At 46.2% G+C, this 288,358-nt stretch overlaps 3 protein-coding genes across 4 annotated transcripts in view; 1 reads left to right on the top strand and 2 right to left on the bottom strand.

Annotated features, from left to right (window-relative positions):
* Positions 1 to 84,815: 84,815 nt before the first annotated feature.
* Positions 84,816 to 162,358, bottom strand: DNAAF11 (dynein axonemal assembly factor 11). 2 transcript variants are annotated; one of them, XM_044294102.1, is made up of 12 exons: positions 162,286 to 162,358; positions 157,926 to 158,093; positions 156,432 to 156,509; positions 153,341 to 153,513; positions 134,887 to 135,101; positions 129,574 to 129,744; positions 123,618 to 123,695; positions 121,691 to 121,756; positions 118,874 to 118,943; positions 101,531 to 101,626; positions 95,474 to 95,550; positions 84,816 to 85,275 (listed from the first exon to the last, which is right to left on the bottom strand). In XM_044294102.1, the coding sequence occupies exons 1-12, from the start codon at positions 162,293 to 162,295 to the stop codon at positions 85,089 to 85,091; spliced, it is 1,389 nt and encodes a 462-aa protein (XP_044150037.1). In that variant the 5' UTR covers positions 162,296 to 162,358; the 3' UTR covers positions 84,816 to 85,088. The 2 variants fall into 2 exon arrangements, with proteins under 2 accessions (XP_044150037.1, XP_044150036.1); XM_044294101.1 differs by having other exon boundaries at positions 84,816 to 85,278.
* Positions 162,359 to 166,054: 3,696 nt separating this feature from the next.
* On the bottom strand, positions 166,055 to 216,082 carry TMEM71 (transmembrane protein 71). Its single transcript, XM_044294186.1, has 11 exons — positions 215,821 to 216,082; positions 197,687 to 197,765; positions 194,082 to 194,151; positions 189,433 to 189,493; positions 183,902 to 184,096; positions 182,448 to 182,596; positions 180,376 to 180,501; positions 177,292 to 177,423; positions 172,000 to 172,122; positions 171,128 to 171,212; positions 166,055 to 167,867 (listed from the first exon to the last, which is right to left on the bottom strand). The coding sequence occupies exons 3-11, from the start codon at positions 194,146 to 194,148 to the stop codon at positions 167,825 to 167,827; spliced, it is 981 nt and encodes a 326-aa protein (XP_044150121.1). The 5' UTR covers positions 194,149 to 194,151; positions 197,687 to 197,765; positions 215,821 to 216,082; the 3' UTR covers positions 166,055 to 167,824.
* A 48,042-nt stretch (positions 216,083 to 264,124) lies between these two features.
* PHF20L1 (PHD finger protein 20 like 1) overlaps positions 264,125 to 288,358 on the top strand; it is a 99,513-nt gene continuing 75,279 nt past the window's right edge. The window contains 2 exon segments of the mRNA XM_044293980.1: positions 264,125 to 264,288; positions 273,839 to 273,948. Coding sequence (XP_044149915.1) covers positions 273,866 to 273,948 — 83 coding nt within the window. The 5' untranslated portion in view covers positions 264,125 to 264,288; positions 273,839 to 273,865.

Below are 288,358 nucleotides of genomic sequence, written 5' to 3' on the forward strand. Positions count from 1 at the left end.
AAAATGTCCTAATGATAATTAGAAAATGGAGGGCGGCGGGGAGGTATCAATGGATGTTATTAGAGGGGCACGGAGGCCTTCTTATGGTGTCCTAAATAATCTGTTTTTTGGACATGGGGAAGTTGTGGAGACTCTGAAAAAGTCTTCAGGTTCTCTACTTGTCCCCCAGAGCAGAGTCAATGAGAGTCACTCCCTCACAGAGCTGTAGTGCCCCCATAACAGAAGCAGTGTTCTTATACAGGACACAGATGCTTCAAGAAGGAACCAGTCTGCAGCAGTGATTGAGTCCTTGGAAATGTTTCCAGTACCACAGTGACCCCATTATAGAGTCATCCACTTTGTTGCTGTCACAGCTAATTACAGAGATAGCTGCTGTGCCCTTATTGCAGAGGCAGGTGTAGTGGTCCTGTTACATCGCCCACTGCAATGTCTCCACTACAGTGTCATCTAGAGTGCCCCCATTACACAGTCAGTCTCAATGCCCTCATTACAGTGGTAGCTGCAGTCCCTTCATCACAGGGCCTGCTGCAGTGTTGCAATTACAGAGTCAGGCTCAGTGCCCCCGTTACAAAGTCAGCTTCAATGCCCTCATTACAGAGTCAGCTGCAGTGCTCCCATCCCTATTACAGAGTCGGCTGCAGTGTCCCCATTAGGGTGCCCGCCTCAGTACCCCCATTACAGAGTCAGCCTCAATGCCTTCATGACAGTCAGCTGCAGTGACCCCCGTTGAGGCGACAATCCCTGTGGAAACCTTAATGGAGCTTTCCGAGATGCAGATATAACTAATAGATATAAGTAATAAATATAAGATACAGTCCTGATCAAAAGTTTAAGACCACTTGAAAAATTGCTAAAAATCCTATTTAGCATGGCTGGATCTTAACAAGGTTCCAAGTAGAGCTTCAACATGCCACAAGAAGAAATGGGAGTGAGACAAAACATTTTTTGAGCATTCAATTTTAACGAAAACAACAAATAAACTGAAACAGGCTGTTTTTCAGCTGATCAGAAGTTTAGGACCACACCTCGAAAAAATAAAACTAAACCCCCCCAAAACAGAAATCCAACTTCCAAACATGAACTCAGTAATGAGTAGCTCCGCCGTTATTGTTTATCACTTCCAAAATTCATTTCGGCATGCTTGATGCAAGCGTTTCCATGAGGTGAGTGGGAACATTTCTCCAAGTGGTGAAGACGGCCGCACGAAGGCCATCTACTGTCTGGAACTGTTGTCCATTTTTGTAAACTTCCCTTGCCATCCATCCCCAAAGGTTCTCAATTGGATTTAGATCAGGGGAACATGCAGGATGGGCCAAAAGAGTGATGTTATTCTCCTGGAAGAAGTCCCTTGTCCTGCGGGCATTGTGTACTGTAGCGTTGTCCTGTTGAAAAACCCAGTCGCTACCACACAGACGAGGGCCCTCAGTCATGAGGAATGCTCTCTGCAACATCTGGACATAGCCAGCGGCCGTTTGACGCCCCTGCACTTCCTGAAGCTCCATTGTTCCACTGAAGGAAAAAGCACCCCAGACCATTATGGCGCCCCCTCCACTGTGGCGCGTAGAAAACATCTCAGGTGGGATCTGCTTGACATGCCAGTAACGTTGGAAACCATCAGGAACATCAAGGTTAAATTTTTTCTCATTAGAGAATAAAACTTTCTTCCACCTTTGAATGTCCCATGTTTGGTGCTCTCTTGCAAAGTCCAAACGAGCAGTTCTGTGGCGTTCAAGGAGACGAGGTCTTTGAAGACGTTTTTTGTTTTTGAAGCCCTTCAGTCTCAGTTGCCGTCTGATGGTTATAGGGCTGCAGTCAGCACCAGTAAGGGCCTTAATTTGGGTCGAGGATCGTCCAGTGTCCTGACGGACAGCCAATTGGATCCTCCGGCTCAGTGCTGATGAAATTTTTTTGGTCTTCTACTTGACTTTTTTGTTCCATAACCCTCAGGATCATTTAAGAACTTCCAAATGACTGTCTTACTGCGTCCCACCTCAGCAGTGATGGCGCGCTGTGAGAGACCCTGCTTATGCAGTTCAACAACCCAACATTGTTCAAAAAGGCAGAGTTTTTTGCCTTTGCCATCACAACGTGTGACTACCTGACAGAAAATGACAATGAATCCACATCTTTGTACAGATTTGGCCTTTTAAAGGCATGTGGTCCTAAAATTTGGATCAGCTGAAAAATAGCCTGTTTCAGTTTAATCGTTATTTTCAATTAATTGAATTATCAAAAAATGTTTTGTCTCGCTCTCATTTCTTCTTGTTGCATGTTGAAGCTCTACTTGGAACCTTGTTAAGATCCAACAATGTAAAATAAGATTTTTTGCCATTTTTCAAGTGGTCTGAAACTTTTGATCAGGACTGTGTAACTAATAGAAAGAGACAAATCAAGGGCCTGGATTTACTTGTGAATGCACAAAATCCAGAGTAACCACTTCTCAGTACATTGTGTCTTGTGCCTTGAAGGGGAACGTCAGCAACACAAGGTGTGGTGTCCAGCAACTACCTGAACTACATCCCCCCCCCCAGTGTATTATGAGGGCTGACCCAGTCCGCTGAGCGCACAGCCACTAAGTGCTGATACGTATTAGATAGAGACATATGGAACTCAATACCATGACCCGCAGTACATGTCACGGCCTTTAAGAAACACAATTTCCTTATTGATTTCTTCAAATGATAAAAAAAATAAAAAATCATCTGAAAGACAAAGGGAGTGATGGGAATATTTCCACGGTGGTGGCTGAAAACACTCCCAGCGTCCATTCCAGGGGGACCTCGATACTGGCCATTCATTTACATTTTATGAGCCTGGGGACTGTTTCATTGCTGATCACAGGTTGTCATCCAGCTTTCCTGGTGACCTGAATGGTGACCACATGACACTCACTGTACACGTTTTCAGAAAGCTGGGTGGTAGACATATACATGACATACCATCCTGTTGAAGAGATTCCCCCCCCCTCATTCATCCCAGCAGGACTCAGTGTTCTTGGTGCTATGACCTGGTTGGTGCTGGTCCAATACCTCCAGGTGTCAACAAGCAATCCATAAGACCAGAGTCATCGGGAAAGACAACTATGGTTGTGAGAAGAGGATAACAATGGAGACAATCCTACATCACTATGGCTGCGGACAGGGGAGAAGCTATAGGGGTGCAGAGGTAGCAGTCACTACCGGGCCCAGCAGCCTGAGGGGCCCCATATGTGCTGCATAAGAAGACACCGGTATTATAGAAAGTGTATCCTGAAAGTGTTTCAGGATAACAGACCGAACTGGATGGACAGATGTTTTTTTTCGGCCTTATATACTATGTTACTATGCATGCTGGTCAAGATACACCTCTGGCTGGAGGGAAGGGGTTAGGTCAAGAATTCGGCATGGGGGAAGGGGTGCTGTTTCAATGTTTGCCTCAGGCAGCATGAAGGCTATGTGCTTCCCTGCTCCTGACCACAAAGCACTGAGGTAAGGGGGGCCCAAGCTGTACTCTTGTACCAGGGCCCATGAGCCTTCAGCTACGCCTCTGGCTGCAGACATGACCTTTGGGCCAGTTTCCGCTGGAGAAGGGAGTCCTGCACAGGTTTTCTTACACAGTTTCAAAAGGGCAGGGGCCAACACAGCCTGGGTCTCCTCTCCCTAAGGGTCATTTAGAACCTGGAGGGTCAGTCTTCATGGTACACCCCTGAACCCAAACAGGGAGAAAGACTTGCTAGCCAACACAATCCTTTTTTCCCCCCAAAAATATGCCATTGGGAGCAAAAATTGTGTTTTGTTACTACATATTGCCTAGCATCTGCTTGACTTCCTGTCTGGGTGACTACCACATGATACATGAAGCTAAAGAAGGTTAAAAAAAAACTAAACTGCAGTGCAGGAAACTGCCTCCCTAGGAGACAAAGACTTGTTTGAAAGGGTTTTCAAAGATTTTTTAACTAATGACCTATCGCCTGGATAGGTCTTTATTATCTGATCGGTGGGAGTCTAACACCTGGGACCCCCGCCGATTAGCTGTTTGAGAAGGCACTGGTGCTCGCAGTAACGCCGTGGTCTTCTCGCAGCTTTGCTGAAGTCACATGGCCTAGGCGCAGCTCAGCCTCATTAAAGTGAATGGAGCTGAGCTGCAATACTAAGCGCAACCACTATACAATGTACGGCGCAGTGCTTGGTGAATTGAGAGAAGGCCGCTGCGCTCACAGAAGTGCCGATGCCTTCTCAAACAGATGATCGGTGAGGGACCCAGGTAGAGTGGCGGATCCAGAGCCTGGTCTCGGGAAGGGGCACTTCCCCGGACAATAGGAGATTATGGGGCCCCTGTGTCCTTGCCCACTCTCAATCCATACACAGCCCCACCCATATATCGCACCCATACTTCTTACATCCAGTGACGTCTCCTTTGATGTAGATTTTCTCTTTCTTCATCTTCTCCATTTAGACCAGACCACCATGATGATTTCTTTCAGCCATCTCTCATCTCTGCGGAGTTTGACAGACAGACATCTTAGTTTCCTGCTTTTCCTCCCACCTTCTCAACATCCCATCATGCACCCCAAATACTGAGACGCTGTGCCCCCCAAAACTATACTGTAGAAACAGATAAACCCCCTGAAAATACTAGTTACACACAGATAGCGCCCCCTTCAACAATTATTGGAACACAATGCCCTAAAAAATAACTGCCCCCAGCAAATAGCGCCCCTGACACTAATAGTGTAACCATAATGTCCCCAAAAAATAACTGTGCTAAGCTGATACTGTGCCAGGGCGCCCCCACAGTAATAGTGCTCCCCAAAATCCCAACAATAGTAATAATTCTGTTCCAGAGTGCACTTAGTAGTAATAGTGCTCCTACAGTGCCCCCAACAGTAATTGTGTCCCAGAAGTAATAATGCTCCCATAGTCCCTCAGTTGTAATAAAGCCCCCTTATAATGTGCACCAGTACAAAAAAATTCTCTGTTGTGTAGCAGTAAAAAATAAAAACTCCTCTTAGTGCCCCCAGTAGTGTCAATGTCCCCAGAGTGCCCTCATGTGATCCAATGACCCATACTGTGTGCCACTACAAAAAACACTTAGTGCCCCGAGTTGAGCTAAGGTGACCATAGTGCCCCTATAATTTGTGCCAGTATAAAATACTCCTATATAGTGCCCCCAGAAGATGCCCCCATAGTGCTCCCCCAGTCCTATATAGCGCCCCCAGAAGATGCCCCCATAGTGCTCCTCCCCCGTCCCCATAGTGCCCTTTATAATGTGGCAGTATAAAATTCCCCTATAGACTGCTCCACATAGATGCCCCCATAATGCTCCTCTCCCCCCTTCCCCATAGTGTCACCAAAATGGGTGCCAGTACTAAATGCCCCTATATAATGCCCTCAAAGTGCCCTTCTCCCCCCTTCTCCATAGTGCCCCCTATAATGTGCCAGTATAATGGGCCCCCATTAGATGCCCCCATAGTGCTCCTCCCCCCCTTCTCCATAGTGCTCCCCCCTATAATGTGCCAGTATATAGGGCCCCTATTAGATGCCCCCATAGTGCTCCTCCCCCCTTCTCCATAGTGCTCCCCCATAATGTGCCAGTATATAGGGCCCCCATTAGATGCCCCCATAGTGCTCCTCACCCCTTTCTCCATTGTGCTCCCCCATAATGTGCCAGTATATAGGGCCCCTATTAGATGCCCCCATAGTGCTCCTCCCCCTTCTCCATAGTGCTCCCCCCATAATGTGCCAGTATATAGGGCCCCCATTAGATGCCCCCATAGTGCTCCTCACCCCTTTCTCCATTGTGCTCCCCCATAATGTGCCAGTATATAGGGCCCCCATCCCCCTTCTTGTCATACTGTACTAAAAATAATGAAAACAATAAACACTTATACTTACCTCAATGACACTGCGATGCGATGCAGGCCTCTTCCGGCCTGTGTCCCACTCTGTACGGCTCAGGCGGCGCGATGACGTCATCACGCCGCCTGTGCCGGCCTCTGATAGGCTGCAGAAAGGACGCCTCTCCCCTGCTTATCCACACCATTCATCTGTATCGCTGTCCTGAGGACGGCGATACAGCTGAATATGGAGATGAGCGCTTCCACAATGGAAGCGCTCATCTCTCCCTGCCGCTGCCACTGCCGCCGGGCCCGGAATGGTCAGTCCGCCCCTGTCTCTTACTATATTTTCGGGATGGGGGTAGCAATGGCCCCGTTGCCTCCCCCCTGGATCCGCCAATGCCCAGGCATCGGACCCCCACCGAGCAGATACTGATGACCTATCTGGAGGATAAATCTTTTAAAACCCATTTAAGTCCCAACCACATAAACCAAAGATACCATAGGGAAATAATGCAGCTCAGGGGATCAACATGATAAAATGCTAGAAGGTTCAATTAATTTCCAAACATGCAGAGGTGATCAGGGAAGCCTGTCACCAGGGGCGGACTGGGAAGATAGCCCTGGAAAGAAACCTCAAAGAGTTTCCATGTTGTAGGCGGGTCCAAACGGGTCCAAAAACCGCCCCAGCAGAACCAAACACCACAGTGCAGCACAAAATACTGCCTGCATGAAATAATGCTAATAGCATCAGATATTTATGTATCTCTGTAGCCACTGAAAGGAGGGGTTGGGCAGCCCTCTGGACATCAGCCCACCGGGAAATTTCCCTGTAGGGTCTATGGCCAGTCCGTCCATGCCTGCTACAGTCAATGGAAGTAGCCCCGGACCTGTACATCCTCAGTGTGACATCCATGGAGATGATGAGAGTCAGCAATAAGTATATGAAGAAAGAAAAACATATTCCTTAGCGATTACTCCTCTCTTCTGGATATTATAAGTGGCTGAGTCAGAGAATCAGGCTTGTGAGGACTGTACAACACAAGGCGTGACACACGTCAGCTCAGGGATATTGTCTCACTTGACACTTGATGTTCTGGAGCAAACAGCAGAATAGAGAGGATCAGCATTTCCCAGAAAACAGACTCTTTCTCTTGTCAATGGTTTTGATTAGATGTTATTAAAATCCACAAAATGCTTCTGTGACTAAGCTCAGCATTAATCATTACCTGCCATGACCAAGAGTATTATTGCCTGTTTACTTGTCAGAAAGAAAATAATAACCGCATTACACAAGCTCTCCAGCCTCTAGATTATAAAATACATATATATTATTGTGTGCAATGTAAGGGTAGGAAACTCAGCTCTCTCATACTTATCCCTATGGACATATGTATGGTGACAGAAATACTCCCTATGTACAAAAAATAACACTATAATACTGCCATCTATGTACAAGAATATAACTACTATAATACTGCTCCTATGTACAAGAATATAACTACTATAATACTGCTCCTATGTACAAGAATATAACTACTATAATACTGCCTCCTATGTACAAGAATATAACTACTATAATACTGCTCCTATGTACAAGAATATAACTACTATAATACTGCTCCTATGTACAAGAATATAACTACTATAATACTGCTCCTATGTACAAGAATATATCTACTATAATACTGCTCCTATGTACAAGAAAATAACTACTATAGATAAATAGTATATGCAAAACCAAGATCGTCTTGGACGCCAAACTTATCCTATTATGGTGCCCTAATAGCTCACTAACTCCCGCCAAGAATAACCTCCCAACGATATTGATTACAGCAGCTAAATTACTGGTCCCCTTTTTATGGAAAACTGATTCCCCTCCATCTCTCAATATGTGGACGGACAAGGTGGATCAAATCTACTGCTTTGAGGAACTGGCGCACTGGGAGACAAACTCACGCCACTGTTTCCTAAAGCTATGGTCCCCGTGGAAGTTACATAGGAATTTTGCATGATTGAGCAGGAACCCTCCCTTTCCTGGTTTTCTACCCTTGTCTCCCCGATTGTCCCCCCCCCCCCCCTATATCCTTTCTTTTCCTTTTGATGTGTATCTCTGATGATGATGACAATCGCTTGTATTGTTTACACATGATATGTGCACTGGATGACTATTTGGACTCTTAATGTTAGGGTACTGATGTCATGTGTGGGCGTGTGGCCTTGATTTTTATCTCAATAAAAAGAAATATGGTTAAGAAAATAACTACTATAATACTGCTCCTATGTACAAGAATATAACTACTATAATACTGCTCCTATGCACTAGAATATAACTACTATAATACTGCTCCTATGTACAAGAATATAACTACTATAGGGGGCGGAGCCGAGCCACGCTGCTGAATGGCCGCACGAGCTTGAGCTCCTCCAGCATTCCGGCTCATTTACCCTATAAAAGCTTGAATTTTGCCTGATTATGGGGAAACCTGGCAAAGAAAAGACAAGAGGAAGCTCAGAGTCTACCCCACAGCGCTCCAGACAGCCAGAGATGGAGAAATTTCTCCGAAAAACGCCGAGAGCTGCCGCACAGAAAGGCGCCAATATGGCGGCGGCTACTGCTCCAGACTCCGACGTAGGAGACCTATCGGATGCGGGCAGCGGCTCTGATATTTCGGAGAGGAGGCCTAGGGATCCACCGCTGTCGGAACGAACCCTTCGCCGGGTTCTTGAATCTGCCCTCACGCCACTCAAGCAGGATTTGGCGGACATCAAGGACGATATAAAACATCTCGGCCAGAGAGTGGTCACGCTGGAAAGCACGCAAGAAGCCATATTGACCTATGAGGGCAAAGCAGCGGAGGTGCTTGCCTCTCACAAAGCACTATTGAATGATGCCTTCTTGAAATTGGAGGATCAGGAGAACCGGAGTCGCCGGCGCAACATACGCATTCGCGGCCTACCTGAATCGCTAGCGGCGGAGGCCTTACCGACAGTGGCGCGAGAACTGTTCTCCATGATGCTTGGGCCTGAGAGAGCGGAGGGGATAGTAGTGGAGCGCATTCATAGGGCATTGCGCCCTAGGCCTAAACCCCAAGATCCGCCACGCGATGTAATTTGCGGCCTACTGAGCTACGTGGACACCGTTGCTCTTCTGAAGAGGCAAAGAGAGATGGAAGTGCTGGAGTATGACAACGTACCGCTGCAGATGTTCCAGGACTTGGCGCCATCTACCCTGGCGAAGCGGCGCCTGTTCAAGCCTCTCCTGGATGTCCTTCGCAAGACGTCTACTCCATTTAGGTGGCTGTATCCATTCGGTCTGTCGGTGTCCAGGAATGGAAAACTGCTCACGGTGCGGTCGCCTGCGGATCTGGAATCGGTCTGGAGGTCCCTTGATGTCCCTCCGGTGGTAATTCCCTCGTGGCTGCCTGCCGACCAAGATGGCCCCCTGCCTTCACCACCGCGAGTATCTGCTTGGCAGACGGCATCTGCAGGCAGACCGGACCGATCGGGACGCGGCAAGTCGGACAGGGCTCTCACCTGAGCCTGTGACAAGGTTTTTGGCTGGTTGTATGAGCATGAACTGCTAATGCCATGCTTTATCTCACTCCGTTAATGTGAAGGGTTGATTACCTCTACCTCTATGCAAAATGTTTTGTTTAACGGTTTCGGGCCTTTCCCTAATGGCCCTATGTTTCGCTGCTATTCAGCTTATAATGTATGTTTTTTATGAAGCGTTATGTCTTGCATGGGATGATTCCCTGATGAGGCAGGCCTCCAAAAAGGGGTCTCTTTCCCCTCATGTGCAGGGTAATGACCGGATGATCCCGGTGCTGGATGTGTTTTCTTTTACTTTTTTCTTTCTTTTTTGGTCTATATGTTAGAGACCATAAGCGCTTCACTTGCCCCCTCACCAGTTCATTTCTATTTGGACTGGTGATAAGTGAGGCGCTCGTCACCTCTCGGATGGGTTACTTGTCCGAGCGGGTCATGTGTCTGTTTACTATGTTACATGTTGTTCCCCTCATTTTTTGTTCCTTGACCTCTTTCCCTCCCCTCCTTTCCGCTGCTCTTCTTATCTTGGTGCTTCTTTATGTGACCTGGTGTACCATATGCTCCTATACAGCTGTATGTATCCAAAAATGTCCTCCATAACTGTAGCCTCACTTAATGCACATGGTCTGAACGAGCCATGCAAGCGGGCTCAGACACTTTCCCTCCTCCTGAAGGATAAGGTGTCAGTGGCCTTCCTACAGGAGACTCATTTTAGGACAGGCAAAATTCCCAAGTTACCCCCTAAGAAATTTGTGCACTGGTTTCATAGCACACATGATTCGGCCAGTAGGGGGGTTAGCATTGCTATACATAAGTGCCTTCCTTTTAAGCCCCAAACTATATCCGCTGACCTTGAAGGCAGATTCCTGTTTGTAAAGGGCGTCTTGGGGGACTCCCCGGTAACGCTCGCCAATTTGTATGCACCTAATAAAGGCCAAATCCCATGGCTCGTTCAGACCCTTGCTGCACTATCATCCTTCTCTGAGGGGTTATTGATTTTAGGGGGCGACTTTAATGTTGCCATGGAACCAGCGGTGGACACTTCGGCGGGCAGACCCTCTGTGTCTTACAGGTTATTAAAAAGGCTAAAAATTTCGCTGAGGAAACTAAAAGTTTTAGACGTCTGGCGGATCATGCATCCCAATGGACGGGACTATACGTTTTACTCCCATGCTAAGACGTCCTTCCATAGATTGGATTATTTATTCATGTCTGACTCACATATACGTAATGTCTCTGGAGCCCGGATAGGCAATATAACGTTATCTGATCATGCCCCTGTTTTTATAAGCTTTTCTCTGTCAGGTCCGCAAAGGAAGGAACGTGTGTGGCGCCTTAACGACACTTTGGTCTTAGACCCCACACACGCCACCAAACTTAAGGCCTCGATCTCGGAATTCTTTAGTATTAATGACACCCCAGATTCCCCCCCCTCACCAGCTATACTTTGGGAAGCCCATAAAGTGGTCATTAGGGGAGAACTTATTGCCTTGGGGGCTTATGTAAAAAAGCAAAGGACAAAGGCCTTAGACGCTTTGTTAGCTACTATTGCTCGTTTGGAATCCTCCCACAAGGAGTCACAGGCTATTCATACCCTGACGGAATTGACCGAAGCCAGAACGCGTCTTAAAAACTTATTAAACATCACCTCTGCAAAATTAGTGTTGAGATCCAGGTTCAGGGCCTATGCTCATGGGAATAGGGGAAACAAACTGATGTCGGCTATTGCCAAGAAACAGTTCTCTGACTCCTTTGTTTCCTCTATCAAGGATCCCAAGGGGTTGTTACATAAGTCCACCCCAGACATAGCCAAGGCATTTTGTTCCTTCTATGAAGCCCTGTATAATCTACCCCCGCCGACAGGAGCTACGCCTGGTGTCCTAGCGGAAGCCACTGATAAATTCCTGCAGACCCTTAACCTCCCTTCTATCTCCTCATCTAAGGCCTCTCAACTAACCAGGCCTATTTCAGAGTCAGAAATCCGCAAAGTTCTTATGTCAATCCCGTCAGGCAAGAGTCCAGGGCCTGATGGTTTTTCCATCGTGTATTATAAATCATTCCAAGATGTTTTAATCCCTCGTTTTCAGAACCTGTGTAACTACCTTATGACTGGTGGTTCGCTTGCTCCCCACTCACTGTTGGCACACATTACTGTCCTCCATAAGGAAAATAAGGATCCGACTTGCTGCAGTAATTATAGGCCGATATCCCTGCTTAACAATGATGTGAAGTGGTGGGCGAAGATTCTGGCCTCTAGGCTTCAGGATGTTCTTCCTGACGTGATTCATGAGGAGCAGGTAGGCTTTGTCCATGGCAGACAGGGGTCGGAGAACACGGTGCGGCTTCTCCATCTGGTGAATTGGGCAAAGAGAGCTTCAAAGCCACTGGTTCTGGTAAGTACAGATGCGGAGAAGGCCTTCGACAGGGTCAGCTGGCACTTTATGTCACGGACCCTGGCGAGGTTTGGCTTCCCGGACCAGTTTGTTACTGCTATACATACCCTATATTCGGCCCCCTCTGCCATGGTCAAGGTCAATGGAGCACTGTCCCCACCATTTCGCATCACTAATGGGACGAGGCAGGGATGTCCCCTCTCACCCGCGCTATTTGTTTTAGTGATGGAGACCCTACTGTGTAAAATTAGAGATGATCCAGATATTATAGGCCTAAGGGTTGGCTCTGGCTACCATGTTACTGCAGCATTTGCGGATGACCTTTTAGTTCTGACCTCTAACCCTTCAGAGTCCTTGCCCAAATTGTTAGATATATTTGAGGACTTTGGATTCGTGTCCAATTTTAAAATAAACTATGGGAAATCCATGGCTCTCAATATTTCCTGCCCCAAAAATGTGATTAATGACCTTAAACAACGTACCCCGTTTGCCTGGGCCTCCAGAGACATTACGTTCTTGGGGACGCGAGTCTCGGCTAATGTTCAGGATTTAGCCTCTCTCAACTTTGCTCCTCTTTTGCAAGATGTGCGTAATCATTTACAAAACCTGAAGCTTCCATTTATATCTTGGGTTGGAAGGAAAAATTACCTTAAGACATTCATTCTCCCCAAATTTCTATATATGCTGCAATCCCTCCCTATTTGGTTGCCGAATTCGTATTTCACAGAGGTCCGCCGAGTGTTCACGCGCTTTCTATGGAATAGCAAATCCCCGCGCATTGCCTACCATGTTCTAACAAGGGATAGAAGGTTTGGAGGTTTTGGGATGCCGGATGTAAAATTGTATTATACTGCTGTTCACTTATGCAGATGTGTAACAGCCTTGTCCCGGCCATCTAGCTCACTATGCTCACGCCTTGAATCTGCATTGATCTCCAATCAGGAATGGCTTACCCTGTGGGGAGTTCGGCCCTTCTCAGCCAACCATTGCGCCTCTTCTCCGTTTTTGAAGGGGATGTTGGTAGAGTGGTCCAAGATGGTCCAATCCCACCTGTTCAATTTCCCAAACTCCTGTATGCCACTCAAATTTTTGCAATCTCATATCCACCCCTCCGTGTCAAACCCCTCTGGGATTTGGTCCAAGCTCGCTGATCTCACTTTGCGAGATGTCCTTCTCTCAGATGGTAGTTTGGATTGGAATTTGATACTGAACCGCCCCGAAGTTAAAGCTGCTCCCTTTTTTCACCTGGCAGATTTTAAGAGGGATTCAGTTAAGTGTTCTGGATCCTTTGCGGGGACTGGTTCCTCTTCCTGGCTGGAGAAGAAGGTCCTGGCGATTAAGCCCCCCATTAGGCAACTTTCTCTGATGTATAAAGAAATGCTCTCTAGCTTGCCTCCAGAGCTCAGTTATATGGCCTCTTGGGAAAAGGAGCTATCTCTGACCTTTACTGAACCAGAGAAAGCCTTTGTTCTAGCCCATTCGCATGGGTTTAACCGCTGTGTTAGAGTCCAGGAGAATTCTTTTAAGTTACTCAGCAGGTGGTACAAGACGCCCGAATTCCTGCATAAATTGAACCCGGGAATTCCTGAAACATGTTGGAGATGTGGCATAGAAACTGGATCCCTGTCTCACATTTGGTGGCTGTGTCACAAGATTCAGCCGTTTTGGAAGCAGGTGGAGTCTTTGATTAACACTATCTGTAAGACCAAGATTGTATTAGATGCTAAACTTGTGTTGGTGTGGTGTCCTAATGATACCCTTACTCCTGCTAAGAATAACCTCCCGACAATGCTACTTACCGCAGCGAAGCTGCTTATCCCCTTTTTGTGGAAAAAGGATTCCCCACCATCTCTCCAAATGTGGACGGATAAGGTTGACCAGATTTACCGTTTTGAGGAGTTGGCGCACTGGGAGAGTAACTCACGCTCTCGCTTCTTAACACTGTGGTCCCCATGGAAAGTATATAGACACTTTGCTTGATAGAGCAGATATGTATCACTTCCTGTTTCCCCTTCCCCCCCCCCCCCCCCTTCCTGACTTTTCCTCCTTTTCCCTCCCCATCTCTTCTTACATGTCATGTTTGTATGATTTGCTCATTGACAATGATAACCTGTGATGCCCTCACTTGACTTGTATGCTAGATGACTAGTTTGTATTTTTGGCCATTGTATGGTCATGTGTGGGCCTCGGCCTTGATTTTCTTTCAATAAAAAGAAATATGGTTAAGAATATAACTACTATAATACTGTCCCTAAGTACAAAAATATAACGAAGTACAAAAATATAACTACTAAAATACTGCTCCTATGTACAAGAATATAACTGCTATAATACTGTTCCTAAGTACAAAATTATAACTACTATAAAAATGATCCTATGTACAAGAATATAACTGCTATAATACTGCATCTTATGTACAAGAATATAAATACTACAATATTGCTCCTATGTACAAGAATATAACTACTATAATACTGCTCCTATGTACAGGAATATAACTACTATAATACTGCCTCCTATATACAAGAATATAACTACTATAATACTGCCTCCTATATGCAAGAATATAACTACTATAATACTGCTCCTACGTACAGGATTATAATTACAATAATATTGCCTTCTATGTACAAGAATATAACTACTATAAAACTGCTCCTATGTACAAGAATATAACTGCAATAATACTGCCTCCTATATACAATAATATAACTACTATAATACTGCTCCTATGTACAAGAATATAACTACTATAATACTGCTTCTATGTACAGGAATATAACTACTATAATACTGCTCCTATGTACAGCAATATAACTACTATAATACTGCTTCTATGTACAAGAATATAACTACTATAATACTGCTCCTATGTATAAGAATATAACTACTATAATACTGCCTCCTATGTATAAGAATATAACTACTATAATACTGCCTCCTATGTACAAGAATATAACTACTATAATACTGCCTCCTATGTACAAGAATATAACTACTATAATACAGCCCCCTGTGTACAAGAATATAACTACTATAATAAAGCCTCCTATGTACAAGAATATAACTACTATAATACTGCCTCCTATGTACAATAGTATAACTACTATAATACTGCTCGTATGTACAAGAATATAACTACTATAATACTGCTCCTATGTACAAGAATATAACTACTATAATACTGCTCCCTATGTACAAGAATATAACTACTATAATACTGCTCGTATGTACAAGAATATAACTACTATAATACTGCTGTTATGTACAAGAATATAACTACTATAATACTGCTCATTGGTACAAGAATATTTAAATGGTTAAAATGTGCTTTAATAAATGTGGTTTTTATTATGACATCACTGCTGATGTCTGGTTTCTTAATATTATTATTATTACTACGTGACGGTGTATTTTATGGTACGTTGTATTTCATGCAGGGATGCTGCCGATCACTCACAGTACTACATACAATGATTCTGCATTCTTAGATTCTCTCATTGCCTTAACAGTTAATGACTCTTTATCTAGAAGATTCCTGTGTAATCGCGCTCATGAATAAGACAGACACACATCATAGCGCCATCAGTCTTAATTATGAAGCTGTGGTCTTCACCCTTTAAATTGATTTCTGCTCCTTCCCCATTATCTGGGCAGCACAGAGGACAGCTGCAGGAGCCGCTCGTGTTCTGATATGATTACTTTAATTAGCTGGCACATTAAAAGAAAAGTCAACGTAACCAACGTTTACCACTGAGGTTGTGACCAGAAGGACGGAGTGAATGGGTGTAGGCGGTATTCTGACCATGTCTGTTGAGATATGCGCCGATACTCTTGGGTAATATGGAGTAAACAAGAAGAGATGAGACAAAACCAGGCAGATTCCAGAGCCCAAGAGTCTCCAGGAACCCATAGAGATTTTGGCAAACCTGCTCTACTTTTTGCAAGCCTAGGGTGGCTTCGACATGCCCTGTGCAGATTCAGGGCAGAGAAGGATCGAGCTGTTGGATTTCAACATGCCCAATCTTTTAGTTATCGGGTATATAAGCTGCCGGCACACGACCGCTGTTTTTGTCCCCAACCGTTTTTGTGGATCGTATCCGGACTGCAAAACATGTGGACAGAACACCATGTGCTGTCCGCATTCGTATGTCCGTTCCACGGCCCCACAAAATAATAGAACATGTTCTATACTTGTCTGTATTATGGACAAGGATAGGACAGTTCTAATAGAGGTCAGGAGGCAAGGTTCCGCAAAATGCGGAATGCACATGCCTGGTATCCGTGTTTTACGGATCTGTAATTTACGGACCGCAAAAATGGCTACGACCATGTGCATAAACCCTTGAGCATGCATGTGCATGAGGAAGCTGGGAGAATGTAATGGCCAGCCATAGGCTTCTAGACTCCGCCTACTATGAAACAAGCATGTGCAGCATGGAGAGGCGGTCTCTTGATGGAACGTCATGTGGTTTCAGGTGTATGAAGCTGAACGTGTTCAAATGGTGGTCACTCAGTCAGGAAATACAGTGGTTGGCTGTATGAAGGGCATTTAATGGGGTATTTCCAGCTGGGACATTTATGAGATATCGGTAGGTGGTAGACCATAAATGTCTGATAGGTGTGGGCCCCAGCTCTGTGACCCACTCCTTTCTCCAGAATCGGGCCCTCGAAGTGAACAGAGAGTAAGCCACACACTTCCAAAAAGAGCAAGTGTCGGATTGGTTAGTTTCAGAAGTCCCATAGTGATAAATACAGAGGTGGCTGCGCATGCGCAGTGTACTCTCCGTTCACTTTGGGGCTCCATTCTTTAGTTAAATGTGGCTCCTAGAGCCTGACAGCCATAATTAAAATGGGGCCCCAAACTGATATTCATTTATACCCCCATTGCCACCTAGAAGAAGAGGACTTGCTGCTTGTTTGCCCCATTTCTTATTCCTGTTTGGTTAAAGGATTGGCTTATCTCATACATTGGGGGCGAGTCGCTAGGATATGCCCCCAGTGTCTGATAGCTGCAGGTCCCACCTCTGGGACCCGCACCTATCTCTAAAACGGAGCCCGAAAAGTCAAGGAGAGCAGGCCATGCATGCACGGCCAGGCTTCATTCATTTCTATGCCAACCTGTCACGGCTGTGTCACGGTCTTGTTGTTGTGCGCCGTGGCACGTTTGCCGTGCATGCTGGTTTGCAGTGGCAACTTGTTTTGCAGCATGTGTGTGCTTTCCTCCTTTTTCCTGGTTCCTTCTCTGTCTGGTGCGTGTGGGGTTAACTACCTGGCTGGGTGTGGTCACTAGGTGCTTATATTGCCTGTGGCTTGCAGGCTGGAGTCAGTTGTGCTCCAGCCTCTGTTGGTGCTGGAGCTTTGCTCCTGTCCTGGGTGTTCCATCTGCCCAGACCTTGAGGGCCATCTAGCAGGACATCGATGTCTCCCCCATGTCTTCTGTTTGTCTTTTACCCTACCTTCCCTATTCTATGTGTGGTGTGGGATATGTTCTGGGTTGGTGTTGTTATGTCTAGTTTGTTATTCCATATCTGGTATGTCTTTGGTGTGTACGGTCTTGCATGGATGCTCGACATTCCCCTGTCTGTCTGTGCCTTCGGAAGAGGGTGTCAGCATGTTTCGCCTGCTGTTTTCTGGTGAGCATGCTTGTCCTCTGGAGGGAGGGTAAAAGGTGAGACGCTGTTAACAGTGCAGTTGCCCTGATAATCCCTCAAACACAGAAAGAGCTGAGACGACCTGTTCATCCCAGACACGGATGAACAGGAGTCTCCACTGGCCTAGTTGCAAGGAAATGGACAGGCAGTGAACAGCTACTGAATCGGCAGGTAAGAGCCCAGAAACAACATGCACTTAGCTGCCGTGGCAACAGCGACGACAGGACCCCCATGGGGACAGGATGCATGGCGTCCCCCGGCAGAGCTGCACACTGACTTGTGGTTTTCCCTCCGGGGAACCCTGAGACCCCCTTCCGGAGGCACAACACACAGGGAACATGTCTAGCAAACATGCTGGACTACAGACACCAACAAACCAGACATTTAACAACCACTAGTCAAGACAACAACCACCCATACATAAACATCACCAAACATATGCAAGGGTAGTAAAGGGAAGGTAGACAACGGGATAACATAGATGACATCGGAGAGACATCGATGTCCCACTAGGAGGCCCTCAAGGACTGGGCAGATTAAACACCCAGGACAGGAGCAAAGCTCCAGCACCAACAAAGGCTGGAGTATAACTAACTCCAGCCTGGAAGCCACAGGTGATGAAACCCTAGTGGCCACACCCAGCCAGAAAGTTAACCCCTCCAGCATCAGACAGGGGAGGAACCAGGAGAATTGGAGCAAAGCCCATACATGCTGCGACAACAACACATTGCCCCTGGCAACCAGCATGTGCGGCTAATGTGTCACAGCGCACAGCAAAGACCGTGACAATTCCTTGTTGTACCGGCTTTGGTGCTTGCTGGTTGGGGATGCTTGCTGGCAGCGACCTGGTGTGAACTGGGCCTGAGTTGGACACAGTGTTCAGTGCGGTCACTCCTGGCTGTTTGTTGGCTGGCTGCCTGTTTCCTAGTCGGTGGTTCGGCAGCAGTTTTGGGTGACTTGCTTGCGCTGATCTTGTACTCCCCCCCCCTTTGTTTTGGGAGTTCCACCTAGTTTCCCCTTTTCAATTTGGGAGGGTTTTGAGGGGGAAGAGTGTCACGGCTGTGTCACAGTCTTGTTGTGTGCCGCGACACATTTGCCATGCATACTGGTTGCCAGGGGCAATGTGTTGTATTGCAGTAAGTGTGTGCTTTCCTCCCTTCTCCTGGTTCTTTCTCTGTCTGGTGCATGTGGGGTTAACTACCTGGCTGGGTGTGGTCACTAGGTGCTTAAATTGTCTGTGGCTTGTAGACTGGAGTCAGCTGTGCTCCAGCCTCTGTTGGTGCTGGAGCTTTGCTCCTGTCCTGGGTGTTCCATCTGCCCAGTCCTTGAGGGCCACCTAGTGGGACATCGATGTCTCCCCATGTCTCCTCTTTGTCTTTTACCCTACCTTCCCTATTCTTTGTGTGGTGTGGGTTATGTTCTGGGTTGGTGGTGTTATGTCTAGTTTGTTGTTCTATGTCTGGTCTGTCTTTGGTGTGTACGGTCCTGCATGGATGTTTGACATTCCCCTGGCTGTCTGTGCCTTCAGTGAGAGGGCTACAGGGTTCCCCGGAGAGGGAACAACAAGTCAGTGAGCAGCTCTGCTGGGGGCCACCATGCACCTTGTCCGCATAGGGGTCCAGGCAGTTACTGGTTTGCTGGACTTTGTGTTTGTTGTTTTGTGCTGCGTCCTGTTTGGTGTTCGGGTTCCAGTACAGATGAATGGGTTCCAGTCGTTGTTGCTGCGGCAGGTAAATGCTTGTTGTTCTGGGCTCTTACCTGCCGATCCAGTGGTTGTTCCCTTTCCTCACATCTAGGCCGGTGGAGACTCCTGTTCATCCGTGTCTTGGAAGAACAGGTTGTCTCAGCCCTGTCTCAATTCCAGGGATCATTAGGGTTAGTAGGGCCCTAGGTTCCTGTGTTTGAGCACTCGTACCGTCTGGGTCCGCTCATACGGCTAGGAGTCAGGGTGAGGATTAGGGTGGCATTTGGAGGTGACCTGCTCCCTTATCTCGGTATCCGGGCCTGGTTTCTACTCCTGATTACTATCGGTGTTCGGTGGGGAGTTTGAGATCAGTGCAGTCAGGTCAGCACATGTTTAGTCTAAACCAGAGATGTTCAACCTGCGGCGCTCCAGCTGTTGTACAACTACAACTCCCACCATGACCTTCTGTAGGCTGATAGCTGTAGGCTGTCCAGCAATGATGGGAGTTGTAGTTTTGTAACAGCTGGAGGGCCGCAGGTTGAGCATGCCTGGTCTAAGCCAAGGAAAGCTAACTCCAGAGTCAGATACAAAATTTAGATGCCTCAACCAGACCGCAGAGTCAGACAAAAAGAGCCTGCCAACCTTCAGAAACGTGAGTACCAACTACTACACCCATCAGGCAACCACACTCGCATTCCCCTGCGCTCCAATCAAGGCTCTCCTTCTTTGTAAACACAAGGCGTGCTTTATGCGCCATTCACGCCGTGAAACCTGACTCTTGTATTATACAGGTAACTCACTTCTATTTAGTAGATACCTACCATTATACTGTTTAGATTTACTGTCAATGCATCTTGCTTCCTATGTTTCTGTGCTCCTGTGTTTTACATATCAGAGCGTCTCTAACACAGAGGACTCGGTCCAACATCTTGAGACCCTGGTCCACTATCATGAATGTCCTTCCTTCTCTTTTTTTTCTGTTACCTATGTCCTTGAACAGTCATGTATAATAATGTTCTATGTCATCTAATCATGAGCGTTTGGACTACACGTCTGTATGATCCTTCGAACATGTATGTAATTATCATGTAACTAGTTAAGAAGACTTGATGTATATTTTTTAAACATAATCATGCTTCCCATTTTTTGCTATTCAATCATGAGTCTTTTTATTATATCCCTGCATTATCATGATCTCTGCAATTTTCTTTATATTCATTATGCTATTTGCTATGAGGATCACTTGCATATACAGGATGTTTTGCATGGATCATTTAAGACGCGTTATATAGACTATTCATTACTGTCCATATTCAAAGCTCAGTACTATGATGGCACATTTACCTATTTCGATTTAGTTGCTGATACTAGCCACCCACAATTTGTAAACCTTTAATCATGTTAAGAATATTGCAGAAGATATGTGATCTGCTCGTATTTTCTTCCCCAAACCTTCCCCTTGCATTTTCATTGTGTATCCTTATTTATTTTATAGCTTGATGAAGGGCACCAAATTTGGGCCCGAAACGTTGCTAAAACATGTACGACTGATGTTGAAAAGACCATTTGGTGTGCTGTCTCAAAACTGAATATTGAGGACATATATAGATTTCTAGGGTGGAAGAAATCATCCTGGGACGTGCACCCACGTAAGCCTTCTGGATGAGTGCTGTAGTCGTACCTTTGTCTACAACTTGTGCTGGAATGGGAAGGTCCAGATATTTTCCAGCAGAACAGTCCTGTGTCTCTGTGTATGACCGTGTGCAGACATCGTCCTCCACTATCTATCTACTATCATAAAGAGGACTACTCGACTGGCAGGGAAGAAGATGACAGCCATTTCTTAAATGCTGAGGTAAAGTGAAAGCTGTGCTCTGATTGGTTGCTATACAGTATGAAAGCTGAGCTGCGATTGGTTGCTACTTGAAAGCTGAGCTCCTATTGCTTGTTATATGAAAGCTGAGCTTCGATTGGTTGCTATATGAGAGCTGAGTTCTGATTGGTTGCTATATGAGAGCTGAGTTCTGATTGGTTGCTATATGAAAGCTGACCTCCGTTTGGTTGCTCTATGAAAGCTGAGCTGCAATTGGTTACTAAATGAAAGCTATGCTCTGATTGGTTGCTATACAGTATGAAAGCTGAGCTGCGATTGGTTGCTACTTGAAAGCTGAGCTTCTATTGCTTGTTATATGAAAGCTGAGCTTCGATTGGTTGCTATATGAGAGCTGAGTTCTGATTGGTTGCTATATGAGAGCTGAGTTCTGATTGGTTGGTATATGAAAGCTGACCTCCGTTTTGTTGCTCTATGAAAGTTGAGCTGCAATTGGTTACTATATGAAGGCTGAGCTCCAATTGGTTGCTCTATGAAAGCTGAGCTGCAATTGGTTACTAAATGAAAGCTGAGCTCCGATTGGTTGCCATATGAAAGCTGAGCTCCAATGGGTTGCCATATGACAGTTGAGCTCCGATTGGTTTACATATGAAAGCTGAGCTCCGATTGGTTGCCATATGAAAGTTGAACTCCGATTGGTTGCCATATGAAAGCTGAGCTCCGATTGGTTGCCATATGAAAGGTGAGCTCCGATTGGTTGCAATATGAAAGTTGAGCTCCGATTGGTTGCAATATGAAAGTTGAGCTCCGATTGGTTGCCATATGAAAGCTGAGCTCCGATTGGTTGCCATATGAAAGCTGAGCTCCGATTGGTTGCCATATGAAAGTTGAGCTCCGATTGGTTGCCATATGAAAGTTGAGCTCCGACTGGTTGCTATATGAAAGCTGAGCTCCAATGGGTTGCTATGGGCACAAGGACAGTTTTGATGAAGGAGGCCCGATCACCATTATCCCCTGGGTTCTGGTTTACATGGCCCACCCTGTATTATCGTGTCTATGCACCAAGCGGATATCTAGAGAGGAACTGGGTGACATCACGGGGCCTCCAGCAGCCAGTTTCCCAGATATATGACATCATACGACCCACAGTACAGAGTAATAAAGTATATTCTAGTGGGATAAATATTAGTTATATTTGCTGCTGACATGAAAGCCGCCTCTTCTTATTAGTCCTTCCTGTGAAGCAACCCCCCGCCATCTCATAAAATATTCACCTGCTATCTCTTCTTGTTGTCAGCCTTTGCTTCTACTAGCAAGACAACAGGAAAAAGAAGCCGCGACTGAAGTTCTTAGCGTTATGTCCATAGATCTAGACGTCCACACACTGTGTCTCCACCTTATAGCCTCATGACATTGTTATGTTCACAATTTTTTATGTTCACATACTATATCCTTATAGCGCCTGGTTGTTGTGTTTATGGAACACAGAGCTCCAAATCTTCAGCACAGACACAGCAATGTGATAAAATCCTGACAGCCTGCGCCACCACTAGGGGGAGCTCTTTATATACTGCTTTACTGTAGATTTTAAGCTCTTTGGCTCCCTCTAGTGGTAGAAATTAGAATGTTGTAAACTTTTTTCTTACGCTAAAAAAGTCACACATTTTTGGCACAAACTGTTGTACACTTCCCTTTCCGCTCTATAAAAGTGGTAAGAAAAGTGGGCAGCGGACGGATTTACTACAATTCATGCCACAAATTGGGTTCAATTCGAGAAATCTATAGCTCATCGTTGGAGTAGATTTTTAATTTTGTGGCGCATGGACCACCAATTACGCGGAAAATTTATGAAGATGTGTACAGTTCTTAATTTGGTGCATTTTACGCCAGAGCACTTCAGATTAAGATTGGTGGATCGGTGTATGAATTGCTGGTCTTTATCCTATGCAGAGGATCTGGAGCTTTGTATCGGGAAAAAACATCCCATTGGTATATAAGAAATAAGGGAGTACAGATTAATTGCTGAAAATATCATGTGTATGGAGACACCCCGACAAGATCACTCAGACATCCTGGATTTCAACACTGCAACACTTTGCTCCTCTGGGAAGATAAGCGTTTCCAGTTATGTCAGAATGCCGCTTATCTCTTCTCATCACTGAAATAAACAAGGGATGCATGTTTTCAAAGGAGTTGGGGTCTATAGCTGTAGTGTAGATAGGCTTGTAACCAACCATAAAGAGTTAATAAAAGTTAATCAGTAAGTTATGTGTACACCAAATTATGTTTACAAAAAATACGAGCCCTCGTATGGCTACAGCTACGGAAATTTTTTTTAAGCGGTAGCTCTTGGAACGCGACAAAAATGAAAAAAAAATTGCTCAGTCAATGAGGCCCAAAACAGGCTGGACACTAAGGGGTTAATACCAGAAGACATATCCTTTACTACAGATTACCCAGAGAATTGTGAATTCTATCGCTCTCTCTTCCCGACCAACATCCTGGCCAAACATTTGTGGAAATCAGGATGTATCGTCCAATATATCCAGCTCTGAAGCCCCGTTGTATGGGCCAGGTAGGTAGACAGCAGATGCCGGTCTCATCCATCACTCGGCTCCTTTGTCTTTGGGGTGAAGTCATCATTGACCTGTTCTCGCTGATAAGTCTAACACCAACTTTAGAGAACAAGAGGAAACAATGAAGGTCATTTCTGATCCAATCTTGCCTACATAAAAGGCAAATACCCTGAAGATGTGAAGGGTTCCGATATTGATTTGATCCCTCTTGTTCTCATACACGTGGGATCACTGATAGTCCCAGAAGATGGATCTCTGGCCACCGATCACTGTAGACCTACCACCTCATCGAACACTGTTGTAGGAAAATTAATTGTACTATGGACAAAGAAAGATTGACTACTGCATACCAATGACTCCTAAAATAAAGGGGTTGTCAGAAGGTCCAAGCAAAGAACAGTGTTTGAATCTTCCTTGAGAGAACATGCATTACATTACTCCTAAAAAAAAGGAGGGGGGGTTGTCAGCAGGTCCGAGCTCAGAACAGTGTTCGAATTTGGTTGAAGGAACATACACTACATTACTAATAAAGGGGTTGTCAGCATGTCCAAGCTCAGAACAGTGTTTGAAGTTTTCTTAAGGGGACCTTGTACTACATTACTCCTAAAATAAAGGGGTTGTCATCAGGTCCGAGCTCAGAACATTGTTCAAATTTCACTTGAAGGAACATGCACTACATTACTAATAAAGGGGTTGTCATCAGGTCTGAGCACAGAACAGTGTTTGAATTTTCCTTAAAGGGAACGTACACTACATGTAGTCCAAGTTCCCTCAAAGAAAATTCAAACACTGTTCTGAGCTCGGACCTGCTGACAACCCCTTCATTTTAGAAGTCTTGAGTAGGCAGTAGTCACTGAATTACTATAATAACCAATTGCTCCTTCTTTCCCCATAGTACACTGCAGATCCACCGGGTGCAGCACCAGCATCTGACGAGTCGTTAGAGGCTCTTTAGTGATGTGACCTAATACACTGATTAAGGGAAGTCTGACTATCGGGGCCCCCAACATCCTAGGAATTTCTGTGGAGAGTGATCTAAACCTGTTATATTCTTGGGTACAGTGCTGGTACCAGCTCCTGGATCCCACTGATCAGTCTACGACCAACATAACAAAATACTTTTTTGCTGTTGCCTGGGAAACTAGTGACAACCACGGCTCTGAGCTCAGACCAGCTGTCACCCTCTTTCCCCTCATTGGTTTCATGCCCAGTGCATTAGTGTGCATATATTTTCTGTCCGGCTGTCCGTTTTTAGTGGCCATTTTGAATCCAATTTTTACATCAGTTTTTTAACGGCTATCATAAATGGATGTAGTTTATTGTCTATTAAAAAAAAAATAAAAATTTAAACCCAACCCCTGCAGTGCACTCAGTATACCCCCATAGTGCCCCCTGGACATCAAATGCTTCCCCCACCCCTAATATGAATAATGCCCCTCTTAGAGGCCCCCAGTATATATAATGCTCCTCATAATGGCCTCCAGTATAGTTAAAGTGGTTTTCTGGGATTTATTAACTGATGCCCTATCTAGGTCATCAGTATCTGATTGGAGGGGTCCGGGACCCCCGCCGATCAGCTGTTTGAGAAGGCACCAGCGTTCCTGTAAGCTGCGCGGCCTTCTCCGCGCTAACCAGGCACATCGCCGTACATTCACCTCAATTGGGTTGAGCTGCGCCTAGGTCATGTGACCGATGAACATGACATCACATGGATCAGGAAAAGCTGCGAGCGCCGGTCCCTTCTCAAACAGCTGATCAGCGGGGGTCCTGAGGGTCAGACCCCCATTGATCAGATACTGATGTCCTATCCATTTGGCAGTTTTTCAAAATTTTGACAATAAATTTGATTACTTTATCACAAATCGTCTTCCATTGTTTGGAGCCGGCACTATTATGGGGAACGGCGATCGTGCTGCCCACCGTCATTTAACCCCTCAGATGCCGCGTTCAGAGCTCATCACAACATCTGTGACTCACATTCAGCTGCACAGGGATTAATCAGGGGTTAAAAAATACATGATACTCACCTCATCCACTTCACGTGGTAATGTCTTCATGCTCACCGCAAGTCCTTTGGCGAGTTTTTTTCAATCAAGATGGGAGTGGACAGCCTCTCCGGTGAGTATAATTTTATTTCAGCCACCATTTTAGGAAAAATGGATTCCTTACCATGAAACGCAAAGATATCGACTTTGTGGTGAATCAAATTTTTCCTGAAATTCGTATCGAAGTCTGATTCGGATACTTTGATTCGCTTAACACTAATCGTCTGTTCAAAAAATCCTGAAGAACCTTTTTAGGCCTCATGCACACGACCGTTGTTTTGGTCCGCATCTGAGCCGCAGTTTTGGAGGCTCGGATGCGGACCCATTCACTTCAATGGGGCCGCAAAAGATGCATCCGTTGCTCCGTTGCGTGGTCCACAAAAATAAATAACCTGTCCTACTCTTGTCCGTTTTGCGGACAAGAATAGGCAGTTATATCAATGGCAGTCCGTGCCGTTTCGCAAATTGCGGAATGCACACGGACGCCATCTCTGTTTTGCAGATCCGCAAATTGCGGTCCGCAAAACACACAACGGTCGTGTGCATGAGACCTTAATGTGCCTCCCCTGAGTATATTGCCGACCCCAAAAAAATGCAGGCATGCTCAACCTGTGGCCCTCTAGCTGTTGCAAAACTACAACTTCCAGCATGCCCGAACAGCCTACAGCAGGGCATTGTGGGAGTTGTAGTTTTACAACAGCTGGAGGGCCGCAGGATGAGCATCCCTGATCTAGAACACTTGCTCCTCACTGGAAGCAGAAGGACGTGAGCTCCTTGTGTGATCAGGCTGGGAGCCTCAGGTCCTGCTGCCTCCTTCAGAGAGGAGCAAATGTTCCAGCATGTGCTAGTATTATTTTCATGTTTTAATTTTTCACTGTCATGTAAATGTAGCCTGAGGGTAATCCACTAATGGGTTTAACCGCCTGAAAGAACGCTAAAAGTAAAGCAAAGAATATTTATTGTATCAAAAAAAGATTTAAAACACACGAGTTGCACGCCCGTAGTGAAGTGAGAAGTACTGAAGTGGAACAGACTCTCGAAGAGGGACTTATAATGGAGGTGGACGCATCGGAATGCAGCAAAAAAACCTTTTCCACTCAACACCAAGCTCCAAAATAATCCACCGCACTGCAGGGGAACTGGTGGTGAACACTTAGGGGCAAATCTGTTTTGTTTTAAGATTGAAGTTGCAGTTTTATAAATATGGCGCAAGTGTAATGTGGCTGCACCTATTTCAGTGCAAGTATCCATGTGGCTTACCTGTAGTTATATTCTTGTACATAGGAGCAGTATTATAGTAGTTATATTCTTGTACATAGGGACAGTATTATAGTAGTTATATTCTTGTACATAGGAGCAGTATTATAGTAGTTATATTCTTGTACATAGGAGACAGTATTATAGTAGTTATAGTTTTGTACATAGGAGGCAGTATTATAGTAGTTATATTCTTGTACATAGGAGCAGTATTATAGTAGTTATTTTCTTATTCTTGTACATAGGAGCAGTATTATAGTAGTTATATTCTTGTACATAGGAGCAGTATTATAGTAGTTATATTCTTGTACATAGGAGGCAGTATTATAGTAGTTATATTCTTATACATAGGAGGAAGTATTATAGTAGTTATATTCCTGTAGATAGCAGCAGTATTATCGTAGTTATATTCTTGTACATAGGAGGCAGGATTATAGTAGTTATATTCTTGTACATAGAAGGCAGTATTATAGTGTCATGGCTGAGGATGGGGAAAACCCTCAGCCGTGCGATGCCAGAAGATGTTAATGGCTGCTCGGCCAGGACGAGAGAATTAGGGAGCAGGTCACCTCCTAATACATCCCTAATCCGTCCCTAACTCCTAGCTGCATGGGCCGACCTAGAAGGTAGGAGGGCCCATGCTCAGGAACCTCGGATCCCTACTCACCCTCCGACCGGTCCCTGAACTAGAAGTAGGGTAAGACGACCTGTTCCTTCTGGACACGGAGGAACAGGAGTCTCACTGGCCAAGCTGCAAGGAATGGGGGAACACATACAACATACAGATATGACAGGCGAACTAAAGTAGTTCCAAACGTACCTGTCACAGCCACGCTGACTGGAACCCATGCATGACAACTAATGTCCACAAAACACTCAGGGACACAGCACACATATCACACAGGTAACCAGGACATCCATAGTTGCAATAACAGATAAGAAAGGAAAACATCAGGTGAACATCAGTATAAAACCTAAACTTATGACCACAAGGGTGGCCCCCACTGGCAGGTGAAATAAGACAGGAGACTACTCCAGCTAGCCATGGCTGAAGTACCCCTCAGACTGGAGATAACAATGAGGCTTTATAGGCCCAAGTAGTCACACCCACACAGACACACCCAGTGTTCACACACACAGAAGGGAATTAACCCTTCCAACACCAGGAAGTGTAGTGAGACCACATAAAGGGAAATACACACAAATACTCACTGCAGCTGTTACCGTTGACAACGACATGTGTGGCAAACGTGTCCTGGGAGCCGGCCAAAAGGCCGAGACACTGCCACCACATGTACATCAAACCAAACGTTGCCACGGGCAGCCACAGTGAAGGGAAAATGTCAGAGTGCACACCAAACATAAAACCTCGTGCACACCAGACATTCAGAGTGCATACATACACCCACACCACTCAGGTGTAACCGCATGCACTTGACAGTAAGCTACCTAGCACCAGCTCCGGCTGCTATACTGCCAAGTACAATCACATGTTGCCAGCGGCAACCACAAGTGAGGCAACAAACTAGCGGCCCTCACCTGTGGCTGAACAACAAGACCCAAACCGCAGGCAACAGCATGCGGACACAGGAATCACGACCATGACCATAGCAGTTATATTCTTGTACATAGGAAGCAGTATTATAGTAGTTATATTCTTATGTATAGGAGCAGTATTATAGTAGTTATATTCGTGTGTATAGGAGCAGTATTATAGTAGTTATATTCTTGTACATAGGAGCAGTATTATAGTAGTTATATTCTTGTAGATAGGAGCAGTATTATAGTAGTTATATTCTTGTACAGGGGAGCAGTATTATAGTAGTTATATTCTTGTACATAGGAGCAGTATTATAGTAGTTATATTCTTGTACATAGGAGCAGTATTATAGCAGTTATATTATTGTACATAGGAGCAGTATTATAGTAGTTATATTCTTGCACATAGGGGCAGTATTATAGTAATTATATTCTTGTACATAGGAGCAGTATTATAGTAGTTATATTCTTGTACATAGGAGGCAGTATTATAGTAGTTATATTCTTGTACATAGGAGCAGTATTATAGTAGTTATATTCTTGTACATAGGAGCAGTATTATAGTACTTATATTCGTGAACATAGGAGCAGTATTATAGTACCGTATATACCGGCGTATAAGACAACTTTTGAGCCCTAGAAAATATTTTCTAGAGTGGGGGGTCGTCTTATACGCCGGGTATGGCGGGCGCTGCAGTGCCGGGACGCCCGAATTATCAACAGAGAGAGCCTGGGCTATTGCCTTGTATCCCCAGCAGCTGAGAGCTGCGATGTAACCCACGGCATATGCCCCCCCTGCGCTGTACCTTGTATACCGCCCCCTGCTCTGTACCTTGTATGCCTCCCCCCTGCTCTGTACCTTGTATGCTCCTTGTACCGCCATCCTCCCGGCCGCTCGCATCTCGCTCCTACGCATGTGCGAGATTTCATGCGGCGAGCGTGGATACACGGGATCCTCACGGCTGCTCGCATTTCGCTCCTGCGCATGTGCGAGATCTCTGTGCGGCGTATCTAAGTGCGGCGCAGATGTGCATATGTGAATGTGAATATGAAGAATAACATAACAAAAACATGTTCAGGGTATAGGTGGCACATGTTTAGGGTCTGGGAGGCAGGGAGGGAGGACAAGGAAGGTGGTGGGATGCAGGGATGGTGGTGATACCATGGGATGGTGGTGGTACCTAGGGATGGTGGTGGGATGCAGCGATGGCAGTGGTACGGTATCTAGGGATGGTGGTGGGATGCAGTAATGTACTGCTGTGTGTTGAAAACGGGGTAGTCCTATACGGCGAGTACATCCCAAACTGTATATTTTCAGTGTAAAAGTTGGGGGTCGTCTTATACGCCGGCATATAGGATAGTTATATTCTTGTACATAGGAGTAGTATTATAGTAGTTATATTCTTGTACATAGGAGCAGTATTATAGTAGTTATTTTCTTGTACATAGGAGCAGTATTATAGTAGTTATATTCTTGTACATAGGGGGCAGTATTATAGTAGTTATATTCTTGTACATAGGAGCAGTATTATAGTAGTTATATTCTTGTACATAGGAGCAGTATTATAGTAGGTATATTCTTGTACATAGGAGCAGTATTATAGTAGTTATATTCTTGCACATAGGAGCAGTATTATAGTAGTTATATTCTTGTATATAGGAGGCAGTATTATAGTAGTTATATTCTTGTACATAGGAGCAGTATTATAGTAGTTATATTCTTGTACATAGGAGCAGTATTATAGTAGTTATATTCCTGTACATAGGAGCAGTATTATAGTAGTTATATTCTTGTACATAGGAGGCAGTATTATAGTAGTTATATTATTGTACATAGGAGCAGTAGTATAGTAGTTATATTCTTGTACATAGGAGCAGTATTATAGTAGTTATATTCTTGTACATAGGAGGCAGTATTATAGTAGTTATATTCTTGTACATAGGAGCAGTATTATAGTAGTTATATTCTTGTACATAGGAGCAGTATTATAGTAGTTATATTCTTGTACATAGGAGGCTGTATTATAGTAGTTATATTCTTATACATAGGAGCAGTATTATAGTAATTATATTCTTGTACATAGGAGCAGTATTATAGTAGTTATATTCTTGTACATAGGAGCAGTATTATAGTAGTTATATTCTTGTACATAGGAGCAGTATTATAGCAGTTATATTCTTGTACATAGGAGCAGTATTATAGTAGTTATATTCTTGTACATAGGAGACAGTATTATAGTAGTTATATTCTTGTGTCAGTGAACACAGAAGGATCCCAAGGATCACAAAATCAGTGCTAAATATGGAACTGCTTTGTATCTGTGATATAAGAACTATTGACAAAAAGTGTAATAATAATTAGCAGTGAAATATTTCTATAAATGTAACGTTTCATACATATGAAGATAAATATTAGTATTACTACCTCATGTCTAGATTTTCCTACATCCACAGAAATGTCACATTTAAATTTAGAATGAAATTAATGAATGACTGTAAATGTCACAATGTGGAGAATTTAACACAAACGAAAAGAAAAGGAATCTTGTCAAATCCAGGGAATGATGGATATTATAATGTATAGGTTTCTATACACAACAAGGCAGGATTTTTCCATTCCTGCAGTGGAAATATGGCTGAAGTGCAGTGGCTGCAGAAATGAATGCACTGAATGCATATCTATGGGGATGCTTTATGAAGTCCTGCATCTACCACATCAGTTGCCTGTTTTACATTGACCTTCTGTATTGAAGTTTTTTTCTGACCACCCTCCACCCAAAAAATTTAATATACAGTATTCATCTTTCAAATTCACTATGCTGATGCTTTCTCTTGTTGTAGCTCATTTGCCTTCCATTTTTAGACAGTTATTTTCATATTTTCAGTCTACATAATACCACCACATACTTCAAACACTATGCTGCCATATACACAATAGCCTGCATAATACCATCATACTACAATGTCACAGACTATGCTTTATGCAAATAATACTCCCTTAAAGCGACCCTGTCACTAGATCACCTCTATTAAACCAGCCTGGTGGGGCTGATCCTGCTGTTTAAAATAATGCCTTCCTGCTCACTGTCGGCACCATGGTTGTTGATAAAATCATACTTTTATTCCTTTGCTGGCAAGCAATTTCGAGCGTCAGGAGGCGTTTTTTTTCAGTACTTGCACAACTATGTGACGCCCACCGATGTCTAAACACAACCCGGTCCCCTTGATTGACAGCGCTAGAGCAAGTCGAAGTTGTACTCTAGCGCTGTCAATCAACGGGAGGGGGGGGTTAGACATCGGTAGGCGTCGCATAGCAGTGTCCCGCCTCCTGGTGCTCAAAATTGCCATGGCGCCGAGAGTGACGAAAGCATCATTTTAAACTGCAGGATCACCCCTACCAGGCTATGTGCTTGGTTTAGGCCTCATGCACACAACAATATTTTTTCACGGTCCAAAAAACGGGGTTCCGTTGTTCCGTGATCCGTTTCCGTTTTTGTTTCCGTGTGTCTTCCTTGATTTTTGGAGGATCACCAGACATGAAGGAAAATGAAAAAAAATCTAAGTCAAGTTTGCCTTGCAAATGATAGGAAAAAAACTGACATGGATCACGGACGCGGATGACAATCGCGTGTGCCTCCGTGTTTTTTCACGGACCCATTGACTTGAATGGGTCCGCGAACCGTTGTCCGTGAAAAAAAAAGGACAGGTCGTATTTTTTTCACGGATTGGAAACACGGATCACGGATGCGGATGACAAACGGTGCATTAGCCGAGTTTTCCACGGACCCATTGAAAGTCAATGGGTCTGCAAAAAAACACGGAAAACGGAACTACGGACATGGGACACAACAACGGTCGTGTGCATGAGGCCTTAATAGGGGGTCAATCCCCAAATAACACCAAACTGAGGTTTGTTTTAGAATGCTGTTTTCAGCCACTAGAACCCTAGGTACATAGGAGAATTAGGCCTCTTTCACACTTGCGTTCTCCGGATCCGGCGTGTACTCCATTTGCCGGAATGACACACCGGATCCGGAAAAACGCAAGTGAACTGAAAGCATTTGAAGACGGATCCGTCTTCAAAATGCTTTCAGTGTTACTATGGCAGCCAGGACGCTATTAAAGTCCTGGTTGCCATAGTAGGAGCGGGGAGCGGGGGAGCGGTATACTTACCGTCCGTGCGGCTCCCGGGCGCTCTATAATGACGTCAGAGCGCCCCATGCGCATGGATGACGCGCCATGCGATCACGTCATCCATGCGCTTGGGGCGCCCTGACGTCACTCTGGAGCGCCCCGGGAGCCGCACGGATGGTAAGTATACTGCTCCCCTGCTCCCCACTACACTTTACCATGGCTGCCAGGACTTTAGCGTCCCGGCAGCCATGGTAACCATTCAGAAAAAGCTAAACGTCGGATCCGGTAATGCGCCGAAACGACGTTTAGCTTAAGGCCGGATCCGGATCAATGCCTTTCAATGGGCATTAATTCCGGATCCGGCCTTGCGGCAAGTGTTCAGGATTTTTGGCCGGAGCAAAAAGCGCAGCATGCTGCAGTATTTTCTCCGGCCAAAAAACGTTCCGGTCCTGAACTGAAGACATCCTGATGCATCCTGAACGGATTTCACTCCATTCAGAATGCATTAGGATAAAACTGATCAGGATTCTTCCGGCATAGAGCCCCGACGACGGAACTCTATGCCGGAAGAAAAGAACGCAAGTGTGAAAGAGCCCTTAAGTAATTTCTTAGATTATCACCCTCTCAAACCGTTCCTGACATATACATCCATGTAGGCTGCTAAATGAATATGACACATGATATATATCCAGAGAGAGCTATGGACCTACAGTAAAAATACTGCAGGTCTGTGAGGAGCAGATTTTCACATATTCTGGATTAACAGGCATCTTAGTAAAATATATAAAACGCACTTGTAAGGGTAGAGAATCCAGCCTGCAAACACAATGATAAATAAGTTTTCTTTATTTTGTTATTATTTAAATAAATAAAAAACAAAATATTATTATAATACCATCAAAAAATACATACAATTATGTGTCTGAATGATCATTAGAAGTCTTTTTTCATAACATTTCAAATTTCTGTGCATCACAGATGTTTTCAGGCAGCAAGGGCTTGCTGCGGACTACATTACCAATGTAATAGCTACAGTCCTTATGTTGCTCTCCCCTCCTACAGACATCGGCACTATTTACAGCAGAGCACGTTGGCTCATATTGGAGGCCCCTCTCGCTGACCCTGGCATACTGTTGCTAATATTAAGTGCCCTGTAGTTGAGAATAGTTGCACTGTGGCTAATACTATGGGTCATTCTGGTGGCACTGGCTAATGTAAGAGACCTCTTGCCAGAACCGCATTTAGAGTTCATGCTGCCCTAGTACTGCAGTGCCACATTCATCCACCCACCCCGCCACCCCCCATTGTTGTCTTTACAATTTAGAGCTACTTGGGGCCGTAGCCCATCCCGCTAAGCTGCACTCACTTCAAGTAAAAGTGAGTGCCTAGCGCTCTGCCTAACCCCACAGATACTGAAGAAGGTATCGACAATGGCATCTGAGGGATTAAATGAATGGGATCGGCGTCATCGCCGATCCCGGGCACTAGCGGCGGGTGTCTGCTGTATTATACAAGCAACACATGCCATGTGTAGAGCGAGTTCAGCAATTGTGTGAGCTCCATATATTCCCTTAATGCATATGATGTACATGTATGGGACTATGCATTAAGGGTTTAACTGGAAAACCGTCAAGTGTGAACTCGACCATAAGAACCAAACGCCAATCAATCTGCAAGAAGTGAATGTAAACGCTTGCAGACCTCATATTCCAGGACTCGATCAATTCGTCCCCTTTAACCACAAACACTGCAGTACATGGCTGTAATCTTAAGGATGAGGGGGGTTATAGTCACATTTTATATACTGTATGTTACTCTAATTGGCCCCTGAGCTGAGCTCCCCTTCATCACATCTCTTTGGGACCCTCTTCTTGCTCACTCTTGAGTCAACAAGTCACTCAGTCCTCCCTTCAAGACAAGTTCAATTGGAGTCAGAACAATAGCAGTAACGCTGGGGTGGGCAGGCACCGGCGGGAAAGTTGCTCCTTCTTCTTCCTTAGCATGGTGAGCAGTGGCAGACCGAGCTGATTGGTGGAGATGGAGCAGCAGTTCCCGGCGGTCACCAATCAGCGCTGCCCCCTTTCATGGCTACGCCATAGGCACATGCCCTCCTGTGCCTAGTGGGAGATAAGGCCCTGCCTCTGACTGACAGTGTGGCTGACACTTGGGCGTTGTGGCTGACGGTCATGGAGACACTGTGAGATCTGAAAAGCTATCCCTTTGTAACCATGGGAGGTACAGTTCTCGTACAGATGCGAAAAGGAAGAAGGCCGATCACAGACAGTAATCCAGAGTAAGCATCACAAGGATGAGGGAAGAGAAGAATAGATCTGCAGAGATTAAGGAAGGATCAAGGTTGCCACTCTTAAATATATCGTAGTGAATACATAGATGTAAACGCAAGATAAAAGAAGGAGAAGATGACAAGTCACAGGAGTAAGTGAGTGAAGACTGTGCAATGTATACAAAGCAGGCAAGAAGTATCTACACTGAAGACCCTCAGCTCTGATCAAAGACATTTATCAAATTTCCGTATACCTCTCTGGAATGCGAGAAAAGCTTAGAACCCAGGCACCGTGATGAAATTACCGTACATTTTTGAAAAACTTTTTTTTTTTTCTTGACTGGAACAGACGACAGCTACAGTATGATTAAATATTAAAGTCCAATAAAACTGAAAAGCATCCACCATGCAGGTTTAATGGTTTCTGTACGCTCAAGGTCCAGTTCTTCTAAACACTCCATAATGGAATTGTCAAAACGAAAAAAATCTAAGTTACAAAGTGCTGGAGGAGGGTCCTACGAGGTCATCTGTGTTCAAATTCTGCTCACGGGTGCAGAATATTTAACTGTATAGAGGAGGCCTCAAGACGTCAATGCATGGACTTCATATTGGCTGTTAAAAGCCACTTGGGGATAAACAGGAATTTTCTATTTTATATTAACTCAAAAAATTCCCAGGTTATACCAGCATGGTCCATATCAATATATACAAGAAGATGTATAACTTATACCAGCTGTACATATATAATTATATACAGGAGATGCCCAGGTTATACCAGCATGGTCCATATCAATATATACAAGAAGATGTATAACTTATACCAGCTGTACATATATAATTATATACAGGAGATGCCCAGGTTATACCAGCATGGTCCATATCACTATATACAAGAAGATGTATAACTTATACCAGCTGTACATATATAATTATATACAGGAGATGCCCAGGTTATACCAGCACGCTCCATATCACTGTATACAAGAAGATGTATAACTTATACCAGCTGCACATATATATTTATATACAGGAGATGCCCAGGTTATACCAGCATGGTCCATATCACTATATACAAGAAGATGTTTATACCAGCTGTACATATATAATTATATACAGGAGATGCCTAGGTTATACCAGCACGCTCCAGATCACTATATACAAGAAGATGTATAACTTATACCAGCTGTACATATATAATTATATACAGGAGATGCCCAGGTTATACCAGCATGGTCCATATCAATATATACAAGAAGATGTATAACTTATACCAGCTGTACATATATAATTATATACAGGAGATGCCCAGGTTATACCAGCATGGTCCATATCACTATATACAGGAAGATGTATAACTTATACCAGCTGTACATATATAATTATATACAGGAGATGCCCAGGTTATACCAGCATGGTCCATATCACTATATACAGGAAGATGTATAACTTATACCAGCTGTACATATATAATTATATACAGGAGATACCCAGGTTATACCAGCATGGTCCATATCACTATATACAAGGAGATGTATAACTTATACCGGCTGTACATATATAATTATATACAGGAGATACCCAGGTTATAGCAGCATGCTCAATATCACTATATACAAGAAGATGTATAACTTATACCAGCTGTACATATATAATTATATACAGGAGATACCCAGGTTATAGCAGCATGCTCAATATCACTATATAGAAGAAGAGGCATGACTTATACCAGCTGCACATATATATATTTATATACAGGAGATACCCAGGTTATACCAGCATGCTGCATATCACTATATACAAGAAGATGTATATACCAGCTGTACATACACTACTCACAAAAACTTAGGGATATTTGGCTTGTGGGTGAAATCTCAGGATGTACCTAAAATACACTCTAACAAATGAACAAATGATGAATGAAGTTCCAGCACTGCAAAATAATTGTTGTGTCGCTTGTCTCTTCATTCGTGGTAGCAAAATTACAGCATGTGGATCAAGCCTCACATGCTGTAATTTTGCTACCACGAATGAAGAGACAAGCGACACAACAATTATTTTGCAGTGCTGGAACTTCATTCATCATTGTTTTGCTACCAAAGGACTTACCTGTTCCGTGCACCAGGGGTTGATGAAATCTACTAAATGTGAGCTGGAATTTTACTATGAACTTAATGTGACCTTCTCTAAACTTTTGAATGCACATGTCCAACTGTTCATTGTTCTAGTACTTTTTGCACAACTTGCTGTTCTCTAACAAGGAGTTTAACGGCAAAATTCACAACAGGTGTTTGATCCATGAATCGGCCAATAAATTTCCTGGTTCAAATAGAATTGGTATGTAAACAGTCCTCCTCATCATGCTCTTCACATTTTGATATCATGAGACCAAGACGACACCTAACAATTGATCAACAGTACCTCACATTTGCAAGGTTTCAAGCAGGATGTTCTCAGATGGAAGTGGCCACTGAACTTAGAGTGTCACTGTCATCAGCAGCTTGTATCAGAGATACAGAGAGACTGGAAGAGTCACAGAAAGACATAGAAGTGGACGTCCATTAGGCCACACTGATGACCGCTTCATTGTGAACAATGCCCTGTGGAATCGGATTATGAATAACACACAACTCCAGGCACATTTAAGGGAAGCGAGAGGCACCGAAGTGTCACATCAGACCATTAGAAACCATTTACATCAGCGTGGTATGCATGCTAGATGACCTGCAAGGGTACCTGAGAACACCACCAGAAACAGATGTCCTCATCTTGCATGGGTCAGAGAGCATCTACGTTGGATGGGGGACCAGTGGGCCTCAGTGCTGTTCACTGATGAAAATGGATTCATGCTGAGCAGAAATGATGGTCACCAACGATGTTGGAGACGTCAAGGAGAGCGCTATGTATCAGCCACTGTCGTCACCAGATGAGCCTTTGGCGGTGGTGGTGTTACAGGGTGGGCAGGTGTGTCTAGTCAGTACAGAACTGTCCTACACTTTGTGAATGGTCCAGTGACAAGCCCATACCACCTGAAAAACATCATTAATCCAGTAATTGTGCCTCTGCATGAACAACACAGGCCTAATTTCATCTTCATGGAGGACAATGTGCCAGCTCATTGAGGTCGCATCATTAGGGAACGGCTGCTGGAGACTGGGGGACCTCAAATGGAGTGGCCTGCACCTTCTCCAGACCTGAATCCCATTGAAAACCCTATGGGATCAGCTGAGTTGCCGAGTAGAGGCTCGTAACTCTGTACCCCAGAACCTCAATAATCTGAGGGCTGCCCTTTAAGAACAGTGGCATGCCATGCATCAGCAGACAATAAGTCGACTTGTGAACAGCAGGAGACGTCGTAGTCAAGCTGTAATTTATGCTCAAGGCCACAGGACAAGTTACTGAGACGTTTATATTTTTGTGGCGGCATACCCAGCACTGGTGTCGGCTTTTGTTTCAATAAATTGTTTGAGACGAGGAAATCACCATTGCTGCTTCTACTTAATGTCCGACTTTCATGTTATAATATTACTGTAGTGTGAACTTTTTATGTTTTTCATAAATTTCACCTGCAAGTCAAATATTCCTAACTTTTTGTGAGTAGTGTGTAAATTATATACAGAGGGTACCTAGGTTATACTGGAATGGCCCATATCACTATATAGCAATCTCTCGTGGAGGAGGGGGTACATTCTAGACAGACAATTTCCAGGCGTACCATCATGCGGGTTGTCTGCTTTATTTTTTACCTTTTAATACACAGAGAAATGAATAGAAGTAAAAAATAATAATAATAATACTCATTTTTACAAACCCGCTCCGCTCCATCATCCCCACCCGGGTTTGATTGTCTGACTGCAGTGATGATGTTCTTGTTTACCGTATGACCACTGCAACCAATCACTGGCCTCAGAGGTCATTGATTGGCTGCAGCAGTCACATGCAGAATATGGGTACATCATCACTGCATTCAAGAGCATGACGTCATGGCTGCAGCAGCATGGAGAATGGAGGGATGGTGCTGGAATGGAGGGGATTCGAAGTAGGTGAATACATATTTTTTTATTATACCAAAAACTTCTTCATATTTCTTTTAAAAATGACTTTGACAACCCCTTTGATGGCTCTCTATAAATTGGTAATTTTACAGCGGTCACATGATCAGTTCATTATCTGACCTGCCTCTGATCATGGCATTCCCCAACAACCAGTGTATCCCCTATATACGTGAGGCAGGGGGCACGTAGGTTGTAGAGCCCATATTGTCAAGTTACTGACCCCTCACCTCACAGACCTAAAGAATATTGCACAATAAGCCTTATAATTGAGGAGTCATGAGAGACTGTGCGTATGTACATTGTAGTAAATCAGACATCAGTTGATGTCACAGCAGAATCCAACGTTCCATCAAAAATCAATATCTGCTTTTCACTGCAATAAATAATAAATGTACTCAGAGTGTTGGGATCTGGATTATAATTTGAAAAGAAACCCAAGATACCATTTGAAATAGATAGATAGATAGATATGAAATAGATAGATATAAGATAGATAGATAGATAGATAGACAGATAGATAGATAGATATGAGATAGATAGATAGATAAGGATAGATAGATAGATATGAGATACATAGATAAACAAACAGATAGATATGACTGAGACAAATATTAGATAAATATGAAATAGATAGAGAGATATGATATAGATATGAATTTGATATGAGCTAGACAGATAGATAGATTGTGTAGCGGAGACAGACACACTCCTGTTACTATTGGCAACCGTCTGTGGAGTTACATTGCTAACTGTATACAGAGGCTTTTTGTGGCTTTTGATAACCGCCAAGCTCTGTGCCCCATGTATCTGTGTGCAACCACCAAGCTCTGTGCCCCATGTATCTGTGTGCAACCACCAAGCTCTGTGCCCCATGTATCTGTGTGCAACCACCAAGCTCTGTGCCCCATGTTTGTGTGTGTAACCACCAAGCTCTGTGCCCCATGTTTGTGTGTGTAACCACCAAGCTCTGTGCCCCATGTATCTGTGTGCAACCACCAAGCTCTGTGCCCCATGTTTGTTTATGTAACCACCAAGCTCTGTGCCCCATGTATCTGTGTGCAACCACCAAGCTCTGTGCCCCATGTATCTGTGTGCAACCACCAAGCTCTGTGCCCCATGTATGTGTGTGTAACCACCAAGCTCTGTGCCCCATGTATCTGTGTGCAACCACCAAGCTCTGTGCCCCATGTTTGTTTATGTAACCACCAAGCTCTGTGCCCCATGTATGTGTGTGCAACCACCAAGCTCTGTGCCCCATGTTTGTGTATGTAACCACCAAGCTCTGTGCCCCATGTATGTGTGTACAACCACCAAGCTCTGTGTCCTATGTTTGTGTATGTAGCCACAAAGGTCTGTGCGTCATTTGATTGTGTATCCACCAAGCTCTGTGCCTCACATCTGTGTGTGTAACCACCAAGCTCTGTGTTCAATATTTATCTGTGTAACCACTAAGTTTAGGCCTTCTGTGAGACACTGTCATTGCCTCAATATGAGTAAACTCTGCCAAGTCTGTTTAGTCACTGCACCAACCTTGACATAGTTACCAACAGTCCCTAATTTGCAGGGTCTATCTCTAATTTTCAGTTTATATGCTTTGAGGGAGGTTCCATGCAATGGTCATAGGCCTACACCCATACATTTCATACTCAATTATAGATATGTAGATGGTTTCTGCACATGAGTTGACCAGGGGCCATCATATGCAGAATAAAGCACAGACCAGCACAAGAGGTAAGTGCAGTCTGGGTTCTTATAGGGACATCTTGACTGGTTGCAGGTCTTGAAGCTTGAGCAAGCCCATGTGGCCCCTTTGCCCAATATGAGAAGATTTTCACTATAGATGATACAAGATTTTGTGCCAAGTAATAACGTTATACAAGATAGGAGAGAACTAACTGATCAGTGAGGGTCCAACCATCCCTCTGTCCTAATTGACTGTCAGGTCGAGCATGCACAATGGCACACCATTCTTTATAGGACTGCCAGGCCCCCGTTCTCAGAATCAGTGGGGGTCTCATCCGTCAGACTCTCACCAATCAGTTAGTTATCTAAACACCAACCTCTCCCCCATGGCCAAGACCAAAGAGCTGTCTAAGGACACCAGGGACAAAATTGTAGACCTGCACAAGGTTGGGATGGGCTACAGGACAGTAGGCAACCAGCTTGGTGAGAAGGCAACAACTGTTGGCGAAATTATTAGAAAATGGAAGAAACACAAGATGACTGTCAATCTTCCTCAGTCTGGGACTCCATGCAAGATCTCGCCTCGTGGGGGTAAGGATGATTCTGAGAAAGGTCAGGAATCAGCCCAGAACTACACTGGAGGACCTGGTCAATGACCTGAAGAGAGCTGGGGCCACAGTCTCAAAGATTACCATTAGCAACACACTGCCCCGTTATGGATAAAAATCCTGCAGGGCACGCAAGGTCCCCTGCTCACGCCAGCACATGTCCAGGCCCATTAGAAGTTCACCAATGACTATCTGGATGATACAGAGGAGGCATGGGAGAAGGTCATGTGGACAGATGAGACCAAAATAGAACTTTATGGTATCAACTCCATTCAATGTGTTTTGAGTAGGAACGATGAGTACAACCCCAAGAACACCATCCCAACCGTGAAGCATGGGAGTGGAAACATCATACTTTGAGGGTGCTTTTTTGCAAAGGGGACAGGACAACTGCACTGTATTGAAGAGAGGATGGATGGGGCCATGTATTGTGAGATTTTGGCCAACAACCCGCTTCCCTCAGTAAGAGCATTGAAGATGGGTCGTGAGTGGGTCTTCCAACATGACAATGACCCGAAACACACAACCAGGGGAACTAAGGAGTGGCTCCGTAAGAAGCATTTCAAGGTCCTGGAGTGGCCTAGCCAGTCTCCAGACCTGAACCCAATTGAAAATCTTTGGAGGGAGCTGAAACTCCATGTAGCCCAGCAACAGCCCCAAAACCTGAAAGATCTGGAGAACATGTGTGACAAATACCATACTCCGACTGACGTCGGACGTCAAATACAAAGAGCCAGTAAGATACAGTATGGTCACTGGTTACCAAGGCGTGACGTTACGCCCTCCTGGAGGAGTGGGTAAGGTCAGCTTGATACCGTTTACACAGACACCTCCTGTCCACGTGGGCACAGAGAGGCAACAAGCTGAAAGAGCCTTTTCACTGCCCCAGTAAAACAGCACTTTCTCAGCCAGGGTATACTGCCACCAGCTTCTCGTTTGATATAAGCTCGGTACGCTAACGGGATTATATAGGGTAAGAAACCAACCAGCAGTAGCGTATAACTAGGCCGAAACACAGACGTGGGGTTTCGTGATCAAGATACAAGACAGCACAAGATTAAATTATATATTTAATCGCCTTAAGGGCTCACTAGAAATAACACTATACACACAGAAAATATATACAGTGGTCTGAGGTTACAAATACAGATGATAGGGTACAAGACGGTTAAGCAGAACAATAAGTCAGTTTTCCAGTTATAGGAGTCCTGTGGGTTGTGATGCGTTCTTAGCTGGAGTCACGTGGGGGGCAGTGATGTCAGCAAGTTGCAGGTCTCTCTAAACACATGGCACGATGTGACCCCCTTTCAGAGAAAAGACCTGCCCGCTTGCCGGCACAAGCCTTTTAACCTGTAGCAGGCCCCTCCCCTCCCGGCCTCTGGGAGGGGTCCATTCCCCCTCTGCTGGGCTGGAAGCACATGAGCCACAAAACTGATTAGGGCTCCTGGCTCCAAACCAGAATGTCGCAGGGAGGTGGTTCTGGGACCAATGGATCCACCTGGGTTCGAGTCCAAGCATGGTACCGTTATTTGGTTTCTGTGGGGAGATATGTATATCTCTCCTTCCTGGCATCCCACCACCAAACTATGACCATGGGCCTGTTCATCATGGCCACAGGGACACAAATATGCATCTGGTTTATGTCTGTGATGGACGGGCGATTCATAATTCCTTATGATCGCCGGTTCCATGATGTCTGATAATGTTCATTGAACTGAGGAATGGCCTAGACCCCCTGTAGTTAGGTTTTTCCTGTTCCATTAGCTGGGTTTCTGGCTAGCTGAATGGAGGTGAGAAATTGTAAACGGTGGCCTGGTAGAGGTTCTCTTCCATATGGCTGGGCTTTGAAGCAGGGCCCCTCTATGGAGTTCACTACCTCTGCTATCTGACTGGTGTGGGAACATGGCTGACATTGAACAATAATCCATATTCCTCACAATATGTATGAAGGAGTGGGCCAAAACCCCTGCTGCAGTGTGTGCAAACTTGGTCAAGAACTACAGAAAACGTCTGATGTCTGTAATTGCAAACAAATGTTTCTGTACCAAATATTAAGTTCTGTTTTTCTGTTGTATCAAATACTTACCGTATTTTTCGCTTTATAGGACGCACCTAGGTTTTTTAGGGAAAAAATAATACAAAAAATTTTTTGAACCAAAAGGTGTGCTTTTGGTGGGTTTTGAACTAATGGTGGTCTGTGGATGACACTATTATGGGGGATCTGTGGATGACACTGTTATGGAGGGGATCTGTGGATGACTCACTGTTATGGGGGCATCTGTGGATGACGCACTGTTATGGGGATATCTGTGGATGACACTGTTATGGGGGGATCTGTGGATGACACTGCTATGGGGGGATCTGTGGATGATACTGTTATGGGGGATCTGTGGATGACACTGTTATGGGAGAGATCTGTGGATGACACTGTTATGGGGGATCTGTGGATGACACATATATAGCATCTTATGCTATATATGTGTCATCCACAGATCCCCCCCATAACAGTGTCCCTGTGTAAATAGTGACCCCCAATATATGGGGTGGAGGCCAGCAACTGGTGTTGGAATCGAATTAGGCCCGGTGGAGTCACAGTACTCCACCGGGCCCCGCTCACAGCAGTCTTTATATGTAAAGTGTAGTCATGGGAGCTTTTTTTAAAGTATCGCAATCCTCTGCAGTAGCGCAATCCTCTGTAGTACTCACTGACGGAGTGACGTTACGCTGCTGGCTGGCCTGCCTGCTACGGTAGTTTAAATTGCGCTACTGCAGAGGATTGCGATACTTTAACAAAGCTCCCATGACTACACTTTACATATAAAGACGATGTAATACAGTACAGTGACTGCATCAGGCCCACGCCTCGATTCCAACACCAGTTGGCGGCCTCCAGCCGCTCCTCCCTCCCTCCCCGCTGATACATTGCAGGCCACGCTGTGCAGCACATCGGCCGGTGATGTATCAGCGTCACCAGAGGAAAAATGCCAGCATTCGCTTCATAAGACGCACTGCCATTCCCCCCCCCCCCCACACACACTTTTGGGGGAGGGGAAAGTGCATCTTATAAAGTGAAATATACGGTATTTCATGTAATAAAATGCTTTTTAATTAATTATTTACAAATCATACAATGTGATTTTCTGGATTTTTTTTTAGATTCTGTCTAACAATTGAAGTGTACCTACGATAAAAATTACAGACCTCTCCATGCTTTGTAGGAAAACTTGCAAAATCGCCAGTGTATCAAATACTTATTTTCCCCAATGCATATGATCGGCTGTTTGTGTCAGCAATGGGCTGAGCACTTTCTTAGGTCTCACTAGCTTGCTGGGGCCAGCAAAGGAGCTATAATCTATTTGTCTGCCTGTGTACTAACTTCTACCGGATTCCTGGATTCTGACTTTTGGCCACTTGACCTGACCCATGCCTATTCTCCATTCAGACCCTATGCTGCTTGCCCTGACCTCTGCCTGTTTCCTGACTACATATAATACCTGATCCCTTTGTACCTTGCAGCGGTGTCTCTGACCCTGTGGGTCAGCAGCTAACCATGTTGGGACTCTTTCAAGAGCTAGCGGCCTGGTGGCTCCCCTGCAGTTAACACCAGATCTCTGTATAGGGGTTAAAAAGAGAAAACCAGGGGACCAAGAGGATAATGCCCTCAAGACTAACCCAAAGTCAGACCAGTTGGTCCATTCTGATGACTTTACCTGAGGTATGCCAGGAGCTGGCTCAACATCCTGTCCCCATGAGCAGCTGCTGGATTTTATGCACGTTAATCCACCTGCCTGAACGCCTTGACTGTTGCATCAGTCCTGGCTACTCTGGAGGGTTTAAACTCTTTTGCTTCCCATATTTATCTCTGGTTCCAGGAACGTGCCAAGAAAGTAGACCATGAGAGAAGACTTATTTAGTTGCTGCCTTTTTCTAGAGATCTCTAATTCCTTCTCTTTCGTCTTTGCTTGCACCATAACCCATACACATGGACAGACTCAAATTTTCTGAAAGGGGAAAGTCCGTGTAGGTGTTCTAATGATTTATGCCTGTATTGTTTTGCCAAAGGGCCATATGTCTGCACCTGTCCTCACAAGTTGGAGCTCCCGAACCTAGGGACCATAAGAGAGATGGCTCTAGGTGAAGAACACTTCTCCCCCAAGTTGTCTTACAGTGGTACACAGTTCACTATTTAGGCCTTCTTAAGATGGGTTTACACGGGCCGATGGAACAGCCAGTTGGTAGGTAGAAAGCGTTCCTTCCCGACAGTCAGCTGCTCACTTAGTGAAGGAGACCGCTGCATTTTATTATTTTTTTTTATAAACTTCATACATGTAATGTGAGATTCTTTTTTTCTAATTATAAATTTCATATATTCCCTATCCCCCCTCCCCCCTCCCCCTTATAGCTGTTATCGCTGTTTAGACAGCACGATCTGCTGCCCAGGAACGATGACTGGAGTGCCTGCACGAACGACAGGATCACCCGATTAATGAGCGTTTTGCTCGTTCAGTGGGTGGTCGGCAGCACATTTAAGCCGAATGCACACGCCCATGTTTCATGGCCGTGAGCGGTCCGTGGTAACCCGGCCTGGTTTCCTGCTGAGAGCAGGAGCGCACGGCGTCATTGGTTGCTATGACGCCGTGCGCTTTATGCCACCGCTGCACTACAGTAATACACTCGTATAGATCATACGAATGTATTACTGTAGTGCAGCGGCGGCATGAAGCGCACGGCGGCATAGCAACCAATGACGCCGTGCACTCCTGTTCTCAGCAGGAAACCAGGCCGGGTTACCATGGACCGCTCACGGCCATGAAACACGGCCGTGTGCATTCGGCTTTAGATGGCCAGATTATCGGGAACGAGCTGTGACGAAACCAACCTCGCCACGCCTCCTGCCTCAGGATTATGGCCCATACTAACTTTAAAGAAGACAGGCCGGCCGCACAGCTTAAATCTGTCTTTGGAATTGTATTTTGTTATGTGAGGGTACCCAGATGGCTAGTTTAATTGTATTCGTGTGGTCTGAGTGCCATTCGCCTAATGATATGCACTCAGACTTGAGCTATCTGGGAATATGTTAAATGTCTGTGGTTGCTGGGAGGGTGTGACATTGTGTGTTTAAATGGTGATGTCTGTCCTGTTGTCTCCACATGTGTATTGGCGATCTCCCCTTTGTCCTGAGAGATAATTGGATTATCCCTCGGTTGTCTCTGGGGCAGAGAGGAGGAAACCATGATGCATTGTGGGGATGTGTTGTTCTGTTCGGTGTGTCGCAGTCTCCATTCTGGTCCCCTGGGGGCGTGTCCACCAGATGGGGACCTGCATAAATACGGACGGGTAGCCCTCAATAAAGTGTTCCTGTTTTATCCTTCATCATGTTGAGACTGGTGTTTGGATAACTGATCAAAACTGGGGGATTGCTATACGCGGAAGATTTGCTATACTCCCCTGGCATAACTACTAGCTCTTGTAAGAGCTGTTCCTGCTCTCTGGCGGTAGGAGAGGTTCACCCACTGGAGCCTGGAGCCTTGTCGTAGGTCCAGCGTGGGTGGAGGACGGTGAGACCCCAACCAAGCTGCGGCGGTTCGTGGGGTCTGCAGTGCGTACGGTGTCAAGTGGAGTGCTTGGAGTCCTCGGAAAGCACTAGGAGCATCTATCGACGGAGGTAACCGGTCGGGGTGCCAGGCGTTCCGTTACACGAGCGTTCTCAGGAATGCTTGTTCCAGATAAGGGTCCATTCACACGTCCGTAGTCCGTAATGTATTGCGGATCCGCAATACACCCGGCCGGCACCCCCATAGAAATGCCTATTCTAAATTGCGGACAAGAATAGGACATGCTCTATTTTCTTGTGGAGCTGCGGACCGAAAGATTGGGGGGGCGCTTCGGAAATGTGGATGCGGAGAGCACATAGTGTGCTCTCTGCATCTCTTCCGGCCCCATAGAGAATAAATGGGTCCGCACCCGTTCCGCACAATTGAGGAACGGGTGCGGACAACACTTGCGGACGTGTGAATGAACCCTAACCTAGCCGATTATTGGTACGTGTAAACCCGCCTTTAGACTCTGGCTTGGCAGGAAGATTCCTGCATCGGGCCTTGGTGGTGACCTCCATTAATGGAAAGTCTCTCTCTGAGACCATCCGGTAAGTCACTGAGCCCTTGGAGCTTCAAGTGGGCGCTCTCTATTTGGATAAAAATTTCCTGTATGTTCTGCCTGTCTACCTGTCCACTTCTGCTGGGACTGCCTTGGTTCTGTCTACACAGTCTACTTCTAGACTGGAACTCTGATAGATTCTTTGTTGGAGTTTTGCCTATCACTCCTGATGCCTGACTACTGTGTAGCCTCTCCAAAATGCACTTGGACCCCAACATGTGCAAGACACGCTTCCTGCCTCCACATCATCCCTATGATTGTCCTACTGATCTAGACCCCATGGTCCGGTTTACCCCCTCTATCTGGGCCTAGGTCCCAAGCTGTTAGAGCATGTTCGAGAAAACTTTGAGAGAGAAGTTTTTTCCAAAAGTCCGTCAATCCAGCTGATCAGGAGGTGATGCCTCAACACATCTTCAATCCTTCCAATATTGTGCCAATGAATCCGGTTGGGTTAAGCACCCAGAATAAAGTTCCTCTTCCTGTATCTTTCTCTTCTGAAGTACCAGCAGTTGACTCTGCTGCAAGTAACTTTCTTCTAAGACGAGAGAGTGTGTGAGTGGGGAAGGAATGTCATGGAGACGCTCTCTGCCTACCACCATGCCGCGATATGGAACGGGTATGGGAGCTGTATCATTTACCTAGCTTCTGCCCGGGGCTGGCCGTCAGACTCCTGTGTTCCTCACCGCAGACAGCAGTCTGGCTGCTAGGTCTCTTCCTGTGTGTGCATTAGGGTCTAGTCACTAGACCTCACCCTTCAGTACTGCAAGGGTTAATTCCCCTTTTGCTCTGCGTGCAGCTGCTTGTCTAGTGAGCTAATCAGTTCTCCTATATATGCTGGGCTGTTTGTTCCACCCTTGGTACAGCAATCTCTTAGGTCTCGCTAGCTTGATAGGCCCTGCAAAATAGTTATAATCCATTTGCCTGCCTGTGTGCTGACTTCTGCCTGATTCCTAGATTTGGACTTTCTGCCGCTTGACCTGACCCATGTCTGTCAGACCCTGTGCTGCCTGTCCTGACTTCTGGACTGTGGATTTGCACGTACTCTGCCTGTTTCCTGACAATGAGTATTCTCCGATTCCTCAGTGCTTTGCAGTGGTGTCTGACCCTATGGGTCAACAGCCAACCACATTGGGACTATTGCAAGAGCTAGCGGCTTGGTAGCTGCCCTACTGCGATGGCCATATTGCTGTATAGAGGTTAAAGGATGAATACCAGTGGATGGCCAGAATAATGCCCTCAGGGCTAACCCCAAGTTAAACAAGTTGGTTGGTAGATAAATAGATAGATATATACACAGATATAAGATAGATAGATAGATAGATAGATAGATATAAGACAATTATCAGATAGATATGAAATAGTGAGAAATTAGAGATAGATACTGTAGATAATAGATGATAGATAGATATGAGATAGATAGAGAGATAGATAGATATGAGACAGATAGATAGATAGATAGATAGATAGATAGATATGAGATAGATAGATAGATAGATAGATAGATAGATATGAGATAGATAGATAGATACTGTAGATAATAGATAGATAGATAGATATAAGATAGATAGATAGATAGATAGATATGAGATAGATAGATAGATAGATAGATAGATATGAGATAGATATATGGATGGATATAGATGATAATAGATAAAACATAACATTTCCATTCTAATTAGAATCTCAGCACAACACCTTTGCCGGTTGCCATGGTAACATTGAATGCTGCATGTACACTGTAGACACACAGCTGAGCAGGAGGCGGTGGAGAACACCATTGGGTCATCTCTTCCTCAGACTCGCTGAGAGGATGAACTCATTTTGATATTTTGTAACAGAAACAATGCAGAACACATATGTCACCCCAGACACACGGCGGCGTCCCCCGATCCAGCGCACGGCCATACACAGCCTCAATCAGCGTCAATCAGACACAGAAACGCAGGGCACAGCTAGAAGACGCTCACAGCCATCCTGCCCATAACAGCAGGCCCGCTCACACATGAGCGAGAGCAGGTCCAGTGTGAACGACAACATATCCACTCTGCTGCCAGATAGCAACTACTCTTACTGTATTCTGACACCACAACCCATAGAACTTAATGGAGACCCCTTAGAAAAGCCATTGGATGCGTCTGCGAACACAGTGGCTCAATGCATCCTCTATGTGTCTCTTATGACAGGGGTTATCCTATTGCCATGGTGTAGCCGTAGCCTCGGAGACGTGACAACCAATTGCCACTATTCCATCAGGTATAATATACAGGATATCAGACGTATACTGCGTCATATTCCCCCCGCACATTATATTTAGACATGTATGTATGTTTGTCAGGTGCAGGATACTTACACAAAGGCATGATAGAGCAGAGCCCACCCTCTTGGTCTCTCCAGAGCATCATAAATTAAAGTTTGCACCCTCCTGTACTTAGCGTTGTTCCTCTTGACCGGTCGGGTACAGTTCAGAGGTGTTTTAGCCAAAAGCCCAATTCCCTGTGGGTTACGCTTCACGTCCTCCTTCCCTGCTCCGACCAGCAGCAAGGTCCCATCTTTATCCAGTCCAGTCCCTAGACAGCTGGGTTCCAGATCCCCTTTCTTCTCACCCTTGTCATCTCTAGGTGGACCCTCTGAGTGTTTGCTCTTCAGCCCCATCTTGACTGATCCTACTGGTCCTGTAGGGTGAGCTGCTGGAGGGGAAGCCAGGGAGCCCCAATGCCATGATCTGATGAGAAGCAAGTATTACATCTCCAGCAGGTCGACCTGAATGAGATCACAGATGGGTATCACCATCACCGTATGTCCACTCACCGTATGTCCATAAAATGTGGCCACCACTATGTCACCTAGTTCCAGAACCAGCAGACCATCTTCACGCCAGCACTGACCAGCCTACTGCTCTGCTATCTTCAGACAGGTCCCCAATCTCAAGTCAGGGAGTGGCCCATTGTACGTTTCCAGCAGCCTCAAAAATCACTTCCCAGACACCGAATTGTTGGCACATTGTTGTATTTGCTCACATGATATGTGCCTTGAGGTTTGGGTCTAACCAGAGCTGGCAGTCAGATGGTCAGACCCTGCTGTGCATGACAATCGTGCAGCTCCATCTCATGTCTGCTGCCTTGCAAGCCAGATGCCTCCTACCGCTGCTCGGTTCCTGGTGATCCAAGGGCTCGAATCCTGATTTTCCTTGCAGAATAAGGAGAAGCGATGGCTTCCCTACAGGCAATGCATGAAAGACAAGGACCAGCTGAGGAGATCATGCATCCTGCTCTGGCTGTCACTCATTCATTGATGAATTGCAGAGGACCTTCCTCCTCTTCTGCTGCTGCTTGCTGAGCTCAGTCTGATAGGGAAAGACTCGGAGAGCTGGGAGGAGGGGGGTATAGGAGGGGCTCAGGGTGAAACGCATAATAACACTGAGCTGCCTCTACTGACACAAGTGCGCCTGGGGATGGAGAAGACATGGACGTACATCCAGGGAGTCCTAACTGGTGGCCTCTGTCATCTGCAGGATCCAGAAAAGCAATAGTTAAACGGAAGACGCCTTCACTAATTGATGGAATTAGAAAAAAAATTCACACCGTCGGAGAATGAGGCGCACAATGATACCCTCGTGTGACCCGGCGCAGACAGAATTCCCACCACAGACTCTCAGTTGGCCATTCATTAGGACCGACGTGTAATCTCTCAGATCCTCCACAATTAGTGAGAGGTGCACGATTGTGGCGCGTCTCTGTGGGTCGTGCGACAGAACGGAAATCTATGCCAGCCAGGGAGCTAGATAATAATAAATCCACCCTGCTGGCTATAGTCACCCCCTGCAATGCCCTGGTTTTTGGACAAGTGGAAAGTGGGGATCTAAATCCCCTCAACATTGCAAAATTTTGCACAAGCATGACGTGCACCAATCTCTGCGGCTTTCTGATGGCAGTTTTCTGGTGTGCAGGGCTTCATAAATGTTCCCCTCAGAGTATATTCACATCCTGCAACACATCTGCCCTGTGTGAATAGAGCCCTAGGGGTTAGGCTACATTCACACGACCGTATGTATTTTGCAGTCCGCAAATCCGTATTTTCAACCGTTTTGCAGATCCACTGTAACAATGCCTGTCCTTGTCTGCAAAACGGACAAGAATAGGACATGTTCTATCTTTTTTCCGGGGCTACGGAACAGACATACTGATGTGGACAGCACATGGTGTGCTGTCCGCATTTTTTGCAAACTCATTAAAATGAATGGGTCCGCATCCTATCCACAAAAAAACCCCCCCAAAAAACCGGAACGGACACGGAAAGAATATACGTTCGTGTGCATGAGGCCTTATTCACACGTCAGTGACTCATGGACGTGTACTGTTCGAGTTCTCCACAGGCGGCACACGGATCCATTGATTTTAATGTGTTTATTCACACACGGTTATATATCCTATGACCGTGGATGGGGCCATGAGGGCCTGGGTGCCATTTTGGCATATAACCACCGCCCTCTTGCTGGGATCACATGGTGTTGGTTCGCATCATTAGACCCTCAATAACTCCAGGACTTGCGGCCATACTACAGGTCCAAAAATGCACCCATGCACACGACCATGGTTTTCCTGCGAGCTGCCGACCAATTCATTTAATTGAATCCGCAAAAACAATACAGACAGCACAATGTGTGCATCCATCCAGAGGAAAATTGGGTGCACCTTTGGTACATCTTCGACTCCTGCCTTCTTTATACCATCTCTTGGGTGGTAGATTTCAGACCATTTTGCGGTAAACACTGGTGTACGCTAGCAATCATTCTGGCGCATTTTACTTGACACTTATGAAAAGTATATAGTAAGACGTCAGTAGCTGTTCATTTTGGCGCAAATCAATAAAACAAATTGTCTAAATTGATTCGCACCAAAATGATTGTAAAATTAGATTGAAATTCAGATGGGATGTTAGTAAACAGTTCATATTGTATATTTCTATATCGATGTGATATTAGCTGCATACAAATGACCATCTTCTGGGATAATGCTGAGATCAGTCACATCAGTGACAGCAAGCACTGCTCATGGGGGCTCGGCTCTTTCTGGCCTTTAAGTAAATCATCCCAGTATAAAATACAAAAGTCAGCTGATCGCCAGCCTGATATGACTAATGACAGAGAACAATACATCAAACTGCACTGTTTGGAAAATGACATAAGACAGACTTCTATGCTTTTAGCCCTTTTGAAAAGGACGTTATCTCAAACCCTTACTAATTTATATAGGAAATCTCAAAGCCACCAAACAGTGGGCATGTAAAGATAATAAATGAGCAATGGCAAACAATAGTACAGTCCACAGCTCTGACCACAAATAGATCTTCAATGAATTGCATACAAGAATATAACTACTATAATACTGCTCCTATGTACAAGAATATAACTACTATAATACTGCTTCTATGTACAAGAATATAACTACTATAATACTGCTCCCATATACAAGAATATAACTACTATAATACTGCCTCCTATGTACAAGAATATAACTACTATAATACTGCTCCTATATACAAGAATATAACTACTATAATACTGCTCCTATGTGTAAGAATATAACTACTATAATACTGTTCCTATGTACAAGAATATAACTACTATAATACTGCCTCCTATGCACAAGAATATAACTACTATAATACTGCCTCCTATGTACAATAATATAACTACTATAATACTGCTGCTATGTATAAGAATATAACTACTATAATACTGCTCCTATGTATACGAATATAACTACTATAATACTGCCCCTATGTACAAGAATATAACTACTATAATACTGCTCCTATGTACAAGAATATAACTACTATAATACTGCTCCTATGTACAAGAATATAACTACTATAATACTGCCCCTATGTACAAGAATATAACTACTATAATACTGCTCCTATGTACAAGAATATAACTACTATAATACTGCCTCCTATGTACAAGAATATAATTACTATAATACTGCTCCTATGTACAAGAATATAACTACTAGTTTTTCCCAGCTGCGTCTGGTACATATGACTTCATGCGTTTTCTTCAATAAAAAGAAAGTTGATTAAGAATATAACTACTATAATACTGCTCCTATGTACAAGAGTATAACTACTATAATACTGCTCCTATGTACAAGAATATAACTACTATAATACTGCTCCTATACACAAGAATATAACTACTATAATACTGCCTCCTATGTACAAGAATATAATTACTATAATACTGCTCCTATGTACAAGAATATAACTACTATAATACTGCCTCCTATGTACAAGAATATAACTACTATAATACTGCTCCTATACACAAGAATATAACTACTATAATACTGCCCCTATGTACAAGAATATAACTACTATAATACTGCTCCTATGTACAAGAATATAATTACTATAATACTGTCTCCTATGTACAAGAATATAACTACTATAATACTGCTCCTATGTACAAGAATATAACTACTATAATACTGCTCCTATGTACATTAATATAGCTACTATAATACTGATTCTATGTACAAGAATATAGCTACTATAATACTTTTCCTATGTACAAGAATATAACTACTATAAAACTGCCTCATATGTACAAGAATATAACTACTATAATACTGCCTCCTATGTACAAGAATATAATTACTATAATACCGCTCCTATGTACAAGAATATAACTACTATAATACTGCCTCCTATGTACAAGAATATAACTACTATAATACTGCTCCTATACACAAGAATATAACTACTATAATACTGCCCCTATGTACAAGAATATAACTACTATAATACTGCTCCTATGTACAAGAATATAATTACTATAATACTGTCTCCTATGTACAATAATATAACTACTATAATACTGCCTCCTATGTATAAGACTATAACTACTATAATACTGCCTCCTATGTACAAGAATATAACTACTATAATACTGCTCCTATGTACATGAATATAGCTACTATAATACTGATTCTATGTACAAGAATATAGCTACTATAATACTGCTCCTATGTACAAGAATATAACTACTATAATACTTCTCCTATGTACAAGAATATAACTACTATAAAACTGCCTCATATGTACAAGAATATAACTACTATAATACTGCTCCTATGTGCAAGAATATAACTACTATAATACTGCATTCTATATGCAAGAATATAACTACTATGATATTGCTAATATATACAAACATATAACTAATATAACACTGCTTTCTATGTAGAAGAATATTGACTGTCTTCACTGAGAACCTAATTTGTGTAGATTCAATTTGCTTTACAGTTGGGGAGATTAATAATTTCCATATTACGAGGAATGTTGGCACTTTATACTGTACCTGGGTTGCCACGTGGCACTTGTATATGGGGAGGATACAGATTGGACACAGTCTACATTACACTATAGACTTGTAAAACACCAGGCTCGCTGTTGTGAAGGTGTCACCACCAGACATCTGAGAAGCTCTGACAGATGCCTTTCAGAACCTCCTCCTTGAGCTTCCTTTGTTTTGCTTTCAGTTCCTCATCTCGATAGCCTCTCTCAGCTGTCATGTAGTTGGACTGATTGCATTCCTTTAAATTCCTCCCCATAGTGCATCAGTTTGCGGTTTATATTACTTCCTGGAGTGTGTGTGCATGCTGATCCTACTTCCCAGTCTTCTACAAGATAAGTGTTGTGCATTCATTTGTGTTTTTCTGTTTGCTGGATCCCAGGTGACCCTGACTCCCTCCGTATCTAGTGTAGGGAGCCGGTGGTCGTGTCCCCTCACTATTATAGGGTGTTCAGGTGTTATACAGTCAAGGTACGAGGATATGCGATCATCTACCATTGGGATTTTCGCATAGGCTGAGCAGTCAGGGAGAGTGCCAGGTCTGATGCAGGGGTCCCCCTTTTTGTTCCTTAGTTCTGGATCCAGTGAGTCGTATATTCATTTTGTGTTGTCTTGTTTCCTGTACACCTTCCGTGACATTAGGCCAGTTGTGTGAAAGACCGGTGATGTCCCTGGGCAGTGTGGTTGCCATCGAATTGTAATTGGCGCAGAGACAGTAGGCGTGGCTGCAATTGTTAACTTTACTGTAGAACAGAAGGTCAACAAAGCCTAAACAAAGAAGAGTGCTCCGGTCACTTGTAGTGAGGAAAAAAATTTTTTACGGGGAAGGCACAATTCTTGAATGTTACATTTCAACTCACAATATACCTGAAAGAAATTTTCCTGTCCGGGCTCCAGCAGCAGCATCCTCAGCTTTTGCATGGCCGCGCCAGATGAGACGCGCTGCTGAGCCACGCCCCACCAGTAATGCGGCTTCGTCCACAATTTTACCACATGACAGGAGGCTTCCTATTTTGCATAATAACTCTCTTTACTTACTCCACATAGCAGTAAAGAAACAGTTAAAAACAGTAACCAATCAAAATGCAATAGGAGGTATAGTATGCACAGCCGTGAAACTCCTCCTCCGCTTTCTTTACTGCTCCATCAGCAGACAGGTCAGAGTTTCCAGCTCTTCCTTTTATGTTTGAGATTGGATGTATGTTTTTTCACTTGGGGTTTCCTCTAACCTATTCTGTATCTCATAAGGTCTTCTACTCTACTTGGGGGGTTTTATTCTCCCTGTGAAAGTGTTTTTCCGCGACAGGGTCTCCCGTTCCTGCACTCCGCCCCTTTTTGTCTCTCCCGCTTCTCGGCGAGTTCCCCGATCGGTCCGCTGTGCAGTTCATCGGCGGATCGCTCACCTTCTTTCCCTGGGGTAACGTTCACCCCGTCTACTTACCCTACCTCGCGGTCTCTCACCGCATTCGCTCTGCCGGCGCTCGCGGGGTTTCGCTTCTGCGGGCGTCTACGGCGACCATCGCGATCTCGTATCGTGAGATCTGAGGCCGCCATCTTAGGTACTCTGGGCTCTGTTCGTGCGGCGCTCGGCGGCTCAGTTGTCTCTGTTGTTTTGGACTGGCTAAGCCTGTCAGGCGGACCAGGCGGGGGTCTCCAGGTCAGTGGCCGTGTGTCCAGACCTCAGCACTATAGGGCTCTCTACCCTGTGCTTCGGCGTGCGGCCCCTAACTTACTGCTGCTGCAGAGGTGTGATCTATACATCCTCTATTCCTGGGTGCTGCCCAGTGACTAAAAATCCCAATATACCCTGCTGGGGTTATAGGTACTGCTGGTACCATCTTCATACATACTGACCCCTAGCCGACCTGCCCTGTGCCAAGTGTGCTGTTTGACAAGCGCGGCCATGGATCAGAGCGCTGCACATTTTCAGGCCATGATTAATGAGGCCATTGCTGCCTCGATGGAGAAGGCTTTCTCCAGGGTTATGTCGGCCTCTGCCGATCGGCTTAATGACCCCGCTGAAGTCCAACACCAGGACTACGATTCCGAGGCTTCGGAGTCACAGACTCGTGCCGAAACTCGGCCATCTAAACGCCACTGGAAAGGCGAGAAGGGGACCGCCAACCCAGACAGAGGCAAGGCCCCTGCTAAGCGGGACAAACCGACCCCTCCCGCCCCCTCGCCTGGGCACCACTACTCCTCGGACGAGGAGGATAAGCTGTCACCCTCCATGGATATAGTGGATTCGTGGCAGGCCGCGGATTCCGACACTCCTGAGGACGACTGGGGTTCGGATGACGGGTCACTCGCCGGTGGCCGACGGGGCACCTTTCTCGACAACGTTCATCTACCAGACGACCCGACACCAACGCTGGAAGATGGGGAAGCCATCCTGGACCCCTCGGGCCAACGTCTTTTCGATCCAAGAAACATTCGTCATCCACGTTCAGGGGACTGGACACCTCCGGATCACCTCGCGAAGTTCATGCATCTATGGCTACGCAAGCCTATGGACAAGACGGTGCGCAACCGTTTACGCTCCGAGTGCCCTCGCCCTTCATTACCCGACTTCGTGGCGCAGACTCCGGAGTTTGACCAGATCATGACCACCTTTATGTCTAGGGGTGGTCGTGACCCCCGTAAAGGGGTGGAGAGGGCATTCCATGGCGTACAAGATAAATTGCTGGACTCCATCGGCCCACTATCCCGCATCTTATATTTGGCGGATGACGCCCTCGCGCGGCCTGACGAGTTCGATGCTAATATGGTTCGTGAATGGGCTCACGATATTAGAGAATGGGCACAACGATGCTTCTGTTTTGTTGGCAACGCCAATGTAGCCCTCTCTTCTGAGAGGAGGAAAGCAGCATTGCTCCGTTTGGACGAAAAATTGGTGGAATTGGGCACCAAAGAATTATGGCACAGGGCAAACTCTTCGGTGATGCCTTTTTGAAGGAACTCAACAGGCATGTGAATGTTTTCACGTCGCTTAACAAAGCGCAGACCTCCATGAAACGGGTCTTCAGGGGCAACCCCCAGAGGAGTGTTTTTGGAAGGGCTGGCCGCCACAGGGCCGTGCAGCCAGCCGCTTCTGGCCTTCTGGCCCCAAAACACAGAAACCTCAACCGTTCTACCCAGAAGTGGGCTATAGACAGCCTTTCTCCTTCACCAGAGGAGCCGACAGAGGTCGTGGATCATGTGCCTGGGGCAGGGCTCGCTTCAACTCCACAGGTAAGTCATCGTTTGACGCATGTACCCCTTTCCACTCATACAGCAGGTCGTATTGCCCTTTATTTTCAGAACTGGGCAGCTATCTCGACGGACGCGTGGATCCTCCAGACGGTGCAGGGCTACGTCATAGACTTCGTGGGCCTCCCGGACCAGTCGGTCCGGCCGCACCCTTTGGTCTGCTCCGCAGAAGACGGCCGGTTGATCGAGAACGAGCTACTAGAGCTCCACTCAAAAGGAGCTGTAGAGCCCGCGCACGATCAGGGGGGATTTTTCAGCAATATTTTCCTGGTTAAGAAGAAGACCGGGGACTTCAGACCAGTCATAAATTTAAGAAGGCTCAACACCTACGTTCGGTACAGGCACTTCAAAATGGAGGGCATACACCTTCTGAGGGACCTCCTCCGGGACGGAGATTGGTTCACGAGACTGGACCTCAAGGACGCGTACCTGTCGGTACCCGTCCACATGGCCTGCCGACATTTCCTCAGATTCCTGTGGCAAGGCCTTCCCTGGCAGTTCACTTGCCTCCCTTTCGGCCTCAGTTCAGCCCCGTGGTGTTTCACCAAGTTGCTGAAGCCTGTGGTCGCACATCTTCGTGCTCGAGGAATTCGGTGCATTATATACCTGGACGACCTGCTTCGGTTTTGCGACGACAGGTCCAGACTGACTCAGCACACACGCTTTACCGTGGATTTCCTGACTTCCCTGGGTTTCGTGGTAAACTTCCTGAAGTCGGAATTATCCCCGACTCAGACTGTGCAGTTCCTGGGCTTCGAGATAGACTCCAGGTCCAACACGTTACGTTTACCAGCGACAAAGATCGCGGCTATCAAGAAGGAACTACGCAGAGTCATTCGCTGCTTCTCCATCCCACTCCGTACTCTGGCTCGGATTGTAGGTCTACTATCCGCTTCCATTCAGGCCATATTCCCGGGACCACTCCACTACAGGGCGATGCAACGCCTGAAGACCTCCTTCCTCCACCGGAATCCTTTCTACGATCAATCGATCCCGATAACGGAAGAGGTCAGGGAGGAATTCAGATGGTGGCTCGACAGCATGGAGGCTTGGCCATCTTTGGGAGCTCTCCCGACGTCGTTCTGGAATCGGACGCCAGCCTTTGGGGCTGGAGCGCGACGGGCGAAGGCAGGTCAACAGGAGGCGCCTGGACCTCTCAGGAGAGTCTTCTCCACATCAATTGCCTGGAACTTCTGGCGGGGTCATTCGCTATCCGCAGTCTGGCGAAGGACAGGTCGCACTGCTGTATTCTCCTACGGATGGACAACGTCTCAGCGGTCCGCTATATCAACCGCCTGGGCGGAGCCCGGTCCCGGCTCCTATCGGAGGTAACGAAGGAGATCTTCGACTTCTGCCTACCCCGCAATATTTCACTCAAGGCGGAATATCTCCCGGGAGAAACGAATCTGACGGCAGACTGGTTCTCGCGTCATTGGAGGGACAGCAGCGACTGGAGACTGGATCCTCGGATCTTCCAAAGGCTCTTGGTCAGGAGGGGTCCCTTCCGACTGGATCTGTTTGCTTCCCGCAACAACAGACAGACTCAAGTCTACTTCAGCTGGCTCCCGGACCCAGAGAGCATGGCAGTGGACACGTTTCTCCAACAGTGGCCAGCCGAGGGAGCGTACGCTTTTCCCCCATTCACCATGATAGCGCGGACAATTCAATACCTGAGGAATCAACGCGTTTCTCTTCTACTCATCACTCCCCTATGGCGGGGTCAACCATGGTTCCCGGACCTCCTGGCGCTGTCCTACATCGATCCGTTGCTCCTACCATCTTTCCCGATGCTCCTCACGGATCCGAAAGGGAATTCGCATCCCCTTGTACTCGAGGACCGTCTCATTCTGGTGGCTTGGGCTCTTTCAGGGGAGCCTGGCAGACCAGCGACTTATTGCAGACAGCTAGAGACCTCATATGGGACTCCTGGGCACCCGGAACCAGAAGATGTTACCTATCAGCTTGGGATTTCTGGTCCTCTTGGTGCAGTGAACGGGACTTCGATCCATTTACTGCACCTGTGACCGCCATCCTGAATTTTCTTTCACATCTATTCTCTTTGGGTCGCTCCTATCGTTCTCTCAACGTTGTTCGTTCCGCGATTTCGGCGGCTCACATTCCCTCCTTGGGGATCCCGGTTGGGAAGGATCCGCTGGTTTGCCGTCTACTGAGGGGTATACGGTTGCAGAGGCCACCGGGACCCAAATATTCTCATCTCTGGGATGTAGAGTTGGTTCTACAGTTCCTGAGAGATTGGCCGACTAATGACAATCTGTCTCTCAGACAACTGTCGTACAAATTGACTCTGTTACTATGCCTCGTTTCTTTCCGGCGGGTTTCGGATGTACGGGCTTTCGACGTCGACGCCTTTTCGGTCTCTCCGGAGGGAGTTACCTTTCGGGTGTCAAGACGTACCAAATCGGACTCTACGTCAGTTTTTTATCCCTTCTTTGCCTCTGAACCGCAACTGTGTGTCGTTTCTGCCCTACGTCGGTACGTAGAGATCACGTCTGCGCTTCGGGTCTCTGCCTCGGGACAGCTTTTAGTGTCCTACGTTAGACCTCACGTTCCCGTCTCGACTACCACGCTCGCCAGATGGATACGGTGGATTCTATCCCTGGCGGGGGTGGACCCCATTTTTGGAGCACATTCGGTTCGTGGGGAGGCTGCTTCGTCGGCTTTCTTGGCGGGCGCTTCTCTGACGGACATCCTTCATTCGGCGGACTGGTCGAGAGAGTCTACCTTCCGGACGTTCTACTTACGCCCGAGTGCAGGTGCGGCTATGTGTCTTCTGAATCAGCGTTAAAAATGCAAAATAGGAAGCCTCCTGTCATGTGGTAAAATTGAAGATTATGCTAGCGTTAGTGTACTTATAATCTTAATTTTAATAATGACAGGAGGCGAGTATTTTCCCACCTCTTTTCCCACCCTCAGGTGAGTGGTCGCACGTAAGTATATTCTTTCTCGCGGATTTCGCATCATTCTTGTTCCTTTCCCTTTCGGGTTGGAGGTTTGGTCTGTGTTGTGTTTTATTTAGTCATTGTCCATTAAACTGAGGAGTCGTTGCTGGCATTATGTGTGGGTCATTACTGCAAACAGGTTCATAATCGGTTCCTAACCCATTTCACGTTCTTTTTCAGTATAAATCCACGAGGTTAACGGCTCGGTTCCAGGAGGGTCTCGTGTGGATCGGCCTTCGTCTCCTGAGGATCTTTATTCGTGCAAGTGGCCCTTTGATGCTGGTTACAGGTTATTCCGGATCTTCCTTCACACCTTGAAGCTCCAGGGGAAGGGACTCATTCGGTGGTTCGTGTTTTAAGGGACGTTGACTTATGATTGTCTAGTTTTCTGATGTCGCTTACTAAAGAGGAGGAGGAGTTTCACGGCTGTGCATACTATACCTCCTATTGCATTTTGATTGGTTACCGTTTTTAACTGTTTCTTTACTGCTATGTGGAGTAAGTAAAGAGAGTTATTATGCAAAATACTCGCCTCCTGTCATTATTAAAATTAAGATTATAAGTACACTAACGCTAGCATAATCTTCAATTACAGAGTGCAATGCTCTGCTTTTCCCTGCAGCGCATGTGCGATGGGGGAGATAGGCAGTGGGCTGAATGACAGCCCATCTGTCCTATTACCTTGTGATTTTGTGCTTGACCTATGGAGAGTCCAGTCACCGGACCAATCAGGTTCTGGACCAGGAACCTGGCTCTCTATTTATATCCCCTATTGTAATTGAACCATTGCCAGTGATAGTCTTTGGGTTCACTAGCTCTGGTCTTAGTTCCTGTTCCTAATTTTAAAACATGACAGGAGGCTTCCTATTTTGCATTAACTCTCTTTACTAACTCCACAGCAGTAAAGAAAAATGTAAAGAGTAACAAGTAGATCACTGCGCGGCATAGTATATAAGGGTCATGCTGCCTATACACTTCCTCTTTCTTTACTGCTCCATCACAGACAGGTCAGACTTTTTGCTCCCCTATTTTCGCGGCTGTTTTCCCGCCGTTTTCGCGGCCGTTTTCGTGTCGGCCCGCTTCCAAATCACGGCTGGCCTCAAAAATTTTGTCCCAGGCTTACGGCCTACACTCGCGGCCGCCATTTTGGATTGCGGACATCGCGGGATTTCGCGGCCATCTTAATTTTACCTCATAACATCTTATTGGGGATTCAGTGTGACTGTACTAATTAGCTGTTACTCCCTCATTACTGGTTTTCACCCCTGTGCCTATCTCAGACTACTATTCAGTTCTCTCTGTGCCTCATGTGGCTGGGTCAGTCAGGTCAGTGCTGCTGCCTGTTTATTATTGTGACCTGCATTTAAGGGTTTCAACCCTGTGCGACCGGGGTGAGCCCCCACTATTAATACCCTGCTTATTGGGAGACTAGCTGTTGCAGTTCTCTCTAACTGGGTGAGCCCCAGTTTATAAGGTCACTACTTTACCCTGCTGGGGTTTATACTGGGCTTTGTTCCAATACTATTAAAGCTAACCATACGCCTGTTCTCAAGACCTGGGTGCCCGTTTATTACTGTGCCTTTCAGTGACATACCAGCCGACCCTTATCATGGAGAATTCCCAGAATGTCCCTGTAAACTTCCAGGCTATGATTAACGCAGCTGTTGCTGCCTCTGTGGAGAAGGCACTCTCCAAGGCCCGAACTTCGGCTCCTGACGTACCTAAAACTCGCAGACGTCCATGGCACGAGTCGGACTCCGACCTGTCCGACTATCAGACAGGGGATGAATCCCGCCCTACGAAACGCCATGACAAAGGCGAGGACTATACACCCAAACCACCCAAGGGTAAGGCACCTGCCAAGCGTAAACCTGCCAAACTTCACACTCCGGCCCCGCGTCAGGAGTACTCTTCAGAAGAAGAACAGGACCCTACCCACTCCATGTCAGTGCTAGATGAGTGGCAAGCTGACGCTTCAGAGTCGGATTACAACGCATGGGGCTCGGACGAGAATTCTGTTTCCGCTTTCATGCAGGAGACCCTCCTGGGTGCAGCCCAGGCAAGAGGTATCGAAGACACTGCTGACGCAGAACCTCCTCTTGACTCAGACACCATTATGGACCCCTCAGGTCAGGCGATGTTCGATCCTCGCAACATACGACACCCCAGATCGGGTGAATGGTCGCCTCCAGAACACCTTTCCAGGTTCATGCACCTGTGGCTCCGCAAACCTCTGGAGAAAGCGGTCCGCAACCGACTCAGGTCTGAATGCCCACGCCCTTCCCTGCCGGATAAGGTCGCTCAGACCCCAGAAGTTATGACGACCGTTCTGATGCGCAATGGCAGAGACCCTCGACGGGGGATAGAGAAAGGCCTATGGGGTGCCCAAGATAACCTACTGGATTCCGTAGGCCCCCTGGCCTGCATTATGTATCTGGCGGATGATGCCTACGCCAAAGCCGATTCCTTCTCCACCGAGATCTTCAGGGAATGGGCACATGACATTCGTGAGTGGGCACAACGTTGTTTTTGTTTCATCGGAAACGCCAATGTTACGCTCTCTTCGGAGAGACGAAAAGCAGCGTTATTCCGTATTAACGGTAAATTGGCAGACCTTGGCACAAAAGAGATTGGGCCCCAGGCACAAGGGAAACTTTTCGGTGAACCATTCCTCAAGGAATTAAACAAACATGTCAACGTGTTCACCTCCCTTAATAATAATAGCAATCCTCAATGCGCAGTGTCTTCAGGAGCAACCCTACCAGAGGGTTTTTTGGAAGGGCTGGCCGGCAACGGGGCCGTGCCGCCAGCCGATTTTGGCCTTCAGGCCCCCGTACTCAACCAACACCATTTTATCCGACAAGGGACTATCAGCAACGACCCTTTTCCAGAGGCTCGGATAGAGGCCGTGGAATCCGCGGACGTTCCCGCTTTACTGCAGGTAAGGACCCATATTCCTCCGTTGTTACCATGTACCCGCACTGCGGGCCGTATTTCCCTTTCTTTCCACAATTGGGCCGCCCTTTGCTCAGACGCATGGATTCTACAAACAGTGCAGGGATATATCATAGACCTAGTGGGAACCCCCTTTCAGGTTCAGCCCCCTCACCCCATCGCGGAGCTACGCGAGCTTCGGGACAAAGGGGCTATTCAACCAGTCCACGAACAGGGAGGTTACTTCAGCAACATCTTCCTCGTGTGGAAGAAGTCGGGAGAATACCGCCCAGTTATCAATCTTCGTGCCCTCAACGCGTACGTGGTCTACCGCCACTTCAAGATGGAGGGCATCCACCTCCTGCGGGACCTTCTTCGGAGCAACGACTGGTTCGCCAGGCTCGATCTAAAAGATGCATACCTGTCAGTCCCGGTGCACCCAGACTGTCGAGCACTCCTACGTTTCCTCTGGCATGGTCGCCCTTGGCAATTCACTTGCCTCCCTTTCGGGCTCAGCTCAGCCCCATGGTGTTTCACCAAACTCCTAAAACCGGTGGTGGCCCACCTGAGGTCCAGGGGCATTCGATGCATCATCTACTTGGAGGACCTCCTCCTGTTCTGCTCCGACGAACGCAGACTACGCCAACACACTCACCTGGCAGTATCCCTACTGGAATCTCTGGGCTTCGTGGTGAACCAACAGAAATCGGAGCTGACCCCTTCCCAGACAATACAATTCCTCGGCTTCGAGATCGAGTCGACGACGTGCACTCTGAGGCTACCAACCTCAAAGATCGCAACCATTCGCAAGGAGATTCGCAGAGTTCTTCGACTCGATTCCATCCCTCTACGCAACCTGGCCAGGATTGTGGGACTCCTCTCAGCTTCCATTCAAGCCATATTTCTGGGTCCTCTCCACTACAGGGCCATGCAACAACTCAAGGCAAAATACCTTCGCCACAGACCTACCTACGATCAACCCGTCCCGGTGACGACAGAAGTTCGCGAAGAGCTGTCATGGTGGCTGGACAGCATGCAAGCCTGGAACGGCAAGGCCATATTCGGAGACACTCCAGATTTCGTTTTAGAATCAGACGCCAGCTTGTGGGGATGGGGTGCCACCAACGGAACCATCTCCACGGGAGGAGCATGGACGAAGCAGGAGCTCTCCATGCACATCAATTGCCTCGAACTCCTAGCAGGATCCTTCGCGATTCGCAGCCTGGCTCGGGAGAGCTCCAATTGTTGCATCCTCCTTCGCATGGACAACATCTCCGCAGTCCAGTACATCAACCGCCTAGGACGCGCTCGCTCACGCCTACTGTCGGATATCACGAGGGACATCTTCGACTACTGCCTCCCTCGCAACATCACGTTACAAGCGGAATACTTGCCGGGAGAAATCAACCTTGCAGCCGACTGGTTCTCTTGCCACTGGAGAGACGTCAGCGACTGGAAGCTGAACACGAGAATCTTCAGGGCCCTGGCAGCCCGGAGGGGTCCCTTTCACCTGGATCTGTTCGCCTCTCGCAACAATCACCAGACCCCGGAGTTCTTCAGCTGGCTCCCGGACCCGGAGAGCAAGGCGACAGACGCATTTCTCCAACAATGGCCGGCGAAAGGAACCTACGCTTTTCCCCTATTCTCCATGATTGCAAGAACACTACACCAGATGCGGACACAGGAAATCAAACTGGTTCTCATAACGCCCTTGTGGCAGAGTCAACCATGGTTCCCGGACCTCCTGGCCTCCTCCTACATGGATCCTCTCCTCCTTCCATCCTTCCAGGACCTGCTCACGGATCCCAAAGGATGTCTCCACCCGCTCACCCTGGAAGATCGACTACCCCTGGTGGCTTGGTCTCTTTCCGGGGTTCCTGGCGAGTCAGCAGACTATCGCAGACTGCTAGGGACCTCTTATGGGACTCATGGGCCCCGGGAACTAGACGCTGCTACCTTTCAGCTTGGGCCTCCTGGTCTACTTGGTGCATGGAACGGGACTCCGATCCATTTAAGGCACCTGTTCCCATGATTCTCAATTTTCTTTCCTCCTTGTTTTCTTCTGGCTGCTCTTATCGCTCTATCAACGTCGTTCGCTCCACGATTTCGGCAGCCCATACTCCCGTCGGGGACCTCCCGGTCGGCAAAGATCCTCTGGTCTGTCGCCTACTCCGCGGCATGCGGCTCCGCCGCCCCCCAGCCCCCAAATACCATCACCTATGGGACGTGGTACTGGTTCTCAGTTTTTTCAGGGATTGGCCTCCGAATGACCGCCTCTCCCTTCGCTAACTATCCGCTAAGTGCGCTTTTCTCCTTTGTCTTGTGTCTTTCCGATGGGTGTCGGACGTTCGGGCCTTCGATGTCGATGCCTTTGAGGTGACCCCTGAAGGAGTCACATTCCATATCTCTCGTCGCACTAAATCAGGTTCGACGTCGGTCTCTTATCCCTTTTTTTCAGACGACCCGCAGCTCTGTGTTGTGTCCACCCTTCGCAGTTATGTTTTGGTTACCAAATCACTCCGTTCTTCTACGTTGGGTCAACTCCTAGTTTCCTACGTGCGCCCTTACGCCCCAGTCTCTGTCACCACGCTGGATCCTTTCCCTCACAGGTATAGACCCCGCTTTCGGCGCCCACTCCGTTCGCGGAGCTGCGGCTTCATCAGCCCTAATGGCAGGGGCATCCCTTTCGGATATTCTCCAAACGGCAGACTGGTCTAGGGAATCTACTTTCCGTACCTTTTATTTTCGCACTCCCCCTTCTGCTGGGACATCTCTTCTTCAGCGTTAAAATTGCTAAATAGGAAGCCCCCTGTCATGTTTTAAAATTGAAGATTATGCTAGCTTTAGTGTACTAATAATCTTAATTTTAATAAAGACAGGAGGCGAGTATTTTCCCTCCCTTCTATTCCCTACCCTGGCTCTTTGGGGGAGTGAATCTCAAGGTGTCGGATATGGGGCTTGATTTTAATAATCTCTCTGTTTTGGGACATATTCGGAATTTCTTACCCCAAGTATTGCCTCCCTGACGGACAGTTCTTAGTTGTATTACATACTTACACCTACCATACATTTAGCCACTAGATAATTTGCACGCTATTTGTAATGATTTAACTTTACACTATTCCGTTAAAGCCCATAAGCGTGAAAAGTTACGATTCTATACCCAACCTATTTTATACTCTCCTTTCAAGTGTAACCCTCTTCAGGTCCTCCACTGGTCGCTGGTTTGTTAATCTTACGACCCCATAGGATGAGATGAGAGCTTCGTTCGGTCTTACCTCCAACCTCGTTTACCAGAAGTCTCCTCAAGTTCTGCTCGCCAGAAACCGCTGTTACAGTTTTTCGTTGAATTTCTGGATGTTCGAGCTCAACCTGGACTTTGATGTCGCTTTTAGAAAGAGGAAGTGTATAGGCAGCATGACCCTTATATACTATGCTGCGCATTGATCTACTTGTTACTCTTTACATTTTTCTTTACTGCTGTGGAGTTAGTAAAGAGAGTTAATGCAAAATACTCGCCTCCTGTCTTTATTAAAATTAAGATTATTAGTACACTAAAGCTAGCATAATCTTCAATTGCTGTTTGATAACTAATGCTTCTGACCCCGGCTTGCCTCTTCACCCTCCTTTGTCTCTCACTTTTGGTACCTTGTTGTCCTCTGGTTCTGACCCATTTTCTTATGACACTTCTATTGTGTGTGTTTGTTTGTTTATGTTTGTCCTTCCTTGCACTTGAATTAAAATAGGGACAGTCATCCAGTTGCGGTTCTGCCATTTAGGGCTTATACTGCATGTAGGTAGGGAAAGAGGGCTGAGTTCTAGTTAAGACTCACTGTCCTTAACCTACAGGTATTACATTAGCAGTGTTGATTCCCATGTTGTGCAGATTCTTGCAATTGTTTCCTTATACAGGTGGCTATATGGTGGTTGTATCATGCAGAGTCTCCCTAAAACCTGATTGTATGTAAAGGGTGTCAAACCTTACCCAGGATGTTTTTGGCCAGAGAGAGGAAGAGATAGATCCCCACTCAAAGATGGCAGAAAGGACTCTTAACGGGCAACAGGCAAATATACATAGTCTCTTTTAAAGTCAACATCCCTAGGCTGTACTACACCCAACTCCTAAGGCCATCAACACTCGGCATGAGCCTTATCTCATTGGTATCAATAAACATGTAGACATTGTTGCTAGACCTTAGCACTTTCTCCACGTGGTGTGGTTCCTCATAGTAAGCATAATGCAGCACCATGTCTTCTGTATAGCACAATGTCACAGTATTGTTCACATGCAACAGGCTGGTTGGTGTCATCCGAGGCCTGTTTGCTCTACAAGTACCAGCTGCCATCAGAATGCAGGGGCTAGGTGACTTCAGACTACCCCTATTATGACTAGTGCCACTCACCTCTACTTCTAGCTAGCTACACACAGGAATTTGTAGCTCATCCCAGCTCACTCTCCTGCATCTCTAATCACAAAGTTTGCCTGCCCTTCTGTTTATTCATTCCAGGGACAGGCCATGCACCAAGACATACAGGGTGTATCACACACATTGATGCATATTACCTTGCTGGCCTCTCATCTTGGCTCAACTTGTTACGGACTTCCCACAATATATTCACGGCAGGCTGTCAAGATCTCTAAAGCCCAAGCCATACTTTATTTATAGTCAGGCACCCGAAAGTCAGGTCCTCCACTCTCAATGACTGTTGGGGACTACAGAGAGAAACAGAAGCAGTTTTCACAACTTGTCTTCTCTATCCCCTCTTATACAGCGCCCAGTTGGGCAGATTTACTAATCTATTAATGATGTAAGCTTAGACCGGCTGTCTAGATATTTACCAACTATTGCTTGGCTTACTTTGCCACAAAATTTTGGCAAAATTTAGGTGCAAAATGTCACACAACCCCAATACTTCTAATATTTGCTCCACTAAGAAACCCCCAAAAAACTGTCCACACCCCCAACATGTCCGAGCCGCTGCCTTGTTCCTGGCCACTTCCGGTCCCCACAGGATCATGAAGCAGCTTGCTCCTGTGACCGATGCAGCCAATCACAGACCTTGGCGGTCACATGCTTGAACGATACATCACTGCGACACTCACAATTGTAAGTATAGTGTAAATAAAAAAAATATTAATAATGAGTGACAGACCATAAAATAAATACAGCAACGGGATCAATGGTAACTCATAGCAACATAACTCAGCAAGGGATACGTTTTAATTTTTATTTTTGTAAGAAGGGCAGGGCTATTTTTCCCCTCTTACGTGCGTTACTATATTGTGCAAAGTCTCCCTAATAGTCCAGGATCACACTGAGGGCCAGCTAGTGGGACATCGATGTCATCATGTCTTGGAAGAACAGGTCTTCTCAGCCCTGTCTCTATCCCAGGGTTAGTAGGGCCCGAGGTTCCTGTGTATGAGCCCTCCTACCAACTAGGATAGAAAAAGGGCTGAGATGACCTGTTCTTCCAAGACACTGAAGAACAGGAGTCTCCACCGGCCTAGATGCAAGAAAGGAAAAGACTGTGAACAGCTACTGGATCGGCAGATAAGAACACAGAAACAAACTTACCTGCCACAGCCACAACGTCTAAAACCCATGCATATGTACTGGAGCCCATAAACATACAGGACACAGTACCAACAAAATACACAGGTATCCAGCACACCAGTTACTGCCTGGACCCCATGCGGACAGGCAGAGCTGCACACAGACTTGTAGTTCCCCCTCTGGGGAACCCTGGGGCCCTCTCACCGAAGGCACAGACAGACAGGGGAATAGGGGAATGTCTAGCAACCATGCTGGAGAACAAACACCAAACACAGACCAGACATGGAACACCAAACTAAACATAACACCAATCCATAATATAACCTATACCACACATAGAATAGGGAAGGTGACATCGAGATGACATCGATGTCCCACTAGGTGGTCCTCAAGGACTGTGCAGAAGGAACACCCAGGACAGGAGCATAGCTCCAGCACCAACAAAGGCTGGAGGACAACAGACTCCATCCTGCAAGCCACAGGCAATAAAAAAAAACTAGTGGCCACACCCAGCCAGGAAGTAAACCCCTCCAGCACCAGACAGGGAAAGAACCAGGAGAAAGGAGGAAAGTACAAACATGCTGCAACAACAACACGTTGCCCCTGGCAACCAGCATGCATGGCTAACGTGTCACGGTGCACAACAACAAGACTGAAAGACAGCCGTGACAGGCAGACCCCTCTATTACTCTGTTTAACTGCATGGAACCCCCATAGAAGTGAATGGAGAGTGGTTACAAGGCTACCTTTCCATACACTGTAACAGGAAACCGGGACACTGTTTCAAAAAAGATGACTGTCTTGGAGATTGGAATACCCCTTTAATTACCAAACACGGCTGCTCCCTAAACTGGAAACGGACTGTACATCGTGTGCCAACCTGCCACATAACTTTACATCAAGGTGCGGAAAGCTAGCTCTCATCTTGACGTAGTTATGTCATGGTGTGGGAAGGATTTAAAGGGGTTGTCCAGGATTTTTTTTACATCCACCCCCTCCGTTGGACCTGAGAAGAGCACTATACTTACCTGCTCCCCAACACTTCATTTGGGTTCAGTAGCTTCCGGGTTGTCTTCACCAGACTTCTGGTCCCCGCACGTGAACTTTCTCCATGGAAGAGTTGGCGTGCGCCACTATAGCCAATGACGAGCCTCAGCCATAGTGTCCCCAAGTGGAATGTCACTGCTGGGACACGTGTAACTTAGGGACATGTCATCACTGAGGGCAGTCATTGAATGCAGCAGTGCACCTGACCCCATCCATGCAGGAAGTTTACATGTGGGGGTCGGAATTTCGGTGAAGACAGCCAGGATCCACAGAGCCCAAATGAAGCGGGTGGGAAGCAGCCAAGTATGGCTCCATGGGTTCGATGGAAGGGGGACATTTAAAAAAAATCCCTTTAAAGGCAGAGTGCAAGACTTGCTCTAGTAGCAGCAGTACCTGGTCCTTTGCGCAATTCACACAAGGAACAATATAATACAAAATTCATAAACCGTAAAGCAGTCCCAGCAGTATCCAGGGGGTCTCCTCTGTCCCCGGCATATTCTAGCACTGACGTAGTGAGGCGTGCAGAGACAGAATATGTTCTAATCATGAATACAGAGTCACATGTTATATCCAACCAAGAAATGACCCCTTACGCATCGATGTGAAACCTGTGTGTCACGGTGTAATGCTGCAGCAGGTGCCGAGGCGTCACACGAAACGCACGTTTCTTCTCAGCTCTAATTAGCAAGTAGCACACATAAGGCTGTACTCCTCTGTGAATTACAGCTATTCCATACTGTAGAGGTGCAGCAACCTAGTAAGAGGTGACACAATCTGCAAGATGTCTCCGGGGAACTTCATGTATAATCCACGTGCAGACTGTGTTATAATATACCTAATAAAAAATCATTTTCTGAAGAAATAAAAATCTGTCAATTCCCTAAAGGGGTTGTCTCACTTTAGTAAATAGCATTTATTATGTATAGGAAGTTAATACAAGGCACTTACTAATGTATTGTGATTGTCCATATTGCTTCCTTTGCTGGCTTGATTTATTTTTCCATCACATTATACACTGTTCGTTTCCATGGTTACGACCACCCTGCAATCCAGCAGCGGTGGTCGTGCTTGCACACTGTAGGAAAAAGCACTAGCGTATGTGCCTTCCCACGGTCCTGGCCACCGGAGAGGCGTGCACTTTTTTCCTATAGTGTGCAAGCACAACCACCGCTGCTGGATTGCAGGGTGGTCGTAACCATGGAAACGAACAGTTTATAATGTGATGGAAAAATAAATCAAGCCCGCAAAGGAGGCAACATGGAAAATCACAATACATTAGTAAGTGCCTTGTATTCCCTTTCTCTACATGATAAATGCCACTTACAGAAGTGAGACAACCCCTTTAAATTGGTTTTCCAGGACTTAGATATTGATGTCCTATTCTCAGATCAGTGGGGGTCCCACACTCTGCGCCCCACTGTGCCGCGGCCGTTCCATGGTACTGCACCTCAGCTCCCATTCAAGTCCACAGTGTAGTTTCCAGCACCGGCGGCTGACCGAAACAGCTGATCTGTTGGGCTGCAGGGTGTCGGACACCACCAATCTGATATTTCTACCCTATTATGATACTGGAAAAGATGAGTGACTATCAATACTGCCCGGCTGTCACCCGGCTGACCTTAAAGGGTGCCTCTCACCAGGAAATTCACTGATAAACCAGGCACAATGTCTTGTAGGGCTAGCTCAGCGAAGTGTAATGATACCTCTCACTTAGCGATCTGTTGCTTCATTCTGGAGAAAAATACTATATGCAAATGAGAAGTTAAGTGCACCCAGGGTGGGAACAAGCCGCTCTGTGCACCCTTGTTCTCCTGCTTCCTCTGCCAGCTCCTCCCACTCCTTCTTGACTGACAGGGCCAGGTGAGACGAGTATGAAGAAACCAGCCCCTGTCAATCAAGTGGAGGGAGGGGCTGGCAGAGAAAGCAGGAGGAGCAAGGGTGCAAAGAGTGGTTTAGGCCCGCCCTCAGTGCGCTTAAGTGCTCAATTGCATAGATTAAAAGTACTTTTTCTTCAGAATGAAGTATCGAATCATTAAGTGAATGGTATCATTACATTCAACTGAGCTAGCCCTAATGAAACAGGGAATTTCCTGGTGAAAGCTTCCCTTTAAAGGGGTTAATGGGGGGGGGCGTGCACTATAATAGTACACAGGGTACGAACCTCTTGGCGCAAAGACACGACCTCAGTGGATAGATGATCAGTCTTTTTTTTTATTGAAACACAAGTGACAACGCGTTTTGGAGCTGATACACTCCTTTCTCAAGTCTAAAACACAATCGTCAGAATTCACAAAATAAATAAAAATGCAAGAGAAGATATATAAAAAAAAATATATATATTTAAGAAGATTATATAAAAATGTGAGCATATATATATATATATATATATATATATAAATAAAGATAAAAAGCCAAGGTAACGAGGAGAGTCCTATAATTAAGATAATATATGAAAAAGTGTATAATTCATAGTACGTATTTCAATGTAAAATAAAAATTAAAATGTAAAGTATGTATCTTATCTTCTTGTCTCCGTTCAGTTCATAATATATAAAATCATGATAGTATGTTACATTATATAAGAAATGGGGACGTCTAATAATAACAATAAAAATGATGAATAAATTCAAAGCAGAAGGAACATAAATGCATGGGTAAATAGATACCTCTGCGCATTAGGAAGAAGCATGGAATAATATTTATAGTTATATTTATAATTAATTTGGATTATATCTGTAATTAATTTTATAAATCATTTTAATGCAGAAAAAATTGGGAAAGTGAAAGACAGAGAACAGTAGATGAAGTGGAGGAAAAGTATGTATAAGGGGTATATGGGAGGAAGGCAGTGGAACTGGAACTGCCTATAGTGTAATATTATACTGATGAAAAGAATCCATAGTGACAAAGCAAAATAAATTACGGTGGTGGTACCTGTGGGGTCCGTGCCTCCTTATGCAGATGGTGCGATTCCAAAAAACAGAGGAGGGGCGGGGGCTGAGACTGACAGCCCGGATGCGTGGCCGGCTGCAGGGGAGTTCTCGGATGTGCTGTTACACTGTGTGCGCTAGATCTGACACAGAAGCTCTACGTGCCAGTGTAGCTGGCCAGCTAGGACCTGTCCTAGGTTGCTAGTATAGCTTATATGTGCATACAGCTAAACCTGCCAATAACCTTAATACAATTCCTGTGTTTGTGTGTTAAAGACTAAAAGTCAGAGATATCAGAATTCTTCTAATGCCACAGCGCAAAAGGCACTTCATAGTGCTGCGCCTGCCACAGTGGATCTATTACCCTCAGAGGGCGAAGCGATAGCGCTCCTCAACTTGCACAGTAAAGGGCGCATTAGAGCAGCGGAGCGCCAGTATATACCACAGCGTAGCAACTGTTCCCTGAGTGAGCAAGCAAAGACCTCTCAGCGGAGCTACCATAGAGGCCATAGAACGTGCGCATTATTCAAACCGCAACCGACTCTTAAAGTTGCAGAACAGCAAAAGCAAGATAGTCAGAGATAGAGCGCCAACCCTCCTGCGATCCCTAGAGAGAGAAAGAGATGCATGGTGGGAGGCCAAAGTCCCGAGCTAGAGTGCCTGCACCGCTATCCACGGAGAGACCACGTACTGCAGTCAACTAGTTTCCCACCACTAGGCCCAAAGCCTTCAGCAAGTCATCACAGATCATTGCAACTCAGCACAGAGCATTGCAAGTCAGCGCAGAGCAGAGCATCAAATCAAGAAAAGACAAGTCTCCTTTAAGACAGACATTTGTTCCAGCAACCTTCAGATCGCAGTATCCTGCTCTTCAGAATAAGGTCAGAGCTTTCCTTATATTACTTATCATTGCATATAGGCTTTGGCATAAAGAGACATTTTTGTGTTCAGCTAAAGACTTTAAAGTAAAACAAAGGACAGTTTGTATTACACGAACTCTATTGCATTTAAAGTGAAAGTAATTTATTGCCTGCATTTATCGCTGTTACATTTAAAGTGAAAGTCATTTATTTCTGCATTTGTCAATATTGCATTTAACGTGAAAGGACTCTTAATATTTGTATTGATTGTTATAGCATTTAAAGTAAAATGTCTGAGGTTAGTATTACCATGCCCCTGTTAGAGCAGTGTTTCCCAACCAGTGTGCCTCCAGCTGTTGCAAAACTACAACTCCCAGCATGTCCGCACAGCCAAAGGCTGTCCAGGCATGCTGGGAGTTGTAGTTTTGCAACAGCTGGAGGCACACTGGTTGGGAAACACTGTGTTAGAGGATACAAAGATAGATAGAGTAGAGGGGGAAGAGCAAGGGAACCTGTCTGAGGTAGAAGAGTCTAATGCCGCATTAGTCTTGCCTCATACAAATATAGCCAAAACAGATGAACTAAAACGTTCATCACGTGCCAGGAAACCGAAAATTTGGAGCAAGAAGCAGCAATAAAAGGAAAAAAGTTCACCAGAATGTATGAGTAGCGGAAATTATACATTAAAGGCATTCGTGGAAAGTTAAAACAAAAAAGTATAAAAGGGAACTTGAGTGATATGGTAGAGACGGTAGAAGAATCTGAATTAGAGCTTATGGCAGCATATGTCAACCTGCGGTCGCTTACGACGCCTTCCCAGGAACATTGTAAGAAATATGGACACGTACTGCAGTCACTAAAGATTTAGTAAAGCTCATAAGAGAACTATCATCAGCAGAAAACTATGATGAAGTTAAAGCAAGAAGAAGAAGAATGAACACGCTTTTTATGAGAGACTATGCTAGGTCCTTAGGGGGAACCACAATCTCAAGTGTGACTTCCCTCGCTAGCAGAAGTGCCACCCACATATCAGAGTCCTCAAATACTTCAGCCAAAAGAAAGGAATTAGCTGAACAACTTGCTGTCAAGAGAGCAGAAATTGAAATGGAAGCTGCCATCGAGGCGCAGAGCCAACTGATGGCTGAAAGGGATGCACAACACCATCAGATGGAAGCTGAAATAGATGCACAACGCCAACAGATGAAAAGTCTGGAAAGGCAAAAAGAAGTTAAGATCATAGAAGCCAGACTTAGAGTACACAAAGAGGATATGAATCAAAGTAGTCATGGGTTCAAATCTGTACTAAGTGAAGAAACAGACTCCTACTTTCCTACTTACGCCCAGGAGAATGGAAGGAAATCTCCAGAATTTAGTGAAGAAATAAGTCATTATCCTTCCATCCCTGCTCAGAAAGACAAAGAAAGGCCTAGTACAGTGTTAGGAAAAAGGTGTGTGAAATTACCCTCTATCTCTACCAGAAAAGATAAAGAAAAGGACTCACCTAATTCAGAACTAAGTGAGAAAATAGAACCAGATGATTCTATTCCTAGATGTCACAGCAATTCTCAGGAGAGTGTTACAACTATTGTCCCAGCAAGACCACAGAGAACAGTCCTAGCTAGACTTCCCGTTCCGGAACCCACTGTATTTTTGGGAGACGTACTGAAGTTCATAGAGTGGAAGTTTTGAAATGATCATTGAGCACCATTGCTTCAGTCCAATCGACAAGTTATTCTACCTTCAGAGATATGCTGGTGGGGAAACAAAGAAAGTTCTTGAAGGTAACTTCTATAGAAAAGACAAAGAAGCCTACAAACAAGCTTGGGAAAAATTAAATGCAAGATATGGTCATCCTTTCTTAGTACAAAGAGCCTTTAGAGAGAAACTGAATAACTGGCCTAAAATAGGTCCTAAAGAACACTTCAAACTCCAAAAAAATGGTGACTTCCTGCATGCATGCAGCAATGCCATCCCACATGTACGATGACTAGAAGTACTGAACGACTATCTAGAAAACCACAGGATGCTAACTAAGCTACCTGAAGAAGTGGCTTCTAGATGGAATCGCTATGTGACTGAACAGTTCGATCTAGGCAAGAATTTCCCAAGTTTTAAAGAGTTCTCTGAGTTTGTCAATAAGGATGCACGGATAGCATGTAATCCAGTAACATCAATCCTTAGAAGAAAGGCCTGCAAGAGAGATAAGATGTGCAAGAGCAACTAGCTTTGCAACCAACACAGCAGCTAAAGGCCTAGACACATTAGTGAACAGTCAAGGGTCAAAAGGACTGAGAGTTAGAGGACTTCATTCAAACTGCCCATTAGATCCACCTCCAGCTTATACAAAAGACGATATACCTCTAGATTGAGATCACATACCTACCTGTGAAACAGCCAATGAATGGGAGCACCTATCTGTCATATCTCATGAAATGTCCCCGCTGAAGGAGTTTGGTGTTGGACTGTTGATAGGCTACGAGTAATCACAGGAGGAAAGGGTGAACCCTACGCTGTTCAAACTGATCTAGGATGAGGTGTTGTTGGAGGAAAACAGCAGATTGCAAACCAGCAAAAGTAATCAAAATCCTTGAATCCGACTTTGCAGACACACGTTCTAAAGAAAAGAGTGTATCTCAAGAAGACAAAGTTCGTACACAGTCTAGAAGAAAGTATTCAGCAGAATCAACAAGGTCATCTTGAAATGCCCTTACCTTTTAGAGAACAACTTCGTCTGCCAAATAACTGAAATCTTGCCCTAGCAAGATTGAAATGTTTGAAGAAAAAGATGGGAAGAGATCCCAAATTCAAGCAGGATTATTTGAAATTCATAGAAGGCATCCTCGAAAAAGGACATGCAGAGAAAGTTAATAACAAACCTAAAGAAGGAGAAGTGTGGTACATCCCACATCAAGGTGTTTACCACTCAAAGAAACCAGATAAGATTGAGTAGTATTTCATTGCTCAGCAAAGTACAATGGTGTTTCATTGAATGATCGTCTACTAAAAGGACCAGATCTTACAAACGCTCTGCCTGGAGTACTCTGTAGATTAAGAAAGTATCCCGTAGCGGTCATGTGTGACGTTGAAAAGATGTTCCACCAGTTTCATGTGAAAAATGAAGATAGAGACTTCCTGAGGTTTCTATGGTGGGAGGACGGAGATACAGATTCAGAGCCAGCAAAATACAGAATGAAAGTACACTGGAGCAGCACTGTCTCCAGGTTGCGCCACTTATGGTATGAAGTACCTGGCCAATCAAAATGAAAAGGATTGCCCATCAGCAATCAAACTAGTGACAGAAAGCCAAGAGTTATGCGCAGGAGGAAACCTGCGCCTTCACAAATTCATCTCAAACAACAGAGACACTGGAATCCATCAGTGACTCTGAACGTGCAGCAACAATGAAGAATGTATATCTCAATTATGATCATCTTCTAGTTCAGAAAGTACTTTGATTGGGATGGAATGTAGAGAATGACAAGTTATTCTTTGAAGTATCTATTGAGGAGAAAGTTGCAACCAGACGAACCATTCTTTCCGCAGTGGCTTCTATATTTGATCCATTGGTATTCTTGGCCCCAGTAATCTTCAGAGCAAAAGAAATACTGCAAGAATTATGCAGACAGAAGTTGGGATGGGATGAGCCCATAACTGATAATTTGAGGCCAAGGTGGGAGAGTTGGATAAGAGACTTGCAAAACTTGAGAGAAGTTTGAATTCCCAGATGTTTTGTAAAGTACAACAAAATAGAACTTCATCACTTTTCAGATGCCAGTAGTTATGATCAGTGCTCCTACATCAGAGTAATAGGAGAAGAAAAAATACACTGTGCCCTGGCTATGGGGAAGGCCAGAGTTGCATCTACCAGTATTCAGACAATACCAAGACTTTAACTGACAGCAGATGTAGTTTCAGCATCAGTAAGCAAATTTGTGAGAGAAGAATTGGAAATAGATGAAGAATATTTTTGAACAGACTCACAAGTTGTCCTAGGATACATAAATAACAAAACTCGAAGATTCCATATCTTTGTCGTCAACAGAGTTGAGAAAATTTGGGAAATAACAAATCCGGAACATTGGCATCACATTGACACAAAACATAACCCAGCAGATCATGCTTCAAGAGGCCTGAATGTAACAGAATTGAAAAATTCTAATTGGTTCACAGGCCCAGAGTTCCTTTGGGAAAAGGAAATCCCGCCCAGTAAAGATTACACAGAATTGTCTATGTGTGATCCAGAAGTAAAAGTTGTACAAATATTGAGCACTGCTGCCAAGTGTCAAGATGATATACTTGAAAGACTAGCCAGATGTTCAAAAATGAATGCTCCACATGCAAGCCATACAGGAGGAGTTTGGGAAAGACAAATCAGAACTGTGAGAAATGTGTAAAGTTCAGTGTTGAAAAAGAACGCCAGAAGAATAGATGATGCGTCACTTAGGACCCTATTCTATGAAGTAATGTCTATTGTTAACAGTCGTCCACTTACAGTTGATAACATCAACGATCCAACAAGTTTGGACCCTTTAACTCCCAACCATCTACTTCACCTTAAGTCTGATTACATACAGCCACCCCCTGGCAAGTTCACCAAAGAGGATTTATATGCCAGAAGGAGACGGCGAAGAGTTCAATATCTATCAGAAGAGTTTTGGAATAGATGGAGGAAAGAGTACTTAGCCAATCTTATGCTAAATGGCAAACACCCAGAAGAAATGTCCAAGTTGGTGACATAGTGTTAGTGAATGAAGAAGATTTACCTAGAAGTCAATGGAAATTGGCCAAAGTTTTAGGAGTTCAAAAGGATGAAGACAAACTAGTAAGAAGAGTGTTGTTACAAATAGGAGACTCAAAACTTGACAAAAAAGGAAAACTTCTCACTACTCCACTCAAGTTGGAACGTCCTATACAGAAGTTAGTTGTTCTACTTGAGAGTGATAAAAGACACTTGGAAGTTGACAACCTGATGGAAAATTCCTCAAATTCATGTTCAAGTCCTACCACTAAGAACATAGAATTATAGGTAATTTTGGAGGGAGTGTAGCTGGCCAGCTAAGACCTGTACTAGGTAGCTAATATAGCTTATACCGTATTTTTCGCCCCATAAGACGCACTCCCCCCCCCAAATGGGGGAAAAATGGCCCTGCGTCTTATAGGGCGAATGCTGACATTTTTACATCGCTAGCTGCGATGTTTGCAAGAGCGGGGAGGGACTGGGAGGAGGAGCTGGGGGCCCCGCCGCTCCAGTGCTGCTTTATACAAATATAAAATGTCTCATTCAATTAAAAGTGATTACACATGCCCGCCCACTCCTAATATTACCGTACATCCTAACAGCTTTTGTAGAATGCAGGCAGGCCGGGCGGGCGGCAGCGTAACTCCCTGATGTCACGTGCCTGCGCCACCTACTTTATGAATGAAGCAGGCGGCGCAGGCAAGTGACGTAAGTGAGTGACGCGCCGGCCGCCCGGCCTGCCTGCCTGGGTTGTACAGAAGCTGTTAGGATGTACGGTAATATTAGGAGTGAGGGGGCATGTTTAATCACTTTTAATTGAATGAGACATTTTATATTTGTATAGTGCAGCACTGGAGCGGCGGGGGGGATCTGTGGATGACAGTTTTATGGGGAACATCTGTGGATGGCACTGTTAAGGGGTGGGGGGGGGGGTCTGTGGATGGCACATATATAACAGTGCCACCCACAGATCCCCCATAACAGTGCCACCCTTGGATCCCCCCTGTAACAGTGCCACCCACAGATCCCCCCTGTAACAGTGCCATCCACAGATCCCCCTGTAACAGTTCCATCCACAGATCCCCCCTGTAACAGTGCCAAGCACAGATCCCCCCTGTAACAGTGCCAAGCACAGATCCCCCCTGTAACAGTGTCAGCCACAGATCCCCCCCATAAGTGTCCGTCACAGATCCCCCCCATAACAGTGCGTCATCCACAGATCCCCCTATAACAGTGCGTCATCCACAGATCCCCCATAACAGTGTGTCATCCACAGATCCCCCATAACAGTGCGTCATCCACAGATCCCCCATAACAGTGCGTCATCCACAGATCCCCCATAACAGTGCGTCATCCACAAATCCCCCATAACAGTGCCATCCCCAGATCCCCCCATAACAGTGTCCTTCACAGATCCCCCCATAACAGTGCGTCATCCACAGATCCCCCATAACAGTGTCTTTCACAGATCCCCCCATAACAGTGCCATCCACAGATCCCCAGTAATAGTGTCATCCACGGACCACCATTAGTTCCAAACCCACCAAAAGCACACCTTTTGGTTAAATTTATTTTTTTATTATTTTCCTCCCCAAAAACCTAGGTGCGTCTTATGGGCCGATGCGTCTTATAGGGCGAAAAATACGGTATGTGTATACAGCTAAACCTGCTAATAACCTAATACAGTTCCTATGTTTATGTGTTAAAGACTAAAAGTCAGAGATATCAGAATTCATCTAATGCCACAGCGCAAAAGTCACTTCATAGTGCTGTGCCTGCCTCAGCCAGAACCGAGCGAGCAGATGGGCCGAGTGTGGTGAACAAAACGGCGTTGGAAGTATGATGACAGTTATTTTTTGGGGGTAAAAAGGAATAACAAGAGTTTAAGCCATAAAAGAATATAATATGATGGAATGTTATTAACCCTGGAATTGTGGGAAACTGGGATATAGACATAGGGGATGGAGAGTGGAGGGTGAATTGAATGCTGAGCTCCCTTATGTCTATATCCCAGTTTCCCACAATTCCAGGGTTAATAACATTCCATCATATTATATTCTTTTATGGCTTAAACTCTGGTTATTCCTTTTTACCCCAAAGAATAACTGTCATCATACTCCCAACAGCTCATAACGCCGTTTTGTTCACCACACTCGGCCCATCTGCTCCATTTCTTACATAATGTAACATACTATCATGATTATTACATATCATATATTATGAACTGAACGGAGACATGAAGATAAGATAATATAAATGATATGTACTTTCAATTAAAATTTTATTTAAAAAAATATTTTACATTGAAATATGTACTATGAATTATAGGACTCTCCTCATTACCTCGGCTTTTTATCTTTATTTATAACCATTTATATATATATACTACATGCTCTCATTTTTATATAATCTTCTTATATATATTTTTTTCTTTTTATATATCTTCTCTTGCATTTTTATTTATTTTGTGAATTCTGACGATTGTGTTTTAGACTTGAGAAAGGAGTGTATCAGCTCAATAAAAAAAAAGACTGATCATCTATCCACTGAGGTCGTGTCTTTGCGCCAATGAGGTTCGTACCCTGTGTACTATTATAGTGCACCCCCCCATTGTCTACTATATCACTCCCCTGGAGAACTGGCCACTCCATCAATGAGGCCTGAGAGAAACCGGCAGCACCGACCACCCGCTTTCATGAGTGTTGTGCCTGCGTATGCACAACACCAAAAGGTGAGCATAACCATTGGCACATCCTATTTAAAAAAATATATATTTTAAATACATATTACCCTATGAGCGCCGCTCCCTTATTTGCCACAATTGCTTTAAAGGGGTTGTCTGAGTTCAGAGCTGAACCCGGACATACCCAGAATTTCACCCAGGCAGGCCCTTCGCGCAGGGTATTTTTTTGTTTGTTTATAACACACTGCTGAGCGGAGGCGTCTTACAGGCTCAGGCAGCGCTAAAGCCCGCCCATCAGAGCCGGTGACGTCACCGGGCTCACTGCTAGGTGGAAGCCCCCACCTAGCTTACCCTATGGAGAGCCTGGTCACCGGATCGCCATGAATTGCTCCGATGCTCATATCAGGTGGCTGCCTGGGTGAAATTGTGGGCATGTCCGGGTTCAGCTCTGAACCCAGACGACCCCTTTAAATCCGGAACTTGAGTGGTCACCCTAACCATCGGGTTTCCGCTATGATTCGTGTTACGATTTCAACCACTCAGATTCCAAGGAAGATTATGACCTCGGCATCCGAGTAGTGAAACCCTGGGAGCCCGAACACCAAGGGAGGGATCTGTTCGGTTGCTCTGGCAGCCTCATGCCCTTTGAAGGACTCGCGGCAGGGCTCCATAGGAACATAATGAAACCTCCTGCACTGCAATAGTAATTCATTGCAGTCTATGGGAGAAGCGATCAGATGCTTGCATATTAATGTACCCTGGGAAAAGTAAAACAATTTTCAAAATATTCCCAAAAATAAAAAAAGCTGATTCTTAAGCTGTGGATGCCTACTAGCATTCCCTCAGTTGTGGTTTGGCAAAATATGTTGCATAATATGATTTTGGTAAGAACAAGATGTTTATGTATGTAAAAAGGATGGTATGATAAATCTATAGCTGCCTGGTCTTCTTCACTACCTGAGGAAGTTTCGGGTTTTCTGAAATAATTTGTTTATGTGACTTTTTTTCTTTTTGCTAAACACTTTCAGGGCCATAAAAAAATTACTTTTTGGGGTTGGACGGCTCCCTTAAAATCAAGTATTAGAACCAAGGCCTGAATATAGTACGGTGTCTAATTTCAGAATATCCACAGATTGTGTTGGATTTTTAATAGTTTTGTTCTGATAAATCTGGTTTTAGGAAAATTCATCTTCAGCTTCATGGTTACCATTTCTGTCATGTCCTAAAGCTCTAGTTCTGCAGACTGAGACGTGTAGATATGTGAGCAATACGTGGCGTACTTTCTTCTTTTAGGTTTGGCGTGTTTTTGGTTGCTACACTCCACCTGTAAGGCTTCTTCCGTTTCTGATAATACAACCGTCTGCATGCGTTACGAACGGATCCAGTTTGTATTATCATGAACACCATTGAAAGTCAATGGGGGACAGACCGTTTCCCATTGTGTCTGAGAAAACGTTTTGCTCTGCATCCCATGACGGAAAGAAAACCACAGCTTGCTGCGGTTTGCTCTGGTATGGGAACGCAACCAAACGGAACGGAATGCATTCTAGTACATTCCGCTCGGTTTAGTTTCGTCTCCATTGACAATGAATGTGGACAAAACTGAAGCATTTTTCTCCGGTATTGAGATCCTATGACAGATCTCAATACCGGAAAATTCAAACGTAAGTGTGAAAGTAGCCTAAGAGACATGTAGGTGCAAAGAATGTGACAATGTCAAATTTGTGTTCTAGGCCCAAATTGCAGCACGGCATACAGGTGAAACTCGAAAACGTAGCTCATGGAAGTTATTCTGTGGCCGATCATGTAATACTATGATACTATTGTATAATGTGCAGGCTGTTTTCTTTCTTTGTATTTTTGTGATTTTCAGAAAATGTCAAATAAAAATTATCTGATAAAAAAAAAAATGAAAACTTAGAATATCGTGCAAAAGTCCATTTATTTCAGTAATGCAGCTTAAAATTTGAATATTGTAAAAAGGTTCAATATTCTAGGCTCAAAGTGTCACCCTCTAGTCAGCTAATTAACCCATACCCCCTGAGCAAAGGGGACCTGAGATTGTGATTTGGGGGTTTCATAAGGTGTAAGCCATAATCATCCAAATTATACCAAATAAAGGCTTGAGATATCTCGCTCTGCATGTAATGAGTCTCATATGTTAGCTTCACCTTTTAAGTTGCATTACTGAAATAAAGGAACTTTGCACGATATTCTCATTTTTCGAGTTTCACCTGTACATCCTTTTAGGTGTTTCTTACTTTTTTCAGGAATTTAGTGCAGAATGAAAGAGTTTTGCTTTGTAAATAGTTCTGTAGTTATTACTAGTCTTATTATGTAATTGTTCACTGTACAATCATTTATACATGTAGGACATGATGTAAAGTGTGATGTGTTAGCGTGAGATGCAAAATCTGTGATGGGCCCTGACCTACCTCCTGCCATCTATGAGGCCGGGGCCACATGTCGACCTTGGCCACGACACCCATCACACGACCAAAGAATTCTGTATAGTAGTGCAGCCAGTGAACTGAATGGGGTTGCAGCAACTCTCAAGGTGTCTGTGACCCCAGAACCACAAAAAATCAGCAGTGATTCTGGAGTTGCAGTAACTTGCCGGTGCTGCCGCAACCCCATTACGGTAATTTCAATGGCTGCACTGCTACACGGCGATCTTTGGTCGTGTGATGGGTGTTGCGGTCAAGATGATAGTGTATGCCCAACCTAAGGGTCAATTTACAAGACCACGTCTGTTTTCGGACCGCAAATCACAGATCTGCAAAACACGGACACCAGAAATGTGCACCCTGCATCACGGTGCGGACCCTTTGATGTCAATGGGTCCGTGATCCGCAAGATGCTGCCGTGTGCTTTCAGGGCCATGTGGCCGCACCACAAAATATAGGACATGTCCTACTTTTAGCCACATCTTGAGTCAAGGGGTCTACATGAGGCGGGGTGCACATGGCCGGTAGCCGTGGTTTGCGGTCAGTTTTCGTGTGAATGGACCCTTAAACCAGGGTTTTCTTATGTAGCAGAAAGGGCCCTGGGCCCCCTCATGCACCAAGGCCTGAGTAAGTGACAGCTAGCTCTGTACTCCCCATAGCAAAGGAGACCCGGCTGTTATCGCCAAGCTTGATAAAGAATTATACCGGCGGTGGATGCACAGAACGAGTGCGCAGCTCACATGCTGGTAATTATACAGGAAGAATTCCAATTGCGTTGTGTAAACACATTACAGGTAATTAATGTAATACTTTCAGTACGGGTCTCGTTTTATGGTTACAGTGACAGCGTTTCAAGATGTAATGAAAGAAGGATGGAAAGGCCTGACAGAGGATGCTGGGAAATGTAGTCCAACACTGGTTCTTTGGTAGAGATCAAACGTCCATTCCATTTCAGTTGTCACAGTTTGTAAGGAGACATATTGCAGGAGACGTATGAATGACTGGGGGAACAATGCATGTATGGAAGGTACAATATACAATACAGAAAGGGCAGTTACAAAGAACTCCTTATATAAGAGGAGGGACCTCCGAATGTTCTGTGTGCTCCCCCCCGTCCTCGCTCACATCCTGGGGTCTGCAGCTGCTCAGCACGAGTGGTCCCAGGGCTCTGTCTCTCTTCTCCTGGACGATATTCGCCACGTCGGGAAATGAACGCGCCTTTGGATCCACTTCAAGTTTCTCGATTCTCTTTGAACTGCTGAAAAATATATCAGAGGATGAAATCAGTGAGAGCTGTGCCCGGTACTGGAAGGAGTGAGGAACACTGAGATACGGAGGTGGCAGAGACCTCCCAAAAATGAGACAGGAGGATGACTACAACCACCCTCATTTATAGGAACAGGGATCTCCTACCATAAATGATGAGGTCACTGGGATATGATGACATCACAACCTGTAGTTTATGGGTAATGACATCACAACCTGAGATTTAAGTATAATGACATCAGAACCTGTAGTTTATGGGTAATGACATCAGAACCTTTCAGCTATTGGGTAATGACATCAGAACCTGCACCTTATGGGTAATGACATCAGAACCTGTAGTTTATGGGTAATGACATCAGAACCTTTCAGCTATTGGGTAATGACATCAGAACCTGCGGCTTATGGGTAATGACATCAGAACCTTTCAGCTATTGGATAATGACATCAGAACCTGCAGCTTATGGGTAATGACATCAGAACCTGTAGTTTATGGGTCATGAACTCAGAACTTAACGGGCGGCATCATATATATACACACACCATAGTTCAGTGGTCACAATTACACCTGTCCAAGCAATTTTACTCTCTGAAATATTTTTCCTGCGTTTGTTTGCATGAGACTTCCATTCTGCAACGCGCTGTATGAGTATAGCCTGCAAGGCCTTTTCGGTCCCTGCCGTCCGCACCATTAATCCCTGCGCAGGCGACAGGCACTGAACAGGCCTCAGAGGGTGCGCTCACGCAGTGTTCCGAATCATTGCAGGAGCCCGAAACTGACTGAAGCCGGGGTCCCGCTGTAATTCCTGGCAGTGGAGATAGCTACGATGCCTGCTGCTTAACTCCCTAGATGCCGCAGCAAATAGTGACCGCAGCATCTGCACCATCGGCTCCCAGAGAACATAATCATAGGGTGCCGATGTGGTGCTATGGCAGCCAGGGCATCTAGGCCTAACATTGCTGCATGTCTATTAGGCTGTCACAGACACGGTCTAATAGACTGTCATCACTGGTAGAGTGAGGCTATAATGCATTATGCAAGAGATAGTTTGGAGAAGGATTCTAAAACACATAAAATGGGATCTAACAGCAAGAAAAGTCGATAGAATGAGTTAATCAAAGCAAGAACCTCCTGCCAATATTTCTGCAAATTAGGACAGCTCCACAGCATGTGAACCGTGTCCGATTGAGACTAATGACTACGTGAGAGTCCGCCCGAAGGCCGGTATTACACAAGAAGACAAGGTATATACGGGAGAGTCTGTGTGCAGAACCTAAAGACAGCAGTGGTATATGACGGAGAATCTCTGCCCAAATCTTAGCTTTGATCATTATTGGGAATGCTGGTGAGACTCCCCTCTCCAAAGGAAAGCATTGGGGAAATAGCCCAAAGGTTATGGAAAGAGAGTGGAGGAGGAAATCCATACCAAGCCTCCCATCCTGCCAAACTGGTCATGATGATGGAGCCCCTCACAATTTTGGACACCTCCTTCAAAAGAAACTTCCTGGCACTGGCAGGGTGCAGGCTGGCGTCAGATCAATAGCGCCCAGCCGCTTCCTATCAATTGATCATCATTTCTATATCCACTCACAGAAAAGCTGGTCTTGAGCTTCGGCCAATATCTCCGGATCTCCTTGCAGTGCGGCAGGCTGCGGAGTCACGGTTAGTAATTTCCTTGTGAAATGAATATTGTAAGAAGGTGATTATGCAGAGTCATGATCCCGGCGAGCAGCGGCAGTCATGCAAATACATCTGAGATGTTGTGTATGCCTCGGTCCCAATGGGATAATTACCGCAGCATTATTAGTAACAAAGGAGTCAGGTTTCAGAATGAGCCCCAGGAGCGCCTGCAGCAATGGTGAAAAGTTCCTATTCATACAGGATCTAATGCTGGAAAAATAGGGTATGAATAACACATATTTATGTCTGATTAGCCGTGTTTTGTACGGAGGCAGAATAAGGCAGCGCAGGCTTTGCATAAAGGTACATGGGTCTATGGGGTCAGATCGGGCTGCAAACGTCATGCACACTGCAGTTCCTCAACTGGCCAGAGGGGGGCTTATAACACATTATGTCACTGGCGGAAATTCCATCCAGGGGGTGTTCACAGGGTGCTGCATCGTGGCTCTGATTTTTCCCCTTAATGCTATAATTAAAGGGGCTGCGCCAACCAGGCAACTTCTAAAAAAAGAAAGCTCCCCCAGCAATCAACTGATATCAACAGGGGAGCTGCGGGCGGTCACACATTTTGCAGACGAAATGGGGCAAAATGAGTGCATTTTCCTACTGGCTCTTAAAGGGCATCTGTCAGCAGATTTCTACCAAAGAAGCTTGGCAGCTGAAGGCATCTGTGTTGGTCCCATGTTCGTATGTGCCTGATTTGCTGAGAAAAATGAGATTTTAATATATGCAAATGAGCCTCTAGGAGCAACGGGGGCGTTACCATTACACCTAGAGGCTGTGCTCTCTCTGCAACTGACATGCCCTCCCCATTCTGACGTAAACGTGATCACACCTGTTAATCAAAGTGGAGAGGGGGCGGCAGTTGCAGAGAGAGCAGAGCCTCTAGGTGTAATGGCAACGCCCCCATTGCTCCTAGAGGATAGGGAATAGCTATAAGATTGGTGGGAGTCTTACAGCAGAGACTCCATATCCCATGGAGCAGCCGGTCGGGCATGCATGCAGCTGCTCTATTAATCTCTATGGGCGTTCTGGAGATGGCCGAGTAACATAGAATGTGTCGGCAGATAAGAACCATTTGGCCCATCTAGTCTGCCCAATATACTGAATACTATGAATGGCCCCTGGCCCTATCTTATATGAAGGATGGCCTTATGCCTATCTCATGCATGCATGTGGCTATCTTCAGAACTCCCATAGGAAATAATGGAGCGGCTGCCCGCATTCCCGGCCCAATTCCAGACCGCTCCATTTATTTCGGGGCGGTCCACAGGGTACAGGATCCCGGTCTTTGTGACCAGTGGGGGGTCCCAGTGGTAGGATCCCCACCGATGTGATCCTGTGGATAGGGGATTTCGTTATATAACCAGAATACCCCTGTGGTGATGCTGCCAGGAAACTGAAGGCTTTCTGCCCAGTTTTTCCCCAAATTGCAGCTGATCCCCGGGGATCCCACTTACAGGACATCCTGTGATCAGCGTATGATCAATGGGGCCCTGCAGACAGAAAAAGGGACAGTACAGAGCGGAGAACTCCTTTAAATAGAATACTTGTAATCTCCTGGAGAGCGCTTGTTGGAGTAGTGAAAAAGGCAACCCGTCAGAAGGATGCGATCACGTGGGCTCCAGAGCGAAGAGCGAGCCTGGTCGATGTTCCTGGGATTCCTCATACATCATTTATCAGCTGCTTAATTCTTCTTAATTGCAAATTTGTTTGGATGGCTTAAGATCGGAGCCGAACAGCTGGAGGAGGAATCCGGGCGGTAATTAGTGGGGAGACGCATTGTAAGGTTTATTATGGAAGTGACGGCGGGGAAACGCTTGGATATCTCGGGACTGCTCCATCCCTATGGGGTTAATAGTAAGCTTGGCTTTTGTAAAGTCTGTAGTTCTCCAACCGTAGCACAACTACAACTCCCATCGTGCCCTGACAGCTTCCAGCTATTTGAACACTACGTTGAAGTCTAGATCTAAATAATAGTGATTAACTTTGCCAATCCAAATCCTTAGAATAGGTCATCAAGGTGAGACTCGTGGGGGTGTGACACCTGGCACCCGCACCGATCAGAACAGCTCCATCCTCTGTGTAGTGGCCGCACCGGGTTACTGCAGCTCAGCTCCGACTGGTGGCCGCTGATCAGTGCCGGGTGTCGGACCTTCATGGCCTATCATAAGGATAGAATACCTAAAACATCTTTCATTTTCATACAAGCTTTGGATGTCAATAGAAAAAAAAAAAATCACAAAACTTAAAGGGGTTTCCCAAAGCGATAATTTTAACTAAAAATTAGTTCGGAGGGGATGAAAACAGCAAACGTGAGTATTCATTCACCTTACCGATTCCATGCAGCTGCTCCAATCCCTGCTCCCCTCCACTTCCTCTTCTCAGGCTGGGCACCCTGGAAATGGCTTGGACTGCTAATATAGGATAATCAGTGGCTGCAGCAGTGACCCGGCCGGCCAAACCGAGCGAGAGAAGAGGAAGTGGAGAGGAGTGGGGACAGGAGCAGCAGCCAGGGATTGATAAGGTGAGACCTCATGGTTAGTTATGTTTGCCCTCTTCTACCCCATTTTTTTTAATGATCACATCCTTTAACATCAGTACCTGATAAGCAAAGCAAAATGTTCATTTTATGCAGAAATATAATAAATACAGAGCATTACTTTTCCTATACTGCAGAAAAGCAGAATAGTGAGTGCAGCTCTGGAGTATAATACAGGATGTAACTCAGGATCAGTACAGGGTAAGTAATGTATGTACACAGTGACTCCACCAGCAGAATAGTGAGTGCAGCTCTGGGGTATAATACAGGATGTAACTCAGGATCAGTACAGGATAAGTAATGTAATGTATGTACACAGTGGCTCCACCAGCAGAATAGTGAGTGCAGCTCTGGGGTATAATACAGGATGTAACTCAGGATCAGTACATTATAAGTAATGTAATGTATGTACACAGTGACTGCACCAGCAGAATAGTGAGTGCAGCTCTGGAGTATAATACAGGATGTAACTCAGGATCAGTACATTATAAGTAATGTAATGTACAGGGAGTGCAGAATTATTAGGCAAGTTGTATTTTTGAGGATTAATTTTATTATTGAACAACAACCATGTTCTCAATGAACCCAAAAAACTCATTAATATCAAAGCTGAATATTTTTGGAAGTAGTTTTTAGTTTGTTTTTAGTTTTAGCTATTTTAGGGGGATATCTGTGTGTGCAGGTGACTATTACTGTACATAATTATTAGGCAACTTAACAAAAAACAAATATATACCCATTTCAATTATTTATTTTTACCAGTGAAACCAATATAACATCTCAACATTCACAAATATACATTTCTGACATTCAAAAACAAAACAAAAACAAATCAGTGACCAATATAGCCACCTTTCTTTGCAAGGACACTCAAAAGCCGCCATCCATGGATTCTGTCAGTGTTTTGATCTGTTCACCATCAACATTGCGTGCAGCAGCAACCACAGCCTCCCAGACACTGTTCAGAGAGGTGGACTGTTTTCCCTCCTTGTAAATCTCACATTTAATGATGGACCACAGGTTCTCAATGGGGTTCAGATCAGGTGAACAAGGAGGCCATGTCATTAGATTTTCTTCTTTTATACCTTTTCTTGCCAGCCACGTTGTGGAGTACTTGGACGCGTGTGATGGAGCACTGTCCTGCATGAAAATCATGTTTTTCTTACCTTGCAGACTTCTTCCTGTACCACTGCTTGAAGAAGGTGTCTTCCAGAAACTGGCAGTAGGACTGGGAGTTGAGCTTGACTCCATCCTCAACCCGAAAAGGCCCCACAAGCTCATCTTTGATGATACCAGCCCAAACCAGTACTCCACCTCCACCTTGCTGGCGTCTGAGTCGGACTGGAGCTTTCTGCCCTTTACCAATCCAGCCATCTGGCCCATCAAGACTCACTCTCATTTCATCAGTCCATAAAACCTTAGAAAAATCAGTCTTGAGATATTTCTTGGCCCAGTCTTGACGTTTCAGCTTGTGTGTCTTGTTCAGTGGTGGTCGTCTTTCAGCCTTTCTTACCTTGGCCATGTCTCTGAGTATTGCACACCTTGTGCTTTTGGGCACTCCAGTGATGTTGCAGCTCTGAAATATGGCCAAACTGGTGGCAAGTGGCATCTTGGCAGCTGCACGCTTGACTTTTCTCAGTTCATGGGCAGTTATTTTGCGCCTTGGTTTTTCCACACGCTTCTTGCGACCCTGTTGACTATTTTGAATGAAACGCTTGATTGTTCGATGATCACGCTTCAGAAGCTTTGCAATTTTAAGAGTGCTGCATCCTTCTGCAAGATATCTCACTATTTTTGCCTTTTCTGAGCCTGTCAAGTCCTTCTTTTGACCCATTTTGCCAAAGGAAAGGAAGTTGCCTAATAATTATGCACACCTGATATAGGGTGTTGATGTCATTAGACCACACCCCTTCTCATTACAGAGATGCACATCACTTAATATGCTTAATTGGTAGTAGGCTTTCGAGCGTATACAGCTTGGAGTAAGACAACATGCATAAAGAGGATGATGTGGTCAAAATACTCATTTGCCTAATAATTCTGTACTCCCTGTATGTACACAGTGACTGCACCAGCAGAATAGTGAGTGCAGCTCTGGAGTATAATAGAGGATGTAACTCAGGATCAGTGCAGGATAAGTAATGTATGTACACAGTGACTGCACCAGCAGAATAGTGAGTGCAGCTCTGGAGTATAATACAGGATGTAACTTAGGATCAGTACAGGATAAGTAATGTAATGTATGTACACAGTGACTGCACCAGCAGAATAGTGAGTGCAGCTCTGGAGTATAATACAGGATGTAACTTAGGATCAGTACAGGATAAGTAATGTAATGTATGTACACAGTGACTGCACCAGCAGAATAGTGAGTGCAGCTCTGGAGTATAATACAGGATGTAACTTAGGATCAGTACAGGATAAGTAATGTAATGTATGTACACAGTGACTGCACCAGCAGAATAGTGAGTGCAGCTCTGGAGTATAATACAGGATGTAACTCAGGATCAGTACAGGATAAGTAATGTAATGTATGTACACAGTGACTGCACCAGCAGAATAGTGAGTGCAGCTCTGGAGTATAATACAGGATGTAACCCAGGATCAGTACAGGATAAGTAATATAATGTATGTACACAGTGACTCCACCAGCAGAATAGTGAGTGCAGCTCTGGAGTATAATACAGGATGTAACTCAGGATCAGTACAGGATAAGTAATATAATGTATGTACACAGTGACTCCACCAGCAGAATAGTGAGTGCAGCTCTGGAGTATAATACAGGATGTAACTCAGGATCAGTACAGGATAAGTAATGTAATGTATGTACACAGTGACTGCACCAGTAGAATAGTGAGTGCAGCTCTGGAGTATAATACAGGATGTAACTCAGGATCAGTACAGGATAAGTAATGTATGTACACAGCGACTCCACCAGCAGAATAGTGAGTGCAGCTCTGGAGTATAATACAGGATGTAACTCAGGATCAGTACAGGATAAGTAATGTATGTACACAGTGACTGCACCAGTAGAATAGTGAGTGCAGCTCTGGAGTATAATACAGGATGTAATGACAGCTAAATATGGGTTGTACAGTAAAGCTGACTGTGGCTCGGCATGAGTTTTTAGCCTATTACTCACAGACCTGTCTATATGGAAAAGCTTCTAATGTGGATGTAAGTGATTAATGGAAAGATAGACTGCCCATCCTCGGATCTGCTTTATGTGCAGCAGATACCAAATGAAGTGTTTGCTGCAAAGTCTATTCAATCACAGCTGCACTTTTGCTGGCTAAGACGTCCACTTCCCTGAGACACTTAATGGTAATGCCGGGCTTCACCTACAGTCTGAACGCAGGGATACTGCAGATCGCTTCTAATGCTCCGTCTCTATATGGATGATAATTGCATCCATATATAACGATTATATGGGTGGAAATGGTGTGTAGAGGAAAGCCATTACTCTATTAACCCCTTATAAATGCAAACAACCTTGACCGTAAAGGTCATCTCTACCATTAAAGGGGTTGGCCCATCTCAGACTTTGATGGCATATAGCTAGGATGTGGGTCCCAAAGCTGCTATCTCCAGAAAAGGGGCCCTGAAAGTAAGAGCGCTCTGCACATGCTCGGCCACCCTCCATTCACATCTATGGGACTGCACTGCCAAAGTGGTGAATGGAGGGTGGCAACGCTTGTGCGGTGCGCTCTTCTAAACTTCAGAGGCCCGGTCTGGAGACCCACTCCTGACACACATGGCATATCCTTGCAATGTGCCATCAGTGTCTGAGATGAGAATACCCCTTTAAACATCATGTTCAGAGAATATACTATAAAACTCAGATATATGCGAGACCCACATCTGTCCCATTCGCCCACCGCAGTGTATGGAGAGGTGGCGGTGCACGTGTAGCTCTCTCCATTCACTTCCGTGGGAGTTCGGAGAGCAGCTGAGCGCTGTCCTGTGGCTATGTCATAAAAGTCCAAGATAGGAACGTTCCTTTACGGTACAAAATTCTGTCGAGATTAATTTCTGAAAAATCTTTGTAGTGAATTAAGTTTGGTTTTGCTGATAGAGAAATCCAAGCCGCCTTCATGACAGAGAAACAGCTAAAATTCTGAATTCCTGCAGCCACCACTAGGGGGAGCTTACTTTATACTGTTTAAGGGGTTATCTGGTAATTAAATACTAATGACCTCTCCTCAGGATAGGCCACCAATATCAGACTGGTGGGAGTCCGACTCTCGGCACCCTCACTGATCGGTTGTTTAAAGGGGCTGCGGCAATTGGACAATTAATGCAGCTTCTTCACAGTAAACCAAGTAAAGCGCCATATAGTGTATAGTGGCTGTGCTTGGTATTGCAGCTCATTTCTATTTACTTGAATAGGACTGAGCTACAGGAAAGCAATGTGACTGATGTACAAGACATCGCAGGCCGAGGAAGAGGCCGCAGCAGTTTAAGGGCTCTTTCACACCTGCGTTCTTCTGTTCCGGCATAGAGTTCCGTCGTCGGGGCTCTATGCCGGAAGAATCCTGATCAGGATTATCCTAATGCATTCTGAATGGAGAGAAATCCGTTCAGGATGCATCAGGAGGTCTTCAGTTCCGGAACGGAATGTTTTTTGGCCGGAGAAAATACCGCAGCATGCTGCGCTTTTTGCTCCGGCCAAAAAAACTGAAGACTTGCCGCAAGGCCGGATCCGGAATGAATGCCCATTGAAAGGCATTGATCCGGATCCGGCCTTAAGCTAAATGTTGTTTCGGCGCATTGCCGGATCCGACGTTTAGCTTTTTCAGAGTGGTTACCATGGCTGCCGGGACGCTAAAGTCCTGGCAGCCATGGTAAAGTGTAGCGGGGAGCGGGGGAGCAGTATACTTACCATCCGTGCGGCTCCCGGGGCGCTCCAGAGTGAAGTCAGGGCGCCCCAGGCGCATGGATGACGTGATCGCATGGCACGTCATCCATGCGCATGGGGCGCTCTGACGTCATTCTGGAGCGCCCCGGGAGCCGCACGAATGGTAAGTATACCGCTCCCCCGCTCCCCGCTCCTACTATGGCAACCAGGACTTTAATAGCGTCCTGGCTGCCATAGTAACACTGAAAGCATTTTGAAGACGGATCCGTCTTCAAATGCTTTCAGTACACTTGCGTTTTTCCGGATCCGGCGTGTAATTCCGGCAAGTGGAGTACACGCCGGATCCGGACAACGCAAGTGTGAAAGAGGCCTAAGTCCCTTACAACAGCTGATCAGCAGAGGTACCTGCAGTTGGACCCTTCACCGATCAGATATCTATGACCTGTCCTGAGGATAGGTCATCAATATATATGTCCTTGGACTTAATAAGGCATCTGTCAGCAGTTTTGTCCCTATGACACTGGCTGACCTGTTACATGTGCACTTGGCAGCTGAAGACATCTGTGTTGGTCCCATGTTACTATATGCCCGCATTGCTGAGAAAAATTATGCTTTAATATATGCAAATGAGTCTCCAGGAGCAATGGGGGCGTTACCATTACACCTAGAGGCTCTGCTCTCTCTACATCTGCTGCGCCCTCTGCACTTTGAATGACAGGGGCAGGTGTGATGACATTTACACTGCCTGGTCCTGTCAATCAAAGTGGAGAAGGCCCAGCAGTTGCAGAGAGAGCAGAGTCTCTAGGTGTAACGGTAACGCCCCCGTTGCTCCTAGAGGCTCATTTGCATATATTAAACCCTCAGTTTTCTCAGCAATGCGGGCACATATGAACATGGGACCAACACAGATGTCATCAGCTGCCAAGTGCACATGTAACAGGTCAGCCAGTGTCATAGGTACAAATCTGCTGATGCCCTTTAATAATAAATCTGTATGCAGTAAGCTCCTGAGCTCCCCCTAATGGTTACAGCAAACAGCTAAAATGTTATCATTTAATGTGATGGCATAAAGGTATGTTATTTCAATGAAATATTCAGTCCCACATTACCTGTTCTGCACCTTAATGGAGTTCTGGCTTTTCAGTGCACATGGGATCTTCCTCTGTTTCTGAATGAGCTCAGAGGCCTGGAAAACATAATACATTGTATTATTTAAAGAGTACCTCCAACCAAAGAGGAAACCTCCTTTTGACTGTGCTCCTGACTACTTCTGAGCATTAACCGTGTGCAGTCTTTCTACATTCCAGACATTTGCTAGTTTCAGTTTCTTATATAAAAAGAGGCTTCTTGCCGTCAGCCACGTTCCGTCCAGCCCTGCCGGCCAGGCCAAGCATACTAGGTCTGTCAACGCTCTTCCCTAAGCCAAGTACCAAGTAGTGTTGTTTTGGAGGGTGGACTCTGCTAAATGCCTGGTCCCCAGAGTAGCTCCAGCGCCTGCTGCAGTCACCCAGGTCTGGCGGCTGCAGGGTCGTGCAGGTAACCTCCATGATAACTATTCATAGTTAGACAGTGGAGCTCCCCAAATCATACGCTTAACAGAGTCCTGTGATGGTGGCCACAGAATGACATTGATCACCCACAGGCTATTACTGCATCTGGAATAGCATAGCATACTATATTACTCCATACATTTTGTAGAGCTATACTGACGTATAAAGACCAGATGGAGGCCAAAAGCTAATTCTTTTGGCCTCCATATGTTGATAGAAGGATATGGAGAAACCATGTATGTCAGGAGCGTTCCTGGCGGTGTAGGTGAATATAATATAGGGGCACATTTATTTGCATTTTAGACGCCGGTCTTAAAGAATACCTGTCACCTCTCCTGACATGCCAGTGTTAATACTTTCATGCATTCCCCATGTAATAACAATTCTGGAGCCTCTATTCTTATGGCTCTATGTTGTGCCAGGCCTTTATTATTTCTACTAGAAGTTATGAATGTATTGCTAGCAGTCTGCAGTAAGGGTACAGAGGGGAGGTAACCAGTTGGGGGAGGTGTCCGTGCACAGTCTGAAAATGGCAGCACTGATTGGATAGAGTGAGTCTATGCAGGGACCCCCCCCCCCCCCCCCCCTAACTGGACACCACCCCTCTGTACCCTTACTGCAGACTGCTAGCAATTCCTTCATAACTGCTAGTAGAAATAATAAAGGAATGGCACAACATAGAGCCATAAGAATAGATGCTCCAGAATCGTTATTACATGAAGCTATTAAAACAGACATGTCAGGAGCGGTGAGACGTCCTCTTTAATAAGCCCTGCGCTGGTGGTGGATCGCCATAGTTATGTAATATCGCCGGCTTCTTCATCCACCGACCGCCAATTCTGAATGTAGGCCGGCTTCCTTGCCGTCTTACATTTTGACCATTTTATATGCCTAAATCAGCGGTAGAAATTGAGAATGAGATGGGCCTGCCAGCCCATCCTCTTCCCTGCCCACGCCATGCCCACTTTTTTAGACCTGGCATGAGCGGGGAAGAAGTTGCAGATCCTGCCACAACATGGTGTGGGACAGAATCTGTGCCAGATATATGCCACAAAGGTGGCGTATATCTGTTCGTAAATTACCCCCATAGTCCTTGCCAACAGTTACAGGGTAAGATCACACAAAGTGTGGTCCGATACAAGGCGCTGTGAGGCTGCGGCCGCACAGAGAAGCGGGAAATCACTGTTGGCATGCCGTCTTACCACAAATAAGCGCGGTTTTCAAAATCGGTGCAAATGGCCAGGTGACGTGCTTTTTCACTGCTTTACATCTTGCGCCACTCCTGCAATTATGAACCTACATGTCCTAATGTTCTACGCAGACAGCAATGGCATGCTGAGAGTTGTAGTTTTCCTGCAGCTGGAGTATAACGTGAACCCATAAGCAGGTAAATATATAAAAATGACATAACTAGTAAGTGTGAAGATAGAGAACTTGTGCACATGGCCAGAGGTGTGAATCAAAGCTCCTGGGCCTCAGTGCAAAATCTGCAACAAGTGCCACTTATAATACCGCACACCTTCCAACCGTCCCGTTTTGCGCTGGATTGAAACGGGTTGCCACATGGGCGGGGCTTATGCAAATTTGCATTAAAAGCTCCTGGGCTGAGCTTAAACATTTCTTGTGAACTGTGGCGGAGGCAAATGTTGGGAGGTATGATGCTGTTATCTTCTAACTTGCCACAGAGTCCGTTGTGCCCTTGTAGGCACGGACGCGACTGCTATCTCTGCACCATGGCGGCTCAGCATGCTGGGGGAACGTTTCAGTGTGCAGAGGAGTTAGGGGGTTATTTACTAACAGAAATACGTCTATATTAGGTGTATTTCTGGCGTAGATTGTGGGGCGTAAAGGTTCTTTGCGCCGCAATCTGCAACTTTTCCTTACTCACAACAGGTCTACAAAAGTGGGCAGGGAAAGGGGCCCGTCTCATTCATCATTTTCTACGCTTGTTTAAGGCGTGGAAAATGGTCTAAATCTAAGCGAGCAAGGGAGCTGGCGTAGATTTAGAAGTGGCGGTGGATGCGCTGAAGTTATGTAGAGGCCGGCACCTCAACATAACTTTGGCGGATCCACCGCCTTATTAAGATCGGCGTCTAAAACGCCGGTCTTAATAAATGACCCCCTTAGTCTCATAATACAGTATCTTGGATGTTTGGATATTTGAGACAAACGCTGGCTTATGAACGCATTCAAAGGGTTACTGACTTTAAACAGCCCGTCTCGTTACCCATTTGCACTCTTGTCGTTACTTTTCCGTTTTTCAATTTTTTTTATTTGCGGCTAATAAAGTGAAGTGCTGCGTTGCGTGCGGTTTACAGGCTAGTGTGCGTAGGGATTAGGAGGGCTGATGATGAGGAAAACGTCTGTGCTTCTCGGACTCCAGGATAATGGCTTGGGATAAATTATGGATGGGGCCCAGTTCTTAGGGCTTGGATCAGATGTTCACCACCCCGGGAGACGGAGAATTCAGCCATTACTGACTAATAAGAGATACCAATTTATGTCTACGGGTCTATTCACACCTAGATGTTACATGCGCCATTTCTATCCAAATAATGGGGCAAGTTTACTAATCAATAGTTTTGTGTTTTCCTTCAGTGGTATAAAAAACGCCATACGACGCTGTTCCAACGTGTTTAGCGCTAGACATGTTATTTTTCAGCTGCAGATCCACTGATCTCTGGCCTCCACTTCCTCCATCCAAGATGGCCGCGCCGCTTCTCAGACTGGCCGGTTCATACTGTGCATTGGGTCGTCCAAGACGCTCCCTGCTCTTGGACTGGACAGCACCTCTCACGTGAGCCGTGCCGGCCAATCCAAGGGCAGAAAGAAGTGTCTTGGACTACCGAATGCACCAGGCAGTCTGAGAAGCGGTGCGGCCATCTTGGATGACAGAAGTGGAGCCAAGGAATCGGCAGATCTGAAGCTGAAAAGTAACATCTGGCCACATGGAAAAAAACTCAAAGTAAGGTAAAAACACTGAATCATCTTTTTCTACCGTATTCAACAAGGGAAGCAGGAAAGTGGAACACTGCTTGCCAAGGGTCTGGCTTAAAGGGGTTGTCTCACGTCCGCAAATGGCATTTATCATGTAGAGAACGTTAATACAAGGCACTTACTAATGTATTGTGATTCTCCATATTGCCTCCTTTGTTGGCTTGATTAATTTTTCCATCACATTACACACTGCTCGTTTCCAGGAATTACGACCACCCTGCAATCCAGCAGCGGTGGTCGTGCTTGCTCTCTACAGGAAAAAGCGCCAGCCTCTCCAGCGGTCAGGACCGTGGGAAGGCACATAGGCACGCATGCGCAGCAGCCCCCATCCCAGCCACCTCGAATGTGTGCTGCAGCGGTGGCGGTAACCCCTGGACACGAGCTGTGTATAATGTGATGGAAAAATGAATCAAAGCAGCAAAGGAGGCAACATGGACAATCACAATACATTAGTAAGTGACTTGTATTATAGGGGTTATCCGAGACTAAAACATGACCCCCATATGCCCGGACCCTCACACTGAATCTACTTACCTGGCTCCCCACACCACTCCCGCTCCCCGCACCGCCACTACTGCTTCTCCCTGTGCGCGGATTAAAACATCCGGTGTCAGGGGGGAGCAGCCAATGGCAGGCGGTGACGGAGACGAGCCCCCCCCTAGCGTCACCACTTGTCTTTTTTTTTTTTTTTTTTTTTGTATTGTTTATATTGCTCGTCCAATAGTCCAGAATATCTGATGATCTGATGGATGCTAGATTAAAGAGGCTTTACTGTCTGTCTATCCATATTATTACATCCATTGCACTTCCGCCGCAGCTGTACAGCCCATTGGCAGCAAATATCATCATCTGATGCCATGTCAGGATGGCTGACCCCTGCTAATAACCTGGGGGGGGGGGGGGGTAGGGACTCAGCGCCAGTGTGAGGCAGGAAAGGAGCTGATGTTTTATGGCTTCTTAAGTGCAGCAGGACTCTGATGAATCGGCGGCTGCTTAGCATGGATGACAAGTTGGAGATTTACTACTCCTGTCCACGGCCGTTACATAATACATTGGAAAATCCTGCCCCTGAAGCGCACAGGTAACACCGCAATCAATACAAACACGGCAGCCTCTGGGGACGCAGCGCATACAGTTATTACTTTCCAGGAAGGCAATCGGAGAGCGGGGGAGATTACAAAGCGACCAAATATATCACTCAGAATATTGTGGCGCTGAAGGGTCAGGGCCACTCTCATGCCGCCTATTAAAGGGCTAGTCTAATTCAGAACACCCATTTTCATACACCTTGTGCATATAAATAAATTCCTTCAGGACCCTGTAATTTTCCATTTTTGAGTTTTCATTTTTCACTTCCAGCCTTCCGGAGCCATACGTCCATAGCCGTATGAGGGCTTGTTTTTTGTGAGACAGGTTTTATTTTCTAATGGCCCAATTTAATATGATATAGGATGTAGTGATTCTGATAGGAGGACAGAGGAAGACCCCTCCCTCTAACCTTTCAGATGCCCCAATTTCTATTGTCAGCTGTATTACCCAGGCGGCACCTGCCATGTATGGAGCAGGTTCAGCTCATGAGCCCGCTACATAACCCGCACACGTATGTATCCATCATTAAGGAGTTAAGTTGCTCAATTCAGTTTAGATTTTGTTAAAAGGGGTCTTTTGCATTTTGAAATGGAGACCCATAAGCAATGATCTAGATGGGATGACAATTTCTAATACATGCTCTGGTCTAAGAAGCATGTCCCAGATGTTCAGGAGAGAAAGTGCTCTGCTACGTGCACAAGAACCAGAGACCGGGGGATGTCCAGGGAGCACTTAACTACTGCTCCACTGAGGGTCCTCCAATGTGATCGGGGCTGGACAGCAGATGCAAGGAATAGGCAGGATAGGGAACAGATGCCTCCTGTGTCTAAGGCCTCTTTCACACGAACGTGTGCGCCCCGTGCAGTGCTGCGGCACGCAAATTGCGGGCCGTAATGCACGAACAGCAACCGTGGGGCAGCCGCAGCGGATCGTGGACCCATTCACTTTAATGGGTCCGCGATCCGCATGTTCCGCAAAAAGATAGGACATGTTCTATCTTTTTCCGGAACGGAAGTACGGGGCGAAACCCCACGGAAGCACTCCGTAGGGCCTCCGTAAGGTTCCGTTCTGTGCTTCCGTTCCGCATCTCCAGATTTGCGGATCCATTTAAGTGAATGGGTCCGCATCCGTGATGCGGAATGCCCACGGAACGGCGCCCGTATATTGCGGATCCGCAAATGCGGTCCGCAATGTGGCCACGGAGCGCACACTTTCGTTCGTGTGAAAGAGGCCTTAGAGAGATGTATCTTACTACCACTTGCTCCAACCTAAAACTACCACCACTAACAACTGGAGGTCCTGGAATACTGACCCAATGACTCCTGGAACCTAGGCTTCTAGGATCATAGCCTTACTTGTGTATGGTTATGATATTAGAAGTTCTGAGGTGTTCTATGGTTCTCCCTGTGTACGACGCTCCCTGGGAAAAAGTATGCAAAGCTCTCTTTCAGAAGGAAGAAAACTGCCTCTCTGGTGCCACCTATAGGTAGCATCGCTGTACGTGATATCAGTATACATCGCTGCAGGTACCTTCGGCATAGTGACCACTAAATGCCCCGTGGTTTGCGACCTCTTGGCACTGCTGCTGTCGGGCTTCACTTCTTCAGGAAGGACAAGCTGAAAGGGCTGGAAGAGAAAACAAACCAACATGAAGGTCAAGGATATTTGAGAACAGAGCATTGGTGAGGGTCCTGGAGCTAGGAAACCCCCATCACCAGGATGAAGGAGCCGCGTCTTATCTGGACACAAGGCTTACCAGCATAACTCCAGCATAAGGCCTTGTTCACACAGTCAGTGTTTGGTGAGTGATTTTCATCAGTGATTTTGAGCCAAAACCAGGTGCAAATGTTCCAATATACATTATCTCAGTGCAGGCTCCGCTCCTGGTTTTGGCTCACTATGGCCGAATGCACAAGGCCGTGTTCCGTGGCCGAGAGCGGTCCGTGGTATGCCGGGCTGGATTCCTGTTCAGAGCAGGAGCGCACGGCGTCATTGGTTGCTATGACGCCGTGCGCTTCATGTTGCCGCTGCTGTACAGTAATACACTCGTATAATGTATTACTGTAGTGCAGCGGCGGCATGAAGCGCACGGTGTCATAGCAACCAATGACGCCGTGCGCTCCTGCTCTGAACAGGAATCCAGCCCGGCATACAACGGACCGCTCTCGGCCGCGGAACACGGCCTTGTGCATTCGGCCTATCACTGATGAAAATCACTGCCCAAAACAATGAAGGTCATTTACGAAAATTTTTCGCCGGTTTATGGTGTAAAAATGTCAAATGACCCCCTTTTTTCAATTTTTTTAACCCCTGTGCAACAATAGTTTGTTACATGGGCGTTTGCAGTGCGATCGACACATAGGAGTGTCGAGCAGGTGTCAGGGTTGTGCAAGAGGCTGCAACTTCGGCCCCCGACAAATTTACTAACATTTACGCCTGTCGTGAAGCTGGTCCTTGTAAATGGCCCCCAATGACTGTGTGAATAAAGCCTAAGCAGATCTGTTAAACCAAAGGGGTATGTTGCACTGCAGCCCCTTCACTCAAAGCCCCTCCACATTTTCAGTGTTTTTTTGTCTTATAACCTTTGTAATAGACGAACGTGTGCGCCCCGTGGCCGGCCTGCAAAACACGAACACCGACCGCGGGGCAGCCGCAGCGGATCGCTGACTCATTCACTTTAATGGGTCCGCGATCCGCCTGTTCCGCAAAAAGATAGGACATGTTCTATCTTTCTGCGGAACGGAAGTACGGGACGAAACCCCACGGAAGCACTCTGTGGTGCTTCCGTTCTGTGCTTCCGTCCGCATCTCCGGATTTGCGGACCCATTGAAGTGAATGGGTCCGCATCCGTGATGCAGAATGCCCACGGAAGGGCACCCGTGTATTGCAGATCTGCAAATGCGGTCCGCAATACGGCCACAGAGCGCACACGTTCGTGTGCAGGAGGCCATATGCTGTTTTGTGGACATTTTAAAGCCTATGGGACAAGATTCCAGACTACATATATGTATGCTTCTTTTTAAAAAAAAATTAAATAAAATGGCAACAAAAAGCCACAAAAAACGTAACTTTAATAATTTGCTACATACGTTATGCCATCTATTAGAGCCATTAAATTCATCTAACCAATACCGGCCACGGTCCCCATGCTTACTGCACTTCTTTTATTACCATAATGCCAATTTCATTTCCACAGAGGGGAAAATCTGCGGCTGTGCGAGATGCTGTGTGCAAATATCACGGAAACTCAATGTGGGTGGATTTCAAAATGGCAAACGGGCCAAAATCCAGATGAAATTCCAATGCAAACCGCAGCATCTAAGTTGTTGGAGACAGTGAGGTGGCTCTCTTTCTTACCCCGTTACTATTTACCCATTGATGCAATCGCGCGGTGCCAAGGGGTGTCATGGCAGCCTGGGGCCTAACGTGTCTAATGGCCTCCAAGTCTGCCATGTGCCATGTCTATTAGGGCCTAATAGGCATTACTCTGATATAATACACTGCCATACAGAAACATTACAGTGTATTATATGGGGGATAAGAGAATCACAAGAGTTGGGACAGAAGAACTAGAAACAAAAAGGAAAAAATAAGAAAAGAAAAGTGAAAAAAAATGAAAGTACTTTATTTTTTTATCAAAATACTGTAATGACCTGTGCATCACTTGTCCAATACGATGAACATTGAAAAAAAAACAAAAATGCTAAAATTGCAGTTTTTTTGTTCATTCTACCTCCTTAGGCTACTTTCACACTTGCGGCAGAGGAATCCGGCAAAACGTATGCCAACTGACTGCATTTTAAGACTGATCAGGATCCTGATCCGTCTCACAAATGCATTGCAAGAATGGATCCGTCTGTCCGTTTGTCATATGGACAAACAGATCCGTTTTGATTTTTTTTTTCCATTTTTTTCGGTCTGCGCAGCAGTGTTCGCCAGCGAACACATGCGGGCGACCATCTTCAGTAAGGTAGACTCACCCATCCAGCGATCCACAGGTAAGCCCTTACCTGTGCCGGGAGCCGGTCTGAAATCAAATGCAGTCACCGGGAGCGGGCAGTTCCGAGAACAGCCCAATGAAGGCCCCCGGCTGCTGTCCTCTGAACTTTCAGACCGGCTCCCGGCCAGGGCTTACCTGAGCATCGCCGGACAGGTGAGTCTACCTTACTAAAGATGGCAGCCCACCTGTGTTTGCTGGCGAACACTGCGAACTGACCATCACTAATCCTGATGCATCCTGAACAGATTGCTCTCCATTCAGAATGCATGGGGATAAAACTGAGCAGTTCTTTTCCGGTATTGAGCCCCTAGGACGGAACTCAATGCCATAAAAGAAAATAGCAAGTGTGAAAGTACCCTTAAAAAAAACAAAAAGTGACGGCACGTCACTGGGCCACGTGCCAAATGAGTGGCAGGTCACCGCTGCAGCCAATCACTGGATGGATCACGTGGCGCCTGTCAACAGGATGCCGATGCCACAGCATTGCGGCGCTGCAGATACGGCGGAGGGTCGACCACTCTCTGAGTCCGGGAAAACCCCTTTAATGTAATTATACTGACCCACGCGGTGGACGTCATGAAGACAAAACCCAACAAACTATAGCATAATTGTTAAATTTTTTCACGCCATTGCTCCCCAAAAAACATTTAAATAATATGTTACCGGTATATAGAAAATTGTAATCGTTCCTTATCTCAGATACAGCCGGCAGCTCTTCTACCCGCCATTTACACAAGGCAGATCTGCAGGTCATAATATCTGAAGCCACTTTAAAGGATCTAACATTGCAGTTTGAAAAGCATAGAACACGGACGATGGAAATGATGGCGGCAGCAGAGGAACAGTGTGCTGATCTTGTGGGAGGCAGCGACCTGTCCACAGGAGACCGGAGACCAGAGGGGGGCTGCGGTCTGAGACTTAGGCCTCTTTCACGCGGCCAGTGCGGGAAACATGTGCGGGTGCGTTGCGGGAACACCCGCGATTTTTCCGCGCGAGTGCAAAACCTTGTCATGCGTTTTGCACTCCCGTGAGAAAAATCGCGCATGTTTGGTACCCAAACCCGAACTTCTTCACAGAAGTTCGGGCTTGGGATCGATGTTCTGTAGATTGTATTATTTTCCCTTATAACATGGTTATAAGGGAAAATAATAGCATTCTGAATACAGAATGCATAGTCAAATTGCGCAGGAAGGGTTAAAAAAAAAATAATAATAATTTAACTCACCTTAATCCACTTGCTCGCGTAGCCCGGCATCCTCTTCTGTCTATATCTGAGCTTTGTGCAGTAACAAGGACCTTTGGTGACGTCACAGTCATCACATGATCCATCACCATGGTAAAAGATCATGTGATGGATCATGTGATGACTGTGACGTCACCACAGGTCCTGTTACTGCACACAGCTTAGATGAAGACAGAAGAGATGCCGGCTGCGCGATCAAGTGGACTAAGGTGAGTTAAATTATATATTTTTTTTTAACCCCTCCAGCGCTATTGTACTATGCATTCTGTATTTAGAATGCTATTATTTTCCCTTATAACCATGTTATAAGGGAAAATAATAATGATCGGGTCTCCATCCCGATCGTCTCCTAGCAACCGTGCGTGAAAATCGCACCGCATCCGCACTTGCTTGCGGATGCTTGCGATTTTCACGCAACCCCATTCATTTCTATGGGGCCTGCGTTACGTGAAAAACGCAGAATATAGAGCATGCTGCGATTTTCAGGCAACGCACAAGTGATGCGTTAAAATCACCGCTCAAGTGAACAGCCCCATAGAAATGAATGTGTCGTATTCAGTGCGGGTGCAATGCGTTCAACTCACGCATCGCATCCGCGCGGAATACTCGCCCATGTGAAAGGGGCCTTAGGCCTCGTTCACACGTCAGTAAACCACGTGGGGTCTCACATATAGCACATACAGCACAGACCAAAAGTTTGGACACACCTTCTCATTCAAAGAGTTTTCTTTATTTTCATGACTATGAAAATTGTAGATTCACACTGAAGGCATCAAAACTATGAATTAACACATGTGGAATTATATACATAACAAAAAAGTGTGAAACAACTGAAAATATGTCATATTCTAGGTTCTTCAAAGTAGCCACCTTTTGCTTTGATTACTGCTTTGCACACTCTTGGCATTCTCTTGATGAGCTTCAAGAGGTAGTCACCTGAAATGGTCTTCCAACAGTCTTGAAGGAGTTCCCAGAGATGCTTAGCACTTGTTGGCCCTTTTTCCTTCACTCTGCGGTCCAGCTCACCCCAAACCATCTCGATTGGGTTCAGGTCCGGTGACTGTGGAGGCCAGGTCATCTGGTGCAGCACCCCATCACTCTCCTTCATGGTCAAATAGCCCTTACACAGCCTGGAGGTGTGTTTGGGGTCATTGACCTGTTGAAAAATAAATGATGGTCCAACTAAACGCAAACCGGATGGAATAGCATTCCGCTACAAGATGCTGTGGTAGCCATGCTGGTTCAGTATGCCTTCAATTTTGAATAAATCCCCAACAGTGTCACCAGCAAAGCACCCCCACACCATCACACCTCCTCCTCCATGCTTCACGGTGGGAACCAGGCATGTAGAGTCCATCCGTTCACCTTTTCTGCGTCGCACAAAGACACGGTGGTTGGAACCAAAGATCTCAAATTTGGACTCATCAGACCAAAGCACAGATTTCCACTGGTCTAATGTCCATTCCTTGTGTTCTTTAGTCCAAACAAGTCTCTTCTGCTTGTTGCCTGTCCTTAGCAGTGGTTTCCTAGCAGATATTCTACCATGAAGGCCTGATTCACACAGTCTCCTCTTAACAGTTGTTCTAGAGATGTGTCTGCTGCTAGAACTCTGTGTGGCATTGACCTGGTCTCTAATCTGAGCTGCTGTTAACCTGCGATTTCTGAGGCTGGTGACTCGGATGAACTTATCCTCCGCAGCAGAGGTGACTCTTGGTCTTCCTTTCCTGGGGCGGTCCGCATGTGAGACAGTTTCTTTGTAGCGCTTGATGGTTTTTGTGACTGCACTTGGGGACACTTTCAAAGTTTTCCCAATTTTTCGGACTGACTGACCTTCATTTCTTAAAGTAATGATGGCCACTCGTTTTTCTTTACTTAGCTGCTTTTTTCTTGCCATAATACAAATTCTAACAGTCTATTCAGTAGGACTAGCAGCTGTGTATCCACCTGACTTCTCCACAACGCAACTGATGGTCCCAACCCCATTAGGCAAGAAATCCCACTTATTAAACCTGACAGGGCACACCTGTGAAGTGAAAACCATTTCAGGTGACTACCTCTTGAAGCTCATCAAGAGAATGCCAAGAGTGTGCAAAGCAGTAATCAAAGCAAAAGGTGGCTACTTTGAAGAACCGAGAATATGACATATTTTCTGTTTTTTTCACACTTTTTTGTTATGTATATAATTCCACATGTGTTAATTCATAGTTTTGATGCCTTCAGTGTGAATCTACAATTTTCATAGTCATGAAAATAAAGAAAACTCTTTGAATGAGAAGGTGTGTCCAAACTTTTGGTCTGTACTGTATATCCATTAAATAGAAGGTGTGTATTCACACATTAGTGGCTGTCCACACATGGTGGGTCCATGGTGACACCATGCCTACGTTTCTCCATGATTATGGATCATGCACATTATAGTCTATGGATCTGTGAAAACTACGAACACGACACGGGCGCCATCCGCGTTTGGTCTGTGGTTTTTCATGGAGAACACAGATGACACACGGACAGCCAAACACGGATTCTTCGCGGATGAACTAATGATCATCCTGTCACGGCCGTGTGAATGATGCCTTACAAAATGAAAGGAGCCAGGTCATCAGCAGCACAGAGTGTTTCAGGAAAGGAGAGCGCTGTCCTTGTAGGAGGTAGTCACCGTTTACTTATCTGATTAGATGTGACTGGGGCAAGGTGATTGTGTGAATGTTCCTGATCACAGGAGCAAGGTCCCCAGTGGCACAGAGTATTTCAGGAGATAAGTGGGTCTATCTTGTAAAAGGCAGTAAAGTTATCTAGCCTTTTAGATTACAGCATAATTTTAAGAAATGTTTTACTTTAGAAACCTTAGAGTTTTGGTCACTCATCTGATGGGGATGGAGGAGATATTCGCACATCTGCGGAGGGTGATTGATGAAATGAGCAGCGGGCAATGACAGATCAGATAAAATTCTGTAACTCAACTCCCAAGTGGATGTCAGGAGCAGAGACGTGAGAAGAGATTTATCAGAACTCTCCGAGCAAACAGATTTACTTTTATCTGTAATTACAAAGAAAATCCCAGATGAAATCCGTCTATACGCCAGACTCTGTACATGAGCATCTGCCGGGACGCTGGGTAACTATACAACATGAATCACTGCGAAAGGTGCACCACAATGATATGCAACTGCAGTGATTTATGTATTTTTATATTTGCATCCACACATTATCCCATCTTGTGTAGGATGCCATTGTGGTGCATGTGGTCCACTGCCGACATCCTCCATTGTATGCATTTTTGCTGGGGATTGCCGTTAGCAACGGATCAAATGCAGAGGAATTGCTCCCCCGGTTATAAACACGCTACAGTGTTTGGGGGTTTTGAGCATTTCCTCCCATTTGGCCACTTTATTTCAACTATACAACATGGACTGATAAGTACCGGACACTAAACAGCTGATGTAATAATCAGAATACCTGCCCAGGTGCTAGTTCACACCGCTCTGTCAGTACTGCAAGGCCCAGATATTATTCACTTGGAGACATGAATCTATAGCACTGCAGCTTTTATCAAAAAACTAAACCAATTATAATACTTCCAAGTGTACAATATATATATATATATATATATATCTACACACACTCAATTTTACAGGCCTCCTATGTACAAAAAATAGCTACCATAATACTGCCTCCCAGTTACAAGAATATAACTACTATAATACTGCCTCCTATGTACAAGAATATAACTACTATAATACTGCCTATGTACAATAATATAACTACTATAATACTGCCTCCTATGTACAAGAATATAACTACTATAATACTGCTCCTATGTACAGGAATATAACTACTATAATACTGCTCCTATGTACAAGAATATAACTACTATACTACTGCTCCTATGTACAACAATATAACTACTATAATACTGCTCCTATGTACAAGAATATAACTACTATAATACTGCTCCTATGTACAAGAATATAACTACTATAATACTGCTCCTATGTACAGGAATATAACTACTATAATACTGCTCCTATGTACAAGAATATAACTACTATACTACTGCTCCTATGTACAACAATATAACTACTATAATACTGCTCCTATGTACAAGAATATAACTACTATAATACTGCTCCTATGTACAAGAATATAACTACTATAATACTGCTCCTATGTACAAGAATATAACTACTATAATACTGCCTCCTATGTACAAGAATATAACTACTATAATATCTGCCTCCTATGTACAAGAATATAACTACTATAATACTGCTCCTATGTACAAGAATATAACTACTATAATACTGCTCCTATGTACAAGAATATAACTACTATAATACTGCTTCCTATGTACAAGAATATAACTACTATAATACTGCCCCTATGTACAAGAATATAACTACTATAATACTGCTTCTATGTACAAGAATATAACTACTATAATACTGCCTCCTATGTACAAGAATATAACTACTATAATACTGCTCCTATGTACAAGAATATAACTACTATAATACTGCCTCCTATGTACAAGAATATAACTACTATAATACTGCCTCCTATGTACAAGAATATAACTACTATAATACTGCCTCCTATGTACAAGAATATAACTACTATAATACTGCTCCTATGTACAAGAATATAACTACTATAATACTGCTCCTATGTACAAGAATATAACTACTATAATACTGCCTCCTATGTACAAGAATATAACTACTATAATATCTGCCTCCTATGTACAAGAATATAACTACTATAATACTGCTCCTATGTACAAGAATATAACTACTATAATACTGCTCCTATGTACAAGAATATAACTACTATAATACTGCTTCCTATGTACAAGAATATAACTACTATAATACTGCCCCTATGTACAAGAATATAACTACTATAATACTGCTTCTATGTACAAGAATATAACTACTATAATACTGCCTCCTATGTACAAGAATATAACTACTATAATACTGCTCCTATGTACAAGAATATAACTACTATAATACTGCCTCCTATGTACAAGAATATAACTACTATAATACTGCCTCCAATGTACAGGAATATAACTACTATAATACTGCTCCTATGTACAAGAATATAACTACTATAGGGGCGGAGCCTAGCCACGCTGCTGAATGGCTGCACACGCTTGAGCTCCTCCAGCATTCCGGCTCATTTGCCCTATTTAAGCTTCTAATTTGATTGATTATGGGGAAACCTGGCAAAGATAAGAACAGAGGAAGCTCAGAGTCGACCCCACTGCGCTCCAAATTACCAGAGATGGAGAAGTTTCTTCGGAAAACACAGAGGCTTACTGCTCAGAAGGGCCCCAATATGGCGGCATCTATTACTCATGACTCCGATGCAGGAGACATCTCAGACGCAGGCAGCGGCTCCGATATCTCAGACGGGAGACCCAGAGATAAGCCCCTCTCAGAACGGACTCTCCGACGTGTCCTTGAAGCTGCCCTCTCGCCTCTTAAGCAAGACTTGTCAGACATTAAGGATGATATAAAGCACCTGGGTCAGAGGGTTGTCTCGTTAGAAACAGCACAAGAAGCTATCATGACTTATGAGGGTAAAGCTTCGGAGGTGCTGACGTCTCACAAGGCCTTACTGAACGATGCCTTCCTGAAGCTGGAGGATCAGGAAAATCGTAGTCGCCGGCGCAACATTCGCATTCGCGGCCTACCTGAGTCGATTGCGGCGGAGGCCTTACCGACAGTTGCGCGCGAAATATTTTCCATGATGCTTGATCCGGATAGAGCGGCAGGAATCGTGGTGGAGCGCATACATAGGGCGCTGCGCCCCAGGCCTAAACCGCAAGAGCCACCACGTGACGTGATTTGTGGCCTGTTGAGCTACGTCGACACCGCAGCCCTCCTGAAATGGCAACGCGAGATGGAGGTACTTGAGTACGAAAATACCCCGATCCAGATGTTCCAGGATCTCGCGCCATCCACCTTGGCCAAGCGGCGCCTGTTCAAGCCTCTCCTGGATGTCCTGCGGAAGACGTCGACTCAGTTCCGATGGCTATATCCTTTTGGGCTGGCGGTCTCCAGGAATGGTAAACTACTTACCGTACGCTCACCAGCGGATCTTGATTCTGTTTGGAGGTCCCTGGATGTTCCCCCTGTGGAAATCCCTTCATGGTTACCGGCCGACCAAGATGGCCCCCTACCTACTCCACCTCGTGTCTCGGCCTGGCAGAAGGCCTCCGCAGGCAGATCGGATCGTTTGGGACGCGGCAAGATGGACAGGGCCCTCATCTGAGCCCGCCGCTCCGGCCATGTTCGTAAGCATGTATCGTTGATATCTCATTTCTCCAGGCCTGGAGATGACTGTCTCTCAACCTCCTGTTTTAATGTTTATTATAGGCGAACTTGGCCTCTCCCCTGGTTTCCATTTTACGGCCTACATTATATTTCGGGTCTATGTTTTATATATGATGTCATAACAGATTTGTGACGCTTCTCTGTTTCCACTGGTCGCTACCTCTGGGACTGCGAGCTCTATTCCCCACCTGAAGGGTGAAGACCGGATAGATACCGGTGCTGGACGTATTTGTGTTCTGGTCTATATGTTTCGGACCATACGGTGCTTTACTTGCCCCCTCGCCAGTCCAATCCTGTCTTGGCTGGTGATAAGTAAAGCATTCACTCCACCTCGGATGGGTACTTGTCCGAGCTGGTCATTTGCCAGTTTAATATGTTTATGGTTATCTCCCCTATTTTATTTTCTATGTTCTCCTCTCCCCCCTTTCCTTTCCTCTGCTCATATCAACTGTGTGCTATTCAGTGCTCCCATGGGTGTCATGGGCTCTTACCCACCTGATTGTATGCCGAAATGTCTTCTATTGTAGTCGCCTCGCTAAATGCACATGGACTGAACGAGCCATGCAAAAGGTCTCAAACGCTGTCTCTCCTTCTGAGGGATAAAGTTTCAGTGGCTTTTCTGCAGGAGACCCACTTCAGAACAGGCAAAATCCCTAACTTTCCCCCTAAGAAATTTCTCCAATGGTTTCACAGTACCCATGATTCTGCTAGTAGGGGAGTTAGTATAGCTGTGCATAAGTGCCTTCCCTTCAAGCATACCGATACCTCTGCAGACCCAGAGGGCAGGTACATCTTTGTAAAGGGTGTACTGGGTGATTCCCCAGTGACGTTTGCCAATTTGTATGCCCCTAATAAAGGCCAAGTACCATGGCTCGTTCAGTCCCTTGCTTTATTATCCTCCTTTTCAGAGGGGTTATTGGTTTTAGGGGGCGACTTCAATGTTGCTCTAGAGCCAGCGGTGGACACCTCGGTGGGCAGACCCTCTGTGTCCTATAGGCTCTTGAAAAGGCTAAAAGTTTCTCTGAGAAGGCTGAAGGTCTTGGATGTCTGGCGTACTCTAAACCCCAATGGCCGAGATTACACATTTTACTCGCATGCCAAGATGTCTTTCCACGGATTGGATTATCTGTTCCTATCCGATTCGCATATACGTAATGTCTCTGGAGCCCGGATAGGTAACATCACACTGTCCGACCATGCCCCTGTTATTATTAACCTCTCCCTGTCCGGTCCTCAGAGGAAAGAGCGCTTATGGCGTCTCAATGACACTTTGGTTTTAGATCCTACACACGCTGGCAAAATTAAGGCCTTGATTTCAGAATTTTTTTGCGCTAAATGATACTCCAGACTCCCCTCCTTCTCCTTCCATATTATGGGAATCTCACAAGGTAGTTATCAGGGGGGAACTCATTGCCCTTGGGGCTTATGTAAAAAAACAAAGGATGCAGGCTTTAGATGCCTTACTGGCGTCCATCGCTCGCCTTGAGTCCTCCCACAAGGAATCACGAGCCTTAAGCACGTTGGCAGAACTGACTGAAGCCAGAACGCGCTTAAAAAATTTATTAAATGTCACCTCTGCGAAGCTGGTGTTACGATCACGTTTCAAGGCTTATGCCCATGGAAATAGAGGAAACAGACTGATGTCGGCCATTGCCAAGAAGCAGTTCTCGGACTCCTTTGTTTCCTCTATTAAAGATTCCAAGGGAACGGTACATAAGTCCACCGCAGATGTCGCCAAAGCATTTTGCGCCTTCTATGAGGCATTATATACAGTCATGTGAAAAAATTAGGACACCCTTTGAAAGCATGTGGTTTTTTGTAACATTTTTAATAAAAGGTTATTTCATCTCCGTTTCAACAATACAGAGAGATTAAAGTAATCCGACTAAACAAAGAAAACTGAAGAAAAGTCTTTTCAAGATCTTCTGTAAATGTCATTCTACAAAAATGCCTATTCTAACTGAGGAAAAAGATAGGACACCCTTGCCCCTAATAGCGAGTGTTACCTCCTTTGGCTGAAATAACTGCAGTGAGACGGTTCTTGTAGCCATCTACCAGTCTTCGACATCGGTCTGAGGAAATTTTACCCCACTCCTCAATGCAGAACTTTTTCAGCTGTGAGATGTTTGAGGGGTTTCTTGCACGTACAGCCCTTTTCAAGTCACCCCACAGCATCTCAATGGGATTCAAATCTGGACTTTGACTTGGCCATTCCAGGACTCTCCATTTCTTCTTTTTCAGCCAATCTTTGGTTGATTTACTAGTATGTTTTGGGTCATTGTCATGTTGCATGGTCCAGTTCCGCTTCAGCTTTAATTTTCTAACTGATGGTCTCACATGTTCTTCAAGCACCTTCTGATACACAGTAGAATTCATCGTGGATTCTATGATGGTGAGCTGACCAGGTCCTGCTGCAGCAAAGCAGCCCCAAACCATGACACTTCCACCTCCATGCTTCACAGTTGGTATGAGGTTCTTTTCTTGGAATGCTGTGTTTGGTTTACGCCAAACATGTCCTCTGCTGTTGTGTCCAAATAATTCAATTTTGGACTCATCTGTCCAAAGAACATTATTCCAGAAGTCCTGGTCTTTGTCAACTTTATCTCTGGCAAATGTCAGTCTGGCCTCGATGTTTCTCTTGGAAAGCAAAGGTTTCCTCCTTGCACACCTCCCATGCAAGTTAAACTTGTACAGTCTCTTTCTGATTGTAGAGGCATGTACTTCTACATCAACAGTAGCCAGAGCCTGCTGTAGTTCTCGAGATGACACTTTAGGGTTTTTGGAGACCTCTTTTAGCATCTTGCGGTCTGCTCTTGGGGTGAACTTGCTGGGGCGACCAGTCCTGGGCATGTTGGCAGTTGTTTTGAAAGCCCTCCACTTGTAGACTATCTTCCGGACAGTGGAATGGCTGATTTCAAAATCTTTTGAGATCTTTTTAAATCCCTTCCCAGACTCATAGGCTGCTACAATCTTTTTTCTGAAGTCCTCTGACAGCTCTTTTGCTCTCACCATGGTGCTCACTCTCACTTCAACAGTCAGGAGCACACCAAACTAAATGTCTGAGGTTTAAATAGGGCAAGCCTCATTCAACATGCAGAGTAACGATCTACTAATTATGTGCACCTGGTGTGATATACATGTGTGAGATCTGAGCCAATTTAAGAGGGAATACATGTGAGGGTGTCCTATCTTTTTCCTCAGTTAGAATAGGCATTTTTGTAGAATGACATTTACAGAAGATCTTGAAAAGACTTTTCTTCAGTTTTCTTTGTTTAGTTGGATTACTTTAATCTCTCTGTATTGTTGAAACGGAGATGAAATAACCTTTTATTAAAAATGTTACAAAAAACCACATGCTTTCAAAGGGTGTCCTAATTTTTTCACATGACTGTAATTTACCCCCTCCAACTGGGGCTACCCCTAATGATCTCTCCGAGGCCACAGACAAATTTTTGCAGACCCTGAACCTCCCTTCCATATCCTCATCCAAGGCTTCCCTTCTGACTAGGCCCATCTCTGATTCGGAGATTCGTACGGTTCTCATGTCTATCCCTTCGGGTAAAAGCCCTGGGCCCGATGGATTTTCCATAGCCTACTATAAATCCTTTCAGGATGTTTTAATCCCTCGTTTCAGGAATTTGTGCAATTACCTTCTTACTGGGGGCTCCCTTGCACCTCACTCCTTGTTGGCGCACATTACTGTCCTCCACAAGGAAAACAAGGACCCGACTTGCTGCAGTAACTATAGGCCGATCTCCTTGCTTAATAATGATGTGAAGTGGTGGGCGAAGATTTTGGCTTCCAGGCTCCAAGACGTTCTGCCTGATATTGTCCATGAGGAGCAAGTAGGTTTTGTCCATGGCAGACAGGGGTCTGAAAACACGGTGCGGCTTCTCCATCTTATTAACTGGGCCAAACGATCCTCTAAGCCCTTAGTCTTGGTGAGTACAGATGCGGAAAAGGCCTTCGACAGGGTCAGTTGGCACTTTATGTCGCGGACCCTATCGAAGTTTGGCCTCCCAGATCAGTTTGTTAACGCCATTTTCACTTTATATTCGGCCCCCTCTGCCATGGTCAAAGTCAATGGAGCACTATCCCCACCATTTCGCATCACCAATGGAACGAGGCAAGGATGTCCCCTCTCTCCTGCATTATTCGTATTAGTGATGGAGACCCTTTTATGTACAATTAGAGCGGACCCGGGTATCAAAGGCCTTCAGGTGGGCCCCTATACCCATGTTACTGCAGCATTTGCGGATGACCTTTTAGTCATGACCTCCAATCCTAGAGAGGCCTTGCCCAAATTGCTGAATATATTTGAGGATTTTGGATTCGTATCTATTTTTAAAATAAATTATGGGAAATCCATGGCGCTCAACATTTCCTGTCCCCAAACTGTGGTCAACAATCTTAAGCGCAGCACCCCGTTTACCTGGGCCTCCAGAGACATTACGTTTTTGGGGACACATATCTCGGCTACTGTCCAGGATCTAGCCTCCCTCAACTATGTGCCGCTCCTGCAAACTGTCCGCAACCATCTGCAAAATCTGAAACTTCCATTTGTTTCCTGGATCGGAAGGAAAAATTACCTTAAAACCTTTATCCTCCCCAAATTTTTATATTTGTTGCAATCCCTCCCTATTTGGCTTCCTAACTCATATTTCACAGAAGTCCGCCGAGTGTTCACACGCTTCCTCTGGAATGGCAAATCGCCCCGTATTGCCTATTCTGTCCTCACAAGGGATAGGAGGTTTGGAGGCTTTGGGATGCCAGATGTAAAGTCATATTATACTGCTGTTCAGCTGTGTAGATGTGTGGCTACTCTATCCCGCCAATCTAGCTCCCTTTGCTCACGTCTTGAGTCTGTACTGCTCACCAACCAAGACCAGCTTACTTTATGGGGTGTTAGGCCTTTCTCAGCCAATCACTACGCATCTTCTCCGGTCTGGAAGGGAATGCTGGTAGAGTGGTCCAAAATGGTTCAATCTCATCTATTTAGCTTCCCGAATCCCTGTATGCCTCTTAAATTATTGCAAAGCTACATTCACCCTTCTGTGTCAAACCCCTCTGGGATCTGGTCTAGGCTCGCTGACTTGTCCCTGCGGGATGTCCTTCTCCCAGACGGTAGTTTACACTGGGGTTCCATAATGGACCGCCCTGAGGTTAAAGCTGCACCATTTTTCCATTTGGCAAATTTCAAAAGGGATACTGCGTTATGTACTGGGTCCTTTGCTGGTAGTAGTTCCCCTTCCTGGCTCGAGAGGAAAGTCTTAACTATTAAACCCCTCCTTAGACCACTGTCCCAGATGTATAAGGAAATGCTCTCCTCCTTACCCCCGGAGCTCCGATATGTGACCTCCTGGGAGCGGGAGCTATCTCTGACTCTTACAGAACCGGAGAGAGCCTTTGTCTTAGCCCACTCACACGGCTTCAACCGTTGTGTGAGGATTCAGGAGAATTCCTTTAAGCTCCTTAGCAGGTGGTACAAAACGCCTGAATTCTTGCATAAGTTGAACCCAGAAGTTCCTGAACAGTGCTGGAGGTGTGGCATAGAAACTGGCTCCTTGTCACACATCTGGTGGCAATGCCATAAGATCCAATCGTATTGGAAACTGGTAGAGTCACTGATAAATCATATCTGCAAAACCAGGATTGTCCTGGACGCTAAGCTCGTCCTGTTATGGTGCCCTAATAGTACCCTCACTCCCGCCAAGAACAATCTCCCGACGATGCTGATCACAGCAGCTAAGTTACTTATACCCTTTCTATGGAAAGATGACTCCCCTCCGACTCTCCCTATGTGGACCGATAAGGTGGACCAGATATACCGCTTTGAGGAGCTGGCGCATTGGGAAACCAACACACGTCCCCGCTTCTTAAAATTGTGGTCCCCGTGGAGAGCGTATAGGAATTTTACATGACAGAGCAGGTTTCTTCCCTTCCCTGTTCTCCCTACCCCCTCTCCTCCCTAAATGTTCCTTCCCATGTTCCCCCTCCCCCGCTCTTGCTGTATATCTCTGACTGATGGCTATAATCGCTTGTTGTGTCTACACGTGACTTGTATGATGGATATTTATTCTTGTGCCTTAATGTCACTGTACTGATGTCATGTGTGGGCATATGGCCTTGATTTTACTTTAATAAAAAGAAATATGGTTAAGAATATAACTACTATAATACTGCTCCTATGTACAAGAATATAACTACTATAATACTGCTCCTATGTACAAGAATATAACTACTATAATACTGCCTCCTATGTACAAGAATATAACTACTATAATACTGTTCCTATGTACAAGAATATAACTACTATAATGCTGCTCCTATGTATAAGAATATAACTACTATAATACTGCTCCTATGTACAAGAATATAACTACTATAATACTGCTCCTATGTACAAGAATATAACTCCTATAATACTGCCTCCTATGTACAAGAATATAACTACTATAATACTGCTTCTATGTACAAGAATATAACTACTATAATACTGCTCCTATGTACAAGAATATAACTACTATAATACTGCTCCTATGTACAAGACTATAACTACTATAATACTGCCTCCTATGTACAAGAATATAACTACTATAATACTGCCCTCTATGTACAAGAATTTAACTACTATAATACTGCCTCCTATGTACAAGAATATAACTACTATAATACTGCCTCCTATGTACAAGAATATAACTACTATAATACTGCCTCCTATGTACAAGAATATAACTACTATAATACTGCTCCTATGTACAAGAATATAACTACTATAATACTGCCTCCTATGTACAAGAATATAACTGCTATAATACTGCTCCTATGTACAAGAATATAACTGCTATAATACTGCCCTCTATGTACAAGAATTTAACTACTATAATACTGCCTCCTATGTACAAGAATATAACTACTATAATACTGCCTCCTATGTACAAGAATATAACTACTATAATACTGCCTCCTATGTACAAGAATATAACTACTATAATACTGCTCCTATGTAAAAGAATATAACTACTATAATACTCCCTCCTATGTACAAGAATATAACTGCTATAATACTGCTCCTATGTACAAGAATATAACTACTATAATACTGCCTCCTATGTACAAGAATATAACTGCTATAATACTGCTCCTATGTACAAGAATATAACTGCTATAATACTGCCTTCTATGTGCCATTAGTAAAAACCTGTTACATTGGACAGTTGATTTTTAAACATAACTATACAAGCTTTTACTTTACTTATTTTTTACTATTTATTGCGGTTTTCAGTTACCTTGCTTTTGACCAGAATCCTGACATAGTTTGGTTGAACATCGACATCAACAAGAGAAGTGTCCAGGTGTCTGTAAGAAAACAGAGAACTGTCATAAATAAGTACAACCAGAGAAAAGATCCAAAAGCTCTCATTGCTTTTTTGCCTCTGGTACCTAAACTTATTACGTCCAAGAACATCCGATCTATTGGAATACTACCACTGAGTTTTTAAGTTATACATTCTTTTTGTGTTCATTTTTTGGCATAAATGACATGATAACTTTATTCTCTGGGTCAGTACGATTACAGCGATACCAAGTACGTATATGGGGTCTTTTATTAAACTGGTGTAAAGTAGGACTGGTTTAGTTGCCAATCAGATTCCACCTTTCATTTTCCAAAGGAGCTGTCAGAAATGAAAGGTGGAATCTGATTGGTTGCTATGGGCAACTAATCCAGTTCTCTTTAACGTTTTACTACTTTTGCACAATAAAAACTATTTTTTTTAATTTTTTTTAAAGAAGAAAATGTTTTTGCATCTCCTGGTTGCCATGGTTACTTAGCAATAGTACAATAGTAGAAGACTCATAGTTACCTGCTTGCTGCTGCGATGTCTGTGTCCGGCCGGGAGCTCCACCTACTGGTAAGTGAAAGGTCTGTGCGGCGCATTGCTAAAGAACTGTCACTTACCAGTAGGAGGAGCTCCCGGCCGTTCACAGACATCGCAGCAGCAAGCAGGTAAGTATGAATCTTCTACTGTTGTACTATTGCTAAGTAACCATGGCAACCAGGGCTGCAGTAGCTTCCTGGTTGCCATGGTTACCGATCGGAGCCCCAGCGATTAAACTGGGACTCCGATCGGAACTCCGCTGCCACCAATGATGGGGGGGGGGGAATGGGAGGCCGCACACTGCCACCAATGTTGTTACTGCTATAGAGGGAGGGGGGGCCGATGGTGGGCGCACACTGTGCCACCAACGATTTATTACAATAGAGGGAGGGAGGGGGGGGGCGATGGTGGGCGCACACTGTGCCACCAACGATTTATTACAATAGAGGGAGGGAGGGGGGGGGGCGATGGTGGGCGCACACTGTGCCACCAACGATTTCTAACATTAAAGGGAGGAAGGGGGGCCCGATGGGGGGTGCACACTGTGCCACCAACGATATTCAAACTGGGGAGGGGGGGGGGTCTGCCCCCTGCTGCCTGGCAGCCCTGATCTCTTACAGGGGAATATGATAGTACAATTAACCCCTTTAGGTGCCGCACCTGAAGGGGTTAATTGTGCTATCATATCCCCCTGTAAGAGATCGGGTGCTGCCAGGCAGCAGGGGGCAGTCTTGTACAAAGTTTGTAGTGTATTCTAACTAGAAGCGTCCCCATCACCATGGGAACGCTTCTGTGTTAGAATATACTGTCGGATATGAGTTTTCACGAAGTGAAAACTTAGATCAGAAAAAGCTTTTATGCAGACGGATCTTCGGATCCGTCTGTATGAAAGCAACCTACGGCCACGGATCACGGACACGGATGCCAATCTTGTGTGCATCCGTGTTCTTTCACGGACCCATTGACTTGAATGGGCCCGTGAACCGTTGTCCGTCAAAAAAATAGGACAGGTCATATTTTTTTGACGGACAGGATACACGGATCACGGCCTCGGCTGCAAAACGGTGCATTTTCCGATTTTTCCACGGACCCATTGAAAGTCAATGGGTCCGCGAAAAAAAACGGAGAACGGCACAACGGCCACGGATGCACACAACGGTCGTGTGCATGAGGCCTAAGACCCCTTAATGACCGCCATAAAAGGCACATCACTGGTCACTGAGGGGTTAAACTTCATTCAAAAGCGCTGCACTTTGTTGATATATTTTTAATGCAGAACTTTAATACTGAATTTGCAGCCAAAAATCCAACAAAAATATGCTATATGTTTAAGAAAAAATACATTTTGCTGAATATGGGGAACACCAAAAAAGACAGAGATACAAAACATCCTGCACGATATGAGAACTAAATATTCGGATGTACGTGGCTACATTTATATGGAAAAAATCATGGAAAATAATGCACAATAACACAACAGAAGCAAGCATTATATATGGACTAAACTCTCAGTCTGATCAAATCTGAGACTCTCGGCCAATATACTTTGATCAAAAAACATCTGTGCCCGCCTACCCGCGCCAAGGTGGTCTCAGTCAGGCAGGTCCTACTCTAAACCTACCTATGCCATTAGGCATCTATATTCAGGAGAGCAGACCCTGTACATATAGTGTGCTGCTCCTAGTTATCTCTATGTACACCAAGCAACCGATGAGAGGAGCACACACAGCTATATGTACCAAGGTGCATCTTCAAGTGTGAATGTGTTCCTATTATCAGGGGAGCAGCATTCTTGTGCACTTTTTGCCCCGCCTTTTCCACAGGAGACCTTGACTAGGTGGTATATATAGCTGTGCGTGCTCCTCCTCTCATAGGTTGCTTGGTGCACACAGAGGTAACAAGGAGCAGCACACTATATGTGCAGGGTCTGCTCTCCTAAATGTAGATGCCCAATGGCATAGGTAAGTTTAGAGTAGGACCTGCCTGACTGAAACCACCTTGGCGCTGGTAGGCTGGCACAGATGTGTTTTGATCAAAATATATTGGCTCAGAGTCCAGATTTTATGATATCAGAATGACGGCTTAATCCATATATAATGTTTGCATCTATTGCGTTAGTGCATTATTTCCCGTGATTTTTTTCCAAACCCCAAAAAAGGCACAGTAGTAATAATGAAATGTTTATGAGCTATAATATTATCCATTGAAATATAAGACAAAACATACCGGTAGATCCCGAGGTCCAAGATGAACTGATTGTTCTCTTCATCATCAACCAAAGAGAAATCCAATCTGTACATAAGAGTGTCAGTAAAGAGAAATCATCTTATCACTAATGACACCTGTGTAGAATTACTGCCCCTATATACAATAATATAAATACCGTAATAATGCAACCTATGTACAAGAATATAACTACTATAATACTGCTCCTATGTACAAGAATATAACTACTATAATACTGCCTGCTATGTACAAGAATATAACTACTATAATACTGCTCCTATGTACAGGAATATAACTACTATAATACTGCCTCTTATGTACAAGAATATAACTACTATAATACTGCTCCTATATACAAGAATATAACTACTATAATACTGCCTCTTATGTACAAGAATATAACTACTATAATACTGCCTCCTATATACAAGAATATAACTACTATAATACTGCTCCTATATACAAGAATATAACTACTATAATACGGCCTTCCTATGTACAGGAATATAACTACTATAATACTGCCTCCTATGTACAAGAATATTACTACTAAATTACTGCCTCCTATGTACAAGAATATAACTACTATAATACTGCCTCCTATGTACAAGAATATAACTACTATAATACTGCTCCTATGTACAAGAATATAACTACTACAATACTGCTCCTATGTACAAGAATATATCTACTATAATACTGCTCCTATGTACAAGATTATAACTACTATAATACTGCCTCCTATGTACAAGAATATAACTACTATAATACTGCTCCTATGTACAAGAATATAACTACTATAATGCTGCTCCTATGTACAAGAATATAACTACTATAATACTGCTTCTATGTACAAGAATATAACTACTATAATACTGCTCCTATGTACAGGAATATAACTACTATAATACTGCCCCCTATGTACAAGAATATAACTACTATAATACTGCTCCTATGTACAAGAGTATAAGTACTATAATACTGCTCCTATGTACAAGAATATAAGTACTATAATACTGCTCCTATGTACAAGAATATAACTACTATAATACTGCTCCTATGTACAAGAATATAACTACTATAATACTGCCTCCTATGTACAAGAATATAACTACTATAATACTGCCTCCTATGTACAAGAATATAACTACTATAATACTGCTCCTATGTACAAGAATATAACTACTATAATGCTGCTCCTATATACAAGAGTATAACAACTATAATGCTGCTCCTATGTACAAGAATATAACTACTATAATACTGCTCCTATATACAAGAGTATAACAACTATAATGCTGCTCCTATGTACAAGTATATAACTACTATAATACTGCTCCTATGTACAAGAATATATCTACTATAATACTGCTCCTATGTACAAGAATATAACTACTATAATACTGCTCCTATGTGCAAGAATATAAATCTTATAATACTGCCCCCCTACTGACACGATATACATAAACTGTTGTTTAATATTACCCTTTCACTCTGGGTGACAACTAGGAACTAAATGGACAATTATCATGGTATTTGGGGACTGGATGATACTGGGATTCGCAGTGCTATAAATAAGTCTATTAATTAGCGCACTACGTACGGCATCCGCGGTGAACTGCAGCATATGAATCTGCCAAATGTTCTTCTGTGTTTGCATGGAAATATAAGTTGATAGGAAGCGGCAGAGCCTCTCATTTCTCACATCAGTGTTTACAATGAATGATAATTCCCCGGTTGCCTGGTTCCAGGACGCGGCTATAATTAACGGGGAAACTCAGCGGGACGCGAGGCGCCGCGCAGCTTTACAGATCTGTCAGATGTGTTTTTGTTATGGAAGATTGCAGCACTGGCTCCGAGCACAACAGGCGGTTATTAACAGCTCCACACAAACTTCATTCAGCCTCGCGTTCGGTCAGTTGCTTACTTGGGTTCGTTAACGTTCAGAGCGCGTCCGTCCTGTGTGATCATCGTCCTCGGAGGTTTCACTTTCTTTCCGTCTTCACTGAAGTGAAAAAAAAAAACCATTGAGGTAGAAAGAAAAACTATTCCCCGTCACATCTCGTGAAACGGCCTGCATTCTTTGTACGGGGTGAAGTCTGCACAGAACACAGGTTCATCAAGGATTTAAGTCTCGCCCTATGGTGGCCGTGCCCTAAGGGCTCATGCACACGACCGCGCCGTGTTCTGCAGTCCCGCAAAACGTGAATTCTGGCAATTTGCGGAACAGAACGGGCGGCCCATGATAGGAATGACTATTCTTGGACAAGAACAGGACATGTTCTATTTTTTTTTTGCGGGGCCACGGAACGGAACCACATGGAGTGCTGTCCGCATCTTTTGCGGCCCCATTGAAGTGAATGGGTTCGCATCTGACCCGCTGACCTACACAACGGTCGTGTGCATGAGCCCTAAGAGCGTATTGACACAGGGCAGATGTTTTTTGGAAATGTCTGCGCCCCTCCCATCGCATGCACCTTCTGTAGGCAGATGAATGGAATGGATGTCCAGCCACAAATCAGCTGTGTGTGAACATAACCTAATGCTTCGCTAGTGTCTGTGGGCCCCAGAGTTTTCATTAGGCAGATTTACCAATGAAAACGCTCCCGAAGTCTGCCGCTCATAGCAGGGTTGTCCCATTACATAGGGGATCAGCTGGAGTCAAGAACGGGGGTCTTACTCCATTTGAATGGAGCGGCAGACACACGTGTCCGCTCCTCCATGCGGCTGCATGGGTCTGTAGGAAGAGATGAGTGCCTTCTACGTAGAGCCACCGGTTTACTGTATAATGGTCAGGCTCTGACATCACAATGTGATGTTTATATACATTTTATTTACAGACATTATACACAGTGGAGTCACATTATTCTGACAACCAGACAACCCCTGTCTGCAGCTTGGACAGCAGCTAGAGGGGCCCGGAGTGACTCCATAAGGTCCTGGTAGGTTGTCACAGGTATCTGAAGCCATGCTGACTGCAGTGCATCCCACAGCTGCTGGAGGGGGTGCGGGGGAGGATCCATAGAGCGAACATGATGATCGAGGTGGTCCCACAGATCCTCAATTGGTTTCAAGTCTGGGGAATTAGCAGCCCAGGGTAGTGCCTGGAAGTCTTGGTCATGCTCTTCCACCTTATGTCGGACACTTCTGGCTGTGTGACACGTCGCATTGTCCTTCCTAGAAGATCCCATCCACCCCTGGGGAGACAATCAGCATGTATGGGTGTACATGATCGGCAGGCATGGATTCAAGTGCCTTCCACATGGATGAGTGGCCCAGAGAATACCAGGAGAACCGTTCCGCAGACCATAACGCTGCCTCCACCAGCTTGTGTTCTTCCAGCAATGGTTGCAGGGTGTTTGTTCCACTGCCCATACGCAGTGGGGTTTGCTGAACGGTTGTGTTAGACACACGTCTGGTAGACACCTGGTTCATTTTGGTGGTGAGCGGCTCCTCCGCAGCCGACATTCACCTCTCACATCAATGGTTTGTGATGCTCCTCAGTTTCCACGTCGCTTATTCACAACCGTGTCATTTGTCCACTGAAAACTGTTACCACAGCAGCACACGAACAGTTAACACTGCGCAGTGTCAGAAATACCGCCACTCACGGCCTGAAAGACAATAATCATCCCTTTTTGGAACTCAGATAAATCTCTCCTTTTACCCATCACAGCAGTGAGGGATATGTGTGTGCAGACAGCCTATCACACACCTTCTATACCCACCGAGCCAGCTCAGCACACCTTATATACCCACCGACCTAGCTCATCACACCTTGTATACCCACTAAGCCAGCTCAGCTCACCTTATATACCTACCGAGCCAGCTCACCACACCTTATATACCCACCGTCCCAGCTCAGCACACCTTATATACCCACCGAGCCAGCTCAGCACACCTTATATACCCACCGAGCCAGCTCAGCTCACCTTATATACCCACCGAGCCAGCTCAGCACACCTTATATACCCACCGTCCCAGCTCAGCACACCTTATATACCCACCGAGCCAGCTCAGCACACCTTATATACCCACCGAGCCAGCTCAGCTCACCTTATATACCCACCGAGCCAGCTCAGCACACCTTGTATACCCAAAGAGCCGGCTCAGCACACCTTATATACCCACCGAGCCAGCCCAGCACACCTTATATACCCACGACCCAGCTCAGCACACCTTATATACCTACCGTCCCAGCTCAGCACACCTTATATACCTACCGTCCCAGCTCAGCACACCTTATATACCCACCGAGCCAGCTCAGCACACAGGACTTTGTTCATGAGCTACACGCTGCCGACATCGAAAATAGGTCTGAATAATAGGTACTGTACTGTGTATTACTTGGTATTATATAATGATGATGACCACAGACAGTGATCCGGAGGATCGGACAAGCCTCCTATGTGGTCTGTGGAGCGGGTTCTGCACCCACATCCGCAATAAATTATAATTATACTACAAATCGGTGGATGGGGCTCTGGATCCTTGAAGGGATTTGGCCTTTATACATCTAGATGGCCTGTCCATAAGAAATGTCTAATGGGTGGGGGACAACAGCTGGGAGGCCCACCGATGCCAAGGATAAAGGGGCCATGAAGAAGTCAGCTGGTAGGTCCCACCAGTTAGACACTGTTGGCCCATCTAATGTGAAAGCAGCATCAAGCCTACAGCACGTGGGGGCAGCAATACTTGGATTTTCAGCATGCCCAATCCTTTGTTACCTGTGGAGATAAGAGGTGTCATATATAGCTTGTAGCTGCTTATCCACCCTGCATGTTTATGGAGGATTCAAAGAAAATCCTATGTGTATAGCCAGATGAAAGAGGTTGTCCAGAACTCTGATACTAATGGCCGATCCTCAAGATAGGCAATTAATATTAAAATTCTGAACAACCCCTTTAAGAGTGGGATTACATTACATGACCTTCACTCTTTACAAAGGTTTAAAAAAAATAATAATATTTAAATAGTAGCAACTTGTATAAAACAAAACAAAAAAACCACTCCTCTCTCCAACCCCCCAACAATCCAGTGCAGACGCCCAGGGGGTCCCTTCAGTCTTCGTTTACAAGTGGCTGGCACAAGACAACTGCAGCCAATCAGTGGCCTCAGTGGTCACATGCCATACCTCTGGCATCAGGGCTCCTATCATTGAGTGATGATGCCAGTAGTACAGCATTTGGCAGCTGAGGGCGCCAGTTGGCTACAGCAGTCACTTTCCAACCACTTTTAAACAAAGACCAGACGGACTGCCGAAGTGTCTGCGCTGGATCGGTGCGGGACTGAAGAAGTGAGTACTATTATTATTTTTTCTGTCTTTTTGTAACAGCTGCAGGGATTCTTGGGGAGGAGCCTGACTTTCCCCACCCCCTTGAAGAGCACTTTCAGAGATCGTTTAGTCATGTCTTGATGTGACCTATACTGGTTGGTAGTTTACCCTAGAAAGCATTCTTTTATTGCTCCCCCTCCTTTACATTTTAGCTGCTAGGTTATTTGTAAAGAAAATGGAAATGGAAAATAATTCATTTATAGCTTTGTGTGAAAATCACCGTAGGCATAAATCAGATAAAAAGCTGACAATATATGAAAAAAATTCAAGCCTGGCAATGTAGGACGGAGCCCGATCACTGCGGCGACAGACATCACAGCGTGCGCTGCTCTGCCGCCGGCTATTACCGGCTTTCTGGGGACACAAGACAAAGACATTTACAGTGACAACTGAAGGCAGTACAAGCCTAGGTTATTGCAGGCCTTTTATTGTTAAAGGGTATGTATCAGAAGAACCAGAGATAAAGAGCCAGGATAAAAAACGGCTTAAGGACTCCCCCCGCTCAGGGAAAGTGCCCCCCGTGCAGACTCCCTGAGCTCCAGCATTACGATGTGGGCAGAGCACTCCTGAATCGCTCTGCCCAATCATAGACAGAACTGTGTAGCTGTACAGTTACCGCAGCTCCATCCTCGCTATCCCCTCCCTGTGCTCTATGATCAGAGAGAAGCTGAGCCAACAAGTGTACGGCCCCTAGGGCGAGTAACCCAAGGGACACCAGGACGAGGGCGTTGTCGTTACACCTAGAGGCTCTGCTCTCTCTGCAACTGCCGCGCCCTCTGCACTTTGATTGACAGAACCAGGTATGATGACATTCTCACTGCCGGGCCCTATCAACAAAGTGCAGAGGACGAGGCAGTTGCAGAGAGAGCAGAGCCTCTAGGTGTAATGACAACGCCCTCGTCCTAGAGCCTCATTTGCATATAATAAAACTTAATTTTTCTCAGCAATGTGGGCACATATGAACATGGGACCAACACAGATGTCAAGTGCACATGTAACAGGTCAGCCGGTGTCATAGGTACAAAACTGCTGACAGATGCCCTTTAAAGGCTATGGACACCTTTGGGGTAAAAAAAATAATTATGATTGCATTTTACTCATTTTGGGCAAAAAAAAAAATTTTCAATTGTTTTTTATTAAACATTTTCAGCTTTTTGTTCTATGGGCTTAAGGGGGTTTTCCGATTACACACAATTTGTGTGTAATCGGAAAACCCCCTTAACCCCATAGAACAAAAAGCTGAAAATGTTTAACAAAAAACAATTGAAAAAATTATTACACAAAAATAAATATATAAATCCCCGCAGCAGTCAACCTTACTGCATTATAGAAGTCAGATGATGACATTCTGAGCACATGTTGACTCCTCAGGCATCATTGCGATTTGCGACCTGCACCGAGTGTTTGCATGCTGGTGCAAGACTCAGGTCTCTGCCCTCCTTCCCCTTCCAGCTCGAATATCACAGCCTGCTTGAAGTCCTGCTGGAAAAACTGCGCCCTAAGACATGGCATCATTACTGACATCACGTCCACAGGGCAGGGTCCAGGAGAATGAGGAGAACACCCCCCTCAGAGGCAAGGTCATTGATGATGTTGTGTCTACAGGGCAGAGCCTTACAAGCCTTGCCACACCTCAGATATAGACGTGATGTCATCGGGATAGGGAACGAACACAGCGGAAAATGTCATGTGACCACGATGGAATTCAGGAAAAACGGGACATTGCAGATTTTTAAAAAAGTTGTTTCCTATCAATTGATGCTGAACTAATTGCAAAACCTAAAATAAATCAGTCTATCTGCACAGTATCTTGCTTTTAGTTTCACACTGAACTGAACTGTCAGGTTGCTGCTCTGATGGCTGGTGGTTGTACTGCCCTTATTTCTGAATTCCTGACAGCTCATAAACAGCCATTAAAGCAAAATTGTTATCAAACTGATACAGATATGGCTTCAATGAGTATTTCTGAGTTGTCAGGAATTCAGAGATAAGGGCCATACATCTAGCCATCAGAGCAGCAACCTGACAGTTCAGTGTGCAAACTGAAAGGCAAGATACTGTGCAGGTAGAATGAAACTTAACCCTGTAGAACAAAAACTGCATGAAAATCTTTAATAAAGATCATTTAAAAAAAAACTATTCTTAGCCCTAAAATGAGTCAAATGCAATCAAATAAATAAATTGCCCCAAAGAGCTGATCAGAGCTATTAACTTTATTATAAAGGTATGGGTCCCTCTTATTACAGGGCCCCTCTTACGCCCCTGGTCTCATGCTCAGCTATATGTTGCATAGTACTGGCCAATTTAGGCCATTTTGATGTCACTGATTTATTATGTAGAAATACATCTGTCGGACCAGAGACCCGTGTGCTTCATACTCAGGGCGTAACATGAAACACGGCGGCTCAGTGACTCGCCCCGTGTCTCGCTCTTTGGAGATGTTTTGGCCGTGAACAGTCTACGCTGTCATTTGTGCCCAGCACTGAGAATACTACCGCCATGATACAAACAGAAGGATAACATATCCACCTGACGTGTCCTCATTTACCTCTTGCTCTCTTTAGATTTACGCTTTTCCTCCATGTATCTGTGAGCTTCTAGTCTACTTTCTGGGGTGTACTGTGATGGCTGCTGCCAAAACGCTTTGTCCTCTTGGTCTTCATCTTCGTCCCCTGGGTTCACGTCAGCACAGTTTTCTTTGTTTTCTGTAGATTCAGGTCTGAAAAATATTGGTAGATAAGTATAGCTTATCAATAGAAAAGCGAGTATCACATGGCCCCCATAACAGTGCCAGCCACACATGGACCTATAACAGTGTCTGCCACACGTGGCCCCATAACAGTGCCTGCCACACATGGCCCCATAACAGTGCCTGCCACACATGGCCCCATAACAGTGCCTGCCACACATGGACCTATAACAGTGCCTGCCACACATGACCCCATAACAGTGCCTGCCACACATGGCCCCATAACAGTGCCTGCCACACATGGCCCCATAACAGTGCCTGCCACACATGGCCCCATAACAGTGCCTGCCACACATGGCCCCATAACAGTGCCTGCCACACATGGCCCCATAACAGTGCCTGCCACACATGGCCCCATAACAGTGCCTGCCACACATGGCCCCATAACAGTGCCTGCCACACATGGCCCCATAACAGTGCCTGCCACACATGGCCCCATAACAGTGCCTGCCACACGTGGCCCCATAACAGTGCCTGCCACACGTGGCCCCATAACAGTGCCTGCCACACGTGGCCCCATAACAGTGCCTGCCACACGTGGCCCCATAACAGTGCCTGCCACACTTGGCCCCATAACAGTGCCAGCCACACGTGGACCCATAACAGTGCCTGCCACACGTGGACCCATAACAGTGCCTGCCACACGTGGACCCATAACAGTGCCAGCCACACGTGGACCTATAACAGTGCCTGCCACACGTGGACCTATAACAGTGCCTGCCACACGTGGACATATAACAGTGCCTGCCACACGTGGACCTTTAACAGTGCCAGCCACACGTGGACCTATAACAGTGCCAGCCACACGTGGACCTATAACAGTGCCAGCCACATGTGGACCTATAACAGTGCCAGCCACACGTGGACCTATAACAGTGCCTGCCACACGTGGACCTATAACAGTGCCTGCCACACGTGGACCCATAACAGTGCCTGCCACACGTGGCCCCATAACAGTGCCTGCCACACGTGGCCCCATAACAGTGCCTGCCACACCTGGCCCCCATACCCCATAACAGTGCCTGCCACACATGGCCCCCATACCCCATAACAGTGCCTGCCACACATGGCTCCTATAACAGTGATAACAGTGCCAGTTACACAATAACAGTGGAAGCCAGTAGACCAACATAACATTGCCAGGACCTCGTGTCAGTGCCAGTCCCACAGGGACCTCGTGTCAGTGCCAGTCCCACAGAGACCTCGTGTCAGTGCCAGACCCACAGAGACCTCGTGTCAGTGCCAGTCCCACAGAGACCTCGTGTCAGTGCCAGTCCCACAGAGACCTCGTGTCAGTGCCAGTCCCACAGAGACCTCGTGTCAGTGCCAGTCCCACAGAGACCTCATGTCAGTGCCAGTCTCACAGAGACCTCATGTCAGTGCCAGTCCCACAGGGACCTCATGTCAGTGCCAGTCTGCTCCACTAAAATAGTTCCATCTCTCTGTTCTTCCATGTCAGTGCCCCTCACAGTATCCCCATTAGTGCCAGCTACTCGCTCTATTCATGTGCGCAGACGTGGCACTGTTTTTGCAAAAAGGCAGCCATGTTTTTTCTTTCCCTGTGCAACATGTGCAGCAGCATAAAAACGTGCACAATGTGAACAATGGTTGTAAGAACCTCAAACATCAGCAACAACCAGGATTTGGGGACAAACAATCTGGGATCTGGAGATGAAACCTTAGGCACCCGGTGAAGCAGGCTATGTCATAAGGACAGGAGACACATGGGGTGTACAGAGAGCTTGTACTATCCAGAGCACTGCAGGGAGAGGATCTCACCCCGGAGACCCCGTCCACCGACTTGGTTGTCATGCAATTCTTCTCCTTCCTGCAGGGAAACAAAAACCTGCCAAAAAGGCCATCTCTAAGAAGACAGATGAGTGTAACTGGAGAAATTGCCGATCAGTTCCCCCTGTGATAAAACTTCTGTCCTCTGTGGGGAATCTCTTAAGAGCTGAAAAGGCTGCCAAGCAGATGTTCCCCTGTGCGAAGAGGCAATCTGCTGTAAACGCTAATGGGTTCCTGGGAGATCTGAAATGCGGCAGAGATTTGGGACGTCCCAGTCTGCACAGCGCAGTAAACGTTTGCATTGATTTAGGCTCGGGCTACACAGCGACTTGTGGTCACGCGACATAAGATCTCAAGAGGTAGTTAATGTGGGGACGATGCAACCCGCAAGTGGCGGCCGGTCTGTTACCATGGCAACGCATAGGGTCTATATACACAAATGGTGGAAGACAATCTGCAAAGCTGTTTCATTGTAATTTTAGATGCAAAGTAGCAATAACCAATATGGTTGCTAAGTCGGACATAGCTCAGGGAGAGTCCTCAGTGGTTGATACCTTTTAATGGCTAACTGAAAAGATGACACAATTGCAAGCTTTCGAGGCTACTTGGGCCTATTCCTCGGGCGTATCAACTAGGGCTGAAACCATTACTCGAAAAAAAATCCTCGATATTTGTTTGTGTCATGTGACCAGGGAGCGGGAGTGAAGTGCTTGCTATTACTTACCGCTCCGTGGTCACCCGCTGGCCCGCGCGCTGCACTGGATCCTGACACATCGTCGGGTCATAGTGCACGTCAGCGCACTGAAGCTGTGGAGCGGCGCCCCTACTGGAAAGGTTAGTATTTTATTTCACTGGCGCTGGGGACATGGCACTGAAGGGGGACAGCCGGCAATGGATGGCATGGAGGGGCTAATCTGATGGCACTGGGGGAGTAGGGGACATGGAGGGGCTGATCTGATGGCAGTGGGGGACATGGAGGGGCTAATCTGATGGCACTGGGGGAGTAGGGAACATGGAGGGGCTGATCTGATGACACTGGGGGACATGGAGGGGCTGATCTGATGGCACTGGGGGACATGGAGGGGCTGATCTGATGGCACTGGGGGACATGGAGGGGCTGATCTGATGGCACTGGGGGAGTAGGGAACATGGAGGGGCTGATCTGATGACACTGGGAGACATGGAGGGGCTGATATGATGGCACTGGGGGAGTAGGGAACATGGAGGGGCTGATCTGATGACACTGGGGGACATTGAGGGGCTGATCTGATGGCACTGGGGGACATGGAGGGGCTGATCTGATGGCACTGGGGGAGTAGGAGACATGGAGGGGCTGATCTGATGGCACTGGGGGAGTAGGAGACATGGAGGGGCTGATCTGATGACACTGGGGGACATGGAGGGGTTGATCTGATGGCACTGGGGGAGTAGGAGACATGGAGGGGCTGATCTGATGACACTGGGGGACATGTAGGGGCTGATCTGATGGCACTGGGGGAGTAGGAGACATGGAGAGGCTGATCTGATGACACTGGGGGAGTAGGAGACATGGAGGGGCTGATCTGATGGCACTGGGGGAGTAGGAGACATGGAGGGGCTGATCTGATGACACTGGGGGACATGGAGGGGCTGATCTGATGGCACTGGGGGAGTAGGAGACATGGAGGGGCTGATCTGATGGCACTGGGGGAGTAGGAGACATGGAGGGGCTGATCTGATGACACAGGGGGAGTAGGAGACATGGAGGGGCTGATCTGATGGCACTGGGGGAGTAGGAGACATGGAGGGGCTGATCTGATGACACAGGGGGAGTAGGAGACATGGAGGGGCTGATCTGATGGCACTGGGGGAGTAGGAGACATGGAGGGGCTGATCTGATGACACTGGGGGAGTAGGAGACATGGAGGGGCTGATCTGATGGCACTGGGGGAGTAGGAGACATGGAGGGGCTGATCTGATGACACTGGGGGACATGGAGGGGCTGATCTGATGACACTGGGGGAGTAGGAGACATGGAGGGGCTGATCTGATGGCACTGGGGGAGTAGGAGACATGAAGGGGCTGATCTGATGACACTGGGGGACATGGAGGGGCTGATCTGATGGCACTGGGGGACATAGAGGGGCTGATCTGATGGCACTGGGGGACATGGAGGGGCTGATCTGATGGCACTGGGGGAGTGGGAGACATGGAGGGGCAGATCTGATGGTACTAGGGGAGTAGGGGACATGGAGGGGCTAATCTGATGGCAGTGGGGGAGTAGGGGACATGGAGGGGCTGATCTGATGGCACTGGGGGATATGGAGAGGCTGATCTGATGGCAGTGGGGGAGTAGGGGACATGGCAATGGATGGCATGGAGGGGCTGATGGCACTGGGGTGGGGGAGAGCTGATGCACTTGGGCTGATTGCACGGGGGGAACGAAGGGTGTTGGGGACTGATGGCAGGGGGTCTGATGAGTTTTTATAAAGGAAAACAGTCTAATAATTCATTTTTTCTTATTAGATTACTCGATTCATAGTAAACAATAATCGATAGAATACTCGATTACTGAAATAATCGTTTACTGCAGCCCTAGTATCAACCACTGAGGGATCTCAATCTTCATATACATCTTCTATTCGCTGGAGCTATCTCAGACAGACTGGTTGCTAGGGACACTGTGCCTGACAACCCCAATGTTGTTAGGCAGTGTATTCGTAGCAACTAGACTGGCAGACGTGACTTGGTACCAGACTGGTACTATGCTGACAGAAAAGAAGGAAAACAGCACCTGGCAGCCCCATGCTATGTAGGTCCTCAGCACAGCCTACAATGGTACTGATCCGATTTTTCTAAACATAGATTAAAGGAACACTCCGACAAAGGTCTTTTTAAGCTGAATTTGTCATACCTTGCCTCCATAGCATACTGGATCCCTTCTGCTGGGAGTGCTCCTTTAAGGCGGTGAACCCAAAACCGTTCTATGGCCATAGAAACTTTTCTAATAGTGAATGCGCACTTTCCATGTAATAATAACGTACCATCTTTGTGATGTTCGGGATCCCCACAACGCGGCCAGAGCTGTGGAGACCCTCGTGGTGCTGGCGCTATGCCGACCACTGTGGGCTAAAACTAGTATCAGCATGGACCGGGGCTGGTGTAATAGGTGCGACTGTAGCACGGGAAGATCTTGTTATATCACGCTGTGCTCAATACAAAAATCCTTCCCTCGTAATCTCCATTTTCAGGTGGGGGGGTGCATTTCACTTTCTGCAGTAGCAACAATATGGCAAGAATCCCCCTTCCCCCATAGACTGATAGGACAGAACCTGTTGCACGTACAAGGTGTTATTGATGTCAGTGTACCAGCGACCATCGAAGCCAGGATTTCTGCCGGCGCTCTGCTGTGTGCAGGATTTGTTCTGCGCCTCTCGCCTCTCCCGGGCCCTCCTCAGCAGATAAGCCTCCTCTTCTTCTTTAATTTGCTGCTGCACTTGAGGGTCATCCTGCAGGGCCTGGATCCGCTCCGAGCGCTCTATCTCCTTCCCGTCCAGCCACTTCAAGACAAAACAATGTCACAGTCTCAGCTGCCACCAAATCACAGCAGAAATCTAATCTACACTCTAACATTAACCCCTTTCAGTCCTGAACGGCTGGACATGTTTAAGCGGTTTTTGATGATACGCCGGGCTGTTTAAATATCTTTTCTTTACATATGTGTTTTTCTTTTGGGCGTTTTATTAGGAAGAAACTCTACACACCAACTTTTTTATTTTTCTTTAATTTACAAATAGACACTAAAAGGGGTCATTTATTAAGACCGGCGTTGTAGACGTGGCGCATGATGCACCTAAGTTATGTAGAGCAGTGTTTCCCAACCAGTGTGCCTCCAGCTGTTGCAAAACTACAACTCCCAGCATGCCCACACAACCAAAGGCTGTCCAGGCATGCTGGGAGTTGTAGTTTTGCAACAGCTGGAGGCACACTGGTTGGGAAACACTGATGTAGAGGCATTGCTTCGGCGCATCCACCACCGGTCTAAATCTACGCTACTTGCTACCCCTGCTGACGTAGATTTAGATTATTTTCTATGCCTAAAAAAAGGCGCAGAAAATGGTAAGTGAGATAGGCCGCCCCCTTCCATGCCACGCCCCCTTTTTTTAGACCTGGTGTATGCGGGAAAAGTTGCAGATTCGGACAACAAGTCTACTTTGCGACCGAATCTGGGACAGATATACGCCAAAAATTGGAGTTTATCTAATAATAATAATTGATCCCCTAAAAATTTATCAGAATGGGTTCCTTATTCTGTTTTTTGATACATAACATGTACAGTCTAGGTGGGGTTAACGCAGGGTGTTTAGGCGACAGATTGAATTAGTGTGGGGTTTTTGTTCCTTATTTGTACTTAATTGTTTACTTAGGTTTGTATCTATTTATGATCTATAATATGTCCCTCCTCCATAAGGGACATCAAATTGTATCATTTCTTACAGTCTTCCAGTGTAATCTGGGCACTTCTAGAACATTAAGAATATAATTAGTCATCTTGTAGTGTGTAAGTTTTCAGGAAGGGTCCTGTTTCTCATTATGTATGTGCACCGCTTATCATACGTACATCGCCATGGAATGAATGGTGCTTTAATAATAAATAATAATAATAGGCAGAGATGACATAAGCCACAACAAAACAATTATACCTTTTCCACAGGGACCCGACTACTTCTTGCTAGATTGCAAAGTTCAATGTTCAAGAATATAACTACTATAATACTGCCCTCTATGTACAAGAATATAACTACTATAATACTGCTCCTATGTACAAAAATATAACTACTATAATACTGCTCCTATGTACAAGAATATAACTACTATAATACTGCTCCTATATACAAGAATATAACTACTATAATACTGCTCCTATGTACAAGAATATAACTACTATAATACTGCTCCTATGTACAAGAATATAACTACTATAATACTGCTCCTATGTACAAGAATATAACTACTATAATACTGCCTCCTATGTACAAGAATATAACTACTATAATACTGTTCCTATGTACAAGAATATAACTACTATAATACTTCTCCTATGTACAAGAATATAACTACTATAATACTGCCTCCTATGTACAAGAATATAACTACTATAATACTGCCCCTATGTACAAGAATATAACTACTATAATACTGCTCCTATGTACAAGAATATAACTACTATAATACTTCTCCTATGTACAAGAATATAACTACTATAATACTGCTCCTATGTACAAGAATATAACTACTATAATACTGCCCCTACAGACGTGGACAAAATTGTTGGTACCCTTTGGTCAATGAAAGAAAAAGTCACAATGGTCACAGAAATAACTTTAATCTGACAAAAGTAATAATAAATTAAAATTCTATAAATGTTAACCAATGAAAGTCAGACATTGTTTTTCAACCATGCTTCAACAGAATTATGTAAAAAAATAAACTCATGAAACAGGCATGGACAAAAATGATGGTACCCCTAACTTAATATTTTGTTGCGCAACCTTTTGAGGCAATCACTGCAATCAAACGCTTCCTGTAACTGTCAATGAGACATCTGCACCTCTCAGCAGGTATTTTGGCCCACTCCTCATGAGCAAACTTCTCCAGTTGTGTCCGGTTTGAAGGGTGCCTTTTCCAGACTGCATGTTTCAGCTCCTTCCAAAGATGCTCAATAGGATTGAGGTCAGGGCTCATAGAAGGCCACTTTAGAATAGTCCAATTTTTTCCTCTTAGCCATTCTTGGGTGTTTTTAGCGGTGTGTTTTGGGTCATTGTCCTGTTGCAAGACCCATGACCTGCGACTGAGACCAAGCTTTCTGACACTGGCTAGTACATTTCTCTCTAGAATTCCTTGATAGTCTTGAGATTTCATTGTACCCTGCACAGATTCAAGACACCCTGTGCCAGACGCAGCAAAGCAGCCCCAGAACATAACAGAGCCTCCTCCATGTTTCACAGTAGGGACAGTGTTCTTTTCTTGATATGCTTCATTTTTTCGTCTGTGAACATACAGCTGATGTGCCTTGGCAAAAACTTCGATTTTTGTCTCATCTGTCCACAGGACATTCTCCCAGAAGCTTTGTGGCTTGTCAACATGTAGTTTGGCATATTCCAGTCTTGCTTTTTTATGATTCGTTTTCAACAATGGTGTCCTCCTTGGTCGTCTCCCATGTAGTCCACTTTGGCTCAAACAACGACGGATGGTGCGATCTGACACTGATGTTCCTTGAGCATGAAGTTCACCTTGAATCTCTTTAGAAGTCTTTCTAGGCTCTTTTGTTACCATTCGGATTATCCGTCTCTTAGATTTGTCATCAATTTTCCTCCTGCGGCCACGTCCAGGGAGGTTGGCTACAGTCCCATGGATCTTAAACTTATGAATAATATGTGCAACTGTACTCACAGGAACATCTAGTTGCTTGGAGATGGTCTTATAGCCTTTACCTTTAACATGCTTGTCTATAATTTTCTTTCTGATCTCTTGAGACAGCTCTTTCCTTTGCTTCCTCTGGTCCATGTCGAGTGTGGTACACACCATATCACCAAACAACACAGTGATTACCTGGAGCCATATATATAGGCCCAATGGCTGATTACAAGGTTGTAGACACCTGTGATGCTAATTAGTGGACACACCTTGAATTAACATGTCCCTTTGGTCACATTATGTTCTGTGTTTTCTAGGGGTACCATCATTTTTGTCCATGCCTGTTTCATGAGTTTATTTTTTTACATAATTCTGTTGAAGCATGGTTGAAAAACAATGTCTGACTTTCATTGGTTAACATTTATAGAATTTTAATTTATTATTACTTTTGTCAGATTAAAGTTATTTCTGTGACCATTGTGACTTTTTCTTTCATTGACCAAAGGGTACCAACAATTTTGTCCACGTCTGTATGTACAAGAATATAACTACTATAATACTGCTCCTATGTACAAGAATATAACTACTATAATACTTCTCCTATGTACAAGAATATAACTACTATAATACTGCCTCCTATGTACAAGAATATAACTACTATAATACTGCTCCTATGTACAAGAATATAACTACTATAATACTGCTCCTATGTACAAGAATATAACTACTATAATACTGCTGTTATGTACAAGAATATAACTACTATAATACTGCTCCAATGTACAATAATATAACTACTATAATACTGCTTCTATGTACAAGAATATAACTACTATAATACTGCTCCTATGTACAAGAATATAACTACTATAATACTGCTCCTATGTACAAGAATATAACTACTATAATACTTCTCCTATGTACAAGAATATAACTACTATAATACTGCCCCTATGTACAAGAATATAACTACTACAATACTGCTCCTATGTACAAGAATATAACTACTATCATACTGTCTCCTATGTACAAGAATATAACTACTATAATACTGCTCCTATGTACAATAATATAACTACTATAATACTGTTCCTATGTACAAGAATATAACTACTATAATACTGCTCCTATGTACAAGAACATAACTACTATAATACTGCTCCTATGTACAAGAATATAACTACTACAATACTGCTCCTATGTACAAGAATACAACTACTATCATACTGTTCCTATGTACAAGAATATAACTACTATAATACTGCTCCTATGTACAAGAACATAACTACTATAATACTGCCCCTATGTACAAGAATATAACTACTACAATACTGCTCCTATGTACAAGAATATAACTACTACAATACTTCTCCTATGTACAAGAATATAACTACTATCATACTGTCTCCTATGTACAAGAATATAACTACTATAATACTGCTCCTATGTACAAGAATATAACTACTATAATACTGCCTCCTATGTACAAGAATATAGCTACTATAATACTGCTCCTATGTACAAGAATATAACTACTATAATACTGTCCTATGTACAAGAATATAACTACTATAATACTGCTCCTCTGTACAAGAATATAACTACTATAATACTGCCTTCTATGTACAAGAATATAACTACTATAATACTGCTCCTATATACAAGAATATAACTACTATAATACTGCTCCTATGTACAAGAATATAACTACTATAATACTGCCTCCTATGTACAGGAATATAACTACTATAATACTGCTCCTATGTACAAGAATATAACTACTATCATACTGTCTCCTATGTACAAGAATATAACTACTATAATACTGTCTCCTATGTACAAGAATATAAATACTATAATGCTGCTTCTATGTACAAGAATATAACTACTATAATACTGCTCCTATGTACAAGAATATAACTACTATAATACTGCTCCTATGTACAAGAACATTACTATAATACTGCTCCTATGTACAAGAACATTACTATAATACTGCTCCTATGTACAAGAACATAACTACTATAATACTGCTCCTATGTACAAGAATATAACTACTATAATACTGCTCCTATGTACAAGAATATAACTACTATAATACTGCTCCTATGTACAATAATATAACTACTATGGGGGGCGGAGCCTGGCTGCGTAGCTGGATGGCTGCACGTTGCTGAGCTCCTCATCCTTACCGGTGTATTAACCCTTTTAATCAGCTAACAGCACCGCACGAATGGGCAAAACGGGCAAGGATCGACCCAGGGACCCAGCAGATCCTACTCCTGTAAAATCTAGACAGCCCGACATGGATCAATACCTCAAAAAACATGCAAGGCTGAGGTCGGCTGAAACTCCCAAGATGGCGCCCGCTCCGGCCCAGGCATCCGACATGGAGGAAGACACTGATGGCGGGAGTGTTTCTGATGTGTCCACTTGTAAATCAAGGAGGCAGAGGGGCTCATTTACGAAAGCGGCACTATTGGAGGTGCTGAATTCAGCTTTAGCCCCGATCAAGCAAGATCTTACGGAGATTAAAGAAGACCTCCGGAGCATGGGTCACCGGGTGTCAGACCTGGAGGGCGCGCAGGAGGCGGCTCTTCAAAGAGAGGAGAAAACCTACAAGGCGATCAGCTCCCACACTGACCTGCTCAATGAAGCGCTCCTGAGGGTCGAGGACCAGGAGAATCGGAGCCGCAGGAGGAATCTCAGGATTCGCGGGCTCCCAGAATCCTTTGCCAGTGAAGCGCTGGAGAAAGTGGCACAGGAGATATTCGCTGACCTGCTGGGGCCTGAGAGAGCGGGCCGAATAATAATAGAGAGGATTCACCGGGCGCTGAGGCCTAAGCCGAAGAACACAGAACCCCCACGGGATGTCATCTGCGGCCTCCTTAGTTTTATCGACACCGCAGCGATTATGAGAGCCGGAAGAGAAGCGGAGCAGCTGCAGTATGGAGGTACGCCGATTATGTTTTTCCAGGACCTGGCCCCCTCCACACTGGCTAAACGGCGTATCCTCAAGCCGCTCCTGGATGCCCTTAGAGCCGCAGCTACCCCGTTTCGGTGGCTTTACCCGTTCGGGATTGCGGTCCTCAAAAACGGACGCCAGATTTCCATCAGATCGCCGAAGGATCTACGTACCAGCTGGGCTCAGCTGGGATTAAGCCCGATTGAAATCCCGTCGTGGATGCCGGCCGACATGGAGGACCCACCTCTCCCGCCACCCCAGGCGGCTGAATGGCGCCCTGTCTACAATAAAAGGTCTCCCAGGGCTCGGGCTGAAAAGTCTGCTCACCCTCCTACCTGAGCACAGAAGATGTGTGAGGAGCTGTCTGTTCCTGTCTCAAGAGAAGTTCCTGGGACTGACTGCATGAGGGTGAAGTTGGCAGATGCTTTTATGTCCTCTGAGGGCTTTAGGCCTGACTATGAGCTGTCATGTCCGCTTGTTGCGGAAAATAATGTCTGAGTCTGCAGTTCTAGTTTGATTGCTGTTAGGTTCTGTACCTTACCTGTTCCCTGAGGGCTCTCGGCCTGATTTCAGGCCAGTCATGGCCGCCTGTTGCGGAATATAGTGTCTCAGAGTGCAGGCATGGTCTGATACAAATGAGGTTCTGTACCTTGCCTGTTCCCTGCTCTTTTTTCTAAATATGCAAGGGTTCACCCGGTTTTACCTTTGGGTTACCCCCTTTTTCCTTGTGAGATGGCCAGTATTTGGCCTTCGGTAGCTCTGCGGGACCCCCCACCTGACAGACCCCGGCTGGTAGCCGAAATGAGAAAGGGTCGTGTTGTCAGGTGCTCAGTAGAGCTTTATATGCAGAATGTATTTGTGCTATTGTTTAATGTCGTATTTGTTCTCTCCCCTCCTTACCTCTTGTGTCTCCCCTCCCCCCCCCTCCTCATCCACCATCAGATGTCATATATGTCATGTATTGCATATTTAAATGCTGACTGTCCACTTTCTATTGCAGGATGTCGTCTATTGTGATTTCTTCCTTTAACGCCCGGGGAATGAACGAGCCTTGCAAACGGTCCCAAATCCTGGCCCTTTTACAGAGGGATAAAGTGTCTATAGCGTTCTTTCAGGAAACCCACTTCCGAGAGGGTAAGACCCCCAAATTGCCCCCCAAACGGTTTTCTCAGTGGTTCCACAGCACGTATAGTTCGGCTAGCAGGGGTGTCAGCATAGCAATCCACAAACAGCTCCCCTTTAAGCATTCTGCCGTATCTGCAGACCCTGAGGGTCGATACCTGTTTGTTAAGGGCACTATTGCTGGCACACCTGTTACCCTGGCAACTGTATATGCTCCCAACAGAGGGCAGGTTGCTTGGCTTGTTCAGACCCTTGGCCTACTATCCTCCTTTAAGGAGGGAATGGTTATTCTTGGAGGCGATTTTAATGCTACCCTTGATCCTGCACTAGACGCTTCTAATGGGAAGTCTGCCATCACACATACCCGTTTGCGGCGCCTTAAGCTGGCCCTGCAGAGGTTAGGAGTTCTAGATATCTGGCGCACCACTAACCCTACTGGTAGGGATTTTTCCTTTTATTCAGCTGCTAAACTATCTTACCATAGATTAGACTATTTATTCTTATCCAAATCCTGGGCTAACAGAGTCATCAATTCCCACATAGGGAATATCACCCTGTCTGACCACGCTCCGGTATTTCTGAACATGTCCCTGCAGGACCTCCCAAAGAGGGAATGGAATTGGCGTATTAATGAGACTATTATCTCGGACCCCTCCCATGCTGCTAAATTATCTTCTATCATAAAGGATTTCTTCACATCTAATACTACAGGCCCTGACGCTCCCTCCCCTGCTATTATTTGGGAAACCCATAAGGCGGTCCTGAGAGGCGAACTAATAGCTTTAGGTGCTCATATTAAAAGACAACGGAATCAGGCGGTGGCGACACTTCTCTCCCAGATTCAGGCTCTAGAGCTAACGCACAAATCCTCCCAGGCCCTTAGTTGTGCCTCAGAGCTTTCAGAAGCCCGTACTAAGCTCAAGAACCTGCTAAACGTCACCTCAGCTAAGCTTTTACTTAGAGCTAAATTCCGTTCGTATGCGCACGGAGATAAAGGGAATAGACTGATGTCCGCTTTAGTGAAGAAACAAAGAACTGACTCCTTTATTGCGGCAGTTAAAGATGACAGAGGCGTCCTTCATAAAGGGACCCCAGATATAGCTAAAACCTTCTGCGCCTTCTATAGGGACCTATACAACCTTAAGACACCAGATCACATGTCACCAGCTCAATTAGGTGAAGCGACGGAGAAATTCCTCTCCTCCCTCCAGTTACCTACTATTACCCCAGCTCAGTCAGCCCAGCTCCTGTCTCCTATCACAGACGATGAAATATGTAAAGTTCTCTCCTCCATACCCTCAGGGAAAAGCCCAGGCCCTGATGGTTTTACCATATCTTACTACAAATCCTTTAAGCAGACCCTAATTCCCCGTTTTAATACCTTATGTAACTACTTACTCCAAGGGGGTTCCCTCCCTCCCCAATCGCTTTCAGCCCATATCACGGTAATCCACAAGGAAAATAAGGATCCCCTAAATTGCGGGAGTTACCGCCCTATTTCGCTTCTAAACACTGATGTGAAATGGTGGGCCAAAATCTTGGCTCAACGTATTCAGTCGGTTCTCCCTGGCATTATCAACGAGGAGCAGGTGGGGTTCGTCTCTGGCAGGCAGGGAAGCGAAAATACGGTCCGTGTCATACAATTGATTACGCATGCTCGTCAGCAATCAATACCCTTAGCTCTTCTCAGTACAGACGCAGAGAAGGCCTTTGACAGGATCAGTTGGCAATTCATGTCTCGGGCACTGTCGAAGTTTGGCCTTCCGGACCAGTTCATTCAATCCATTTTCTCACTCTATTCGCTCCCCTCTGCCAGAATACGGATTAATGGAACACTCTCCCCAGCTTTTCCCATTACTAATGGGACGAGGCAGGGGTGCCCACTCTCACCTGCCCTCTTTGTTATTGTCATGGAGACCCTGCTGGCCAGGATCCGGCAAGATCCAGACATTAGGGGGATCACCTTGGGGTCGCATACCCATCTGACGGCCGCTTTTGCAGACGACCTTTTGGTCATAACGTCCAACCCTCTAACTTCCTTCCCCAGACTTCAGGCCCTTTTTGAGGAATATGGAGCAGTCTCAAATTTTAAGATCAATTATACTAAGTCACAAGCCCTGAATATTTCTTGCCCTTCCGCTACCGTGGATACGCTTAAAGGTATCGCTGCTTTTTCATGGGCCACTAAGTCAATCCCTTTTCTGGGTACACATATCTCAGCAAAACCGGAAGACCTTTTCGAGTTAAATTATGTACCTCTGCTGAAATCCATTAGATCACACTTACAAGCTTTGAAGCTTCCGTTTATCTCTTGGATTGGGCGGAAGAACTTCATTAAAGCTTTTATTGTCCCCAGACTGCTGTACCTCATCCAAACACTCCCTATCTGGCTACCCCATTCCTTCTTTGTGGAGGTCCGCAGGGTCATCTCAACCTTTGTTTGGTCTGGAGGGTCCCCTAGACTGGTTTATGCCACTCTCACTCGGGAGAGGAGGTTGGGAGGCTTCGGCCTACCCGACATATACCTTTACTACAAAGCATCGATGCTGAACAGAGCTTTGAGCCTCATCGCCTGGCGCCCTCTCGGCCTTGTCTCCCGACTGGAGTGTTATCTGCTCTCATACAGGGACAAGTTAGTTCTTTGGGGCTTACGCAAATGTACTGCTAATAATAAGTTCACCTCGCCACTATGGAAGGGTCTGTTATTGGAATGGACCAAATTATATGGGTCCTCTACCCTTAGGTTCCCAAGCTTGAATCTCCCCTTAGATCTGCTGCAGGCGTATGTACACCCGGCCACCTCTGATGCGACAGGAATTTGGGCTATACTAGCCAACTTTAAACTGAAAGACATCATTACTGTATCAGGTGACTTAAATTGGAGTAGGATATATGAAATCCCGAGGGTTCGGGGAGCCTCTTTCCTATCGCTTATGGCGTTTAGGAAAGACTTGGCGCTTTTGAAATCTCTGCCCAGGCCCACGATTGATCCCTCTTGGTTGGAGGGGAAAATCGCTAACGCCCTTCGCCCCAAGAAACCTCTCTCCACGTTCTACAGGGAGTTACTCTCCTCCGCACCTCCAGATCTGTGGTTCCTTGCAGCGTGGGAAAAGGAACTGTCTCTGACTTTGTCAGAACCTGAAAAGGCGTTCATCCTCACACACTCACATGGTTTCAACCGTTGTATTAAAATCCAGGCAAACTCTTATAAATTACTTACAAGATGGTATAAGACGCCGGAATTCCTTCACAAGCTCAATCCCGCTATCCCAAACGGCTGCTGGAGGTGTGGAGGAGACATTGGCTCTTTGTCTCATATTTGGTGGAGCTGCGAGAAAATCAAACCGTTCTGGGTTGAAGTAGGGGCAGCTATAAACAGGATATGTAACACCCAGATTACCTTAGATGCAAAACTCCTGCTGCTCTGGTGCCCAAATAGCACGCTCACTCCTTCAAAGTATAACCTACCAACCATGCTTATTACAGCAGCTCGACTGCTGATCCCTCTTTTATGGAAAAATGAATCAGCCCCTTCGTTCTTGATGTGGACGGAAAAAATTGACCAATTATATCGGTTCGAAGAATTAGCCCACTGGGAGAACGACTCTAGAGCAGTTTTTGTAAAAATATGGTCTCCTTGGAAGCTATATCGCAATTTCTAGGTTTAGACATGTCTTGACTTAAGATGTTGATTGACATCCAACTCTCCCCCTCCCCTCTTTCCCCCCCTGTCTCACCTTCCTTTGTCTTGTTATGACCCCCCCTCGTCAGATATTTGTTCATTTTTGTCACTTTATTATTTGAAGTCGTGTATGCCATCATTTTGCACATAGTGTGCTTGCTGATTATGCACTTTTCCAGCTGCGTCTGGACACAAGATGTATGTTTCTCTACATGACTGTGTATATCTCTCAAATAAAAAGAAATTTGATAAAGAATATAACTACTATAATACTGCCTCCTATGTACATGAATATAACTACTATAATACTGCTCCTATGTACAAGAATATAACTGCTATGGGGCGGAGCTTGACTTCCGGCCAAGCCAGACGCATGTGAGAGAGCTCCTCTCCATGTGAGCCAGCAAACTGGTTTATTTCGCTTTCCAGCCTATCCAGAATGGGTAAAGTAGGACGGTATATCCCTGCAGACAAGCCAGAACCTGCCAGATTGGACCGAGGTCCCCAGGACATGGATAAATTTCTGAGCAAGAGGCCTCCGGCTGCGAGTGCTGCCAAGATGGCGCTGCCTGAGCACGAGGTCAGGTCGCAGGAAGCAGAAGGAGCGGATGGCGTCTCATCAGACCTGGACGCTGGACCCCGCACCTCCACCGCAGCGCCTATCTCGCGCCAATTCATCCAACAAGCCCTATCAGCAGCGCTAGCTCCGGTGATTCAAGACCTCACCGAAATCAAGAGCGACGTGAAGCACATCGGGCACCGCGTCGAGAAGCTGGAGCATACCCAGGCGGCCATCCTGACCTTTGCTCATACGCTGGGCGATAACAGTGCCGCGCTCGCTGCCTCCTTGGACAATGCCTACGCTCTGATAGAAGATCAGGAGAACCGCAGCCGACGGAAGAATATCCGGCTGCGAGGTCTCCCAGAGCGGGTGTTGCACGATGCATTACCTGAAGCGGCGACCGCCATTTTCTCCGGCCTGCTAGGCGCTGACAGAGCTGCTGAAATCTGCGTGGAACGTATCCACAGAGCACTCAGGCCGAAGCCAAGGGACAACGACCCACCGAGGGATGTGGTCTGCGGCCTGCTACGGTATGTTGATACGGCAGCTATCCTTAAAGCCGCAAGAGAGCAGAAAGAACCACTATATGAAGGAACCAAGATCCTCTTATTTCAAGATCTGGCACCCTCCACTTTAAATAAGAGAAGGATTCTTCGGCCGCTTACGGACCATCTGAGAGCTGTTAAAATGCCTTACAAGTGGCTATTCCCATTTGGTTTGACTTTCGCATCGGAGGGCAAAAGATGCACGGTCCGCACACCAGCAGACTTACCAGCGGCGTGGACTCTGCTTCGGACGACCCCCCTGGACATTCCATCATGGCTCCCGTCGGCCGACACAGGAGTCCCGTTGCCTGACTTGCCGGAGGAGCAAAGATGGGTTAAAGCCTCTACTAAAAGGAAGCTCAACAATAGGCCATAAGACCTGCCATCATGATTAGAATCCTTTTGCCTCACCCGTGGACGGTAGCGTACTGAATCGGCAGGGCGACTGGACATTGCAGACGATCTTCGGGTCCCTGAGCGCAAGTATCTGGTGCAGTCATTCATGCTATTTATGTTTGTAGCCTGTGTCGGGTCACCGGAGGCGGCCTAATGGTCCGAGGACTTGTCCTGAGATGTTCCGGGCAGAAGGTCAGCGGGCGGTGGTTTCCTGGGTTGGGTAGGCCCGGTCGGGCGACCCGTGGCACCGCTGCTGTATCGCCACATAGTCAATTTTGTGGTTAACACGCATTTCATATTACGTATATTTGTTATACATGTTTTTACTGAGTTTGTTCCTGAGCATGAAGGTCCTATAGTAATGGTGTGGCAGCAGGGAGTGTCAGTCCCTTTGATTGATCCCTAGCTCAGTCAGACTATTTCGCTATGGGTTGGCCATTCAGCGGAAAGTTTAATGCTCTGTTTGCTATGGCTCGTGGGTCAAGCTGGTTCACTCCCCCTGTATAACTGCTTGCCTTTGACCGGTATGGCACTCACCAGGGACCTTATGGCGCAACCCTGGTGCGAGCGCCTTACAATTGGCTGGCTTGGGCCATTCGCGCTTGGCCTTGTTTTGCTGGGCCGCGCGCTGGGCACAAGTCACCCGAACCTTATGTTGGAGATTTTCTCCACTCCCCGGTTGTTCTTGAAGTTAGATACTTCTCTTAGTTTCCCTGGTCACACGCATGATTCCCAGCAACTAATAGCCCTATGGTCTACACTCAGAATACGCCATGGCATTGATTAAGTGTACCTCCCTTAATGTCAGAGGATTTAATACACCGCAGAAGAGGTCGCAGGTTATACGTATGTTAAGGTCATCGCACACAGACATTTGTTTTCTCCAGGAATTACACTTCAAGTCAGCACGTGTGCCTACTCTTCCTAAGTCCTACTTCCAGCACTGGTTCATTAGCACGTTCAGCAGTGCAGCTAGAGGAGTTGGCATTGCCATATCAAAGAAAATCCCTTTTCAGTTATTATGCACTCAGGAAGATCCAGAAGGGCGCTATGTATTTGTAAAAGGCTCAATAGGCACACAGGTGGTAACCTTAGCCAGCCTATACTGCCCCAATCGTGGTCAAACGAAGTGGCTAGTCCATACTTTAAAGAAGTTCGCCTCCTTCGCAGAGGGAATCAGATTAATAGGTGGGGACCTTAACATGACGCTGAATCCCTTATTGGATGCGTCTGATGGCTCCTCCCAACTGACCCAGGCAGCGTTGGGTAGGGTTAACGCCTATTTAGCAGAGGTTAACTTAGTGGACTCTTGGCGGTTGCTTCATCCTGCTGACAGAGACTATACCTTCTTCTCGGCACCACATAACACCCACAAGAGGCTGGATTATATCCTGATCTCGGGCAGCTGCGCAGACAGGGTGGAGCGATCTACCATTGAGCCGGTCACAGTCTCAGATCACGCCCCGGTGTCCGCTTCGCTTCACTTCCCTACGTTGCCTACACAAACTAAACAGTGGCGACTGAATGAGACACTCCTAGATAAAAAGTCAGACTTCGACTCCCTCAGTCAGAAACTATCATGGTTCTTTACCGAAAACTCTACAGAGGGGATGCCACTTACTACTGTCTGGGAGACACATAAACAGGTCATGAGAGGCGAGCTCATTGCACTGGGCAGTCGGGTTAAAAGGAATAGACAAGAGCATTTGAATTCCCTACTTAAGCAAATTGCGGCTATTGAGTCTGTTCACAAGCGCTCAAGAGCCCTGGAGGCTAGGGAACAGCTAGCCACCCTGCGTAAGCAACTAACAGATCATTTAAATGTATGTTACGCTAAAACATACCAATACTCGCAATTTCGCTTTTACTCCCATGGGGACAAGGGCACGAAATTGATGTCCTCTCTCCTAAAACAGAAGAAGGACTCAATGTATATAGCAGGGATTAATAAGAGAGACGGTACCACTGTTCACAAAACATCAGACATAGCCAATGAGTTCCAAAACTTTTACCAAGACTTGTACGGTCTCCCTGAAGGGGTAGCAGGATCCTCTGTGGATAGAGCCTCCTTGATTGATACCTTCTTACAGCACCTACAGCTTCCCACTCTAAATGAAGAGGAGGGTCACTCCCTTCTAGCCCCAGTAACGGAAGATGAAGTATTAAAAATTTTAGGCTCCATGCCCATGGGGAAGAGCCCGGGTCCCGACGGGTTCCCGGTGGGATACTATAAGAAATTCTCCAAACTACTAGCCCCTCGACTTGCTGCCTGGTGCAATGAGCTCCTGAGTGGCTCACAGTTACACAAACAGTCCCTTGAAGCTACGGTCACTATTCTTCCCAAACCTGGGAAAGACCCTAAGTTGTGCGGCAGCTATAGGCCAATTTCGCTTTTAAACGTTGACATCAAAGTCTGGGCGAAAATACTTGCGACCAGAATTGGTGCCCTTCTTCCGAAACTCATTAACCCTGAACAGGCAGGCTTCGTCCCTGGCAGGGAAGGCAGTCACAATTCCTGCAGAATACTATCCACTATTCAGCTGGCGATGAAAAAGCGCCTCCCCCTGGTTCTGCTGGGTGTAGATGCGGAGAAGGCCTTTGACCGGGTGAATTGGGCTTACATGATACAAACCTTGCAAAAGTTTGGCTTCCCAGCGCAATTTCAGAGAGCCATAATGTCACTGTATGGTGATCCTAGCGCCCGGATCAGAGTTAATGGCACCTTATCGCCTCCCTTCCCCATCAGGAATGGGACGAGACAGGGTTGCCCCTTGTCCCCTGCCCTGTACATTTCAGTCATGGAAACTTTGCTCCAGGCCATTCGAGAACATCCCGGCATCCGGGGACTCAAGCTGGAGAATAGCCCCATAGAATACCTTAACGCAGCCTATGCGGACGACCTCCTAGTCATGGTTTCCAACCCGGTCGAGGCCTTCCCGCATCTATTATCCCTGTTCGAACAATATGGACAAGTGTCTAACTTTAAAGTAAATTACACAAAATCGGAAGCCATGAATATATCGGCACCGTCCAAACAAATTCACCTGCTGAAGACGAAAACCCCTTTCATATGGCAAACGTCTCACCTATCTTACCTGGGAATTAAGATCCCTTGCAGATTGGATGAGCTTTTCCGGCTGAACTATGCTGCACTGCTGAACGACACCCAACAACAACTGCACACGCTGAGAATTCCGTATGTTTCCTGGATGGGCCGTAAAAACCTGTTAAAGGCATTCATTATGCCCAAAATACTGTATGCCCTGCAGATGCTGCCTGTCTTTCTTCCCTCCTCCTTCTTTACACAAATTAGAAGGCTCTTCAGCACCTTTCTTTGGGGGGGGAGGGGAGCGAGACTGGCACATCGCACGCTGATTCTAAGGAAGAGTCAGGGAGGTATGGCCCTACCTGACGCTCAGTTATACTACCAGGCCATCCACCTGAAGAGGTGGCTACATATCCACGCCCCCTGGTCTACTATCCTAGGTAGGGAGCTTGAGATATCCCAGCTTGATAAAAAACAGAGAGCGGGGTTATGGGGCCTGAATTCATGTTCACTTCACTCCCATGTACTGCTTAAGGGCACAGCGGCCGTTATCAGACAACTGAACAAAGACAAAGGCTTGTTGCATGCTCTATCACCACTGATGCCGGCAGACCTCGCTCCATTCATTGTGAGAAGCACCGCTGATACTGTACCCCCTGCATGGAATAAACTGCGCAGTTATACTGTCACGGAGTTCTTAGATGGAGCATCAGGTGCTCTCCCCGCGCATCACCCCCTAAATCATACCTTGTACTCTAGCAACTTTTTGGAGACCATAGAATACAATTCTATCAGCAAGCCACTATTAACTTCTAGACAGTCCGCCCCGGAAGCAACATGGTTCGAGAAGTTGATGCACTTAAAATCCCCCCCTAGTAAACTAATATCTAAACTATACTTGGCCCTTAATGTCCAGTCCCCAATAGGGGTCCCACAGTACTTGAGAACCTGGGAGTCTGAGCTTGGATTAGACTTTTCGGAAACTGACATATTGCGCATACATGCCCACTCCCATGGATTCTCAAGATGTGTAAAAGTGCAAGAGCATTCATACAAAGTGCTGACCCAGTGGTATCAAACCCCTAAAAAGCTGTTCTTAAAAGGTTTCAGTCAGTCCGACTTGTGCTGGAGGTGTAAAGAGGCGTCAGGGACGCAAACACACATATTCTGGTCCTGCCCTAGGCTCCGCCTGTATTGGGACGGGGTCTCAGCTGTAATAAATGAGGTAATGAATGCTTGCATTCCGCTATCGCCTGAACTGGTGCTTCTCTGGCTTCCCACACCGGCCTTCACACCATCCAAAAAGAATTTAGCAACGCACTTGATTCAAGCAGCGAGGCTACTTATACCACAGAAATGGCTTAGTGAAGAGCCACCGACACTTCCACACTGGGAGCAGAAAGTAGATCAGATTTGCAGATTGGAGGAATTGGCTGGGTGGGAGGCCAGACAACACGAGAAATACCTAAAAGTTTGGGGACCATGGCTGGAATTCCGTAACAACGGAGGGAGCCTGGACCTTCCGAGCATTAGGTAGCCTGTAACCCTCTAAGGGTCGTATCACAGTGCCATTTGTACTTAACGGCGTATGTTAAGACTGGGCTTAGACTATTATACTTAACCGAGAAGCTTCTTGGACTTGCGTGTACAGGAGGGCCTCATATTGGGGCCTGTTTACCCCATCCCTCCTCCCGCCTCTATCCAAGTTGCAGAAATGCAGTTCCTTACCCTTCCTCCCCTCCCCCCCCCTTCCCTGCCCTGGTCTGGGTATTGATCTTCTCCCTACCATTGACGCCTACGGTCGCCCTGGTTTGCGATCGTCGGGATGGAAATGATTTGCACAGCATGAGTTTGGCAGATTCCTACTAAATAAAATCTTCCGGCGTCATTTGCACAATTTACCATTGATCTGACAGTCTTCAACAGCACCTTATAATGTATACTTTGACTCCATGTAAATTGCTTGTTGGCAGTAAAGTTTTAAGCATTTCGATGTTAGCCTTAGCATACACTGTCATGTATACTCATGTATATGTTGCTTACACCTGCTCTTTGTATACAATTATGTGATCTGCTGTCACTTTGTATGTGCAAATGTGGTAAGGGGTTGGATCCTTCCACCCATTGTTGTCTCTTTCCAATAAAAAGAAATTTGACAAAGAATATAACTGCTATAATACTGCTCCTATGTACAAGAATATAACTACTATAATACTGCCTCCTATGTACATGAATATAACTACTATAATACTGCTCCTATGTACAAGAATATAACTACTATAATACTGCCTCCTATGTACATGAATATAACTACTATAATACTGCTCCTATGTACAGGAATATAACTACTATAATACTGCCTCCTATGTACAAGAATATAACTACTATAATACTGCTCCTATGTACAAGAATATAACTACTATAATACTGCCTCCTATGTACAAGAATATAATTACTATAATACTTCTCCTATGTACAAGATTATAACTACTATAATACTGCTCCTATGTACAAGAATATAACTACTATAATACTGCCTCCTATGTACAAGAATATAACTACTATAATACTGCTCCTATGTACAAGAATATAACTACTATAATACTGCTCCTATGTACAATAATACAACTACTATAATACTGCCTCATATGTACATGAATATAACTACTATAATACTGCTCCTATGTACAAGAATATAACTACTATAATACTGCCTCATATGTACATGAATATAACTACTATAATACTGCTCCTATGTACAAGAATATAACTACTATAATACTGCCTCCTATGTACAAGAATATAACTACTATAATACTGCTTTTATGTACAAGAATATAACTACTATAATACTGCCTCCTATGTACAAGAATATAACTACTATAATACTGCCTCCTATGTACAAGAATATAACTGCTATAATACTGCCCCTATGTACAAGAATATAACTACTATAATACTGCCTCCTATGTACAAGAATATAACTACTATAATGCTGCTCCTATATAGAAGGATATAACTGCTATAACACTGTACAGTGCAGCACCCCGTCTTACTGCAGTACCTTCAGCTGGGGGAGTGTAGCCACCACGTATTTCCTGTAGCCTTCAAACTGTGCACAGGGGTTCCCGACCAGGTAGAGTTCTCGCAGGTGCAGGTTGTGTTTAAGGCTCTGGATAGTGGACACCTCCCCCACAAAGTTCACTGTCAAGTCGAGCTTCTGTAGAGATTCACAGCCTGATAGACGGAAACACAGAGGTTACACATAGTAGGGTCACCCTTCAGAGGTAAGTACTGTGGGGCACCCAGTCATACTTATCATTCATGGTGAATGTGTGATACTAGTCTGGCCTGCCAGAGCAAGAGATACCCGTGCAGCCGGTCTCCACTGTGGGTAATAGGGACAGGACTCCCTCCGTGAAGACCGCCTGCCCCTTTAATTGTATGGCCCATTTTCTCATTCTTTTCAAAAGAGTGTGAGAGGCCACTTACTCATATCATGATATTTGCACACGAGGAGCCCCAAAGTCCACTGATGATAAGCGGCGCCTCCTTGTTTAGTATAGCTTACTCCGGGACTCAGCAAGGCTGTGGATGGACTGGTCCAGCCTTGTGCCCCTCCATCAGTGGCCATGCTGAGGGATTGTGATAGAGGGGCACTGACCGCTCAGCCTTATAACAGTCTGGCACTGCCGGTCCTGTAGAGGCCACACAGGATGCACTATCCACAATAGGTGCTGCCACAGCTCACCTCCTCCCCCTCCCTGCACAATGACCTCTGCAGAGGTCTCAGAGCATGCCCACAAAACTCTCTTATAGAAATCACTGAGTCATCTCCAGACAACAGGTTCCTATGGTCCAAGTGGCCGCTGTAAAGCAAATATCTGAACTGCTAAGCTGCTCAGACAAGATGGCTGCCCTTCTAAGAAAATGGAATAAACGGAAAATTGAATAAAAAAAATCTATCATCATAAAATAAAAAGAAATACAAAAGGATGTTGTCACTGTTTGGTTCGAAACAGATAATAAAATACAGTATAGACGATACATCTCCTTTAACCCTGTGGTGGCTGCAGTAGTATAGGAGATGCATCCCCTTTAACCCTGTGGTGGCTGCAGTAGTATAGGAGATGCATCTCCTTTAACCCCGTGGTGGCTGCAGTAGTACAGGAGATGCATCCCCTTTAACCCCATGGTGGCTGCAGTAGTACAGGAGATGCATCCCCTTTAACCCCGTGGTGGCTGCAGTAGTACAGGAGATGCATCCCCTTTAACCCCGTGGTGGCTGCAGTAGTACAGGAGATGCATCCCCTTTAACCCCGTGGTGGCTGCAGTAGTACAGGAGATGCATCCCCTTTAACCCCGTGGTGGCTGCAGTAGTATAGGAGATGCATCCCCTTTAACCTCGTGGTGGCTGCAGTAGTATAGGAGATGCATCCCCTTTAACCCCATGGTGGCTGCAGTAGTATAGGAGATGCATCCCCTTTAACCCCGTGGTGGCTGCAGTAGTATAGGAGATGCATCCCCTTTAACCCCGTGGTGGCTGCAGTAGTACAGGAGATACATCCCCTTGAACCCTGTGGTGGCTGCATTAGTATAGAAGATGCATCCCCTTTAACCCTGTGGTGGCTGCAGTAGTACAGGAGATGCATCCCCTTGAACCCTATGGTGGCTGGAGCAGTACAGGAGATACATCCCCTTTAACCCTGTGGTGGCTGCAGTAGTATAGGAGATGCATCCCCTTTAACCCTATCGTGGCTGAAATAGTATAGGAGACATATCCCCTTTAACCCCGTGGTGGCTGCAGTAGTATAGGAGATGCATCCCCTTTAACCCCGTGGTGGCTGCAGTAGTACAGGAGATACATCCCCTTGAACCCTGTGGTGGCTGCATTAGTATAGAAGATGCATCCCCTTTAACCCTGTGGTGGCTGCAGTAGTACAGGAGATGCATCCCCTTGAACCCTATGGTGGCTGGAGCAGTACAGGAGATACATCCCCTTTAACCCCGTGGTGGCTGCAGTAGTATAGGAGATGCATCCCCTTTAACCCCGTGGTGGCTGCAGTAGTACAGGAGATGCATCCCCTTGAACCCTATGGTGGCTGCAGCAGTATAGGAGATGCATCCCCTTTAACCCCGTGGTGGCTGCAGCAGTATAGGAGATGCATCCCCTTTAACCCCGTGGTGGCTGCAGTAGTACAGGAGATGCATCCCCTTGAACCCTATGGTGGCTGCAGCAGTATAGGAGATACATCCCCTTTAACCCTGTGGTTGCTGCAGCAGTATAGGAGATGCATCCCCTTTAACCCTATGGTGGCTGGAGTAGTACAGGAGATACACCCCCTTTAACCCTGTGGTGGCTGCAGTAGTATAGGAGATGCATCCCCTTTAACCCCGTGGTGGCTGCAGTAGTATAGGAGATGCATCCCCTTTAACCCCGTGGTGGCTGCAGTAGTATAGGAGATGCATCCCCTTTAACCCCGTGGTGGCTGCAGTAGTATAGGAGATGCATCCCCTTTAACCCCGTGGTGGCTGCAGTAGTACAGGAGATACATCCCCTTGAACCCTGTGGTGGCTGCATTAGTATAGAAGATGCATCCCCTTTAACCCTGTGGTGGCTGCAGTAGTACAGGAGATGCATCCCCTTTAACCCCGTGGTGGCTGCAGTAGTATAGGAGATGCATCCCCTTTAACCCCGTGGTGGCTGCAGTAGTACAGGAGATGCATCCCCTTGAACCCTATGGTGGCTGGAGCAGTACAGGAGATACATCCCCTTTAACCCTGTGGTGGCTGCAGTAGTATAGGAGATGCATCCCCTTTAACCCTATGGTGGCTGAAATAGTATAGGAGAAATATCCCCTTTAACCCCGTGGTGGCTGCAGTAGTATAGGAGATGCATCCCCTTTAACCCCGTGGTGGCTGCAGTAGTATAGGAGATGCATCCCCTTGAACCCTATGGTGGCTGCAGTAGTACAGGAGATGCATCCCCTTGAACCCTATGGTGGCTGGAGCAGTACAGGAGATACATCCCCTTTAACCCTGTGGTGGCTGCAGCAGTATAGGAGATGCATCCCCTTTAACCCTGTGGTGGCTGGAGTAGTACAGGAGATACACCCCCTTTAACCCCGTGGTGGCTGCAGTAGAGATGCACATACCTTCTAGATTTTCAATCTTCTCAATGTTGTTCAGGGCTAAATTCAGATACTCCAGTTTCTTCAGTCGGCCGACGTTTTCTGCAGAACAAAAAGCAAATCCTCAGACAGGAGCAATTTTTATTTTACATGAGTTTTGTTTTTGTTTTTTTGCGGTTTAGTCCAGTAGAAAAGCCTATGGGACAATGCCAGAAAAAACCGCCATACCCAAAGCAGGCTGCGTCTGTAAAAAATGCCGCAGACAACAGAAACCGCTGTGTACGACGACTTTATAATAATTTGCTGCAGATATTAAAGGGGTTGTTCCATTATGACAACTTACCCCCTAATCACAGTGTCTGCTCAGCGGGGGACGACTCCTGGGGCCCCTGCTGATCATGAGAAAAGGACTGGGGGGCCCCTGTTCTTGAGACTGGTGAGGGTCCTTTCAGTCAGGGCCCCACTGATCAGACACTTATCCCCTATCAGTATTATTAAAAGGGTGACCAGTTTACAAGTTATTCCCTATCCGACTGATGGCGGGGGGTCTGACTACTGGTTCCGTCACTGATCCGGAGAACAGGGATCCAGTTCCCCTGATCTGAAGGAGCGGCAGGTCGAGCTTGCGCTCCATTCTGGCCCAGTACAGCGCTTTGCTATTTCTGGAGGTCCCACGAGACTGACTGGAGCAGCAGGGAGTGTGCGTGATCTGTCACTCCATCAGATCAGGGGAACAGCAAGCCTGTTCTCGGGATCAGTGGAGGTCCCAGTGGTCGGACCCCCAACCGCACAGTTAGTTATCCTGTTGATAGAGGATACCTTGGAAACTTGATACAACCCCTTTAAGAGGAAATTCCCTGCAAAGAGCTCCCATCTTATAAAACGATGACATATTGTTAGAATATTTATTTCACCTTAAGATCAGTGAGGGTCCGACCTCTGGGCCCCCCACTGCCCCTGACCCTACAGATCCCCGTTCACTTTAGGATCTCTGCTGCAACCTCTACATTCTTAGGGCTCCTGCACACAAACGTATTTTCTTTCCGTGTCCTTTCCGGGTTTTTTGTGGACTGTAAGCGGAACTATTCACTTCGATGGGTCGCAAAAAAACTGAAGTTACTCCGTGTGCATTCCGTTTCTGTATGTCCGTTTTCCGTTCCGCAAAAAAATAGAACATGCCCTATTATTGTCCGCATTATGGACAGGGACAGTACTGTTCTATTAGGGGCCAGCTGTTCCGTTCCACAAAATACAGGATGCGTCATCCGTATTTTTAACGGATCCATTTTTTGTGGACCACAAAATACATATGGTCATGTGTATGAGGCCTTAGGATAGATGGGGCCCCAGTGGTCAGACCCCATCATAAGCAGGGAAGGCTGTCAATCACTGCCCCTGGACAGCAGGGACGTGACATCGTATTCAATGCGGCAGATCAGTTTTATTTAAGAAAGCAGCAGCAGACAGGCTGGGATTTGTAGTACTACAGCGCAGCGACCCCCTGTACAATGCACCTACCTATTTTGGGGATGAGGTTGTTCTGGAGATAGAGGATTTTCAGCTCTCTGCACCATTTGTCCAGGTGCTCGATCCTCTCCACGTCTTGCTGGTGAAGGGAGATTTCTTCCAAGGAGAAGATCTCGCAGTTGTTGTGTTCGGCGCGTCTTCGGATCAGGTCTTCAGTGACTGTGGAGAAGACGTAATAACCGGGGGTCATTCTGTGTCATCCTATCTAGTATATACAGTATATATGCCGACAGCTAAAGAGCAGTATTCTCATCGCAGGCATTTATAGCATAGCTACAGCTACTACTACTACCCTCACCAGAACAGGGCCCCCCCCTGCTGAAGCGACAGCTGTGAATGGGAAGGCTGCCGCACTCGCCGGACTACCGGAGGGACCCCACTATCAAAGGTCATCCTGCAAAAATCCCTTTAAAGGGTTCGACCCCACGGTGCTGAAGCCACATGAAGCTAAGCCACGCCCCCCATGGTGAAATTGTGCAGCCATTGGCTGCTGTGGATGGGCGTGGCTTAGCTGGTCAGTCAACAGAACCGCAGGGTCCTGTCCAGACACACAAAAAAACAAATGGCAGGAAAATTTACATTTTTCACAAAAAACACTGGGGGCTGTTTACAAAGGCTTTACTTCTGTTATGGGCGTAAAGAAACCCCAAAAATTTGGTGCAAACTTTGCCCAAAAATTTTGTGACTTTTTATGTCTTGGCCACTCGCATCAGTTTATTTTGAATGGGCGGGGCTTCATGGCAGGGGCGGGGCCACGGTGAAGTACAGCCTTCTGCAGGCGTAGGTTTTGATTTCTGGCACACGGGCCGCAGACGATGCAATAAACTGGTCGCGTCTTTCGTCAGTGGGCCTTTTACTAAGATTTGCGTCGCCACCCCGAAAGTCATGTATACAGTCGGGTGACAGCCGGGGACCCCGTGCAGAAGACAGGAGAGGTTCATTACCACTACTGTCTATTCCTTCGCTCGATGCATGATGCTCGATGAGCCACTTCCTCTATTGGACGCGTCGATCACATGATCACTGGGTGTTTCAGGCAGATCAGAGCTGCTGGGTCTTGGCAGACCCTGATCAGCATTGCCTGTGTACAATGCCCCCACACAGGGCAGCTGGGGGTCCTTTGGATGCCCCAGTTACAGTGGAAAAGCTTCAAAATACAAAAATAAAATAAAATGTTAGTGTCCCCCAGGGGTTATCCGGGTATTTAAAAGGAACCTGTCACCTCTACTATGCTGCACTCGCTGAGGGCTTCATTTCAGCGGGCTGTCACTTCTGCGCTAGCATTCAGTGCTTCTACAGTCCTCTCACAGTGAAAATCGCAGCGCGCACCAGGGCTGCGAGACAGAGATGAGTCCGATGAGACTGGTGGCCTCGCCCTCCATTTTTTTTCTGACATGTAACATGAAAGAAAGCTGCCAGTCATGGGCAGGAGGTGGGGGAGAGTGCGGCCACGAGTCTCATCGGACTCATCCCCCCTGCAGCGCGCGCCAGCACTGCGAAGATCAACTTGTTAATACCGCAAAGGTACTGGTACCAGCCCAGAAGTGACAGCCCACTGAAATCAGCAATTTGCGGTCCCCAATGCACGGGCAACATCCGTGCGGATTCAGCAGATGGATCCAGGTTTATTCAACTTGAATGGGTCCGTGATCCGGCCGCACCGCAAAACAGTAGTGCATGCAGAGAAACCCCACAGAGGCGCCGTCCGGATGGTGCACCCATACCAGTGAATGGGTCCGCATCCGTGATGCGGTGCAAAGATGGCAAGGGCCTGCATATTGTGGACCCGCCGTTTGTGGGCCGCAGTACGGGCACAGCCAGCGCATGGCCGTGTGTGTGAGCCCTAACTCTTTTAAAAATTTTGAACTAAAACTACATATTACTGTGAACATGTTTGGTTCTCATGTCCCAATTATAATACATTTTTGTTTTAATATTGATGACCTAGGACCGGTCATCAATATCAGATTGGCGGGGTCTCTTCATTGTTTACCGACATGGCAGCGGTGTTCAGGTAATTCTATGGGCGGCTCTGTAGTGCGCACCTGCACGCGGCTCTGTAGTGCGCACTTGCACGCGGCTCTGTAGTGCGCACTTGCACGCGGCTCTGTAGTGCGCACTTGCACGCGGCTCTGTAGTGCGCACCTGCACGCGGCTCTGTAGTGCGCACCTGCACGCGGCTCTGTAGTGCGCACCTGCACGCGGCTCTGTAGTGCGCACCTGCACGCGGCTCTGTAGTGCGCACTTGGACGCGGCTCTGTAGTGCGCACTTGCACGCGGCTCTGTAGTGCGCACTTGGACGCGGCTCTGTAGTGCGCACTTGCACGCGGCTCTGTAGTGCGCACTTGCACGCGGCTCTGTAGTGCGCACTTGCACGCGGCTCTGTAGTGCGCACTTGCACGCGGCTCTGTAGTGCGCACTTGCACGCGGCTCTGTAGTGCGCACTTGCACGCGGCTCTGTAGTGCGCACTTGCACGCGGCTCTGTAGTGCGCACTTGCACGCGGCTCTGTAGTGCGCACTTGGACGCGGCTCTGTAGTGCGCACTTGGACGCGGCTCTGTAGTGCGCACTTGCACGCGGCTCTGTAGTGCGCACTTGCACGCGGCTCTGTAGTGCGCACTTGCACGCGGCTCTGTAGTGCGCACTTGCACGCGGCTCTGTAGTGCGCACTTGGACGCGGCTCTGTAGTGCGCACCTGCACGCGGCTCTATATTGCGCACTTGGACGCGGCTCTGTAGTGCGCACTTGGACGCGGCTCTGTAGTGCGCACCTGCACGCGGCTCTGTAGTGCGCACCTGCACGCGGCTCTGTAGTGCGCACTTGCACGCGGCTCTGTAGTGCGCACTTGCACGCGGCTCTGTAGTGCGCACTTGCACGCGGCTCTGTAGTGCGCACTTGCACGCGGCTCTGTAGTGCGCACTTGGACGCGGTTCTGTAGTGCGCACTTGGACGCGGCTCTGTAGTGCCACTGGACGCGGCTCTGTAGGCACCTTGGACGCGGCTCTGTAGTGCGCACCTGCACGCGGCTCTGTAGTGCGCACCTGCACGCGGCTCTGTAGTGCGCACTTGCACGCGGCTCTGTAGTGCGCACTTGCACGCGGCTCTGTAGTGCGCACTTGCACGCGGCTCTGTAGTGCGCACTTGCACGCGGCTCTGTAGTGCGCACTTGCACGCGGCTCTGTAGTGCGCACTTGGACGCGGCTCTGTAGTGCGCACTTGGACGCGGCTCTGTAGTGCGCACTTGGACGCGGCTCTGTAGTGCGCACTTGGACGCGGCTCTGTAGTGCGCACCTGCACGCGGCTCTGTAGTGCGCACTTGCACGCGGCTCGTGTCATCACGCTGCTCACCACTGCAATGTGGAGCATAGACCATGAAGAGAAGGCCGTGCTCGTACGAGCGCCGCTCATCAATATCAGGAGCCGGAGAACCCTTCTAACATCGGGGTTCAGTGTACATTGTAATTCTATCGGGTCACCGTGCGGTATATAGGGTGTGATATTCTGCGGATCCATATGAAGATGCAGATGCCACATTTATATGGGTTTACTTCATTTTTTACTACATTTGCATCATAATATTACAGTTTTTTCATTAAAATCATTTTTTCCTTTGCATCATCTAATCTAACGCTCAGAACTTTTTTATTATTTTTTTTTTTCAAGGCAGCCGTGTGGGGGCTTGTGTTTTGTGGGATGGGCTGCAGCTTTGACTGGTTCTATTTTGGGTACTTATACATCTTCATCACTTTTTATACCACTTTTTAGGAGGTAAGGTAACAAAACAGCATGCTTGTTCTGTCCTCTCTATATCATGCTTTACACTGCAGCTCTACTTGCTCTGTCCTTCTCTCTCATGCTTTACACTGCAGCTCTGCCCTTCTTTCTCTTTCATGCTTTACACTGCAGCTATGATTGCTCTGTCCTCTCTCTCTCATGCTTTACACTGCAGCTTTACTTGCTCTGTCCTTTTCTCGCTTATGCTTTACTCTGCAGCTCAGCTTGCTCTGTCCTTCTCTCTCTCTCTCATGCTTTACACTGCAGCTCTGCCCTTCTCTTGCTCATGCCCCATAGAGGTGAATGGAGCAGCAGCACGCATGCGTGACCACTGACCACTGCTCCAGTGAAGCAGGGGAGCACGGGCCCCATTCTTAGGATCGAGAATACAGCCACAGGAAGGAAACCACCGCTATATGGCCACCGGGGACCAATACCGCTTGTGAAACTACAAGTCCCAGCATACCCCGCGACATAAGAGCCTTACGACACTTGCTGGGACTTGTACTGCACCAGCTCGTGCAGGGTCAGATCATGTAGGTCTGTATAGGACTGTACAGAGGCGGCAGATACTCACTGAGCACCATGGCTGCGGAGGAAAACGCTTCCACTCCTGTGTGTACGACCAGCGACAACTGGAAGAAGCGGCTCTGTCACCACGGCAACGAGCGGAGTACGTCGGCTGAGACGGGCCAAAAGAGTGTGAGCTGCGGACGTCAGCCGTGGTTATACTGTAGATGTCCGGCAGAGGGCGCTGGATGCGCGTGTAACAACCGTGCAGTGTATAGTAGTGTGCGTCTGACTGCGACATTACATGAGCGGCAAATAGAGCGCCTTATTAGGTGGGGACGAAGTGTTGACCATCCCAGGTCCCTTCTCTAACCTCATTCCCCAGAGTCTTTCACTGTGGCCACAGAGAGGTGCGCTTTACAGCTCTGACGTGTGTGCACGAAGTCCTAAGATACAGCAGCACGTCCGCATGGGAGGCGACGAATGGGCACAACTACATTTAGACTACACATCGGCAGGACTTCTTCTCGCAGAAAAGTCGTGCAAAAATTCTTATACCAATAGACCATGTTGTCGCACTGTGACATGCGGAAAAATCCATCCAAGTCGCGGCACCATTGACTATCATCATAATAAATGTGTGACGCATGTCGCCGTGTAGCCCTAGCGGATATGCTGCAACTTTTGAGTCCATAGCATGTTATTGTCCCTCGTGGGTTTGTTGCGGATTTTCCACTTTTTCAGCGATTCTGCGTCCACAGTGCAGTTTTTGTCTCCCGGGCTCACATAGTGAAATGAAATCCACCGTAAAATCCGCGCGAGTTAGGCCTCATGCACATGACCGTTGTGTGTTTTGCGCAGCGTCCTTCCCTCACTGCGCCTGCGCCAAATACTGAACAGGACGGCGCAGGTGCGAGATTTCCCCAGGAGGAGGTGAACGCTGCCTGGCCCTGTCAATCAAGGATGGCAGGTGGGAGCCTCTAGGAGCAACGCGCCCCCCCCCCCCCCCCCCCCCCCCCCCCGCTCCTAGCGGCTAATTTGTATATAATAAAATGTTAAATTGCACAAAACCGGGGGCATTCCTAAGAAAAAGAATAGCACAGTTAGATACAGCTGACATTTGCACATCTACAAACCGGATTCCAAAAAAGTTGGGACACTAAACAAATTGTGAATAAAAACTGAATGCAATGATGTGGAGATGGCAAATGTCAATATTTTATTTGTATTAGAACGTAGATGACAGATCAAACGTTTAATCCGAGTAAATGTATCATTTTAAAGGAAAAATACGTTGATTCAAATTTTCACGGTGTCAGCAAATCCCCAAAAAGTTGGGACAAGTAGCAATAAGAGGCTGGAAAAAGTTAATTTGAGCATAACGAAGAGCTGGAAGACCAATTAACACTAATTAGGTCAATTGGCAACATGATTGGGTATAAAAAGAGCTTCTCAGAGTGGCAGTGTCTCTCGGAAGCCAAGATGGGTAGAGGATCACCAATTCCCACAATGTTGCGCAGAAAGATAGTGGAGCAATATCAGAAAGGTGTTACCCAGCGAAAAATTGCAAAGACTTTGCATCTATCATCATCAACTGTGCATAACATCTTCCGAAGATTCAGAGAATCTGGAACAATCTCTGTGCGTAAGGGTCAAGGCCGTAAAACCATACTGGATGCCCGTGATCTCCGGGCCCTTAAACGACACTGCACCACAAACAGGAATGCTACTGTAAAGGAAATCACAGAATGGGCTCAGGAATACTTCCAGAAACCATTGTCAGTGAACACAATCCACCGCGCCATCCGCCGCTGCCAGCTGAAACTCTACAGTGCAAAGGAGAAGCCATTTCTAAGCAAGATCCACAAGCTCAGGCGTTTTCACTGGGCCAGGGATCATTTAAAATGGAGTGTGGCAAAATGGAAGACTGTTCTGTGGTCAGACGAGTCACGATTCGAAGTTCTTTTTGGAAATCTGGGACGCCATGTCATCCGGACCAAAGAGGACAAGGACAACCCAAGTTGTTATCAACGCTCAGTTCAGAAGCCTGCATCTCTGATGGTATGGGGTTGCATGGGTGCGTGTGGCATGGGCAGCTTGCATGTCTGGAAAGGCACCATCAATGCAGAAAAATATATTCAGGTTCTAGAACAACATCTGCTCCCATCCAGACGTCATCTCTTTCAGGGAAGACCCTGCATTTTTCAACAAGATAATGCCAGACCACATTCTGCATCAATCACAAACATCATGGCTGCGTACGAGAAGGATCCGGGTACTGAAATGGCCAGTCTGCAGTCCAGATCTTTCACCTATAGAGAACATTTGGCGCATCATAAAGAGGAAGGTGCAACAAAGAAGGCCCAAGACGATGGAACAGTTAGAGGCCTGTATTAGACAAGAATGGGAGAGCATTCCTATTTCTAAACTTGAGAAACTGGTCTCCTCGGTCCCCAGACGTCTGTTGAGTGTTGTAAGAAGAAGGGGAGATGCCACACAGTGGTGAAAATGGCCTTGTCCCAACTTTTTGGGGATTTGTTGACACCATGAAATTCTGATTAAACATATTTTTCCCTTAAAATTGTACATTTTCTCAGTTTAAACTTGTGTTCCGTGATTTATGTTCTATTCTGAATAAAATATTAGAAGTTGGCACCTCCACATCATTGCATTCAGTATTTATTCACGATTTGTATAGTGTCCCAACTTTTCTGGAATCCGGTTTGTATATTTTTAAATTTATTTTTAATTCAAATATTCTATTATTTTAGCTGATTGTTTGATATATTGGTGCATTAGGGCTCTTTCACACAAGCGGATGCCATGCGGGTAATACGCTGCGTGAAAGAGAGCTAAGCCCCGGACAGCAGAGACACGGAGCAGTAACATGACTGATAACGCTCTGTGCCTCTCTGTGATCTTTTTACTACAAAATCATATATAGATAAAGTTGTCACTGCCATTTTGTATTAAAGAGGTCACAGAGAGGCCGGAGCATTATCAGTCATGTTACTGCTCCGTGTCTCTGCTGTCCGGGGCTTAGCTCTCTTTCACGCAGCAGACTAGCCGCACAGCATCCGCTCGTGTGAAAGAGCCCTTAAAGTGCGAGTTCTTAACGCAGTTCTGGGTGATTGAGTGCCAAAGGCTGTGGGGTAGGCCTAGAACAGTGCGCCTATAACCAGAAATCAAGATGGATGAGCCACTATATATTCTGTTTTCTTTTAATATAGAAATAATTCTCTTTAATAAAGTGATCACAAGTACAAAATAAATAATCGCATTCTGTGCGGGATCTGATGAATCTCACCAAATATATTAACAGCTGAAATCATTGCACATTGAAAGTCTTTTAATCCGGCTTCAACCAGAGATTATAGATTTGGGGGGGGGGGGGGCCTGCCTGGGCCATAGGGGGGCCTACAAGCCACAGTATTTACAGGACAAGGGCAGCCGAATGAACCTTTTCCCCAAGTAAGAGAAACACAAGCTACAACTCTGTAGATGCCGGATTATCAGATATCCTTGATTAGCAGTCATAGATACGCTGAGCAGTGATGGTCAGTTCGCCAGCGAACCCATGCGGGCTGCCATCTTCAGTAAGGTAGACTCCCCCATCCGGCGATGCACAGGTAATCCCTTACCTGTGTCGGGAGCCGGTCTGAAATCAAATGCAGTCACCGGGTGCAGGCAGTACCGAGAACAGCCCGATGAAGGCCCCCGGCGGCTGTTCTCAGAACTGCCTGCTCCAGGTGACTGCATTTGATTTCAGACCGGCTCCCGGTACGGGTAAGGGCTTTACCTGTGCATCGCCGGATGGGGGAGTCTACCTTACTAAAGACGGCAGCCCGCATGGGTTCTCTGGTGAACTGACCATCACTGATGCTGAGTATCATCGTCCTCCAGTCGGTTCCCTCTCCTCAGTATATTGTAGATCTGTGATGGAAATTGATGCTGGATTATCAAATGCTACAGTAAACCATTTTCTATATAATTCTATATATAATCTCTATATAATTCTTTGACACTATAATTGTTATAAGTTCTCTACTTGCTGTCAGTGAATGGGAACATTCTGGTTTACATTCAGCGGCTGAAAGTCCATACAAGCCTAGCCTTAAAGGGGTTCTCCAGGAGTAGAATACTGATGACCTATCCTCAGGATATCACCCATATCTGATTGGTAGGAGTCTGACTCCCAGCACCCCTGAAGATCAGCCGTTGGTAGGGGCCGCAGCGCCAGGGTGAATGCTGCCGCCTCTGTGGTGTCACATCCATCAGTCACGTGGACTAGGAGCAGCTCAGTCCCATTCAAATGAATGGGATTGGACTGCAATACCCAGCACGGCCACTATGAACAGACCACAGGGGCCACAGCCCCTTCCAGCAGCTGATGGGTGGGGGCGCCCGGTCTCAGACCCCCTATTATTGAGAAGTAGAGGGTCTAGGCCTGCCATGGCTAACCTCCGGCACTCCAGCTGTGGTAAAACTACGGCTCCCAAAATGCACACTTGCTTGGCTGTTCTCAGAACTCCATGGAAATGAATGGAGCATGCTGGGAGTTGTAGTTTTACCACAGCTGGAGTGCCGGAGGTTAGCTATCACTAAGCGTTAATAACACCTCAGCCACGAAGCTGTAGACCCCACACCAGGCTGGGGGGCATGGTAGTAAAAATCACTTATGACATCACTGTGTCTATAGAAGTGACATCAGCCCCTGAAATACTCTGTGCTGCTACTATCACTTCAGTCATCTGATTGGTTATATATATGAGTGTGGGATATATAGTGCTTAGAAAGTCTATTATTGAAGGGCTTGTCCACCTTTTCAGATGACCGGACCCCCTCAGACCAGCTGAGTGCGGGGGTCCGGCTGTAGGACCAGAGATTGTTTGTTTGCTTTTTCTTGCAGAAAAAAATAAAATAAACGAGGGAAGTCATCGAAGGGCTCTTCATTTCAGTGGATGCCCTGAGTCCACCACCAAGCCAGAAGCCATGTCCAGCTGCAGACAATAGAGGGTGGTCCGGGCCGTCCCCCATTGGCTCCTGATGCCCTTATATACACAGTTTAGTATATAGCATTGTAACAATTACAACTAATATATACTATATATGCACCCGAGGGATTGTCCGTGCATTGCTGCTGCTTAAAGGGGTTGTCCAGTTTAGAAAATCCATTTTTACCTTCCCTAATAGGAAATTATTTTTCAGATTCTCACCTCTTGGCCAGAAAAGAGCAAATACTAAGAGTGTCTCTGGCTCTGGAGGACCTGTCCTGTCCTGCCTTACACAGAGAACCCACTGATGTGAATGGACACTGTGTAATGCTTCATTTCCCCTGTGGTGGCGCTGCAGGGACACCAAACACCTACTGCCAGGTTTCTCCACAGATGGAAGCTGATCGCTGGGGGCTCCAGCAGGAGGACACTTTCCATTAAGTAGGGATTATCCAGAGCAGAGTTCCCCTTTAAGTACCTACAGTAGATCTCTTCACACATAGCCTATAATATATATATACAATATCACAGCTGTCCGATACATACAGGAGCAGCATATAATCAAAAGCAACATTGTAATAACTGTATACTATAGCGGCCTGGATAAGCAGTTCAGTGTTTTATTCGGGTCCGGATGCCGCTGTGGTCAGGGAACCTAGAGAAAAAAGTGAAAAGGGAAAGTTAGAAACCAAGGGTCTGTATCTCAGGGGCAGCACATACAGCCGCCATGGGGCCCATGGGACCCATGGGATGAGGGGGCCGGGGTCTGAATGACCCTATCCCCCTTCCATAGCATCATAACCAAGGGTGGGGCAATAAGTGCCATCTTGTACAATCCACAAACTGCGGTGCCACCCTGGAGTGAAGACAGGGAGAAGTCACCATGGGGGCCCTCGGGATGAGAGAGCCCATGTCATAATTACCCTACTCCCTTTCCATAGCATCATAACTGGTGAGGATAAGGAGGACAGTGATAGAGTCTCCAACCAAGAGTGGGAAGGGGGTGGTGCGGCAATAAGTGCCATCTTCTACGATCAACAACCTGTGGTGGCACCCGACAGAGAAGACAACTCCAGGAACAGGGAGAAGTGAGTATAGTTTAAAGACGATGTGGCACCTGAGAGATTGGCCTGCTCTTCCAGGAGATCTCTATGGGATTACCTCCCTTCCACTCAATAAACTGAACGTCCACCACTGCTCCGAATAAAAGGGGTGCTGGCACCCCATGACCCTGGAAGGCTACTATAAAAGAATACTGCTGCCCGGTTAGTGATCAGCTAATGGCTATGGTTTCTGTCACCTACAGGTGGCACTAGAGACGGGTTTCTTCTTTCTGGAGGAGAGCTCATTTGCATGCTTCCTCCCAGGGTGCATCGCCTGTAAGAATCCCTAAGCAGCTGGATCTCCTCAAGGAAAAGCAGATCTCCTCAAGGAAAAGCTGATGTATATACGTACTATATAGAGGTCGCGCGCTGATGTATATACGTACTATATAGAGGTCGCGCGCTGATGTATATACGTACTATATAGAGGCCGCGCGCTGATGTATATACGTACTATATAGAGGCCGCGCGCTGATGTATATACGTGTTATATAGAGGCCGCGTGCTGATGTATATACGTGCTATATAGAGGTCGCGTGCTGATGTATATACGTACTATATAGAGGCCGCGTGCTGATGTATATACGTACTATATAGAGGCCGCGTGCTGATGTATATACGTACTATATAGAGGTCGCGTGCTGATGTATATACGTACTATATAGAGGTCGCGTGCTGATGTATATACGTACTATATAGAGGCCGCACGCTGATGTATATACGTACTATATAGAGGCCGCGCGCTGATGTATATACGTACTATATAGAGGCCGCGCGCTGATGTATATACGTGCTATATAGAGGCCGCCGCTGATGTATATACGTACTATATAGAGGCCGCGCGCTGATGTATATACGTACTATATAGAGGCCGCGTGCTGATGTATATACGTACTATATAGAGGCCGCGTGCTGATGTATATACGTACTATATAGAGGTCGCGTGCTGATGTATATACGTACTATATAGAGGTCGCATGCTGATGTATATACGTACTATATAGAGGCCGCACGCTGATGTATATACGTACTATATAGAGGCCGCGCGCTGATGTATATACGTACTATATAGAGGCCGCGCGCTGATGTATATACGTGTTATATAGAGGCCGCGCGCTGATGTATATACGTGTTATATAGAGGCCGCGTGCTGATGTATATACGTGCTATATAGAGGTCGCGTGCTGATGTATATACGTACTATATAGAGGCCGCGTGCTGATGTATATACGTACTATATAGAGGCCGCGTGCTGATGTATATACGTACTATATAGAGGCCGCACGCTGATGTATATACGTACTATATAGAGGTCGCGTGCTGATGTATATACGTACTATATAGAGGCCGCGTGCTGATGTATATACGTGCTATATAGAGGTCGCGTGCTGATGTATATACGTACTATATAGAGGTCGCGTGCTGATGTATATACGTACTATATAGAGGTCACGCGCTGATGTATATACGTACTATATAGAGGTCGCATGCTGATGTATATACGTACTATATAGAGGCCGCACGCTGATGTTTATACGTACTATATAGAGGCCGCGTGCTGATGTATATACGTACTATATAGAGGTCGCACGCTGATGTATATACGTACTATATAGAGGTCGCGTGCTGATGTATATACGTACTATATAGAGGTCGCGTGCTGATGTATATACGTACTATATAGAGGCCGCGTGCTGATGTATATACGTACTATATAGAGGTCGCGCGCTGATGTATATACGTACTATATAGAGGTCGCGCGCTGATGTATATACGTACTATATAGAGGTCGCGTGCTGATGTATAAACGTACTATATAGAGGTCGCGCGCTGATGTATATACGTACTATATAGAGGTCGCGTGCTGATGTATATACGTACTATATAGAGGTCGCACGCTGATGTATATACGTACTATATAGAGGTCGCGTGCTGATGTATATACGTACTATATAGAGGCGCGTGCTGCTGTATAGTACTATATAGAGGCCGCGTGCTGATGTATATACGTACTATATAGAGGCCGCGCTGATGTATATACGTACTATATAGAGGCCGTGCTGATGTTATACGTACTATATAGAGGCGCGCGCTGATGTATATACGTACTATATAGAGGCGCACGCTGATGTATATACGTACTATATAGAGGCGCGTGCTGATGTATATACGTACTATATAGAGGCGCGTGCTGCTGTATATGTACTATAGAGGCGCGTGCTGATGTATATACGTACTATATAGAGGTCGCGTGCTGCTGTATATACGTACTATATAGAGGTCGCGTGCTGATGTATATACGTACTATATAGAGGCCGCGTGCTGATGTATATAGAGGCCGCGCGCTGATGTATATACGTACTATATAGAGGCCGCGTGCTGATGTATATACGTACTATATAGAGGCCGCGCGCTGATGTATATACGTACTATATAGAGGCCGCGTGCTGATGTATATAGAGGCCGCGCGCTGATGTATATACGTACTATATAGAGGCCGCGTGCTGATGTATATACGTACTATATAGAGGCCGCGTGCTGATGTATATACGTACTATATAGAGGTCGCGTGCTGATGTATATACGTACTATATAGAGGTCGCCTGCTGATGTATATACGTACTATATAGAGGCCGCGTGCTGATGTATATACGTACTATATAGAGGCCGCGTGCTGATGTATATACGTACTATATAGAGGCCGCGTGCTGATGTATATAGAGGCCGCGCGCTGATGTATATACGTACTATATAGAGGCCGCGTGCTGATGTATATACGTACTATATAGAGGTCCGCCAAGCATTGACTTACCTGACCCACCAAACGATCAGGCAGAGTAACAAAAGAAGAATGACGATGAAGGTGAGGTCCATGACCCTCCTGTGCTTGGTGTCACCTGTCGGACAACATACATGGCATATGAAGACAAAGTGGAAGATTCTGTAAATCCGCATATAAAGGGAACTGGACGGAGCCGCTGGTCGGGCACGTGTGCAGCCGATCCGGTCCCGTCTATGGGAATGCCGGAGATAGGTGAGCGCTGTACTCGGTTATCTCCGGAACTCCCATAGAAATGAATGGAGCAGTAACCTGCATGTGCAACCGGCTGCTCTGTTCACTTTAGAGGGGGTACGGGGCCCCCGTTCTCATGATCAGTGGGGGGGGGGGGGGGTCCCATCAGTAGGTCCCCCCACCGATTTAATAGATAGGGGATTTTTAAATAAATCTCAGCTATTATAAAACATATTCTGTTTCAAGTTTTTGCTCTTTTCATGATCTCTGATTGCTGTTAGTGAATGGAAACATGGACATTAATGGAGATTGAGATTCATCCTGAGCAAATCTAGTTCATAGCTGAGGGTAACAGTCTATGTACAGTAACAGATTATTGTAACAGGGGTCTGAGTTCAGGGACACCCACCAATCTTGAGAATGAAGGGGCCGTTGCGCTGGTGTAGTTCTGTAGTCTCTTCACTGGTTTGCCCTGGTGCCCCACATTTTAGTGGGGTCAGCTGCAGTTCCCTGGGTAACCAGGAGTGTCGCTATACGCTGCAGCCCCCTTCCATTCCAGGACCCCCCCACCCATCACAAAGCTATAGCCTATCCTAGGGATATGCCATCACATGCTATGACAAATGGCCCCTGGTAGGGGGCAGCACTGTAAGAAGCAGGCGGCCACTTACCCACACCCATGGAGACACTTTCTATAGATGGTGTTAGAGTCGTAGCTGTGGAATCTCTCACCGTCCGCCTCTCTACTGGTTCCCGGCTGCTAATATCATATGTAAACCGACAGGTTTCCACATCTGTAAAATAAAAAAGTTGTAATAAATAATCTTCATAAAGACAGTGAATACCAGTTCCTGCGGTAAAGCTTATACACAGATGTAGCAGAGCTGAGTAATTTCACATTTTTTATTAATATGCAACTGAGGTCATCCTAGCACCAAGGGGCAGGCCCGAGCACCAGAGTTCCAGCTCTCTGCACCTAATGCCCCAGGGCCAGGCATCTCGATTAGACTGTATACTATCAGTGCATGAGCAGTAGATCTGCTTTTGCCTTTCCAGCATTGCATATGACTACTGTGCATGCGCTGATGACACCATCCTCCACCTGGATCAATCAGGTGTGGGGATGACATCATTGGCACATGTGCTGTAGTCATCTGTGATGCTGGGGAAGTAGCGGCAGGTCTATACCACATGCGCTGATAACGTGATCTAATTATTCAGCAGGATCAACCCTTACCATGCATTATGCTTGTTGTAATAGGGTTGATCCTGCTGAACAATGCTGTTGAGGTTTCATTTCACACAACACATGGATGACGAACCCGGCTCTGCTGCGTCTGCTCATATTCTGTGATTGTATCGTTCAAATAATGATTTAGGGTCCATTCACACGTCCGTTGTTTCTTTCCTGATCTGTTCCGTTTTTTGCGGAACAGATCTGGACCAGATCTGGACCCATTCATTTTCAACACATTGTGCTGTCCGATTTTTTTCCAGGACCCATTGAAAATGAATGGGTCCAGATCTGGTCCTGATCTGTTCCACAAAAAACGGAACAGATCAGGAAAGAAACAACGGACGTGTGAATGGACCCTTACTGTGAGCTTTTGGAGAGAGTTGAGAATTTTGACGTCACGACTAGTATCAACTAGCGTGGGAGTGGCTAAGCTCCATTCAAGTGAACAGAGCTTAGCCGCGCTCAGGCTAGTTAATACTAGTCGTGACGTCAGTGGGCTGGCGGTAAACAGTGAGAAGGCCGTGGTGCTGCTCGAGCGCCGGTGCCTTTTCAAACAGCTGATCGGCGGGGGTACCGAGTGTCGGACCCCCACCGATCAGAAGCTGATGATCTATCCAGAGGATAGATCATCAGTTAAATGAAAGTGCAGAACCCCTTTAGGCCCCTTTCACACGAGCGAGTATTCCGCGCGGGTGCGATGCGTGAGTTGAACGCATTGCACCCGCACTGAATCCTGACCCATTCATTTCTATGGGGCTGTTCACATGAGCGGTGATTTTCACGCATCACTTATGCGTTGCGTGAAAATCGCAGCATGCACCTCTTTGTGCGTTGCGGTGCGATAATCCACGCAACGCAGGCCCCATAGAAGTGAATGGGGTTGCGTGAAAATCGCAAGCATCCGCAAGCAAGTGCAGATGCGGTGCGATTTTCACGCATGGGTTCTAGGTGACAGTCTATTCACTGTATTATTTTCCCTTATAACATGGTTATAAGGGAAAATAATAGCATTCTGACTACAGAATACATAGTATAATAGTGCTGGAAGGGTTAAAAAAATAAAAAAGTTAACTCACCTTATCCTCTTGTTCGCGTAGTTCGTTCCCGGTCTGTAGTTTGCTAGCTGTGGGCTTGGGCTAAAGGACCTTTGATGACGTCAGATCACATGCTCCATCACCACGGTGATGGACCATGTGATTGGAGCATGTGATCTGACGTCATCAAAGGTCCTTTAGCCCAAGCCCACAGCTAGCAAACTACAGACCGGGAACGAACTACGCGAACAAGAGGATAAGGTGAGTTAACTTTTTTATTTTTTTAACCCTTCCAGCACTATTATACTCTGCATTCTGTAGTCAGAATGTTATTATTTTCCCTTATAACCATGTTATAAGGGAAAATAATACAATCTTCAGAACATCAATCCCAAGCCCGAACTTCTGTGAAGAAGTTCGGGTTTGGGTACCAAACATCCGCGATTTTTCTCACGCGAGTGCAAAACGCATGACAATGTTTTGCACTCGCGCGGAAAAACTGCGCATTTTCCCGCAACGCACCCGGCTCTTATCCGGGCAAAAAATATGACGCCCGTGTGAAAGAGGCCTTAAAGTTACTGTCAGTGCAGCCTGGATGATTACAGTGTTTACTACTTTACCGTTTAGAGAAATCATGTTCAAATGTGAGCGGTGGGAGGGTGATCTGTGGTCTGTGGATGTCATGAGTCATTACACTGTTATAGGGGGGGAGGGATCTATAGATGATACTCTTATAGTGTTATAGGGAGGGGGATCGGGGGTCTTTGGATGTCATGACACTGTTACTGGGGGGGGAATCTGTAGATGACACTGTTATAGGGAGGGGGATCTGTAGATGACACGGTTATGGGGGGGGGGGGGATCTGTGCCACTGTTGGGCTCCATTCAGACGTCCGTAACAGCGGCAATGTGCGGGTCCGCATTTTTTTTCGGGAACGGAACTGCGGACCCGGAAGTGCGGGTCCGCGTTTCCGTATCCGGCAGCACGCCGCGCTGTCCTATAGAAATGAATGGGTCCGCAATTCCGTTACGCAAATTTCGGATGTGTGAATGGGGCCTTATAGGGAGAGGGATCCCGATATGACACTGATATGGGGTGGATCTGTGGATGACACATAGCATCTTATGCTATAAACGGTATGTGTCATCCACAGATCCCCCTCCATAAGGCCTCTTTCACACTTGCGTTGTCCGGATCCGGCGTGTACTCCACTTGCCGGAATTACACGCCGGATCCGGAAAAATGCAAGTGTACTGAAAGCATTTGAAGACGGATCCGTATTCAAAATGCGTTCAGTGTTACTATGGCAGCCAGGACGCTATTAAAGTCCTGGTTGCCATAGTAGGAGGGGGGAGCGGTATACTTACAGTCCGCACGGCTCCCGGGGCGCTCCAGAATGACGTCAGAGCGCCCCATGCGCATGGATGACGTGCCATGTGATCACGTCATCCATGCGCGTGGGGCGCCCTGACGTCACTCTGGAGCGCCCCGGGAGCCGCACAGACGGTAAGTATGCTACTCCCCCGCTATACTTTACCATGGCTGCCAGGACTTTAGCGTCCCGGCAGCCATGGTAACCACTCTAAAAAAGCTAAACGTCGGATCCGGCAATGCGCCGAAACGACGTTTAGCTTAAGGCCGGATCCGGATTAATGCCTTTCAATGGGCATTAATTCCGGATCCGGCCTTGCGTCAAGTCTTCAGGATTTTTGGCCGGAGCAAAAAGCGCAGCATGCTGCGGTATTTTCTCCGGCCAAAAAACGTTCCGGTCCTGAACTGAAGACATCCTGATGCATCCTGAACGGATTTCACTCTATTCAGAATGCATTAGGATAAAACTGATCAGGATTCTTCCGGCATAGAGCCCCGACGACGGAACTCTATGCCGGAAGAAAAGAACGCAAGTGTGAAAGAGCCCTAAGTGTCATCCACAGATCCCCAGGCAGCTAGGACATGTTGAAATCTGAGTGATTGGGGTTTTTCTTCCCTATTGCGGTTTTAGGTATTGGGTAAAGTATCGCAGCATTTCTAAGCGTACTTGTGTAAATGTATCGTTGTTATAGCTGCCCCCCTACTTTTGTCCTGGCCCCCAGTGTGCCCCCCCAAAATTTGAAAGCTAGAGACGCCACTGCTATTATCCCTGGGCGCCGCTCCGTTCTCCCGGTATAGGTTCCGGTAGCTTCATATGTTCGGCTCAACTGGGTCGAGCCTGCCGGCGTCTCCTTCTCCCAGGCTGTAGCGCTGGCCAATCGCAGCGCTCAGCTCATAGCCTGAGAGTTTTTTTTTTTAACTTAAAACTATTTTTTTTTTGATTGAAAACACTTTTTTTTTAAACTTTATTTCTGTCCCACTCTGGGACTTCAACTTTTGGGGTCTGATCCCCTCTGCAATGCATTACAATACATCTGTATTGTAATGCATTGCCTGTTAGTGTATGACACTGAGTCATACACTCACAGGTTGCCTAGGAGACGGGCCTGGGGCTGGATCTCCTGGGCACCCGTAGAAGACAGGTCCCGATGCCGTGCAAGGGATTGGGCAGCCTCTGCACCGCATCGGGCTGTCTTCTCACCCATCGGGTCCCCGCCACAGCAGCACGGGGACTCGATGGGCTCCCTCAACCACAAACAACTTCTATGTCGTGGTCAGCGCGGACCGCGGCATAGAAGGTGTTAATCCGCAGCGATCGCCGATACGGGGGGGGGGGTCACAAGACGGCGAATGGCGTAACGGAAAAAAAGAGTCAAATTGGCCAATTTGCCATTTTTTCATTGCTTCTCTTACCAAAAAAAATGAAATAAAATGTGATCCAAAAGTCACGCACACTCCAAAATTGTATCAATAAAAACTTAATTTTCCCGCAAAAAATGAGCCCCTAAACAGCTCAGTAGACATAAGTATAAAAAAGTTATCAGGGTCAGAATATGGTGATGCAAAAAAAAAATAAAAAATCTCAAAGTATATATTTATATTTGCACTATTTACACATAAAAAACCTATACATATGGGGTATCGTTGTAATCGTACTGACCCAGAGAGTGAAGCACATGGATCAGTTTTGCTGTAAACAAAATGCAGTGGGAACAAAATCCGTAAACCGGTGGAGGGATTGCGTTTTTTTCCCAATTCCACCCCATTTGGAATTTTTTTCCAGCTTCCCACTAAATTTTATGCCATAATTAATGGTGGCATTAGAAAGTACAACTTGTCCTGTAAGAAATAAGCCCTCATACAGCTATGTGACTGGAAATATAAAAAAGTTATGGCTCACGGAAAAAAAGGGAAGAAAAATGAAAACGCAAAAACGAAAAAAAGGGTTACAAATTTTTTTTTTTTAAAGTTATATCTACACCTCTTTATGGTGCCACTGAACAAATGCTATAAAGGACTAACTTGTAGACTCCTGGGTTTCAATGCAAAATCTGTAACTTTGGCCCCCACCATTTACTGTATAATACTGGTGTATTGTTATGTGGCAGAGAAGCATTAGGCCCCTCAGTCAGGTAGGTCTGGGCGTGACTTCTTTGCACCATTTAGAGCTAAGCCCCTGAGGAGCGGGGCAACAAGATCCTAGTGTGACTGCTAAACCTGCATCTCATATAGCTAAGCCCCTGAAAGCCACTAATATGGGCACAATGCATACAGCAATGATTCCATCAATCTATCAGAATCGTACAATGCAGGCTCTTACCGTTATTCAGATTTTGGGGGGTCCCAGGAAGGACAGGATTAGCCGTCTTCTCATGAGGGTGCTCCGGGTGTAGTATCTTGGTAGAAATGCCAGCATGGTGCAAAATGGTTGGAAGACATTGTGTAGCATTTTCTAAAAAAGCATGAAAAGTGATAAAAATTATGCCCAAAATCCATGCATCTAAAAGTCTGAGATGTCTGGATGGAAGGTCTCCTGTCATTTACCCAAAGTACAGTATGTCTGTGCCTACTAAATGGAGCAGAGCTTCCATTTCACATTCCATTGACATATTAGTGCTTCCTGATCTCATACAGTACTGCGGGGGCGGGACCAGGAGCCACCATACTAATACTGGTTCTCACTATTATAGGATCCGCCTGATGTAAAGAAAACTACTTCATCACAGGTTCATATATCTGACAGATCACTTATCTCATTAAAATAATTTGTGAGAGTTGATCTCTACTTCATAAAAATAACTGATGGGTTGTTCTTGCCCCGCCCCTGCTTACTTTACAGAATTACAAACCCTATCATTCCTTCTTTATCATCTGATCAGCTCTTCTCATCCCACCTCTATTCCCTCCATCTTCCTCTTATATTGTCAACTAGTGATAAGCAGCATAGGCAATATTTGAATTCACAATATTTCATACATTTTTGCAGAATATTCACCATTGCAAAAATCAATAACTTAATATGCACATAATGCGCGCACAATTTTATTACCTACAACAAACTATCACACGAAGGCTATATGCCAAAAGCCGGGTATGTGCAAGCCAACAATCTATCCGTGAGACAGGTAGTCAGCATAACTTACAATGGCAGCCTTGTGTGAAATGAGACATTCAAAACCAGCTCTCTTCTGACAAAGAGGCAATAAGTCTCAAAGTTGCTTGATTTGAGATCGATGGCTTGGGTGACCTGCACACCTAGATCATTATCATTAGGGTGACAAAAACTGTAAAAAAAAATAAAATTATGCCAGCTAACTCTTCTCTCACTTCTTAGGAGGGCTGCATAAAAATGTTCAGGTTTCTAATTGTCATAACGTTTATATTCAATAATCTTTCTATACTGTTTTGTCATGTAAACTCATTTCCATAAACATGGGCATATTGGAAAGACATGCAAATTTTCTGTATCTGCTTTGTTTTTCAGCTGAAACACTATTTGCATGTCTTTTCCATATGCCCATGTTTATGGAAATGAGTTTACATGACAAAACTGTATAGAAAGGTTATTGAATATAAAAGTTAGGACAATTAGAAAACTGCCATTTTTTTATGCAGCCCTCCTAAGCAGTGAGAGAAGAGTTAGCTGGCATCCCAATTATTTTTTTTTTACAGTTTTTGTCACCCTAATGATAATGATCTAGGTGTGCAGGTCCCCCAAGCCATCAAACTTAAATCAAGCAAATTTGAGACTTACTGGCTGCCATTGTAAGTTATGCTGACTGTACCTGTCTCAGGGATAGGTTGTTGGCTTGCACATACCTGGCTTTTGGCATATAGCCTTTGTGTGATTGTCTGTTATATGTTGTCTATTGTATGTTATAGGTAATGATTTATTTTTAGAATAAAATAATAAAGCATCTATAAAAAGAAATTAATAATAAAAATTTAGTAATGATAGGTTAAATAATAACTATAAAAAAAGGTATGGATGATAGCATATCATAAGAGTAAAACAAGTTATATACAATAAGTAAAAAAATATTATAGTTTTATTTAGTGATAAAAATCTAGAATATTTGCAATTATGAAGATATAGCACTATTTTCTAGAATTTCAGAGTGCTGATATTTGCAATAAAAATTTTCGATTAGAATATTCGCGCTCAACACTATTGCCCACCTGTTTATTCTCATTCTTCTCCCCTAGTCCAATCCAAAAGTTCAAAACTCCAAGAAGTTTAATATACTTTTTTACAAATACATTTATTACCACTGCACAAACATTTCTACATCTGTCATGTAGACTTTAGCCAGAGGGAAAACATCAAGCAACTTGGCTCCAATGCAAAATGTGTACAGGACCCATCCTACCATGTGCCATTTGTACTGGGGTCTTCTTATGTGGCAGACAGGCCTTTGTGTCCCCTCAGGCACCAGGTCCCAGTAGGGACTGTTACTTTTTTACCCATTATATCTTCACATCTGACATTGGCATTTGACAAAACAACTCCCTTCAGAACGTAGGCACTGTGGGGATCATCTGAACCCCATGGCTCTGACCCCAGTACCCCAGCATACAACCAATTTTTGCAGGGTAAACCTTGTCTGGCCAGTCTGGCTTAAATGCTACCTACACCTTTGGGGGGGAAAAAATGTTTATGATCGCATTTTACTCATTTTGGGCAAAAAAAATTTAAAAAAATTTCTTTAAAATTTATACTTATTAAAAATATTGAGCTGTTCTGTGACAAAGGATTAACTATTTGTCTAGCTGTGTAAATGGTACTTTCACTTTCACTTTGTGCCGGTTATCTAATAATACTTATGTCTAGATTACTAAAAAGTCATAAACACTTATTTAAGCCGCATTCGTAATACAAGATCATTCGTAATCAAGTATCATAGTATCATTCGTAATACAAGAATTGAACTAAATTGAGTGTTTATAAGGTAAGAGGTCAGCTGAGCAGCCTGATGGAACAAAGTGAAAATTCAGATCCTGCTACTAAAGAATCTCAAGGCTGCACAGAGAAAGGGGTTCAATATTTTTTAATAAAGATCAATTGAAAAAAAAAAGATTTTTAGCTCAAAACGAGTACAATGCAATAATAAAAAAAATTGCCCCCAAAGATGTGCATAGCCTTTAAGTCTGCCAGAGAGGTAACTGCTCATGCAGAGTGGATCTCCATCCTGGCTCAAAGAAGAGGGTCCAGAACACAGGACTCCATGATGTTCATATACCCTCATAGGTCAAATGGAGAGTGGTTGTCCTCAACCTTTAAAAAAACACAGAAATTTTTTGTGTGGATTTTAAGACGGAGGGATACCAGATCCCGGAGAAACACCTCATAACACGGCTCGATGCCTATGCAAAACGTAATTACATTTTTTTTCCAGTCACCTACCGTTCCTCATGTGCTGGTAATATCCAGATGTGATGTGGTCAGCATCTGACTCCGCTATCTCATGGAGGGCTGGAGCATATAGGTTGGTGGTGGAGTCACAACTATCTAGATTTTCTTCCGTAAAAACTATAAAAATAAAAAACAATAGAAACATAAAAAAAAAACTTGTTACGTGACCTCTGCTCTGGACACTACTCCATATAATACGTGGTTGACCAGAATGAACAATTCCTTTAACCCTCTTCCTACTATGCACTTAAAGGGGTTTTCCTCTACCCTAATCTAATTTTTAAAAATCGCCCTGTACTCCTAATCCAATTCTGATCAGCACCAAATACCTGTTTTTTTTTTGTTTGTTTTTTGTCCAAATTCACTGTCCTCCCTCCTTTATTGCAATGTCACCCCAGTGTTTGCAGCCTGGCGCTTGTTTCCCACCAGGACCTCAAGGCTTTGCGCCGGCTGCAAGCCAACCAATCCTTGAGAGCAGACCATAGCGGTTGCTGCGCATGCGCCAGGGGAGCAATCTTCTTCAATGGCGCTTCCGTCCAGCAATGTACATGACGTCACTCGTGAATTGCCCAGAACGGAAGAGAAGAGAAAGAAGGGAGAACAATAGGAAAGCCAAAAACTGAGGTCAAGTGACCAGTCCGGAGATACAAGAATCGGCAGCGCTTTGGGGAGGTAGATATATTAGGAATAGTATTTTTTCAAAAAATATTTTTGTTGTTGTTGTCCTGGAAGACTCCTTTACCAGAAGGTCACTCTGATGACTACATATATTTGATATCATCACATCTGTTACAATCCAAACAATACAATTATTTTAACGACTTTAATAAATACAAACAATAAAAAGCAATGATGGAATTTGTTGCTCTAAAAAAAAGGAAAAAAAAAGATTAAAAATAAAAAGGGGTGATTCTGTTATAACACCTTATCCCCTATCCATTAGATAGAGGATAACTGTTAGGCCCCTTTCACACGGGGGCGAGTTTTCTGCGCGGGTGCAATGCGTGAGGTGAACGCATTGCACCCGCACTGAATCCGGACCCACTCATTTCTATGGGGCTGTGCACATGAGCATTGCGTGAAAATCGCAGCATGCTCTATATTGTGCGTTTTTCACGCATGGTTGCTAGGTGACGATCAGGATGGGGACCTGATCTTTATTATTTTCCCTTACAATATGGTTATAAGGGAAAATAATAGCATTCTTAATACAGAATGCTTATTAAAATAGGGATGGAGGGGTTAAAAAAAATAATTTAACTCGCCTCATCCACTTGTTCGTGCAGCTTCTCTTCTTTCTTCTTCTTTGATGACCTCGGAGGAAAAGAACCTTTGGTGACATCAATGCGCTAATCACATGATCCATCACATGGTCCATCACCATGGTGATGGACCATGTGATGGATCATGTGATGAGCGCAGTGACATCATCAAAGGTCCTTTTGCCAGGTCCTGAAGAAAGAAGAGAAGATCCGCTACGCGACCAAGTGGATGAGGTGAGTTAAATTTGTTTATTATTTTTAACCCCTCAATGGACATTTTAGTAAGCATTCTGTATTAAGAATGCTATTATTTTCCCTTATAACCAAAATCTACACAATAAAATCTACACAACACCTAAAATCTACACAACACCTAACCCAAACCCGAACTTCTGTGAAGAAGTCCGGGTTCGGGTCTGGGTACCAAACATGCCGATTTTTCTCACGCGCGTGCAAAACGCTTTGAACTTGCGGGCAAAAATCGTGCATTTTCCTGCAACGCACCCGCATCTTTTCCTGCACGTCACCCTCAATGCCCGTGTGAACCCAGCCTTAGATTGGTAGGTGTCCAACCACTGGGAACTGTGAACCCAGCCTTAGATTGGTAGGTGTCCAACCACTGGGACTCCCACCGATCACAAGAAAAGGCGTCCTGAGTCTTTCTGTATGAATAGTGCAGTGATGGAGAACGTGCACTGCCGAGACTGCCAGAGATAGCCAAGCGCTGTAACCAGAAAAGCTCTTTAAGTGCAATAAAAATGAAAAAATTCTCAAAACAAGTCAAACAGACAAGGATAATACCGGAGCCGGAGTAGTAGATTTGCTCGTCCACAAACGGTTCAATGTCATTTAGGTCTTCATAATTGGGAGCTTGCATGTCCTCAAGGTGTCCATGATTTGTAAGATCAAGACGTCTTTGTCCCAGGGCTTTACGTCTCTTCCTAAAAATTCTGAATGGACAACAAAAGTTAAGATCATAAAAGGGGTTTACTGGCAGTACGATCCTCAGGATCCAACTACTGGCACCCCCACTAATCGCCTGTTTGAAAGGGGCCTCCTCACAGCACTCCAAGCACAGCGCCGTACATTGTATAGTGGCCGTGCTTGGTATTGCAGTCCAGGCCCATTGACTTGAATAGGACTGAGATGCACCTAGGCCGTGTGACTGATGAAAGTGACATCACTGGCCCCTTCCATCAGTGGAGATGCTGGGAGAAATTAGATATTGATGACCTACTTAATTTCTGCTGGAAGTGATTTGGGCTAAAAACTTTTAAAAAATCTGAAATGTTGATGTAAATCCACCAGCTTATTTCAGATAAAGAGTGTCTGCCCCTCTCCTGACATGTCTGTATTAGCAACTACTTTCATTCCCCGTGTAATAACAGTTCTGTTCCTCTGTTATTCCTACTAAAAGTTTATGAATGAATTACCAGCATTCTGCAATAAAGTTCCAGCTGGGTGTTACCAGTTTTGCGGGTGTCCTTGCCCAGTGTGACACTATCCAATCAGTGCTGCCAGTGTATACACCACCAACCGGTAACACCCAGCTGGATTTTTATTGAAAATTTATGGCATTCATTACTTCTAGCAGGAATAACAGAGGAATGGCACATCAGATAGTCCTAAGAATAGATGCTCCAGAATTGTCATTACATGGGGAATGCAAGTAGTTAGTAAATCAGACCTGTCAGGAGCGGTGAGAGGTCCGTTTAATGTAATTCTGAAAGAAGTGCGCTGGAGTAAGAGCCAAACCTTTAAGCATTTTTTGACAAAAATGTCAAGAGCATCATAAAACTGAAAAAGGAACACATTTTTGTACAAAAGTGACGTGCACCAAAATTTGCGACTTTTTTTAATGCCAGAAACTGGTGCAAACGGCATAATAAATCCCCTCCATAGATGTAATTTCCTGACTGTAAGACAGTTTAGAATTTATTAACAAACGCGCGCCTCTTAATAAATTGGGTGCGATTCTTTTTCTTTCTTGTTTATTCTGCAGTATGGAATGTTATTTATTAATATATCTGCCCCATAGTGTTTTACTACAGCATCCTGGATCTCCATAGTAAGTCGGAGAGCTTCTTTACCCAACAATCCACTACCTCAAAGATGCTAAATGACAAACCCAGCCCTGCTACATCTCTGTGTTATTTTGATGAGGAAGCACTGCCCACGGGTGGAATAACTCCAGAGCCCACCAGGACCTTGCTGCCCAAGGGCTCGCATACACCTGTGGCCGGCTGGGCACTTACCTCACCATGTTCTCTTTGTAGGACACCGTACATTGGGAAGGGCTGAAGGATATGTTGCCCAGGTCATCCCAGCAGAAGCTGTCTTCATCACACACGTAGTAGCCATTGGACAGCAGGCGCAGGCTGTGCCGGCAGGGGCTCATATTAACATCGGATTGATTTGGGGGGCTCATATTCGCTGCATCAGAGTTTTCTCTATGAGAAAGAAGGTTAGTGTCAGCGAATGGTTAATTGCATTCTTACCGTCCAGTATGGACTATAGAACAGCACAACCATGTGGACCAGTAATGCCCCCTGCTGGTGGCCCCTAGTGGGGCAGGTAAGTTCACATGGTATAGCTGCCTTCCCCAGGTAAGTACGAGCACATGTGGTCTGTCTAACCATAAAGAACAGAAGCCCCTGCTTCCTCCTGCTCCGTGGGGGCGCTGTGCTATCATCTATGTCTTATGTGTGTGCTTAGCCCTTGACCCAACCCTGGCTGAATGTGACATGTGGCCCTTTGATATAGTAAACAGACACATTTGTGGCCCCTACAATATGTCAGCTCGACCATCACTGCTATAGACTGAAAAACTCCAGCATTATCCTCATTTTACATCATCATCAAAATAAAGTTGGCTACTACTATGTACATACATACATATAATGCATAGAGTACATACATATAATGCATAGAGTACATACATATAGTACATACAGCACATACATATAGTGCATACAGTACATACATATAGTACATACAGTACATACATATAGTACATACATATACTACATACAGTACATACATATAGTGCATACAGTACATACATATAGTACATACAGTACATACATATAGTACATACAATACATACATATAATGCATAGAGTACATACATATAGTGCATACAGTACATACATATAGTACATACAGTACATACACATACGACCGACATACATAGGTACATATACACTACTCACAAATAGTTAGGGATATTTGACTTTCAGGTGAAATGTATGGAAAATGTAAAAGGTTCCCGCTCCACGATATTATATCATGGCAGTAGGACATCTAAGTAGAAGCATACAATGTTGATTTCCTCATCTTAAACAATATACTGACACAGAAGCCGACACCAGTGCTGGGTATACCGCCACAAAATGTCAGTGTCTCAATAACTTGTCCTGTGGCCATGAGCATCAATCACAGCTTGACAACGACGTTTCCTGCTGTTCATAAGTCGCCTTATTGTCCACTGAGGTACGGCATCCCATTCTTCTTGAAGGACGTCCCTCAGGCAATTGAGGTTCTGGGGTACAGAGTTACGAGCCTCTACACGGCGACTCAGCTGATCTCATAGGTTTTCAATGGGATTCAGGTCTGGAGAAGGTGCAGGCCACTCCATTTGAGGTCCCCCAGTCTCCAGCAGCCGTTCCCTAATGATGGACCTCGATGAGCTGGAGAATTGTCCTCCATGAAGATGACATTAGGCCTGTGTTGTTCATGCAGAGGGACAATGACTGGATTAATGATGTTCTTCAAGTAGTATGGGCTTGTCACTGGACCATTCATAAAGTGTAGGGCAGTTCTGTACTGACTAGACACACCTGCCCTCACTGTAACACCACCACCACCAAAGGCTCGTCTGGCGGCAACAGTGGCTGATGCATAGCACTCATCTTGACGTCTCCAACATCATTGGTGGCCATTATCTCTGCCCAGCATGAATCGACTTTCATCAGTGAACAGCACTGAGGCCCACTGACCCTCACCCAGAGTTGATGCTCCCTGGCCCATGTCCTCCCTCCTCGATGTTCCATCATCACCTGTGAGCGGTACTACTGTAAAGTGGAAGGAACCACAGCAACTCAGCCACGAAGTAGAGAACACAAAGTTAGACTCGTTGAGTGCTGGGGGCATATGCAGCAAGCCACAGAGAGTACATGGAGGATTAGAGTGGTAGTAGTGGTTCTGAGGGTGGTGGTAGTGCTTACAGATCACAGTTGCAGTCTCCACTTTGGTGCTCCCTAGGGCCATGCAGTGACTGTAGGGCACACCCTTTCTTTCCTTAGGGCATACCCTGGTGTTGGGGCTGCTGCCTGGTGGTAGATGGGGTGCAATTGGTGGTAGATGGATTGGTTGGGTGCAGGGCAGGACTGGTGGACATTGGAGACAGTAATCAGGCTCATTGTTTGTGATAAATGAAGTCTGTTTTACTAGGTTGATGATGGGGATTGTAGTCAGGGGCGTAGCTAAAGGCTCATGGGCCCAGGTGCAAGAGTTCAGCTTGGGCCTCTTCACTCAGCGCTGGTGCACCTAGCTTTTCTGCTGCCCGAGGCAAATATTCAAATGGCCCCCCCCCCCCCCCCATGCCAAATTCTCAACCTAACCCTTTCCCTCCAGGCCTACTGTTAAAGGGGTTGTCTTCTTTTTACTACTGATGACCTATCCTCAGGATAGGTCATCAATATCAGATAAAGCCGGGGTCCTCCGGCCCCCCCGACGATTAGCTGTTTGAAGAGAGGGCAGTGCTCATATGAGAGCTGCTTTCTCTGCTCTGTTCACCTGCTCGCCGTAGCATTTGCAGTGTTGAGCCAGTAAACAGAGCAGAGAAGGGAGCGCTCATACAAAAAAACGGACAACCTCTTTAAAGACATACTTGGAAAACATCCCATACAGCGCTACAGAACATACAGGGTCATACAGCGCCACATATGTACCTCTTACATCCAGTGATCTTCTCTGATGTAGACATTCTCTTTCCTCTTCTTCTCCTGTCAGACCAGACCACCACGGTGACTTCTTTCAGCTGCACCTCGTCTCTGCAGAGTTTAACAAACAGACATCTTACTTTCCTACTTTTCCATCATCCTCCCACCTTCTCAACACCCCATCCTGCCACCCCCAATACTTTCCTGCAGAAACAGTCCACCTGAAAATACTGGTATCACACAGATAGTGCGTCAGTACAAAAACACCCCTTTATATTGCGCGCTAGTACAAAAAAATCCCCCCTTTCTTTCAGATCAGACCCCCATATAAAACCCTAAATGAGATCCCCCCATCTCAGACCAAACTACCTTTATACCTCTATGTCAGACTCAGACCCCATATAAGACCCCAGTTTTAGACCTTAGATCAGACCCCCATTAGACCTCCATGTAAGACCCCATCCCAATATCAGACCTCAGATAAGACCCTATTAGACCTCCAGACCCCATATAAGACCCCCATTAGACCTCTAGACCCCCATATCAGACCTCCAGACTCCCACTAGACCCCCATATCTGACCCCCATTAGACCTCCAGGCCCCCATTAGACCTCCAGACCCCCACCCAATTAGACCTCCAGACCCCCAACCAATCAGACCTCCAGACCCCCAATCAGACCTATCCAGACCCCCAGTCAGACCTCCAAACTCCCCAGTTTCCGACCTCCAGACCCCCATTAGACCTCTCCAGACCCCCCCCCCCCCCATTAGACCTCCATATCAGACTGTAAAATAATAAAGTAACTTACCTCTCCTGCTGCCACTCTCCTGTCCTGGATGTCTTCTCTTCTCAGGGCCGACGCTGCAGTCACCTGATCTTCTGCAGCGTCAGGTCAGAGTGCGCTCTGTACGTCCTGACATTGCAGGCAGCCAGGACACAGCAGCGCTGACCCTGAGACGAGCGAGCAGGAGGAGCGGTAAGTACTGGACAGCGCTCACAGTGCTTCTCTCCCCCTTCTCCTGCAGACTAGTGAGCTCCCTAGTATCCCAATGATGGTGGTTATAGTACTTTCTTTCTCTGCAGACACTTGGCAGTCTCTCAGCAGAACCACGGACATGCAATAAGGTTCTTGTTAAGTCCTTCCGCAGTTCCAAGATTGAGGGATACAGAACTAAGATACGGGGGGGGGCCAATCCATCTCAAAGTATGGGGGATGCTTTCTGCCATAAAGGGGCACAATACATTGCTGTTTAAGTCCAATGCACGGCCTTGTGGGTTGTAGACCTTCTAATCTCCTTCTCTTTGGAGTACTTTAGTAGTATGGCTGATTTCTGGGCAGTCGTAGGCTCCCCGTTGTCTGATAGGTGCAGGTCCCTATCTCGTAAATGGAGCCGGTAAAGTCCCGGAGGGCACACCACACATGCGCGGCCACCTCCCATTCATTTCTATGGGGACGCCTAAAATAGCAGAGCACTGGCTCGGATATTTCCGACGGCCCCATAGAAATGAATGGGAGGTGGCCGCGTATGCGTGGCGTGCCCTCCGGCACTTTACCTGCTCCATTTATGAGATACTGTAGGTGCAGGTCCCAGAGGTGGGACCCACACCTATTGGACAATGGCGGCATATCCTAGTGATATGCTCCCATTGTCTGAGATGGGAATACCCCTTTAAGTAATATAATCTTCCCAGAAGAGCAAAGGGGGAACAACTCCATGTAAATGTCTATGGATTTATAATGGGATATCATAAAATCTCCGGGAGGTGGAATGTGTAGGGGTCTCATTACTTTTCTCCATATAGTGTATATACATACAGCACATAAATACATATAGTATACACACAATACACACATATAGTATACACACAGTGCATATATAGAGTACATACATATAGTATACACACAGTACACACATATAGTATACACACAGTACATACATATAGTACATACATACATACACCAAGTACACACTCAGAACATACATATAGTATATGCAAACAATACTTATTATATTACATACACACAGGACACGTATACTCATATGTATGTTGTTTGAATGCAGTATTTTGCAGTATCCTGAGACTGGATAATAGGACTAAGCTAAAGCCATATCCTAAGACTGGATGCCAAGACTAAGCCATATCCTAAGACTGGATCTAAGACTAAGCCGTATCCTAAGACTGGATCTAAGACTAAGCCATATCCTAAGACTGGATCTAAGACTAAGCAGTATCCTAAGACTGGATCTAAGACTAAGCCGTATCCTAAGACTGGATCTAAGACTAAGCCGTATCCTAAGACTGGATCTAAGACTAAGCAGTATCCTAAGACTGGATCTAAGACTAAGCCGTATCCTAAGACTGGATCTAAGACTAAGCCGCATCCTAAGACTGGATCTAAGACTAAGCCGTATCCTAAGACTGGATCTAAGACTAAGCCATATCCTAAGACTGAATCTAAGACTAAGCCGTATCCTAAGACTGGATCTAAGACTAAGCCGTATCCTAAGACTGGATCTAAGACTAAGCAGTATCCTAAGACTGGATCTAAGACTAAGCCGCATCCTAAGACTGGATCTAAGACTAAGCCATATCCTAAGACTGGATCTAAGACTAAGCCGTATCCTAAGACTGGATCTAAGACTAAGCCGTATCCTAAGACTGGATCTAAGACTAAGCCGTATCCTAAGACTGGATCTAAGACTAAGCCGTATCCTAAGACTGGATCTAAGACTAAGCCATATCCTAAGACTGGATCTAAGACTAAGCCGTATCCTAAGACTGGATCTAAGACTAAGCCATATCCTAAGACCAGGAGCTCATTCACAGTTCACATATTTACCGTGAATAATGTCCAAAGAGTCTATAAGGCAGAAGTGCAATGTCTTGGAAGAGGGATGAATCTGCAAGAAGAACATGATAATTAGCAAATGACATGGCAGAGCGCTGCAGCTTACATGGGGCCACACAGGGACTGCCGCCGGGGTCCTCAGTGACATGTCTGCCTTGTTATGCAGCAACATAGTAGCCAGCAATGTATCTCTGTATCTGGGGAGGTTTGGCATTCATAAGACTCAATCAAATGCACAAAGATGAAACCAGTGGACCCAGAAGACCCACAGCAATCCCAGCAGCACTTCTGCCCCCAGCAACCAGGCCATTTCAGGTGGCTTTGTGGCAGTGGTTCTTGGCCAGATCACACAGCAGATCCACCACGTGTGGCTGTACCCTTATGGTGACCAAGAAATGGATAAATAGAAATGTATAACTTGAAATAAGAGGAAAATATCTGGAGTTTTGGTTTAAAAGGGTTTTCCAAGGTTTTATAACTGATGACTAACCTCAGGACAGGTCATCAGTATCTGATCGGTGGGGGTCCGACACCCAGCACCCCCGCCGATCAGCTGTTTGAGAAGGCATCGGAACTCCTGTGAGCGGCGCAGCCTTCTCCCTGCCCACCGACCACAGCGCCATCCATTGGCTGTGCTTGGTATTCACTTCAATGGGGCTGAGCTTCGTCTAGGCCAGGGGTCAGCAACCTCCGGCACTCCAGCTGTGGTGAAACTACAACTACCAGCAGGCTCCATTCACTTCTACAGGAGTTCGGCTCACACAGCTGAGGGTCTGTTACAGTGTATCAGCTCAGGTAATCCTCTGTGAGCTAAACACAGCAAGAGTCCAAATGTCTGTACTGTCCTGGACTGCAGGCTGATAGCTCTGGCCTACACTGATACACTGTAACTAGCTGCAGCTGTGAGAAGGTAGTAGTGTAGGACACGTTTTGTGTAAACAAAGCTGGTTCTATTCACTGATATCAAATTTATACACACATAATCACGACATTGGCTTTGCACTTACTGGAACACCTCAACAGTCATATTGATCGCTAACTGCCTGCTGCTAGATGGTGAGGAGCTTCTCCATTCCGCGGGCCTTGTGCTGCAGTTGTGCTGATGTCATAGCAGAGTGCTATGACATCACTGATGTAGCAAATGGTTCTTAAAGGGAAACTGTCAATGATGGAATTTCCTTTGTAGAATAGTAGACCTGCTGGACTTTTTGGCTTTCCCGCTCCAGCATTTCGTGGACTATGTTTTTTCTTTTTACGTGATGTGGCGGGCAGGTTTGAGAATCGGGTCAATTAGGATGAGTAGAGTATAGGAAAATCCATTATCAAAGTGGGGCAGAAAACTAGAAAAAAATGTTTTCTCTGCAACAATTTCTTTCAGTTTGCCTCTTAGGCCTCTTTCATACGAGTGATTTTTCCGTCCGGGTGTGATGCATGAAGCAAACACATAGCATCCGGACTGAATCCTGACCCATTCTTTTTAATGGGTCTGTGCACATTTGTCACGCATCGTTTCTGCGTTCGGCGTGTTCTATATTCTGGTTCAATAGAAGTGAATGGGGCTTGCGTGAAAAACGGAAGACATCCAGATGCAACGCGTTTTTCACTAACGGTTGCTAGGAGATGTAGATCGTTGAAAAACGCATCCAAAAGTGATTGCACGGGCGTGGAAAAAACTGAACACAAAGAACTTTCTTGCAAAACCATCCGTTTTTTCCGGAACAGATCGTGACACAATCCATATCGTTCGTGTGAAAGAGGCCTTAGGGTTCAGCCACACGGTGATCTTGGCCGTACCCAAGGATCGCAGTGGGATTGCAGTGTGGGGGTTGCAGAATAACTCGCACATGTACAGCAACCCCAAAATTACAAAAAATCCAACATTTCTGGGGTCGCGGCATACGTGCAAGTTGTTCTATGACCCCATTCATTTCTGTGCTGGCACCTCTACACTGTGATCTGCTGTGCGACTAAAGATCGCCATGTAACCAAATCCATATGGAACAATCCGTATATTCCTCAGTAGGGGCGTAAATCTCTTCCTGAATTCTGGAGATCTTTGGTATCACCAAAAGGCTCCATGCACGCGGCCGTATTTTGTGTCCGCATCCGATCTGCATTTTTCGGATGCAAACCCATTAATTTCTATGGGGCCGCAAAAGATGCAGACAGCACACCGCATGCTGTCCTCATCCACGTGTCCATTCCACAGCTTTGCCAAAAAGGTAGAATGTGTCCTATTGTCCATTTTGCGGACAACAATAGGCATTTCTACAGTAGTGGCGGACCTGTAGAGCGGGAACGTGTGGGGTGCACACGGCCGGTATCCATGTTTTGCCGATCCGTGGTTTGCGGACCACATAATGGATACTGTCGTGTGCGTGAGACTTCATTTATCAAGGGAACAATTTTAAGTTCAAAAACACTAGTTTTTTTTTACTGAAAAAGATTTTTTTAGACATTTACAGATCTCTTCTTTATCCTATAGATTTTACTATTTGCAAAGCATCTATCATGGATTATTTGGTGTCTAGTAAAGCACGTAAAGCGGGGGTCATTCTCTATAGCAGTATGTGACTGATTACAGTGTCTCTAGGAAACATTGGGGAAGGGATCTCGGGTCTGTTTCAGAAGGGAGATGGGAGATGATGCTGAAGTCGGTATATTCCACTTCATAGAACTTTAACCATAAAATGACACAATATATGATTTTACATAGGCTTTATTATTCTCCTCTGGACTCATGTTCCTTCAGTTGTAGGCATTCCTCTAAGGTGTCCTAAAGCTGATGGGTTGGGAGTAGAGATGAGCAAATCTCTTGGATATCATTCCGTTTCTGATTGAAATTTTTCCAAATATTTTATTTAGGTCCAAATCAATTGTACCTGAATCTAATATGCTCCAATTACTCTCAAAATTGGTAAGGCCTCCTAGTAGTCAGATTTTATTGCGTGCAAAAAACTGAATTTTGAAGACAAGAGAGAGACCCACGTATTATACTTCCCTAAATGAGGTGTGCAAGCCAGTTTCTCTTGAGTACTGAGTGTTTCAGGAGAAAAAACTCCCTGGTTAGCTGAGTGGCCTTGGGGGTACTCTTAGGGATGATCTCTCTCATTAGAGAGACCATCTAGTGTGCATGAGGAGTATTATATTACAGCCAATGTTGCTCTGCGCTTCTTAGAAACATGTATGCAAAGTAGCATATCTTACATCTGCTGGAATCAGATAGGCTTATCGTTCTTTCCTTTTTGGAAGGAATGTTAATTTGCATAATACATTTGGGTTTCTGTGAAAGATATTCAAATCAGCATTCCTTCCAAAAAGGAAATAACGCTAAGCCTATCTGATGAGTGTTGGCTCCTCATGCATACTAGGTGGTCACCCTAATGAAATAGATCACCCTCAAGGCTACTTAGCTAACCAGGGCAATTTTCTCTTGAGACACTCAATACTCTTACTGTTTTGGAAGGAGAACTGGCTTGCACACCTCACTCAGAGAAGTATCATGTGTGGGCCTCTTTCTCTCTTTGATTTTCCAAAATAAACCACAATAAATTTGGGTTTGTTAAAATCTGATTTGGCAGGAAATTCAGGAGGAGGGAAGGAAATTGAATTGGAAGTAGATGCCTTCTGTTGCTTATTTAGTTTCCACTCTAGATTTCCCGGTAATTCTGCGATGGTCAGTGTAATAGGTTTTAGTGATGAGCGCATAGGCAATATTCGAATTTACGATATTTCGCGAATTTTGGCCAAATATTCGCCATGAATTAGCAAATTCGAGAATTCGTGATCTCCAGTGATTGTTTACTTGATTGCAAAAATCGGCAATGTAATATATTCGCAATAAATTTGCAATTAATTTGCGATTAGAATATTCAATACTATTCACAAATACGAATATATAGCACTATATTCTAAATATTCACGAATTCTCGAAGTGGCGATATTCACGATTAAAATTTGCAATTCGAATATTCATGCTCAACACTAATAGGTTTTCAGTTTTTAAATCTGAGATTATTAATTGCTAGGACACGAATGTTATTGACAAGGCCATCTTATCAACGGCTTGAGTTATCTAAGCAGATGTATAAATTACGAGAGTATGACTAACGCCTCGATAATAGGGTCGAGGAAGAAATATTTTAAGATAACTTAACTTCCTTTTTTCTCTTTCCTCTTCCTTCTCGGGTGGGGTTTGTTAGATTGTAATTGTATTATTATGGGAAGAAAAGACCTGTATTAGTATAGCCTGTTCCAGTATGGCTTCTACATTGTAGCAGACTATGGCTGTTACTGCATCTGAATGACACACATTATCTCACGAGATCCAATGTGCGACCTCCCCCACTTATGTTATCTTCTGATCCCTACACAGGCATTAGTTGGCAGGTTATATAATAATTAAGCACAATGATACATTGTATCCATGTCCTGTCCTGATAGTATGATACAATGTATCAGCCTGGAGTTCAGACTGTTTAAAGAGAACCTGTCTCCTCTTCACTTTTCTGTTTTAGTAACTACTTCTCATCTACAGTATTCTTAGAATGCTGCCTTGTGCTGTTCCCCTGTTATTCCACCTGGAAATGTAAATACTTTGCAGAGTATGTTTGTTTGTTTTTTATTACCAGGACACGTACATTTTCCCTTCATTGGTGTCGACATCATGGGAGGTTGAGCCGCCATCTTGAAGATCTCTGAGTTCATACTCTGTAAGAAAGAAGGTTACTGTTACTATTGGAATTACACTGTATCCATCATTATCTCCTTTAGAATGGGATCGGGCATGACAAATACCCATCAGGCATGCAGTCTTTTATCTATATGTGAGATTGTGGAACAGCTCTTCCTGTATAATGCTATGCATAATTAAACTTTAGGATTGTCATTTTGCATTTCGGCCACAGGAGGCCGCTGGTTCTCTGTTACAGCTAAGTTACTGCTGGATTTGAATATGCAAAGTAGAGGATGACTCATGCTGCTGGTTGCTGAAAGAAGAACCAGGAAGTGAGAGATGAGATGGTGAAAGCACTGGATGTTTGAGATAGAATCCGGTTCCATCCTGGTGTCAGAGTGTCCTGGAATGTTCGGGGAAACAGTGGAGGAGGACTGGCAGTGGCGCCGGATCAGAACCCAGGTCAGGGTGTAACAGCACAAGGCCAGCTTGCCCCCAATGCAGTGCCCACCCCAGTAGGATACATGCCCGTAGAGGCGCTGCTGCATCATCTGCCAAAGTATGACGGCCGAAACATGATGTTGCAGGACTGGACTGAAAGGGTGCGGAGCGCAGTTAGAATGTGTAACCTGACCCCCGAGCTGCAGGCAGAGGTTGCGTTGGGAGCTCTAGAGGGTGACGTTAGACGGACAGTCAAGGTAAGGCACGAATCCGAGAGGGACACTCTAGAGAAAATATTCTCCCTGCTGGAGGGAGCACTGGGGGGGGTGCTAAAGTAGTGCAGCTGCGGTGCCACTTCTTCAACCGACCACAGCGAGAGGGTGAAGAGACCCTGATTCAGTACTCCAATTCCCTACAGAAGACGCTCAATGAAATACAGCGGCGGGACCCAGAGGCCATGGGAGCCTTCCGGGAGGTGGACCGGCTACTAAGAGATCAGTTCATAGTGGGGCTCTCCAACAACCGACATGACATTCTATAGCGTCTACCTAGCCGCTGTGGAGAGAGAGAAAGAGCACATGCCTGTGACAGTGAGTTTAGTGAGTAGCACCCATGCTACAGGACATCAGTCCTTGGGCTGCTCCAGTAGTCTTGTTGCGGAAGAAAGATGGGAGTCTCAGGTTCTGCTTGGATTATCGGAAGCTGAATGCTCAGACCATCCGGGATGATTACCCACTTCCGTGGATTGAGGAGTCAATGTCAGCCCTGAGCCACGCAAAGTTCTTCTCGACTCTTGACCTGGCCAGTGGATATTGGCAGGTACCGGTGGCCTAAAAGGACAAAGTGAAGACGGCTTTCATTCTACCTATGGAACTCTGTGAGTTCAACCGGATGTCATTCGGCCTGTCCAATGCCCCGGAAACATTCCAGCGGCTAAAGGAACACTGCCTGGAGGATCTCAACTTTGAGTAAGTATTGATATACCTGGACAACATAGTAGTGTTTGTGGCCTCCTTTGAAGATCACCTCCAGAAGCTGCGACAGGTCCTAGGACGGCTAAGAGACCATGGGGGTCAAGATCAAGCCCAAGTAGTGCCCATTGTTTCGGCAACAGATCGAGTATTTGGGACATGTGGTCACCCAAGAGAGGGTAAAGCCAGCCCCCAGCAAGGTGGAAGCCGTCCAGAAGTGGCCCCAACCACGTACACTAAGAGAGGTGCGGGCATTCGTGGGACTGGCCAGCTACTACCGGAGGTTCATACCCAAATTTGCTCATTTGGTGGGCCTGTTAAATAAATTATTAAGGGGCACTGCCGGGGGCCCAAAGAATCGCCCCGTCGAGTGGGAATCCAGACAAGAGGCCTTTGAAGCAGTGAAGGAGGCGCTGATCAGTGCCCCGATTCTAGCTTATGCACGGTTTGACACCCCATTCCTGTTGTACACTGATGGAAGTCTACATGGTCTGGGGGCCGTGTTATACCAAGTCCAGGATTGATGCGAAAGAGTCATTGCCTATGGCAGCCGGTCTCTGAGGGAATCAGAACGCAACCCTGACAACTATAGCTCCTTTAAATTGGAACTACTGGCGCTGTTGTGGGCCATGACCGAAAGGATCGCAGAGTACCTGACAGGTGCAGAGGTGACTGTGATGATGGACAACAACCCGTTAGCACATCTGGAAAATGCCAAACTTGGTGCACTTGAACAGAGGTGGTTGGCTCGCCTTTCTAAGTACCAATGCCGCATCAAGTTTAGGTCAGGTAGGGAAAACAGCAACGCCGATGCACTCTCCTGAGTCCCTGTAGAGTTGTCGGCTCAGAGTACCGACGGGGAGCTGGAGGACACTGAAACGCCTGACCTTGGTCGATTACCCGTGTTCCAGGACGTGGCACATTTAAGTGGGGCGGCGTCTGGGATGTCCCTGGTGCTGGAAAAGACTTTGGCCGATTGGGAGAGAAACCAGAATGGCTGCCTGGACTTGTGGAAAGTGAAGGAATGGGTTCGAGCTAAGATCTGGCCACGACCAGAAGAGCGAGCCCGACTGACCCCAGAGGGCAAAAAGTTGTTAAGGCAGTGGGATAAGTTGACCGTTATCCAGGGTCTTCTGTGACGGAAGATATTCTTACAGTCGGATCTGCAGTACCGACACCAGATTGTCATCCCCACTTCATTGGGATCGGAAGCAGCCAGGGAAGCCCATGAAAGGGGAGCCCATTTCGGGAGCGACAAAACGTTCAAGTGGCTCCAACTGCTGGTATACTGTATACATTGAAGGAAATCAAAGGATGTAATCATAAAAGCGGCAGATAAGGGGGGTAACCTAGGGCTATGAGACGGAAGCATGGAGGCAGTTTAATTACTCCAATTGCTACAGAAAATTAACCTATAATCCCACATTCCCACAATAGCCTTTACTAGGGAATTGGCCATGATTTTGAACCAGCGAGTCAATGATGGAATAATTACAACACAGCAAAGTACGTATCTATTATCGGAACATCCAATAACTCCTACGCTATATTTTCTCCCGAAGGTTCATAAGAACACGAAACAACCCCCGGGGAGACCCATTGTCTCGGGTGTCAACAGCCTAAACGACTCCATCTGCAAATATGTGGAATATTTCCTACACCCACTAGTGGAAAATCTACCGTCATATCTTAACGATACCACGGATGTTTTGAAAAAATTGGAAGATCTACATCTGGATTCAGATATGATTATTGCAACATGTGATGTGGAATCTCTGTATACATCAATAAGGCATCAGGATGGCTTAGAAGCAGCTAGTTTCTATTTACATACTGACATGGATCGCAATAAATGTAAGTTTATTCTGATATTGTTAGAATATGTGCTTACCCATAATTTCTTCTTCTTTGGGGGTTCCCTCTTCCTGTAGCTCCAGGGTACCGCAATGGGGGCGTCTTGTGCGCCCTCATATGCTAATCTGTTCCTGGGGCTGTGGGAGAGGGAAGTTCTACAGTCGAACCCCCTGCCGATGGCTAATCAAGTGCAATATTGGGGATGTTATATTGACAATCTTCCAATTATTTGGCAGGGTTCTGAAGAAGAATTTGGGATGTTTGTTGCACTACTCAACACAAACAATAAGAACATCAAGCTTACCTAAAAGACGAGTCGGTCACGGGTGGATTTTTGGGATATCCAGCTATGTGTGGCTGACGGTGGTCGAATTACCATAGACCTGTATAGGAAAGAGACGTTGGTGAACTCCTTGTTGTTGGCTAAGGCTACTTTCACACTTGCGCTTGATCGGATCCGTTCTGAACGGATCCGATCATATTAATGCAGACGGAGGCTCCGTTCAGTACGGATCCGTCTGCATTAATAACTTAGAAAAATTTCGCAAGTGCGCAAGTGCGCAAGTAGCCTGAGCGGATCCGTTCAGACTTTCAATGTAAAGTCAATGGGGGACGGATCCGCTTGAAGATTGAGCCATATGGTGACATCTTCAAGCGGATCCGTTCCCATTGACTTACATTGTAAGTCTGGACGGATCCGCACGCCTCCGCACGACCAGGCGGACAGCTGAACGCTGCAAGCAGCGTTCAGCTGTCCGCCTGTCCGTGCGGAGGCGAGCGGAGCGGAGGCTGAACGCTGCCAGACTGATGCAGTCTGAGCGGATCCGCTCCATTCAGACTGCATCAGGGCTGGACGGAGGCATTCGGGTCCGCTCGTGAGCTCCTTCAAACGGAGCTCACGGACGGACCTATGAACGCTAGTGTGAAAGTAGCCTAAATCCGCACATCCCAGTAAACTAAAAAGCAGCATACCGATTGAACAATTTTTGAGAGCAAGAAGGATATGCTCGACTAAACAGGCATTTGAGCAACAGGCTGAAAATCTACGCTGGAGATTTGAGGAGAGAGGCTATTCCAGGTGCTCCTTAGAGGGGGGTTATCGGAGAGCTCGATTGTCTAATTGCTCCGACCTACTCTACAAAAAAACTAAGCAAAAGGATACTGCTGAGTTGCGCTTCATCACTACATATAATACCAAATGGAGGAAAGTTTGCAAAAAGTGTTGGAAATATACTGGGAAATATTGAAAATGTATCCCCAATTAAGTACTTCTATTCCTACTCACCCACAGGTGACATATAGAAGAGCAAAGAACCTAAGAGATAATTTGGTCCACTATATGACTAAACAACCAAGACTGTTTGGTAGTAGGGGCTCAATTTGGGGCAACAAAGAAAGATGCGTTGCGTGCACCAATACGAATAGGACTAACATATTTTGGGACTCTGGACAACATAAACAATATAAGATCACTTACCCCATTACATGTACCACCATTGGTGTTATATATTGGGCCAAGTGTCGGTGCAATAAAATCTATGTGGGGATGACGTCAGCTAATTCATCTGACGCATCCGTGAACATGTATTGGGCATTGAAGGGGCCAAGGAAATTGGCGATATTAATAGCCTGACAACGATACCGAAACATTTCAAGGAAATGCATGATTGCAACAGTTCTCGGCTCCGTTTTAGGGGAATTGACCATGTGAATACATCATTGAGAGGGGGTAATTGGAAGAAATTGCTGAGTCAAAAAGAAACACGCTGGATTTTTGTTTTAGTTTTTTTGAATCAGATCTTTTTTTATTAGAAAGATTACTTGACATACAATATCATATAATGCCAATCCTTGTACATTACAAATGATAAGTACAGAAACTTCCATTTCAGACCGTAGGATACCGTCAGGAATCACAAAAATATAATAATATAACTGACATAAACCCCCCCCCCCCCCTTCTCCCACCACCCCCTCCCACCCCGGATTTTTGTTTTAAATACCATTACACCACTGGGCTTAAATGACGGTAACAGCTGTGTCCCGTTCCATTGAGCGACCTGACAGTCCCTGTTTACTGGACCATCCTATTTTAACTGGGATTTATTTAATTATGTTTTTTATTATTTTAACTGTTTTTTGTGGTCTTGGTGACTTGTTAATTGTTCTATTGCATTTAATAACAATTTTATAACTTTGTATTTTTTATTTATTTTTATATATATTCTCACTCATATATTTTTTCTATATATATTTTCAGTGATATATATTCTTTCTGGAATCCCACAGTTCCTAACTCACCTTTTGTACAAATCCGAGCAGAGGACGACCATACAGTATATATATTATGAATATATTTACCATTCTGTGATATGCGTACAGTATATACGCATATGTTTGTGATTTTATCTCATAAAGAGAATTTGATTATTTTTTAGATGTATCACATTGGCACTTGTCACTTGGGGTTGCACTTGCACTCTCACTTTTTGTGTTTGCCTTGTTTTTGTACGGCACCTATCGCTTTGTTTTGACTGCACTGTATTCATTTTTAACAATCCCCCCCCCCCTTTTTCATCATGTATGTACTTAGCACTTTTAATGTTGTTGCATGATGATACAGGCAACCTTCATAGTATTATTATTAATCATGAATTATTGTATTTGTGTGTACATATGTTTTTTATTTAAATCTCACTGTGGGCAAGTGATATGTATTTAAGGTCAATTGACTGCTATCATGGACAATGGTCGGTAATAGAGTTCACGAATGTGCAGTCTGCGGATGTGCACATTTTCTCACATATTGTAGAGTGGCTACATAGAATATTGTTTTTATGCGAGGTACTTTATGTGCAGTTTTTTACACAAATCATGTGATGGAGTTGGTGGGCTGGTCGAATGGGGTCACATGCTTAGTCATGTGACGTCTCCATGTGACTTCTGGCTTATTTTTTGTTAATCTCATGTGAGCGATCATGTGATATTACGGGACAGGGTTTGGGTTATTTCCCTAATACCAAACGTTCAGTTTGCGGAGGTGCACACTTCTCATATATCTCAGAGTGGCTACATAGTATATTGTCTCTGTGCGTGGTATTCTATGTGCAGTTTTTTTTTATAGATATCATGTGATGGAGCTGGTGGGCTGGTCAAACGGGGTCACATGCTTAGTCATGTGACGTCTCCATGTGACTTCTGGCTCGTATTTTGTTTTCTCTAGCACCTTGGTGATCATGTGAGCGATCATGTGATATCACGGGGCGGGGTTTGGGTTACTTCCCCAATACCAATATCCAGCTCGGCGCCGCGTGATGAGGTGAGATATGCCCATTGGATATCTGTTGGGTGTGGATTGATTGAGTGAGGTATATATAGGTAGGTTTAGGACATAGGAAGACATGCCCCCCCGGAAGAAGAGCACCTTGCGAAATGTACGTCGGGCTTTTAGCTCTCCCCAAACTGGTTGGTATTCATTATTACAGGTATTTTGCCTCTTGTATTTATGCTGAGGGTGTGGTTGGTTGTCGGCAGTGCCACCATATACCCTGCTATACCCAATTTTTCACACAGTGAATTTTGCTGTTCACATTGAGTTGCAAAGGGAGATTTTTCCTGGGATAAGGAATGATAGTGTTAGATGATTTATGTTTATTGTCACCCCACTATCAATACCTGGTATCCCCACACTACTGTTACTGTATTTTATCTCACTGATCAGTACTTTCTGTGTCGGATTAACTGGTGATACAATATGTCTCAAGTTGTGGTTATATACCTATGAAATATTTATTACCACATATTACTTCTGCTTTGGGGTTTGCCTGTTTTCTCTACTATACAACACTCCCTGCATTTTTTACTCATTGTTGTATTGACTAATAAAGATATTATTTGTATATTTATCTATGTGTTGTTTTGATTACTTTTAGGTTTTCTGATATGATCCCACACATGTTTTGTTATATTGTGTTTCTATGGATAAATATACTGTCTAGATCTGGCCGACATGGTGGCCGAGGCATGTCTTAAGTGTCGACCCTGGCGGATTGAGTAAGAGTACTGAACAGCGGGCTCCTGTAAATACCATCCGGACCTCAGCGCCCCTGGAGCTTCTGATGATTGATTATGTGCAGATTGGATACTCTACCTCGGGACTCTCTAGTCATGACAGATCACTCCACCAAGTATGCAGTAGCAGTACCCACCAGAGACCAGACAGCAGAGTCGGCCGCTGAAGCAGTCTGCAAACACTTTATTCAGGTGTTTGGTTGTCCACAGAGAAAACCTTCGGACCAGGGAGCGTGTTTCCAGGGTACTCTAATGAACGAACTGTACCAGCTGTATGGGATCGAACACTCCCGCACCACCCTGTATCACCCCCAAGGAAACGGAGCATGTGAACACTTTAACCGCACCTTGCTCTAGATGCTGCAGACTCTGGAGGATAGCCAAAAGGCTCGGTGGCCCGAATACCTACCTAAACTAATGTGGGCTTATAACTGGGTACAACCACCGGATACTCTCCACATATGCTCATGTTTGGAAGAGACGGACGGGAGATTGAATATCTCCACATGCCCAATCCGATGGAGCCACCGCCGAGAAGTACCACCGCATGGGTGCAAGAGCACCACCGCTGGCTGAGAGCGGTCCACAAGGTTTTGGGGGAGCGCCTTGGACAGGTGGTACACCCTAACCCAAGACCAGTGCAGAAAGATGGGTATGCCCCGGGTTATGGTCAAATACAAACGGCCGTCTAGGAAGTGGGCGGTGGGAGGCGGTTCCATACACGGTGAAAAGAAGGCTAGTCCCTGCCATTCCAGTCTATGAGGTAAAGCCAGTAGGGACCGGGGGACCCTCACGAAACTTGCACCGTAATATGTTAAGACGTTGTAATTTTGACGAACCAGTGTGCATTGAGGAGATGCCTCCTCACGCTCAGAGTACAGAGGAAAGCCCCTCAGAGGTGGAGGAGGAGGAATGGTGGGTTGTCCCTTCCCAGGTACCTGCAGAAGCCCCGGCTGTGGCAGGTTTGCCACCCAGAGAGAGTGCTGAACAAGTAGTAGATCCTCCCCTGACAGATATGCCTGATGTCCCCAGTACTTTTGAGCCCCTCCCTCTGAGACAGTCAGCGAGGCCCAATGCACAGTGCTATGCACAGGAGGAGTTTGTATGGGGGGTGGTTTCCGAAGAATACAACCTCTAGTGGGGTGGCATGTGAGATTGTGGAACAGCTCTTCCTGTATAATGCTATGCGTAATTGAACTTTAGGAATGTCATTTTGCATTTCGGCCACAGGAGGCCGCTGGTTTTCTGTTACAGCTAAGTTACTGCTGGATTTGAATATGCAAAGTAGAGGGTGACTCATGCTGCTGGTTGCTGAAAGAAGAACCAGGAAGTGAGAGCTGAGATGGTGAAAGCACTGGATGTGTGAGATAGAATCCGGTTCCATCCTGGTGTCAGTGTCCTGGAATGTTCGGGGACGCAGTGGAGGGGGACTGGTCATTGTCCCTCACCTAGATCCTGCTTTTTGGAATAGGGATTGTTCCCGGAGAATTGTTTACAGCGTTTGAACAGAAGTTTAATTACCAAGCAAGGCCGCATGAGGACTGGGGGCCTGGTGATCATCTTGGTTAAAAGACATCCTCTGACGCAGGTCAGTAAATCTGTTTATTCATCGCATATTAGTTGCGCCTGAAGCATCAGAGAAAAGTTTAGGCCTGCAAATAGTTAGTTAGGACTTGCATTCTTGGCAGGCTTTACAAAATTGTTCTGCGGCACAGTATTGACTTGCAGGCTCTGCTGTGTGCGCCATCAGCTAGGTTTGTTCTCTTTTGCGGCACAGCATTGACTTGCAGGCTCTGCTGTGAACGCCATCTCGATAGGTCTGTCCACCCGGACAGGGACAGTGACTGTGGGCCCGCGGTATAAGATCTTTAGTGCACCTTCTGATTGTTATGTCTATATTACTGCTTTAGTAAAGTTTCTGTTTTGCACAAAGCTGTGTGTTGTCGCTTTCCTCGTCTGTGACTTTGCTGTATCCTGGTGGTCCCTCCCCGGTTCACAGTCTTACATATACTTATTCCTGAAGAAATTGGTTGGGGCTATAGTCCTTTTGTAAAAAGTTTTAGCCCCTATTGTTGGCTTCTACCTGTCCTCAAGTCTGAAGGTCACAACTCTCCTCGTCTTCTGTTCTGTATCAGCGCCTAGAACCACTTGAGACAACATTCCTGTCCTATCTCATGGGCTTTCCATGTGCTGGTCTCAGTGACAGTGGAGCCATGGTGACCAGTGGGTGTTATATGAGCAGAATTTGGGATGGGTGTGTAGAGGGGGAAGTGCAGCTCCTTCCTCTTTTCACATTTTCATTGTCATTAAAAATAAAAAGGGTAATTCAGGATCAGAAGATCCAGTGGGGGTGAAGGGGGCAAATCTGAGGATGGACCGTGGCTGGAGCAGGCTGTAAGGGGGCATCTGTTGCTGGAGCAGGCTGTAAGGGGGCATCTGTGGCTGGAGCAGGCTGTAACGGGGGCATCTACGGCTGGTGCAGGCTGTAATGGGGGCATCTGCGGCTGGAGCAGGCTGTAATGGGGCATTTTTGGCTGAGGCAGCTGTAATGGGGGCATCTGCGACTAAAGCAGGCTGTAATGGGGCATCTATAGCTGGTGCAAGTTGTAATGGGGCATCTGTGCCTGGAGCAGGGTGTAATGGGGCATCTGTGGCTGGTGCAGACTGTAATGGGGAATCTGTGGCTGGAGCAATCTGTAATGGGGCATTTATGGCTGGAGCAGGCTGTAATGGGGGCATCTGTGGCTGAAGCAGGCTGTAATGGGGCATCTGTGGCTGGAGCAGGCTGTAATGGGGGCATCTGTGGCTGGAGTAGGCTGTAATGGGGGCATCTGTGGCTGGAGCAGGCTGTAATGGGGCATCTGTGGCTGGAGCAGGCTGTAATGGGGGCATCTGTGGCTGGTGCAGGCTGTAACGGGGGCATCTACGGCTGGTGCAGGCTGTAATGGGGGCATCTGCGGCTGGAGCAGGCTGTAATGGGGCATTTTTGGCTGAGGCAGCTGTAATGGGGGCATCTGCGACTAAAGCAGGCTGTAATGGGGCATCTATAGCTAGTGCAAGTTGTAATGGGGGCATCTGTGCCTGGAGCAGGGTGTAATGGGGCATCTGTGGCTGGTGCAGACTGTAATGGGGAATCTGTGGCTGGAGCAGTCTGTAATGGGGCATTTATGGCTGGAGCAGGCTGTAATGGGGGCATCTGTGGCTGAAGCAGGCTGTAATGGGGCATCTGTGGCTGGAGCAGGCTGTAATGGGGGCATCTGTGGCTGGAGTAGGCTGTAATGGGGGCATCTGTGGCTGGAGCAGGCTGTAATGGGGCATCTGTGGCTGGAGCAGGCTGTAATGCGGCATCTGTGGCTGGTGCAGGCTGTAACGGGGGCATCTACGGCTGGTGCAGGCTGTAATGGGGGCATCTGCAGCTGGAGCAGGCTGTAATGGGGCATTTTTGGCTGAGGCAGCTGTAATGGGGGAATCTGCAACTAAAGCAGGCTGTAATGGGGCATCTATAGCTGGTGCAGGTTGTAATGGGGGCATCTGTGCCTGGAGCAGGGTGTAATGGGGCATCTGTGGCTGGAGCAGGCTGTAATGGGGCATCTGTGGCTGGAACAGGCTGTAATGGGGCATCTGTGGCTGGAGCAGGGTGTAATGGGGCATCTGTGGCTGGTGCAGACTGTAATGGGGCATCTGTGCCTGGAGCAGGGTGTAATGGGGAATCTGTGGCTGGAGCAGTCTGTAATGGGGCATTTATGGCTGGAGCAGGCTGTAATGGGGGCATCTGTGGATGGAGCAGGCTGTAATGGGGGCATCTGTGGCTGGAGCAGGCTGTAATGGGGCATCTGTGGCTGGTGCAGGCTGTAACGGGGGCATCTGTGGCTGATGCAGACTGTAATGGGGCATCTGTGCCTGGAGCAGGGTGTAATGGGGCATCTGTGGCTGGTGCAGACTGTAATGGGGAATCTGTGGCTGGAGCAGTCTGTAATGGGGCATTTGTGGCTGGATCAGGCTGTAATGGGGCATCTGTGGCTGGAGCAGGCTGTAATGGGGGCATCTGTGGCTGGAGCAGGCTGTAATGGGGCATCTGTGGCTGGAACAGGCTGTAATGGGGCATCTGTGGCTGGAGCAGGGTGTAATGGGGCATCTGTGGCTGGTGCAGACTGTAATGGGGCATCTGTGCCTGGAGCAGGGTGTAATGGGGAATCTGTGGCTGGAGCAGTCTGTAATGGGGCATTTATGGCTGGAGCAGGCTGTAATGGGGGCATCTGTGGATGGAGCAGGCTGTAATGGGGGCATCTGTGGCTGGAGCAGGCTGTAATGGGGCATCTGTGGCTGGTGCAGGCTGTAACGGGGGCATCTGTGGCTGATGCAGACTGTAATGGGGCATCTGTGCCTGGAGCAGGGTGTAATGGGGCATCTGTGGCTGGTGCAGACTGTAATGGGGAATCTGTGGCTGGAGCAGTCTGTAATTGGGCATTTATGGCTGGATCAGGCTGTAATGGGGCATCTGTGGCTGGAGCAGGCTGTAATGGGGGCATCTGTGGCTGGAGCAGGCTGTAATGGGGCATCTGTGGCTGGAACAGGCTGTTATGGGGCATCTGTGGCTGGAGCAGGGTGTAATGGGGCATCTGTGGCTGGTGCAGACTGTAATGGGGCATCTGTGCCTGGAGCAGGGTGTAATGGGGAATCTGTGGCTGGAGCAGTCTGTAATGGGGCATTTATGGCTGGAGCAGGCTGTAATGGGGGCATCTGTGGATGGAGCAGGCTGTAATGGGGGCATCTGTGGCTGGAGCAGGCTGTAATGGGGCATCTGTGGCTGGTGCAGGCTGTAACGGGGGCATCGGTGGCTGATGCAGACTGTAATGGGGCATCTGTGCCTGGAGCAGGGTGTAATGGGGCATCTGTGGCTGGTGCAGACTGTAATGGGGAATCTGTGGCTGGAGCAGTCTGTAATGGGGCATTTATGGCTAGATCAGGCTGTAATGGGGCATCTGTGGCTGGAGCAGGCTGTAATGGGGGCATTTGTGGCTGGAGCAGGCTGTAATGGGGAATCTGTGGCTGGAGCAGTCTGTAATGGGGCATTTATGGCTGGAACAGGCTGTAATGGGGGCATCTGTGGCTGGAGCAGGCTGTAATGGGGGCATCTGTGGCTGGAGCAGGCTGTAATGGGGCATCTGTGGCTGGAGCAGGCTGTAATGGGGCATCTATAGCTGGTGCAGGTTGTAATGGGGGCATCTGTGGCTGGTGCAGACTGTAATGGGGAATCTGTGGCTGGAGCAGTCTGTAATGGGGCATTATGGCTGGAGCAGGCTGTAATGGGGCATCTGTGGCTGGAGCAGGCTGTAATGGGGGCATCTGTGGCTGGAGCAGGCTGTAACGGGGGCATCTACGGCTGGTGCAGGCTGTAATGGGGGCATCTGCGGCTGGAGCAGGGTGTAATGGGGCATCTGTGGCTGGTGCAGACTGTAATGGGGCATCTGTGCCTGGAGCAGGGTGTAATGGGGAATCTGTGGCTGGAGCAGTCTGTAATGGGGCATTTATGGCTGGAGCAGGCTGTAATGGGGGCATCTGTGGATGGAGCAGGCTGTAATGGGGGCATCTGTGGCTGGAGCAGGCTGTAATGGGGCATCTGTGGCTGGTGCAGGCTGTAACGGGGGCATCTGTGGCTGATGCAGACTGTAATGGGGCATCTGTGCCTGGAGCAGGGTGTAATGGGGCATCTGTGGCTGGTGCAGACTGTAATGGGGAATCTGTGGCTGGAGCAGTCTGTAATGGGGCATTTATGGCTGGATCAGGCTGTAATGGGGCATCTGTGGCTGGAGCAGGCTGTAATGGGGGCATCTGTGGCTGGAGCAGGCTGTAATGGGGCATCTGTGGCTGGAACAGGCTGTAATGGGGCATCTGTGGCTGGAGCAGGGTGTAATGGGGCATCTGTGGCTGGTGCAGACTGTAATGGGGCATCTGTGCCTGGAGCAGGGTGTAATGGGGAATCTGTGGCTGGAGCAGTCTGTAATGGGGCATTTATGGCTGGAGCAGGCTGTAATGGGGGCATCTGTGGATGGAGCAGGCTGTAATGGGGGCATCTGTGGCTGGAGCAGGCTGAAATGGGGCATATTTGGCTGGTCCAGGCTGTAACGGGGGCATCGGTGGCTGATGCAGACTGTAATGGGGCATCTGTGCCTGGAGCAGGGTGTAATGGGGCATCTGTGGCTGGTGCAGACTGTAATGGGGAATCTGTGGCTGGAGCAGTCTGTAATGGGGCATTTATGGCTAGATCAGGCTGTAATGGGGCATCTGTGGCTGGAGCAGGCTGTAATGAGGGCATTTGTGGCTGGAGCAGGCTGTAATGGGGAATCTGTGGCTGGAGCAGTCTGTAATGGGGCATTTATGGCTGGAACAGGCTGTAATGGGGGCATCTGTGGCTGGAGCAGGCTGTAATGGGGGCATCTGTGGCTGGAGCAGGCTGTAATGGGGCATCTGTGGCTGGAGCAGGCTGTAATGGGGCATCTATAGCTGGTGCAGGTTGTAATGGGGGCATCTGTGGCTGGTGCAGACTGTAATGGGGAATCTGTGGCTGGAGCAGTCTGTAATGGGGCATTTATGGCTGGAGCAGGCTGTAATGGGGCATCTGTGGCTGGAGCAGGCTGTAATGGGGGCATCTGTGGCTGGAGCAGGCTGTAATGGGGCATCTGTGGCTGGAGCAGGCTGCAATGGGGCATCTGTGGCTGGAGCAGGCTGTAATGGGGCATCTGTGGATGGAGCAGGCTGTAATGGGGCATCTGTGGCTGGAGCAGGCTGTAATGGGGCATCTATAGCTGGTGCAGGTTGTAATGGGGGCATCTGTGGCTGGTGCAGACTGTAATGGGGAATCTGTGGCTGGAGCAGTCTGTAATGGGGCATTTATGGCTGGAGCAGGCTGTAATGGGGCATCTGTGGCTGGAGCAGGCTGTAATGGGGGCATCTGTGGCTGGAGCAGGCTGTAATGGGGCATCTGTGGCTGGAGCAGGCTGTAATGGGGCATCTGTGGCTGGAGCAGGCTGTAATGGGGCATCTGTGGATGGAGCAGGCTGTAATGGGGGCATCTGTGGCTGGAGCAAGCTGTAATGGGGCATCTGTGGCTGGAGCAGGCTGTAATGGGGCATCTGTGGCTGGAGCAGGCTGTAATGGGGCATCTGTGGCTGGAGCAGGCTATAATGGGGCATCTGTGGCTGGTGCAGGCTGTAACGGGGGCATCTGTGGCTGGTGCAGGCTGTAATGGGGGCATCTGCTGCTGGAGCAGGCTGTAATGGGGGCATCTGCGGCTAAAGCAGGCTGTAATGGGGCATCTATAGCTGGTGCAGGTTGTAATGGGGGCATCTGTGCCTGGAGCAGGGTGTAATGGGGCATCTGTGGCTGGTGCAGACTGTAATGGGGAATCTGTGGCTGGAGCAGTCTGTAATGGGGCATCTGTGGCTGGAGCAGGCTGTAATGGGGCATCTGTGGCTGGAGCAGGCTGTAATGGGGGCATCTGTGGCTGGTGCAGGCTGTAACGGGGGCATCTGTGGCTGGTGCAGACTGTAATGGGGCATCTGTGCCTGGAGCAGGGTGTAATGGGGCATCTGTGGCTGGTGCAGACTGTAATGGGGATTCTGTGGCTGGAGCAGTCTGTAATGGGGCATTTATGGCTGGAGCAGGCTGTAATGGGGCATCTGTGGCTGGAGCAGGCTGTAATGGGGGCATTTGTGGCTGGAGCAGGCTGTAATGGGGAATCTGTGGCTGGAGCAGTCTGTAATGGGGCATTTATGGCTGGAACAGGCTGTAATGGGGGCATCTGTGGCTGGAGCAGGCTGTAATGGGGGCATCTGTGGCTGGAGCAGGCTGTAATGGGGCATCTGTGGCTGGAGCAGGCTGTAATGGGGCATCTATAGCTGGTGCAGGTTGTAATGGGGGCATCTGTGCCTGGAGCAGGGTGTAATGGGGCATCTGTGGCTGGTGCAGACTGTAATGTGGAATCTGTGGCTGGAGCAGTCTGTAATGGGGCATTTATGGCTGGAGCAGGCTGTAATGGGGCATCTGTGGCTGGAGCAGGCTGTAATGGGGCATCTGTGGCTGGAGCAGGCTGTAATGGGGCATCTGTGGATGGAGCAGGCTGTAATGGGGCATCTGTGGCTGGAGCAGGCTGTAATGGGGCATCTGTGGCTGGAGCAGGCTGTAATGGGGCATCTGTGGCTGGAGCAGGCTGTAATGGGGCATCTGTGGATGGAGCAGGCTGTAATGGGGGCATCTGTGGCTGGAGCAGGCTGTAATGGGGCATCTGTGGCTGGAGCAGGCTGTAATGGGGCATCTGTGGCTGGAGCAGGCTGTAATGGGGCATCTGTGGCTGGTGCAGGCTGTAACGGGGGCATCTGTGGCTGGTGCAGGCTGTAACGGGGGCATCTGTGGCTGGTGCAGGCTGTAACGGGGGCATCTGTGGCTGGTGCAGGCTGTAATGGGGGCATCTGCTGCTGGAGCAGGCTGTAATGGGGCATTTTTGGCTGGAGCAGGCTGTAATGGGGGCATCTGCGGCTAAAGCAGGCTGTAATGGGCATCTATAGCTGGTGCAGGTTATAATGGGGGCATCTGTGCCTGGAGCAGGGTGTAATGGGGCATCTGTGGCTGGTGCAGACTGTAATGGGGAATCTGTGGCTGGAGCAGTCTGTAATGGGGCATTTATGGCTGGAGCAGGCTGTAATGGGGGCATCTGTGGCTGGAGCAGGCTGTAATGGGGGCATCTGTGGCTGGAGCAGGCTGTAATGGGGCATCTGTGGCTGGAGCAGGCTGTAATGGGGCATCTGTGGCTGGAGCAGGCTGTAATGGGGCATCTGTGGCTGGAGCAGGCTGTAATGGGGCATCTGTGGATGGAGCAGGCTGTAATGGGGGCATCTGTGGCTGGAGAAGGCTGTAATGGGGGCATCTGTGGCTGGAGCAGGCTGTAATGGGGGAATCTGTGGCTGGAGTAGGCTGTAATGGGGGCATCTGTGACTGGAGCAGGCTGTAATGGGGCATGTGTGGCTGGAGCAGGCTGTAATGGGGCATGTGTGGCTGGAGCAGGCTGTAATGTGGCATCTGTGGCTGGTGCAGGCTGTAATGGGGGCATCTGTGGCTGGCAACAAGAAGCAACTTGTGCACCAGAACCGTGCAGAGTATGGCCTCATGCAAACAACCGTATGTTTGGTCTGCCTTCAATCCACATTTTTGCGGATCGGAAATTAACCCATTCATTTCAATTGGGCTGCAAAAGATGCGGACGGCACATGGTGTATCAGCATAATCAAAAAAGATAGCACATGTCTTATAACCAAGGATAGGACATTTCTACATTAGTTTGACAATACATACACATGGCCGGGATCCGTGCTTTGCGGATCCACAATTTGCAGACCGCAAAACGCATATGGTCGTGTGCATGAGCCCTATAGAAGAGTCGATCATCTCACTGATGCTCCCGTCTACAGAAATCTCTTATCCAATGTCATCCACATCAATCCTCCCAGTCTGCGGTCTGTGCACTAGGACACTGTCTGCAGAACAGTCCCAGACGCCTCTGACACCAGACCCTCAGCATGGAATTCCAGCAATGTGCACTGCCCCTTTAAGAATAACAACTGAAGAGGCCGTAGAGATAAACCGCTGCTGCAAAGTCTGGAAATAAGTAAGAAATCTCGCCCATTGGTCACCCGATGTCACATGAAACTGTATGAAATCTCAGTGATGACATCATCGCGCCCGGCCAGTGTGATGATGTGTTGACGTCATCACGTCAGAACACTCAAGATTTCGTGCAGTTTCTTCAATCAAGATGGACGTGACGGCCTCTCCGCGAAGAAATGGATGAGGTGAGTATGGTGTTTTTTTGGGGGGGTTTTTGTATTTTTTTTTTACCCCTGATTAACCTCGGAAAAGCCTCAATGTTGCCGTTGTTGTTTTGCGGTCCGTTTTTCACGAATCCGTCGTTCCGTATCTGAGTTTTGTGGGGTTTTTTCTCTCTGATTTAAGTCCTCTTCCGTTCCGTTATTGCACAAAACATATCCGTATGGTTTCCGTATTTGATCTGTTTTTTTGCGGATTGGAAATGGAAAGAGTAACTTTTTAATCACCAAAACACATGAGCAATATGGGCTGGGCATAGGATTTCTACAGTATGGATCCGCAAAATACGGATGTGTTCCTTGTGCGTTCCGTATTTTTTGCTGACCCATTGACTTGAATGGGGCCTCGGACCATGATTTGCGGACAATAATAGGACATGCACGACTTTTTTGCGGAACGGCCGTGCGGACAAACGGAAACTAAATGTATTTTCTACAGCCCCATTGAAGTGAATGGTTACGCATACGGTCCGCCAAAAAAAAAAACGGAACGGAAGAGGAAAGAAAATACGTTTGTGTTCATGAGCCCTTACGGTTAGATGCCGCGATCAGCATTGAACATGGCATCTGAGGGGTTCAATAATGGGGGGGTGGCGCAATCGCCGTTCACCCCTCATTGCGCCAGCGACGTACATACAATGGAATTCAATTTGTCACAAATCGAATTTCTTTGTGAAATTCGGCGAAGCAGCCAAATAGAATTTTTGATAGCTTTGCTCATTTCTACATCTATTCTTGGCATTCCTTTATTATTCCTACTTGAAGTTGTGTATGAATTGCCAGCAGTTTGCACTAACGGTCCATCTGGGTGTTACCAGTTGGGGGTGGGGTCCCTGCAGTTTTGATTTTTTTTGCGGACCGTATGCGGAACCATTCACTTCAATGGGTCAGTTTGCATTCCGTTTCCATTTGGCCGCTCTGCATGAAAGTCGTGCATGTCCTATTATTGTCCACAAATCACGGTCCGTGGCTCCATTCAAGTCAATGGGTCCGCAAAAAATACAGGATGCATACGGAACACATCCGTATGTCATCCGTATTTTGCGGATCCGTGCCCACTTTGCCCGTGTGTTTACTGTTTACAAAGTAGATTTGTTTGCAAAGGAAACCTTAGGCTGCCTTCATGCGTAGCAGATTTTGGTGCAGAAATTTTTGCGACCAAAAATCGTCTCCATTCATCTGAACGGGGGAGCGTCCTGCCGAAACAATCCCACTCAGATGAAGAGAACTGCACAAAATCTGCTGGTGCTGCTTGTGTTCTGGTTTGTGCGGGGATAAGCCTTCAGTCATGAAATGGTTAATAGGAGCTGCTGTAGATTACAGAAGACACATCCAGGCGAGAAGACATTTGCTTCATGTCCGGCGTCCTTGTATCCTCCTATAAATGATGGGTGATGCATACACAGTGTACAGCAAGCTCCTGAGCTCCCCCTAGTGGTGGCTGCAGGCAGACAGGATTTTATCATTTTACTCAGAGGTCTGTATGAAAAAAATGAAAAAAAGCAGAACCCCGACTGCCATAGCGGTGTTTGCATAATGTTGCATCTATTTACACAAAAAATAATGTTCATGGGCTTTAAAGCTGAGTCGTCACCTCTCCTGACATGTCTGCTGCATTCCTCATGTAATAGCCATTCTGGAACATCTATTCATATGGCCATTCCTCTGTTATTCCTACTAGAAATGTATGAATGAATTGCAAGCAGTCTGCAATAATAGTCCAGCTGGGTGTCACCAGTTCAAGGTGTGTCCTCGCACAGTGTGACACTATCCAACCGGGGCTGCCAGTGGCAGGGACACCCCCAACCTTTATTGCAAATTGCTGGCAATTCGTTTATAAACATGGCAGGAATAATAGAGGAATAACACAACATAAGGCCTGCTGCACACGAACGTGCCGTATTACAGATCCGCAATACACTGCCGCAGTTCCGTGTGCATTCCCCATCACAGATGCGTACCCATTCACTTCAATGGGTCCGCAAATCCGGAGACGCGGAACGGAAGCACGGAACAGAACCACTACGGAGTGCTTCCCTGGGGTTTCGTCCCATACTTCTGTTCCGCAAAAAGATAGGACATGTTCTATCTTTTTGCAGAACGGGCGAATCGCAGACCCATTAAAGTGAATGGCTCCGCGATCCGCTGCAGCTGCCCCGCGGTCGGTGATTGTGCATTGCGGCCCGCATCACGGCCACGGGGCGCACAGGTTCGTGTGCAGGAGGCCTAAGAGTCATAAAAATAGATGCTCCAGAATTATTACATGTGGAATGCAGCAGACGTGTCAGGGGAGGGGGCCGCTCCTCTTTACGCTTTACTTACATACATTTTTGGGGGCATACGTGTTGCTCATCTACAAGCCCCTGGCTGCAGATGTAGTGAGAAAGTGCAGGCGCGTTCTCCGCACTGCGCCCCATAACCCACGGGCCCCCCCGGCATCCGAGCGATCCGCCTCTATCGGAGATACGACAATCATAGAACATTCTTTGGATTTAAAATATCACAACGCGTCCTATAATCAGTCGCATCGCAACATTGTAACCAATCAGATCACTGCTTTATGTTCAAACCTGCTGATTGGCTTCTATGAGTCACATGGCCGCTTAAAGGGGTTGTCCGAAAATCAACACTTATCACCTAGACCAAGATTAGTGATGTGTGTGACCGATGGGACCCCCACCGATTCCAAGAACAGGGGTCCTGTGCCTTTCAACTGATGGAGCGGTGGCCATGCACGTGCGCTGCTTTGCGGAACTGACAAAGTGAAGCCAGCGCTGTACTCGTCTATCCCCGTCACTCTCATTATCCTGTGGATGCGTGATAAGTGTTAATTCTGGGACTACCCCTTTAAGAGAAGAGGATCAATGAGGCACATTTACAAGACCGACTTTTTATGCCGCTCTTAGTTTTCACTTTGCGGTGCCCTAAGATTCATTTATGAGGAGGCATGCCGCTCCCAGGTGCAAATGTTAGTAAATTTGCTGGGACTGAAGTCCTGGCCCTGGCACAGCCCCCGCATGTCCGCATCCAACCGCCAAACATGGCGTGAAACCGGCCCTTAATAAATGACCCCCAATTTGTCTCATCACCTCCTCTAATATAGAATGTATTCAGTTCATACATCCTTTATGCTGTGTAATTCATGTCTCCCCTTTAGGCTACATGCACACGACCGTATGTGTTTTGCGGTCCGCAAATTGCGGATCCACCAAAAAAAAAAATTGTAACAATGCCTAAAATGGACAAGAATAGGACGTGTTCTATTTTTTTTTGCGGGGCTACGGAACGGACAAACTGATGCGGACAGCACACGGTGAGCTGTCCGCATTTTTTGCGGACCCATTGAAATGAATGGGTCTGCCTCCTATCCGCAAAAAAATAAACGGAACAGACGGAAACAAAATACGTTTGTGTGCATGAGGCCTTATGTAGATGTAGTTGAGCTGTATTTGTCATTGGACTATTTCTTTGGTGTGCCCTAATAACTCATGGGGGGTCATTTGCTAATGCCGATTTGTCGTAAAAAAAAAAAAAGTCACAAACCCCTTTTTTCTGGGGTTATTCACAGTTTTAGGGCTCATGCACACGTTCGTATGTATTTTGTGGTCCACAAAACACGGATCCGCAAAAAATACTGATGGCGTCTGTGTGCATTCCGTATTTTGCAGAACGGAACAGCTGGCCCCTTATAGTACAGTCCTATCCTTGTCCGTAATGCGGACAATAATAGGACATGTTCTATTTTTTGGCGTAACGGACATACGGAAACGGAATGTACACTGAGTTTTTTTTTGAGGACCCTATTGAAATGAATGGTTCCGCATACAGTCCACAAAAAAAAAACGGAACGGACACGGAAATGAAAATACGTTCAGTGTGCATGAGCCCTTAGGCTTAAAAGATTTAGAAAATCACTCCAGGCACACGGACTAATGTAGATGCGCCAAATTTACGATGAGGCATGTGACTGGTTCTAAATGATGTGCATGGGGGAATCAAAGACCGATGTAAAACGCCAGTGTTGGTAAATGACCCCCATTGAGCTTAGATAACTGGCTTGGTTCCTCACATCATGACAACACAACACACGCTAGCAGATGACAAACTCGCCTCAGCTACATCTGTATTTCCAGCACACAACAAATCCATGCCCTACAGAGAGACACCTGAACACACAAAAACCTGAAACTACAGCGGAACGCTCATGGAAATCAGGTCGGCAGCGGAGAAATAACATTATTTGCCAATCGCTTCTAAGCAATAATTGATAAGGGAATTACTTGAGTGGCAATTACACAGCATTGAGGAGGTTATTAGAATTGCTCTATTTTCCGCTGCGGGGGGCATGTGACTGACGTAGGGTGGGATTAAGAATCTCCTGTGGCTTCCTCACCTTCTCTGGGGAATTGCTGTTTGAGCAATTGTCCAAAATTCTGCAAACTGGACTGATGTGGCTCAGAAGATGCGGAAGGCAGAAGCCATTACTCACCAGTCTGATCAGATCTGTCAATGTCTTGAGGGATCCTGAGGTTACTGCTGGGGATACAGGGCAAACCTGAAAGTCACCCAGTGCCACCTGCTACGTCCAGCAGCACCCCACAGCCTGGGCCCCCTGCTCTGTGATGTCTGGGTGCTGGGCAGTCTCTTCCAGATCACTTCTCAACTGTCTTGTTTCTTTTCAAACGCAGTCGTCAGCCCCTGAATGAGGTCACATTTCCTGTGGAGCTGCAGCTCAGAGGCTTTCACAGGGGTAGACGATGCAGGCGCGGGTGCAGCAGAGCTGAGTGGGTCACTTGGCACGACTGGTCCTGATAGGACAAGGATAGCCTTGTTTTTATGTGTATAACAGTCGCAGTTCTTGACTGTTATCAAGATATAAAAGTTTGCTGTCAGTGAATGAGAACAATGTGGTGCACTCCTGTATGTAGCTGGTCCTTCTCTCAGCTGAGGAGTGGATACAATGTATCCAATCTGCACAGAGCTCTGTGTGCGGAAACAGACTGATACATTGTAGCAAACTAGCAGAAAGATTTGTGTACTCACTAGTGATAAGGCAATATTCGAATTCGCGATATTTTGCAAATTTTTGGCCGAATATTCGCCATAAGGCCTCATGCACACGACAGTTTTTCTCGGTCCGCAAAACGGGGTTCCGTTGTTCCGTGATCCGTTTTCGTTTTTGTTTCCGTGTGTCTTTCTTCATTTTTGGAGGATCACCAGACATGAAGGAAAGTTAAAAAAAATCTAAGTCAAGTTTGCCATGCAAATTATAGGAAAAAAACGGACGCGGACGAGAATCTTGTGTGCCTCCGTGTTTTTTCACGGACCCATTGACTTGAATGGGTCCGCAAACCGTTGTCCGTGAAAAAAATAGGACAGGTCTTATTTTTTTCACGGACTGGAAACACGGATCACGGACGCGAATGACAAACGGTGCATTAGCCGAGTTTTCCACGGACCCATTGAAAGTCAATAGGGCCGCAGAAAATCAGGGAAAACGGAACAACGGACACTGGACACAACAACGGTCGTGTGCATGAGGCCAGTCAGTGTTTACTTGATTGCAAAAATCGGCAATAAAATATATTCGCAATAAATTTGCGATTAGAATATTCAACTCGAATACAAATATATAGCACAATATTCTAAATATTCGCAAATTCTCGAAGTGGCGATATTCGCGATTAAAATTTGCAATTCTAATATTCGTGCTGAACACTAGTAGGGAGCTGCGTAGTTTAAACCATGTCACACGGCAAAGTTATGTAGCGGCCCGCGCCTCTACAAATCTTTGGTGCATCCGTCGCCAGTGCAGGGGGATTAAGACCGGCGTCTGAATTGCCTCTCTTAATAAATGACCCCCATTGTATCCACTTCTCAGGTGAGAGCAGGACCAGCTGTGAACAGGTTTACTGCCTCTGAATGGAAACCAGAGTGTTTCTGTTCACTGCCAGCAAGCAGGGATCTTGAAAAGGGCATAGAACTGAAACTCAAAGGCCTGGATTGACTAATGTGTCTGCGCCAAACATCTGTCGAAAAAGTGGCACAATTGGGTGCATCTGGGGCATCTACACTTGTTTTGCAACATGCTCGTAAAGGGTGGGGCTTGTTGGAAAGGGGCGGGGCCCAAGATGCGCCATTTTGCACCACAATTCTGGTGTAAAAATCTGTCTCAGAGTTTAAGCCAAGCAATAGTTAGTAAACAGTCGGAGAGATGTGTCTATCCCGTCACTTATCATCCAGGCTGAGCCCCTGGCGATGTCTAGACGCACGGTCTAAGCTCACTGCCGTCTACGGGATTAGTAAATCTGGGATAAAGTCCATTAGGAAGTCGTAGATTTATTTATAAAGCTGCTAAGCTGTAGTTAGAGAAATGCTAGAAATCTCCTGTTTCGGTTTGTTTGCACCTACATTTATTGGCGGCTGTTGTTTCGGCAAATAACGCAACTCCAGATGTTAGCGGAAAGTCTATGGGATTTTTGAAATGCACTGCACACATGTATTTTTTTACAGTGGTGTTTTTTTTTTCAATTGCAGTGCATTTTTTGTGTCTACAGAATTTAACGGAGTTCTCCCATAACTAATGTAAAAAATGAAAATCGCACATAATCTGGTACATGATCTATAACAAAGCTGGAACCAGCCCTGTACCTCACATGGATCCAGAGATCTCCCCAGTCATCGCTCTGCTAGATTTATATCAAGCTGACAGCTCAAGGGGAGTGTCCTTTCTGCTGCAGCTCAGGGGGCGTGTCCATGATCTCCCTATCACAACTCAGGGGGGGGTCCTTTCTGCTGATGCTCAGAAGGGCGTGTCTATGATCTCCCTATCACAGCTCAGGGGGAGTGTCTCTACTGCTGCATCTAAGGGGGTGTGTCCATTATTCTGCCTCTCACCCTATCACAGCTCAGGAGGCAGTTGAAGGATGAAACTGAGCATGTGCGACCATCTCAGTGAGTGGGTCAAAGAAATAAGAAAAAAACAAAAACAAACAGCAGGTGGCGCTATACGGATAGATTTTAGTGAATAACTCAGTGTCTATACAAAAATTTCAATTACATGCAATTACAAAAGTATTTAGATCCAGGTGTTGGTTTAAAATATTTTTTTGTGGAACAACCCCTTTAAAAAAACAAATTGCAGCAAGTTGTAGCAATGTCATTATTTTCCCCAAAAATATTTTAAAAGCGTGTTACAAGTGTGGTCGACCACCCTAAATCCTCATTCACACGTCAGTGTTCTCCACAGACGGCACACGTCCCCCTTCATTTTAATGTGCGTATTCACACATCAGTGTTTTGTACGGCCACGGGGCGCACACGTTCATGTGCAAGAGGCCTAAATTGCAAAGGGAATAATCGGCACTAAAATCCACAGAAATAAAGATACGATGTGGATTTGAAAATCTGCTCAGCCTTTCAATTTCCGCACAGAAAAGATATGCAAAGTGTTTAATTTCATTCACTTTGGTGCACGAAAATCTAAAAAAAAAATTAAAAATCCAGCTTATACCAATTATCTAGTAATGTTTACCCCTTCACACCCAGCGCCGTACATGTACTGCGCGCTGATCGGGCGGTTGCAGGAGCTGCGCCCGCCCGATCAGCGGCAGGGGTTCGGCAGTCACTGATAGCCAGACCCCTGCTGTATGCGCCGGCATCGGTGAAATCACAGATGCCGGCGCATTAACCCCTGCACAGCCGCAGTGCAATGTCCATGCAGGGAGGAAGCAGCCACCGGGTCTCCGCGCTGCTGTGACGGGGACCCGATGCAGGGAAGGCAGCCCGATGCCTTCCTTAGGCATCGTGGCTGCCTTCTGTGACAGCCTGTGAGATCCAGCCCCTGTATTACACTGGTAATACACTTACAGCCAATGCATCACAATACAGAAGTATTGTCATGCATTGTAAAGGGGGTCAGACCCCCGAAGGTTGAAGTCCTAGAGTGGGACAAAAAAGTTAAGTGAAATAAAAAATTAAAAATAAAGTTTTACAAAACAATTAAAAGTTTCATGAAAAACAAAAAACAACAACATCCTTTTCCCCAAATTAAGTAGAAAATTTGTAAAAAGCATCCTTTTCCCCAAATTAAGTAAAAAAATTGTAAAAATAGGGAAAAAAAGAAAAGTAGACTTATTGAGTATCGCCGCGTCCGTAAGAACATGCTCTATAAAAATATCACATGACCTAACCCCTCAGATGAACACCGTAAAAAAGATAAAATAAAAATGGTGTCAAAAAGTTATATACACCTTAAAATAGTAACAATCAAACCGTCATCTCATCCCGAAAAAAATGAGCCCCTACACAAGACAGTCGCCCAAAAAATAAAAAAAATTATGGCTTTCAGAATATGGAGACACTAAAAAATATATTTTTTAAAAAGGCTTTATTATGTAAAACTGAAACAAACAAGTCATAGTCATATTTGGTATTGTCGCGTCCGTAACAACCTGCTCTATAAAACTGCTCATGATCTAACCTGTCAGATGAACTTTGTAAATAACAAAAAATAAAAACTGTGCCAAGACAGCTATTTTATGTTACCTTGCCTCACAAAAAGTGTAATATAGAGCAACCAAAAATCATATGTACCCTAAAATAGTACCAACAAAACTGCCAACTTATCCTGTAGTTTCCAAAATGAGGTCACTTTTTTGGAGTTTCTACTCTAGGGTTGCATCAGGGGGTCTTCAAATGGGACATGGTGTCAAAAAAACAGTCCAGCAAAATCTGCCTTCCAAAAACCATACGGCGTTCCTTTCCTTCTGCGCCCTGCCATGTGCCCGTACAGCAGTTTACGACCACATATAGGGTGTCTCTGTAAACTACAGAATCAGGGCCATAAATATTGAGTTTTGTTTGGCTATTAACTCTTGCTTTGTTAGTGGAATTTTTTTTTATTAAAATTGAAAATCTGCCAAAAAAGTGAAATTCTGAAATTTTATCTCCATATTCTATTTATTCTTGTGTAACACCTAAAGGGTTAACAAAGTTTGTAAAATCAGTTTTGAAAACTTTGTAGTTTCTAAAATGGGGTCATTTCTGGGTGGTTTCTATTATGTAAGCCTTACAAAGTGACTTCAGACCTGAACTGGTCCTTAAAAAGTGGGTTTTGGAAATTTATTGATAAATTTCAAGATTTGCTTCTAAACTTCTAAGCCTTGTAACGTCCCCAAAAAATAAAATGACATTCACAAAATGATCCAAACATAAAGTAGCCATAAGGGGAATGTAAAGAAATAACTATTTTTGGAGTTATTACTATCTATTATAAAAGTAGAGAAATTGAAATTTAGAAATTTGCAAATTTTTCAAAATTTTTGGTAAATTTAGGTATTTTTTTTATAAATAAAAATGAAATATTTTGACTCAAATTTACCAGTGTCATGAAGTACAATATGTGATGAAAAAACTGTCTCAGAATGGCCTGGATAAGTAAAAGCGTTTTAAAGTTATCACCACATAAAGTGACACTGGTCAGATTTGCTAAAAATGGCTTGGTCCTGAAAGGGTTAAATTAATTCATGAATGTTTTTGTTCCCTACATTTTTTTTTTTTATAGTAAGGTATTGTCATTTCTATGAATTCAAATACATTACTACCTTAAATGGCTGGGATCAGTGTTCTCTCTCTCATCCTGGCCACTGCTGCAGTGCCACAGCTTTCCATCATATTTAGCCCCCCCCCCCCCATCCCCATTAGTTAAAGGGGTACTCTCCTCACAGACATTTATGGCATATCTACCTGCAACTCTCCATTAGGCTCCTTTCACACGGGCGAGTTTTCCGGGTGAGGTGAACGCATTGCACCCGCACTGAATCCGGACCCATTCATTTCTATGAGGCTGTGCACATGAGCGGTGGTGATTTTCACGCATCACTTGTGCGTTGCATGAAAATAGCAGCATGTTCTATATTCTGCGTTTTACACGCAACGCAGGCCCCTTCAAAGTGAATGGGGCTGCGTGAAAATCGCAAGCATCTGCAAACAAGTGCGGATGCGGTACGATTTTTACGCATGGTTGCTAGGAGATGATCGAGATGGGGACCTGATCATTATTATTTTCCCTTATGACATGGTTATAAGGGAAAATAATAGCATTCTTAATACAGAATACATAGTACAATAGGGCTGGAGGGGTTAAAAAAATAAAAAATAATTAAACTCACCTCATCCACTTGTTCGCGCAGCTCGGCTTCTCTTCTGTCTTCTTCTTTGATGACATGGGAGGAAAAGGACCTTTGGTGACGTCACTGCGCTCATCACATGGTCCATCACACGGTCCATCACCATGTTATAAGGGAAAATAATAAAATCTACACAACACCTAACCCAAACCCGAACTTCTGTGAAGAAGTCCGGGTTCGGGTCTGGGTACCAAACATGCCGATTTTTCTCACGCGCGTGCAAAACGCATTAAAAAGCTTTGCACTCGTGGGGAAAAATCTCGCATTTTCCCGCAACGCACCCGCATCTGTTCCCAAACGTCACCCGCAACGCCCGTGTGAACCCAGCCTTACAGGAGGTTCCCCGACCCCTATTCTGACTCTGTGAATGCAGTGTAGAGATAGACAGCTCTCTCCATTCACTTGTATGAGAGTCTTCACTATAGTAGTTGCATGGCTGATGTTGGAAATGTGCGGCCACCTTTCCCTTCCCTTTATAGGTAGGTCCACAGAAGGGATCACCCCAAGATCTCTGGGACAGATACTGTATGAACCCCTGTCCCTCTCACTGGGGATAGCTTTGAGGACCCTAAAATGCAGTCATATTGGGGCCACGTGAAACCATGAATACCCAGTCCCCATGCATTTTGGGTGAAGTCCCCCTAGGGAGGGAATGAGCTGCTGGTCTAGGTCCTGTCACTAAGAAAACACTGACTTCCAGCAAACAATTCTTCTTCTGTGATGTCATGTATTTTCTTGGATTATCTCATCACGGGAGGAGAAGCTGTTTAGTTTTGTACACACAGGAGCCATGACTACAGCGGACGACTGACATACCCTCCCGCCAGTCTGCGCTCAGGAGCCACGGGCTCCAACACGTTAGACATTTTCTCAAAGCAGGACTCTGTTCAGATCTACCCTGTAATGTGGTGGGATGGGTCCGTTCATTCATGTCCATATTAGTGTTGAGCGAATCGAAGCATCCGAAGCAGAATTTGATGCAAAGTTTAGGAAAAATTTGATTCGCTGCAAAGCCGAATTTCCTCGCTCTTCGTGGTAATGAATCAGATTATTTTTTTTTAATTGTGGCTGCACATGTTACAAAGCCTGGGAACACTAGCCAGTCAGCAGATAGCCATTCCCTGTGATGTCACAGCCCTATAAAAAGCCTCACCCACGCGGTCGCCGCCATTTCACTGTTAGCTGAGCATAGCGAGAGACGTGACAACCGGCAAGTGCTAGGGACAGTGTTGCAGAAACCTTTTCATTGGATAGGGAGAATGCAGGGACAGTGCAGGCTGAGGGTAATCGCCCTGTTCATCTTGTTCACCTGCTGCTACAATCACCGTTAATCTGTTATAAATAGAATTACTGTGCTGCCGTATTAACCACTTCAGCCCCGCTAGCTGAAACCCCCTTAATGACCAGACCACTTTTTACACTTCTGCACTACACTCCTTTCACCGTTTATTGCTCGGTCATACAACTTACCACCCAAATGAATTTTACCTCCCTTTCTTCTCACTAATAGAGCTTTCATTTGGTGGTATTTCACTGCTGCTGACATTTTTACTTTTTTGTTATTAATCGAAATGTAACGAAATTTTTGCAAAAAAATGACATTTTTCACTTTCAGTTGTAAATTTTTTTTTAAAAAAACGACATCCATATATACATTTTTCTCAAAATTTATTGTTCTACATGTCTTTGATAAAAAAAAAAATGTTTGGGTAAAAAAAAAAATGGTTTGGGTAAAAGTTATAGCGTTTACAAACTATGGTACAAAAATGTGAATTTCCGCTTTTTGAAGCAGCTCTGACTTTCTGAGCACCTGTCATGTTTCCTGAGGTTCTACAATGCCCAGACAGTAGAAAACCCCACACATGACCCCATTTCGGAAAGTAGACACCCTAAGGTATTCGCTGATGGGCATAGTGAGTTCATAGAACTTTTTATTTTTTGTCACAAGTTAGAGGAAAATTATTATTTTATTTTTTTTCCTTACAAAGTCTCATATTCCACTAACTTGTGACAAAAAATAAAAACTTCCATGAACTCACTATGCCCATCATGAAATACCTTGGGGTGTCTTCTTTCCAAAATGGGGTCACTTGTGGGGTAGTTATAGTGCCCTGGCATTTTAGGGGCCCAAATGTGTGGGAAATAGTTTGAAATCAAAATCTGTAAAAAATGGCCTGTGAAATCCAAAAGGTGCTCTTTGGAATATGTGCCCCTTTGCCCACCTAGGCTGCAAAAAAGTGTCACACATCTGGTATCGCCGTACTCAGGAGAAGTTGGGGAATGTGTTTTAGGGTGTCTTTTTACATATACCCATGCTGGGTGAGAGAAATATCTTGGCAAAAGACAACTTTTCCAATTTTTTTATACAAAGTTGGCATTTGACCAATTCTCACCCAGCATGGGTATATGTAAAAATACACCCCAAAACACATTGCCCAACCTCTCCTAAGTACGGCGATACCACATGTGTGACACTTTTTTGCAGCCTAGGTGGGCAAAGGGGCCCACATTCCAAAGAGCACCTTGAGTATTTCACAGGTCATTTTTTACACATTTTGATTGCAAACTACTTCACACGCATTTGGGCACCTGTGTGTGTTACTTCCGGAAACACTCCCCTAAGCATAGGGCAGGGTGGTCAGGGCAGTCAGGACAGAAATAGTGGGTGTCACGCTTTATTCCACTCCTGCTACAGACACGACATCTTTTTCGGGGTGACGCTTGGGTTGAGGTACCAGCAACGACATTGGGGAAATGTCGCTCGTGTAGACGGCTAACTACACTGGAGGATGGGGCCACGGAACCTCCTGGGTACAGGAGGTTCTCGATGATCTCTTCCTGAAATTTGAGGAAGGATCCAGTTCTCCCAGCCTTACTGTAGAGAACAAAACTATTATACAGAACCAATTGAATCAAATATACAGACACCTTCTTATACCAGCGTCTGGTGCGGCGGGAAACTAAATACGGAGACAACATCTGGTCATTGAAGTCCACCCCTCCCATGTGAAGGTTATAGTCGCGGACACAGAGGGGCTTTTCAATGACACTGGTTTGTCACTCAATTTGGGCCTCTTTCACACTTGTGTTGTCCGGATCCGGCGTGTACTCCACTTGCTGGAATTACACGCCGGATCCGGAAAAACGCAAGTGTACTGAAAGCATTTGAAGACGGATCCGTCTTCAAAATGCTTTCAGTGTTACTATGGCACCCAGGACGCTATTAAAGTCCTGGTTGCCATAGTAGGAGCGGGGAGCGGGGGAGCGGTATACTTACAGTCCGTGCGGCTCCCGGGGCGCTCCAGAATGACGTCAGAGCGCCCCATGCGCATGGATGACGTGCCATGCGATCACGTGATCGGGGCGCCCTGACGTCACTCTGGAGCGCCCCGGGAGCCGCACGGATGGTAAGTATACTGCTCCCCTGCTCCCCACTACACTTTACCATGGCTGCCAGGACTTTAGCGTCCCGGCAGCCATGGTAACCATTCAGAAAAAGCTAAACGTCGGATCCGGCAATGCGCCGAAACGACGTTTAGCTTAAGGCCGGATCCGGATCAATGCCTTTCAATGGGCATTCATTCCGGATCCGGCCTTGCGGCAAGTCTTCAGGATTTTTGGCCGGAGCAAAAAGCGCAGCATGCTGCGGTATGTTCTCCGGCCAAAAAACGTTCTGTTCTGGAACTGAAGACATCCTAAAGCATCCTGAACGAATTTCACTCCATTCAGAATGCATTAGGATAAAACTGATCAGGATTCTTCCGGCATAGAGCCCCGACGACGGAACTCTATGCCGGAAGACAAGAACGCAAGTGTGAAAGAGCCCTTGGATTGTCGTGTCTGCGTGAATGGAGGAGAGCATGTAAACATCACGCTTGTCTCTCCATTTCACCGCGAGCAGTTCTTGGTTACACAAGGCAGCCCTCTCCCCCCTTGCAAGACGGTTGGTAACGAGCCGTTGGGGGAAGCCCGCGCGACTAGTTTGCGCGGTGCCACAGCAGCCAATCTGTTCTAGAAACAAATGCCTAAAGAGGGCCACACTTGTGTAGAAATTGTCCGCATAAAGATGGTACCCCTTGCCAAATAAGGGTGACACCAAGTCCCAGACTGTCTTCCCACTGCTCCCCAGGTAGTCAGGGCAACCGACCGGCTCCAGGGTCTGATCTTTTCCCTCAGAGATCCGAAATTTGTGGGTATAGCTTACAATTTGACCCCATACCGGGCGCACTTGCTTGGGATGTATTGTTTGAAGCCAAGGCGCCCGGTAAAATGTATTAGGGACTCGTCTACGCAGATGTTTTGCTCAGGGGTATACAAATCTGCAAATTTCTGGTTGAAGTGGTCTATGAGGGGCCGAATTTTGTGGAGCCGGTCAAAAGCAGGATGGCCTCTGGGACGGGAGGTGGTGTTGTCGCTAAAGTGCAGGAAACGCAGGATGGTCTCAAAACGTGCCCTGGACATAGCAGCAGAGAACATGGGCATGTGATGAATTGGGTTCGTAGACCAATATGACCGCAATTCATGCCTTTTGGTTAAACCCATGTTGAGGAGAAGGCCCAGAAAATTTTTAATTTCGGAAACTTGGACTGGTTTCCACCGGAAAGACTGGGCATAATAGCTTCCCGGGATGGCGGCTATAAATTGTGTGGCATACCGGTTTGTTTCTGCCACAACTAAGTCCAAGAGCTCCGCAGTCAAGAACAGCTCAAAAAATCCCAGGGCCGAACCGATCTGAGCTGTCTCAACCCGAACTCCAGACTGGGCAGTGAAAGGGGGAACTATAGGTGCGGCTGAAGTTGGGGACTGCCAATCAGGGTTTGCCAGCACCTCAGGGACTCTAGGGGGTCTACGGGCCTGTCTGTGCGCTGGCTGCGACGGGGTCACTACTGCACGTGCCACCGTACCAGCTTCAACTGCCCTTCTGGTGCTCGCTACTTCACCATGTTCTACGGCAGTGCTGGTACTAGGTCCAGGGAGGGCTGCGCTGCTGGTGTATGCCTCACCGCGTAATCCGACAGCGCCAGCCCCACTCTGCTGCCCTTGAAACGGATCCTGCGCAACCTGCGGTCTAGCGACACGGGGCCCGGGTACGCCTGGTGCTATCAGGGACCTCAGCCTCCTCGTCCGAACTTTGGGTCAGAGTGCCACTGCTTTCTACAGGTTCGTATTCTGACCCGCTGGATTCATCAGATGAGGGTTCCCATTCCTCATCCGACTGGGTCAGAAGCCTGTAGGCCTCTTCAGAAGAATACCCCCTGTTAGACATGTGGGCAACTAAATTTAGGGGTATTCCCTGAGACTACCCAAGAAAAAAAGCAAGCCTGTCTTACAAAGGGGAGGCTAGCGAAGTACCGGAGGCCGCTGCGGTTGATAAAAAATATTAAAACAGATTTTTTTATCGCCGCAGCGCTTGTAAAGTGATTGTGCAGTGATCAAAAAAAAAAAATATTTTGTCACTGCGGTGGGGCGGGCGTGGGTGAACGCACGTGTGGGCGACCGATCAGGCCTGATCGGGCAAACACTGCGTTTTGGGTGGAGGGCGAGCTAAGGTGACACTAATACTATTATAGATCTGACTGTGATCAGTTTTGATCACTTCCAGATACTATAAAAGTACAAATGCTGATTAGCGATACGCTAATCAGCGAATCAGTGACTGCGGTGCGGTGGGCTGGGCGCTAACTGATCGCTAAACTACCTAACCAAGGGGCCTAAACTATCCTAAACCTAACCGTCAATACTGGTGAAAAAAAAAGCGACAGTTTACACTGATCACTTTTTTCACTTTCACTAGTGATTGACAGGGGCAAGAAGGGGTGATCAAGGGGTTATGTGGGGTGCAGCGGGTGATCTGGGGCTAAAAGTGTAGTGTTTGGTGTACTCACTGTGAAGCCTGCTCCTCTGCTGGAACCAACCGACGAAAAGAACCATCAGAGGAGCAGGGCAGCCATTTAACACATCATATTTACAAATATAATGTGTTAAATGGCTTCTGATTAGTGATTTTAAAAATCTTCAGCCTGCCAGCCACGATCATTGGCTGGCAGGCTGGTGACGTGACCCCCCTCTAACTTTTGCCGGCCCGCGATGCGCATGCGCGGGCCGGCTAATCGCGTCATCTCGCCTCTCGCGAGATGACGCGTATATGCGTGACTCTGCGCAGAGCTGCCGCCTCCGGACCGCGATCCTGCGTTAGGCGGTCCGGAGGCGGTTAAAGGGCGGTCTAATATATCGCCACGTGCATCTGGTTCAACTGTTGTGACATTCATAGTTAGTCCATTACATTACTACTACAGTTACTGTACACTATGACCAACAGACAGTTGCCATGGTCCTCCAAATGAACCACTGAATCTCCCACCGGCCCGCAGTCCCTCTCCAGCAGTCAGGGCTCATCACCGTCAGCAGGAAGAAGCTGTCGGTCCTTCCCATGGACTTCAATGTTGTCTATTGCTCCTGATGCTCCTCCTCCTCCTCGTCACTTGTATCATCAGCAATCGATCACCAGGGTGATTGCAAATAGACAACAGTAGGCTGTGCACTCATCCAACGGCGCAGAAGCTGAATATGGTCCTGACCAAGATGCTGGTACTACAGTCCCTCCATTTCCATGTGGTTGACTATGGAAGTTGTATGTAGTAGAATATGGAAATCACTCTTTTTTTTTATGCATCCCTTAGGGGGGCCAGGTCTCAGTGATGCCCATCCTCATCTTTTGCTGGCTTTATTTCTTCCAATTCACCCTTTGTGGTCTCCATGTCCGAGAAAAGTCAGAAAAATGCAGAGAGAGAAGAAGCTGGGTGTTCCTGATGACATACAGTTAGGTCCATATATATTTGGACACTGACACAAATTGTGTTTTTATTACCTGTTTACTAAAACATATTCAAGGTATACTTCTATAATGGACATGGGCATGAAGTCCAGACGTTTAGCTTTCATTTGAGGATATCCACATCAAAATTCGATGAAGGATTTAGGAGTTTCAGCTCCTTTACATGTGGCACCCTGTTTTTAAAGGGACCAAAAGTAATTGGACAATTGACTCAAAGGCTGTTTCATGGGCAGGTGTGGCCAATTCCTTCATTATTTCATTCCAGATTAAGCACATAAAAGGCCTGGAGTTGATTTGAGGTGTGGTGCTTGCATTTTTAGATTTGGCTGAGAAGTAAACATGCAGTCAAAGAAGCTCTCCATGCCGGTGAAACAAGCCATCCTTCATCTGTGAAAACAGAAAAAACATATCCGAGAAATTGCTGCACTATTAGGAGCGACAACATCTACAGTTTGGTACATCCTGAGAAAGAAGAAAGCACTGGTGACCTCAACGATGCAAAAAGACCTGGACGCCCCATGGAAGACAAGAGTGTTGGATGATCGCAGAATAATTACCATGGTGAAGAGAAGCCCCTTCACGACAACCGACCAAGTGACCAACGCTCTCCAGGATATAGGCGTATCAATATCCAAATCTACCATAAAGAGAAGACCGCATGAAAGTAATACAGAGGGTTCACTGCGCGGTGCAGCCACTCATCAGCCTCCAGAATAAGAAGGCTAGATTGGACTTTGCTGAAAAACATCTTAAAAACCAGCTCACTTCTGGAAGAACGTTCTTTGGACAGATGAAACCAAGATCAACCTCTACCAGAATGATGGAAATAAAAAAGTATGGTGAAGGCACGGTACGGCTCGTGATCCAAAGCATGCCACATCATCTGTAGAACATGGCGGAGGCAGTGTGATGGTTGGGCATGCATGGCTGCCAGTGGCCACTGGGTCCCTAGTGTTTATTGATGATGTGACACAGGACAGAAGCAGCCGGATGATTTCTGGAGTTTTCAGAGACATACTGTGCGCTCAAATCCAGCCAAACCGGTCGGTGTTTCATAATATAGATGGACAATGACCCAAAACATAAAGCCAAAGCAACCCAGGAGTTTATTAAAGCAAAGAAGTGGAATATTCTTGAATGGCCGAGTCAGTCCCCGGATCTGAACCCAATAGAGCATCTCACTTGTTAAAGACTAAACTTCAGACAGAAAGGCCACAAACAGCAACTGAAAACCGCGGCAGTAAAGGCCGAGCATTAAAGAGGAGGAAACACAGCATCTAGTGATGTCCATGAGCTCAAGACTTCAGGCAGTCATTACCAACAAAGGGTTTTCAACCAAGTATTAGACATTTACATTTTATTTACAATTATTTAATTTGTCCAATTACTTTTGAGCCCCTGAAATGAAAGGATTAAGTTTGAAATATGCTTTAATTTCTCATATTTTCATGTAATCATTTTGTTCACCCACTGAATTAAAGCTGAAAGTCTGAACTTCACCTGCGTCTGAAGTGTTCTGTTCAAAATCCATTGTGGTCATGTACAGGACAAAGATTAGAAAAATGTCCAAGTATATATGGACCTAACTGTTTTATCGAAAAAATTGGAAAAGCAGATGGCAGAAGAAGGGTTCTTCGACCTGTAGGGCAGGAGAGCAGTTGGGGCTGGAGAAGTGGGTTCGCAACTAGGGGGCAGGATGGGGGGGCTTTCTTCTCGTGTCACTCCGGGAATGCCCCATGAGCATTTTTCTCTCCTCTTTTATCAGTTCGTTGGATCCAACTGCCAGTCACCTGCTGCGCCACAAGGTCCTTTTTTATATGTAGTTTCAGGTCGCAAAGGTTAGAGGTATGTGGTCAACTATGGGCCCATGTGGCCCCTTTATGTAATTTTCATACAAAAGGGGCATTTTCAGGAGATTGCAGGCCACAACAGCAATATTGGCATATTGTGCCACGCACTTACCCAGCCAAGCCCCATACCAGCAACAGCGCCTGTTTGGCCACCTTATTATATGTCAGCTACTAGTTTTCAGGCTCCTGTCCCTTATGGCAATAATCCTGCGGCCATGTTTGATCCATCCACCATGTTCTTTCCATCTGGTATTAACTGTAATACATGTTTAAAGTGAAATATCGTATTTTTCGCTCTATAAGACGCACCGGCCCATAAGAGACACTTAGGTTTTTGAGGAAGAAAATAAGAAAAAATATCTTTTTAACCAAAAGGTGTGCTTTTGGTGGGTTTGAACTAATGGCGGTCTGTGCATGACACTATTATGGGGGATCTGTGGATGATGCACTGTTATGGGGTGGGGGATTTGTGGATGGCACTGTTATGTGGGGGATCTGTGGATGGCACTGTTATGGGGGGGGGGGGCTGTGGATGGCATTATGATGGGGGGGTCTGTGGATGGCATTATGATGGTGGGGGGGATCTGTGGTTGGCATTATGATGGTGGGGGGGATCTGTGGATGGCATTATGATGGTGGGGGGGATCTGTAAATGGCATTATGATGGTGGGGGGGATCTGTAAATGGCATTATGATGGTGGGGGGGATCTGTGAATGGCATTATGATGGTGGGGGGGATCTGTGAATGGCATTATGATGGTGGGGGGATCTGTGAATGGCATTATGATGGTGAGGGGATCTGTGGATGGCATTATTATGGTGGGGGGGATCTGTGGATGGCACTGTTATGGGGTAGTGGATCTGTGGATTACACTGCTATATGTGTCATCCACAGATCCCCCCCATAACAGTCCCATCCACAGATCCCCCCATAACAGTCCCATCCACAGATCCCCCCTTCATAATGCCATCCACAGACCCCCCCACCATAATGCCATCCACAGATCCCCCCACCATTATAATGCCATCCACAGATCCCCCCCACCATCATAATGCCATCCACATATCCCCCATCATAATATGCCATCCACAGACCCCCCCCCCATCATTATCCCATCCATAGATCCCTATGGGGGCACTGTAGTAGGCGGGGAGAGCGACGGGCAGTGCAGGCACTGTACTCTGGCCCGCCGCTCAGTATGTACTGTATTATACCTAGTGTTAATCATAATATCTAAACTGCGCTCCCCCTGCTCCCCATCTGTACCGTATTTTATTCATAAAGTAGGCGGAGCAGGCACCTGACCTCAGTGAGTTACGGCCGCCTGCAGCCCGGCCTGCCTGCTAGCGCTTACTACAGGAGACGGAGTGTGACATGTACCGGTAAGTACGGTAAAGATGGGGAGCAGGGGGAGCGCAGTTTAGATATTATGATTAACACTAGGTTTATGTCGGGTGGTAATAATTCAATTAAGAATTATTAATTATGGTCATAAAAATAATTAACCATAAAAAAATAAAAGTTATAAAATTTGTCATAAATTCTTAAAATCAAGACCTGGTGAATTGTAGACAACCTAATTGATACAATTCACATCTGAGTCCGACTATTTCCTCAGATAAATAAGTTCTTTTTGACGTGAGATGACGTTAATGATAAAACATGTAGTTCTGCATTATACAATAATACACAGGTTTATAAAAATATGCAGATTTATTGGATACAAGGTTATAAACATATATAAGTAAATAAACACAATAATACATGCAAATGAATATATATAGCGTTAATATAAAGCATTACAAGCGTAACAATACATGTGAGTGGAAATAACTTGTCACATTATAACCAAGCTATTATTAGGTTAGGATATCAAAATATAAACATAAATTATATACATTACTTCTGTTCAGAGAAAACCTCATGATATCAGGACGGGCATGTCTAATCCTAGACATCAATATGGAATGCTAAATACATTCCACCCCCCTCTAACCAAGTACACATCACATAACTTCAAGATGGGAAAATCCATTCAAGGATATAACTTAGAATAGATAACTGTATCCTTCCGCCCCATTCTGGACTATTTTCACACATATAACTTTGGTAAGACCATTAAGACAAATAACAGGGATCTAGGATCATTGCTAGACCATACCTTAAATGGGAAGGACTTGAAATAAGTCTTTCCTGTGGGAATCCATCAATTAGCTTGGCGAAGAATGTTCTATCTATATATATATATATATATATGCAATTATTTAATGCTTTGCTAAATTATGAGTCATGATTCTTCTGCAGGTAGAATGAAGCCTCACAATATCCTAAGACTACATCTCAATATGGAGATGATCAATTAATTTAATTATTTATCTATTCGCCAATCTAGATGGTATAATTTCACCCACACTATCAAATTAGTCTTAATAAAATGAAATATCATTTTCTGTGTCTCTTACTAAGTCCTAGTAGAAATCTCACTTCTGCTCCTAGGAAAGCTATCCATCATAGCGCATCTCACTATGGCTTTCATCTTGATAGACACCTCTAGAGAGCTTAACTTCTCTTTCCTCTCTTTCTTGTGTGTGTCTTTTCTCCCCCCTGTGTATGGTTTATGATCACAAACTTATCAGTTAGACACACCTTCCTAGTTTGGAACTTTCCAGTCACTGTCGGATGGGTGTGACTATTGATACGAAATATGACATCATAACCTTACCCAGAATGCACTTTTGCTACTGTTGTAATGTCACCTACTCATACCTAGGTGGCACTGCCGTGTAAGCTATTTACATCATAGTATAAAGGGTTAACTAGCAATTAGAGACAGACCTCTAGGCGTCTCTCTGAATGTGTCTCACACTGTTTATTTATGGATCATAAATAACTTCAATGGCTTTGTTTTCTCAGAGATTCAGTACCTCCTCTTGTCACACCAAAAGATGTGATTCATGGTTACAAAACACACATCTTCACACACACTCTCTTAGAGACGAATATTCTCCTAATAAGAAATATATATAATATACTGGATACATGTCTTCATAACATATAACAATATAATATAAAGTAATATATAAATATATATATATGTCCTACTGATTGTCTTATGCTAAGGACTAAGGCTTATTAAATGAATACATGAATATTATATATTTAGCTTCATTAATAAATGCCTAATTGTATAGGTAATTATCACCAGCTGCATAGAGCTTATCTTTATCTCCCGTCATAAATTTAAAAGTAGACAAGGAGGCCTCTTCTCAGACTGGTACACTCATGAGAAGAATAACACTGAAGAGTAGAAACCTTTGTGCGACCTTACCGTGGACTACTCAAGATATACAAAATTGTAACTATAGTCGAGCATGGCTCTTAAAGGTAATGAACATCCATCTTGACTAAAATAATTGGATATCAATGCATTTACCTATGAAAAGGCACAACATATAATACAGTACATACTGAGCGGCGGGCCAGAGTACAGTGCCTGCACTGCCCGCCGCTCTCCCCGCCTACTACAGACCCTCCTCCCTCCTCACTAATACATCGCAGACTGCAATGTAAATTGCCAGCATTCGCCCCATAAGACGCAGGGGCACTTTCCCCCCACTTTTGGGGGGGGAAAAGTGCGTCTTATGGGGCGAAAAATAAGGTACCATTCCGTTCATAGTACAGGGTGGGCCATTTATATGGATACATCTTAAAGGGAGTCTTTCACGCCGATTGACCCTATTAACCTATTAACACACTTATGTCCACGGCATCCCCCCTATTAAAACTGTTCTTACCGTTAGTTCCCTGCTAGCATCATTCGTCCAAAAAACACTTTTATTCCGTATGCAAATGAGGCTGTGAAGGTGCCCAGGGGCGGCCTTACAACGGCCGGTGCCCAGGCCCCTGGGTCATTTTCATGCCAATTCACTCCCCCTCCTCCGCGTCTGCCCGTCCATCCGCCGCCTCTGCCCGCCCTTGGTCTCTTCTCTATCTTTCCTCCTACTGTCCGTAATCCCGCGCATGCGCCGATGACCGCGATATCGGCGCGTGCGCATTGAATGACCACAGTCTGGCCGGGGCATCACAGTTTACTGTGCGCATGCGCCGGCCCCGGCCTAACTTACGTTCTTGCCGTGATCACAGCATATCGCGGTCATCGGCGCATGCGCGGGATTACGGACAGTAGGAGGAAAGATAGAGAAGAGACCAAGGGCGGGCAGACGCGGCGGATGGGCGGGCAGACGCGGCGGAGGGGGAGTGAATTGGTATGAAAACCTTCACAGCCTCATTTGCATACGGAATAAAAGTGTTTTTTGGACGAATGATGCTAGCAGGGAACTAACGGTAAGAACAGTTTTAATAGGGGGGATGCCGTGGACATAAGTGTGTTAATAGGTTAATAGGGTCAATCGGCGTGAAAGACTCCCTTTAATAAAATGGGAATGGTTGGTGATATTAACTTCCTGTTTGTGGCACATTAGTATATGTGAGGGGGGGAAACTTTTCAAGATGGGTGGTGACCATGGCGGCCATTTTGAAGTCTGCCATTTTGAATCCAACTTTAGTTTTTTCAATAGGAAGAGGGTCATGTGACACATCAAACTTATTGGGAATTTCACAATAAAAACAATGGTGTGCTTGGTTTTAACGTAACTTTATTCTTTCATGAGTTATTTACAAGTTTCTCTTTGTTTACAGCCATTGACATGTAAATAGTATTGGACCAGCACTCAAACATATGGGTTCACGCAGAGAGCCAATACAGTAAAGTAGTGCAATTTATTAAAACATAAAATACATAAAAACATATACATACACGTAATAGTGGGATGGATGAAGTAATGGGTGGATTATCTCATGTATAAAGTCCATACAATGCAGGTGATTGAAGGGAATTAATAATGTCCCGTACTTGTGCAAATAATACCTAATAGGAAAAATCGATAACAGTGAAATGAGTCGAATACTCACTATTGTGCAACTCTATGGCGTCCCACATATAAGAGCGCTTACCTCGGTGTCGGTTTAATCCAATGCAGACGGCAGAGTATTGTCACCGCCAGACATCTGAGAAGCTCTGACAGACGTTCTTCAGAACCTCCTGCTTGAGGTTCTTTTGTTTTGCTTTCGTTTTGTCATCTCGTTTCCCTCTCTCAGCTGTCACCTAGTTGCACTGATTGCATCCCTTTAAATCCCCTCCCATACTGCATCACTTTGCGGTTTATACAACTTCCTGGAGTGTGTGCATGCTGGATGCTGCAACTGATGCTTCTACAGATAAGTCTGTTCATTTATTTGTGTTTTCCTGTTTGCTTGATCCTAGGTGACCCTCACTCCCTCCGTATTAAGTGTAGGGAGCCAGTGGTCGTGTCCCCTCACTATTATAGGGTGTTCAGGTGTCATACAGTCGAGGCACGAGGGCATGCAATTATCTATCATAGAGATTTTTGCATGGGCTGAGCCAGGTCAGGGAGAGTGCTAGGGCTTTTACAGGGCTCCTTATGTTCCTTAGTTTGGGATCAAGTCAGTCGGATCTTCGTTTGTTGTCTTCTAGTTTTCTGCAACACCATCCGTGACATTATAAACCGCCAAAACCGTCTTAAGCATGGATCCGGTTTTAGCCTTGACGGACTGCATGCGGGGTCTTTCACTGGAGGTCGCAGAGCTCCGTAAAACTGTATCTCAGTTTCAGGTGACCGGTTCTGCTTGCGTTCATGGAGTTTGTTCTGAGCCTAAGATCTCGCTTCCGGATACCTTCTCTGAGGGTAGTGAGAATTTTGTTCGTTTTAGAGAGGCTTGCAAACTCCATTTTCGCCTACTTCCCTATTCCTCTGGTGATGAGGAGCAGAGGGTGGGGATCATCATCTCGCTGCTCAGGGATAACGCTCAGTCTTGGGCCTTTTTGCTGCCGGTGGGGGCACGGCCCCTCCGATCAGTGGATGAATTTTTTGTAGCCCTGGGTCAGATATATGATGATCCGGATCGTATTGCTCTGGCTGAATCTAAACTGCGTCTTTTATGCCAGGGTAAACAGTCCGCAGAGATATACTGCTCAGAATTTCGGAGATGGGCAGCTGATACTGGTTGGAATGATGCTGCACTCAGAAGTCAATTTTGCCATGGTCTTTCAGAGGGATTAAAAGATGCATTTGCCTTTCATGAGAGACCTACCTCCTTGGAGTCCGCCATGTCTCGGGCCGTTCGTATTGACAGGCGTCTTAGAGAGAGAGGAGAGATCACTCCTTCCTGTCATACTCAGTCCAAGGACAGTGCGGCGGTCTCATTCAGTGCACAGGGGTCTCAGTCGCTCTCAATCCCTTCTGAGCAGGAGCCCATGCAGCTGGGTTTGCTTGCCTCTAATAATAGAGGATTCAGCTCTCAGAGGAGGGTTTGTTTCTGTTGTGGAGGTATAAATCATTTGGCAAATGTTTGTCCCTCTAGGAGATTCAGGCAGTTTTTTGAGAGTAATAAAGAAACAAAAAGAAAAAAATCCTCTAAAAACGTTCCATCTGTTACTATTGGCAGGGTTGATAGTAGTTCCCGTTTTGTCCTACCTGCCAGGGTGGCGCTAGAGAGCAAGAACATTTTTTGTGAGATTTTTGTAGATAGTGGAGCAGCTGTCAATCTCATTGATAATCAATTTGCTATAACACATGGTTCCAGGTAGGCACTTTGGGAAAGGATATACCTGTTTTTGCTATTGATTCCGCTCCACTTTCTCAGAAATCGTTAAAGGGCATAGTTCACAATATCCGTTTGATTGTGAGTGATGCTCATGTTGAGGATGTGTCATGTTTCGTCCTAAGCAGGTTGCCTACTCATCTAGTGTTGGGGCTACCCTGGCTCACTAAACATAACCCCACCATTGATTGGCAAGCAAGGCAAATAAATGGTTGGAGTGACTTTTGCAGAGAGAATTGCCTCACGACATCTATTTCTGAGGTTTCTACTAAGACTGTACCATCTTTTCTCTCTGAATTTTCGGATGTGTTTTCTGAGAGTGATGTTCAGGAGTTGCCCCCTCACAGGGAGTACGATTGCCCTATTAATCTCACCCCAGGCGCCAAACTGCCTAAATCTCGTTTATACAATCTCTCCCAACCTGAAAGGGTCGCTATGCGTGCTTATATCTCTGAGAGTCTGAGAAAGGGACACATACGATCCTCGAAGTCACCTGTCGCCGCTGTTTTTTTCTTTGTTAAGAAAAAAGATGGTTCTTTAAGACCATGTCTGTTTAACCAGATTATTGGGGCTAAAGTTTTTTCCAAGTTTGATTTAAGAGGGGCATACAACCTGGTCAGGGTCAGAGAAGGAGATGAATGGAAGACGGCCTTCAATACCCCTGAGGGCCATTTTGAGATTTTGGTTATGCCTTTTGGTTTGATGAATGCTCCAGCCGTCTTCCAACATTTTGTAAACAGCATTTTTTATCATTTAATGGGGAAATTTGTATTGGTGTATCTAGATGACATTTTGATTTTTTCTCCTGATTTCAAGACCCATAGGGACCACCTACGTCAGGTCTTGCTCATTCTGCGGGAGAATAAATTGTACGCTAAACTGGAAAAATGTGTGTTTGCGGTTCCAAAAATTCAATTTCTGGGGTTTCTCCTCTCCGCTTCTGGTTTTCGCATGGACCCCGAGAAGGTCCGCGCTGTGCTTGAGTGGGAGCTTCCTGAGAATCAGAAGGCGCTGATGCGCTTTTTGGGTTTTGCCAATTATCACAGGAAGTTCATTTTGAATTATTCCTCTGTTGTTAAACCACTCACTGATATGACTAGAAAGGGGGTAGATTTTTCCCCCTGGTCGGTAGAGGCGCGAAAGGCCTTTTCTAGTATCAAGGAGAGTTTTACTTCCGCTCCCATCTTGGTACAAGTTAACCTACAAAAGAACCTGTCAGACTAGACAGCTATGATTTCCACCTGTACGATATCCAAAATAGACTAAAACAAACAAGTGGAAATAATGTATCAAAATATCAATTTATTATAAAATATATAGTATGGGGAAAAGACAGGATGGTATACAGTATACAGAAAAGCAAAGGGTCAGAGACACCCTAACATACACCTATCAACCTATGTATCAATCAGACACAGGATAGTGTAGCACTCAAGGAACGAGGGATAAAAGCACAGGGACAACTGATACTGCATAGCATAAAAATATCCACCACAAAAGGGTTGTATGCTGTCAATTGCAAGATATCATACCATGGTGTCCATGGGCCGCTGAGGTGAAACGCACGTCGAGGTCTCGCGCTTAGGGTCCGACATCCTTCCAGTCACCATGTCTTCAGGTACGTCCTGTGTTTAGCTTAACTCGGCATCCCCCCGGCACTTTCATTACATCCATAGTGGGTCCTAGATTCCTCAGGCCCACCACTGTGATTATTATTTTTTAGGATATTGATAGATCCTTTTATCATCATTAGTCATGCCGCATATGTTTTATGGGATGTGAGAGATAGCCCATGGACACCATGGTATGATATCTTCCAATTGACAGCATACAACCCTTTTGTGGTGGATATTTTTATGCTATGCAGTATCAGTTGTCCCTGTGCTTTTATCCCTCGTTCCTTGAGTGCTACACTATCCTGTGTCTGATTGATACATAGGTTGATAGGTGTATGTTAGGGTGTCTCTGACCCTTTGCTTTTCAGTATACTGTATACCATCCTGTCTTTTCCCCATACTATATACAGACGTGGACAAAATTGTTGGTACCCTTTGGTCAATGAAAGAAAAAGTCACAATGGTCACAGAAATAACTTTAATCTGACAAAAGTAATAATAAATTAAAATTCTATAAATGTTAACCAATGAAAGTCAGACATTGTTTTTCAACCATGCTTCAACAGAATTATGTAAAAAAATAAACTCATGAAACAGGCATGGACAAAAATGATGGTACCCCTAGAAAACACAGAACATAATGTGACCAAAGGGACATGTTAATTCAAGGTGTGTCCACTAATTAGCATCACAGGTGTCTACAACCTTGTAATCAGCCATTGGGCCTATATATATGGCTCCAGGTAATCACTGTGTTGTTTGGTGATATGGTGTGTACCACACTCGACATGGACCAGAGGAAGCAAAGGAAAGAGCTGTCTCAAGAGATCAGAAAGAAAATTATAGACAAGCATGTTAAAGGTAAAGGCTATAAGACCATCTCCAAGCAACTAGATGTTCCTGTGAGTACAGTTGCACATATTATTCATAAGTTTAAGATCCATGGGACTGTAGCCAACCTCCCTGGACGTGGCCGCAGGAGGAAAATTGATGACAAATCTAAGAGACGGATAATCCGAATGGTAACAAAAGAGCCTAGAAAGACTTCTAAAGAGATTCAAGGTGAACTTCATGCTCAAGGAACATCAGTGTCAGATCGCACCATCCGTCGTTGTTTGAGCCAAAGTGGACTACATGGGAGACGACCAAGGAGGACACCATTGTTGAAAACGAATCATAAAAAAGCAAGACTGGAATATGCCAAACTACATGTTGACAAGCCACAAAGCTTCTGGGAGAATGTCCTGTGGACAGATGAGACAAAAATCGAAGTTTTTGCCAAGGCACATCAGCTGTATGTTCACAGACGAAAAAATGAAGCATATCAAGAAAAGAACACTGTCCCTACTGTGAAACATGGAGGAGGCTCTGTTATGTTCTGGGGCTGCTTTGCTGCGTCTGGCACAGGGTGTCTTGAATCTGTGCAGGGTACAATGAAATCTCAAGACTATCAAGGAATTCTAGAGAGAAATGTACTAGCCAGTGTCAGAAAGCTTGGTCTCAGTCGCAGGTCATGGGTCTTGCAACAGGACAATGACCCAAAACACACCGCTAAAAACACCCAAGAATGGCTAAGAGGAAAAAATTGGACTATTCTAAAGTGGCCTTCTATGAGCCCTGACCTCAATCCTATTGAGCATCTTTGGAAGGAGCTGAAACATGCAGTCTGGAAAAGGCACCCTTCAAACCGGACACAACTGGAGCAGTTTGCTCATGAGGAGTGGGCCAAAATACCTGCTGAGAGGTGCAGATGTCTCATTGACAGTTACAGGAAGCGTTTGATTGCAGTGATTGCCTCAAAAGGTTGCGCAACAAAATATTAAGTTAGGGGTACCATCATTTTTGTCCATGCCTGTTTCATGAGTTTATTTTTTTACATAATTCTGTTGAAGCATGGTTGAAAAACAATGTCTGACTTTCATTGGTTAACATTTATAGAATTTTAATTTATTATTACTTTTGTCAGATTAAAGTTATTTCTGTGACCATTGTGACTTTTTCTTTCATTGACCAAAGGGTACCAACAATTTTGTCCACGTCTGTATTTTATAATAAATTGATAATTTGATACATTATTTTCACTTGTTTGTTTTAGCCCATCTTGGTACAACCTGATGTCTCTCTGCCCTTCGTTGTTGAGGTGGACGCTTCTGAGGTGGGTGTGGGTGCGGTCTTGTCTCAGGGTCCCTCTCCTGCCAAATGGCGTCCGTGTGCCTTTTTCTCGAAGAAACTGTCCTCCGCAGAGAGAAATTACGATGTGGGAGATAGGGAGTTGTTGACCATCAAGTTAGCTTTTGAGGAATGGCGCCATTGGCTAGGTGGAGCCAAACACCCTATTACCGTGTTTACCGACCATAAGAATCTGGCCTACTTGGAGTCAGCCAAGTGTCACGGAAGGTGCACAGGAAACAAGAAAACACAAAATGAATATACGACTGACTGGATCCAAAACTAAGGAACAAAAAGGGAGAGCCCTGCATCAGACCTGGCTCTCTCCCTTACTGCTCAGCCTATGCGAAAATCCCAATGGTAGATGATCGCATATCCTCGTACCTCGACTGTATAACACCTGAACACCCTATAATAGTGCGGGGACACGGCCACCGGCTCCCTACACTAGATACGGAGGGAGTCAGGGTCACCTGGGATCCAGCAAACAGAAAAACACAAATTAATGAACAAAACTTATCTTGTAGAAGACTCAGAAGTAGGATCGGCATGCACACACTCCAGGAAGTAATATAAACCACAAACTGATGCACTATGGGGAGGGATTTAAAGGTGACACCAAGCGTCTGAACCCAAGACAAGCCAGATGGTCTTTGTTCTTTTCAAGGTTTAATTTTGTTGTCATGGTCCGCCCTGGGGTTAAGAATGTGAAGGCGGATACCCTGTCACGTTGTTTTCCGTGTCCCATTTTGGCTGAAGGGGTGGTCGTCTCTGCTTTTTATCCTGAATTGGAGGCAGAGGTTCAGGCAGCCCAGGCAGAGGCTCCTGATCTTTGTCCTCCTGGGAGGTTGTTTGCGCCTCTCGCTTTAAGACACAAGGTTTTTAAGGAGCACCACGATACTGCCCTTGCTGGGCACCCGGGGGGTAGAGCCACAGTGGATCTCATCGCTCGGAGATTCTGGTGGCCAGCGCTTCATAAGTCGGTTGAGGGTTTTGTGGCAGCCTGTGAGACCTGTGCTCGTTCCAAAGTCCCTCATTCACGGCCATCAGATCCTCTCCTCCCGTTACCCATTCCTTCCCGTCCTTGGACACATCTGTCCATGGACTTCATTACGGACCTGCCTCGTTCCTCGGGGAAGACTGTGATTCTGGCATTTCATTCCTTTTCCTGGGTTGCCCAATGCTAAGACGCTGGCTCAGGCATTTATTGATCACATTGTCAAATTGCATGGCATTCCTTCAGACATAGTCTCTGATAGGGGCACGCAGTTTGTTTCCAGATCCTGGAAGGCTTTCTGTTCTCGCTTGGGGGTTTGGTTGTCATTCTCTTCTGCTTTCCACCCGCAGACGATTGGCCAGACGGAGCGCGTCAATGAAAATCTGGAGACATATCTGCGCTGTTTTGTGGCGGAGAATCAGGAGGATTGGTGTTCTTTTTTGTCCCTTGCTGAGTTTGCTTTAAATAACCGTCGTCAGGAGTCCTCTGATAAGTCACCATTTTTTGGTGCATATGGGTTTCATCCGCAGTTTGGGACATTCTCTGGAGAGGGGTCTTCTGGTTTACCTGATGAGGAGAGATTCTCCTCGTCTTTGTCATCTATTTGGCAAAAGATTCAGGATAATCTAAAGAGCATGAGTGAGAGATATAAGCATGTGGCGGATAAGAGACGTGTGCCTGGTCCGGACCTGAATGTTGGTGATCTGGTGTGGTTGTCTACTAAGAATATCAAATTGAAGGTTCCCTCCTGGAAGTTGGGTCCTAAGTTTATTGGGCCTTACAAAATCTTGTCCGTCATCAATCCTGTTGCCTACCGTCTTGATCTTCCTCAGACTTGGAAGATCCATAATGTTTTTCATAAGTCCCTATTAAAACCTTATGTCCAACCCATTGTACTCCCTCTTTGCCTCCTCCTCCGATTGTGGTTGATGGTAATCTTGAATTTCAGGTCTCTAGGATTGTGGATTCTCGTGTTGTCCGCAGTTCTCTCCGGTACCTCGTTCATTGGGAGGGGTATGGTCCTGAAGAGAGGATGTGGGTCCCAGTGAAGGACATTAAGGCCACTCGTCTCATCAGGGCTTTCCATAGGTCCCATCCTGAGAAGGTGGGCTCTGAGTGTCCGGAGTCCACTCATAGAAGGAGGGGTACTGTCACCGTCAGACATCTGAGAAGCTCTGACAGACGTTCTTCAGAACCTCCTGCTTGAGGTTCTTTTGTTTTGCTTTCGTTTTGTCATCTCGTTTCCCTCTCTCAGCTGTCATCTAGTTGCACTGATTGCATCCCTTTAAATCCCCTCCCATACTGCATCACTTTGCGGTTTATACAACTTCCTGGAGTGTGTACATGCTGGATGCTGCAACTGATGCTTCTACAGATAAGTCTGTTCATTTATTTGTGTTTTCCTGTTTGCTTGATCCTAGGTGACCCTGACTCCCTCCATATTAAGTGTAGGGAGCCAGTGGTCGTGTCCCCTCACTATTATAGGGTGTTTAGGTGTCATACAGTCGAGGCACAAGGGCATGCAATTATCTATCATAGAGATTTTTGCATGGGCTGAGAAGTCAGGGAGAGTGCTAGGGCTTTTACAGGGCTCACCCTTATGTTCCTTAGTTTTGGATCAAGTCAGTCGGATCTTCGTTTGTTGTCTTCTAGTTTTCTGCAACACCATCCGTGACAAGTATAGTTGCTTACTGAATTCATAAAATTGGATCTTCGTAAGATCGCTTCAATTATCGCGAGATGAGCTGTTACTTTTTCTTTCTCTTTCGTATAATACAGACTGTCAATCGAGGCTAAAATCGCAGTGAAGCTTCGATCTTGTGATCATGGATTGTTATCAGTAGCCAGCCGTTAATGAAATCGAGTCGGTTTGCTTTCGTTCATTTCAGAGAATAATTTCCTTGGTCTCTTTCAATATTGCATGGCCATGCTTAAAATTTCGGACTCTTTATGAATATCCCATCGATCCCAGACGCGTTTCGAAATAGATCCCTATTTCTTTCCTCAGTGGGTTTGTTCATATTCAAGAGTCCAAGACCCTATATACCTGTCTGTTAATTGCTCGGGCGGATCCCAGCAAATCAAGGAAAGAACGCAGCACATGGGTCAGCAGGTACTCTCCACCTTTTTACTTTCAAAAACCAGCATTGCGGTAATGATGCGTCTTTGATGCGATTTATTCAGCGTACATGCGTTTTTGGGTTAGTAGTTGCAGAATATCATAATAATAACAGCCGATGTTTCTAAATCACATTCCCACTTTTAGATTTAAAAATACAATTGAATACAATATATTGCACATAATATTAAGTAATATAGCTAAAATTAATACATGCACATATACTATACTGGTTTGTGAATCCTTCTATATATAATAAAATTTCATAAAATTTCCATAAGATTTCAAGTAAGCTCTAAGATGAAGTGTATGGGGGTGCCCATCACCAAGGGGACATCCCAGTGCTGATAAACAGCCAGACATGGGATATCCCTTCGGCAAGGGGCATCCCCATGGAACTTTTACAGCATTTTTCACAGAAAGCCGAAAATCTCCAATTCGGCATTTAATCCTGCAGATGATACACTGCCAAAATCAAATATTCGTCTAGACTCCCTCCTTGACATTTTTGCAATATAATTCCCTCCCCTCCAGTGCTTATCCACCTTCTCCAGTGCCGCAAATGTCAAGCCCCTCGGATCCTGATGATGGAACTCTTTGAAGTGTTTAGATAAGGGATGGGTTAACATTTCTTTTTTTATGTTGTTAATATGTTCGGCCAAGCGTACCCTCAAGAGTCGCTTTGTTCTGCCAATATACTGTTTTTGGCACGGGCACTGGTTAATGTAGATGATACCGGAGGAGTTGCAGGTGAGGCATTCTTTAAAGTCCAGGGTAAAATCGACGCAAATCTAGTGATCTTCTTACTGGATGTAGTGCTTCCACAGCCGACACACCTACCACATCTATAAAAACCCTTCATTTGTACCCAATTTTGCAATGAAACTGTCTTTTTTATATGATTTTTTTACAGTAGGTGCTAATTTAAAGAGGACCTTTCACTAGTATACAAACTAAAAACTAACTCTATCTGTGGGCAGAGCGGCGCCCAGGGGTCCCCCTGCACTTACTAGTATGCCTGGGCGCCGCTATGAGCTGTGCGCTGCGATTGGCCAGTGCTGCAGCAAGGGACACGCCTCCTACAAAAAATCAGTCCAGTACAACAGACGGAGCTGAGACACCGGAGCCTATACCGGGCGAACGGAGCGGCGCCCAGGCATACTAGTAAGTGCAGGGGGACCCCTGGGCGCCGCTCTGCCCACAGATAGAGTTAGTTTTTAGTTTGTATACTAGTGAAAGGTCCTCTTTAAGCCCTAAGGCTACTTTCACACTAGCGTTGTTTAAATCCGGCGTTCAATTCCGACACCGGAACTCCCCGCCTGGATCTGGAAAAACGTGAGAAAACGGATTACATTTGAATCCTGATCAGGATTTTGATCACAATGAAAAAATGCATTGGAAAAAAACGGATCTGCCATTTATGGACTTTAACTTTTTTTTCACATTTCTCGGGTTTAACATGCAAAAGCCAGATCCGGTTTGACTGAACACACGGCGCCGGATCCGGCATTAATGCAAGTAAATGGGAAAAAGGCCTGATCCGGCGTTCAGTCAAAGTGTTCAGGATTTTTGGCCGGAGGTAAAAATACAACAGGCTACGGTTTTCTGAAAAGCCTGATCAGTCAAAAAGACTGAACTGAAGACATCCTGATGCATCCTGAACGGATTACTCTCCATTCAGAATGCATTAGGATAAAACTGATCAGTTCTTTTCTGGATTTGAGCCCCTAGGACGGAACTCAGCGCCGGAAAAGAAAAACTCTAGTGTGAAAGTAGCCTAAATTGGGTGCCTTTGTAAATGTTATGAGGGGGGATGTGTTTAGTAGGGGTCCTATAACCTTGTCCTTTAACACAAAGTGCCAATATCGGTTAATGATATGTCGTATTTGTTTTGACTGTGCACTATATGGTAAAATCATCCTCAATTCTGACTCTATTGGTTTCTTTTCACTCAATGTAGGTGTTGATGTAAAAAAGATTGTCGCTCCATCTTTCTCACTTTCTCCAGTGCATTATCTAAAATATTCTCAGGGTAGTTCTTACTTTTAAATTGATAAATCATCTTTATAGCTTCCTCCTCAAAGGTGGTATTGTCGGTACAGTTCCGTTTGATACGACGAAGCTGACCAACCGAAATATTTAGTAACCACCTCGGGAGGTGGCAACTTGTGAAAAGAATGAAACTATTTTTCGCTGTTGACTTCTGATAGGTGTTACACACAAATTTTTCTCCCTCTACTTTGATTTGTATATCCAGAAATTCGCTGTGATCCTTATTGATATTTGATGTAAAAATCAATCCATCTGGATTGACGTTGATGTCCTCCAAAAAGGTTTTCAGGTGGGACTCCCCACTGTTCCAAATGAACAGTACGTCGTCTATCTAACGTCGCCATAGGACCAGGTCCATCCCCAGTTTGGGGTTGATGTAAGAATGTTCCCATTGGGCCAAATAAAGATTAGCATAACTGGGGGCGAACCTGGTCCCCATGGCGGTCCCACACTGTTGTAAATAATGGTCACCCTCAAAATAAAAATAGTTATGATCCAGAATGTACCTGGCTCCCTCTACCAAGAAGTTGATTTGTTTGCCACAAAGTTCGCCATTCATCTCAAGTTGTGTTTTCATTGCAGAGGTACTACGCTCATGCTCAATTATAGTATAGAAGGACTGAACGTCCAGAGTCCCCATAATCCAATGAGGTTGGACAGTCGGGCCCTCCAGTGCCTGAATAATGTGCGTGGTATCTCTGATGTAGGATTTTATGTTTTTTACAGCTGTTTGTAAGAGGGTGTCTATGAAATGGGATAAATTAGAGCTCAAGGAACCTATTCCCGAAATAATGGGGCGTCCAGGGGGGTCTTTAAGATCCTTATGGATCTTGGGCAAGCAGTAGAATGCTGGTAATCTGCATTCCGTGCCCAAGATAAACATATATTCTTGTTTAGACAGGATCCCTTGTTTCAGACCCCTATCACAAAGACTAGTCAGTTCACTGCTAAATTCATCCAGGGGGTCTGCCCTTAATTTCAGACAGGTGGTCTTATCTGAAAGTTGTCTTAGACACTCACTATTGTAGTGTTGAGTATCCAAGACAACTATAGCGCCACCTTTATCTGCGGGCCGTATTGTAATATTGCCCTGTTGTTGTATTTGTTTTATCGCTTGAATTTCCCTACATGACAAATTTCCTCTATATATCCTTTTGTCTTTAATTTTTTGTAGATCATTTTCTACACATTTTTGAAACATTTTTTGTCCTTCATTGTTTTGATTGTTTTCAGAGCATTTATTACTGAGCCCAAACTTGGTTTTGCATTTTCCTTTTTTCCTCCCAAAGTTCCAATAGCCATAACATTTTTAATCCTCCATTCATATAGCCATTTATAAATAAAATAAATTACAATTCCGCCAAAGATTTGGGGGTTTTAACATCACAGTGTTTACTGTGCTCTGAAAATATGTAGCGTCCCACTAGGTAGGAGTGGGCACTACACAAGGGTCAATTGGGTAACGTGTTTCTTCTGCTCACAAAGGACAGTGATATTATATTTATCCATGCATTGTAATGTATTTCCTGTGTGTTTTTGCATTGGTATGTTTCCCCTGTTAATGCTTAGCAGGCCTAGTTGGGTGTAATTAGACATCCCAGACGCTAGAGGGAGATAGGGAGCCTGTAGTATAAATGTCCAGGCCCAGACAGGGAGGGGTCTGTGGAGACAGAAGTGAGAAGGCACCAGCCCAGGATATGCTGAGGGCCTCCTCCTGACATGCAGCTGGATAGTCCTGGTTCCTAGTTGCACCAGGAGGCTAGAAGGAGTACAGCCTGCCTGGAGACCAGTAATCCAGCAAACACAGATGAGACACCCCAGTAGTAGGAGAGCACCTCCTGGGAGAAACCTGCAGCCACCTTTCCAATCCAGCAGAGAAGCCAGCTAGGAAACAAAGGTATTGTAACCTAAAGCAAGTGCCAATACTGGAGGAAGGATTAAATATGCCAAGGATTCAAGCCAGCAATTAGGCATCCGGGCCTTGGGATCCAGCCAGCTAGAATAGCTGAGGGGATAGAGCAGCATTGTACTGCAAAGCATTAACTGTTTACCCTCCAAGTATCTTGCAAGATTAAAACCTGCTGTGCTGTGAAGTGAACCTGCTCTGCATATGTACTGTAAAGGACTGCATTATACACCACTTGCAACTGATTGTATAAAGTTGGACTGTTTCCTGAAGTAAAGCAACGTTTGGTTTACCAACTGTGTCCTCCATTAATCCTCCTGCAAACCGGTGTGCCACCGTTACAGGCACTGGCGTCACGATTCCTAAAGGGACCTTGCCTCAGGCACTCAAAACACCTACAACATCCAGGGCACCCCACACACCATCAGGCCTGGTCCCTATGTACAGAGTGTGCCCCAGAGGAACTAGTGTCTGCCTCTCCTTCACTGTCGCATGCCTGCCCAGGGTTCTCTTCAGAAAAGTGAGTAACCCTCGATTGCCCATAACCGTGACCTCACTCTCGCTATACCCTGCAGGTCTGGAGTGCTGCAAAAATTGGCGTCACGAACAGGATCCGATCATTCCTGCGCCATTGCGGATACAAAAACTGTGTGCCGTTATTTGCCTTAAAGTGACCAAGCCCTATTGTTTTATTAAAAATTGCTGGGCCAAAGAGAACTGTAATAATTTGCGGTGTGAAGATAATATTGTATGGACTGTTTGCCGTTTGTTTAAGCCACCGCTTGCTGTCAGTGAATAGACAGCGATTTTGCTCAAAGATGGCCGCTTAACCTGACTGGATTTAATTGCTGCGTCATCTTCATACTAAATTGGCGGTAAAAATTGGCGCCTTCGGCTAAAAAGTGCGGAAAGGCTATATGTCCGCGCCACCGTCCTGTCTGGAAATTTACATGTCTGCAGAAATGGACTCCGCCTCCCCCATACTGGAGTGCCTGGGGGGCGGCCTCCCAGTGCAATGGGAAGATCTGTCTGCAATTGTTGGCGCCACCCTGTCGCTCTCCGGAGAAGGATCGAGCATGTTGAAGAGTGAAGACTGCTCTGCTGGGATGTCCGCGCCTGATCTGTTAAAAATGAACTTTACTGGTGTAGAGCAAGAGGACGCTCCACCGGCCTACTCTACGGGACCGGAGAGACCCACCTGCCCGCCACCGAGGACGCAACCGGAGACCTATTATGGCTCCTGGAGAGACTTCTTCCAGCCCTCATTCAAGTGGTCAGCGTTAATGGCAGAGATACGGGAGGCCGCCATCAAAAAGACGACTAAGACCAAAAGCTACTATGAAGAACTGGCAAAGACCGTTCATGAGCGCCACACTGACACCCAACCCCGCCTGGAAAGGAGAATGGGGTTGGTTGTGGCATTTGACAAGGACCGAGGCTTCGGTTTCATAAAAGACTATACTACCGGCCGAGACTTGTATGTGAATCGGAGGTCCGTCAAGCGGAGCTACCTCCCAGAGCACATGCATAACCTCCACGAGGGAGAGGAAGTTGAGTTCACCCCTGCCTGAGGCCCCTACGCCACTGCCGTGTCCCGTCCCAGGAAGAAAATGGAGGACTGAGAAATCGATGACTATACTGGCTGCGAGCGCGAACCAGTGCGCTCTCCAGAATCGGCCCATCATGCCTTTCAAGAACGGGGCTCCTTTATTGGCCCGAACGTCTTTTGGCAACCTACAGTGGTAGAAGATGCGGAGAGATTCCATGCTGCCCTGGACAACATCCGAAAAGGAAAGAGAACGGACGCCTCACCTGAACCTGCAGCGGCTGCGGAAGCCACCTTGACGCTTGGTAGGTGGGCCCGACACGTATGTGCGCTAAGAGCTTCCATTACTCATTTATAGTCGGTATTGTACCACTTTTATCTAGAATGACCCCCATTTCTTAGCTCTATTGTTTGCATAAATAATGGTGTGCAGCCATTTTGTTTTTTGTTACTTTTATGTGCTGTCACTTTTATTATGCAACTTAAATTTAAAGGAAATGCGCCCAGGGATAGACTCTAATGCACATGAGCCTCTGAGATCTTGCTACTATTTTAAAGAAATGTGCCCAGAGATGGACTCCACCGTATGTGAGCCTCTGTGATCTGGTACCTCTGCTTCTGCTTTATATTTGGCTACACTTGTCACTTTAAACCTGGGTACGGACTCATTTATATGCTTTGAGCCTCCAAGAATTGTTATTTAATGTTTTACATTTTCTATGGACTACTACCGTTTTATTATGAACAATTTGCTTATTATGGACTAATCCTGGTATCCTTGATACGCTGCACCAGGTCAGCGCCCCTGTTCCCTTATGTTATCCTGAGAGAAGAGAACGACGCCCCTTTTCACCGAACTTGCTCCTTAGCCAGTGGAACTGCCTGATATACTGTATACATATGATGTATTTCGCAAATGTAGATGTATTTTCCTGCTTTGCATTATTTTTCTATTACAGGTGCAGTATCCAGCTGGGCAGGGCCCTTTCATGTTGCGCCGAGGACGGGCAACGTCGTAGCATGGGGGTATGTAGTGTCCCACTAGGTAGGAGTGGGCACTACACAAGGGTCAATTGGGTAACGTGTTACTTCTGCTCACAAAGGACAGTGATATTATATTTATTCATGCATTGTAATGTATTTTCTGAGTGTTTTTACATTGGTATGTTTCCCCTGTTAATGCTTAGCAGGCCTAGTTGGGTGTAATTAGACATCCCAGACACTAGAGGGAGATAGGGAGCCCCTAGTATAAATGTCCAGGCTTAGACAGGGAGAAGTTGGGTCATAGTCAGGAGTCTGTGGAGACAGAAGTGAGAAGGCACCAGACAGAGATATGCTGAGGGCCTCCTCCTGACATGCAGCTAGATAGTCCAGGCTTCTAGTTGCCACCAGGAGGCTAGAAGGAGTACAGCCTGCCTGGAGACCAGTAACCCAGCTAACACAGATAGAGTCACCCCAGTAGTAGGAACGGACCTCCTGGGAGAAACCTGCAGTCACCTTCCAACCCAGCAGAGAAGTAAGCTGAGAGGCCACCGTTACAGGCACTGGCGTCACGATCCTTAAAGGGACCTTACCTAAGGCACTCAAAACACCTACAACATCCAGGGCACCCCACATACCATCAGGCCTGGTCCCTACATCCAGAGTGTGCCCCAGAGAAACTAGTGTCTACCTCTCCTTCACTGTCGCATGCCTGCCCAGGGTTCTCCTCAGGAAAGTGAGTAACCCTCGATTGCCCATAACCGTGACCTCACTCTCGCTATACCCTGCAGGTCTGGCGTGCTGCAAATGTCATAACGAACAGTTCAGTCTCGGGGCTGGGATTACTCAGCTCCTTTAGCCAGGGTGTTGACAAATGGAACTCTATCGGACTTAATATCAGCTCTGGATTAGGAGCTAAGTCCATGGGTCGGACCGAATACCCATCTGGGATCACTATCCATATTGACCATAGAATCCCTGACCGTAACAACCTAACCACCAGACACGACTATATCTGCTGGGGGGGAGGGTGTGACATTCAGTACAGTGCAGTGCAGCTGTTGCTCAACTCCCGTAACTGGAACCCTAATGACGTTTGTGTCTATCTAACTGGGCCCTATTACTTCTTGTGTGGGCAGGCTGCTTACAGAGTCATTCCCACGAATGCTAGAAGGTCATGCTCCTTAGTCAGGTTAGTCCCCAGCCTCCTACATTACTGATGGCCACGAGGATCTGATGGTGCAGAGGAGGGTAAGTATGGGAAGAAAGACTAGGAGGGAGCTGTTCTCTGCAGGGGACCGTGCTTGGGCATGGTTTCCAGCATGGACCGAATGGGGTATATAACTAGAACTTATGAAGCGGCTGAACAAATTTTCTACCATACTGGATGAGATGTTCAACGAGACAGTCGAAGCCATGAGAGAAGTCTCCTCCGAACAGCGACAGTTAAAAACTGTTATCCTCCAGGAGAAGAGTGCTCTCGACTATCTTTTAGCTAAAAAGGGGGGTTTCTGTGAATTTATCGGGGAGGATTGCTGCACCTGGGTGGAAAATACTGGTGACAAGGTTCAGGCCCATCTAGATAGAGTTAAGGCGTTACAGGGGCAAGCAAGTGTGATTGCAGATGAAGGTTGGAACCCCTTTAAAGGTCTGGGGGGCTTCGGTGATATGTTGTTTTCTATAGGATCGTGGCTTAAGGAAATAGGAGTGTATGTCCTGTTACTGCTGTGCTTTCAATTTATTTTCTATGTGGCGGTGAGAATGACCTGCTGCTTGATGAATTGAGTCGCGAGGAGCCGTTCAGAGGACCACGTTGTGATCGCCCAGAGCAACCGGATTCTTACTCCAGGAGGACCGACCCATGAAAAACCACCGCAATTTAAGGAACCATCATGGAGAATCACCCTTCCTTTTGAAGGCATTTCTTTATTAGAGACACTTTAGAGACTTTTCACTGTCACCACCCTTGCCAGATGTCGCAGTCAAGCAACCGAAGAGGCCCAAGAATGCTAGGCCAGGTTCTTCTTGTTAGTTCATCTGTAGTGTAGCATGTTCCCCTTTACATGTTTATTCCCTTTAGAGGTCTGGTTTGAGTGATTATAATGTTAGGGAGCCGTTGAAATGACGACATATGGCGAAAAAAGGGGAGAACTGTTGTGGAAAAATTATTGTTCGCCGTATGGTCGCCATCTATCCTATGGAGATGCGAAGATTCGTTTGCGTTCGCATCGCGCAGAAACTTTCGCACAATGGTCTGGTCGTCCCGACTTGTAGCTGATTTGTGCCCGGCCTGGTATTACTACAGGATACTAGTGTCATGGCGCCGGCTGAGGCGGCAGGGATGGGGACCGTCGAACAAAGGTTTCTTCATCCGCGAGTATAAGCGCGGCAACGAAAAGGGCGCAAATAAGTGTGCGAACGCGCGGTCATGATTGTAAGACCGCCTTCCAGCCAATCACCTGTCTCCCCATTGGTCATGATTGTAAGACCGCCTTCCAGCCAATCACCTGTCTCCCCATTGGTCATGATTGTAAGACCGCCTTCCAGCCAATCACCTGTCTCCCCATTGGTCATGATTGTAAGACCGCCTTCCAGCCAATCACCTGTCTCCCCATTGGTCATGATTGTAAGACCGCCTTCCAGCCAATCACCTGTCTCCCCATTGGTCATGATTGTAAGACCGCCTTCCAGCCAATCACCTGTCTCCCCATTGGTCATGATTGTAAGACCGCCTTCCATCTTCTGGTATAAATAAACCTCGCCTAGCAGTTGGAGGCAGGCACAATATTGGATCCTACTTCAGAACATCTCTGTGACGTTATTTTGGAGGAATTGCGCACACATCGACGCACACTACACCAAGGGTTTCCCGATTGTACTTCTGGCGGTCGTTTTCGGTTGTGAGAACGAGACACACAGCGATTTCAGTAAGAAGAGAGAGGGAGGTCTGGCTGTGTTTGTGAACGATAGATGGTGTAACTCTGGACATCGAACTATCAAAGAGACGCTTTGCTGTGAAGACATTGAGCTGCTAGCTGATAGCATGAGACCTCACTATCTACAACGTGAGTTTACACAGGTTATTGTTTTAGCAGTCTACGTGCCCCCCTCTGCCAATGCTTCAGCTGCCTGTGACATTATTCACACTGTGACCATCAGACTCCAGACAAAACACCCCCAGGCTCTCTTTTTGATCTCTGGAGACTTTAATCACGTGTCCCTGTCTTCCACCCTTCCCACCTTCACCCAGTATGTTAACTGCCACACCAGAGACAATAGAACGCTGGACCTACTGTATGCTAATACTAAACAGGCCTACAGCTCCTCACCGCTCCCTCCCCTGGGGGCTCAGACCACAATCTGGTTTATCCTCAGCCTGGGTACAGACCCCTTGTATGCAGAGAACCAGCTGTGAGGCGCACAGTGAGAGGATGGTCTGAGGAGACTGAAGACGCTCTGAGGGACTGTTTCAGCTGCACTGTGTGGCATGAGCCTATGTGCTCCTCATGGGGAGGACATCGACAACATTACTGACTGCATCACAGACTACATCAACTTCTGTGTGGAGAACACCGTGCCAGTCATGAAGGTACAGTGTTTTTCTAATAATAAGCCTTGCATTAACCCAGAAATAAAGGGTCTCCTCAAGGAAAAGATAAGAGACTTTCAGTGTTGGCATAAGCCATATTCTATGGTGTGGTTTGTTGGGGGAGCAGCTTATCTGTGGCTGAGAGCAGGGGTGTAGCTAGAAATGACTGGGCCCCATAGCAAAAAAAATTATGGCCCCCCCCCTCCCGATTCTCCCACCCCCACATACCTCTCGGACCTCGCCGCGACATCCGCAGCTCCTCATGCATTTGCGACGGTTATGCGTAGGACTAAGCACAGACGGTTGGTCACTGGCAACGCATCTGTGCCAGTGTAGGAAATGTATGAATCTAAATGTCTGTGTATTAAAGAAGATTGGTAAATTGTACAGGGGTCTGTGACACAAGAAGGTGAAAGTGCATATCGTGGGGTGTGTATGTGTATTAGACAGAAGGTAGGGATATGTATCTTGTGTAGTTTGGGTATAAGGGAGAGTAAGGGGTATATACAGTATCTAGTGCTGATACACGTGTAGGTGAAGAGCGGCTCTGTATCAGTGCTAGATTTATACCCCTTACTCTCCCTAATACCCAAACTACACAAGATACATATCCCTACCTTCTGTCTAATACACATACACACCCCACGATATGCACTTTCACCTTCCTGTGTTACAGGCCCCTGTACAATGTAACAATCTTCTTTATTACACAGACATTTAGATTCATACATTTCCTACACTGGCACAAACGTACTAACCATCTGTTAGCTATCTTCAGAAATAAACGGCTCCGGTAAATAGGGTTACAAGCTGCTGGGGACTACACCTCGGTCAGGAGGAGCGAGCGAAGAGACGCCGCCGGCCGTGCTGAGGGGAAACAGGAGCAGCCAGTGACAGTGTCGAGATGTGGAACTGAGCGGAACGGCGACCACCGTGAAACAGCGGGAAGAACGGAAGGCGACTCCGAGCAAGGTGAAGATAGGTGGCTGTGTCTTCGCCATCAACCACACTAATAAATAATGCAGCTGCCAGCTGGTATCCTGGCTAAATACCGTACATGGGCTTCGGACACACCGCTACAGTCCCCACTCCCCAGCCAGAGTCAGCCAGAGCCAGCCCTCAGCTCAGCCACTTGAACCGTACGTCTGCGCGCCAGCCGCCCACACTCCAGCAGCGCGCAGCTTCGCTGTACTCTCCGAGTCAGCCTTCTCCACTTCCGGCCAGTAGGACTAGTCAGAACTGCCGCCCAGACTGCGGGACCACTCCAGGGGTCAAGTCCTGGGAAAAAGGTGTGGGAACTCACCCAAGATCCACTGCCACCCCAACCCCCCCCCCCCCCCCAAAAAAAAATATATTTTGCAGAAAATTCAGTGCAACATAAAACGGAAACAAAAACTGGAATTTGCGCTAAATGTCTGTTCAGACATAATTCGTCTCTTTCATATTATAAGCTCCCCTTATATATAATTTACTTACAGTTCTAAAGACTCAGGGGTGGCTTAGCCTCAGGGGTGCTGACAGGCTTAGCCTCAGGGGTGCTGACAGGCTTGGCCTCAGGGGTGCTGATAGGCTTGGCCTCAGGGGTGCTGGCAGGCTTGGCCTCAGGGGTGCTGGCAGGCTTGGCCTCAGGGGTGCTGGCATGCTTGGCCTCAGGGGTGCTGACAGGCTTGGCCTCAGGGGTGCTGGCTGGCTTGGCCTCAGGGGTGCTGACAGGCTTAGCCTTAGGGGTGCTGGCTGGCTTAGCCTCAGGGGTGCTGACAGGCTTGGCCTCAGGGGTGCTGATAGGCTTGGTCTCAGGGGTGCTGGCAGGCTTGGCCGGGCAGAAGGAGTGTGGGAGACTGTGAGGGCTTTTTTCTCCAAGCTGCTCCGGAAAAAAAAAATTAATTATACCTCAGGTCAGACCACCAATCAGACTCCCAATGTTAATCAGACCTCAGCTAACAGCTCCAATAAGATCCCCAATGTTAATAAGACCCCAATAAGACCTCAGCTCAAACCCCAATATGAATGACCCCCAATCAGACCTCAGATAAGAGCCCCATGCCTCATAGCAGCCCCCAGTAGCCTTTTAGCAGCCCCCAGTAGCCTTATAGCAGCCCCCAGTAGCCTCATAGCAGCCCCCAGTAGCCTTATAGCAGCCCCCAGTAGCCTCTCCATCAGCCCCCAGTGCCTCTCACCTGCCCCCAGTGCGCCCTCCCCGGTAATAAAATCATTGGTGGGCAGTGCGCCCTCTCCCCTCCCCGGTATTAAAATCATTGTTGGGCAGTGCACCCTCCCTCTTCCCCTCCCCGGTATTAAAATCATTGGTGGGCAGTGCGCCCCCCTCCCCGGTATTAAAATCATTGGTGGGCAGTGCGCTCCCCCTCCCCGGTATTAAAATCATTGGTGGGCAGTGAGCCCTCTCCTCCACCAGTATTAAAATCATTGGTGGTCAGTGCATCCTCTCCCCCCCTCCCTGGTATTAAAGTCATTGGTGGGTAGTGAGCCCTCTCCCCCAGTATTAAAATCATTGGTGGGCAGTGGTCCCCCTTCCCCCCATCATTGGTAGCAGCGGCAGTTCCGATCGGAGTCCCAGCAGTGTAATGCTGGGGCTCCAATCGGTTACCATGGCAGCCAGGAAGCTACTGAAGCCCTGTCTGCCATGGCCAGTTACTCTGCAGCAATATACTTACATGCGCTGTGGCCGCCAGACGCTCCTCCTTCTTGTAAGTCACAGGTCTGTGTGGCGCATTGCTTATGCTTATAGCAATGCGCCGCACAGACCTGTGACGAGTTACAAGATGGAGGAGCGTCGGGCGGCCACAGCGCATGTAAGTACAGTATACTGCTGCAGAGTAACTGGCCATGGCAGACAGGACTTCAGTAGCGTCCTGGCTGCCATGGTAACCAATCGGAGCTGCCACTAATGATGGGGGGGGGGGGTTTGGGGGAGAGGCCGCCCCCTATCGCACCGCCACATGAATTTTTGGGGAAAAAAATCCTCAGCCGGCGGCCCGGGCCCCCAGTGGCGTAGGGCACCATAGCCATTGTTATGACTGCTATGGCGATCCCTACACTACTGCCTGAGAGACAGAGATTAGATAAGCTCATTAAGAAGGCCAGCTCTGTCCTAGGTTGTCCCCTTGATACAGTGCAGGAGGTGGGTGACAGAAGACGTTATCGGAGGTCCTTCCTCCCAGCAGCGGTTAGGATTTATAACCACCACTGTTCCCAGAAACCCAGTAGTGAATTTTTTAAGTAAATTCTGTGTTATGTTTTTCTTGTATTTTTACTCTTTAATTTCTAATTACTGTTATTTTTGCTCCTGTTGTGAATGTGATTGCTGCTGTTATGCCAACATTTCCCCACTGAGGGACAATAAAGGTATTTTCTTCTTTTTCTTCTTAAATAGGCAACCGTGAACCGTCTCCTTACACGAGGACGATGTGATATTGACCCTATCTGATCCCGAATGCTCACTGGCCAGGGCACTGGACTGGATCCGACAATTCGGAAAAATATCTTTATACAAACTTAAAGGGGTTCTGCAGTTTGTTTAAACTGATGATCTATCCTCTGTATAGATCATCAGCATCTGATCGGCGGGGGTCCCGGGTGTCGGACCCCCGCCGATCAGATGCTGTTGATCTATCCAGAGGATAGATCATCAGTTTAAACAAACTGCAGAACCCCTTCCCATACAGGTCCCTGCCAGATTTTTCACAGATATCCAACACTGCATTTCACAATTTATCTGGGCAGGCCGTAAACCTAGAATAGCCTACTCACTACTTACTAAACATAAACTGTACGGGGGCATTGGAGCACCAAATGTTAAGGCATACTACATGGCGATACAAATAGAGATGATCTCTCGATGGAAAAGGGGGGATGTTACAAATTGGATTCATATAGAAAATAACCTAGTCTTTCCCACATCTCTTCAGGCTCTCACCTTCGAACACACAAAAAAGCCATCCTCGATAGGGAATGCTTCCCCACTGACGCAAACCACATTACTATGTTGGAGGGACTTTCATTTGAAAACCGCAGGGGAATCCCGGCTATCCTGGGAAACAGTACCCCTGCAATACCTGAGTATTCATATCCAGGATCTAGAAATGGGTGGAGAAAGGCATTACTGATGATTGCTACTTACCTTTGAACAACTGAAAGAAACATATTTTTTACCTAACGCAGATTTAAAAAAATATATTTGCGAAAAGGGCACTTTCTCAACAATAAATACCTGGGAATTAGTGCACCCACAAATATTGGGAGTCCTCCGAAACAGGACTAAGATCATGCGACATATAAATGGCTTAGGCTAGTTTCACACTAGCGGCAAGGAACTCCGGCAGGCTGTTCCGGCCGGGGAACAGCCTGTCAGATCCATCCTGCCACTAGTGCATGCGTGCCCCGGACTACCACTCCGGCCCCTTTGACTATAATGGGGGCGGGGCGGAGTTCCGGCGGCAGCACATGCTGAGAGGTGGCCGGACTAAAAGTACAACTATGACTAACTCCGCCCGGCCCCCATTATAGTCAATGGGAATGGAGTGGTAGTCCGGGGGCATGCATGCACTAGCGGCAGGATGGATCCGACAGGCTGTTCACCCGCCGGAACAGCCTGCCGGAGTTCCTTGCCGCTAGTGTAAAAGGGGCCTTAAAGGGGACCTGTCATGTGGATATTTGATTATAATCTAACTAATTATATACAATCATTAACTACTAAAAAGTGCCTTAGATGTATTCACTTACTGGTGTGACAGATGGTTACTTCATAATATACACACAAAGATGCCACATGCCGCATGCTAATGAGCTAATTTGAGTCCAGCGTGATGTCATTGAGTCCAGCGTATATATAATTCTGAGCTATAGCCACTCCCCTGCCCACCTGCTGCTGATTCATATGGAAAATAACTGCCAATCAGCAGCAGGTGGGCGGGGAGAGTCATGAGCTCATGAATATTCAGGACTCATCATTATCAGCTGGAGCTTTTCAATACAAGATGTTGGCAGATTGACTGGGTCAATTAAAGAAAGTGACCCGGCATTTTGCTAAGAGAATCAGTCACTTATTTATATTGCCCTTAGTTAGGACACCATAAAACTGGTGACAGGTTCCCTTTAATGGACTTCCACACTTCCTTTTGTAAATCTCGACCATACGAGCAGTGGGAAAGGGATCCGGGGTGTACTTTTGAAGCAGAGCAGTGGATGTCTGCTGTGCGAACAGTCAACTTGACCTGTAAATGTAGTTTGCATTATGAAGTGGCGACAGGGGCGTACATAGAAATCATTGGGCCCCATAGCAAGAATCTGAATTGGGCCCCCTAACTACCCACCCCTGGCCCATCCCACCAACTGCCCTGGCTCCTCCCCTGCCACCCCCCCCCCCCCCCCGTTGTATTCCTACTGACCCAGAGAATGGGTCAGTTTTGCCGCAAAAGGGATGCCATAGGAACAAAACCTGTAAAACGGTGGAGGAATTGCCTTTTTTTCCAATTCCACCCCATATTATGCCCCCCAAAATGCCCGGCACTGCATACAGGTAATACTTATGCCTGGGGGAAGGGGGTGCAGCCAATAGCAGGCTGTGAATGAGCCTTCCTGGCGTCACCTACGATGCTAGGGAGGCTCGTTCCCATCGTGGCCTGCTATTGACTGCCCCCCACATCGCTGGATGTTTTCATTCGCACAATGGGGGGATGCAGTGGCGGCCGTGCGGGCATCAGCGACGCAGGTGTCGGGGAGCGGGCTAAGTATTACCTGTATGAGGTGCCTGGGCATTTTGGGGAGCATTATAGTGGTTGTATAACCCCTTTAACTCCTTGCTGCCTATCCACCACTCAACCCTCCCCCCCAAACACAGCAAGGTGACTGAGTGGGTATGTGCTTATGGGCACACTGTCGTCTATTAAAGCACAGTTCATGAGGGAAAGCACACTGTCCTGAGTCCTCTGAGCCTACAACCCTGCAGGCAGGAACTCTGCTTGCTGCTGCCCTCATCCCCATCAAGAATCCCTTAATGAACTTTTTTTTACCTCAAGCCACTGGTACTGCTCGGGCGGCTCGGCTGTGGGCAGGTGTAGCTTACAACAGGGGCAGCCGGCAAGCAGTGTTCCTGGGCCGGCGGCGGTGATGCTGGGGGTGGCCTGGCTGACTGTGTTTAGTCAGTGACCGACCTGACCATTCTCCAACTTCTCCTGTCTGGTCCTGGTGGGTGGCTGAGATGAAGTAGACAGGCAGTGCGTGAGTGGAGCATGGTATACAACTGCCGCACCTTCAAAGACCGGGAAGGTCGGGACATCGGTGGCGTGTGCTGCCTATGTGCACACAATGGGGGGCGGCGGTTCGGAGGGGGGGAATGACTGAGCATAGGGGAAGCAAGATAAGGATAACTTTACAGCAGTTATGTATTATAAACGGAGCCTGCAGATGTAGTGGGCCCCCCTACCATGTGCTCTGGGCCTCCCCCCATGCCACGGGCCCCATAGTAGCTGCGTGGTCTGCGTATATTGGTGGTACGCCACTGAGCGGCGATAAAAAAGTTTCTCAGGTGGTATATGACCCCTGATAGACTTCACAGGATATATCCTACGACTTCTCCAATGTGCTGGAGACTTTGTGGCTACGTAGGAACACTGATGCATATCCTATGGTCCTGCCCCAAACTTGGGACATATTGGGTAGAAATTTTTCGTATTCTATCCTCTATCCTGAACTTGAACACCAATGAAAGTCAATGGGGGACGGATCCGTTTTCTATTGCGCCATATTGCGTCAGGGAAAATGGATCCGTCCCCATTGACTTACATTGTGTGTCAGGACGGATCCGTTTGCCTCCGCATAGTCAGGCGGACACCAAAACGCTGCAAGCGGCCTCCAGAGCGAAATGGAGACTGATCAGAGGCAAACTGAAGCATTCTGAACGTATCCTTTTCCATTCAGAATGCATTAGGGCAAAACTGATCCGCTTGTGAGAGCCCTGAACCGGATCTCACATACGGAAACCAAAACGTCAGTGTGAAAGTAGCCTGACTAGACACTGGAAAGAAAAAACAGCCCCATCAGTAGAAGAGGTGCTATCTACCATCACCACTACATGCCAATATGAGAGGGCACTAACTCCCTCCATACATGGCATCTGTGGTTGAAGAGTACCTACGGATCTATGGGCTAACCCACCTTCATACAATGGTCCTGGACTCGCTATCTCTATCACTTACCACTCAGGTTTGGCCCTTATATATAGATCTGGCTTGTTATACCTTGTTTCGTTGCTTTACGTTTGTTTTGTCTTCTGAAGGTCCAATCATATACACAGATGTACAGTACACACCACTGTGCAGGATACTTTGTTATGTTCATCCTTTGAGTATTTCAACGCAGATTTGGTTCCAGACGTGGCTGACTATGTTATGTGTCATTGAAAAAAACTAATAAAAACTATTGAAATGAAAATCTCATAACCTCCTTAGGGTCCATTCACACGTCAGTATTTTTACCTTTCCAGATAAACGTTCCTGTTTTTTGCGGATCCGAAAATCTGGATGACATGAGGATGCTTTTAGCATGTCTTCCAGATTTTCGACGGATCCATTGACTAGAATGGGATGACGGAACGCAAAATCGGACAAATAGTAGGACAGGGTATATTTTTTTTCCAGGATCCGAATAACGGAACCCACGGAATGGAACGGAATCACGGAATCGGAGAGCACCATGAGTGCTGTCCGATTATTTGCTGATTCCATTGAAAATGAATGGATCCGCATAACGTTCCGTTTTTAATCGGAACGGATGCGGAACACCAAAACGGACGTGTGAATGCACCCTTATTCTGAGGCTCAATACAAATACGGCGATACCAAACTTGCACAACCTTTTTCTTGATCTACTACTTTTTAAAAAATATATAAAAACCTTTCGGAAAAAAAAATCTAAATTTTCTTTCCATCACCATTTTCTGACAGCCATAACTTTGTTATATTTTGGTCTACAGAGCTGTATGAGGGTTTGTATTTTGTGGGGTCAAATTTCGATTTTATTGGTACTATTTTTGTGGTATGTATGAGTGATCACTGTTATTCAATTTTTGGGAGGGAAAAAGTGACAATAAAACAACGAATTGTGTTTAATTTTTTTTTTTTCCATTACAGCCATCAGTGCACATAAAGTGTGTATTAAAGGGAACCTGTCACCGGGATTTTGTGTATAGAGCTGAGGACATGGGCTGCTAGATGGCCGCTAGCACATCCGCAATACCCAGTCCCCATAGCTCTGTGTGCTTTTATTGTGTAAAAAAAAACGATTTGATACATATGCAAATTAACCTGAGGTGAGTCCTGTCCCTGACAGCTGATCGGCAGGGGTCCTGGGTGTCGGACCCCCGCCGATCAGATGCTGATGATCTATCTAGAGGATAGATCATCAGTTTAAACAAACTGCAGAAACTCTTTAAGCTTGAGAAAGACTCACAGAGTCGAAACGTTGCTGCTTGTCTGGTGAAAATTAATATGGAAATTATTTCTACTTGTTTGCTACTTTGGGGGTCCAACAGGCCGGGTCCCAACACTGCAGGCACCGCCACAGAATGGACATACTGAATTTTTTCAGTAAGTAGTGCTGTCTTACCTTCTTTTTTTTTTGTAGTCACTGTCTCTGCCACCGTCCCCACTCTGTCATGGGGCCACTACTTGAATCTTGGGGCACTAAACGGTTAAGTCCACGGTGATAAATTAGATCTGACGCTAACGTTGACCTGTAATACTAACGTACAGTAAATCTACAGCTATTTATACCCTAGTGAGAGGGTCAGCTATAGGGAGAGAGCCCATAGCTTACTACTAGGCCCCATCCCTGCTATACACTAACCCTATTATCAAGTACTAACCCAGCGCTATTGCTCCATTTTGTATGTTTGTTCATTATTTTGTTCTATGTTGGAGGGTCTTTTGTGTATATTTTCGATAAATATTAAAAGCTAAGTTGTAAGGGTGGTAGCTTGTTCAACAAAAGGGGAATCTTGGGGCACTGCACAGTTAATTCCATGGCTATAAATTACACCTGACGCTTTTACTGACCTGTAATACTGACGCACAGTAATCCCACAGCTAACAGAAGGGATTAGCTATGAATTTTGGTGCCCTGCACAGTGATGTAGATGGCGATAAGCTACAACTCCCTGTAATACTGATGGCAGAGTACCTACCGAATGGATTAACTATGAATGTGGGTGCCCCAGAACATAATGTACACAGCGATGCCCTCTCCCTGCAGCCAAGCCTTCACAGTGGGATAAATATGATTATGCAGATTGGCCTGGGTATACCTGATTTATCGCGATTCGTGACAAATGAATTCGGAATGAATCGAATTTCTTGATGAAGAACGAAAAACTGGTGTAAAATGTTCGTAGATGACCGTCCTGTATGCATATAAAACTGCGCCGCAATGCAAACGTGCCCTTAAGGTGCATACACGGGTCTACCTTGTATGGCGCCTTTATATCTCCTTAAAGGGCTTATCCTCGGCGGGGGTCTGACTCCCAGTACCCCCAATATTCAGCTGTTTGAAGAGGCCGCGCCACTCACCAGAGCTCCCATGAGCGCTGAGGCCTACTCACAGGTTACCGAGCTCAGCGCCGCACAGTGTATAGCGACCGTGCTTGGTATCGCAGCTCAACTCCATTCACTTGAACGGGGCTGAGCCGCGCCTAGGCCATGTGACCGATGAACGTGACGTCAATGGCCTAGGAAGATACCGAAGCACCCACGGAACGTGGGGTAGGGACGCTGGGACTCTGACCCCCAATGATTTAATATTGATGACTTGTTCTGGGGATAGACTAGAAATATCAAAATCCTGGATAACCCTTTTATTTGGGCTGCTGTTTGAGGGCCACAGGGAGGTATGGCAGTTACCATAATGGCTGGGACCGGTTTTTCCCTATGGACAAGAATAAAGCTGCGCATAAGTCACGTGATGCATCGCTGTATTTATTATAATGATTTGACGCTCTTTTATCAGCTGTTACATTTAGATACATTGTAATGTAAGCAGACCATTCTCACTGTTCTATTAGCCCCGCCCACTCAACCCCTCAGATCACATGACCACGCTGCCGACCTGAACGCAAAATAGTTCAGCCACGCCGGAAGTCACGTGTGTCTCACCTTGGAGACGGCGGAGTACGCTTTTCCCTCTGATGCGCTGACCCGGATGTTGTACGTCCGACCTCTGACGTGGCATAGCCTGATTGGTTGGCGGCCGCTCAGTGGGCTCTCTGGGAGCTGCGGGTGGGAGTCCGCCGGAGAAGCTGCTAATGGAAGGATGAGGCTCCCCGGAGATTGAGACACCCCGAAATCCGAGAGGAGACGCCGTGTCCTTCACGGGCTGAGCGGTGTGCACCGTGACTTACGGAAGAGAGAAGCCGGGGTGAGAGAATGGTGACATCAAGGGGGTGATGACTGGTACGGGGGGAGAGACGGCCGATAAGATGGAGAAAAGTGTATGACAGAGAGGAAGAGACCGGGTATGGAGGAGACAGAGACAGCCCGTGACAGAGAGGGAGAGAGACAGCCCGTGACAGAGAGGGAGAGAGACAGCCCGTGACAGAGAGGGAGAGAGACAGCCCGTGACGGGGAGAGAGAGAGAGCCCGTGACGGGGAGAGAAAGAGAGCCCGTGACGGGGAGAGAGAGCGAGCCCGTGACGGGGAGAGAGAGAGAGCGAGCCCGTGACGGGGAGAGAGAGAGAGCGAGCCCGTGACGGGGAGAGAGAGAGAGAGCCCGTGACGGGGAGAGAGAGAGAGCCCGTGACGGGGAGAGAGAGAGAGCCCGTGACGGGGAGAGAGAGAGAGCCCGTGACGGGGAGAGAGAGAGAGCCCGTGACGGGGAGAGAGAGAGAGCCCGTGACGGGGAGAGAGAGAGAGCCCGTGACGGGGAGAGAGAGAGAGCCCGTGACGGGGAGAGAGAGAGAGCCCGTGACGGGGAGAGAGAGAGAGCCCGTGACGGGGAGAGAGAGAGAGCCCGTGACGGGGAGAGAGAGAGAGCCCGTGACGGGGAGAGAGAGAGAGCCCGTGACGGGGAGAGAGAGAGAGCCCGTGACGGGGAGAGAGAGAGAGCCCGTGACGGGGAGAGAGAGAGAGCCCGTGACGGGGAGAGAGAGAGAGAGCCCGTGACGGGGAGAGAGAGAGAGAGCCCGTGACGGGGAGAGAGAGAGAGAGAGAGCCCGTGACGGGGAGAGAGAGAGAGAGAGAGCCCGTGACGGGGAGAGAGAGAGAGAGAGAGCCGTGACGGGGAGAGAGAGAGAGAGAGAGAGCCCGTGACGGGGAGAGAGAGAGAGAGAGCCCGTGACGGGGAGAGAGAGAGAGAGAGCCCGTGACGGGGAGAGAGAGAGAGAGAGAGCCCGTGACGGGGAGAGAGAGAGAGCCCGTGACGGGGAGAGAGAGAGAGCCCGTCCGTGACGGGGAGGAGAGAGAGAGCCCGTGACGGGGAGAGAGAGAGAGCCCGTGACGGAGAGAGAGAGAGAGCCCGGGGGGGGGGGGGGGGGGGGGGGAGAGAGAGAACCCGGGGGGGGGGGAGGAGAGAACCCGGGGGGGGGGGAGAGAGAGAGCTACAGTGTGTGATGGGGAGACAGAGAAATACAGACTGTGAAGAGACACAACCCAACTGGTAACACCTACTTGTCAATTTGACAGTGTGTGAGAGACGGTGAGCATGTGACAGGTGGAAAGAGCGACAGCTTGGGGGGAGGGGGAGAGAGCGACAGCTTGGGGGGAGAGAGCGACAGCTTGGGAAGAGGGGGGGGGAAGAGAGGAGGGGGGAGAGGGACAGCTTGGGAGAGAGGGACAGCTTGGGAGAGAGGGACAGCTTGGGAGAGAGGGACAGCTTGGGAGAGAGGGACAGCTTGGGAGAGAGGGACAGCTTGGGAGAGAGGGACAGCTTGGGAGAGAGGGGACAGCTTGGGAGAGAGGGACAGCTTGGGAGAGAGGGACAGACAGAGGGGGGGAGAGGGACAGCTTGGGAGAGGGGGAGAGAGGGACAGCTTGGGAGAGAGAGAGAGACAGAGGGGGGGAGAGGGACAGCTTGGGAGAGGGACAGCTTGGGAGAGGGAGAGACAGAGGGGGGGAGAGGGACAGCTTGGGAGGGGGAGAGAGAGGGGATAGAGGGACAGCTTGGGAGAGGGACAGCTTGGGAGAGGGACAGCTTGGGAGAGGGACAGCTTGGGAGAGGGACAGCTTGGGAGAGGGACAGCTTGGGAGAGGGACAGCTTGGGAGAGGGACAGCTTGGGAGAGGGACAGCTTGGGAGAGGGACAGCTTGGGAGAGGGACAGCTTGGGAGAGGGACAGCTTGGGAGAGGGACAGCTTGGGAGAGGGACAGCTTGGGAGAGGGACAGCTTGGGAGAGGGACAGCTTGGGAGAGGGACAGCTTGGGAGAGAGAGAGCGTGTGACAGGTGGGGAGAGAGAGGGGGAGAGAGTGACAGCATGTAGATAGAGTGAGGGGGAGAGCATGTATAATGAAGGAAGAGAGTACGGTGGAGAGAGTGTCTGAGGGAGAGTCACATTGTATAACAGAAGGAGAGAGAGCGACAGCGAGTCCTTCAGACTCTCAGGATCCCCGTCTGCTTTGGGGCTGAGTTCACACACAGCAGATTTCATTCAGTTTTTGTGCAGTTGATCAGTGCGGGGAGCGTTGTGTGTGCTGTTAGTGTCCGTCCAGTGCTGATGTATCTACAGGTACTAGTCATGGTACCAGCAGCGTCTCTATACTGTACAGGTAGCACTGGTCCTACATACTGTACATACCGCAATATGGCTGCAGCGCCCAGGACATGTCATTGCTGTAGACTACATGACACAAGAGATTAGATGTATAAAAAGCTCGGGGGTAGATAGTGACATATACAGGCGGGTGTAAGAGCAGGAACAGCACCCGTTACAGAGCGGGTGAGGGGTCTCTGACAAAATACCGTAATGTAGGAAATCCACATTATCAGAGTATGCGGACTTAGCAGTAATACCCCCTATAGCGCCCCCCTCATGACCAGGCCAGGGTACAGTATGATGTGAGGGAAGGATTGGTTCTGCATTGCTTATGCAATGCCCCCATAATCTTAAAGGGAACATGTCACTAATTTTGGGGCCCTGTATCCCCCTGCGTGAATGGATCAGCGATCGAGCATGTACTGCACTGCACACAGCTATCTCCTCCAGTCCCATAGAATTTAAGTGGACGTGTAGTGCGCATGCTTGACCGCTGCTCCATGGAAAAGGGGGATGGGTGCAGTGCTCCAGACAACAAAAAAAAAAAACCTAGTAGCCATTGGCTTCTGAACTGAAAAATTTAGGAGCCAAATTTAATTTTTTGTCGCCAAGTCGAAACCGAATCAAAATTTTGGTATCGTGACAGCGCTGCGCCGATCAGATCGGCGTAAGGTTGTTTCGATACCAAAATTTTTATTCGCTTTCGTCACCATAAAAAAGTATGACGATACTCAATACCATGCAAAAAATTAAAAAAACACAAAAAAAAGCCACGTGCATTTCGCATTTTATGAAACGTTCGGCCCATAATAGAACAGTCCTATCCTATTTTTTGGGGTGACCTTTGATGACAAGGTGACAAAAAAAATGGCGAATCACATAGTTTTTATTTATTTATTTCTGTTACGGCATTCACCGCATAGGAGATATTTTTTTTATAATTTAAAGGGGTTCGTCGGGGTTCAGAGCTGAACCCGGACATACCCTTATTTTCACCCCGGCAGCCCTCCTGAGCCTAGCATCGGAGCATCTCATGCTCCGATGCGCTCCCTTGCCCTGTGCTAGATCGCGCAGGGCACGGGCTCTTGTGTTTTCAATAACACACTGCCGGGCGGTAACTTCCGCCCAGCAGTGTGTTCGGTGACGTCACCGGCTCTGAGGGGCCGGCTTTAGCTCTGCCCTAGCCGTTTTACTGGCTAGGGCAGAGCCAAATCCCGCCCATCAGTGCCGGTGACGTCACCGGGGTTCCTGTCAGCCCCATAGAGAGCCCGGTACGTCACCGGAACTCAGAAAAATGCCTTTGCCCTGCGCGATTTAGCGCAGGGCAAAGGAGAGCATCGGAGCATGAACTGCTCCGATGCTCATGTCAGGGGGGCTGCCGGGGTGAAAATGGAGGGATGTCCAGGTCCAGCTCTGAACCTGAACAACCCCTTTAATAGTTTGGATTTTTGGGACGCAGCGCTATGTAATATGTTTATTTATTTATTGTTTATATATTTTATATGTAAAATTGTGAAAGGGGGGATTTAAACGTAATTATTATTTATTTTTTTTACTTACTATTAGGCCCCTTTCACACGGGTGTTGCGGATTGGGGCCGGATGCGTTCAGGGAAAATGGTGCAATTTTGACACTAAAATAAGTCAGTTTTCACTGCGATTGCGTTCCATGTTTGCATTTTTTTTTTCACGCGGGTGCAAAACATTTTGCACGCGCGTGAGAAAAATCGGCATGTTTGGTACCCAGACCCGAACCCGGACTTCTTCACAGAAGGTGTTGTGTAGATTTTATTATTTTCCCTTATAACATGGTTATAAAGGGAAAATAATAGCATTCTTAATACAGAATGCATAGTACAATAGGACTGGAAGGGTTAAAAAAATTTTTTTTTACTCCCCTTGATCGCGCAGCCCGGCTTCTCTTCTGTCTTCTTCTTTGAGGAATAGGACCTTTGATGACGTCACTGCGCTCATCACACGGTCCATCACATGATCTTTTTTTTACCATGGTGATGGATCATGTGATGACGGATCAAAGGTCCTTTTCTTGTGCACAGCAAAGAAGAAGACAGAAGAGAAGCCGGGTTGCGCAATCAAGTGGATTAAGGTGAGTTACATTTTTTATTTTGTTATCCCCTCCAGCGCTGTTTTACTATGCATTCTGTATTCAGAATGCTATTATTTTCCCTTTATAACCATGTTATAAGGGAAAATAATAATGATCGGGTCTCCATCCCGATCGTCTCCTAGTAACCGTGCGTGAAAATCGCACCGCATCCTCACTTGCTTGCTAATGCTTGTGATTTTCACGCAGCCCCATTCACTTCTATGGGGCCTGCGTTGCGTGAAAAACGCAGAATATAGAACATGCTGCGATTTTTTTTTTTTTTTTTTTTTTTTTTTATTTTTTTTTTTTTTTTTTTTTTTTTTTTTTTTTTTTCACGCAACGCACAAGTGAATGGGTCAGGATTCAGTGCTTGTGTGAAAGGGGCCTTAGCCCCTTTAGGGGCTGGAACCTGTGTCCTACTCACTCTTAGGCCCCTTTCACATGGGCGAGATTTCTGCGCGGGTGCAATGCGTGAGGTGACCGCATTGCATCTGCACTGAATCCGGACCCATTCACTTCTATGGGGCTGTGCACATGAGCGGTGACTTTCACGCATCAGTTGTGCGTTGCGTGAAAACTGCAGCATGCTCTATGTTGTGCGTTTTTCACGCAACGCAGGCCCCATAGAAGTTAATGGGGCCGCGTGAAAATCGCAAGCAAGTGCGGATGCGGTGCGGTTTTCACGCATGGTTGCTAGGATCAAAGTCTATTCACTGTGTTATTTTCCCTTATAACATGGTTATAAGGGAAAATAATAGCACTCTTTAATACAGAATGCTTAGTAGAAGGTCAATTGAGGGTTAAAAAAATAAAAATAAATGGACTCTTCTCCTCCAATTGATCGCGTAGCAGCCGGTCTCCTGTTCTTTCTTCAGGACCTGTCAAAGGACCTGTGGTGACATCACTGTGCTCATCACATGATTCATCACCATGGTAATGGACCATGTGATGAGCTCAGTGACGTCACCACAGGTCCTGAAGAAAGAACAGGAGACCGGCTGCTACGCGATCAATTGGAGGAGGTGAGGTCATTAATTTATTTATTGGCACTGCGCCACTAATGTTTATTATACTGGGGTGTTGGGGGGGGGGGGGGGCGGGGGCACTGCACCACCAATGAAGATAACTGAACTGTTAATACAAATACAGGAGGCGGGTGCCAGAATCAAATAGCCGGCACCCGACCTCTCTATGACAGGGAGCTGCGATCCGCTGCAGTTAACCCCTCAGGTACACCGCACCTGAAGGGTTAACTGCTGCTGATTGCAGCTCCCTGTCATAGAGAGGTCGGATTCCGGCACCCGCCTCCTGTATTTGTATTAACAGGTCAGTTATCTTCATTGGTGGCGCAGTGGCCACAGCCCCTCCCTCCTCCTCCCGTCTCTCCCTATTAGCGGCGGCAGCAGCACAGACGGGAGGGAGAGACTCCTTCTCCACTCCGTTGCTGAGAAGAACATCGGCGGCGGGGCAGAGAACTATCATCTTCTGTACTCTGCCGCTGTATATAGCTGCAGAACTGCGGCGGAGGGTCTAGTCGCAAATGGCGACAAGACTAAAAAGTCTTGTCGCCATTTGTAAATTCCAAGTCGCATTGGCGACCATTTTGGTCACCATCTGGAGCCCTGTGGGTGGGCACAGGACCTCCATTTTTGCCATGGGTGGGGGTCCCACTCATCTAACAATTTTCCCTATCCAGTGGATAGGGGATAACTTTTTGTAGCTGGAATTTAATATTTTTTTTATGAAATCGTGGAGTGCACTGGAAACATTCAGTCTGGCCACTGCCACCACTAGGGGGAGCTTCAGAGATTATTGCATACCTGATCATTTAGCTTAATCTGTAAACAGTACGCAGGGAGCTCCCTCTAGTGGGGGTGACAGGCAGACAGAATTGTAGTATTGTCCTGTGTCTATGCAAGGGATTTGGAGCCGTTTCTGTTTTTTGAGTTCCCAGTGTTCAGCCCAACGAAGGGGCCGATTGGGTTGTCCAAAAAAGTTAGCTTGTCACCTGTCCATGGGATAATTGATGGGACTGATGACGAGTAGCGGGACGGTCAGGCACGCGCTCTGCTGTTGCAGGCAAACTCTTGGAGATATCGGAGCTCAGTAATCGGCTGTCAGCGGCAGTCCCATAGACTTTGAATGAAGCTGTATTGCACATGCTCGACCACCACTCTATTCAGACAATGGACATGGCTGCTTTTCGGCTCTGCTGTGTTATGGCACTGGTATAGTCAGGGCTGCAGCTCAGCGACATTGTCCTTTGGAGTCTGAAATCCGCCTCCGCTTAGAATCAGGCCGTTTTATAGAGGCGCCATCAGCCTTTAGATTTAGGGAACAGAAGTGGCTTTACCTTACAGGCAGTAGAGGAAGTTGTGCAAATGAAAAGATGTGCAGATTTCCTGATGCCGGTGGAGTCACGTGGCGCTCAGCAGACGGGCACCTCGCAGCACATCGCCCATGTCCCTGATATGCAAGGATATTACAGCTGGAGCTCCCTTGTAAGGGACGCTAAATGATGGGAGGGATGTTATCAATTGATCAGGAGAAACGGGGTCCCGTCTCCTCCATTTAGAGCGGCTCAGAGGTTGACCATGGGAAGGACAGGTACATTGCAGGATAGTCTTCCACAGTCCCAGGCTCTGAATAGAACTGCAGTGTGCATGCTTGTCCCCTAGGCCATTTAGATGGTGGAGATAGCACTCCTGAACATTGGGGGTCTGGATCAGACTGCGGATAAGTGCTGAGCGTCAGTCTTGATACAAGCCCTCCACTGCTTAAAAGGGTTGTTTGAGGGTCAAGAAATTAAAGTTCTGAAAGAAGCGCCTAGTGCTGACCTGGGAAATCTCCCGCTGCAGTGCTGCTCCAGTGGTCCCCGTCAGGCTTTGGTTATTTTCCCAAGGTTATTATTGGCCACACAAGCAGAGGTGACCTCTGCAGCCAGTCACTGTACGGCATGTGGCTGCTGAGGTCCGAGATTAAAGGGGGTGTTAATGTTGATGACCTTTCCTCAGGGTAGGTCATCAGTATCTGCTCAGTCAGGGTCCAGCACTCACACCGTGTCCTAGGTTAGAGACATCAGGTTCATCGGTCACACGGCCTAGTAGGCACAACTCGCTCCTATCCAAGTGAATGGTTCTGGGTTGCAATACCGAACACGGCCTCTATACAACGGGCGGCGCTGTGCTTATGCTGCTAAGAGGCTGCAGCGCTCAGGTGAACCCCACGGCCTCTTCAATCAGCTCCCCGGGTGTCGGACCCCCACCGATCAGGTATCGATGACCTACCCTGAGGATAGCCATCTTGCGGATGTACAGCTAATGTAAAATAAACATACCCCAGTGGGAACCACCAGAGCACGGGCAGTGGGGGATAGAAGAGAAAAGTAATGGTGGTCTTCTATTATTTTATGAAATTCCCTTCAGTAAAGTCTGCACAGATCAGCAGTACGAGTGAAGACCATAGTACAGTCATGTAATATACCGCCATATCCTCTTTCTCCACTTATGACTGCCTCTTTTGCCTTCACCCCTTTTTTACCTTTATATTTTTACCTTTATATTGTTTTACATTGTTCTAACATTGCCATTTTCAATGAAGTGATGGTTGTATATGTTGCTATATATATATACAAATCATTGACATTCGTAGATTTGTGGCACAAGTACGCATGTGCTGATCATTGTTTTCTATCTTACCCTAATTAGGAGTGAGTATACAATTACGATCATCAGTTTGTTATAAATACCTACCTTTCCCTTTTATTTGCGATTTATTTTATTTTTAAATATTTGATATTCCAAAAATAAAGGCTTTTATATAAAATTTTCCCTGTGACATCCAGATATTTTGAGTGCCCTCCAATCATTTTCCTTTCTATTGAACCAGTTCATTAGGGCAAAGGGTGTTGCCCCGGGAGAAAGCACAATTTCTCTGATAAGTGCCTGTTGGTGAGCTACTGGAATTATATTATTATAATTTTTTTTTTATTGCATTTTACTCATTAGGGGCTATACATAATTTTTTCAGTTTGTCTTTTATTAAAAATATTGAGCCGTTCTGTCACAAAGGGATAACTGTTTTTCTAGCTGTGTACATCCTACTTTCACTTTGTGCCGGTCATCTAAATAACCCTGGTCTCTAAATTACTAAGAGGTCATAAACACTTATTTAATTCGCATCCTTATCAGTAAGATAAGGATTGGGCTTTGAGTGTTTATAATGTCAGAGAGCAGAGATAAGGAGCCTGTTGGCTCCCTGTCTGACGGAGCAGATAGAAAATTCAGATCCTGCTAATAGAGCATCTCAGGCCTGTACAGAGAAAAGGGCTCCATATTTTTAGTCAGGACCAATTGAAAAAAAAAAAAATGAGTACAATGTACTAATAAAAAAAATTGCCCCCAAGGGTGTCCATAGCCTTTAAGTGCACCGAGGGCAACCCCCAGCCACTCTGTCTACCCTTTCTCCATCTGTTTCCTCTGACAGCCCTTTCCTTTTACTGCGAAGGTGACAGGGCCAGGTGAGATGGGGTTGGCAGACGGAGCAAGGGTGCACAGAGTAGCTTGGGCCCGCCCTCGCTGCACTTATCAGCTCATTTGCATATGGATTAAAAGTATTTTTTCTCCAGAATGAAGCTAAGTGATAGTTATCATTACCCTCAAGTGACAAGAGATTTGCTAATGTGAACGCACCTAGACCTTCCCATAAATTGTCAATTTTTTACACAATTTGGTATCTAGTTTTCAGAAAATCCTTGGCACCTATCTCGACAGGGGTGTGTGGCTTTGTGGGAAGGGGCATGACCTATCACATTTTTGCCAAAATTGCTCCCCAGTTATAATGAATCCAATCCCTTTAAAGGGGTTTACCCCATTACATATCGTTAGGCTGCTGGGCTCCACTGGAAGCGCAGGGATCAGATGAAGAGTTTGGAGACCTCGAGTAGTCCCCATAGACCCACCAGCAGATTGCGGTAGAATTGACAGCATTGCTAATTATGTGGCTGACCAGGAATTGGGGAGGGGGGGGTTTATCATCACCTCGTGCATTAGCGTTGGCAGACTGTGCCGTATCCAAGTGTTTTCTGATTACTGACTGCTTTTGTTACTCCGCAGGTTGGGGGGAGAGGAGAAGACTCTAAGATGAGTAAGAAGCCTCCGGTTCGCCCTGGAATCACATTTGAGGTTGGCGCTCGTTTGGAGGCGCAGGACTACCTGCAGAAATGGTACCGGCAGCTTTATTATTCACACTTGTTATTTCTTGCTGTTTTCACTCTTGTTTTTGTAGTGTGTACTCTAGTGTAGACCTGGTTGTATGGGGCCGGGTGGGGGGGGGGGGGGAAAGGACACGCCACTGCTGGGACCTCCCGAGTCCACCACTAATGACCACACTGTGACTGCCACTCTATAAACACTCCTCCACACTGCAGTGATGTGGTATAGAGGATTTAGGACCTCTGTCCTGGAAATCTGGGTCTCCTCCAGTGGTCAGACTTTTGGTTCTTATCCTTTTCCTTTTGTTTCACTTTTTTTTTTTTTTTTTTTTACTATATGGAACCATATATTTTTTTAATATGTTTTTATTTTCCGCTTGTAGGATTTTCAAATTCTATTTTCTGTTCATGATTAGGGGGGCGTCCATCTTGCCTGAGCTGTTGCTCTGCTCCATTAACGGTATTCAGAGATATTCTGTACAGTAGGCACCGGACCATAGGAACCTGTGGAGATGGCTTATTAGCTTCTATGTGAGAGTGTTGTGGGCATGCTCTGTGAGTTGGGCGGAGGTCATTGTGCAGGCTGTGGACCATCAGCTTCTGTGAATGCTGAATATTGTGTACACGATATAGGTGATACTTGGCACTGTAATCCTACCTGTGATGATAACGAGAGGACTGCTGGGAAGTGATCCCTACAGAACAGGAAGTGCCAACCTCTTGTGGGGGGCACAGTGGAAAGGGGAAAAATTCAGATTGTGTTGTTTTTGTTAAGAATAGATAGTGACTTTGAAAATGAGAAACATAATCATCAAACATTCTTAAAATAATATGTTTACCATTAAAAATGGGATTTAAACCATGTTCCCTTTAGTAAACCTGGCCCATCCTCAGGAGGGAGTCCGACTCCCAGCACCCCTGCCGATCAGCTGTTGGAAGAGGCCGCAGTGTCCCGTGAGTGCTTGGGCCTCTTCCTAGGCCAGCGACCTCTCCATACATCGGCCACAAGGCCTCTGCTCATCCCAATTCAAGTCAATCGGACTGAGCTCCAATACCAAGCACAGCGGCCATACGAGCAATGTGATTGGTAAGCTGTGAAGAGACCGGAGCTCCGGTGAGCGCTGCTATGTCTTCAGGCGGAGATGCCGGGTGTCGGACCCCCGCCAATCTGATATCAGTGACCTATCCTGAGGATACGTCATCAGTATTAAATTCCCAGAGAACCCCTTTTAATAAAAAGTGATTAAAGAGTTCAGGGCTGAAACAATTACTCGATTGAATTGAGTAATTCGACACCCAAAAAAACTTTGATGCAAATTTTTTGCACCGAACATTCATTTGTGTCACGTGATCACAGAGTGGGAGTGAAGCGCTTGCTATTACTCCCGCTCGGTGGTCTCCCGCTGGCCTGCAATACTCACCTTTCCAGCAGGGCCTCCAGACACTACTCCACAGCACATCCATGGTCTCGCGCTGTACTGACCTCCTGATGTACGCACGCTGTGACCGGATGGGCTGCTGGCTCTGGGGTGGGGGAGGGCTGCTGGCTCTGGGGTGGGGGAGGGCTGCTGGCTCTGGGGTGGGGGAGAGCTGATGGCACTGGTGGACAGTGGAGCTGATGGCACTGGTGGATAGTGGAGCTGATGGCACTGGGGTGAACTGAAGCACTTGGCTCATCACTCAGGGGGGAATGAAGGGTGTTGGGGACTTTTTTTTGCGGATCCGCAATTTATGGACCGCGAAACACATACAGTCATGTGCATGTAGCTTTAATGTGATACTTGGAACTGTAATCCTACCTGTGATGATAATGAGAGGACTACTGGGAAGTGATCCATACAGAACAGGAAGTGCCAGCCTCTTCTGGGGTGCACAGTGGAAATGGCATAGATTCCGATTTAAAAAAAATAAAAAAATTTAAGAATAGATAGTGACATTGAAAATTAGAAACATTAATAATCAAACATTCTTAAAATAATATGTTTACCATTAAAAATGGGATTTAAACCATGTTCCCTTTAGTAAACTTGGCCCATCCTCAGGAGGGGGTCCGACTCCCAGTGGGGGAGAGCTGCTGGCACTGGGGTGGGGGAGAGCTGAAGGCACTGGGGGGTAGTGGATCTGCTGGCTCTGGGGGGAACTGAAGCACTTGGCTGATCACTCAGGGGGGAACGAAGGGTGTTGGGGTCTGATGAGTTTTTATAAAGGAAAACAGTCTACTAATTAATGTTTTCTTATTAGAATACTCGATTAATCGAGGGAATACTCAATTTCTAAAATAATTGTTTACTTCAGCTCTAAAAGAGTTGTATATATCCCAACTTGGTACCAATAAAAACTACAGTGCTACTTGCCCGGCCTCAATGTCAGCCCTCACTCGGTGTAAGAATCTGGCATTGCAAGGCTAATTTTTTAAAAGGTTTTTCAGCTTTTATAGCATTTTTGTAATTGTAAGAATCTGTAGTGAACAGTGTAAAAAAGGCAGACGTTTTTTCTTTCTTCTGCATTTGTCCTCAAGTTAAAAAAAATAACTTAAATTAGTAAATCCATAAACTTTCTGCATAAAACCAGACATAATGCATCTACCTTCACCTAAAAAAAGCCATATAACGGCATGCTGTGATGTAGGGCAGCAAGAAACAAACATTTCTTCTTGTCCAAAAGGTGGAAAATGACGTGGTCCTATGTCGCTGAGGTTTGGGTACTATAATATGCGGTTCTCTGGTTGGCAAAGCGATTTCTTAATGCCAATGGATGTTGTAAAGGATATACCGTATTTTTCGCTTTATAAGACGCACCCCCCCCCCTCAAAAGTGGGGGAAATGGCAGTGCGTCTTATAAAGCGAATGCTGTCATTTTTACTTATCTGACACTGATACTTTGCCGGCCGCTATGCTGCACAAGCGCGGCCTGCGATGTATTAGAGGAGACGGAGGAGGGGCTGGTGACCGGCAACTCGCAGCGGGGCCCGGTGCAGTCACGGGCTCCGCAAAGCAATCTTCATATGTAAAGTATAGTCATGTAATCCTAATTAAAGTAGCGCAATCCTCTGCAGTAGTGCTTACTATCAAACTACTGTAGCAGGCAGGCCAGCCGCGTAACGTCACTCACTCCGTCACGTGCCTGCTCCTCCCACTTTATTAATGAAGCAGGCATGTGACAGAGCGAGTGACGTTGCGCTGCCGGCTGGCCTGCCTGCTACAGTAGTTTGATAGTAAGTACTACTGTAGAGGATTGCGCTACTTTAATTAGGATTACATGACTATACTTTACATATGTAGATTGCCGGTGTATTGGGGTCACTATTTACACAGGGACACTTATGGGGGGGGGGGGGGTGTCTCTGGATGACACATACATATATAGCATAAGATACTATATACAGTGGGGGAAATAATTATTTGACCCCTCACTGATTTTGTAAGTTTGTCCAATGACAAAGAAATGAAAAGTCTCAGAACAGTATCATTTCAATGGTAGGTTTATTGTAACAGTGGCAGATAGCACATCAAAAGGAAAATCGAAAAAATAACTTTAAATAAAAGATAGCAACTGATTTGCATTTCATTGAGTGAAATAAGTATTTGAACCCCTACCAACCATTAAGAGTTCTGGCTCCCACAGAGTGGTTAGACACTTCTACTCAATTAGTCACCCTCATTAAGGACACCTGTCTTAACTAGTCACCTGTATAAAAGACACCTGTCCACAGAATCAATCAATCAAGCAGACTCCAAACTCTCCAACATGGGAAAGACCAAAGAGCTGTCCAAGGATGTCAGAGACAAAATTGTAGACCTGCACAAGGCTGGAATGGGCTACAAAACCATTAGCAAGAAGCTGGGAGAGAAGGTGACAACTGTTGGTGCGATTGTTCGAAAATGGAAGGAGCACAAAATGACCATCAATCGACCTCGCTCTGGGGCTCCACGCAAGATCTCACCTCGTGGGGTGTCAATGGTTCTGAGAAAGGTGAAAAAGCATCCTAGAACTACACGGGAGGAGTTAGTTAATGACCTCAAATTAGCAGGGACCACAGTCACCAAGAAAACCATTGGAAACACATTACACCGCAATGGATTAAAATCCTGCAGGGCTCGCAAGGTCCCCCTGCTCAGGAAGGCACATGTGCAGGCCCGTCTGAAGTTTGCCAATGAACACCTGAATGATTCAGAGAGTGACTGGGAGAAGGTGCTGTGGTCTGATGAGACCAAAATAGAGCTCTTTGGCATTAACTCAACTCGCTGTGTTTGGAGGAAGAAAAATGCTGCCTATGACCCCCAAAACACCGTCCCCACCGTCAAGCATGGGGGTGGAAACATTTTGCTTTGGGGGTGTTTTTCTGCTAAGGGCACAGGACAACTTATTCGCATAAACGGGAAAATGGACGGAGCCATGTATCGTGAAATCCTGAGCGACAACCTCCTTCCCTCTGCCAGGAAACTGAAAATGGGTCGTGGATGGGTGTTCCAGCACGACAATGACCCAAAACATACAGCAAAGGCAACAAAGGAGTGGCTCAAGAAGAAGCACATTAAGGTCATGGAGTGGCCTAGTCAGTCTCCGGACCTTAATCCAATCGAAAACCTATGGAGGGAGCTCAAGCTCAGAGTTGCACAGAGACAGCCTCGAAACCTTAGGGATTTAGAGATGATCTGCAAAGAGGAGTGGACCAACATTCCTCCTAAAATGTGCGCAAACTTGGTCATCAATTACAAGAAACGTTTGACCTCTGTGCTTGCAAACAAGGGTTTTTCCACCAAGTATTAAGTCTTTTTTTGTTAGAGGGTTCAAATACTTATTTCACTCAATGAAATGCAAATCAGTTGCTATCTTTTATTTAAAGTTATTTTTTCGATTTTCCTTTTGATGTGCTATCTGCCACTGTTACAATAAACCTACCATTGAAATGATACTGTTCTGAGACTTTTCATTTCTTTGTCATTGGACAAACTTACAAAATCAGTGAGGGGTCAAATAATTATTTCCCCCACTGTATGTGTCATCCACAGATCCCCCCCCCCCCCACATAACAGTGTTAACCACAGACCCCCCCCCATAAGTGTGTCATCCCCCCCCCCCCCATGAGTGTGTCATCCCCAGATCTCCCCCCCCCCCATGAGTGTGTCATCCCCAGATCTCCCCCTTCATGAGTGTGTCATCCCCAGATCTCCCCCTTCATGAGTGTGTCATCCCCAGATCTCCCCCTTCATGAGTGTGTCATCCACAGATCTCCCCCTTCATGAGTGTGTCATCCACAGATCTCCCCCTTCATGAGTGTGTCATCCACAGATCTCCCCCTTCATGAGTGTGTCATCCACAGATCTCCCCCTTCATGAGTGTCTCATCCACAGATCTCCCCTTCATGAGTGTCTCATCCACAGACCTCCCCCTTCATGAGTGTGTCATCCACAGATCCTCCCCCTTCATGAGTGTGTCATCCACAGACCTCCCCCTTCATGAGTGTGTCATCCACAGACCTCCCCCTTCATGAGTGTGTCATCCACAGACCTCCCCCTTCATGAGTGTGTCATCCACAGACCTCCCCCTTCATGAGTGTGTCATCCACAGACCTCCCCCTTCATGAGTGTGTCATCCACAGACCTCCCCCTTCATGAGTGTGTCATCCACAGACCTCCCCCTTCATGAGTGTGTCATCCACAGACCTCCCCCTTCATGAGTGTGTCATCCACAGGACCTCCCCCTTCATGAGTGTGTCATCCACAGACCTCCCCCTTCATGAGTGTGTCATCCACAGACCTCCCCCTTCATGAGTGTGTCATCCACAGACCTCCCCCTTCATGAGTGTGTCATCCACAGACCTCCCCCTTCATGAGTGTGTCATCCACAGACCTCCCCCTTCATGAGTGTGTCATCCACAGACCTCCCCCTTCATGAGTGTGTCATCCACAGACCTCCCCCTTCATGAGTGTGTCATCCACAGACCTCCCCCTTCATGAGTGTGTCATCCACAGACCTCCCCCTTCATGAGTGTGTCATCCACAGACCTCCCCCTTCATGAGTGTGTCATCCACAGACCTCCCCCTTCATGAGTGTGTCATCCACAGACCTCCCCCTTCATGAGTGTGTCATCCACAGACCTCCCCCTTCATGAGTGTGTCATCCACAGACCTCCCCCTTCATGAGTGTGTCATCCACAGACCTCCCCCTTCATGAGTGTGTCATCCACAGACCTCCCCCTTCATGAGTGTGTCATCCACAGACCTCCCCCTTCATGAGTGTGTCATCCACAGACCTCCCCCTTCATGAGTGTGTCATCCACAGACCTCCCCCTTCATGAGTGTGTCATCCACAGACCTCCCCCTTCATGAGTGTGTCATCCACAGACCTCCCCCTTCATGAGTGTGTCATCCACAGACCTCCCCCTTCATGAGTGTGTCATCCACAGACCTCCCCCTTCATGAGTGTGTCATCCACAGACCTCCCCCTTCATGAGTGTGTCATCCACAGACCTCCCCCTTCATGAGTGTGTCATCCACAGACCTCCCCCTTCATGAGTGTGTCATCCACAGACCTCCCCCTTCATGAGTGTGTCATCCACAGACCTCCCCCTTCATGAGTGTGTCATCCACAGACCTCCCCCTTCATGAGTGTGTCATCCACAGACCTCCCCCTTCATGAGTGTGTCATCCACAGACCTCCCCCTTCATGAGTGTGTCATCCACAGACCTCCCCCTTCATGAGTGTGTCATCCACAGACCTCCCCCTTCATGAGTGTGTCATCCACAGACCTCCCCCTTCATGAGTGTGTCATCCACAGACCTCCCCCTTCATGAGTGTGTCATCCACAGACCTCCCCCTTCATGAGTGTGTCATCCACAGACCTCCCCCTTCATGAGTGTGTCATCCACAGATCCGCCCCCGTAAGGGTGCGTCATCCCCAGATCCGCCCCCGTAAGGGTGCGTCATCCCCAGATCCGCCCCCGTAAGGGTGCGTCATCCCCAGATGCCCCATACCACAGACCACCATTAGTTCAAAACTAATTTCCTCCTCAAAAACCTGCGTCTTATAAAGCGAAAAATATGGTAATATATACTTTATATGATGTAACTGGACCATATGACCTCCTGGCCGCTGATCCTTCAGTTACTCTAAATTGAAGACAAAACAGAAGACCCTTTTGGAGCTCGATCCAGTTGGTCAGATGTGTAGACAAGAGGGAAGAATCGCAGTGGTGGTCGCCGCCAGGACTCGCTCATCTTCTCTCTTTAGGGTCTTTTAGGTTTGTGTGTGGGGAGGCTCCTGCTACAGCCAGTTGCCTTACAGCCAGACACAGGACAGTAAGGAGGAGGAGGGTAGTCATGGCTGACCTACCGAGACCCAGAGAGAAGATTTTCTTTTATATATCTCTGGGTTTTAATTATAATATGAGGCGTAGTAGGACCAAGCAAAAAGGAAGCGAGAAAGGACTGATTTTCTTTTTTTCTTTTTTATTATCTTTTTGTGCATTTTCTGTGTTTAATGTTGCTTTAGCGCTAACCACACTTCAAGAGTTGACACTTGAGCTCAACCAACAGGACTTCCGTATATAGGGGGACTATCTACCCTTCGTATGGATTGGGTTTTACCCTCTCCTTGATTCTATTGTTTTCCTTGTAGTCAGCAGTACAAAAGGTAGCAAAATATCCTTTTTTCACAAGGATCTAAAGACCACGCCAACCCGCCAGTGGTACTGCATGTCAGAAGAGGAGTTTGGCGGGGAACAGACAAAAGTTTTTTTTTTTAAAGGGTTATTCCTATCTCATTGATCCTATTTTAATTTGTTATAGAAGTGCCTGTGAGCATTTTTGTAATTATGTTCCTTTAGCAAATCCCTACCTATCTTGGAAAAAATCTTTCAATCCTACCCCACTGTTGTCTTCTGGTATCCACTAGATACGGCCACCGCTTGTGTGCTGCATCAGTGGGCCGCGCCTGCGTAGAACACGTTTTCTTGCCATGCATGCGCCATGGTGACCTCTTCCTGGCCAGTATAGTACAGAGCCGTGAACGCGCATGCGCAATGGTGACTTGTTCCTGGCCAGTATAGTACAGACGCGCATGCGCAATGGTGACTTCTTCCTGGTCGAGTATAGTACAGAGACACGCATGCGCAATGGTGACTTCTTCCTGGTCGAGTATAGTACAGAGACACGCATGCTCTGTATGCAGCGCAGCTCTGTACTATACTCTGCCAGGAAGAACTCACCATTGCGCATGCGTGGCTCTGTACTATACTGGCCAGGAAGAAGTCACCCTGGCGCATGCGCGATGGCGTGCATGTTGTTCTCATTTAGGCAGTACTATGCTATTAAAAAAAATTGCATACAAAGAATTGTCCTTTTTGTAGCGGTCAGTACAAATGATAAGACCTCCTTTACAGATAAGGTAATCCATGGCCAGTTTACAGCTGCTGTGAGGGGAAGAAGGCATCTCCTATTATAATAGTAGGCGTAGAATTAGGATAACCACCTGACAGGTCTATTGTTCTTCTGATCGGTCTAGATAAAGATACCCACAGGAGCATTGCACTGATTAGTGTGGTGTCTGATGCTCTAAAGCAGTCACTGCCGGGGGGGGGGCCCGCATTGATGGTCTGCCCGAGAGAGTTAAGGGAGACTGTCTGCTGTGCTAAAAGTCCAAACAAAGAGGGAGGTAAGAGCTGGGACAGGAAGTAGAATCCAAGGAGAGACTTCCTAAAATGATATCCAGGAAACCATCCACGCATTTTTTATAAAAAATAAAATAAAAAAAGACATAGAATATTCATATATCGGCTGTCAATATGCGATACAATTTATTTTTTTATTGACGCGTCCCTTTCAGCTCCCTCCACTTTCTTAAACCTCAGAATGGAATAGTAATAAAAATGTATTGTTTTTTTTGCAGCTTTCGGCCCAATTTGGAAATTTTTACAAAAACCTCCGCCGTATCACTGAGATTAGGAAAATTGCGGCAGAAGCCATAGCAAGATAAGAGTTGTGTGAACACACCCTAATGTGATGACCCCCACCTCCTCTGTTACTGCGTAATGTGGCCAGTTTATTATTATATTGAGAGGATGACTGAAAAATGTCTATTTACAGACAATTTTGGGTTGCCAAGTCTGCATAGCCGCTGTAGACCCTAAACAGTACGACATTTTTAATGGCAACCATTTGCATTTTTGCAAGGATGTTCAGATGCATCGAGCAATAGCAAAATTATTTGCAAAAACGTACGTAGCCTTTAAAGGGGCCGTCTGAGATTTCTTAACCCCCCCACGAACAGATCATTGTTGTCCATGGCCTTTGTGTGGGATTTAAAGAGCATACATCAGCATGGTCGACCCTATTAAGCCGGACACAGTATCTAATAATCATGCTGATGAAAACGAAGCCTCATTAATATCTGTATGAAGCATGGTTCCAGACAAAACTGTCCTTTTATTAATAAGCTAGTTAAAGCACCAAGGGGATGGCCAGAGCCTATTGAGCACCTGTTTGTGAACACTCCAGCAGCCTTAGCCACTCCCTCTCCCCTGGAACCCATAGTATGTCTAGCCCTGTCAATCCAGGGGAGGGGGAGTGGCTAAGGCTGCAGTAGTGCTCCAAGGACTCTGGCCAGCCCCTGAAGTCTTTCACTGTTTTACAGTCTATTGGTCTTATGGCCCCACTGTACAACTTTGGGGGCCCCTATATATGTATTCAAATACACCTTTGCCCTCTGTGGAGCTAAACCTCAGCAGGTACCCATATTTTGTTCCTCCCCTGATATTTTGCTACAATGTATTGGTGCAGGGTAAATGTAGCAAAGTGGAGTCCAGACTGTAAAGCTCACAGAGGATTGTTCAAACTGGATGCAATGGTAACAAACCCTCAGCTAGAGAATGACTGACTAGATCTGTTAACGTTTTCATTCACTGACTTCAAGCAGAGGTTTTAAAGATGGCGAGAAATCAATACAATTATTATATTAGAAAGATGAAATTTTTCATTAATAAAGCGTTACTTTTATCAAACTGAAACCCCTCCTTTTGAAAGGATTGTCCAGCATAGATATACACTACTAAAGTTAGGGATATTTGGCTTTCGGGTGAAACTTATGAAAAGCATAAAAAGTTCCCGCTCCAGTGATTATTATATCATGAAAGTCGTACATTAAGTAGAAGCAATACAATGGTGACTTCATCGTCTCAAACTATTTATTTAAAATAAAAGCTGACACCAGTGCTGGGTATACGGCCACAAAAATGTCAGTGTCTCAATAACTTGTCCTGTGGCCTTGAGCATCAATCACAGCTTGAGGACGACGTCTCCTGCTGTTCACAAGTCGATGTATTGTCCGCTGAGGTATGGCATCCCACTCTTCTTGAAGGGCGGCCATTGAGGTTCTGGGGTACAGAGTTACGAGCCTCTACACGGCGACTCAGCAGATCTCATAGGTTTTCAATGGTACTCTGGTCTGGAGAAAGTGGAGGCTGCTCCATTTGAGGTCCCCCAGTCTCCAGCAGCCATTCCCTAATGATGTGATCTCGATGAGCTGGAGAATTGTCCTCCATGAAGATGAAATTAGGCCTGTGTTGTTCATGCAGAGGCACAATGACTGGATTAACGATGTTCTTCACGTGGTATGGGCTTGTCACTGGACCATTCACAAAGTGTAGGGCAGTTCTGTACTGACTAGACACACCTGCCCACCCTGTAACACCACCACCACCACCACCACCTCGCCTGGTGACAACAGTGGCTGATGCATAGCACTCTCCTGGACGTCTCCAACATCGTTGGCGCCCATCATTTCTGCTGAGCCTTGAATTGACTTTCATCAGAGAACAGCACTGAGGCCCACTGGTCCCTCTTCCAGCGTTGATGCTCCCTGGTCCGTAGAAGACGATGACGCCTGTGCCTGGTGGTCTGGTCAGGTACCCTTGCAGGTTGTCTATCACGCAGACCACCCTGATGTAAATAGTTTAGAATGGTCTGACATGATACCTGGGTGCCTCTCACCTCCCATAAATGTACCTGGAGTTGTGTGCCATTCATCATCCGGTTCTGCGGGGCTTGGTATACACTGAAGCGGGGGCGGTGGCCGAAGGAGGTCCACTTCTCTGCCTTTCTGTGACTCTTCCGGGGTCTTTGTATCTCAGATACAACCTGCTGATGACAGTGACTCTCTAAGCTCAGTGGCCACTTCTGTCTGAGAACATCCTGCTTGAAACCTCAATGGCGAGATACTGTTCATCAATTGTTAGGTGTCGTCTTGGTCTCATGATGTCAAAATGTGAGCAATGTCAAGCCCCCCAGCCCAGTGAGACCTGTGAAGGGTTTTATGACTCCCTCAGTCCCCGCATGTACACTTACTGCACAGTCGCCTGCGCTCCTGCAACCAGTGACTGACCTCAGCGGTGACTCTGACCGTCACGCGGCCCAGCAATAATCCCACTTGGGGCATATGACCACTGAGGCCAGTCATTGGCTGCATCTGTGTACGTGACCCTGTGTATATGTGTGCGGACTGAAAATCTGGAGAAGCCACAGAACAACAGTGAGAGCAGCTTCCACTGGAGGGATGACACGTGGAACAAAAAAAAATCCCTGGACTGCCCATTTTAACCTGATTGTAATTTACCAAGATCTTTGCTTGTTGTCAGTGAACTGATACATTCTTGCTTACACCTGCAGCCTAAAAAAAAAGCATTCTGTCTTCACACAGCTGATGGCTTGTTACAAAATACCAGTCCCCAATGAGCTGCACAGCAACAGAAATCTCTCTTCTGTCCGGACAGCTTCTGCAGTGTCAGTTTAGGTATAATATACTAATTCATCGTATGTGAATGTGCTTTTAAGGGGGAGACTAAAAAATGTCCCCCATATGCCCGGGGCCCCTCACTACTGATTTTACTTACCTGGCTCCCCGCACCGCTCCTGGTCCCCGCACCGCCGCTGCTGCTTCTCCCCGTGCACGTATGAAAACATCCGGTGTCTGGGAGGAGTAGCCAATGGCTGGCAGGGACGGGACGAGCCCCCCTACAGTCACCCGCAATGCTAGGGAGGCTCGTCCTCGTCACCGCCTGACACCCCCCAACCCCTTCCCCCGACACCGGATGATTTCACCCGCACACGGGGAGAAGCAGCAGCGGACGGTGCGGGGACCAGGAGAGGTGCGGGGACGAGGTAAGTAGAATCAGTGTGAGGGGCCCGGGCATATGGGGGACATTTTTTTGTCTCAGATAACCCCTTTAATAGTCTGAGAAGTATAGTTAAAGGAACAGTAAACCAGAGACGATCGTCCCCCACTCTTCGTCAGGCCGCCGGATTTTCTGCATGTTTCTGACATCCCGCTGACAACACGGGGAATTTATTAGGACTGCCGTTTCACATACCAGTCTAACAATCAGTGCGGGCTTCTGAATACATTTTCTGCATCATCTGGCAGTCTGCGTGCCAGAAAGGCAACTATGTGCCAGCTGATAACTGGCTTAGGTTTGTGCCGTGGCATAAATCTGAAAATCTTTCAAGCCCTTCCTGTAAACGTGGCACAAATTTTGTCCGAAAACTGGCACAAAGGCCATAATAAATGAATCTCCTGCCCATCTGGGTGCGGTGGAGCTTAATCTTTTCGTCCTACTGCAGATGAAGCGGAGGGAGGAGGCTCCTGCTGCAGCCAGCTGTCTCATCACCAGACGCAGGACAGTGAGGAGGAGCAGTGGAGACATGACTGAGAACCCTGGGACATGCCTAGAAGATCTCTCTATGCATTTCTCCATTTTAATTCTAATAGGATAGAAGATTAACCCTTTAGCAATTGCTTAATGTCTTTTGACAGCGTCCCAGCTGGTCCAATAAACAACCGAGCAGTCAAGGAAGTGCTGTCGTCTAGAGGAGACGTTCCTGTGTGCGGGAGATCATTATTCTGCCATGAGAGGAACACGTGTCCTCAGGACGTCCTGCACATACCGCTGAGCTGTTAGTGTCCCTCATCACCACTAGCGGTGACCGACTGTCTTATGCGATGGCCTCGCAGATCATCCCACCAGCAGTTGGGGCAGTATGTTGTGTCGTTCCACAGCAAAGGCAGGACAGGAGCGCTCACCACGAGGCCTCCATACTGGAACCCGACCATCGTAGGATCCCAAACAGAACCTGGATTCATCACTAAAGATGATTCGGTTTCAGTCGGCAGCGCATACGAAGGCGACAGTGGCTAGCTGTCAGTCCACATAATAGGCGCTGTGACACCATGTTTCCTTCTGCTGGGCACCTGGAAATAGTCCGGCAGAAAGACGTTTTAGAAGGCAGATGGGGGGAATCTTTTATGCCCTCCTGTGGCATGAGCCAGTGTCTAACCAGATCACGCCTGTAATCATTTTTTCATGTCTGACTGAGAGATACAGACATGTTGAGTTTTGCAGCAATCTGTGGTTTTTCTATCTGGATGCACTAATTTTATGTTTTTTTTTGTCAATTAGTCAGTTTTTTTTTCAGCAAAAAAAACCCCTCTTCTAATCCCTTAAGCCAGTGTTTCCCAACCAGAGTGCCTCCAGCTGTTGCAAAACTACAACTCCCAGCATGCCTGGACAGCATTTGGCTGTGCGGGCATGCTGGGAGGTGTAGTTTTGCAACAGCTGAAGGCACGCTGGTTGGGAAACACTGCCTTAAGCCACAACATTGTACTATTGTGTTGCTGCAAGTAGGTAGTTTGTGCTCATTGATGTGATGACGGGGGTCCTGGAGTATAACTATCGGGTGCCAACTAAGTTTAACCCCTAAGATACTGCGGCATGTAATTGGTTAGATAGGTGGGTTCCCTCTCTCACTGTATTGGACCCCATAGAGGGTACCGAGGGTCTGCTATGGCACCTTGAGGCCTGACAATGGGCCGCATACAGATGCCTATAATAGACTGCAATACAGAATTATTGCAGTGTATTATATGAGCGAGCAGAAGATACCATGGTCAGCTTACGTAGTGGAACTAAAAAAATATCCAATAGTAGAATTGTAAACGCGTTTATTTACATTAAAAAAACGAACAAAAAAGATACATAATTGATATCCCTAGTGACCCAAACAATAAAATGATCATTTTTTTTTCTCATGTAGTTAAGGGGCATCTGTCAGCAGTTTTGTCCCTATGACACTGGCTGACCTGTTCCATGTGCGCTTGGCAGCTGAAGACATCTGTGTTGGTCCCATGTTCATATGTCTCCGCACTGCTGAGAAATATGATGTTTTAATATATGCAAATGAGCCTCTAGGAGTAACAGGGGCGTTACCATTACACTTAGAGCCTTTGCTCTCTCTGCACTTTGACAGGACCAGGCAGTGTAAACGTCATCACACCTGGTCCTGTCAAAGTGCTGAGGGTGCAGTGAGAGATGAGCCTCTTGGTGTAACGACAACGCCCCTGTTGCTCCTACAACAGGGATGAGCAACCTCC

The sequence above is a fragment of the Bufo gargarizans genome, chromosome 5, assembly GCF_014858855.1.
Source record: "Bufo gargarizans isolate SCDJY-AF-19 chromosome 5, ASM1485885v1, whole genome shotgun sequence".
In the NCBI taxonomy this organism is placed as follows: Eukaryota; Metazoa; Chordata; class Amphibia; order Anura; family Bufonidae; genus Bufo; species Bufo gargarizans.

Coding starts and splice junctions, on each gene's coding strand:
- TMEM71 (XM_044294186.1), bottom strand. CDS start 194,148: ATGAACTCAGAGATCTTCAAGATGGCGGCTCAACCTCCCATGATGTCG. Junction 189,494..194,081: donor GACACCAATGAAGGGAAAAT/GTACGTGTCCTG, acceptor TTCTTCTTGCAG/ATTCATCCCTCTTCCAAGAC. Junction 182,597..183,901: donor TACAAAGAGAACATGGTGAG/GTAAGTGCCCAG, acceptor TTGTCCATTCAG/AATTTTTAGGAAGAGACGTA.
- DNAAF11 (XM_044294101.1), bottom strand. Junction 129,745..134,886: donor ACTGACATCAATAACACCTT/GTACGTGCAACA, acceptor AATATTTTTCAG/ACCTGAATCTACAGAAAACA. Junction 95,551..101,530: donor TAGTGGTCACTATGCCGAAG/GTACCTGCAGCG, acceptor TATGTTTTCCAG/GCCTCTGAGCTCATTCAGAA.